Source organism: Ovis aries, chromosome 11 (assembly GCF_016772045.2).
Source record: "Ovis aries strain OAR_USU_Benz2616 breed Rambouillet chromosome 11, ARS-UI_Ramb_v3.0, whole genome shotgun sequence".
Taxonomy (NCBI): Eukaryota; Metazoa; Chordata; class Mammalia; order Artiodactyla; family Bovidae; genus Ovis; species Ovis aries.
The window spans coordinates 27,502,892-27,776,843 of NC_056064.1; the positions used below are offsets into that span (position 1 = coordinate 27,502,892).

The following is a 273,952-nucleotide window of genomic DNA, read 5'->3' on the forward strand; positions in this document are numbered from 1 at the left end:
TGAATACCACCAAGTACCTTTGTAAGAGGGATTTCCTCAATGGTTCAGGGGCAAAGAATCTGCCTGTAATGCGGGAGACTTGGATTCGATTTCTGGGTCGGGAAGATCCTCTGGAGGAGGGCATGGCAACCCACTTCAGCATTCTTGCCTGGAGAATCCCTGAGACAGAGGAGCCTGATGGGCTACAATCCATAGAGCGCAAAGAGCTGGACACGGCTGAAGTGACTGAGCATACGTCTTTGTAAGAGCCAGGTGAAACTAAAGGATCACCCAGGGGAGTCCTGCCCAAATGTCTGTCCTGCAACATCATGGGATATAATAATACGGGTTTTAATTTATTACATTTTAGTATAACTTATTATCCAGTAATGGATAACCAGAACAAACCTCTCAGTTTCAGGAGCCCTCTAAAACCTGGCTGAGAGTTTTGAAAAACTCAGATCAGCAATCCACCAATAGATGGTTTCTGAGAGGGACTCCTCTCAGAAAAGGCAGAATATACATATATTGTTTTTGCCTATTTTTTACCACATCTGAAATTCTTTCTTGGGATCTACCCATTTCCACCCTCAATCCATATAGTTTGTATGGAGCTAACTCTAGCCCCAGTTTCAGAGTCTGTGACCAAGGCCAGTTCAGTGAGGATCAGTCCCAGGACACTTGCAGTTAGACGGGGACATGGTCTTTGCTAAACTGGGTTGCTCAACTGGCAGGATAGAAGTCCAAAGCTGCTGGCCATCATTTCTGCCACCACTTGGGAAAAGCCTGCCTGAGAATAAGCCAACACAGTTCAACACAGAAGAAAGCAGAAATGAAATATTGAGCCATGGCAATTCCTGACACATGTCCTGGGCACCTGGATCCATCCAGGCCCGAAGCCAGTACTCCTGAATTTTCCAGCCACATAAACCAATGTGTTCCTGCATTGTATCAAACTAGCTTGAGTTCATTTATTTATTTTAAAATTTATTTATTTGGCTGCTTCAGCAACTGGGGTTCTCTCTAGGTGTGGTGCATGGGTTCCAGAGCTGGGCTCAGTAGTTGCAACTCAGGGGCTTAGTTGCTCTGAGGCAGGTGGGATCTTAGTTCCCCAATCAGGGGTCGAACCTGTGTCCCCTGCACTGGAAGGTGAATTCTTAACCACAGGACCACCAGGGAAGTCCTTGGTTTGAGTTTAGATTATCCTGTTTTTTCATCTCTGCCTATTAAAACTTCACCAGTTTTTCATGACTAGTTTAAAACTCACCTCCTACAAGAAGCTTTTCTTGAATTATTTAAGGGATATTTGTTGTTTGGGGTTTCATATTGCCCAGAAAAGACCTCTTCACATACTTCTGAAAAATCCATACAACCCCCACAGCTCATCAGCATCACCAACATGACTTGATGGACACAGCTGCCCTGGCATCTTGTGTGACCCCTTCCTCCTGCTGCACAGCAGTAATTGGACTAAGGGTGGATCTCTGTTCTAAACTATGTCAGTGGGAATCCTTTGCCAGGGAACTTGATATTTGAACCAAGATACTATAAACCTGTCTGTCTACTCTCTTAGAGGATATATAAACATGAATTGTGTGGCAGCTATCTCTGTCATGAGAGCTGGAAAACAGAAAGAATTGGTCAAGGGAGACAGAAAAATAATGAGACAAAACAGACATGCAGAGAATAGAGATGGAGAGAAATTTCCTGAGTCCCTACAAAGCTTCAGCTCCTGCCTCTAGACGGTCCCTGAGGTCCAGCTGTGTCCTTGTAATAAATCCTCCTTTGAAAACAAGTTCCTTCTTGCAGGTGTCTGTTACTTTCAAATGAAAGAGTCCTAATTAACTCCATCTTCCCGCCCTCTAGAGTAGTTCAGTCTTGTCTCCCTTCTATTCTGGATCTGTGTTGCCCTGTGCCATACCTTACCTTGAAGTTGACCCTAGACTTTACCTTAAATGCCAGCTTCAGTCAATTGGTTGTGACTGTCTGGAGTGCTGGGGTGACAATGCTGCATGAGACTACATCTGGGCTCATGAAGAAAAATACATGGATTGATGGGCAATGTCTGCCATAGGTGTGAGGTGGGAAGGGGCTGAATGCTCACGTTGTCTGTTTTCTGACCTTATCAAGCATTCTTCTCCTCCCATACCTCACCCAGCTCTGAGCCTCACTTCACATAAGCTCAGAAGATGAACTTGTTGGATGGATACATGACAAGAATGATTGTCTACATGACCCAATCAGTGGGATAAGTGACAGGGAGTGGAAGATGAGAGGCTGAATTGGACAGAATAGACAGAGGCATCTCCTGCTGACAGTTTTGGGATCAAATACACAGGCGTGGTGGCAAGTGGGATTTACAGAGCACTTCCCTCACTTAGCAAATCTGCCTAAGTCTTGCTCATTCTACCAAACTCAGTGTGAGCATTCTTACATGAAGGACACTTTCTCAGACATGCCCCACTCCCATGTTTGAGATAGATGTTGTTCAGTCATCAAGTCGTGTCCGACTCTTCTTGACCCTATGGCCTGCAGCACCCCAGGCTTCCCTATCCCTCACTATCTCCTGGAGTTTGCCCAAGTTCATGTCCATTGAATCAGTGATGCCATCCAATCATCTCATCCTCTGTTGCCCTCTTCTCCTCTGCCTTTAATTCTTCTCAGCGTCAGGGTCTTTTCCAGTGAGTTGGAGACTTCTGTACTAAGGAAGATTCTTCTTAAAAAAATTTTTTTTGGTTGCCTCAGGGTGCAAAGACTCTCTAGTTGTGTTGTGTAGGCTCGGCAGTTGTGTTGTGCAAGCTTAGTTGCTTCTCAGTATGTGGGACTTTAGTTCCCTGACCAGGGATTGAACCCACATCCCCTGAATTGCAATGCAGATTCTTAACCACTGGACCACCAGGGAAGTCCCAAAAGAGGATTCTTCTGATTGAAAGAGTTCCATTTTCTTTCAAAATAAAACTTTTAGTTCAGGTAATCAAAAGCCCGCGAGTATGAGGCATGACTGGATCCAGGTGTTCACATGAGGGGGGAGGGGGTCTGTAAATTACTCAGCTATATTTTTCACCATGTTGCCTTCATTCTCAGCTGGGTTCTCCCAAAATGGTTATGCAAATAACCAGCAGGAGCTTCAAGGTTTACATCCAGAGCGACTTCTAGGAAATGAAAGTGCTTAAAAAAATTATATCAGCTACAGAAAAATCCAAGGGCTGATTCTGACTGGCTTGAACAAAGCCACATATTCATCCCCTTATCAGTTCCCCAACTCTGCTCAAGTCTGTTTGGCCATGTGGATCACATGCCCACCCCGGGAGCCAGAGGATGAAGTCAGCTCCAAGGTGTTCATATGGGCTGAGAATGGGGAACAGACTAGTCTCTAAAGGAAAATGAGGTTGTGGTTACCAGAATAAGGGGCATGGATGCTGCTGTCCACACGATGTTCTTTATGTTCCCTGGGACTTTTGCATCAAATCACGAGCTGCTGGGGAACAAGGACTTTGTCTTACTTATCTGTTCACCTCCAGCACCCAGCCCAGGACCTAACACAGAAAAGTTCCCTGACCCCTCTCAGCTCATGATTTTACTCATGACTCAATGACAGTGATATAACCAGGAAGAAGCTCCCACCCTATCCTCCATCCAGACAGTGACCTCTCTATGACTGTACCCATGAGTCCTAACCCTGTCTTTTACCATGGAAGGCATGTCCTGCTCTGTCATGAGTGTGCTTCATTGCCTGGCCTTGGTTTCTCCTCCTCCTGGTGCCAGCTCCTCATGTTTCCCTTAGGAAACCACCCAGTCTCATTCTCAGCCGTGTACTCTGAGTGGGATTAACTCCATCCCCAATTCTAGGGATATACCTTAGTTGGCACATGATCAGGTCATATAAGATGGCTGTTTTCTTGCTCTCTATACACCCTCTACTCGACCAGACCTGCTTCACTCACATGACTATCTGATGCTCTTAATTATAGGGCTTAAACAGTAACTGCCTACGAGTCTGCCCCTTATCCTGACTGCTGGTTTCCCTGCTAACCACTGAGCCAACCTGATGTTAATTCCTCCTATAAATGGTAACCTCCTCCCCCGAGTAGTGAAGGCTACCTCCAAGTCTTCCCTGCTGCCTGCCGTCCTCGTGGAGTGTTGCTCCAGGACACTTTATTTTGGACATGTTAGATCCCCTGTCCAGAGAAGGCAATGGCAACCCACTCCCATACTCTTGCCTGGAAAATCCCATGGACGGAGGAGCCTGATAGGTTGCAGTCCATGGGGTGGCTAAGAGTCAGACACGACTGAGCAACTTCACTTTCACTTTTTACTTTCATGCATTGGAGAAGGAAATGGCAACCCACTCCAGTGTTCTTGCCTGGAGAATCCCAAGGATGGCAGAGCCTGGTGGGCTGCCGTCTATGGGGTCACACAGAGTCAGACACGACTGAAGCGACTTAGCAGCAGCAGCAGCAGCAGCAGCAGCAGATCCCCTGTCCATCAAACCATCGAGGTCCCTGTTGCTGTCTGGGTTTCTCCATCATTCAAGGCAGGCAATTACAAAGCTTGCCGGCCTGCCAGGCTCAACCCAACAATGTTCCATCCTCCAGGGCACATTGGTTAGTTCAGGGAGTAGAGTGTAGCCCATTTGGAGCAATGAAAAAAAAAAAAAGGAGGGGGTGAGGAGACACTAGCCAGACACTGGGCAACTTCTACAAGTGCTACGGCTTCCCAGGTGGCTCAGTGGTAAAGAATTTACCTGCCAATACTGGAGACATGGATTCAATCCTTGGTCAGAAGATCCCCAGGAGAAGGAAACGGCGACCTGTGCCAGTATTCTTGCCTGGGAAATCTCATGGACAGAGGAACCTGGTGGGCTACAGTCTATGGGGGTCACAAAGAGTCAGACACAATTTAGCAACCAAGCATACAGGCACAAGTACTACCTGAAAACGCCTCTCTACTGGTTGGTGTGGTGGCCATCTCATGCCCTGAACCAAATTTACATGATCTGAGGAAGAAAGAAGGGAGAATGGATACTGGGTGGGTAATTCATTGTTTGTCTCACACCTGCCTCTGGATATTGAAGTGGTTTGCCATTCCCTTCTCCAGGGGACCAAATTTTGTCAGAATTCTCCACCGTGACCCGTCTGTCTTGGGTGACCCTGCATGGCATAACTCATAGTTTCATTGAGTTAGACAAGGCTGTGGTCCATGTGATCAGCTTGGTTAGTTTTCTGTGATTGTGGTTTTCATGCTATCTGTCCTCTGATGGATAAGGAGTAACATGCAAATTCAGCCTTGGAGTACAAAACAAAGCAGGTCAAAGGCTAACAGAGTTTTGCCAAGAGAACACACTGGTCATAGCAAACACCCTCTTTCAACAACAGAAGAGATGACTCTACACATGGACATCACCAGATGGTCAATACTGAAATCAGATTGATTATATTCTTTGCAATCAAAGATTCAGAAGCTCTGTACAGTCAGCAAAATCAAGACCAGACCAGGAGCTGACTGTGGCTCAGATCATGAACTCCTTATTGCCAAATTCAGACTTAAACTGAAGAAAGTAGGGAAAACCACTAGACCACTCAGGTATGACCTAAATCAAATCCCTTATGATAATATACTGGAAGTGAAAAATAGATTCAAGGGATTAGATCTGATAGACAGAGTACCTGAAGAACTATGGATGGAGGTTCGTGACATTGTACCAGAGGCAGTGATCAAGATCATCCCCAAGAAAAAGAAATGCAAAAAGGCAAAATGGTTGTCTGAGGAGGCTTTACAAATAGCTGAGAAAAGAAGAGAAACTAAAGGCAAAGGGGAAAAGGGAAGATACACCAATGTGAATACAGAGTTTCCAAGAATAGCAAGGAGAGATAAGAAAGCCTTCCTCAGTGATCAATGCAAAGAAATAGAGGAAAACTATAAAATGGGAAAGATTAGAGATCCCTTCAAGAAAATTAGAGATACCAAGGGAACATTTCATGCAACAGTGGACACAATAAAGGACAGAAAGGGTATGGGCCTAACCGAAGCAAAAGACATTAAGAAGAGGTGGCAAGAATACACAGAAGAACTATACAAAAAAGAACTTCATGACGCAGATAACCACGATGGTGTGATCACTCACCTAGAGCCAGACATCCTGGAATGCGAAGTCAAGTGGGCCTTAGGAAGCATCACTATGAACAAAGCTAGTGGAGGTGATGGAATTCCAGCTGAGCTATTTCAAATCCTGAAAGATGATGCTGTGAAAGTGCTGCACTCAATATGTCAGAAAATCTGGAAAACTCAGCAGTGTCCGCAGGACTGGGAAAGGTCAGCTTTCATTCCAATCCCAAAGAAAGGCAATGCCAAAGAATGTTCAGACTACCACACAATTGTACTCATTTCACATGCTAGCAAAGTAGTGCTCAAAATTCTCCAAGCCTGGCTCTAACAGTACGTGAACTGAGAACTTCCATATATACAAGCTGGATTTAGAAAAGGCAGAGAAACCAGAGATCAAATTGCCAACATCAGTTGGATCATCGAAAAAGCAAGAGAGTTCCAGAAAACATCTATTTCTGCTTTATTGACTATGCCAAAGCCTTGACTGTGTGGATGAAAACAAACTGTGGAAAATTCTTCAAGAGATGGGAATACCAGACTACTTGACCTGCCTCTTGAGAAACCCATATTCAGGTCAGGAACCTACAGTTAGAACTGGACATGGAACAACAGACTGGTTCCAAATAGGAAAAGGAGTACATCAAGCCTGTATATTGTCACCCTGCTACTTATATGCAGAGTACATCATGAGAAAGGCTGGGCTGGATGAAGGACAAGCTGGAATCAAGATTGCTGGGAGAAATATCAATAACCTCAGATATGCAGATGACAATACCCTTATGGCATAAAGTGGAGAAGAACTAAAGAGCCTCTTGATGAAAGTGAAAGAGGAGAGTGAAAAAGTTGGCTTAAAGCTCAACATTCAGAAAACAAAGATCATGGCATCCGGTCCCATCACTTCATGGCAAATAGATGGGGAAACAGTGGAAAGAGTGGCAGACTCTATTTTCTTGGGCTCCAAAATCACTGCAGATGGTGACTGCAGCCATGAAATTAAAAGATGCTTGCTCCTGGGAAGAAAAGCTATGACCAACCTAGACAGCATACTAAAAAGCAGAGACATTACTTTGTCAACAAAGGTCCATCTAGTCAAAACTATGTTTTTTCCAGTAGTCATGTATGGATGTGAGAGTTGGATTATAAAGAAAGCTGAGCGCCAAAGAACTGATGCTTTTGAACTGTGGTGTTGGAGAAGACTCTTGAGAGTCCCTTGGACTGCAAGGAGATCCAACCAGTCCATCCTAAAGGAAATCAGTCCTGAATATTCACTGGAAGGAGTGATGTTGAAGCTGAAACTCCAATACTTTGGCCACCTGATGAGAAGAACTGACTCACTGGAAAAGACCCTGATGCTGGGAAAGATTGAGGGCAGGAGGATAGGGGATGACAAAGGATGAGATGGTTGGATGGCATCATTGACTCAATGGACATGAGTTTGAGTAAACTCTGGGAGTTGGTGATGGACAGGGAGGCCTGGCATGCTGCAGTCCATGGGGTCACAAAGAGTTGGACACGACTGAGCAACTGAACTGACTGACTGCCACTGAATACTTCAGTTACAGTAGCCAAGTGAATTGTCAACATCAGTTCTGGTTAGAATTTTCTGTTGTTGAACCTGTTAACCTCCAGCTTTTTGTATCTGTGAGAGCCTGGGGTCCTGTCCCCATTTGTGCTCTGGATCCTGCTTCTTCCTCTTGTCAAGGATTTTAATTTGAGATTAACACTTCTCCTCCAGCATCAATTTCCTTGCCTCTTTCCCAACAACACGAACATGCCTTGGGGGCAGTTGTTCTCAAGATTGACAGCATATTAGAATCACCTGGGAAGATGTTCTCTCTCTCTCTCTCTCTCTCTCTCTCTCTCTCTCTCTCTCTCTCACACACACACACACACACACACACACACACACAGATACCTGCATGCAATACCTAGAACATGGGGAGAAGCTAGAGCCTTGCTTTTTCAAAGGTCCCCAGTAGTTCTAGAGTGTGAAGCCAATTAGTTCAGTTCAGTTCAGTTGCTCAGTCGCGTCTGACTCTTTGAAGCTCCATGGACTGCAGCATACCAGGCCTCCCTGTCCATCACCAACTCCCAGAGTTTACTCAAACTTATGTCCATGAGTTTGTGATGCCATCCGTGAGTTTGTGAGTCCATGGCGTCAGTGATGCCATCCAACCATCTCATCCTCTGTCATCCCCTATCCTCCTGCCTTCAGTCTTTCCCAGCATCAGGGTCTTTTCCAGTGAATTGGTTCTTCTCATCAGGTGGCCAAAGTATTGGAGTTTCAGCTTCAACATCAGTCCTTCCAATGAATATTCAGGACTGATTTCCTTTAGGATGGACTGGTTGGATCTCCTTGCAGTCCAAGGGACTCTCAAGAGTCTTCTCCAACACCACAGTTCAAAAGCATCAGTTCTTTGGCGCTCAGTTTTCTTTATAATCCAACTCTCACATCCATACATGACTACTGGAAAAAACATAGTTTTGACTAGATGGACCTTTGTTGACAAAGTAATGTCTCTGCTTTTTAGTATGCTGTCTAGGTTGGTCATAGCTTTTCTTCCCAGGAGCAAGCATCTTTTAATTTCATGGCTGCAGTCACCATCTGCAGTGATTTTGGAGCCCAAGAAAATAGAGTCTGCCACTCTTTCCACTGTTTCCCCATCTATTTGCCATGAAGTGATGGGACTGGATGCCATGATCTTTGTTTTCTGAATGTTGAGCTTTAAGCCAACTTTTTCACTCTCCTCTTTCACTTTCATCAAGAAGTTCTTTAGCTCTTTGCTTTCTGCCACAAGGGTATTGTCATCTGCATATCTGAGGTTATTGATATTTCTCCCAGCAATCTTGATTCCAGCTTGTGCTTCTTCCAGCCCAGCGTTTCTCATGATATACTCTGCATATAAGTTAATTAAGCAGGGTGACAATATACAGGCTTGATGTACTCCTTTTCCTATTTGGAACCAGTCTGTTGTTCCATGTCCAGTTCTAACTGTTGCTCCTGTCCCGCATATAGGTTTCTCAAGAGGCAGGTCAGGTGGTCTGGTATTCCCATCTCTTGAAGAATTTTCTACAGTTTTTTTCCATCCACACAGTCAAGGCTTTGGCATAGTCAATAAAGCAGAAGTAGATGTTTTTCTGGAATTCTCTTGCTTTTTCGATAATCCAGTGGATTTTGGCAATTTGATCTCTGGTTTCTCTGCCTTTTCTAAAATCAGCTTGAACATCTGGAAGTTCATGGTTCACATATTGCTGAACCCTGGCTTGGAGAATTTTGAGCATTACTTTGCTAGCTAGCATATGTTCAGTTCAGTTCAATTCAGTTGCTCAGTCATGTCCGACTCTTTGCGACCCCATGAATTGTAGTACACCAGGCCTCCCTGTCCATCACCAACTCTCGGAGTTCACTCAGACTCACGTCCATCGAGCCAGTGATGCCATCCAGCCATCTCATCCTCTGTTGTCCCCTTTCCCTCCTGCCCTCAATCCCTCCCAGCATCAGAGTCTTTTCCAATGAGTCAACTCTTCACATGAGGTGGCCAAATTACTGGAGTTTCAGCTTTAGCATCATTCCTTCCAAAGAAATCCCAGGGCTGATCTCCTTCAGAATGGACTGGTTGAATTTCCTTGCAGTCCAAGGTGAGTGCAATTGTGCGGTAGTTTGAGCATTCTTTGGCATTGCCTTTCTTCAGTACTGAGAGTCATTTGTAAGAGTTGGTCATCTTGAAAGCAGCTCTCCTTTCATGCCATATCCTCTAATATTGCCCTATTTCTCTGCCTCCCCCTTCAAAGAAAAAATTTATTAAAAACAATTCTCCTCCCTGTTTCTACTTTCTTAACTTCTTCTAATTTTGCAAGTTTAGGAAACCGAGTAAGATGCACACAGGATCTTGCAATAAGATGAATGCAAACATTTCACAGGAGACCACATCATTTGGTTCTAGTTCAACCTTCTTCTGATTTCCCACCAAATTTCCCAGAGCTAGGAGAATGTAACTGTCGCCTGCTTCAAGGTTCCTTCTGCTTCAGCAGAAATATAGAGAAAACAAAAAAAGGTAACAGAATGGAGAACAATGGATAGAACTAGTGGGGATTTAGGCATGGAGAAATGCAACAGGTTGATCTTCTAAATTATTCTGGATAAAACAAACATTGGCTTTTGCCCCCTCCCCAAGCTCCATTAAAATGGCAGAAAAATGGATTCCACCCCGCTCCCCCGGCCTGTTGCCCCGCAAACAAGATCTTAAGTTTCCTGATTAGGGATCGAACCCGTGTTCCCTGCATTGGAAGTGCCAATCTTAACCACTGGATCGCCAGGGAATTTCTCTGCATAGCTTTTCAAGGCTAAAAAGGCAAAGAAACAAAAAGGTGGACAAATGAACCCCTGAGCTTCACTGGATCCCAATTCCCTCTGGCCCTGCCCATCACTGAAAGGATCTGTCTCCCAAATCTCAGTCCCTACACGTCCCAGGGCAGACCAGCCGACACAGCGGCTTGCCTCTCTCCCCGCCTCTCAGCCCCGCCCTCTCTGCGCTGAGCCGAGGGTTGCTTTTTGAGGCGGTGATAGGTCCCACGGGAACTCAGAGTTGCCTGGCCAGGGTGCGGAGGTGCATGTCCCTAGGGGTGAGCAACTAGGCTCTGCAGTCCGGCCAGCAGGAGAGAGCCAGACTCCGACTGTCTCCATGGCCAAGTTCAGGGTGAGGGTATCCACCGGAGAGGGCTTCGGGGCCGGTACGTGGGACAAAATGTCTGTCAGCATCGTGGGGACCCGAGGAGAGACCCCCCCACTGCCCCTGGACCATCTCGGCAAAGAGTTCAACGCGGGCGCAGTGAGTGCTTGGGCGGTAGGGGTGGGGGCGGAGGAGGGAGCAGGAGGGACGACCCTCTAGGATACTAAACGTCTCCTCCCCACAGGAGGAGGACTTCGAGGTGACGCCCCCCCAGGACGTGGGTCAGGTGCTGCTGGTGCGCGTCCACAAGGCGCCGCCAGCGCTACCCCGGGCCCTCGCGCCCTTGGCCGGGGACGCCTGGTTCTGCCGCTGGCTCCAGCTCACGCCGCACGGGGCCGCGCCGCTCTGCTTCCCCTGCTACCAGTGGCTGGAGGGCGAGGGGAGCCTGGTGCTGCGGGAGGGGACAGGTGACGGGCACACAGGAAAGGGGAGGGCGGATGTGTTGGGGAAAAGGGCAAGGGAGGATCGGAAAGATGAACCGGCGTCGCCAAGGCGGAAGGACAGGGGCACAGGGTTGGGGGGGGGGGGTGGGCCGGAAGGGGAGGTTGGGGGGAGGGGGAGGTGGCAGTCTAGAGTGGGAGAAGCCATCCTTCTGCGGGCAAGGGACCTGGTAAGGGGTGAATCAAGTGGAGGGGGGAGTGGCTGAGGCCAGGGGTCAGGGGGCTTTCTCTGCCCTCCTCACCTGCTCCACTCCTCCCACAGCGAAGATCTCCTGGGAAGATCACCACCCCACGCTCCAGCAACACCGCAGGGAGGAACTGCAGGCCAGGCGGGAGACCTACCGGTGAGGAGGGGGCTTCTGTATGGAGAGGGGGTGGAGATAAGCTGCCTGCGCGGACTAGGGTCAGCCCTTTCCCGCCGATGATGGTGTGGTAGGAAGTCTCCATTTGGTCCTCTGTCCTTTCCAATCACAGCATCACCAGGAACTCCTTAGAAATGCAAATACTCAAAACCTCCTCAGACCACCCGGTTCAGATTTGGACGGGGAGGGCGGCAATACTGGTGGTTTTTTTTTTTTTTTTTTTTTTTATTTTTTATTTTTTTTAGTTTTTTATTTTTTAAATTTTAAAATCTTTAATTCTTACATGCATTCCCAAACATGAACCCCCCTCCCACCTCCCTCCCCACAACATCCCTCTGGGTCATCCCCATGCACCAGCCCCAAGCATGCTGCATCCTGCGTCAGACATAGACTGGCGATTCAATTCACATGATAGTATACATGTTAGAATGTCATTCTCCCAAATCATCCCACCCTCTCCCTCTCCCTCTGAGTCCAAAAGTCCGTTATACACATCTGTGTCTCTTTCCCTGTCTTGCATACAGGGTCGTCATTGCCATCTTCCTAAATTCCATATATATGTGTTAGTATACTGTATTGGTGTTTTTCTTTCTGGCTTACTTCACTCTGTATAATCGGCTCCAGTTTCATCCATCTCATCAGAACTGATTCAAATGAATTCTTTTTAACGGCTGAGTAATACTCCATTGTGTATATGTACCACAGCTTTCTTATCCATTCAGCTGCTGATGGACATCTAGGTTGTTAAATACTGGTGTTTTTTAATGAAACTATGGTTGATATACAATATTGTATTAGTTTTGGGTATACAGCATAGTGATTCAGGTTATTTCTAGATTATATTCCATTATAGTAGTTATTACAGGACTTCCCAGATGGCTCAGATGGTAAAGAATCTGCCCGCAGTGCGGGAAACCCGGTCCGATCCTGGGTTGGGAAGATCCCCTGAAGAAGGGAAAGGTAACACTCTCTAGTGTTCTTGCCTGGAGAATCCCATGGACAGAGGAGCCTGGCGGGCTACAGTCCACAGAGTCGCAGAGTCGGACAAGACAGAATGACTAAGCACACACACACAGGCACACAGGTTCCAGGCATAATTTTTTATGTGATACAGTAAGTCTATGTTGCCAACAATATTATATTAAGGAGACTTTCAGGTGACTCATGCCCACTAAACCTTGAAACCTACTGCTCTCAATGCCTTAATCTTGCTGACATCTTTCTTCCCCTGGGGCTTTTTCAAACATCAACATGTTGTGTTCTCCTGGAAGTAGGGGCAGAACCAGAAATATGTCACCCCAACCCCCACGAAACTCATCCTCCAGGGTGGGCAAGGGGTGGGAGGGGGCTCTTTCCCTGCTCTGGTCTCAACATTGTTGGAGGTCAGCTGGGATAGCTGAGTCCTAAAGGGCCCCCTGGCAGAAGGTGGAGGGCTGCAGAAGGGACTGGAGCCTCTGGGTTCTCCTGAGGCAGAAAGCCAGAGACCCCACTCAGGAGCAGGTTTTCAAAAGGTCACGATCTGGCCAACTGGGCTGTGTCTGAAGCCCAGGCTGCAGGCTTTTGCTTCAGGTCTCTGGGGGCACAGCAGCTGCAGGCTCATTTGGCTGCTGGTGCCTCCACATGCGTTGTGAATTATATCTCTGAGAAAACCGTGAAGCCCAATCTGCCAGCAACAGCCCCAGGTGAGGGAACAGATGGAGAGGGCTGTGTCCATGGAGTGAAGGAGTGCTTTCTTCCTTTCTTGGCAAAACAAAGACACAGGAGTCAGGAGATGCAGGGGAGGGGATGTGAAAGTTTAGGCAAATTCTTTAATCTTTTTAATCCTTATTTTCTCCTGTAAGAAGCTAAAAATACCAGTCTGATCTGTGTTTTTAGGAAGAACAAATGAGAAAATGGTTATGAATGCAGCTCGTCAGCTGCTAAGCTCTGCACAAATGTATAGACTGTTGTTCATAATATCCCTCAGTTACCTCTGCTCCCGGTGGCTACACCTTCAATACTCAGAGCAAGGTCTCAGATCCACAGAGTCAGCATCACCTGGGAACTTGTTAGAAATGCAGGGTCTTGGGCCCACCCATCCCAGACCTACTAAATGAGAATCTGCATTTTACCAAGATCCCTGGGTGAATTAAATTTTTGTGCATTGAAGTTTGAGAAGCAGGGTTTGGCCACCACTTGGTGGGAGTGTACTTTAATTACAAGTTATTCTTTGAAGGTACCTGTTTGAACCCAAGGCAATGATTGAATAAACTAAAGAATGAATAGGGCAGGAATGAAAGGACAACTGCCTGGGGTCGACTCAGCTTTGCAGGGACATGATTTTACCATTTCACCCAAAAATCTCAGGCTGTGTTGCTGCTGGACAAAGGGATTTAGAGATGCTTTAGGCCAGACCAGAGGAAATTTCTAGGCTCCCTCAAGCTACAGAGGCTGAAGCGTCTCTCCATGGGATGCCTGCCAAACACAATTGATGCCTTCACACACTCCCACCTTCAGGACAGTGTCCCCTCTGCAATGCATCTCTGTTGGTCGGGAGTTTTGCAAAAACAAAAACAGACTCCAACTAGCAGATAGAAAAAAAAAGGGAACGTGTCAATAGGTCACAGAGATATTCACAGAAGTGAGGGCTGGAAGTGTAGCCAAATCTCAGGGGCCAGAAACAAGGTGAGTCTCTTCCCTGTCTCTGGAGCCCCCAAACGCTTCTCTCTCCTGCTTCACTTTTCTCTCTGCAGAACAGCTTTCTTTGCTCCCAGGCCACATAATGGGAAATAGCTGTAACTAGCAGTCCTGATATTTACATGTTATAACCCAGATACCCAGAGAGAGAGAGAGATGTCCCCAGGTTCGGCCCCAATCTCCAGCTTCCCAGGAAGGATTCTGATTGGCCCCTCTCTGGCCAGGTGCCCAACCCTGGACCAATCAGTGGACCAGGGGAGGAGTCTCCCAGGGAACATGGCAGCTCCCCCTGCAGCCTTGAGGGTGGAGGGGAAAGGCAGAGCCCAGAAAGACTCCTGCTTGTGGAAATGCGCTGGCCCTGATCAGGTCCTTGAAGAGTCTGCCACCCCCTATCCCTTGTCAGTGGGTTCCCTGAGGCTTCTTGCTGACTGCCTTCTGGCTCTTCCCTCCAGCTGGAAGACTTACCTCCCAGGCTGGCCTCGGTGCCTCGACGAGGAGACTGTAAAAAACCTGAACCTCAACATCAAATACTCTGTGGCCAAGAACACCACCTTCTACCTACGAGGCAGCTCTGCGTGAGGACAAACCCCCTCTCCTGTCCATGGATCTCAGATGCCCTAGGACCCCTGCCTTCTGCCCTTCCCACCATCAGGAATATGGGTCACACAACCCCACCCAGGGCAAGGCCTCTACTCACCACCTATTCCCACAGGGTGATGGCAGCCTTGGGGCAGTGACTACCTTGGGCCCCAGAAGCTGGTTTGGAATCCTAGGAAGGATAAGCCTAGCTGACAAGGGAGCGTTTCCCAGGGCCTCTTGCCTCCCCCACCCCTCACATCTTCTGGCAGGTTGGCTGAGCTGAAACTCAAAGGGCTGCTTGACCGCAAGGGGCTCTGGAAGAGTCTGGAGGAAATGAGACGGGTGTTCAACTTTCGGAAGACTCCAGCTGTAGGTGAGGGCTACAGACCTCTTCCCTGGGACATTAGCTCTCGCTAACAGGAATCTCAGAAAACCAAGCCCCAGTCCACTGTGTGATCCTCACTGAGCCTTACTTTCTCCCCAGACACAAAAGAGGATGTGTACTGGGGGCATCTCTGATCTTCTAATGCCTTTTAATCCATCAGACACTTTTTGGCTACTACATACCAGACAGTGTCTTAGGGGCTGTGGACACAGTCCTTGTCCCCCCAGAGCTTCCAGTTGAGCAAGCAAAAAGCAAAGTTGGCTCAAAAGTAAATCAAGAGGTTCACTTGTGAAGCCTGCACATTGCAGCTCCAGTAAGAGTGTGTAAGGGGCAACTGGCTTGGTCCAGCTAGGGAGTGACCCACAGAGGTGACTTTAGGCTGAGTCAAAACTTGAGACCTCAGAGTTGGATAGGTGTCAACAGTTCTGGGCGTAGTGTAGGGGAACAGAGGGTCCTTCAGGTTTGGGGGATGGTGCAGGTGAAGGCCGTGAAGATGGAAGGAGCAGAGACCTCCTAGGGGCAGAAGACGATGCTGTGGCCAAAGAATATTGATCCAGGGCAGGAAGATAGGAGGCGAAGCAGGGGAGGTGTCTGAGCCCCCAACTGTGCAGAACTGTGGAGGCCATGGTTGGAGCTCGGGCCTCTCCTATATGCAGTGGGAAGTTTCAACCAGCTGCCTGCTGGGGAATGCTGTGGCCAGTTGTGCCACAGGGGATGGGCTGTCTGGACAGAAGTGGAAGCAGGACAGGACATGAGGCTCTGGTCGTGGTCAGCAGAGGATGGAAACCTCAGCAAGGCAGTGATGACACGGAGTGGATGGGTGGACCAGGAGCTACTGAGGATGGAGAATGAACAGGACTTGATGGGAGGAGGATGCGGGGAGCTGCTCTGCTCCAGGTGATCTGGTGCATGGAGGTGCCATTCCTAGGAAGCCAGGCAATGGGGTGGGGCCTGGGCTGGAGCCGGAGCCCATGTTCAGCTTCAGATGTGCTGTGTTTGAGTCACAGAGATGGGGATGGCAGGGAGATGGTAGGCCAGGCGGTGTGGGGACTAAGATATGCTGCTTGGGTGAACTGAAGCCAAGGGGTCAGAGGAGGTCACCCTGAGAAAGTTACAGAGCGAGAAGAGAGGGGCACACAGGACGGACCCAAGAGAAGCTCCACCATGGTGCCCAGGGGGCAGTCCCCTGGGGGCTGGGTTGACCAGTCCCATCTCCCCTGCCCCTCCCCACAGAATACGTGTTTGAGCACTGGCAGGAGGACGCCTTCTTCGCCTACCAGTTCCTGAATGGCCTCAACCCCGTCCTGATCCGACGCTGTCACCACCTCCCCAAGAACTTCCCTGTCACCGATGCCATGGTGGCCCCGGTGTTGGGCCCTGGAACGAGCCTGCAGGCCGAGCTCGAGGTGAGGGGCAGGGGGTCCCGGCCCTGCACACCCCCATCTCAGTCCTTCAGGCCCATTCCTACCGAAAAGGAACCGTACACACATTGGTTAAGTACCTATGGTACACGGTGTGCCAAGAACACCCTCTCCTGTACACTCTACTCCTCGCCCCACATCCTCTCCTGCATTCCCATACTCCCCACCTGCAGAAAGCCAGATGGCAGCCCAGGCTCCCCTGCTCTCTCCCACAGAAGGGGTCTCTGTTCCTGGTGGATTACAGCCTCCTTGCTGGGGTCCGCACCAATGTCATCAATGGGAGGCCTCAGTTCTCCACGGCCCCAATGACCCTGCTATACCAGCGCCCCGGCCGTGGGCCCCTGCTGCCACTCGCCATCCAGGTCAGCAGCTGGCAGGTGGCAGGGCAGGAGTGGGGAGTGGTCTGACTGAGAAGAGGGCAGACACTCAAGGCTGCCTCTCCCCACCAACCCCTCCTACAGCTCAGCCAGACTCCCGGGGCCAACAGCCCCATCTTTCTGCCCAGTGATGACAAGTGGGACTGGCTGCTGGCCAAGACGTGGGTGCGCAATGCCGAGTTCTCCATCCATGAGGCCCTCACACACCTGTTACAGGCACACCTGGTGCCCGAGGTCTTCGCCCTGGCTACGCTGCGCCAGCTGCCCCACTGCCACCCCCTCTTCAAGGTCAGTGGCTCAGCAAGATGGCCCAGATAGGTCCCTGCACCTGGGCCTGGCCCTCGGGGTGCCTCATCCATGAAGCCTGTCCCCACATGGCCCTGTCCTTCCAGGCCAGGATGCTAAGCCCCCATCCTGCTTCAGTAGCAACTCCCTGCACAACTGCCCCAAGGAGCTGGTTTCCGACAAGCCCTAAGCTGGGGTGAGGTGATGGGGACTGGAAGGACTGAAAGAGGAAGGACCACATATGACAGCAGGTTATGCCCCAGAGAGATTCCCTTCTAGGGGAGCTCAGTCCAAGAGCTGTCACAGGAGCCCAGCTCCTAGGAAAGGAGAGACCTGGGGCAGACAGATGCCAAAGTGAGAACACGGCCAGCAGGTTTTCTGCAGATCGATGCAGAGATGGGAAGCCATGAGAGAGAGACCTGTGTCTCTAAGGTAGGCTTTGCTAAGCCATCAGATGGCCCATATTCATCCCCTCCAGGGGCCTGGAGCATCTCCTCTGTCAGTGTGATGGGTCCACAGCTGCTGAGACTTTCTGATTCTTCCTTAGACAGTCTCTTAGATCCTGGATGCAGGCCCTACCCTGTCCTCTTCAATCCAGGCTGATTCTTTCTGACAATCAGCAGCTCCCAGAGCCTGGCACTCAGTGATGGGCTCTAGGGGATGGTTCCACATTGCCAGGCCCACAGGCCCTGGTTTTCACAGTGCTTTGCCTACCCAGGGGTCAGAAAATCACAGGATGCTGGAGCCAGAGGAATTCACAGAGCTCATCCAGATGAGCCCTCTCATTTGCCCAGTGATCTGATACACCCAGAGAGAGGAACACTCATGGTCAAGGTCACAGAAAAGGATGCTGGTGGATCTCAGCCCCCATCACTGGGCCTGAAGCCCTGATCTCTGTACCAGGCAGCCTCTCCTGTCGCTGTCATCTCTTTCCATGAGTGATTTACAGGACTGGGTGCCTCTGTGAAGCAAGGCGTGGGACCAGAGATACTCAGGCTTTACCCAGCTCTCTTCTCTGGCCCTTACAGCTGCTGATCCCTCACACTCGGTACACCTTGCATATCAACACGCTGGCCCGAGAACGGCTCATCGCCCCTGGGGAGGTGGTGGACAGGGTAAGGACTGCTTCAGGGAGGACAGGGGTGGGCTAGTTCTCCAGTGTGAAGACTCTGAGATCCTGGGGTGGGAGTGGCCCTGTCTCCCCAAACAGTATTACCTCCTGCTTCTGGGGCAAGGGCTGTGGTAACCAGGAGTCCGATCTCCCAGTCCACAGGCCTTGGCATTGGAGGCTTCTCTGAGCTGATACAGAAGAACATGGAACAGCTGAACTATTCTGCCCTGTGTCTGCCTGATGATATCCGGGCCCGAGGAGTTGGAGACATCCCGGACTACTACTACCGGGATGATGGGATGCAGATCTGGGGTGCAGTGGAGTGGTGAGGGATTCAGCCCCAGAGAGCGTCAGCCTTGGGGGCAGGGAGGAAGGAGAAGGAAGGCCCATGGAGGCACCCACCAGGAGGAGGGATGGACATTAACAGCACCAGACTGGGCAGGGGCGCTTCTCAGGGAAGGTTGGGGTTGACAGCTGGGACAGCAACCCCATGCACCTTGCAGCTTTGTCTCCGAAATGATCAGCATCTACTACCCGAGTGATGAGTCTGTCCGTGATGACAGTGAACTCCAGGCCTGGGTGTGGGAGATCTTCTCTGAGGGCTTCCTAGGCCGGGAGAGCTCAGGTAGGGGGACCTCGGTTCTTAGATCCTACCCTCAGACCTCTGCAGCATTGTCCTCAGGACCCTTACAGCCCCATTCCCAGCCCAGCTCTCCCTGCAGGTCTACCCTCCACCCTTGGGACGCGGGAAGCCCTGATACAGTACGTCACCATGGTGATATTCAACTGTTCCGCCAAGCATTCAGCTGTCAGTGCGGGGCAGGTGAGAAGGGTCAATGTCGGGGGGCAGGACTGGGGAGGAGGATGGGCTCCTAACCTCACTCTGCCCTCTTGGCTGTCAGTTTGACTTTGGTGCCTGGATGCCCAACCTGCCACCCAGCATGCAGCTGCCACCACCCACCTCCAAAGGCCAGGCCAGTCTGGAGGGGTTCTTAGCCACCCTCCCACCAGTCAATGCCACGTGTGATGTGGTCATTGCCCTCTGGCTGCTGAGCAAGGAGCCTGGAGACCGAGTGAGTGTGGGGCTGGGAACCCGGCTGGGCCAGCCCTGGGTAAGGGAGGCGATGCTGTTTACCCTTCCTGACCCAGATCCCACTTTACCGTCACACACCCCACGGAGCCTTCCCAGGGGGACACATGGGCACTGGACATCTCACAAGGAGGGCCAAATGAGATGATGCAGAGTCACCCTTTGCTGCAAGGGAAATGTGTGATAAGTTCCAGGGTGGCTGGGCCCTTTGACTTGAGCCTTCATCCTCAGAGCTGCCCACAGTAATCGTCACTGTTCAGGGGAAGGTGGGTCAATCAGAGGCTGCTTCAGGTCCCCCGGGGGTGGATGGCTAAGGCAGGTCGCAGCTGCATAGCAGCCCCTTCACCCATCCTTGTGTTTGGTTCCCAGAGGCCCCTGGGCACCTACCCAGATGAGCACTTCACCGAGGAGGCCCCGCGCCGGAGCATCGCTGCCTTCCAGAGCCGCCTGGCTGAGATCTCGCGAGACATCCAAGAGCGAAACCGCAGCCTGGCGCTACCCTACCCCTATCTGGACCCTCCCCTCATTGAGAATAGCGTCTCCATCTAACTGCCCTGGGGAACAGGGCCTCAAGGGGGCATCGCTCTAGGCTACCTGCCACCCAGAGAAAAGGACTCCCCAGAAAATCAGCCCCCCCTATGCCTCTCCTAGGACAACAGCCTGGTATAACTAACCTCCCAAAACACACATGGTGAAACAGAAACAAAGCAAAAACATAAAACCCCAGAGAACAGAACCTCATTGGAGGACACCACTATGCCTTTTGAAGATTCTAAGCCTCAAAGTGCCTGCACACCTGCAGCCCCCTGGAAGGGTTCCATGGGGGGAACACAGTCCTGCCCCTGGTCCCGCTGACCACAGCTGACCTGACCAATGGTCACCTGACTCAAGGGCAGCCCTCTTGTAGACTGTCCGCCTGAAAACTGCCAGAGAAGTTGATAGTGACCTGTGGTCAGAGCTTTGAAATGAACAACCCACTGAGAAAGGCCACAGGAAGCATGGCAGGAGGACATACTGCCCAGGACAAGCAGGCAGTGCCCACATCCGCTTTCTAAAAAAACATGCCCCAAAGTTGGACAAAAGCCTTGCATATTATAAAACAGTTTCCATTTCTGGAGACTTAGGCAGTATTATACCATTCATCATACACTGCCTTCTAGATTCAATCTTCAACGACAGAATTCCAACATTGCTTATACATTCTTCTGTTTTTCTTTTTTCTTGTTCTGACTCAGTGAACATCCATTAATGCCAAAAATGTGTCCCCTTGAATTCACCTGATGATTTCCATCTCTGTCTCGTAGTGTAGGCAATAGAGCTCTGGTTTTTTAGTTTCCCTAATTTTTATAAAACACTGTAGACAGATACAATATATATTTGAATAATTACATAAACATGGCCACTGAAATAAAGAGAACAATGCTTCAGAAAGGGGAATGCTGCCCAGCTCACAGCACTGGAACTGTCCATTCTTTATTGAGATTCAGTGCAGCCCCAAATGATTCAGAGATACAGCTGTCAAGCTTCTTTTGTTTAAAACAATGCCTGCAAACTCAAGCAATAAAGAAATTTGTGAAAAAGAAACCAAGTGTCTTGAGGGACTGGAGAACATGTTAAACACAGTAGGAGTTAAACTCAGTCAGGAAGGACCGGAAACTGGAAACTCTGAGCACAAGAACCAGCGGACACTGTCCTCGGGCACTGCCGTCAGGATGATGAAGCTCCTCCTACTTTTTGTCCTTGGCTCAATGTTCAAATTCCAAGAGGGAGAATCTATGCTCGACAAATATCTCAGCTACTTCCCAGCATTTCCCAGCCTACCTTTCAGTTAGGTTGCAGTCACATGGCCAATTCTGGCCAATGGACTGTGAGAGGAGTGTTGTAGGCAGGATATCCAGGATGAAGCTGGCATGCCGCCTCCATCGTTCACTTGCCCTTAAGGCTACCATGGAGGCATGTTTCAGAACTCCTGAGCCCCGTCCTTCCCTCTGTCGCTAGACTGTAAGCTCTCAAGGACAGGGTTTGTAACTCCTCCCCACACTGTAGGTGCTCAGGAGGTGTTGAATGGAGGAATTAATACATACATGATTCCTAATGTCCTTTTCATTTACCTGTGTGTCTTCTCAACCAGACCATGAATTTCTGGAAGGTGGGAGTCATGGAAAGGGAAAAGAGGAAGGGTTATAGGGTGGAAGGTCCCAAAAGCTGGGGGAGAGTCCAGCTTACCTCCTGCCACACCTTGTCCAGCGTTCCAAAATAGGGTAGAGTGAGTCACCAGAGATTGTCTTTGTTCAGTCACTCACTCTTTGTGACCCCACGGACTGCAGCACACCAGGATTCCCTGTCCTTCACTATCTCCTGGAGTTTGCTGAAACTCAAGTCCATTGAGTCAGTGATGCCATCCAACCATCTCATCCTCTGTCTCCCTCTTCTCCTCCTGCCCTCAATCTTTCCCAGCATCAGGGTTTTTTCCAGTGAGTCAGTTCTTCTTATCAGGTGTCCAAAGTACTGGAGTATCAGCTTCAGCATCAGTCCCTCCAACGAATATTCAGGGTTGATTTCCTTTAAGATTGACTGGTTTGAGCTCCTTGCTGTTCTAGGGACTCTCAAGAGTCTTTTTCAGCATAACAACTCAAAAGCATCAATTCTTTGGCACTCAGCCTTCTTTATAGTCCAGCTCTTACATCCGTACATGACTACTAGAAAAACCATAGCTTTGACTATATGGACCTTTGAATACACTGTCTAGATTTGTCCTAGCTTTTCTTCCAAGGAGCAAGCATCTTTTAATTTCATGGCTGCAATCACTGTCTACTGTGATTTTGGAGCCCAAGAAAATAAAATCTGTCACTGTTTCCGCTTTCCCCCCCTCTATTTGTCATGAAGTGATGGGACCATGATAATAATTTTTTGAATGTTGAGTTTTAAGGATAGAGAAGGATAAAGCCCTGGGTAGGTAGAGGTAGAAACAGATGAAACACTATAAGACATTAGCACAGAAGGAGGATAATGAGACAGTGCAGACACAAGGGTTGTGGGACATAAAAAGTAAAGGCAAGGAACCAAAGGTGTGGGTGGACGTGAGAGGTCAAGGATCACAGGTGTGAAGCCGCAGGGCCCTGGTGAAACAGTTGACAGTGTAGCTTTGGAGGAGAACTCTTGGAAGTCTCAAACTAAACTAAGTCTAATGTTTATAAGATGCTCTATGCAGTATTACTTATAATAGGAAAAAACTTTTAGAAATTTAGGAAACAATCCAACTAAGAGAAATAATGTAGCTGGTAACAAATTCAATCCTCAAATGCGGACACAGAAAAAACATCCATGATATATTGCTGCGTAGGTGGGAAATTACTTGCACAATGACTATCATGGTATGATCTCTCTGATGATTAGAAAAAAAACAAACAACCTAAGGTAGAGGGATTGTATAACAGGGCCATGATGAGGCATAAGGGAATGGGACTTTACATTGAGAGTGGAGGTGGGGGATGGGGTGGAGGGAAATCCCAGAAAAAGAGAGCTATTTTTTTTTTTAAATCCAAAACATGTTTATTGGGATGGTTTCCCGTTCATCTTGATACAGGGTACTTTTAGTGCTGCTTCCGTCTGAAAGAGCATCCTTCTGTAAGCCTTGCTTTTCCTCCTGAAGGCTGGCAGAGGACAGTAGAGCAGCCAACACACGAAACTACTGTTGTGCAAGGCTAAAGACGGTGGTGACTTTATAGCATCCTGGGCATTTTACATCCATGAACTAGGAACTGGGGCTCTGCACCAGGTGTTTCTTCTTGTGTTTCCTCTTCTCTTCTGGAGAGGGATGAAGAAGATCCTTTGCGAGAGGCATATTCTTGTGAGGAGGTCGTCACTGCCGGAAAGGGGAAAAAGAGAGCTATTTGATTGCCTGATAATACCCATAGGAACAGCCTTATTAGAAAAAAAAATAAATATATATATATATATATATATGTATATCTCCATGGGACTTCCCTGGTGGCACAGTGGATAAGAATCCATCTGCCAGTGCAGGAGACACAGGTTGGCCGCCTGGTCCAGGAAGATCCCACATGCTGCAGAGCAACTAAGCGCATGCACCACAACTACTGAGCCTGCGCTCTAGAGCCCACAAGCCGCAACTACTGAAGCCCGAGCTCCCAGAGCCTGTGCTCTGCAACAGGAGAAGCCACCACAATGAGAAGCCCAAGCACAGCAGCGAAGAGTAGCCCCCGCTCTCGGCAACTAGAGAAAGCTTGAGCACAGCCAAAAATAAATAAGTCTCAAAAAAGAAAAAAATATCCAAAACTGATCAACAGAACAACTGCCTGTCCTTTCAAAGATAGTTTTCTAGAAGAATGTATCATTGCTTGATTTTGCTAGTCCATGTAAAGTTCACATAACTTTTGTCTGGTAGAGAGGCAAATGATTTCTGTTCAGTAAAATAAGATAACCCCAAAGGAGGTAGTTTATCACCGTGTAGGACAGTAGCTAGTATGGTATCTCACTCAGCAATTTTATACTTAACATCCTTTATAAAATTGCCTGCAAATAGCAGCTCCTCAACTGTTCATGGAACCAGCATTACCACTTTGACTTTGTGCCATTCAGCTTTGATTTATGTTCACTCTAATTTGTATGAATCATGGTTTTAATTTTTTTGAAAACTTATACTTTGACAGGCTGGAGGGAGGGGCTGGACGTCCCCCCTTGCAGTGCCTAGAGCCTGCGACCTTTCTTTCAGTGCTGGGTCCTCTTCCAGCCTCTGCCCCACCTTTGTGCGCCCCTGCTCTCTCCCCTATCCATACTAGACTTCTTGGAGGCCTGGGATCACTACCCAGCGAGGATGCAACAGATCACGCCCCTACAGAGAAAGCTCTGAGGATAGGCACCAGACCACAGGATCAGAAATGAAGAAAGGGCCTGACTGGCAGCTGGAAGATTGTGTGCAATAAGAAGAGTGGTTATGTCCCTTCCCTCCAAGGGCTAGGCATTCTGGTTTAACAAATTAGCCAGACTGTCCGGTGGCAAAGGTGTGGACATGGAGGAGGCGGAGTTACCTGGAGTAGCCTTAAGCAGACCCCCTTTCAGGGAGGCAGAGCCCCTTAGACAGCAAGAGGAGCTAAGGTTAGACGGCAGGCTGCGGGAGGGGCCTGGGCGGTGGGGAGGTGCTAGGCGGGCTTCGGGGTCGTAGCTCCACGGGAGACCACTGTCAGGGCACAGGCCACGGGGCCTGGCACATGGGCCTCGCGGAACTGCCTGCCCCACCTCCCCGACGACTCTCCCTCTTGCAGCCAGCCAACCCTGCCTCGTTCCCTGCGGCACTTCTGACCCCTAGACGGCAAATCATGAGCAAGTACACTGTGCGTGTGGCCACCGGCTCCCTCCTGGGCTCGGGGACCTGGGACAGAGTGTCGGTCAGCCTGGTTGGGGCCCCAGGTGAGAGCTCCCGCCTGAGGCTGGACGGCTTTGGGAAGGAATTCCGGCAAGACGCAATGAGTACGGTGCTGGCCGAGACCTCCTTGCACTCAAACCCCCAAGGACTTTGAGGTGACGCCCCCCCAGGACGTGGGCCCGGGGCTGCTGGTGCACGTGCACAAGATGCTCCCAGCACTGCCCGGGCCCCTCGCGCCTGCGGCCCGGGACTCCTGGTTCTGCCGCTGGCTCCAGCTCACGCCGCTGCCCGGGGGCGCGCCCCTCCGCTTCCACGGCTACTAGTGGCTGGAGGGCAAGGGAAGCCAGGTGCTGTGGGAGGGACAGGTGAGTGGGGGGCGGGCTGGGGCTCTCCCACTGAAGGAGGCTAGTGCGGGTGGAGGGCCAGGGAGGGCCCCTGTGGGCTGGTGTGGCCACTGGCGGGAGGAGGGGCAGGTGGAGGAGGGGAGATCACCTGGGGTGAGAGCAAGGGCCGCTGGGAAGGAGGGTTAGTGGCTGGGAGAAATTATACTGATTCGAGGAGAGAGCTGGTGGAGGGACCAGTGGTGGGGAGGACCCAGTGGTTCAGATGGTGGCAGTGGGTGTAGTGAGTGGAGGAGGGTGGGCCTGGTGGGAAGAGACCAGGGCTGTGAAGCAAAGGGAAAGGGTGGAAAGAAAGTGAAAGCGAAAGCTACTCAGTTGTGTCCAACTCTTTGGGACCCCAGGCTGGAATACTGGAGTGGGTAGCTGTTCCCTTCTCCAGGGGATCTTCCCAACACAGGGACTGAACCCAAGTCTCCCGCATTGCCAGTGGATTCTTTACCAGCTGAGCCACAAGGGAGGCAAGGGAAAGGTTGGGGAGGCAGGCAACTGGGGCCCCACAGAGGAAGGGCATGAAAACGGTCAGCACGCCCTTCTCTCCAGCTCTGCTCTTTGCCCCCTCCCCATTGGCCTCAGCTGTTGAGCTGGGGTCAGTGACTGGGAGGGAGCAGGCTGCAGTTTGCGGAGGCGGGGTCTGCCTGGAATGGAGGGGCTTCTCCACCCCCCAGGAAGAAGTCAAAGAGACAGGGAGGCCAGTGGCTGACTGATGCTCCAGACCAGAGTTGCCGCACCCCAGGTCTGAGGAGAGGAAGGGGAGAGGCTGGGGTTCTGAGAATTAGGGCCAGGTTCCCCTCTTACATTTTCCCTCCCCCAAGCATAGTTGTCTGGCAGGACAGCCACCCTCTGCTCTATGCCCAGACCCAGGCAGAGACTGTGGCGAGGCAGTAGAAATACTGATGAGCAGTTCAAGGAGACTTCAGGCTGGCCGTCCCTAGGATCCCCACTTCTTAGTTTTTGGCTAGTAGGGGGACCACTTGCTCCTGTTTGCTGAGGTCAGCTGAGCCTCAGATCTGACTCCCTCCCCCGCCACGACAGCACACACATGAGGAATTCCAAGTCTTGGGGCAGTCCTCTACCCACCTTGCCATGCCTGAACTTCTCATCCCAAAGCCCTCCCTTGTACAACCAGGCCCAGCAGCCACCAGCACCTCACTCCCATCTCCACCTCTGCCCGTTACAGGTGGACTGAATTTTTCCCAGAGATACCCCACTGCTTGGATGCTGAAAACCTCAAGGAGCTTGATCTCAGCCTGTGCTACTCAGTCGCCAAAGAAATGGATCAGAAGAGCTGCATCCTCTCCCTGTGAGCCTGCTGCCCCACCCAACACCTTCCCCGCTGCAGCCCCTCCCTCAGGGTGGACTAAGGTCCACAATTCTTGGAGCCATTCTCACCCATCAGGGCTTCAGCAAGAATGACTAGGAAGTAAGTTCTAAGAACGCTCCTTTGTTAACACAAGTACAAACACTTTCCTGCTATCTGCTCTATCTTCGCCATTTCTGAAAGCCTGCAGCCTCTGCCCTGTGGGTCTGTTTGCTGGTCATCCCCCTCCTCTGACTTTGTAACTACATCTTCAAACTGTCCCCAACAGTTAGTTGTTCTGAACACCTGGAAACAGGCATCTCATGAATATCCTCAGCCATCAGGAAAAACCACCTGAAGCAGAAAGACTTTTTTCTTGCAAATTGCCATCTACCTTTTGGGGGCCTTGTGCCTTGCATGCAGGCTTGAAAACCAGGCTAAGTCGAAGGATTTAGGAGTTTCCACTCTCCAATATCCATGTCTCTTCCTGAGTGCACTATGGGTCCAAACTATACATGTGGAAACTCAGTTCAAAAACCTCTGGACACACACACACACAAAAAGCCATGGGTGATCCTTGGAGGTCCAGTGGCTAAGACTTCACTTTCCCAATGCAGGTGGCCCAGGTTTCATCCTTGGTCAGGGAACTAGATCTCATATGATCAACTAAGAGTTTGCATGCTGAAATGAAGCTTGAAGATCCTGCGTGCCACAACTAAGATCCAATGCAGCCCAATAAATAAATAACCATTAATAAAATAGCACTGTTGCCACAGCCCAAGGTGATGTTCTGGTTTAACAAATTAGCCAGGCTGTCCCAGGGCAAAGGTGCAGGAGAATCAGTCATTGACCTGGTGAATTTTAACAGGGAATTAGAACCCCTCATAGTTCAGAATCCAAAACAGAATGGGCTTGGACACTGCTGTTGTCCAGCATTCTTCACTCTTCTGACTTTCTCAGATTCTACTCAAATCCCAAACGCAGTCCATGCATATCACAGAGTACCTGAGGTTCCACCAGAAATGGGTGGAGCTGAAAGAGTGGGTAACTCCTTTTGAATTTGACTAAATTCTGATCTCTTGTTTTCTGAGAAACCACTCGCTGGTGATGTCATCCCTCTAGCTGGGGCAGGAGAAAGGGAGCATCCTGAAGTGACGGTGCTGGAAGCTGGAGATCTGGGTCCTGGGAGCGGTGGCAGTGCTGGAGGAAGGGGACTTGGGTCCCTGGTCTCCAGGGCGACCCTCTGCACACCCACCTCCTGCAGAGTATGTGTTTCCACATACTCTATTTAAGGAAGACACCTCCTTTGCCTACTAGTTCCTAAACGGCTTCAGCCTGGTCTGATCCGATACTGTCATCACCTGTCCAAGAACTTCCCTGTCACTGATGCCATGGTGGCTCCTGTGATGGGCCCCAGGACCCGTCTTCAGGCTGCGCTAGAGGTGAGGAGTGCAGGGGGTCCAGGCAACCTTTCCTCCCCTGAGTGTCTTCAGAAGCCCAGATGCCCTGGCTCCCAGTCCTCCAGATCCCTTCTCTTCCACCCAGCCCTGACCACCCTTCACCCTTTCCCACTCCTTTCCCAGCTAGCTCAGCCACCCCTTTAAGTCAACAGCTCCTGCTCATCCCTGGAAGGAGGTGTGTTATTCTTTGAGGACAAAGATGGAGCTGGCAGGGCTCAGTGTGGAATGCTCTCTCCTGGTGCTTTGCCAGGCTCCCTGCATTTGGTGGGACCTTACCATTCAGAAAATTGATTCTTGTGGTTTCTGAGGATGCACTGAAGCTGGTGAACAATGTGCTCCTCAGAGTTGCTGTCTCCTCCAACTCTGGGCTACCAGGAGAGAGGAGCCCTCACCCCTGAGAGTGCCTCCTGCATCCCAAAGTGCCATTCCCCAGCCGGGCTCCCTCTCTCCCTGTCTGTCCTTGAAGTTTGGGGCTGGCCGCAGCAGAAGCATCTCCAATACTCAGGCAGAGATCTCTCTCTTTTTTTGGCCCTGGGCTAGAATACCTCCTGGCTCCAGGGAATAGGATTAAAAAGTGACGGTGAAGTCACTCAGTCATGTCCGACTCTTTGCAATCCTATGGGCTGTAACCTGCCAGGCTCCTCTATCCATGGGATTTTCCAGGCAAGAACAGTGGAGTGGGTTGCCATTTCCTTGTCCAGGGGATCTTCCCAACCCAGGGATCCAACCCAAGTCTCCCACATTACAGGCAGACCCTTTACCATCTGAGCCACCACTTCCAGTTAAATTGGGGCTTCCCTGGTAGCTCAGCTGGTAAAGAATCTGCCTGCAATGCAGCAGACCCTGGTTCAATTCTTGGGTCTGGAGAAGGGATAGACTACCCCACCAGTATTCTCGGGCTTCCCTGGTGCCTCAGATGGTAAGAATCTGCCTGCAATGTGGGAGGCCTGGGTTTGATCGCTGGATTAGGAAGATCCCTTGGAGGAGGGCACGGCAACCTACTCTATTATTCTTGCCTGAAGAATCCCCATAGACAGAGGAGCCTGGTGGGCTACAATCCATGGAGCTCACAAAAAGTTGGACACAACTGAGTGACTAAGCACACACAGCACACCAGCTAAATACTTGCAAGTGCCCCTACCCCTCGCTGCCTCCCTCAGCCTCCCAGGACTGCCCCCTGTCTAGCCCTCTTCCCCATCTTCTCCTCCTATAGAAGGGCTCTCTGTACCTGGTGGACCATGCCATCCTTAAAGGATCCGCTCCAGCGTCATCAACAGACAACCCCAGTTTTTGGCTGCCCCCCTGACCCTGCTGCACCAGTGCCCTGGTGGACCCCTGCTACCTCTCCCTATCCAGGTCAGCAAGGCAGAGCCCTGGGAGGGAAGGGGGGTGGCATGTCATCTGCTCAGGATGACTGAAAGCTTTTCCCCTTCCCAATGCAGCTGTTTCAAGTGCTGAACATGATGTATTGTCTCATCCTACCCAGCCCCTCCCAGCCCCTGCCCCACACAACCAGGAACCTGCATGACTCAGTGCTGGTCCCAGGAGCCCTCAACTGGGCTTTCCCACGTGTGCCAGCAAGGTGGCCTTTGATCATTTTACCTCTCAGCAGTGTTTCCTGTCTTGTAGTGGATGTGATCTCGTGTAAAAAACACTCCTCTGGAGTTTACTGCATGCCTGGGACTGTTCTAAGTACTTCACCAGCATTAACTCATTAAATCCTCAGAGCAACCCAATGAAAAAGATTATGATCATCAACTTTATTTTATAGATAAGGAACCTGAGTGACAAGGAGGTTAATTAACTTTCCTGGGGACATGGGGCTAGTTAGGGAGCTGACCATGTGATCTGGTCCCATGGGCAGGATGACAGGTCACGCTTGCTGCACCTAGATTCTGCCTGACACCCGCCCGCCTCCCCCATACACCCGATTCCAGCTCTCCCAGACATCTGGCCCAGACAGCCCCATCTAAGAGCCCAGCAACTCGCCTGAGGACTAACTCCTGGCCAAGACCTGAGTGCGACATGCAGAGTTTCTGGTGCACAAGATGAACACACATTTACTTCGAACCCACCATCTGACTGAGGCCTTTGCTCTGGCCACACTATGGCAGCCTCCCATGTGCCACCCCATCTTCAAGGTAAGGGATCCCACCTCTCAGTGTCCAGAGCTGCAGGGTACCTGGGGCTGCCTCATCTAACCTCAGGCTCTGGTTCTCCCCAGCTGCTCATTCCTCATTTCCACTGCACCTCCCACATCAACCTTTATGGCTGCACTAGGCTTTTTGCACCAGGAAAGTTCAGCTGACCAGGTCAGGCCTGGGATCCTGGTGGTCAGCAGAGAGAGCCAAGAAGGAGCCAAGGCTGGTCCTGAGCCCCTTGCTCCCAGAAGCTGTGGACTGTCTGCTCATTACAGATAATGTCAATGGGACGGCTGGGCAGCCTGGAACTGATGGCCAAAGAGCTGGAAACTCTCACCCACTGCTTACTCTGTTTGCCCTACCAACTGCTGACCATGAGGTTCAGGACCTTGCCAACTACTACTACCGAGACAGTGCACTCCGGATCTGGGCAGCCATAGAGGGGTGAAGCTCCCCGGAGCCTGAGGGCTCCACATCTCACCCTTGGCTCCATCTGTCTTGTTTGTTCTTCGACTTCTTCTCATCTTCTCCCCAGACACACTGCTGTCTTGCAGTCCTTTCCTGCCTCCTCTTCCTTCCTAGCTGTGTGACCTTGGGCAAGTCAGTTAACCTCTTTGTGTCTGAGAAATGCTGGGCTGGAGGAAGCACAGCTGGAATCAAGATTGCTGGGAGAAATATCATAACCTCAGATATGCAGATGACACCACCCTTATGGCAGACAGTGAAGAAAAACTAAAGAGCCTCTTGATGAAAGTGAAAGAGGAGAGTGAAAAAAGTTGGCTTAAAGCTCAACATTCAGAAAACTAAGATCATGGCATCTAGTCCCATCACTTCATGGCAAATAGATGGGGAAACAGTGATGGACTTTATTTTTTAGGGGCTCCAAAATCACTGCAGATGGTAATTGCAGCCATGAAATTAAAAGACGCTTGCTCCTTGGAAAAAAGCTATGACCAACCTAGACAGCATATTAAAAAGCAGAGACATTACTTTGCCAACAAACGTCCGTCTAGTCAAAGCTATGGTTTTTCCAGTAGTCATGTATGGATGTGAGAGTTGGACTATAAAGAAAGCTGAACACCGAAGAATTGATGCTTTTGAACTGTGGTGTTGGAGAAGACTCTTGAGAGTCCCTTGGACTGCAAGGAGATCCAACCAGTCCATCCTAAAGGAAATCAGTCCTGAATAGTCATTGGAAGGACTGATGTTGAAGCTGGAACTCCAATACTTTGGCCACCTGATGGGAAGAACTGACTCATTTGAAAAGACTCTGATGCTGGGAAAGATTGAAGGCAGGAGCAGAAGGGGACGAAAGAGGATGAAATGGTTGGATGGTGTCACCAACTCAATGGACATGAGTTTGAGTAAGCTCCATGAGTTGGTGATGGATAGAGAGGCCTGGCATGCTGCAGTCCATGGGGTTGCAAAGAGTCGGACACAACTGAGCAACTGAACTGACTGAACTGTCTGTTTTCTCATCTGAAAATGGAGCTGATAGGAGACCTACCTCAAAGGCTATTATTAGAATTAAATGTAACGCCCTTAGCACAAATCTCAGGTGAATATGATATGCTGTTTGAGCATTAGCTATTATTATTATTATCCCCCTCAAAGATAGTTGCCTTGTCTCTAGACTTCCCTTTTAAGTCTCCTTCACTGGAGACATCCTTGGGATGTACCTCTGGCCTCTACCCTGGAGGCCAGGTGTTTTTGATGTCTGGCTTCTTTGTGGGTCCCCATCCCTACAGTTCCTGAGCATAACCACCTCCCTTGGGCGCTGGGCTCTGTGATTGCCCTACTTCATGAGCCTCACGTGGCTTCATTTTTTGTCACATGAAAGGAAAGTTTCACGTGGCATCTCTTCCCTCGAGTCTTACCCCCGCCTTCCACTTTTCCTGCTCAGCATACATGAGTCCTAGGGAGGCTAGACACCCTGATTCTCGCTCTCTCCCTATCCAAACACTGCCTCTTGCTCAAGCCCAGCTTATACCCACTTCCCCTTGAAGTCCTCAGGGACTCCTCACAATGAATTTGCATAGCTGGAGGTGCCCGTGTCAGAACTCTTCTTAGCAATGGCTCGTGCGCTCTGCCATGGCTGAGGGTGGATGCTGTGGTGAGTGGGGCAGGCCCTGCTCTGCCCTTTGAGAACTAGTGGGGGACATGGACGCCAGCATCCCTGTCCCAACAGAGAGAGGCCTGGGGTCCAATCCTTCTTTGTGGTTTGATGTGGCCTAGACTACTGGAATGCCGAAGCCTACAAGGCCCGTGAGCAGGAAAGAAGGTGGACAGAGACTGGCTAGCCGGCTACTCACATTTCTCAGATGAGGACAATGGTGACTCAGCTATGACTAAAACGAGAGCTTTAGATTTTTTGGGAGAGAGACCAGTCATTTTCTAATATTTAAATGTTGGCCACGGATTCAACTTTAAAAAGAAACCAAAAATCTTGGTAGTCAGCCAGAGACCAAAGCCTCCAGGCTTGAATGTGAAGTTGCCCGTTTTCCTTCTCGGGCCTCAGTTTCCTCCTGTTAGGGCAGCTGGTTTCAGTGGCCTCTTCCAACCCCCACCCTGGGGCAGCACAGGCTCCCAACTGTGTCACCACGTACTTCTGCCCCCCTCCCATTGTTGGCATCTACTACCCCAACAACCACGCTGTGAGCAAGGACTTGGAGCTGCAGGCCTGGGTCAGGGAGCTCTTCCAGAGGGGATCTCTTAGCTGCGTGAGCTCAGATGAGGTGTTCACCCCTGCCTGCCACCCTCAGGACCCCACTTTCCCAGGACAGCAGACCCCGCGTTTCAACTCTGCTGCCTCTGCGTCCCCATCCAGGGGTGCCTTCCAGCCTGGACAGCTGTGCCGACCTGACTGAGTTTCTCTCCATGACCATCTTCAGCTGCTCAGCCCAACACACTGCTGTCAATACTGGTCAGGTGAGGGGGGACTTTGCAGGGGACAAGCCAGGTCATGGGGGATGTGGGCCTAGCAGGAGTCCTGGCAGCCTTGTGCCTACTGAGTCTAGGGGGTCAGTTTGGTTTCGGTGACTGGATGCCCAATTCTCCCAGTACCATCCGGCTCCCCCTGCCTACCTCCAAAGGCCAGAGCCTGACAAGCCTGATGGCTTCACTCCCTGAGGTCAACGTCACGTGCCACTCCCTTGAGCTCTTCTGGAGTGTCAGCGATGAAACCAAGGATACTGTAAGGTCCAGGGTGGGGTGGGGTGGGCTGGGGTCTCAGGTTCCGGGAGAGTGAGTGGGGTGAAGAAAGGCTGCTGGGGACACTGCATTACTTGGAGGATGCACCGAACAGATTGGGCTTCTGGGGGGCAGGGCCTGGAGTGATGTAGTTCTGGGGGGTGTGGTTTAGGGTGGCAGGGGTTCCTAGTAAGTGGAACTTAGAGTGGTCTGGGTTTCAAAGGGCTCATGGCTTGGGAGGTCTGAGTAGGCTGGATGGAGGGTGGGCTTTTGCCTAGACTGGATGGTGGGGTTGTTTCAAGTTGAATGGGTCTTGGGTGGTCTGGGTTCTTAGGTAGGTGAGTGGGGCTTGGGTGGTGGTCTGTGTCCTTGGGTGAATTTTCTGGTGGCCTGGGTCCCAGGGGACTCCAAGTGGATCAGAATAGCTTTTGGTTGAAAAATGGGGCCAAGGCTTACGGGTCAGGAGCTCCAGCCTTCTCTCCTGCCATTCCCAGCGGTACCTGGGCACCTACCCTGATAAGCACTTCACTGAGGAGGCCCCGAGGAAGAAGACTTCTGTCTTCCACAGCCACCTGGCCCAGATCTCACGGGACATCCAGGAGTAAAACCGGGGCCGGGCGCTGCCATTTGCGTGTACCTGGACCAGGCTTTGGTGGGAACAGCATTGCCTTGTGAGCACGGCACGCCCCAGCCCCGGCATGCACCCATAGTAAACACAGAGACAGCCCCCGGGCTTGTGTTTGAAGTGATTTTATTGGAAAACAGGCGGGTGCAGGACAGGAAAGGTGACTGGAGAGGGGCCAAACTAAATAGAAATGCTGTTCTCGATCAGCACGGGGTCCAGGTAGTAGTAGGGGATGGGGAGACACTTGTTGCGTTGGCGGATGTTGTGTGAGATCTGGGCCAGGCGCTGGCGGAGCATCTCTATGCTCCTCCTCGGGGCCTCCTCCACAAAGTGGATGTCCGGGAAGTGGCCCAGGGGCCGCTGCGGGCACAGAACCAGGAGGCTGGAACAGAGCCCCACCCCTCCCCACCCCTTTGATTCTTCCCCTTCAGCAGCCTTCCTCCCTGCCTCTTGCCCTTGACACCCCCTTCTCGTTGGGCTCCCAGCCCCCCAGCCTCCTGCCTCTGCTCAGAGGTTCCCCACCCCCACCTGCACCCCCAGGCCCAGGGCACCTTGTCGTCGGGCTCCCGACTGAGTGTCCAAAGCACCAGTAGGGTGATGCATGTGGTCTTGATGTCCGGCAACGTGTCAAGAAAGCTCTCCAGCGTGGTCAGCCCCTTGGCCTGTATTGGTGGGTTCCGCATGGATGAGGGGAAGTTGGGCATCCAGGCGGTGAACTCCAACTGGAGGTGGAATAGAGGGGCTTCTGGGTCAGAGGGCACCCCGAGACCCTCGGGTGTCGATGGAGGCGGGGATTGAACTGGGGACTCTGGTTGAGACAGATCTGGGCCAGACTGGGGATTATGGCTGAGGCAGAGTTCAGACATTGGGGCTGGGATAAAGGTCAAGTCTGGGCCTGGGGCAGAGGCTGGTGAGTCGAGGTACCTGCCCTGTGTTGACAGCTGCGTGTTTTGCAGAGCAGGTGTAGATGACAATCGTGACATATCGGATCAGCTCAGACACAGTTCGCAAGCACGTGGGGAAGCCTGGGGGGTAGGGCAGGTGCGGGCAGGCCCAGGCCACGTTAGTGCTGCCCAGGTCCTGGCTGGCTCACAGATGGCATGGCCAAGCCCAGATCACCCTGTTCTTACAGCTGCTCCAGGCTGCCCCTAACCTGCCTGTTTGGCCCTTGTTTGGCCACAACCCACCCTCACCCCCAAGGTGGGGTTCAACTGGGCCTTGGCCAAATGTCCTCAGGGGCTTCTCCAAGCTCCCTTCTCTTTCCTGTACCCCATCTGAGCACCTAGCTCTAGTTGCCATGGTGAACCCAGGTTCCAAAAGCCCAACACATTCAAACCAGACCCGTCATCTTCCTCCCTCAACTGCTTCTCCTTCAAAGCCCCTAGCTCAAAGAATGATACACACCATCCACCTAGTTTCAAGAGCCCAAAACCCAGGGGTCACCCTTGGCTCCTCCCTCCCACCACTCAGCCCCCACTGACAAACCCAAACCAGTCAGCAAGTCCTGTCATTTCTGTCTCCCAGCTAGCTCTGGCATCCTCTTCATCCCCAGAGCCCCCTCCCAGGGCAGGTCCCTGTCATCTCCCTCCCGGACACCATAGCAGCTTCCCAAACTATTCCCTGACCGCCAGTGCAGTCTGACATCCTACTGTGGACGTTTCATCTCCCCAGACACCCTCGACAGCTCCCTCTGAATGCGGAGGAATTCCAGATTCCTTAATCGGGCTGCACTCAGCCCTTGCTCCTGGCTTCAGCCTCATCTCACAGGAGGCTGCCCCACTCCCCCCGCCCCAGAACCCCAGCTGCAGGGACTTATCAGCAGTCCCAGAACTAACTCTGCTCAGTCTGGCTTTCAGGTCTTTCCACATGCAGCTCCCAAGTCAGGACTCTCCAACCCCACCTCTGTCATCACCTGGCTGACCTCCCATTGTACAAATCTTAGCTAGATCTTAGCTTGCTGCTACCCACCCCTCACTCTCTACCTGCCAGCCCTCCCCAAGCTGGGGTAGGTTCCCCTGGCCCACGCTGGGTTCCTACAGCCCCTCCCTGGCTTCCCCACAAACTGCACCAGTCTTACACCTGCGCCTTTACAATGAGTGGCTACCCCTAGAGACTGATCAGCTCAAGGACAGCGCCTTCAGGGTCTCATTCTCTTTGGCCTTCCCAGTAACCAGTACACTGTTCACCACGTCTTAGGTGCTCACTAAATACTTGTTGAGTGGGTGCCCAAGTGGCACATCTTCAGGATTCGCTTCCCATCCCCTCTCTCTCCTGAAGCCTGCCTGCTCCTCGGCAGCTCCCCCGCCTCCAGCACACACTGGCCTGACCTGTTGGAACTCATGCCCCATTTCTCAGCCCACAAAGGTTTTTTTTTTTTCCCCTGAAGCAAGAGACTGGAATCTCTCCAGGTATCTACCAAGATGACCCACAGCCCCTGAGCTCAGACAGGGACCCCCAGCTAGTCAGGCTTTCCTCCCCAACCTCTCTGAGATACCACTGCTCCAGCAGCCAGCGAAGAGCTCTGTTGAATCCTAGGGCTCTCTTTGGCCTCCTTCAGCCCAAAGTGAGACTAGCTCCAGCCCAGCCCTGGGTCCCTGCTGGGGGTCAGGCCCATACCTGAACTCTCACGCCCTAGTAGGCACTCCTTGAATATCTCCTGCACCCAGGACTGCAATTCCAGGTCACCTTCCACAGCAGCGTCACACGGGTAATAGTAGGTGATGATCTCTGTCACATACCTGACCAGGGGACAGAACCTTAGTCTGAACCCCCAGTGCCTTCCCTCACCATGGTTCTCCCACCTCCCTTAGGATGCCCCAGCATCGGCTGACCCAGAGCAGCCCCAGGCCCGTGGGTGGGCAGAGGTAGCAAGAGGAGCGGCAGGGCAAGGTCAGAAAACACTCAGAGTGGTCCCAGTAAGGATCAGATGAGGTCCATAGGCAGCTCAGAGCCCAGACAGGGTCTGGCAAGCAGAGGCAGGCTGGGGCCAAAGCAAAGAAGGGGGCCATCAGGCCTCAGAGGCCCCACCCAGAATGTGAACACATGTGTGATCCCCACACACATTCCAGACCTTATCCCCAAGCCCCAGGATGGCACCCCTGGTCCTTAAAATCTCCCCAGACCGCCTCTAACATCCCAGGGTGTGTCCACCTCAACTGCCACCCACTGCTGCCCTGACCTCACCTCTCCAGTGCATCCCACACTGCCAGGCTGTCCTCACGGTAATAATACCCTGGCAGGTCCTGAACCCCACGTCTCACGAAGTCATCAGGGAGATAGAGGTTGTCGTAGTTGATCTCCGACAGAGCCCGCACCATCGCCTCAGCAAAGCCGGCCAGGCCCAGGGACATGCTCTGTTAGGGACCAGGCAGACCTTGGTGCACACTGTCTAGGGATCCTCTCACTCCGGACCAGCACACCCAACTCGGCCTCTGGAGCCTAGCAGACACAGCACCCGTCTTAACTGGTCCCCTCCCTCCGTGCCCACTCATGATGTAAAGGCAGCTGGGAAGTTCAGCTTTAGTCAAACTGCAAAGGCCAGAAGGGAAACACATGTCTTGTGGGGTTGGAGAAAGAAGTCTTACCCTGGCAGAGAGCCCCCCTTCATTAAGGAGGACAGCCCGCCCGATGCTGTTGATCTGGATGGTGTATCGGGTATGGGGGATGAGGAGCTGTTGGGGGGAGCAAGGAAGATGATGAGAGAAGGCTGAAGTCATCCCCCACAGAATGTCAGCACCCCTTGTTTCTGCAACATCAAACCCCTCAACAGCCCTCCAAGCTGCTTCCCCAAGTCTAGCTGGAGTCCTTCTGACTGCTGAGCAAACCAGGCAGCTTTCTGGGAATGACTGAGGGCAGCAATGTTTCATACAGGCCCCTTGGCCCAAGCCCATACCTTGTAGAGGGGGTGGCACATGGGTAGCTGCCTCAGCATGGCCAGGCAGAAGGCCTCAGCGATGAGGTGGGTCTCCAGCAAGTGAGAGATGCCCTCGTGGCAGTAGAACTCAGCATAGCGCACCCACGTCTTGGCCAGCAGCCAGTCCCACTCGGAGTCACTGGGCAGGAAGATGGGGCAGTCGGGCCCGGGGGTCTGGCTGAGCTGGGGGTGAGGAAGGAGAAAGTGTTAGGTGAGAGCAGAGACCCACATACACGAGGGCCCCCACTACACAAGGGAGGCAGAAGGGAGATCAGGGGGTGAAAACCCCAGCCCCTACACTCCAGTCCCTCTGGTCCTCTGAGCACACCAGGGCCTCCCCTCCCTTCTCACATCTGCTCCTGCTCTTCCCTCTGCCTGTGCTACCTTCCCCATCCCTTCCTCTACCTGAAAGCTCCCACTCATTCTACAAGAACCAGCTCAAAGTCTGCCTCCTCTGAAAACCCATCCTTACCTCAATCCCATAGTCGCCACATTCAGCTGTGCAGGCTGTGCAGTGCACAAGGGCACCCAGCTCCCTAGGAGTTAGTGGTTCATTGAAATCTAGTCTGTACCGCTCCACTAACAAGCCAGGAGCCTCAGAGCTGGGCTGATCCCCACTCCCACCCCAGGGGATGACTAATTCAGACATGATCCTGCTGGAAACCTCTGGGAAGAAAGCATCCCAGTTTCCCTTCCAGCCAGGCCACACTCTCGAGGCAGCGGCTAAGTCTGATTAGCACAGTTTTTCTAGCAGATAAGCCACAGCAGGCACTGACTTATCAAGCAGATGGATGAATGGAGTCAAAGAAACAGGCTTATTCCTACCTGGTCACTTCTGTGCATATAGACACAGTACCCACACTCTACACACTGGGGCTTACACACGAGTGCACCCACAGGGACCCATCTTTATGCAGCATGGGCATACACGTGGCAGCCCAAAGATGTACCCATGAAGGGACCCTTGGAGACTCAGTCTGGTGCTTACAGCCATACACCAGGCTCACCACTAGCCACACACAGAGACAGGGACATACATAAACATAGGTGTATTCTTAAATGCACACATAGGAACATAGACTCACACAGGCACACATGCCTACACAGAGATAGTGCACACTCACAGGCACAACCCTTCACAAATAGGTACATGCACAGGGACATAAAGTTCACATATACACACACACAGGCTGATCGACTGACCAAAAACTCACTAGATAGAAGTATATAAGTACACACACCAGCCCACGCAATCACACATCTCTTCATGTACACACAGAGGCTCACCCGCTGGCGACATTCACACAGCACCCACCCCCAGGCCTGCACCCCAGGCACCTGGATGGCAATAGGCAGGAGGTTCCCTTCCCGGCCAAAGTGCAGCAGGCAGAGTGGGGCGCAGTGGTACTGCTTCTGGCCGTTAAGTTCAACGGCAGGAATGCCCTCCAAGATGCGGTAGTCGGCCAGGTAAATGTTCCCCTTCTGGAGGGGAGCCGTGATGAGTGGACAGGTAGGCACCCAACACGTGGTACCCATGACCCACGCCTTGAGTGCAGGGTGCTCTGGCTCCCCAGGTGTGGGGTTGGCCAGCACCCGAGTTGGGGAGTGGGGTAGGGGGTGGGGGTCTGCCGAGGAGTAGGTGGGGAGAGACAGGGATGCCAGGAGAGAGGGAGGAAGGGAGGCTGTGGGGGGCTCAATTCCAGAGCAGGCTTCACCTCCAGTTCCGCTTGTAGGCACGTTCCCTCTCCCAGGAAGGGGGCCACCATGTCGTCTGTGACCGGGAATTTGTCCGGGATACGCGTGCAGCGGCAGAGCAGGCCTGGGTTGATGCCATTGAGATACTGGTACCCAAAGAAGCTGTCCTCTGCCCAGTGCTCAGCCACGTACTCTGGGGGGACAGCGCGGGGACGTCACGAAGCCACCCACTCCCCCTCAGGGTCAGAGAGGACGAGAGCTGAGGCCCGAGGAGAGGGAGGAAGGCCATGGACCACCGAGATTTCGGGAGGAAAATCAAGCTCCAGGCCTCGGCCTCCGGTTGAGCCGCCAGAGGGGCGCCGGGCGGCGTTTTCCGAGGAGCCGCCAGAGGGCGCGCTCGCCTGTGCGAATTCCGGCCTCCGGTTCTCTGTGCGGCTCCCTCGCCACATCCCACGCGGGGATCCTGCCTCCCGCCCGCGGCTCGAGCACCTGGGGCCCGATCTCGCCCCGCTTCCCCGTTCTCGTTCCCATACCGAAGACGACAGATTTATTGCCAGGGAAAATTTTCTTAATATCCTTCAGTCTCTTCCAGGACCGTTTGCTGTCCACCAGGCCGCGGAGTTTGAACCCCAGTGCCCTAGGACAGGGGATTCGAGGGGGAGGCCGTCAGAGATGGGGTCCAGTGCCCCTGGGACGGCGGTAGAGCTGCCCCGCCCCCACCCCCAGGGTCTCTTGAGTCCCTGAGTCTGGCGGGGGCGGGGGTCTCAGGGTCGCCCCGTGGCACAGCTCAAGGCCTTCCTATGTCTAGGTCGCTGAGTGTCGCCTCTAAGGTTCCCGAACCCTCTCTTTCCGGCTCCCGCTGCCCTCCTGGCCATGCTGTGGTGGGCGTGGAGCGGGACAGTCTACAAAAGCCCTCACACCCCGCCCCTCACACACACTCACATGGGGCTCAGGCGGAAGAAGAAGGAGGCTGTCTTGGTGAAGGAGTAGCGCAGATTTAAGTCCAGGAACTTGGTGGCCTTAAAGTTTATGAGAATCGGGAACCCCGGGATGTAGCCATTCCACCTGTAGGGAGGAGGGCAGGGCTGGGCATCTGGGGTCCAGGACACAGTGAGGGGGCAGAGAGCAGGTGTCAGCCATGGGAGGGGCCCTTGGGTAGCCCCAAGTCCTTACTCCGGCCGGTTGGGGTTTCTCCGGGCAGGAGGGCGGTAGCTGGGGATGTGTACGTAGTTGGGCAGGCCAGGAACAAAGACTCTCCAGCTGCAAACAGAAGCCGAGCTGGTCGGTCCTGATGGCCACGCACCATCCCAGGGCACAGCCACCACTGGCCCCGTGACTTCCCGCAGCCCCTGCCCCCCAACCCCCTCACTGGTAGAAGTCCTGCTTGGCTCTGAGCTCCTCCTTTCGGTGTTCCAGAAGGATCGGGAGTGTGTCATCTGCTGCTGTCTTTCCTGTAGGGAGACCAAGGAGGAGGCTCAAGGCCTGCCCCTGCCCACTTCGGGGATCAGAATTCAGCTTCTGTCCTCAAGGCCAGCACTGTGGGGAGGTGGGACAGGGCCAAGGGTGGGGAAGGCTTACCCTGGGAGAGAGAGGGTGTGTCTTCTCCCAGAAACTCAGATGAAAGGATCAAAAGGATTATGGACCACCCTTCCCTGTCCTTGCTCTAGCCTTCCAGGGGCTCTGATGCAGGGAAGTCCCTCTTCTAGAACTCCTGGAACATGAATACCTAACAGTTATTTAGAACTTACTGGCTACCAGGCACTTTCTAAATATTGTGTTAGTTGCTCAGTCATGTCCGACTCTGCAACTTCATGGACTGGGGCCCACCGGGCTCCTCTCTCCATGGGATTTCCCAGGCAAGTATACTGGAGTGGATTGCCATTTCCTTCTCTGGGGCATCTTCTCGACCCAGGGATCAAACCCAAGTCTCCTGGGTCTCCTGCATTGCCTGTGGATTCTTTACTGTCTGAACCACCTGGGAAGCCCTTCTAAATACTTATGTCAATAATTTAATTTGCACAAGAACAGTTTGAATTATGAGGCAGATGACTATTATAGACCCACAGTCTGATCTCCACAATTCCAAAAGGTCCAGAAATCAAGTTTTTGTTTTTTATTATTATTTTTTCCACAAATAGGTACACACTTCTTGGCCAACCAAACCTGATCTAAATTTACCTGAGGTTGCATAGAGTCTTGATTTAAATCACTCTGAAACTACTCAGTTTTGGCTTGCAGAAACATTGGACATATTTGCAGTTACCCTGGCAGGTGTATCATGTAACATATGGTATGTGTGAGTGTACAAAGAATATATACATATATGAAGATACATTTGCGTAAATACATACAGGAAGTCCCTTTAACTGTAGTTTCACTTTCCCTAGTTTCAGTTCCTTGCAGTCAACCTCAGTCCAAACATGTTAAAAGGAAAATTTCAGAAATAACATTGGCTTCTCACATCAACCCCATGAAGTAGGTTCTGCTGTCAGCCCAGTTTGACAGATGAGGACACTGAGGCTTAGAAGAACTTGGAAATGAGTCCTTATGCCCAGCAAGTGGTGAAGCTGACACTCACATCCTGCCTGGTAGTCCCAGGCTGGCAGGTGCCTGTCGCTGCCTCCCTATCATTTTCCTTCACAGGCCACCTTCCTTCTCCTTCTATCTGCCTCAGCTCACATTGCACTCCGGGTGAACAATGCCATCTGGAGTCATGCGACCCATAGACACAGTTCAGTTTCATCCCTGGGGTGGGAGCCTTCATCCTTGAAGGTCCCAGCCGGTCATTCAAGTCTCCCTGCCCTGGTATTTCATGGCAGCTGCCCCACCCAACCCCATTCGTGCCCGCCTCCCAGCATCACCCTGCCTGTCCCGTTTCCATGCCACTCAGACCTATCACTGTGGGAAGATGCTCTGCGTCCTCTGTGAGGCCCTCTCTTATCAGCCCCACCTGGCCAGGCCTGCTTCCCTCTGCCCCTGTCTCTCCTTTCCCCAGCTCAGGCCCTGACCCCCTGCTCCCAGGGCAAGGACTTGGCCATGGGGAAATGAGAGAAGGAAGAGGGGTGGTCAGCCTCTGAGAGGAGGAGCTCCCCACCCTGGGGCTCCCTCAGCCCTGTCTCCCCTCTCATCTTCCTCGGAGGAGGCCAGAGGAGCATGGCTGGTTGAGAGAGGGGACCAAAAGAGGACAAGATTGCAGTCTCCTTGGAGCAGCCACACAAGGGTGGATATAAGGATGGATGCAAGGGACTTGGGCCCTCAGGTCCTGTCCCTTTTCCATAGCAGCAATCTAGTGGCTGGGAAAACAGCTGGGGTGGCCTTAACTGGACACCTCAAAGAACTCTTGACAGTCGATATGAGTAACAGGGCCTTGGATTGGACGCAAAGGAGCCTCACTGAATAGGGGGTGGAGTGAGCAGTGAGTCCTTTGAGAGAAATAAGGTGTCCTTTTGGAGTGATTGGAAGCCCATTGGAGCCACGGAACATCCCATCAGTCTAAGAAATGCTCAATTAGAAATCCAGGGCATCGTGAGAAGGTACAAGACCTCCTGTTGCAGGGCCTTGGAGGCCTGTTGAACCATCAGGGCTTCTTCAGAAAATAACAAGGCAGCAGGCAGAATCATGGGAGATCCTATCAGAGTAACAAGGCATCCTGTTACAGTAACAGCACCCTGAGGGGGTAACAGGGAGTCTTCAGAGCAGCAGCGCCTGCTGCTTGGTGTACATAGGGCATCCGATCAGAGTCCTGAGGTCTGAGAGTAGCCAGGCTTCCTGTGGGCATTGAGGGGAGGACTGTAGAGATAATGGAGAGCCCACTCTGAGAATGCTGTCTGCAGTCAGACCCTGGGGTCCAGAGAGTAGCGCCCCCTGCCTCGTTCCTCCAGGCCGCAGCCTTGAGCTGGGCCCAGCAGAGCAACATGGACCATGGCTGGTGTGGGAGAATGACAGGTGTGCCTGGTGCCCCTGTCAGGCTGGCACTTGGCTGGCTGGCTGGGAGCCTGGGGTGGCCACGCTGGGGTGGCCAGGCCAGAGCGAGGGGCTTCATCGTATGGGATGGAGACAGTGAGGACTTACCTGTAGCCTCTCGGAGCGCCAGGGTCTCATAGCCATCCATCCACTGGTAGGCGGGGAAGTGGTAGATGCGGCCATTGGGCGCACAGACCTGCACGTATTTGCAGTACCAGGGGTTCTTGGGGAAGAAGGAGTAGCGCTCCTTGTACAGGCGGACGATGATGAGGTCCCCCAGGTCCTGCTGACACTGGACAGTGTAGTCGTCCACCTGGGCGGGCACAGGGTCAGCTGAGCAGGCCAGCCTCCTACCTGCCTGCCCCCTCACCCAGGCCCCACTCATGCTGGGCGATGTTCACCTCCCTAGACCAGGATGACCTGATTGTTGGGGTCTCTGTACCTCCCACGTGCCTGACCCCACCTGGGCAGGACTCCAGGCCCTCCCTCTCTCCATCCTCTGCTCCTGAAATCCCCTTCTCCCACTTCCTCCTCCCCAGCCACCTGAGGCTGCAGGAGCCATGAAGACCCCCAGGGACTGGTGTATAAGGGGTCTATATAGAGCCCCCCAAGCCTCCTACATCCTTAAGAGTGGGCAGAAGTGGTCCAACCAGCCCCCCGTTTCCTCCCACTTATCAGTGAAGATGTGGAGATTCAGAAATGTCTACAAAGATAGAGTGACCTACTAAGGTCACACAGCAGCAGGTGGCTGGACCTGACTCAAAATTAGGCTGAAGGCCCAGCAGAGGGCCTTTCATCACAGAGCAGAAGAGTCCCTGCTGGACAGGCTGGTCTGATGCTTTGTATGACACAGAGAATCCAGTGGAAATTTAAGCCAGTGATGCTGAAGCTTAACAACTTATTGACCAAAGGCACATTAATAAGTCTTTTGTTACCTGAACATTATTTACCAGAGATGGTTCAGTATTCACTTACATAACAAATCACTGGCCATGGATCTTATTTTGCAAAAAATCCCCTGGTCGATAGTGCATTAATTCAGGAAGGGTGAGTAAGAACGGGAGAGGGAGGCATGAGGAAGAGTGTGAGAGAGGAAACAGGAAAGGGATGAGGGAAGAGGGGGTGGAAAGAGACTGGAAAGAAGAGATGAAACAACTGGGAGAGGGTTGAGAGGTGAGGGATGTGGGGTGAGTGATGACAGAGAGAGAGAGGAAGAAGAGAGGAAGAGAGGTGAGAAAAGAGCAGTGGGCAGAATGAGAGATGATGGCAAAGGAATGAGAGGTGACGGGGAGTGGGGAGGGGGTGGAAGAAGGCTGGGAGCCAGGTCTTGGGTGAGGGCCTCCGAGCCACCTTGGAGCCCCAACGCTTTCAGAGCCCGGTACCCCTCCATCCATCCCCTTTCTCCCCAGGCACACTCACACACACACACACACACACACACACACACACACACACACACACACTCACCGCACCAGTTGCAAAATCTCTTCCAAAGTGGTTCAGCAGCTGCTTATGGCTCTCTCCCTGAGTCCCCACGATGATCAGAGAGATGGAGTCCATGGTTCCCGATAAGAAGTCGGTGCCTGTGGCCACCCTGACTTTGTAGGTGGCCATGGTTGCTCTTCAGGAGGCAGGAAGCGGGCTCAATCACAGACACAGTGAGGGGGGCCACAGGGGGGCCCAAGCCCGGCAGGAAAAGTCAGACACAGACAGGAGTGGAAAGGTCAGACTTCCTAGGTGGAGAGGTGAAGCAGGGACCCAGAGGCTGGCGAAGCTGCTGCCCTGGACGGGGGTGGGGGTGGCACCAGGTCGGGTGCAGGACAGAAGCCTGGCAGGCTGGGGTGGGGCTGTGCTCCAGGGCCAGTGAGCAGGCGTCTGGGCTGCGGGCCCTCTGGGAGCTGGCAGGGAGGGACAATAGGCAGGGTGCTGGGCCTGCCCCTGAGAGGGCGGGTAGAAGAGGCCTTGGATGGAGGAAACTTCGGGGTGGGGGAGCCAGTCCAGCCTGAGCCAAGGCCTCAGGAAAGTTAGAGGGAGGGCCCCCAGATCTTTATCAGCCAACAGTTTCTTCCTTCTGCCCACCCCTATTGGCTACAACACTGGGCACCCTGCTGAGCAGGGCCGTGGATAGCAGATCACTAGCACTGGTTCTGGGGGCCCTGGTGGGTGGAGGTCAAGGGAGGGGGGACACAGCATAAACCCACTGTCCAGCTGGCCTGTTGCCTTGCCATTCCACTCTGGGAAATGGGCAGTTAGTGCCCACAGTAGGAAGGCTGGCTTATCCTTCTGTCCCAGGGCCCAGAGCCCACAGTACAGAGGGTGATGAATGTTGAAACTAGAGCTTGGGGACCCTAGGGCACACAAAGTCTCCAGGAAGGGGTCAGGGATCAGCATGGGGGGGGTTATCTGTGGCTTTCTATGGGGCCACAATCAGCCAAAGAGGGATTGGAATTTAATACAAATGTAGAATACTGTTGGAGTGAAATTTGGGACATAAGAATTAAGCTAGAGACTTCCCTTGTGGTCTGTCGGTTAAGAATCCACCCTCCAATGCAAGGGACATGGGTTCTGCCCCTGGTCCAGGAAGATCCTACGTGCCACAGAGCAGCCAATCCTTACACCACAGTCGGACCCACAAGTCGCTCCTACTGAAGCCTGAGTCTAGAGCGTATGATCTACAACAAGAGAAGCCGTCCTGATGAGAGCTAGAGCGTAGCCCTCACTCTCTGCAACTAGAGAAAGCCTGCTTGATGCAACAAAACCCACAGCAAACAAAAAGAAAATAAATAATTAATTGACAAACAACTATTGTATCATGAGGAAAAAAATAAAAAGTTAAAAAAAAAACAAAACCCTAGCAATTCTTATAAAAGTCAGACCAGTGAGTAGCTCTGGGATAACAGTACAGACTCAACATCAACCCCTCACACTGCCTCCTACTCCAGATCAAGCAGATCAAGCCTGGTGGTGGCAACTTCTCACCTTTGGGACAATGACATCATCCTTTCACGTGGCCCCCAGGGCCCCCTTCATGGGTCTCATCCCCCACCACATTCCCCTTTTCTCTCTTCTGCCTGGGACTAGGTGCCTCTCATTCATTCACCAGCAGACACGATGGAGCCCCCTCCTATGTTCCTTACAATTTATTTATACATTTACTTTTGGCTGCTCTGGGTCTTTGTTGCTGCACACAGGCTTTCTCTAGTTCAGTGAGCGGCTGCTACTCCTTGTTTCAGCGCATAGACTTCTCATTTCAGGGACTTCTCTCATTGCAGAGCATGGGCTCTAGGGCTCCGGGCTTCAGTAGTTGCAGCACAGGCTCAGTAGCTATGGCACTCAGGCTCACTTGCCCTGTGGCATGTGGGGATCTCCTCGGACCAGGGATCTTTTGAAACTATGTCCCCTGATTCTCAACCATTGAACCACCAGGAAAGTCCCCTCCAATATATTTTTAGAGCTTCACAAAACAAATCCCTGCTTTCCTTCATGGAACTTACATTCTAGTAAAGGAAACAGACAATTTTACCTAATAGCCAGGTAAATCAAGTACTATGTTAAAGAGTGATAAGAGCTGAAGAGAAACTACAAAGTGGGGAAAGATAACAAAGTGTAAAAGACTACACTTTAGATATAGAGTAGCCAGATGTCAGGGGCTTCCCTGGTGGCTCAGTGGTAAAGAATCCACCTGCCAATGCAGGAGATGTGGGTTCAATCCCTGGGTTGGCAAGATCCCCTGGAGAAGGAAATGGCAACCCACTCCAGCACAGTTGCTCAGTCGTGTCCGACTCTTTGTAACCCCATGGGCTGCAGCATGCCAGGCCTCCCTGTCCATCACCAACTCCCAGAGTCCACCCAAACCCACGTCCATTGAGTCAGTGATGCCATCCAACCATCTTATCCTCTGTCATCCCCTTCTCCTCCTGCCTTCAATCTTTCCCAGCATCAGGGTCTTTTCAAATGAGTCAGCTCTTCCCATCAGGTAGCCAAAGTATTGGAGTTTCAGCTTCAACATCAGTCCTTCCAATGAATATTCAGGACTGATTTCCTTTAGGATGGACTGGTTGGATCTCCTTGCAGTCCAAGGGACTCTCAAGAGTTCTCCAACACCACAGTTCAAAAGCATCAATTCTTCAGTGCTCAGCTTTCTTTATAGTCCAACTCTCACATCCATACATGACTACTGGAAAAACCGTAGCCTTGACTAGATGGACCTTTGTTGACGAAGTAATGTCTCTGCTATTTAATATGCTGTCTAGGTTGGTCATAACTTTCCTTCCAAGGAGTAAGCGTCTTTTAATTTCATGGCTGCAATCACCATCTGCTGTGATTTTGGAGCCCCCCAAAATAAAGTCTGCCACTGTTTCCACTGTTTCCCCATCTGTTTGCCATGAAGTGACAGGACTGGATGCCATGATCTTAGTTTTCTGAATGTTGAGCTTTAAGCCAACTTTTTCACTCTCCTCTTTCACTTTCATCAAGAGGCTCTTTAGTTCTTCTTCACTTTCTGCCATAAGGGTGGTGTCATCTCCATATCTGAGGTTATTGATATTTCTCCCAGCAATCTTGATTCCAGCTTGTGCTTCCTTCAGCCCAGCGTTTCTCATGATGTACTGTGCATATAAGCTAAATAAGCAGGGTGACAGTATACAGCTTGACGTACTCCTTTTCCTATTTGGAACCAGTCTGTTGTTCCATGTCCAGTTCTAACTGTTGCTTCCTGACCTGCATATAGGTTTCTCAAGAGGCAGGTCAGGTGGTCTGGTATGCCCATCTCCAGCACATGGGGTCTCAAAAGAGTCGGATATGATTAAACAACAGCCAAGTAAAAGCTCTTTGAGAAGGGGGCTTTTGAGTAAAGATATAACGTGAAAGCAGCTCTTTCCAACCACAGGGACTTTGCACACACTGTTCCCTCTTAGACCTGGTTAATGTTTCCTCTTCCTTTAGGCTGTAGCTTGATAATTGCTTCATCAAGAAAGGCCAAGTTTAGGGAGGTTCAAGAGAGAGGGGACATGTATATACCTGTGGCTGATTTATGCTGATGTATGGCAGAAACCAACACAACACTGTAAAGCAATTATCCTGCGATTAAAAATAAATAAATTTTTTTAAAAAGACCAAATTTAACTCTTAATGGCTCCTAGAGCACTGTAGTTAACATCTTAGATGAATATCTGTCTTTCCTACTAAAGTAGAATGTCTGTAATTTGGTTTTCTCCCAACCTCCACGCACAATAGTTGGTACCTGGGAGACTCTCAAACTATGGGTTACCAATGAGGACTAACTATGGGTTAGCAAGATCAGGGGTGGGAACTGAACCAAGAATGGGGTTGGAATTAGGGTGAAGATTCAGAAAGGATGCGGTGAGGGGTAGAAAGCGATGTGAGGCAGGGGGGTGGGTTAGGGGGATGGAGGCAGGATGAGGAAGAGGCTGGGGGTGAAGGTCATGTGCCGAGGCTCTGTGACTGGCAGGGCTGTCTCATTGCCTGGGCACAGTGCTTTCTCGGGCTGTCAGGCCTGTCAGGCCCGCCCTCCTGGGCTCTACTCAGCCGCCATGATGACTCTTGGATGATGCTAGGAACCTGATGATTCAAATATGCATCTTAAGATGCAAAGCTGAAGCAAATTTTCCCAGTCACCTGCCTTCTAGCTACTCCTCTTCCCTTGAGACTGTGCCCCCAGGGGGCTGCTAAGGCTCCTTGAGGGGCAGGGCCAAGGATGGGGAATTGAGGCTCAGGGGCTTGGGATGCCAAGTCCTAAAGGAGCAGGATTAAGCGGCCCAGTCTTAACTTTCTAATCCAGCAGTACAGGAATATCATTCTGTGGGGCGTGGAAGGAGGCAGGGGCACCCAGGCAGCCAGGAGGGTAGCCTGGGAGGGGACATGGGGGGAACAGGGAGGGAATTGATGGTATAGAAGAGCTTGGGTGTCACACAAACCCAGGGAATCTACCACCATTCTCCAAATCACAATCCACTCCCAACAGGTCTCCCCCAGCCAATTCCTCAGTCCCTAAAAAAGCAGGAGTGGCAGCTCTGGCTTTGATCGGGGCTCAAGTCTGGAGTGGGAACTCAGTTCTTAAGGGAAACAGAGATGAAGATGGGGATGGTGGGGATACAGACATGGCCGGGGACATGGAAGGGATTAGGCGTAAGGAGATAAATGGGGCACTCCCTAGTTACAACCAATATGAGGATGCATGACTCTGGGTAGGTGCTCACTGGGCTGAAGAACTGGTTCTCCTTGACCAGGGCTGGACCCAGGGAGCAGAAGAGGCCCCTGGGAAGGATGCAAGCTCACTGAGTTGGCTCACAATGAGCCACCCACACAGGAAGCCGAGCCCTCACTGCTGGGGCACCCCCCACCGCCTTACCCCACCCTGAGCCCTGCAAGGCAGAGGAGCAATCCTGGGAGCCCCACCTCCCCAAGACAGAGGGAAAAAAATCAAGTCAGGTCACATCCCTACTTTAAGCCAGAACTTAAAACCGTTTTGCCCTTGAATCAAATCCAAAGACTTAACTGAAGACTGTAGGATCGTGCAGGACCCAGATTCTGTCCCCTCCCTGTGGTCACCTGTTCCAGCCACTCTGGCCTTGAACGCACACCCTTCAGGACCCTTGCACTTCCCTGACCACCACACCTGGTGCCCCTTGGCCCAGGCATGCTAAGCTACCACCTGGCTTCATCTCCTGACTGCTTTCACAACCATCTAAAAGGATTTATTTATGTGCTGTTTGTCTGCCCCCATAAGCCAGTTGAAGTAGGGGTCATGCCAGGGGCATTCACAGAGTGTCTAGGGAGACAGGAGCCATGAGGCAAGCAAATCCTAGAACATTCATGCTGGAAGGGACTTTCCTGGTCTTCCCATCCCTCCCATTTATCTGACACATCTGGGCCACTGAGGCTGAGGGACTCGCTCAAGCCCAGCTGGGGAAAGAGGGCTGGATGCTTCCCTTTATAACACACCAGCTGCCCTTCAGACTGATGGAAAAGCACAAAGGGGTCCAGAGTGCCAGCTGGGGGCCGCCACCTGTCTGACAAAGCAGGAGCTTTACATGGGCCCCCTCCCTACACCCTGTCCCCAGAGGTGTCCAGAACCCACACAAAATCCTACATGTAGTCAGGTGTGTCTCCGCAATAAATCTCACTCCAAGCTGGCTTTCTGGGGAACCAGATTCCAATGACCCACCCTGGTCCCACCCTTTCCAGCTCAGGGCATTTTTCAGATGAGGCATGTCTTCTAATGCTAATTTTGGTGCAGGCCAAGTAGCATCCCTGCTCGTGGAAAGACAAGCTGCCTGTGACTTCCCTGGTGGTTCAGGGGCTAAGACTCTGTGTTCCCTATATGGGGCTTGGATTCGATCCCTGGTTAGGGAACTAGATCCCACAAGCTGCCACAAAGATCTATGATTCCACATGCTGCAACTAAGACCTGGCACAGCCACATTAAAAAAAAAAATTATCTGACTGTGCCCTAATATCATTCCAGTGTATCTCTCCGTCCTGCTGTTCTAAGTCAAAGCCCAGTTTTAAGAGGTGGGCACACCCAGCCTTTGCCACAATCCTTCTCGCCACAAGATGGCGACATTGGGTATTTCTCATTCTTTGATTTTATTCAAATATGAACAAAATCTGGTGAGACATCCCCAAAGACTCCTCTTCATGCACAAGGTCACTGGGATCCTCTTCCTCCAGCATCACAGGTGCAGGAAGTAAAAATTCAGTCTTTGGTAGAGCCACACACACTCCCCAAAGACACTGTGACTCTAGCCAGAGAGAGACTGTGACCAGGACTTGATCAGGTACAGAATTTGACTCAGGAGGCAGAAGAGGTGACGGGGGCTAGACGTGAAGTCTAGGGAAGCAGGAATATGGTAAAGTTGGATGGCTGTGAAGAAAGATCTGGATGACTGACTTAAGGGCTGCACGAATCTCTATTTTTAAGGGCTACAGGGCTGGAAGGGAGAATATTAGGCTACCCATATTACTATCAGTTTCGGTCAGAGTGGGCTAGACTATGCTGCAACAACAGTCCCCAGATCTCAATGGCCTAACTCAGCAAAAGTTTATTTCTCACTCAGCTCCATCCTCAGCTCAGGTCAGCAGGGGGCTCTGCTCTAGTTCCTCAGAGACAGAAGCTGACGGAAGCACCATCACATTACTGGCTTCTAGAACAGAGGCCATCCCCACGAAAAAGAAATGCAAAAAAGCAAAATGGCTGTCTGGGGAGGCCTTACAAATAGCTGTGAAAAGAAGGGAAGCAAAAAGCAAAGGAGTAAAGGAAAGATATACCAATTTGAATGCAGAGTTCCAAAGAATAGTAAGGACAGATAAGAAAGCCTTCCTCAGAGATCAATGCAAAGAAATAGAGGAAAACCATAGAATGCGAAAGACTAGAGATCTCTTCAAGAAAATTAGAAACATCAAGGGAACATTTCATGCAAAGATGGGCTCAATAAAGGACAGAAATGGTAGGGACCTAACAGAAGCAGAAGATATTAAGAACAGGTGGCAAGAATATACAGAAGAACTGTACAAAAAAAGATCTTCATGACCCAGATAATCACGATGGTGTGATCACTCACCTAGAGCCAGACATCCTGGAATGTGAAGTCAAGTGGGCCTTAGGAATCATCACTATGAACAAAGCTAGGGGAGGTGATGGAATTCCAGTTGAGCTATTTCAAATCCTGAAAGATGATGCTGTGAAAGTGCTGCACTCAATATGCCAGCAAATTTGGAAAACTCAGCAGTGGCCACAGGACTGGAAAAGGTCAGTTTTCATTCTGATCCCAAAGAAGGGCAATGCCAAAGAATGCTCAAACTACCACACAATTGCACTCATCTCACACGCTAGTAAAGTAATGCTTAAAATTCTCCAAGCCATGCTTCAGCAATACATGAATCATGAACTTCCAGATGTTCAAGGTGATTTTAGAAAAGGCAGAGAAACCAGAGATCAAATTGCCAACATCCACTGGATCATCAAAAAAGCAAAAGAGTTCGAGAAAAACATCTATTTCTGCTTTATTGACTATGCCAAAGCCTTTGACTGTGTGGATCACAATAAGCTGTGGAAAATTCTGAAAAGATGGGAATACCAGACCACGTGACCTGCCTCTTGAGAAACCTGCATGCAGGTCAGGAAGCAACAGTTAGAATTGGACATGGAACAACATACTGGTTCCAAATAGGGAAAGGAGTGCATCAAGGCTGTATATTGTCACCCTGCTTATTTAACTTATATGCAGAGTACATCATGAGAAATGCTGGGCTGGAGGAAGCACAAGCTGGAATCAAGATTGCTGGGAGAAATATCAATAACCTCAGATATGCAGATGACACCATCCTTATGGCAGAAAGTGAAGAAGAACTAGAGAGCCTCTTGATGAAAGTGAAAGAGGAGAGTGAAAAAGTTGGCTTAAAGTTCAACATTCAGAAAACTAAGATCATGGCATCCAGTCCCGTCACTTCATGGCAAATAGGTGGGGAAACAGTGGAAACAGTAGCTGACTTTATTTTTCTGGGCTCCAAAATCACTGCAGATGGTGACTGCAGCCATGAAATTAAAAGACGCTTACTCCTTGGAAGGAAAGTTATGACCAACCTAGACAGCATATTAAATAGCAGAGACATTACTTTGTCAACAAAGGTCCATCTAGTCAAGGCTACAGTTTTTCCAGTAGTCATGTATGGATGTGAGAGTTGGATTATAAAGAAAGCTGAGTGCCAAAGAACTGATGCTTTTGAAGCATCAGTGGTGTTGGAGAAGACTCTTGAGAGTCCCTTGGACTGCAAGGAGATCCAACCAGTCCATCCTAAAGGAAATCAGTCCTGAATATTCATTGGAAGGACTGATGTTGAAGCTGAAACTCCAATACTTTGGCTACCTGATGGGAAGAGCTGACTCATTTGAAAAGACCCTGATGCTGGGAAAGATTGAAGGCAGGAGGAGAAGGGGATGACAGAGGATAAGATGGTTGGATGGCATCACTGACTCAATGGACGTGGGTTTGGGTGGACTCTGGGAGTTGGTGATGGACAGGGAGGCCTGGCGTGCTGCGGTTCATGGGGTCGCAAAGAGTCGGACACGACTGAGTGACTGAACTGAACTGAACTGAGAACAGAGGCAGAGAGGTCTCGAGGGCTTATGCCAGCAATTAAATAGTCCTGCCTGGAGAGGACCCACATCACTTCTGCTCATCGCTTGCTGGTCAAAACTCATCCATGACTCCACCCATGCACTAAAGCACCAGAGCTTGAGTCTTCCATAAGTTCAGAAGAGGAACCAGATCTCAGTGGCAATGCTGACAACCTGACACCCAGAAATTGGATTCTCAAGCTTTGCAAAATACCTTTTTTTTTGTAAGAGTGCAAGATTTATTCATATTAGAAAACCAGCATAACTCACTACATTAACTAATGGAGAAAAAAATTATAGGCTATTTAAGTATTTTATTAACTTTTTATTTTATATTGCAGTAACAGCCACTTAACAATGTTGTGATAGTTTCAGGTACACAGCAAAATCACTCAGCCATACCTAATACCTATGTTTTTTGTATCGACCCCTTGAGTCTAGCGGAGAAGGCAATGACACCCCACTCCAGCACTCTTGCCTGGAAAATCCCATGGATGGAGGAGCCTGGTAGGCTGCAGTCCATGGGGTCGCAAAACCCACTCCAGTGTTCTTGCCTGGAGAATCCCAGGGATGGGGGAGCCTGGTGGGCTTCTGTCTATGGGGTCGCACAGAGTCAGACACGACTGAAGCAGCAGCAGCTTGAGTCTGGATACTCTCACCTCCTGATGGATGACACACTCTGTCTGGGAGGTGAAGGAATGTAGGGCCTGGCTAGGTAATGGGTTCAGCTGGGAGGCTTCCTGTCTCCAGAGCAGCTATTCTAGGGACTCACTGTGGCTCCTTCTTTCTCTCATCTCTGAATACTCCACTTATCTACATACACACAGGTACAAAAAGAAAAATGAAATGGGAGCCAAGTATACTGATTTTGGGGCTTCCCAGGAGTTGCTAGGGGTAAAGAACCAGCCTGCCAATGCAGGAAGTGTAAGAAACATGGGTTCAATTCCTGGGTGGGGAGGATCTCCTGGAGGAGGGCATGGCAACCCACTAGTATTCTCTAGTATTGTTACTTAGAGAATCCCCATGGACAGAGGAGCCTGGCCGGCTACAGTTCATAGGGTCTAAAAGAGTCGGACACAACTGAAGTGACTTAGCATGCATACTAATTTTTATTGAAGTTTCTGGGCTTAAGGACAGAAAGTGGGTGGTGGAGGATAGTTGGGATAGGAAAGAGTTGGGGAGAGACTCTACACACACACACACACACACTCAAGCCAGGAAGCTTGGCCCTGAGAACTACAGTTAGAGGTACAGGTAAGCTGGGCTCTAACTCTAATCCTCCCGGTAAAGATGCGGGGGTCAAAGTGGACCACGTGGCAGATCCAGAGCACACATCCTTCCTTGTCCAGTTTCCAGGTTCTTCCAAAGGAGGAAGTTGGATTGGGTTGGTCCTAGGATGGGAGGAAGGTGGAAACAGAGGTGAAGTAGGAAAAAGAATTTTGGAATGAGAGAGGACTGGGAAGACGGGCTCAGAATCCCAAGCTGAGCCTGATGGGAGGAGGTAGATTTTTCATAGAAGATGGGGAATAGGCTAGGCTTTCACAGGAGGCTGTCCAAAGGAGGACAAGGGCCCTTTTCGAAGGGCCTGTTGTGCGTTTGACTTCAGTTAGCAGATTCTCATCGCGGACACTGCCGGACTGGTCCCTCCCAGCTCAGGGCCCAGTTCATGTGATGCTAGAGCCATCGTGGGTACAAAACGTGTCGAGAAAGTGCAGGCTGATCAAGAACAAAGAGGACAGAAGGGCCTGGAGGATCCTGAGAAGCTGGCCCTTCTCACACTAGCGCTAGAGGTAAGAGGAGAGGGCTAAATGGAAACGCTGTTCTCAATGAGGGGAGGGTCTAGGTAGGCGTAGGGCAGTGCCAGGCCCCGGTTCCGCTCCTGGATGTCTCGCGAGATCTGAGCCAGGCGGTTCTGGAAGACAGCGATGCTCCGGCGCGGGGCCTCCTCTGTAAAGTGCTCGTCCGGGTAGGTGCCCAGGGGCCTCTGGGAGAAAATCAGGAGTAGGGTCAGGATGATGTTCAGGGCCACAGTTGCCAACAAATGCAGTCAAGGTGGCTTCTAAAGGCAGGCGTCACCCAGCCACGGCCACTGTAAACGCAAACCCTTGAAACTCCGGAACCACCATTCCAGCCACCTGCGCAGAGCAGCCCGCCGATCCCTAAAAAGGGCCCTTCCTGTGCCTGGGCGCTGCTCTATGAATGAAACATAACCACGTCCGTAACACTACTGAAATCAACATAAACGTCCCCCCAGATATGCCCAAGAATATACAAAAGGCAACCCCTGAAGACAACCAGTTCTGAGGCGTCTCCCAGTCAACCACCGTTGCCAGCATAATCAGTGTCATGCTTTCCAGCCTAGCCAACCTCTATTCAGAAAGCGCAATGAACTGAAGTCAGTCCCACCCTGTGGCAGAACAGGACTGCCCCTCTGGGCTTGACTGCAGTACACCACCACTTCACCATCAGGGTTCCTGAAGCCAGCCTCTTAACCAGCACATGCTGCTCACATAATAAAACTGTTGCCAACAATCCTGATGTTTAAAAAATTCTTTGCCTTGTTTTATTGCACCAACAGAGCCTCCTGAAACTGTTAAATCACAGCCTTGTTTTCTCCTCCCTGACTTTAATGACCTCTATTGTTTCAACCATAAGGCCAGTGTTTTCTGAAATATCAAAACTCCATAAGGGAGTTTCATCTTATACTGAGTTTTTATTAGTAATGGCCATTCTCATTTATCAAACACTTTTTCAGCATGTATTGATTGAGATGATTACATGGTGTGTTTCTTTACTGATGTAATGATGGCTATTGTTAGATTTCATCAAGCTGAACCAACCTTTCATTCCTAAGTTAAACTATATACTTCATCATGATGAATTATTGTTTTACTATATACTATTGGCTTTCATTGGCTAATGATATATTTTTAAGATTGTTGTAGCTAAGTGGAATGAGTTTATAATTATATTTTCTTAATTACAGTGGACATGTTGCAAGAGCTTTACATGGACCATCACAACAGGACAACAATCCGATAAGACAGGTACTTCATCATTCCCACTTTACAGATAAAGAAACTGAGGCTAGAGAGGCCCGATTACATATCCAAGGTCACATAGGTGGGAAATGTGGATCTGGGACTAGAACCATCTACCTGAGACTCACTTCTCTTTTCTTAAGAGCACTGCTCTTGCCAGGGGCTGGTATCAGGGTTACCAGTAAAATGATTTAGGAAGCTTCTACTTTTTTCTATACTTTCAAGCAGTATGGATGATTTAGGAATTATTTGTTCCTTGAAAGTTTAATAGAATCTCCCTTTACAAGGAGAGGGATCAGATCTTTTATAACCCTTTTCATTTATGTATGGTTTTCACCTCTTCTGGTATTTTGCTTTTTTTGGTTTGCTTGGGGTTTTTTAAGTTTTCCTAAAAAAATTACTTATTTCATCTAGGTTTCCAAATTTGTTTGCATAAAACTATAAGTAGTATTTTCTTCTAATTTGTCCATTCTTCTCATACCTTTTCCATTCCTATGTTGTACATTTATGTTAATTTTTTCTTGATTGAATCATCTCTGGTTTCTTTAGTTTATTGGTGTTTTCGAAGAATCAGTTTTATGTCTTATTTACCAGATCAACATCTAATTTCTGAAACTATAGTGTCATTATTGATAAGGCAGAGCACAGAAATATGAATGACTGGGTTCAATGCCTAATTACTAACTGTGACCTTGGGCAAACTGCTTGGTGTCTCTGAACCTCAGTTTTCTGCCCTGTAAAATGGATGGAGCTACCATTTATTGAACACTTATACGCCAGTCACTGTATTAAGCATTTTAAATATAGCCACTTATTTATATTTGTATTTTGAAATAGTGCATATAAGATACCTGATTTAATAACTGACACATGATAGATCCTCAGGAAGTGATAGGTGCTATATATTATTCCTGTTATCGTTATGGCTTTCCAGGTTAGGCTTCCCACTGGCTTATGAGAAAGGGAACTCTCCACCCTCATCCTCTTGTGTACTCTTCCCTTTCCAGTGTGATTTTGTGACTTATAATAAGAAAAATATATTTGGTTTTGTGTTTCTAGCACAGAGCTCTTAATACCCTTATAACTGCATAGTGATAGAGTGTTAAGGGTGTCTTATGTTATTCATAATAAGCCCTTTTCAACCCCACCTGAGCTTCTGTTAACCAGGTGACTTCTGGAAATTCCCTGGGGTTGGAGGCTGGTTGCCAGAGGGATCAACCTTGTGATTAGGTTAGAACTTGCAGTCTCACCCCCTAGTCTCTGGAGATGGGGGAGGAACTGAAGGTTGAATTAATCCCCAGTGGCCAGTAATTTAATCAATCATGCCTAGGTAATGAAGCCTCCATAAAAATCTCTCATGTACGAGTTTGGAGAGCTTCCAGATTGACACCCATGAGGAGGTGCTGGGACAGGGCCCAGAGAGGCCTGGAACTCCACCCCCTTTCCCACACTCCTCGCTCTCTGGGGCGCCTCCATCTGGTCATTGCTGAGTTGTGTCGTTTTAGCATGAGCCAGTCATCTAGTAAGTAAATATTTTCCTGAGCTCTGTGAGCTGTTCTCAGCAAATGATCAAAACTGAGGAGGGGTTGGTCAGAAACTCAGATGATAAGCTGGACTTGCAGTTGTCACCTGAAGGGGGTGAGGAGGGTGGAGTGGAGGAGGAGTCTTGTGGGACTGAGTCCTTCACCTGTGGGATCTGACACCTCTCCAGGGGGACAGTGTCAGAACTGAGCTCAATTAGAGGACAATTGTTAGATTTCATCACGGGCTTCCCTGGTGGCTCAGACTCACATTGACACCCATGTGGAGGTGCTGGGAGAATCTGCACTGCAATGCAGGAGACCTGGGTTGGAAGATCCCCTGGAGAAGGGAATGGCAACCCACTCCAGTATTCTTGCCTGGAGAATCCCCATGGACAGAGGAGCCTAGCAGGCTACAGTACGTGGGGTCACGAAGAGTCAGACACGACTGAGCAACTAATACGGAGGACACTCAACTGGTGTTGAAGAACTGCTTGGTGTGGGAATCACCCCCACACATTTGGTGGCTGGAAATATTGAGAGAGAAGATTGAGAGTAGTAATGTAGTGTTCTGTGAGTAGACCAAAAAAAAAAAAAAAAACCCAGTTTTTTTCCTTTGCAATGACTGAAATGAATGTCTCCAAATCCTTGGGAAGTGAGACCAGAGAGGAGCAGCATCCGGGGATGAGTTCTTGCATTCCCAGGCGATGAGATGATAAGTTGAATCTTGTTAGGGAGATAAAATATTTGTGCCAAATGGAGTCAAGCGTGAGAAATGAGGATATCTCTGTCCCCAGCAGAGAGCTTGGGGACAAGACCAGGAGGGCAGAGGCATGACTAATGACCCAGTGTGTAAATGGAGATAATGGTAATTGGTGATTCAAGGGCTGCTCCCCTGGCCTGGCCTAACTAATAGCCTCTTTGCTGTCAGTCCTGCCTCCAAAATAACCCTTCCCATCCATCTGCATAGCCACAGAAGCATCCTTGCAAAAACACAAATTCAGCCATGTCACCCCAGGCTTAAACCCTTCAATGGTTCCCGTTTGTCTTTAGAACAAATAATTGCAGCCACATTGGGCTGTTTATGCTCCTGCAAATGCACCAACAGACTCTCACCTTCACTTTGCTTCACCTGGTAGAGTCCTTCCCTCTGTTTAGAAACTAACCCTGCCCCTCTTTTGTCTGCCCAACACCTCCCTGCCCGAAAGGTTTCATCTTAGATGTCACTTCCTCCAAGATGTCTTCCCAGGTTTGCCTGGACTTCATCAGGTTCCATGAGACCCCATCCTTACCTCTGTCACTGGGCTGTAAGCTTACGTACAACATCAAGGTTCATATCTGCCCACCAGTATCTGGCACTTGGCAGGTGCTCAAGAAGTATGGACTGAATGGAGCAATTCATGAATAATTCCTACGACACTGTGGTGCCCTTTTCCTTTCCCTGTGTTTCTCCTCAAGTAGACCATAGGATTCTTGCAGGCATAAAGTTCTCACTCAGTGTTATGTTCCCAGTGCCCAGCACTGTGTTGACACATGGGAGGGATCTGGCAAAAGTCTAGGTGAATGGATGAGTGACTGATGGGTGAGTAAGTGGTTGGATGGACGGATGGACTGATAGGTTTATAGACTGGTTAAACTGGTGAATTAGATGGAAGTTGTGACCCAGCCACTAAACTGGTATTTGCTTCAGTGTGTCTCTGGGGCCCAACTATCATTTCCTGAAGAAACTGAAGAACTCAAGGCAACTCAGCATAAATGCCAGATGTTGGCTCCCAAACTCCCTTGGACAGCTACCACCACTTCCACTACCCAGGCCCTGCAAATTCCCCCCAGCCCCAGACACCTCACCACCACCACCACCACTCACCTGATCCTTGGGCTCTTGGCTGACCAACCAAAAGAGGAGAATATTATTACAAGTGGTATTCACTTCTGGGAGGGTGTCCAGGTAACTCTCCGGGGTAGTGGTCCCCTTGGTCTGTGGTGGGGGCTGCCTCATGGATGACGGGGCATTGGGCATCCAGGCCCCAAAGTCATGCTGTGGAGAACCCCCAACCCAACTGAGTCAGTTGGCCAGAAAAGAAGGACCATCTCCCTCCTCAACATCCCTGTTCCTGCCCCTACCATCCTAGATCTTGCAGTTGGGAAATAAGGGGGGTGTTAAAAGGGAAGTGAGGAAGAGGGTGGCAGGAGCCTGGGTCACCCCTTGTTACCCCCCTACCCAGTGTTCAAGGACTGGGTGGTGTGAGTCACCCAGGAGGGAGGAGGACCCAGAGTAAAGAGGTCACCCAAGAAATGAGCCTTGGGCTGGCCTGCTGCTCCACCTGGCCGTATCCTGCCCACAACAGGAGCCCCTCAGTGCTACTCCCTCCACAACCCAACTTGAGTCACCATTATGAGCTTGGACCAAGCTCTGCTCCAGTCATCATCCAGCCCCAGTGCTGCCCTCCACCCAGTCGCCACTCCAACCCCAGCCCTATCCATAAACCCATCACAGCCTTGACCCTCCCATGCTCTCAGCCCGAACTCTGGCCTCACATCCACTGCTGAGGCTAATCTTATGTGGCCCAGTGTCCCCCAGGCCCGCCCTCTGCAGCCTCACCTGCCCACTGTTGACAGCGGCATGTTGGGCAGAGCAGTTGAAGATGATTGCGGTGAGGAATTTCACCAGCTCTCCCTGGGTGCACAGCTGGCGTGGGAAGCCTAAGAGTGAGGGGAAGGGAAGAGGGTGTGGATGGAAGGGACCAGATTCCTGAGGGCAGCTCAGGACTGGGGCTTGCTGCAGGAGGAGAGAGAGCAATGCAGACTCAACATGTGGCACCGTCTTTAGACTAGTATTGGGACTGGGCTGAGATTAAGGATGGGGCTTCCCATGTAGCTCAGTGGTCAAGAATCCTCCTGCCAATGCATTAGACGAGGGTTTGGTCCCTGAGTCAGGAAGATCCCGTGGAGGAGGAAATGGCCACCCACTCCAGTATTCTTGCCTGAAAAAATCTTATGGACAGAGGAGCCTGGTGGGCACAGTCCATGGGGTCGCAAACAGTTGGACACAACTTAATGACTGATCATCACACCAGGTTACAGATGGTCATCACCATGTTGTGGTCTCTGAACTGGGGGACTGGGATAAGACTAGAAAACGCCGAGCCAGCAGAGGTCACAACAGAAGAGCCAGGTTCAAGGGAACTGCACTTCTGTCTGCAGCTTGTCTTAGTACGTAATGATAGAATTCTACCCAATTCACCAAGATTTGCCTGAGCACCCAGGAGCAGATCATCTCATCTGCTTTTGGGTTTAGTGGCAGAGACAGATGGTCAGAGAGGGTTCTGCTTATAAGCCCACAGTGATGGAAGCAGAGGAAGGTTTAAGGCCAGGGCTCGGCCCTTTGAGGAGATGACAGGTTCAGCAACGGGGCTGGGTAGTTAGAGGAGGCTTTCCTGGAGGAAGAGAAGGGGCCTCCCTGGGTAGAATAATTGGGTGAGCTTCAAATGGAAAAAAAGAAGAGAAAGGCATTTTCAGGCTCAGCCCTTGGTCTTCTTTTCTGTGATCTCATTGGTCTCATCCAAGACTGTGGCCTTCACCACCTCTCACTGGCTAATGATTCCCAAGTTCATATTGCCCCTGCATGCTGGACTTGACAGTGGGTATAAATCTGCAGTTGCTAGCTGGCACCTCTGCCTGAGTGTCTATGAGGCGTCTCAGACCTGACACCTGCCAGACCTCAAGCTTGATTCCCTACCCTGTGCATTACTGAAACCTGTCCCCTGTGGCCACCAGTGGGCCCACTTCAGCACTCTCCATTCAGTTGCTCCAGCCAGAATCTGTGCACTCGCTCCCCCTTTTATTTCACACTGCACAAGTCAGCAAAGTGTTGCAGAAGCCATCCTCATGCTATCACGTCCAGCCTCCACACCACCCCTTCTCCATCGTCTCACCCCTGGATGAATCTGACTGCTTCCACCCTTGCCTCTGACAGTTTGCTCTCCACATAACAGCCAGATGGAGTGATCCTTCAGAACTGTAAATCCAGTTACAACACCCCTACCTAAAATGCGTTAAGGGCTTCCCACCTCACTCACCTCACCATGGCCCTACTTAAACTGGCTCTTATTCCTTCTCTGACTTTATTCCCTTCCCTACTTTTCTCCTTCTCACCTACTCTACTTAGCTACACAGGTCTGCTGATTCCTTAAACCTGCCTGCACATTCCCACCTGAAGTCTCTGCACTGACTCCACCTCCGTCCCTATACTCTTGCCCCAGTTATCCACAGAACTAGCTCTCTCCCATCCTTCAGTCTCTAGCAGACAGCACCTCCTAAAAGAGGCCTTCCCTGACCTCCTAACTGAACTAATCTCCCTACCTCGACCTGCTGTATCCCCTGATGCTGTTTTGTTCTTTTTAACCACTTGACATATTTGCTAGTTTATTATCCATATCTCCCCACAAGAATGTTAAGCTTCTTGAAGGCCAGGATTTTTGCCTGTCATGTTCACTACCAAACCCCAGCACCTGAAACAATACTTAATAAATATTAACAGTATTTAATAAATATTACTGGTTGAATGAAGTGAATGCACGAGAGGGTAGGAAGCCAGAGTGGGCAGGCACAGAATCAGAAGCAAGGTGAGGGGACAGGGAGGGGACTTAATTGGATGTGAGGCTACAGCACTTTGCCAGGCAGGGTGGTTTCTAGGGACTATTTCAGAGGATTACTGGGGCGGTGGCCCTGCTGAATTGGCAGGCGAGTAGCCAGAGGCTGGGAGGGGTGGGATAGGCTGATAGGCAGCTGCCGCATTGCAGGAGTAGTGAGAGGACTAAGACTAGGGTGGTGGCTGTGGGGAATGATGGGGACAATAGCACTAGCCATTGGATTTAGGGAGAGAGGAAGACATCAGGGAACATGAGTCAGGATGGCTCCAAGGTTTGGGGTCAGGATGACAGGAAAGAGGCTGCAACAGAGCAGATGGAGAGGCTTGAAGGGAGAACTGGGTATCTGTCTGCCTGGTAGTATGTGGGAATTTTCTAAATGTGCCGTTCATGGTGGGTAGAACAAAAAAGCAAAGTCAGACGATATATGGGAATTCTTCTGTAGTGCATATTATTTTTTCCCTTTGAAATGTGGAAGCCAGAGGCATGCTGAGGTTAATGAATGAATGTGTTTTACCTGAAAACATGAGTGTAGTATAAGTCTGTGCCAGTTGGAAGAGATGTTTGTCAATCTGAAGAATGTCCTGATGTATTAAATCAGAGACAAGTTGAATGAAGACAAGACAAGACAGTTGATCCCACTCTGTGTCTTGAATAGGAAACAGATAACCCTGAAGAGAAAAACATATGCCCCTGGAGGAGAAGCAGTCAGGATTAGGATGCTCCCTGATTAACAGTAGGTTTGCAAAGCACAGGGAGGGGCCGCCCTTCAAAAGATCCAAAAGAGGTCTGGCTGTCACCACCTTAACCCAGAAATCATGCTTGGCATCACTAATAGTGAGATGGCCTGACATCGCACACCTCCCAGTATGATGCAGTGTGGAGAACACAACATCACTGGAGAACATTCTTGCCCCAGACATTTAACCTTTAGATACTACTTCCGGTTGACAGACAACACAGTGTGTAGAGGAATGAGGACGTGGGGAAGCAATTAGATAAATTCGGAAGGCAAGACATTCTGCAGAACAGCTAGTCCTTAGCCTTTCCATAGCCCTTATCAGATGTTTATGTGATTTTAGAAAGGGCGGAGGGGAGCTGTCCTAAAGTAAAAGAGACTTTAGAGTCAAAATGAACACATATGTCATTTGGTCCTTGACTGGCTCCAGAATCAACAGGACCAACTGAGGGAGAATGGGACAAGTAAGAGGGTAATGTTGGAGATTGTCAATTTTGTTAAATGTGATGCCAGCATTGTGATTGTGTAGGAAAGTGTTGTGGGGGTTTTTTTGAGATGCATATTAATTAGAGGTAAAATGTGAAATATGTATAAATAAACAACAGCAACAACTTAATCAAATACGGCAAGATGTTAGGAACTGTTATCTAGATGGTGGGTAAACTGCATCTAGGTGGGTAAAAGTAGAGTATCATACTCTCTACTTTTCTATATGTTCAAACTTTTGTTTTAAAAAAAAAAAGCTGGAACTTCCCTAGTGGTCCAGTGGTTAAGACTCCACACTCCCAATGCAGGGGGTACAGTTTCAGTCCCTGATCAAGGAAATAAGATTCCCAAGGGACTAGGAAAAAAAAAAATGCTTTGGAGCCCACTACCGGTAGGACTACAACAGCTGTTCATTCTGTTTCCTGGCAACCTGAGACCATGCCTCCTCCCCAGGTTCCCCCAGGCAGGAATTGCTCCTGGTGGCCACCAGAAGTGCTGAGTCAGCTAAAAGTTACATCCCCCCACCCCCGCTAAGAGAAGACATCCCAGACAGTGAGAGTCTCCCTCCCTCCGGCTGGGGGAACTAGAGGGTGGACATTTGTGCCACTTTGAGCCTTTCATTTTCTTCCACTAACCCAGATAGAGATGCCTTGTCTGCACTTCCCAGCGCCTGAAATACAGACCAGCACACACTGGCACCAGGGAGGTACGCTGTGAAGAATAGCAATGGCATGTGTAACCCAAGCAAGGCCAGAAGTCCTTCTACAGAGGATGACTTGTAATTTTCATGTGCTGGTCTCAAGAGTGACAGGGAGAGAGCCAACAAGGAAAGTTTCCTCAGGGAATGGGGAAGGGGGGATTTCCAAGTCTGGAATCAGCTATAGAGGAGAAACAGGAGAAAGGATCGTTCTGTTAGGGAGGGGTAGAGCGAGAGGAGACAGAGATCCAGAACAAATCAGAGCTGGAATCAGGATCAGGAGGCGGCAGAAGCCCTGAAAGAAAGGGGAGGTCAGAAAGACACACCCTCCTTGGAGCAAAGGGAAGACTTTAAGGAGGGGAGGGCATTCGGGGGCATCTGCTTGCACTTAGGTTAAGCAAAGGAGGCCTAAGAGGACTGGTGTCGGTTGGGTCTCAGAGGCCTCTCAGGCAGTGTCAAAAGAGAGGGGGGAGCCAGGGACAGGTGACAGGTGTCAGTGAGGAGGAATCAGGCAGCAGCAGCACCAAGCTACTCCATGAAGCCACAGGTGAGAGAGGTTGGTGGCTGGAGGGGCCACCTGGGAGGATAGGCATAAGAGGGTATGAGAGAGAGTTCCAGAATCCTTAGTGCTTGAGGCTGGAGATGGCTTCTACCATAAAGCAACACATCCCTGGATCTCAGCAAGTGAATGTGAATGGATGGCAAAGGTCGAGCAGGGACCATGTAGTGGCTGAAAGCAAGGGCGCCAGAGATGCTGGGAGCTGGCTCTGGGTCCTGCCTCTGCCATTTTTGGCCAGTGCGGCCTTCTCTATGCCTGTCCCTTATCTATTCAGTGGGGCTAATGATGGCATGTGCTTCAAAGGCTGCTCAGTGAATAAGAACTGGGGGCCTAGTAGGGCCAAGGGGGACAGCGGGTCACTGGGTCTGTGGCTGGGGGGGATGGGGAGGGGATACCTGAGCTTTCCCGGCCCAGAAATGCCTGAGCAAAAATCTCTCCGACCCAGGCCTGCAGTTCTGAATCCTGCTGCACAGATGTGTCACTGGTATAATAGTAGCCCACGATTTCTGAGACGAAGCTGTAGGAGAAAGATGTCCCTGCTCCAGCAGTGACCCTGGGTTCAGGCCGGCCCCAAAATCAAGGCCCAAGGCTGCTCAGGCTAGTGCGAGTTAGCTGCCCAGAGTCCACTGCGAGTCCATGGAGGTTCAGTGGGGACCCCCATATTCAGTTGGAACCACAGTGCCCAGGCTTCCCTCAAGTCTCACCTCCACTCCAGAGTCATGGGTGCTGAGGAGAGCCTGACATGAGGCCTCCCCTCCCTACCTGGGAGAAAGGAAGACCCATCCACCTGGAGGCCCCGCCCACATCGAGCTGTTGCCCCTGCCCTGACCTCTCAGGACTCCGTGTCCTTCCCATCCTCTGCCACATTCACACACAGCCCAGGCCCTCCCCAGCCCACAGCTACCTGCCATTTCATGAGGAACCCCAACCCCCAATTCTAACCCTTGCGGTGCCCCATGCTGGGCTCAAAACACCTGAAACCCCTAAGCACCAAGTGCCCTAGCCTACATGAGCACACAGATCCACACTGTCCCCTTGGCCAGGAGTCCCTGGTGGGGCCAGATTGGCCACAGGCCCCAGGCCCACACCTCTCAATGGCCGCCCAGATCTTCAAGCCATCATCTCGGTAATGGTAGTTGGGGATATCCAGGACACCGCGGGCCCGCAGGCTGTCCGGAAGGCAGAAATTGGTGTAGGTGAAATGGGCCAGACCGGTGCTCATGAGGTAGAGGAGGCCCTGCCTCCCAATGGACGTGACCTGAGGACACAACACAGTTGGTCTCCGCGACCGGCCCAACCCCCACCCCAGAGATGGGGCTAGAGACTCAACAGAGGGAATTTTTCAGTTAATCAAGCATCCAAGACCAAGAATTAAACACCCATAAGAGCAGGACGTGGGCTGACAGGCTGCGGCCTTACTGCGTGCGTAGGAGGTAATCCTTAGGTGTTTGGTAACTAGAAGAATGAACTGAATCCCGGGCGAGCCGGGAGGGCAGCGCCAACAAGAGGTCAGCAGGCAGGTGTGCTCAGGCTGGGTTGCCGTGCCCACCTCCAGGAGCCTTTGGAGTTGGAGCCCGATGAGGTGGGGCGGGCGGAGGGGATTGGAGGTGGGGAGGAGGGATTGTGGGCGGGGCAGGTAGGAGAGGGGCGGGGCTTGTGGAAGGGGTAGGCCAGGAATGGGGAATGGGATTGGCGGTCCCACAGGGTTTGTGGGCGGGGCAACGTGCCCTCAGGGGCGGAGCCCCGGGGAAGGGCAGGGTGGAGGCCTCACCTTGTCCACAAGGCCCTCAGGGTTGAGCAGAGTAGCACGGGCGATGGTGTTCACCTGCAATGTGTAGCGAGTGTGGGGAAGCAGAAGCTGCGAGTGGGATGAGGTCACAAGAACCGAAGGTCAGGGGAGAAGGCCACCGTGGCCCCCCCCCCACTCGAGGGTCACCCAGACCTTGTAGATAGGATGGCAGAGCGGCAGCTGACGCAGCGTGGCCATGGCGAAGGCCTCGCACAGCAAATGTGTGCACAAAAAGTGCGTGTTGTTCTCGTGCACCAGGAACTCAGAGTTGCGCACCCACGTCTTCGCCAGCAGCCAGTCCCAGTAGGTGTCAGTGGGCAGGAAGATGGGGCTGTTGGGCCCAGGGGTCTGGCAGAGCTACATCGAGGAATAATTAGGGGGTGAGGCTTTAGACTGATAGGTGCCCCCTGAGGCCGCGTTCCCGAAGCCTGGTCCACACCCCCTCAAAGACAGCTGCAGGCTCACCTGGATGGCCAAGGGCACCAGCGCCCCCTGGGGGTTGAGCCACAACAGGCAGAGCGGGGCGGCCACGTACTGGGGGCGGCCGTTTATGCAGTGGACCGGGACCTCCGCCAGGATCCAATAGTCCGCTAGGAAGATGGTGCCCCTCTGGGGAAGTTACACGGAGCCTTAGAGCGCCCTCCGCACCCGCGCTCTGCTTCCCTCTCCGTTCTCTGTCCACTCCCACTCCAGCCTGGGCCTCAGTGACGCTTGGTGCCTGCACTAAAGGCCAGTGTTTGGAACCTCACCCTTCCCAGAATGTCCGGAATGAGGTCCAGCTGAATCCTTCCTTGTACAACCTCTCACCTGGCTTCCCAGCCTCTTGGACAAGCCAGCATCCTCTCCTCCTCTCCCCATCCGTGGTCCTTCCTATTCTCTCAACTCAGATGACTTGAGTGTATTCAGTATGAATAAAATCAACACAGGAAGAGAATTCGCCAACCACAACTCCAGCCTTCTGGAGGATGCCTGAGGGCTTGACTGGGTCAAGATCAGAGACTGGGTGGGTCATCATCTTCTCCCATACCCCCAGAGTTCCTACTTCTCCAAGATTGTCCTTACTCTGTCTAGTGGCACTGCCTTTGGCCTGTCCAAAAACGGCTCTCTTTGGGCCTCAGCACCTGGGACCTTGGAGGCCCCAGAACAGGGGCAGGGCCTCTTCCTCCAAGCTGTCACGTTCATGCATACCAGTTCGCCAGGCCCCATCTTATGCCTCAAGCCTGAGGCCCATTTGGGCCTTACCCATAGCTGTTCTGCTTAAAAGGTGCCGGGCTGGGGATGAGGCCTACAGGTTGGATGCAGCCATCCCACCCTTACCCTCCACACCCATCCCTTCTCCCTACTGGCAGCTTACCCACCTCTAACTCTGTCTGCAGGCAGGTGCCTGGTCCCAGCAAGGGAGCCACCATGTCATTGGTGATAGGCAGCTTGCTGGGCAAGCTGGAGAGACAGTGGAGCATGACAGGGTTGACACCGTTCAGGTACTGGTACCCGAAGAACTGATCTTCACACCAGTGCTCTCTGACGTACTCTGGGGGACAAGAGAGGGGGCCAGTTGGGCTGAAACCACTTCACTAGATCCTGCTCACCCCATCGCTTTGCTCATCACTGTGGTTTAGTCTTTCCTCCCACCAGTCCTATGAGTAGGTGTAAAATATCTTCAGTTTAACGTGGGACTCTAAGAGGCAGAGTGACTTGCTCAGTTGTGTGGCAGACTCGAACATATGTCTGGCCCCAAAGCCCAAACCTCTTGATGACAGGGGTAGGGAAAGAGAGGTAAGTGCACCTGGCCAGGATCAGGACTCCCTAAGTGACCCTTGACCGCCCCCCATCCCCACTTGCCTATTCTTGTCCCCACCCAGAGGAAGGAAAGATGGGTTCCTGAGAGGAGTCTGGGAGAGTGCCCCCAGTGAAGTCAGGAGCCCTGCCCACTGGAACCCCACAGCCCCTCTGCAACCAGAATTCAGCTTTTTCCCAGGATGAGGCAGAGGAGCCTGAGTACAGGGTCAAGTGGAGAATGGACCTCTCCGCCTGGCTCTGCACACCTGAAGTGAGGGTCTTGTGGCAATGCATGATATTCCGGATGTCATCCAGCTTCTTCCAGGAACCCTTGCGGTCCAGCAACCCTCGAAGCTTCATGCCCAAGGACCTGTCAGAGGGGAAGTTGGGCTTGGGGCTGAGGGCTGCCATGGGCACTGTGTCCCCAGCCTAGAGCCCTGGAGGAATTTGACAAGGTCAATGGCCAGAGCAAAGGTGCCTAACAGTCCACGTGGGAGACAAGTCTAGAGGCCAGTTGAGGCTTTGTAAGGGTGACTCCACATGTGTGCGCAAAGATGGCACACATTTAGTGCCGACCAGTTATCTTCACTGGTGTTTCATTGTGCTTTCTCCAAGCTCTCATCTTATCATAGACCTTCACTGGCTCCCCTCTGCCCACATGACAAAGCCCTAGCTGCTCAGGCTGCTTTGGCAACTCCCCACCAGCTGATTTCTACAACCTTTCTAGCTTTTTTCTAGCTTTCATGCACCATCTGCACTTACCAAGGCCCATCACAGCCTTCTCATTAAACATAGCCAGAGATGTACTTTGTATACTGAACTGGTAAAAGTGGGCTTGCCGGCCTGCAGGCCGTGCACTTTTCATTTTGTGGATGTCTGTGCTGAGTTTTGTTTTGTTTTTTACAATGAGCATGTATTACTTGATAATCAGAAGAAAAAAAAATGCTTGAAATGAAGTCTGCTTTCTCCGCTGTCCAGGGCTTGTTAAGCTGTTCCTGTCCTAGAGAACCATCTCCTACATCTCCACCTCATATCAAGACTACCTGTTCTGTGTGCATCGTAGATGCAAAGTCCTTCATGAAGCATTGTCTGATCACCCCTCAAACATACACCTTGTGTGTATCTTTCAAAAAATAGCTGCTACTTCCTTCGTTATATTGTGAACCCTTCATTATGTTACTACTCAAATCAACTCCTATTATACTGTGGGCTCCTTATGGCCAGGACTGGGCTGTGTTGCCCTGACATACCCAGTTTGTAGTATCACTCACTAGCTAGGCCAAGTCAAATGGAAGGGAATGGAACAGAGGACAGGCAAGTTTGTGGCAGTTGGTCAATAAAGTAAGCTGTGGAAGGAGGCAGATGTGTCATGAAGAGTGTGGGCACCTGGAGAAGGCATGGGGGAAGGGGGCAATAGTGACCTGACAAGCCCAGGGACAGATTCCTACGTGCTCAGTAAGGAGCCACTCACTCCTTCCACGAACCTGTGCTGAGCGGCTGCCCACTAAGAACCTAGGGGATGGGGAAAACTCAACAGGAGCATGGTCATTAAAACAGAGGCTGAGGAGGCAAGAGAGGAGAAATAAAAGGCCTTCCTTTTCCAAGGCCTGCCATTCACGTCCTTTAGGGCACCCTGCAGTCATGCCACACTAAAACCCAGTGACTCCCCCGCTCCATAAATGACCAGAGACTGCCAGATGCCAACTCTTCCCACCAGACCTTCTCTGAGCCCCACACCGGCAGTCCACATGGTCTCCTGGGCCCTCCCCTGCCTCAACCCACATATTCATCTGGGGACCAGCTCAGGTGATGCTAGCTTCTGAGATGCTCCTTAGTCCTGTCGGGGCCTTTCAGTGGGTCCTTGTCCTGAAACCTGAGCCCCCTTGTGGCTGCCTGTGGACACACTCAAGCTCCATACCCGCCTCACCCCTACATCCCCTCCCACTAGTTCTTCTCCAGAAGAACGGCTGTAGCACCGAAGCCCAGAACATAAGGATCCAGCTCCTTGCCGTGGCCTCCTCTGGGCCTCCTGATGCAGCAGGTAGCAGGTGGCTGAGCCCCACAGAATGACCTGGGTCTTCCCAGGACCCACCCATTCCCCTTCTCCTTTCCTCTCTCCCAGCCCAAAGCTTCAATCCCATCTATCTCCCAGCAACCACCTCCTGACCCCTGCTCCTGTCAGGACCGGATGTCAACTAGACCCCCTCCAGCCACATCACACTCAGAACCTCAGACTTGAACTGCCCGTGACCCCACCAATATTAACTAACTGCCTTGCATGTACATCTCCCCAGGGGAGCCCGAGCCCATGAGTCCATCACAGCCAAGACTGTATCCTAATACTACAACTTTTTGTGCTGGATATTAGCTTTTTTTTCTTTCGCTGCACTGTGCAGCCTTCGAGATCTTAGTTTCCCAACCAGGAATCGAATCCATGCCCCTTGCAGGGGAAGCATGGAGTCTTAACCGCTGGACCACCAGGGACGTTCTCTGGATGTTAGCTCTCTAAAGTCTTTCTCCACACCTATGAAGTCAGTATGAATATTATTGTCATAAATGAGAAAACTGTTTAAAGTCTATGTGAAAATCAAGGTCATAAAGCTAGAGCGTATTGGCCAGGAAATTGAACCTGAGGTGTCCTGACCACCTCCTTAAATCTTAAAAGACTGGCCCTCTCTGGTCCTGCCCAGCCTGGTCCAACTAGCAGTGACTGGGACTGTGCTCTGCTCAGGGTAAGTGCTCGATTAATTCTACTGGTTTGAGGACTGGAAAGAGAAGGAGAGTTTAAGAGCAAAGAGGTGATGATGGGGAGCTAGAGAAGAGTTGCTTAAAAAGAGAGTGGAGATGGAGCAGGGCAGGGCAAGGGGAGGTGAAGGAGAGACTTGGGTGGAGGGGATGGAGGGGAGACAGGGGCAGAGATGTAGATGTGATTGATCAAAGGGACAGGGGCAGAGGGAGAGGGAGCAGGAGTGCAGAGAGGGCAGTGGCCTCACGCGGGGATGGCGTTGAAGAGCAGCGAGGTCGTCTTGGTGGCGGAGTAGCGAATATTGGGCTCCATGTGCAGCAAGGAAGGGATGTCAATTTTCATGGGGAAGCCAGGCAGGTACCGATTCCCACTGCTGGGGAGCAGGGAAGCAGAAGGGCAGAAACCAGTCAGAGGGACCTGCAGCCCATTCCCCTTAAATTCCTCCCCTCTCTCCTCCCAGAGAGTCCCCAGGCCTCTGCTCACTCCAGGCACCTCCCCTGCCCTCTCCCTTCCTCTCTGCCAGACTCCTGGGGCCATTCCCACCCATTCTGCTCCAGACACTTGAATTAATCTGCATTTGTCAAGACTATGACTCCCAAGCTGCCCAGCCCAGTCCTCACAGCAGACCCTTCACTTCATGCCCTTCTAGCTTCTTCCCCAACTCTCAGTCCACCCTCACCTGTCACCTGGGTCTGCACAAGGTGCTGTCTTGGTCAAGGCAAATTTCTTATCTGACTCCATCTCCTCAAAGCTGCTGACATCTATAATGCGGGGGAAGCCAGGGGCGTAGACTTTCCAGCTTCCAGGGGAAAGAGATTGAAGTGGCAAGTGAAGCTTAGGGTAAACAGAAGCCTTAGCTTTTAAAGACACAACTTTAAATTAAAACTCCCAGAAACCACCCACTTTCTGAGCAGGTGACAAGGAATTGAAGTATGTTTGTTTTTTTCCCTGAAGATGCTGGGCTTCAGATCTGGGTAGCATTTGAGGATGGCATGAATATCCAAACTGGTTTAGAGTTGGATTTGTGTTGAGATCAAGATCACGGCTGGTTTGGGGGTGAGGCTCAGGATGGGCTGAAGTTGGTCAATCCTAGGGTCATGTCTGGTATCTGGGTCACATCAAGGACAGCTGAGGGTTGAGTATGGATCGATTGATGGTACTGGGGACAGTTATCAGTACTGGTGTTTTGGGCCTGGACTCAGGGTCAGCATTAGATTGAGGTTTAAATGAGGGTGGTGATCAGAGTTGGGCCCCCAAAGTTGGAACTGAGGTTAGAGTTAGTAACAGTCTGATTAAGGATCAGGTCAGAGTAAGATGGGAGAGAAGTCAAATTAGGCCACCCTCACCGGTAGCATTCCTGTCGGGCCTGGAGTTCCCGTTTCCTGTGATCCAGAAGGAGGGGAAGGGAGTCCTGACAAATAGTTCTTGCTGTGGGTAATGAAGATTACTCATTGGTAAGTCTCTTTTCAAATGACACCTCCTCCAGCATGCCTTTTCTGAACCCCCAACCCTTGGACCCAATCCCTCAGAGATGTGGTTGTACCCCATTCTTTGTGCATTCATCAGTAGAATGGATTTGGGGCACATTTACCCCCAGATTATAACAACTCCCTAATTGTTTACATGTGTGTCTCCTTTTCAAGACTGCAAACTCCTTGGGGGCAGAAGTCACATGGTATTCAGTTTTTGTATTCCCAGCATCCAGCATGGTGCCTGGCAAAATACACACGTGACACAGGACTGGTGAACAAACATGTTTTGTGAAGTGACTGGTGGGTGTGTTGTGGTGACGGGGATTTGGATTGCAGTCTGTGAAGAACTCACAGTGTCAGCAAGGGTAATGTTCCCTCACCGCACCTCACCTGACATCATCTCTCAGCCCTAAGACTCATCTCCACACTCAGACTCACCCTAGTCTTGCCTGTCTCTGGATGAGATAGCTCAGGAGATGTGGCGGGGGTGGCGTGGGTTGCGGGGGTGGGGGAAGGGGTCCAGAGACTGAAGTAGCTTCAGTCCAGCATCCTTGAAAGCCCCCCACCCAAATTCAAGAAAGAACCTAAACAGCACCTCACAGAACGTCATCCACACCAGGAAAGCCAGTACTAGTGGGCCAGGGCCTGTCCAGCTAAATTCTCTAAACATTCAGGGTTTCTCCCCAGTTGAAATTCAGTAACTCCACTTGCTGGTTAACTCCTCTCAGAGGAATTGACTCTGGGGAAGGAGCAGGGTGATGGTGGTAAGCATACTGTCATCTCTGTGTGTCTCTGTGCATATGACTCTGAGTGGTATGAGTGTATGTGAGAGTGCACACCTGGACTGGGTGTGTCTCCAGAGGGGTACATACTGCCCAGAAAGCGCCTGCATTTCAGGGTGTTTGAGGCTTGACTTTTCAGAAAGCATCTACTTGGGATCCCTGAGTTGCAGTTACCCTAACTCCAGCCCTACTCTCTACACCCTGGGCTCTGTGAGAGCCAACCACCCTCACCCCCCCACCGCCCCTGCTGCACCTGGTCCCAGCAGGTGCTTCTGAAGCCCGGGCCAGCCCCTGCCTCTGACACACCTGTTCCTGGTCGAAGCTCTATGGTGCAGTAGCCCTCCATCCACCGGTAGCAGGGGAAGTGGGAAAGGGTGCCATCGGGGGCAGTGACGCAGATGCAGCTGCAGTACCAGGAGTCTTGGGGGAAGAAAGCATAGCGTTCCTTGTGGAGCCGCAACAGCAAGAGCTCACCCAGCTCCTCTGAGCAGCGCACCTTGTACTTCTGCACCTGGGGTGGGGGCAAGAGAGCAAGCTGGTGAGAGGCAAGGAACAGCCTAAATCGTCCTGTACCTTGAAAAGTGCACCTACACCTACGCCTTCTACACCTCCACCTCGCCTGACGTACACTCAAGCTGGCTGTACCCCATGCAGTGCCTTGGCGTGAATTACAAAAAGGCATCCTTCATCTGGCAGAAGCTGCTGCAGGAGCCCTATGTAAGCAGGGTGCATTCTGGCTCTCCCGAGCCTCCTTGGAGCCCCCACCTGATGTCGGCCACCTGCCAACAGTGCTGGGGCCTGGCAGAGTCAGGTAGACCCCTCTGGAGAAGAGGAAACCCAGGCTCAGAGAGGGCAAGCAGCTTCCCCAAAGCCCACCTTCAGTTATTGGAGAAGGAGCTAGGAAGCCAGTGGAATTCTCTGGAGCCCCTGCCCAGGGCTCCTTCACGGCCCTGCCTGGGTAGGACTTATGAGCCCCAGGAAAGGCAAGGACCAGAATGGGGTGGCCAAGAGGTCAGGACCGGCATCCTGAGTTCTGCAGGATTTGATGAGCCCTGGGGAGAAAGACCCTCCCCTCCTTCAGGATTCCCTGCACCTGGTGGCCCTCAGGGTCCCCGCCTCCCTCTCTCCTCTACTCACCGATCCAGAGGCGAAGTCCCTGCCTATGCGATCCAGTCGCTGCTTGGGGCTTTCACCACATGTGCCCACCAGTGTGACAAAAATGTTGTCCAGTGTGCCAGCCATCAGGTAGGGACCGGTGGTCACACGCACGCGGTACAGGGCCATGATGGGGGGAAAGAAGGGATGCCCCAGCAGCTGGCCTGGAGGAGGTGAGCCACGGACCAGGCAGGGCTGGGCTCCTGGGCTGCCGACCGCGGGGCCTGGTTGGGCAGGATGGGCCTTTGAGGAAAAGCCCAGCTCTCTCTGGGATGCTCTAGGGCCCACTTGCTGGCTCTCTGTCTCCAGAAACTCTCTGTCCTTGCTAGCTGCAGGCTGGCTCTTCCACCCACAGCCTTTCTCCCTACTAGTTGCTTGTTCGCCTCTGGCAAAACCGGTCCCTCTGACTGGCAGGACCAGGTTCACCCAGATAGCTATCAGGAGCCCAAGTCCTACTGGGAAGGGAGGGACCAGATGCCGGAGGGAGACAGACATTAGGTGACACCTGCATGATTGGGACATTGATCTGTTCCTGGTCAGAAGTCAACTGATGCCCTGTCCGCCCACTCCTTAACCTCCTGGAAAACCTTTCCTTCTCTCTCTCCGTCAGAACTGGGCACAGGGCACCCACATTCCTAACTGTGAATCATCCATGTGAATCACTATACACAAGTGAGCCATAAATCACACGTGATTAGAGCCACACGCGAGTCAAACATGCATCTCTGCACATGGCGTAGGGGTCATAAACAACCCTCCTGTCGCCTCCTGAAGTTGGTACCCTCCTCACCCCCAACCCGGCCCTGTGGGTCCCGGATCTATGGCACGGCGGAACTCAGTGCCTCTCCCTTGGAATGTGGCCGATCTGGGGACCGAAGCGGTCTCCGGGAGCACAGCATCTGAAGGCCTCATGTGGCATTCTTTTCTCTCCGCGGCCCGCCCTTGGCTTTGGGGCGGTAGGCAGGGTACCTGGGCGGTAGGCCCAGGTACGTGGGGTGCCTGGGATCTAGGTCATCGGACTGGGAAGAAACCTCTCCCAGAGGGAAGCCCTCTGCGGAAGCGCCCCCGCGCGGCCGTGCCAACGCCGCATCCACCCAGCTTCCGCGGCGCTTAGGCTCTAGCGTCCTAACACTTGCTATGCTGAGGGGGGTTCGTTAAAAAGCAATCACCGGTAACTGGCTTCACCAGCTTTCTCTCGGTTTCTTCTGGAGTCCCTTGCGTACACACAATACGCGCGCTTCGCTGTGCGAATGAATTTCGTCAATACAAAACTCTTATAGAAAGTAGAAGAGAAACTAAGGGAGAGCCCGGATAGCTCAGTCGGTAGAGCATCAGACTTTTAATCTGAGGGTCCAGGGTTCAAGTCCCTGTTCGGGCGATTGCTTTTTCACTATTCGTTGGTGCACGACAATCTATGGATTTTTCAGTACCGTCAATATTTGTATTCCTTCGAACATACATAACAGAGGAAAAGAATAACGCAAGTTTGTTAGATGGTGTTAAGAGGGAACGAAATTAAAGTGCGTCAGGGTTTTATTCAGAAGGCAGAAGGAATGACAGTGGAGTGAGAGCAGAGATGTTTTAGAGCCATACGTGTGAATTTAATTTTACTAGGAGCCACACATTAGAAAGAGTACAAAGAAATAGGTGAAATTATTTTTTGAAATTAATTTTAGTAAGAATTTATGTAACCCAAAATATCCTCTTATTTTATCATGTAATCAATATTTTAAAATTATTAATGAAATTGAAACTTTTTTTCATACTGTCGTTTAATTACGGTGTGTATTTATAATGAAAGCACATTTAGATTCATATTTCAGGTGCTTGATAGTGGTATTCATCTTACCCAACAACTCCGTTTATTTTGCTTTATCTCCTGAGAATGGCAAAGTAGAAGCAGACTAGGAAGTTTGATAATATATACATAGTCTCTAGAAGACCATGGAGCGTCGTCGGTTCCATGGTGTAATGGTTAGCACTCTGGACTCTGAATCCAGCGATCCGAGTTCAAATCTCGGTGGAACCTTTATGTTTTCACTCAATACCAGTGTGTTCTATTGTATTATTTATGAGTTTTGTGTACGATATTCCCTTATGTTCTGAAAGGATCTAAAGGAAAATTACGTTGGATCTTACCTTTTCAGCTTTCCAGACTAGAAAATTCGAGCCTCTACCACGCCGTTAGGAGAATATACAGAGTCACTTCAATGTATAGCAAATTGTACTAGTTTTGAATATTATCTTATGACATGTCAAAGCGGAGATCGATAATGGAGATCCGAGATTTTTTTAGAAGTTTCCATTTTGTATTAATTTGGAGCTGGGATGCAGACTTCAGTTCTGTCTGGAATACAAGTTGGTGAGACTGCTACCAGGAGTTTTCATAAAACTAAATAATATTCTACAAAGAACTTCCTGAATGGTGCTTAAACCTAAGAAAAACTCTGGTCTGGCAGCGGTGGGATTCGAACCCACGCCTCCGAAGAGACTGGAGCCTAAATCCAGCGCCTTAGACCGCTCGGCCACGCTACCTGCGTGGGGGACAGCGGTCCTCACAGTCCTCCTAAGAGACTAGAAGGGAGGGGGTGGCCCTACGAATCCTACATTGGCTACTTTTCTTCAAAGAATTATGGAGACTCCTTCGGACAGTAGAGCAGCAGATGACAAAGCAGGCTGACCAGAAGAAACAAAGGCACACAGAAATTAACAACAAAACAGGTTTATTCTTACGGATGAGGCCACATCCGGGAGTGGGGTGCGCCTGAACTAGAAGCATTCCCCAAACCTGCAGCTGGAGCTCCATACTCGCTTGCTGGCTCATATTCCGTTGCGCTGTTTCCTCCACCCTTGTGCTTCCTCACTCCCACTTCGTTCACTCGCTTTGCGCACGCTAACTCTTCCATGGAGGCCTCTGAAGTCCAAACCTCGCGCTCCTGCCACGCCCCGCCCAATTCCCTCACAACCCTCCCCCTCCCCCCGCCCTCTTCCCATTCTAGTACCCGTAAGCTGTCAGACGCTGCCGCCCGCCAGGTGGCTCTGTGGCGCAATGGATAGCGCATTGGACTTCTAGTGACGAAAGAGCGATTCAAAGGTTGTGGGTTCGAATCCCACCAGAGTCGATTTTATTTTATTATTTTTTTCTTTTCCTCTTTATCCGGCTTTTTCTTAAAAGGCTCCCACCCTTCTCCCCCTACCCTATCTCAGCTGGTTTCAGTTCCCACCTCAGCCTCCGCTCTGCTCTCTTCTTTACTTACCTGTCTGCCCCGGGGCTCGGGCCGAGGAGAGCAGGACTGGGGGCGGGAAACAGAAGGGGAGGGAAAGTGGGCGTGGACGCCGAGATAAAGGCAGGCCCCTGGCTCGGGGACACACGGGGATTTGATAACCACTTTATTCCATGCACTAGGGACTCGGGAAGGGTCTGGGGCTGGGCTGGGGGCAGAGGGTACAATCCTAGACGCCGGGGGGTCGGGGTGGGGGGCAGGGAGAAGGGACAGGAACCAGGGAAATATATATTTATATAGATACTCTAATATAAACCACATCTCACCCGCGCGCGGCGCCCGTGCGCCCCGCCGCCCTCCCCAACACCTCACCCGGACGCCCGGGTCCCTCTGCTGCCCTCGGGCTGGAGTCTCTACCCCTCCCCCCAGCCCCGCCCCCACCCCACCCCTCAAAGCTCAGGGCCAAGGTCTCCAGAAAGCGGGCGGCGGGGGCGGCGGGGCCTTGGGCGCCCCGTCTTGTCTGTGAGGCGGCGGCGGCGGCAGCAGTCCGGTGAGGGGGGCCGGCGCGCCGGAATCACCGGCTCGAGGGGAGCAGGGGGACGGGGACCGCGCGCAGCGCGGGCTGGGGGGGCCCTTGTGAGCTGGGGGGCGCTGGTGGAGCGCGGGGCCGGGCGCTGGGGCGGCGGGGTCCAGCGGTAGGCGCGGCGCGGGGGGCCTGGGTTCTCCCGGTTCCGGCCGGGGCGGCTTGGGGCGCAGGTAACCGTGCAGCGCGGAGAAGAGCTGGGCGCGCGCGGCCGGGCTGGCGTCTTGCGCAAAGGCCGCCAAGCGGAGCAGGCACTCGCGGAATCCCGACAAGTAGCAGCTGGCGAGCGCCTCGGCGTCCTGGGCTGGGGATCGGGGAACCCCTGAAGGTGCGGCCGGCGGGAGGACCGGCGGGCCGGGCAGGGGGTCCCATCGGGGGAGAGGGAAAGGGGCGGGGCGCAGAGATACCGAAGCCGGACAGGCGCAGAGACAGACAGGAAGCCGGATGGACAGAGGGAGAAAAGGAGGGAGACACAGAGACAGACACGCGTGGGTGTTATTATTAACCTCGCCTCGGAGCAAAGCCTGCCACTTCCCAAGCCCACCGTCCTCCGCGGGGTCCTCCCCGTCTACCCAGACCCGGGCCCCAGTGAAACCCCCCGCTCCCTCCCTCCGCTGCCCCACCCCCGCGCTGTACCCGGGGGCTCCACCCGGCTTCGCTCCCTCAAGTAGCCCACGGCGAACTCCAGTATCTCTGCTTTCTCCAGCTTCGGGTTCCGGAGGTTCTACAGATGGGAGGGGAGGGCGCAGAGACAGACAGGGGTGGGGAGAGAGGGGGAAAGTGGCAGGGGGAAGAAGGGAGGGGGATGCGGGAGCTGGGGGTGCCCCCGGATCGCGTTTGCGCGCGGACCGCAGAGTGCGCTACGGAACACCGAGTGGAGATGACCAAGAACGGTCCTGGCCCACCCTGAGACGAAACTGTCCAAACCGAGGGGATGAAACCAACCCATTGTGCGAGGAGGGGATTTGAACAGCAAACCTAGGGAGTGAAATTAACCACCCCGCTGCCTATCTTGGGGAGGGGTCGGAGGTTGGGGGAAGAAGGAGAATTTACAGACCCAAAGATTGAAACTGACTGACCCTGGGAGTGAAATTTAGAGCCGGGTGTTGAAACTTACAGACCCTAGGGATTGCGATGCAGATCGCGTTCTGAGAGCGGGAAAGGGGGCTGGGCTGGAATTCCAAGGTCCCTTGGGGCCAGGGTCTCCAAAGCATCAAATGTCCCTACCCAAGTGGGAAGCCCTGGGACGCGAGGACGGAATGTTTAGGGGCGGGGTGATGGCAGAAGAACTGACCTGGTCCCGGGTCCGCTCCAGCAGCAGCAGCCTCAGTTCTTCCAGGCTGCGGTTGATGCGGTCCCGGCGCCGCTTCTCCACGAGCGGCTTCAGCATCTGCGACCAGCAGGAAAGGGAGAGCGGGGCCGACCCGACCGAGACTCAGCGCGGCCGCGGGGGCGTCGGGATCCCGCCGCTGGGATAGGCCGGCCCTCCACCCCTTCCCCAAGACCCCAGAGAGGCTAGGGCCAGGCCCATTCGACCCCTCTCCAATCCCCCTCCCAACGCCCCTGGAGTGAATTTCTGTAGCTCGCCTCCTCTCTCTCCCGGGTCTTCTGCTTTCTCCTCTCTCACTCTTGTCCTCCCTCCTCCCCTCTCTGTGTCTTTCTTCCTCCTCCTCCTCCTTTCTCTCTACGTCTCCGTCTCGTGCAGTCTTTCTCTGTCTCAGTGGAGAACTTTGGGGGCCCTCTTTGCGCCCAGACGCGTGGGCCGCAAGGTGCCGGGCTGAGCTGGCGGCCCTGAGTGTAGAAAGGGAGACACCCAGCGCGCCCGCGCCTCCTCCCCTCCCTCTAACCCGTGTGTGCGGTCACCCTTCTCCACTGGTTCTGAAGTCTTCCACCCGGGCTCGGGCCTCTGGAACCTTCTCTTACAAGGCTGCATTGGGCCAGAGCCCTCTCACAGCCCGCGTGGAGCGAGTGCCCATCCTCTCCGATTTTTATTTCCACCCTCCTCCCTTAGCTCTGTGCTCCTCCTGCTTATTTTACTCAAATTCTGCCGCCGCCCACCCCGACCCCTCGAAGGCACAAGGTGTCAACTGCCATCACCCACACCCAGACCTCTGCCTCTACCGCCCACCCAGTAACAGCTCTTACGCTGACCCCTTCTCCATAGTTTGCAGCTTCCTCCCCATTCCCTGGCTCCTTGGGTCCCCCCTTCCTGCCCCGCGTCTTCAGCCTCTTCCTTGACCCTCAGGGACCCTGTCCCCTCCTCAGTCCAGGGACCTCTGCTCCCTCCCCGCCCTCCTCTCACCTTGGGGCCGTCCCTATTCTCGGCTCGATCCCGGGTGACCATCGCTCCTCCGGACCCTAGTGTGGACCGAGTCTCCGCTCTCCTTGAGCCTTATATCCTGCAGGCCCCGAGTAGGGGGGAGGTTAGGACCAGGGCCCGCCCCTTCAGGATCCCACAGGACTCGACCCTGGGCACGAGGCTCCCGGAAAGGGGAGGGGCACAAGGGGGCGGGGGGAAAGGTGGAAATGGCCTGGGAGTGTGGGAAATGAGGGGCCAGTGCGGCACCGGCTGGTTTAAGGACCATAAGGCTGTATAATGAGGCGGGAACCTAGCTGAAGGGAAGTTATTAGAGAAGAGGGAGTTGGAGTAATTTGGGGACAGAACTCAGGAAGGGAGTTCAGAGTTCCCCCACCCCGCACCCGTTCACTATTTCAGTTTTCTTGGGAGCTCACCGTACCCCCACTAATACTGAAATAAAAAAAAAAGTTAGCACCCCTCAGCCCCTAAGCTGGATCCTATACACCTTTCCCCCAAAGTCACCTCCTACTTGGGATAGTCACCTGAGTGTGCTGGCTGGATCTAATTCACCAGGGACTTTGTCTGGCGGTGGAAGAAGCTCTGTGCGATCTGTCAGCCATATTCAGTTCCCCCAACATCTATGCACTCATTGTGACCACTGGGCACCGGTCTAGGCTGGGACCCTTCATGCTGAGATATAGGCTGGAGGCCTGGTTTATCCCTGCAAGTTTCAGTGGGAAAGAGGATGTGTTGTCAAGTAGCTATTTTACACTGACGGTGAAGTAGGTGCTCAGGGAAAGGGTCATCATGAGGGATGGCTAGACTGGGGCAGGCGGAAGCCTCATGGAAGAGGTAGGGAGGCTTTGAAGCACCGGTGGAGAGATCTTTCCAGTTAGAAGTATTTGATTAAAAACTAATCATAGGAGATTCAGGCCCGGGGCTGCCAGATGTGCTCCCGGGTTCTTCGCTCCTCCGGACCTCTCATGATTATAGGGGAGCAAAGAGCAGGCAGTTTTCCTTAAAAGATAAAAAAAGGAACAAAATAAAGGGGATCAACACCCACCTCAAACCAAGAGCATGACACAATGCGGAATGATGCCGAGAAGATAAAATCAGAGACTTAACGGGATGGCAAGAATACCAGGGACGGACACAAAACAGGGTTGGAGACTGAGTCAGAAGACAGCTTCGTAGTAAGAGACGGATGGGGCTCCTCCGAGCCCTCCCAGCTCCCGTTCACAACTTGGTTTTTTCACGAAGCTTGCCTTGGCAAAGTCCGAGCTAAAGGAGCTCAGACCTTGGGGAGGGCGCTCCCATTTGCAGTCAGGAAGCCCAGCACATGCCACCTCCCGCTACCTGAGCCAAATGGGAGCGCAGATGTATGGCCTCAGAAGCCCCCGCTGCCCCCCTCCTTGGGAACCTGGGCTCGGGCTGAGTTTTTGTCACCTGCACGCGAGGCTCGGGGCCCCGGGCAGTTCGCACCCGGGTGTGGGGCCGCCCCTGGCCATATGGGGCAACTTTATGGCCGGGTGACCGGATCCAGGCGGAAGGAAGGATGGCTCGGGGCTCCACCCACGTCTACTATTGGGACTGTTCCTCTGCCCTGCCCCTGGCTAGAAAGCCGCTTGGAGACGGTCACCACGGTGCTTTACAAGATGAGACAGGTCCAGGAGGTTTTGGGCACCCTTGCATTGGTGGTTCAGTGGTAGAATTCTCGCCTGCCACGCGGGAGGCCCGGGTTCGATTCCCGGCCAATGCATCAGCTTTTTTTTTTCCGTTCGAATAATGCTGTATTTCTTGTTTAAGATTTCTACCAAATATTAATGTTTAACTTTTCTACTCTGTGTCAAAGTATGAGGCTTTGGGTCGAGACCCTCATTCCGAACGTCCTCACACTCCCATCCTCCCAGCCTGGGGTGGCTGTCCACAACCCTCCTTCTAACCCCCCCTCCCCGCCCGCACCTCCGCAGGCGTGACCCTGAGAAAGGACCGCGCGCTGGGATCCCTGCCCCGGGGGTCCTTTCAGCCCTCCGCGGGGGAGGCGCGAGGTCGTCCCTGCCCTTAAGTTCTAAGACTCTGGCTTTTCTTTCCTTTCCTCTTCCTCGCTCTTTCTCTTATTTTCTGTCCTCTGGAACCCGGTTTCTTTTTCTAAGTCCACGGTCACGGCCTTTTTTTGTCCCGCCGTCTTTCAGCGTCTCTGTCTCCCTCTTTTTCACATTATTTCCAGGTCTCCTGACTTCTGCGCTGGCTCTCTCTGGGTCTTGCGTGGTCTCTGCATGTCTGGCTCCGGGTCTCTGGGATGGTCCCTCCAGTACTCCGTGGCCGCCCGGCCCCCTGCGCTCCCACGCTCCAGCTATCCCCTGGGAAGCTCGCTCACACCTCCAGGTTCCTGCCACTCCCCGCCCGCCCCTTCCCAGCCGCTTTGATCCCGCACGCGTCGGGTCAGCAGGTGGCCGGCCTCCCGCCGACTGCCGCGGCCACTTGTGAGTGAGGGCAGGGGGCCGGGTCCCTCGGGCTCCGGCGCTGGTTTTCCACCGTCTTCTCCTGCCCTCGGCCTCCCTCCGCGCCCCTCCTCCGGCCGCGGGCTTAGGCTGCTGCGGGCCCGCGTCTCTGGGCCACTGAATCCGGGGTCTGCGTCTTGTTTGTCTTGGTCCCTCTCTCAGAAACTCGCCCGGAGTTCGTATCTCTGTCTCTGGATCCTGACTCCTGTCTCCTTCAACTTCATCTGGGCTAGGCTCGAAGTCTTTCTTTTCCGCCTCTGGATTGTGTGAGCGACTGGGAATTCTCTCAATTCTAAGCCATAACAGTGGCCCCTAGAAGGAAACTCTAGAACAGTCTGGGCATTTGTATGTCTATGTGAGCAACCCCTGTACTCAAATCAGGAAGCCGCTATTTCTGGCGGGCCTCTTGTGCACCAAGTGTTGTTAGGCTTGAGGGTACCTTGCATCTGGACTCTCCTGCTACTTACATTATGGTGGGTGAAGGGGAGACAGACAATGACTAAGAAAACCGAAAGTAATATAAGATGACTGCGAGGGTGGGGGAGGGGCAGCCAGTCATGGCAATGACTTGAGAGTGCAGGTCTAGTTTACTCTGGTGATCATTTAATAGGGAAACTTTTGTGTTCTATGACAACTTAATCACTAAAGAGATGTTGCCTATAAGCTTAAGTTACACATTATGGCCCATCTTTGGGAGCCCTGCCTCCCAGGTAATGAGCATTAAGTTAAAACACCTTTGTTTAGCTCCCAGGAAACATCCTAACCTGGCCTGCCTGTCAGTGCCTACAGGAAGAAATTAACACAGTTCTGACCAGAACCAAGAAATGTTTAACTTTATTTCTTCCCTTTTTTGGTATACAAGAAGCCTGAATTCTAAGTCAGGCCAGATGGTTCTTTGAAACAGGAGTCCACCATCTCCTTGGTCTGCTGGCTCTCAGAGCAAAGTAGTTATTCCTCACCCCCTAACAACTGTCTCTCATTTTATTGGCTTGTAGCTACAAGCAGTGGGAGCTCCAACTTGGTAAGCCAGTAAAGAACCTTGCTGATCATGGCCACCTGAACCTGGTTGGGGACTCCTCCAGTAAGCTGCCAGGACCCCTTGTCCAGAGGATCTGCCCTTCAGAATTCCCTGGAACAGCATGGAGTGCCCTAGCACTTGACAGCTGGATGGACATTTGAGAGCTAGCAGGCTCCATACTGTTGGGTAAGTCACTCTGGTGTCTACAGCCATAAACCTTATTTCCTCTTTCTTTGGGACTTTTTCTCTGCAATATGCCAATTTGTTTTGTATTTGAGTAAGTACCTTGTTGGAGAGAGGCAAGTGTTGTTGAACTTTTACCTGGTTTGTGAACTGGTTCCTTAGTTTCTTTGGATGATAGCATTTTTGTGTGCCATTTGAGGGGGGGGGTCTTGTATTTCTGTATTTTAAAATGGGAGAAGGGACTTCTTGGTAGTCCAATGGCTAAGAATCTGCCTTGCAATTCAGGGGACACAGGTTTGATCACTGGTCAGGGTGAATTAGCAGCAGCAGCAGCAGCAGGGAGCTAGGATCCTACATGCCTTGGAGCAACTAAGCCCACTGGTGTACCACAACTACTGAAGCCTGTATGCTGCAATGAGTCTTAGTTGCAGCCAAATGAATAAAATAAACAATTTTAAAAACATAAAAATAAATGGGGAATGTTTCAGCTATCTCTAAAGAAAGTCCTCTGATATACATTTTGGATAAATGATCTGATTACAGCCGAGAACTGAGAACTCATGAGTGGGAAGAATATATTTTACTGAAGCAATGCATGGCCACAGTACCTGTTAGGATCTTTAAAAGGGGTTTAGGCACAGTTATCTTGGGCCCCTGTGCATCAAGTACTGCTACCCTTGCTGTGTTAATTATGTTATTTGCAGTCTCCTGTGTCATTGGTATATGTAAAACCCCAAGACCGAACTTGAGGGTCTGTTAGGGTTTTCTGTTGTCTTTTGGGTTTTATATTTCATTTTGTTTGGTACTATTTCTCTATTTACAACCAAATTAATTTTGTGATATTTAAAGCTTTTTACTGATGTCAAATGGAAGAAAGTAACAATGGGGGGGGAGGTGGAAATCTGTAGAACATTCCCAGAGAGAAGAGAAAGATTCCACAGGGTTCCTAAAATCAGCAAAAGCCCCATCCCAGAATTCAGCCCAGTTGGTTGATACCAAAGCAACAAGTCATCCTTTGGATAGTTAGAAATGGTCAATTGCTATTTATGGTTTTATGGTGGCTATTCTGGGAAGCAGTAGGGAAGAATAACAAAATCCTTTATGTGTAAGCATTTGTGCTATTACATCAGGGAAAATAAGAAAGGGAAGGGAATGGGAGTGAGAATGTGTTGCTTCAAACTTTATCTCCTAAAGCCAAGCAAGCTCTTAGCCACTCCAGGTGTTATACCAAAAAATCCACTCATTGTACCACCTTCTGTTCCTACCTAGCCCCTAATTCCTGACTGGGGCTCAGGACTTCACCTTCTCATAGGGATCAATTAGGAAATCCTGTGTCTGCAACCCACTCCAGTATTCCTGCCTGGAGAATCAAATGGACAGCTGCAGTCCATAAGATCACACAGAGTCAGACAACTGAAGTGACCTAGGACGCACACAGGCATGTGTTAGTTTCTGGGGCACAGGGACTTAGTCTGGTAATATAAGACCCAACAGCGCACCCAGTTTGGGCCAGAAGCCACCCCTGGGGCAGGACGATTTCTCTTAGGTTATCTCATAGCAGGCCTGCAAATGACCAGCTGGCCAGGCTTCTCAGACTTGTTTAATTGGAAAGATGGAAACCCTCCTTTATAGGGAGAATCCGCTATACCTGAAGCACACTTGACCCCTGAACCAAACTGGAACCCTAGTGAGAGGAGAAGGGCCTTATGAGAGCACCACTTATTAGTGCATCTAGACAGGGCCTTGCAAAGGAGAACCAAAGAAAAGGGTCTGAACAAAATTCAAGAAATTCAGCAAAACAAACGAAAGCCTATCTGAATTTTTGCAAAGGATTTATCAGGCCTACAAACATTATACTATGCAGATCCCAAGGCCCCTGAAAATATTAGAATGTGCCTCAGATATTAGGAGAAAGTTGCAGAGATGAGATGGGGCATTTGAAATGAACCCTTCTCAATTGATAGATGTTTCTTTTACACTGTTTAACAAGGAGTGCATGCTTCGGCAGCACATATACTAAAATTAGAATGATATAGATAATATTAGCATGGCCCCTGTGCAAAATGATGACAGGCAAATTCAATGAATTTTTTTTTTTACTACAATAATTTTTTTTTCTTTTTTAAGAAAAAGATTCCTCATTCCCGGTGCAGACAACCAGGGTTCAATACATAGTCAGGGAACTAGATCCCACAAGCCACAACTAAAGATCACTCGTGCCACAACTAAGACCTGGTACAGCCAAATAAACAAATTTTTTTTAAAAAAAGAATGAATCAAGCAAGCTCATTGCTTGAGGGGAGAGTGCTGCAGCTCCTTTGAGGAGAAAGAAGGTATGAAATATTCATTTTGGAGAATAGGAAAGCAAACCTTCTAGGATAGAATAGGATTTCTAGGCAGGCTGCAAGTCCATTTGAGATGTGCCATCAAAAATTACAATTTCAAAGGTGAATTCACCATGAAGCCAATGAAATGTACACTTTAGGACCCCTCACTTAAACACACCTCTGTGAGGGTCCTAGCAACCCTCACATGACCATATGCTTCTATAAAATTGGCCAAAATAGATATTTTAACTGCAAATGGTAAAGACCACTGTCTGTTTTCACTCCCAACTTCCCCTCTGTCACACAGTCCCCCTGTGTTGAAATGGCTGTGGGCATTTGGGGATATGTAAATTGCTAATTCGGTTACTGTGGTTCCCAGTCACTTCCACACAAAGTTAGCCCAGCCATCTGCTGTGGGAATGGCTTCCAAGGAAACTCCTGTCACCTGTGCCCACTCACTAGACTTCTGCCTTGCAAGTGCAATGCCAGAGGGCACAGGTGACATGAATGATCCAGGGGCTCTTGTTAACTATAAGTACATGGGTGGTAGAGGAAAAAATGAGATTTGAGATATACAAAGTCAGTAGCCAGTCTCTTGAGAGTATTAGAGGAGTGTAGGCAGGCAATTAGTTTATACCAGTAAGTTATTTTTTCTGGTCTTTGCTACACTGTAAATATTACTTTTTGTACCTAGTTTAACATTATTTTCTTTAAAAGCTCTCACCCCTGCCCCAAACAATCATATACACTTCAGGCTGGTTGTGAGACCAGTTGGACTGGTTGGGTGATTGTTCTCCAGCTATTCCTCCTGGAGGGCACTTCCAAGGGCATTTCCAGGGTCTAAGGGGATGGGATGGGGTCTGTGGATGACACACCTCCATGTCAGTGCAGGCCTGTGCGCATGTCCGTTTGTGGTCGTGTCTATGTATGAACATAGCTTGTGTATGAGTGTCTGGGCCTCTAGCCTCTTCCTGGACGCCGGCTTAACACTGGGCAGCATCTGGGCTTGGGGGAAGGGAGCTCGTGTCCCACACGCGCTGGGGCCCTAGGGAGGCGGAGGCAGGGAAGGAACGGAGAGTGCACAGCTGGCCTAGTGTGGCGCTTCCCCTCCCCTGCTGTGACGTCTTCCTAGGCCTGGGATCCGAGGCGCAGCTCCTCCCCCTTTGTTCTTCAAAGAGCAGGCTGGCTTCCTGGGACCCCCTGGTTCCTGGGAAGGTGGAGGGGGGTGGGGCGCGGGGGCGGAGGGGAGCAGTTCCTGGAGGATTGAAACCTGGGGGTTGGGGGTGGGGAAGTAGGAGGCCCAGGCCCCTGGGCCAAGGGAAGAATCAGAATAGAAGACCTCTGTAGAGCCCCAAACAAAACAGGCAATAATCCCTGCCCTTCTGGGGCACAGGTTCTTGTGGGAAAAACAGTCAAGGGTACATTATACTAAATTTATCGTTTGTCAGTTGGTGATAAGAGCTAAAGAGCAAAGCTGAAGCAAGAAAGCGGAGTGGAGATTGGGAATTGTGACTTAAAGGCTAAGATCGGGGAAGGACTCACTGAGAAGGTGAAATATAAAGAGGTGAGGCCAAAAAACCCACGTTGCTTTCCAAATACGAAAAAAAAAAAAAAAAGGTTGCTTTTCAGATAAAAAAAATAAAAAATAAAGGTATGACAACACATGCTCCAGGGCCACCTGAGGGAAGAGGATTCCAGTCAGATGGACAGGCTGACTAGGACAACCAGCCAGGCTTGTCAAAGGAACAGAGAGCAGCAGAAGGGGCAGAGTGGGGTTGTCTGGAGTGGAGGTAGCAAGTGCAGGAGTTGTAGGAGGTCAGATCAGAGCCACAAAGTGGGAGGCTGAGTATGTAGAACCTTCTAGGCCATTGCAAGTACTTTGTCATTTCAATGTAATGTGAAGCCATTGGAGGACTTTCCCCCCCCCTTTTTTGTTTTGTTTTTGGAAATTTTAACTTTTATATAATTTCAAACTTTCAGAAAAAATCCAAAAATAGTACAAGGATTATACATCAACTATACTTCAATTTAAAAAAATAGAATAATACAAGGAACTCTTGTATATGCTTTTCCCAGGTCTGTTGTTTACATTTGTTTCATTTGCTTTATCATTTCCCTCCAAATATAGGTATAAAATATTTGTTTTCTGAACCCTTTGGGAGTAAGTAAAAAACATCAAGTCCTTTTGCTTGTTGTTACTCAGTATGTTTTCTGACAAGGACATTCGTGATATAATAGCACAGCTATCAATATCAGGATATTAAAATAAACATAATACTATTATTTAATGCCAGTCCATACTTAAATTTCCTCAAATGTTTCAGTGGTATCTTTTAGAACCCCTTTTTCCCAATCCAGGATCCCACGTTGCATTTAGTTGTTATGGCTCTTCAGTTTCACTTAATCCAGAAAATTCTTGATCTTTAGTTTTTTAATATAATCCTGGAATTCTTTAAAAATTTTATTGAAGTATAATTGATCTACAATGTTGTGTTAATTTCTGCGCTGCATCAAAGTGTCTCAGTTATACATATATGTATTTTTTCATATTCTTTTCCATTATCATTTATCACAGGATATTGAATGTAGTTCTGTGCTGTTACAGTAGGACCTTGCTGGTAATCCATCCTACATATAATAGTTTGCATCTACTAATCCCAAAGTTCCAATCCTTCCCTCCCCACTCCTCCTCCCCCTTGGTAACCAAGTCTGTTTCTCTTGCCTGTGAGTTTCTGTTTCGTAGGTATGTTCATTTGCATTGTATTTTAGATTCCATATATAAGTGATATCATATGGTATTACTATTTCTTTCTCTTCCTGAATTACTTGACTTAGTATGATAACCAGTAGGTCCATCCATGTTGCTGCAAGTGGCATTATTTCCTTGTTTTTGATGGCTGAGTAATATCCCATTGTATATATATACATCTTCATTATCCATTCATCTGTTGATAGACATTTTTGTTGTTTCTGTGTCCTGGCTATTACAAGTAGTGCTGCTATGAACATAGAGGAGCATGTATATTTTCAAATTATAGTTTTCTCCAGATAAATGCCCAGGATAGGGATCGTAGGATCATGTGATAACTCTATTTTTAGTTTTTAAAGGAGGCTTTATACTCTTCTCCATAGTGGCTGTACCAATTGACATTTCCACCAGCAGTGTAGGAAGGTTACTTTTTCTTCACACTCCCTTCAGCATTTATTATTTGTCGACATTTTGTTGATGGCCATACTGACCAAAGTGAGGAGATACCTCATTATCATTTTGATTTGCATGTCTCTTAATAATTTGTGGTATTGAGCATTTTTTCATGTGCCTGTTGGTCATCTGTATGTCTTCTCTGGAGAAATGCCTGTTTAGATCTTCTACCCATTTTTTGCCTTTTTTTTTTCTAAATACTGAACCATATGAGCTATTTGTGTATTTTGGAAATCAGTCCCTTGTTGGTTGCATCCTTTGTAGATATTTGTCCTGTTCTGTAGGCTTTTTGTTTATGATTTCTTGTGCTGTGCAAAAGCTTTTAATTAGGTCCTAAAAAAATATAATTAGGTCCTATTTGTTTGTTTTTGTTTTTATTTCCATTACTCTAGGAGACGAATCCAAAAAGATATTGCTGCAATTATGTCAAAGAGTGTTCTGCCTATGTTTTCCTCTAGGAGTCTTAAAGTCTCTGTTCTTACATTTAGGTCTTTAATCTATTTTGAGTTTATTTTTATAGATGGTGTTAGAGAATGTTCTAATTTCATTATTTTACATGTAGCTGTCCAGTTTTCCCAGCACCACTTATTGAAGAGACTGTCTTTTTTTTTTTCCATTGTGTATTCTTGCCTCCTTTGTTGTAGATTAATTAACATAGCTGGGTGGGTTTATTTCTTAGCTTTCTATCCTGTTCCATTGATCTGTCTGTTGGTTTTTGTGCCAGTACCATATTGTTTTAATTACCGAATGCCTTTTTAACACAGGGACGTGGGAAGTAAAGCAGAAGGATGATGGGATTCCTGAAGAGTCGGAGGGTGAATGGATAAGGAAATGTGATATGATTCCTAATAGCACTGAGAAACCACGTGAGTTTGCAGTTACGAATTCAAATTGGCACTTAACAGGGTTTTTGCAGGACAGAACCTTTGGAGGAGAAGAAGCAGGAGTCTGAGGCCCGCAAGAGAGCACTCGCGGGCAGATCCTGGAATCCCCTAGAGGCTCAGAATAAAAGTGGAATCAGCACTAGAAAAATTAATTGCTTCCTTTCTGCCCCCAAAATTACTGACGCTGTGAGCAGGATTCGAACCTGCGCGGGGAGACCCCATTGGATTTCGAGTCCAACGCCTTAACCACTCGGCCATCACAGCCGCGTGCGGCCCTGGGCCTGCGCAACTATAGCTGCCTATCAACACTCCCGTCTGCAGCGAGTACCGCCCTGCTGGTGTGATATGCCACTGCGCATGCGCATGTGAGGCAACAGACGAGGCAGCTTTCCGGTCCTTCCTTCCTACCCCTAGACACCATGCAAAACGGGCCCAAATCTGAGTCAACATTCTCATATCCTTGTAGGTAGACAAAGGGAGGCTGCTAAACCATGGTTCATGAAAGCTGGAGTTGGCCTCCAAATTTGCACTAAAAGTGCACAGGAATGGAAATTCAAATGGTGAGGAACTGGCTAGATAAGAATAATCATCTTCGGTAAACTGCAGTAGAGACGGAGGGGGTAGGGGGGGTGTCTGGAAACACGTTCCCTTTGCAGCAATAATATACTACAGTCAACTACCCCAGGCACCGCTGGGATTCGAACCCAGGATCTCCTGTTTACTAGACAGGCGCTTTAACCAGCTAAGCCACGGCGCCGGTAAGGGGCTGGTTGCTTCTAGATATAGATCAGCTCTTCACGAAGGGGCACTAAACGAGAAATATATGGAACAAAGGTTGCTATCAATCTCCAATCACTTATCCTTTCCAAGTTTTCCCCCTTTCCAACTTCTGAGCCAGAGCATTAACACTCTGCACCAGCTTCCCCTCTCCCACACCGCTTCCCAACTAGACTATGAATGACTGTGGGACTCCGTGTCTTAGCCACCTAGACCTGCCTTCTCATTGGGAAAGGGTGTGGGGAGATTATATAGGTCATCAGGGGAGGCAATAACTCATTCTCACTACTACTTTCCGGGAAGGGGAGGGAAAGAGCCTCCCTCCTCTACCCCCCGGGGCCGGGGGCAACCCAGCCCTCAAACTTCATTTCACAAAGACCTGGTATTTTTTTCCTTTTTGTATTAAAAATAACAGACACGATATCAAAAACACAAATGCCATTGGTAGAGGGTACAGCTGAGAACACCTGGGTCCCACTTGAGGGGCAGCACCAGGGACTCCATGGTCCACCAACCTCCCCCACCCTGGAGCAGCTAGGGGTTTGGACCGCAGGGTCCTGCTTGGGCCTCACACCCTCCTCCTGCCCTCATCCGGGGAGGAGGTGGGGGAGAGGACTGACTCCCCCAATAAATAAATGCAGCCCCAATCCCCAGGGACAGGAACTCCAGCTCAGCTGGGACTTGGAGAGACCACTTCAGCAGCTTGTCAGCAATCTTGTCCAGGAAGAGGAATGACTCCTCACCGGGGATGTGATGGGAGGCTTCTCTGGGCTGGGCTGGGCTGAAGAATGCCACCCTATTCCCAAAGAGGCCAGAGGCAGCCCCTGGTCCTGGGCTGGTGACGGGGCCCCACCCCCCCACAGCAGGAGAAGCTGGGGCAGTTCTCTTATTGGTTGGTCCAGCCACATCTGAGTTCTGAGAGTTGGGGCATGAGAGAAGGAAGCTTCTCGTGCACATCTGGAGGTGGCCCAAGACGGAGTCTAGCTGGTGCCATTTTCTGTGGCAGGTAAGGCTGGACTGGGTGAGCTCCCACCTTGCTCCTCCTCTTCCATGGCCAGGTCCTGAGAGCTCGAGACCCTGGCCCCAGCTTGGGCCTGGGCCCCACTGCTGCCCTCACCCTCACCACCACCGCCACCACCCTCGCCTCCGCCCTCCTCCATGGGCTCCAGCCCCAGTCCATCCACTTCCGAGAAGAGAGGGTCATCAGGATGGCCAGGCTCTTGGGTGCTGCTACCGCAGTCCACACAGGCCTTGGAGGAAGAAAGGGTATGCGTGAGTCAGGCAGATTCTCAGTGCTGACCTGCCAACCCAGCTCCCCTTGTCCCCAAGCCCCAGAGTACTTTCCAAACTGTATGCCTAGGAAATACTGATTCAGGCGGATGCACGTGGGGTCAACAATATTGGAAAATGCATCGCATCCTGTCTCCAGACCCCACAGCAGGACAGCCACAATGTACATTAGTACAGTACTGGCCCAGAAAAGGTCCACAAAATTCACATGGTTTAACACTAAATAACCCAACAGCAAGCTCAGTGGAATTAACATCCTTCAGAATTAATGATCCAAGAACAGTGAAGGGATCAGCCCTCTGTCCTTTCAACTTGAGCTCAATTCCTTCTTCACCCTCCTAGCGTGGACTTCTCTCACCATCACATCAAGGGCCCGAGGGAGTTGACCTTTCCGGACCCAGGAGTGCACAGCACCCAGTTCCCTCCGCTGGTCCTCCGAGAACCGAGGCTGCTGCTTCTGCATGGCCCGGAGCCGCTCCCGGTCCTGCTTCAGCACAGAGGCCATGTCCCTGCTCCGGGAAGAAGTTCAGGAGGCAGAGAATGGGAGCTGGGGCCAGGGCCCACAAGGAGGACTGGCACTTTTCTTCTATCGCAGCGTCCCACTCTGTGCCTCATGCTTCTCCCCAGAAACGTGTTCTGAGAGTTCAGGCCTTCCCAAAACCAGGAAAGCTGCTCTCAGCCTGACTATTGCTGGGGCTCCAAGGGGCAGGAGACAGAACAGGAATGCCCCAGGGCAGAGCCAGGCCAAGAAAGAAAAACCCAAGTTAGCTAGGGAGTGAGGGGGGGCAGCCTCCCCATTCCTCTGAAGGGGAGGCAAGGAGTGCTCCCAAAGTCCTCACCTGGAGGGCACCTGATAAGTCATCATGACACGCTGGTCAGCATTGGCCATGAGCAGCCAGATGGGATCCTGGAGCACGTACTTAATGACCTGGTCCCCAGGCTCAGCCCTGGCCTGGGCAGCCCCAGCCTCAGCCTCTGAAGAATCGATGCTGCCAAAGTACTTGCTCGTGTGGCTGCTCTGACTGCTGCCTGTAGAGTGAGAAGCAGGCAGCCAACAGTCAGGCCAGCAGGTGCTCCACCAGGCCTCACTCAAGGTTGTAGGTCCAGCCCACTGGCCTTAGAAAGCAGGGCGTGGACCCAGGCTACTCAGCCAAGGTGCGGCCTGGCTTTCCAACTCCCTAGACACTGTCCTACCCTGGAAAGTATTGGGGGGGGGGGCGGCACTCACGCGTGATGCTGGCGGAAGTGCTGCCCCCCTCATGGGAGCCTGAACCAGAGCCCAAGCCGGAGGCCAAGGAGCCTGAGGCAGCAGAGCCCGTGCCAGATCGAGAGTCCTCTTGTAGCAGCAACTCCAGCAGGTCACTGGAGCCCGAGAGAGCGTCCTGGTTGGAGGACTCAGTTACCTCCGCCTGAAGGAGGGGAGGCAAGGGGGACAGGGAGGGATTAAGGAATCAACACCTAGGCTTCCCTTCTACTGCTGCCACTGGTTGGGGGCACACCCAGCCCAAGTGGTCTCTTCCCACTCCACGACAATGGGCTCAGGCTGAGTGAGAGGAGAACTGGCGAAGAGGAGGGATGTGACGCTGGACCCCTTCCAAGTGGCAGACGTACTCTCAGAAGTTTATGGGGATGTCCTCACCACCTGTCAGACAGACAGGACTGTCCCCACTTCACAGATGAGGCAGCTGATTTCTGCCTTGTTGAGAAACTCAGCTGGGGTCTCCCACCCCATGACCCCATCCTCTGGGGACAACCAGGAGGGCAGGAGGAAGCGTGAGAGGGGAGGACCAGGTGGTGAGAGCTGTGTGGGGGCCCTAAGAGGACGGGGGCGGGGGGAACCGGGTCAGAGCTCACCAGTCTGGCCTCTGGTTCCACCGTCTCCTCGCTGGGAGGGGGGGGCCCAGCACTGCTCCCAGAGCCCCCTGCCGCTGCACCCCCCTCACCACGAGGGGGCTCCTCAAGCTGCAGCAGGTTTAGCTGGAGTGGGGAGCTGCATCTTGAGTTGAAGAGCGGAGAGTTGGGGCGGTGGGGAGGGCTGGGGGGCAGCGGGGGCAGGGACGGAGATGGGGAGCGGGAGGCAGGGGTAGGAGACCCCTCGGCAGGCGTCTGGGGTGCCCCGTAGGGGTAGGTAGATGGGGTAGGGAACAGATAGTTAGGGAGCACCAAGGCCACCATGGGGGTCACCAGGGGGGCAGAGAAAGCTGCAGGAGGCACAGACGTGGGAGCAGGAGGGAGAGGCTGAGGGCTGCCTCTCGGGGGGAAGACAGGGAGAGGGTATGGCTGGACCACAGCTGGGAAGGGAGGAGTGGCTGGTGGTGGGGGCCAGGGGGCAGAGGGTGGCACAGGCGAGGGCTGGGAGATGTAGCTAGGGGCTTCGGCCCGAGCTGTCTGGTGGTGACGTGAGCGCTTGGCTTTGGATCGGCAGTGGTGGCGGCGGCCAGGGGTGGCAGGGCTGTGGTGGCAGCCTGAAGGGAGAAACGAGGGTTAGCAAGGCCCTCAGCCTGGTGGTTAGGCCCCTGCAGCCCCCACCGCCCTGCCACTCTGACCAGGGAGAGGGTAGGTGAAGGACCTCTGGCTCCCCGGCCCACACATAACAGAGGGAAGAATTCCTCAGGGAAGAATTACAGCGACAGGGGAGGATTTATGGACAGAGGAGCCAGAGAAAGGAAAGGTCACATAAGGGGTCATGCTGGGGGAGGGCAGGAGACAGAGGCATGCTGGCAGACAGGAGGAGGCAGGGTAGGCCCACGGACGGGTGGGCAGGTGGCTCCGACCCCTCGGCCAAACTCCAGCAGGCACTGCCAGCCGCGCCATGCTCTGCCTAGCGCATGACGGAGCGAAGAGGCGGGCAGGAAAGCCCAGTCCTGAGTCCTACGTCTGCCTTCAGGGAGCCTCCCACACGCACCTGGAGGGCAGCCAGCTGCCCTGAAGTGCTGATCCTCTGCCCCCTGAAGTTGCCCCGGTCCTCCCTGCCAGTCTACATAGACCTCCCAATCAGCAACAACAGAGTCCTGAGTCGGCACACTTCCTGCCCCTACACCAGGCCTGGAGCGGCTTACCGGAAGCTGAGCGCCTTGGCCTGCCTCTGAGTGCAGCTCCTCAGGCTGCCCTTCTCGGGCGGCAGCCCAGACCCCCACCCTAGTGGGGAGAGGCTGGCGAGGGGCCTGTCCCTGGGCAGGGCCCTGGTGGTAGAGGGAGCAACAGCCTGGGTCCCTGGAGCAGAAGCCTCTCCCTCAAGAACTCCCTCCCCCGACATTCTGGTCCTCGACTGGGCAGGCTCAGGGGTATCCCAGGTGGTTACCTCGCTCCCCAGGGGCCGAGGGGGCTGTGGAGGAGCTGTCCAATCCACGCAGCCTACTGAAGTCTCGGAAGCGGCTGAGGAAGGCCTGCTCCTCCTTCTGTGTGTGCAGGGACAGCACGGCCTTGGTCAGGCCCACTGGGCGGTAGGCGTCTGGGGCCGGATCAGGGGCTACTGTGGGGCTAGGGGCAGGGCTGGGAGCTGGACCGGGAGGCAAGGAGGGCAGGTCCTCCATCATGATGATGTCTGAGGAGGATGAGATGAGGCAAAGGTCAGAAGCACCTCACAATTAGCACACCTGCACCAACCCCTCCACGTCCAACAGCTTAGCCAAACCCCCGGCCTCCACCCTGCAGCCAAGCCTAGGCCTCCCCTGCAAATCCTGGCCACGTCCCCCCAAGGACCGGCTCTGGGGAGCTCCACGCAAAGGTGTCTCAGGGTAATAAGAAAGGACATTCGGTCCCCTCCAGGGGCCTTACCCAAGGATGACACCCCCATGACCCTCCTCGGAAGGGAAGCCCATCCCGACTCTTTCCTCACGCATTTTCCAGGTCAATACCCAAAGACCCTTCAAGGGTTTTACAACAGTGTTGCCTTCAGCCCCTCTGTGGGGAGCACCTTAGGTTGAACCCTGCACCCCAGACTTTGTGTGTGACAGTAAGAACACAGGAAGCAAGGTGGGGGACAGACGAGGCGGCGAAGGCTGGCGGGCGAGCAGAGAGTGAGAAACGCTAAGATGGAGGCTCCTTCTCTCCATTTGGGGCCAGAGGGCAGGAGAAGGCAAGGAAGGAGGTAGCTCTGGCTGAGGGACCAGATGGAGCCCTGTTTCTGCGCCCCTCAGCCACACCCGTACCCGACTCCGGGGGCTTCTTGTCTCCCACATGGACGATGGTGGAGCTGAAGCTACACTGACTGGTGACGGACACCACGCTCTCCGCCTTATTGGCCAGGGCGAGCGGGCTCAAGGCTCCTCCTCCCACCACCGGCTCCTTCAGAGGGGTGGCCCCCTCCCCAGGCAGCACTGCTGATGGATCTGTGCAGAGAGATGGTGCCAGTTACCACCCCGCCCCCCTGGGTGGCTGGGAAAGGAAAGCCTGGTGCGGAGGAGATGGATGGCACAGGGGAGGCTGGCAGGGGGACAGGACAGAGTGAGGTGGGGGCCCCAAAGACATGTAGAGGCACAGGGCCAGAGGACAGGGCGGCGGGAGCAGAGCAGGCCCGAGTCTTCACCTTTCTTGGCACCCACAGAGACTGGGCCTGCCCGCTGCTTGTCGTCGTCGGAGGCCGAAGAGGCAGTGCAGGAAGAGGAGGACGCACATTTGCGCTTTGCGGTGCCGGGGAGGTTGCAGCTCTCCAGGTACCTGAGGAGGCACCAGAGGACATGAGGGCAGGTCTAGGTGGAGCGGGGCCGTGGCCCCAGGCAGAGAAGGTGCCAGGATGGCCTGACCTGAGGATGCTGTCCAGGCAGTTGATCTGCTGGTAGGAGCAACTGGAGGCTTCTTTCCGCTCAGCCTCCTCGGCGGCCAAGGCCACTGGGGCCTGGATTGGAGCCAGGGCTGCCTCCAGCTCTGGGGACTGGCAGGGAAGGGTCTTGACCTTGAATGTGCCAGTAGCTGGACCAAGGAGAGAGAAACTCCTCTGGGTTAGGCTGAAGGTCTGGGGACCCCCAGGCCTCGCTCCCCACCCACACCCTCGCCGACTCACCAGGGACACGGGGCCGGGTCAGAGGCCGGGCCCGGGACTCAATAAAAAGCTGCTGCCCCTGATGCTTTACCAGGTGCACATCCTTACAGATCTGCTGGAAGGTCACCTGTGGGACAGGGCAGGGAGTGGGCAGCACTGGGGGGCCTGGCCAGCCTCGGGAGCCCAGAGCGTAGTACAAGAGAGGCCCCAGTGGGGAGGTCACGATGCAAGCAGAACAAGAAAGGAAAGGAGGTGGACGACGCTCCCCTGGGCTTGGCAGTGCTGACTCTTGAGGACAAGGGGACAGGACAGGGGACTCAAGGGCCACTCACCGGGGCAGGAGGCCCAGGTCCCTCGGCATCACCCCCGTTGCTGTCACTGGAGGAGCCAGGGCTGAGGAGAGGGCCAGAGGAAGGCACGGGGCCGACTCCACAGAGGCCCGTGGGGCTGGGGCTGTGCACAGGCTGAGGCAGGGAGAGTGACTATGGCTTAGATGGCCTGAGGCCTGCTCTGCCCCCTTTCTTGTCTCCCAAGCCCCCTCCCATCAACCCTCACCTGTAACAGCAACCGGTGGATCTGCTCCGAGAGCTCTTGGATGTCAGAGTCCAGGGACAGAGTGGGGCTGGGGGCCGGGGGAGTGAATACATCTTCATTCAGGGGCGCCCTGTGGGGTGCGGGAGGGGAGTTGAGCCCTGGCCCCTCCACGCTGGCCGGCCCTCCAGGGCATGATCCACTTATGTGCCCACTTACGTGCGTACTTTGTGGCGGCCCAACACAAAGGCCACCTTGCGGCTCCAGGGGTGCACGAAGCCAGCCCAGCTGGTGTCCATAGTGACATACTCCCCATTACGGGCACAGAAGCGAATAGGGGAGTGGTCAAAGGGCTGGCCAGCCAGCTGCAGGACTGAAGGCCATGGGAAACAAGGTGCAAGTCAGTGGGAGGGAGAGCTAAGTGAGGTGGAATCCCCCCAACCCCAAAATCAAGGCACTGAGAGACACAATCACAGGGGCAGCCCTAAGGAAGCCCTGTAGACAACTAGAAGTGCAATCAGGAAGAGAGAAACTCACTCTTCTTGTGGATGGCCAGCATGAGGGGTCGGTCCTCCGGATGCAGGAAGAGGAGCACTGGGGCCCCCAGGAGGTCCTGGGGGAGGTAGCCCAGCAGCGGGGCGGCCCTGAGAGGAGAGGGGGCGTCAGAGGGGCCAGAGCCTCGGCCCTGGCACCTCCTTTTCCTCCAGATCCTGACCTCACCTCTCATCCACATCCTGGAAGAGGCAGCTGGGCGTGTGCCGTGTGGTGAAGATCCTCTTGTCAGGGGGGATCCGGGGAGCTGAGGCACAGGAGGCGTGGCCATTGGATCTCAGGCAGAATGCTCCAGTTCCCGGGCCCTCCATGTGCTGCCTCAGGCCTAGGCTGGCTGGCAGATGATTCCCTCCACAGCTCTCCCCTGAGCCCCCTGGCCTCCAGAGACGGTCTGGACTATTTCTGTGCCCCACGCCAATAATGAAACTGAAAACCAAGGCACTTTTTTTTGCCTTCTCCTAGCTTGGAGTTCTTACCCAACTCGACCTCTAAAGGGGTGTTCAAACCCTCATCCTGTTTCAAAGTTGTCTCCCAGACTCCTGTTCTGCCTCACCCCCAGCCTAGAGGAGACACCCTTCCTCCTACCCCAACCAGGTCAGGCCTGGGGCTGCCCACCTTCATAACCAGAGTGAATGCGCTCTGCAATGAGCAGGCAGCATGGCTGGGCAGGGGCCCCATCGGAGACCCGGATCTTGGTCACATATGGGGTTAGGCGGAATGGCTGGTACCGAGGCCCCGGATCCCGGTCAGGACCCCCTCTAGCAAGGAAGAGAAAGGGGCATTAGAGATGATCATTGAAGAGCCACCCACCCTCCAGCTCAAGGTCATGGCTGACCCAGCAAAGAGGAGTGGGGGGATGGGAGGTGGAAGGGGTCTGCTCCCACGTTCCCCACTGACCTGATACGACAGAAGACAGACTTCTCCTGGGTGAAGTCCTTGAGGTCTGAACCTGAGACAGACCAGGAGGGCAGTGAGTATGGCTCCCCACCTCCTCCCTGGGCTGAGAAAAACCCAGCAAGGAAAAGCCTGGGTCCCCTGGGCCCTCACAGCAGTTGCTTCCGGGGACTGCTCATCTTCCCCCGAGCACTTGGGGACCTCACCTGCGGAGGCCCCCGGGCCCCAGGTGGGCAGGCGGGATGGGGTGGTGGAACCGTAGAAGACGCCCACATCCTGGGGAGCCAAGAGCTCGGAGAAGCGGACGCCCCGGAACACGTCCCGCTTGCAGCGCAGCAGGACACCCGCCTGCTCAGAAATGTAGACGATGCGGCCTGTCAGGAAGGAGACAGCCACGGAGAAGGTGTCCTAGGCGAGAGAGTAAGGATCAGCACAGGTTTAGGAGCTGTGGGAGTGGGGCTGGGGGCACGTCGGGTGCAGGGGCGGGCCGCACTGACCTGGTTGCGGAGTGTGTACTCAGACGTGACGTGCTCCAGCTCCTCCAGAGTATAGGTGGACATGTCCATGGCACACGGTTCGCCCTCCTCCAGGCTCCATTGCTGGTAGAACTCCTGGTTGGCTGCAGGGGTGGGTGGTGGTTTAGTCCCTCAGTCATGTCTGACTCTTTGCAACCCCATGGACTGCAGCCCACCAGTCCTCTGTCCGTGGGACTTTCCAGGCAAGAATACTGGAGTGGGTTGCCATTCCCTGATCCAGGGGATCTTCCCAACCCAGGGATGGAACCCAGGTCTCCTGCATTGCAAGCAGATACTTTAGCGATTAAGGTAGAAGGGAATCCCTATGGGGTGTGGGCAGCAGCGCATTTAGCAAGGAGACAGCTCCCCACGGTCACCCAGAACCTGACCATTACCCTCCCAGGAGCACCACTCACCTTGCACCTGCTTGACACAGGCCAGCGCATACTGCAGTGTGGCCAGAGTCCCGGAGCGGCCCTTGCCCCTGCGCTCCGGGGGCAGCCGAAGCTTGAGCTCTCGCAGTGCCGTCATGAGTTCTTTCTGAGTCCTTGCCCGAGCTGACTGTTCACTGCTGCAGGGCCCACAAGGAGGGAGGGGGTACAGGCATTAGCCCCAGAGCCTGGCCTTCAGTCCCTTTGCCCCCGTCCTCCCCCCCTCCCCCCACAAACCTGCAGCCACTGGTAGAAGGGTTGTCTGGCTCAGAGCTGGCACTCAGGAGGCTGTAGGCAATGGAACTGCTGGGTGGGGATGGGCTCTGAGAGTTCGTGCTAAAGGAGAAGCAACAGGCGCACGATGAGGAGAAAGTGGCCAGCAACTGGGGCCTGTCTCCCAGCTCAGATGGCTCCAGAGACCACTCGAAGAACCTGCCACACCCATCCAGACACACCTCTTGCTGCTCTCAGTGGTCTCCAGCAGGGCTGAGTCCTTGCCATTGCCGGAGGAGGAGCTGTGCGAACTCCGCTGAGATGCACCCCTGGACTCGGGTCCATTTGACTCATTGCCGCTAGAGCCATTGCTGTTGGCATCCGTGTCATCAGCCAAGCTGGGGCCAGGACAAGGTCGGTGCTCTGGAGGCCCAGGGGATGGACCCCCTCCAGGACAAAAGGGTTCCCCTGGCCTGGGGTCCCCTCCCCCATCAGCCCCTTCTAGGGGGCCGCTCCTGCTCATGTCTGGGCCATGGGAAGGGCAGGAGAACGGGGTAGGTAGAGAGGCCACCACAGATGCTCAAGGGGGCCAGAAGGCCTGGCTAGAGGAGGGAGGTGGGAGACCCAAGCCTCAGAGGGCTGAGAAGTTTGACCACAGTCAGCACCTGAAGAGACCAAAGAGAAAAACCTGGGTTGTAACTTCACAACACCTGTCGGCTTCACTCAGACCCTCCCTTGCAGGTTCCCATACTCCTGGGACCCAGGCTTCCAATATGCAGCCTGGGCAAGTTCTGTTCCTGTCCCCTTAACCGGGGCTGCAGGTGGGTTTTCCTCCCAACATCACCTGTCAGTGTGGCCTAGGTTAGATAGAACCTGAGCGGTTTACTGTGAGCCACAGCCACCTGACTATAGCTGTGAGCCACAGCCTGGATACCTCCCATCGCCAAATTCCCATCAGTGTCCCCCCTCAGCCTGGGACATCAAGGCCTCAGAACAGGGGTTGAGCCTGCCGCCTCCTATATTTAGGCCTCCGGGCTAATTTTACCCGGGGGCGGCGCCACCTTCGCCGCACATGCGCGCGGACGTGCGCGGCCCCACCACGCGCTTCCGCCGCCGTCGCGGTCGCCAGGGAAACCGACGTCAGCGGCTGAGCTCAGCGGTTGCTGGAGGGCCCACAAGAGGGCGGGAGGGGCGACCCCTCCCCCCTTTCTCGGCGGAAACAGAGGGAACGCCACCCTCCTACACTGGCCGACGCAACCAGGGGTCGCCCACCTCTAATACATCCCAGGTTCCCGGAGGCCTTGGTGGCCATAGGAAGAGGGGCGGCCATCGGAGTTTCAGAGGCTGGCCTTGCTCCCCAGGGCAAAATATAATCACCGCCGCCCTCGGCGCAAAAGCCTCGGCCGGGCACTCGTCAGATGCCAGTTATGCTGGTCAAGATAACACAGCCTTCCCTTCTACGGCCCCTGCACCCTCTCCCGACCCACAGGACCGAAGCCGGCACCTGCCATTGTCAGGAACCCAAGAATCCTCTCTCCTCACTCCCCTACTTTTCTGTACACTCACCACCCTACCCCCCTCAACATACACACCCATCCGAGGCAGACATACTCAGCTCTGACCAAGGGACACACAATAGCCAGCAGGTAGTTCTTCCCTTCTCCAACCACACCCCCAACCCCAGAGCATTTTCTGAGCTTCAGGAGAAAAGGGAAGGCTGTGGCCAACAGCAGGAACTAGCACCGGGAACGGGATGTTCCAGCTTGAACCGGGCTGACATCACGGCCGGCGCAAGGCCAGGGATTGGAGGAGGGAGCGCAGGGAGAGCGTAAAGCCCGAACAGGTCCCGGTGCTGGGGCAAAACCGGGGACCCCCGAGTGACAAAGGCAGCAGGCGAATGCCTGGTGAGGGTCGGCTGTGAGGCCGGGATGGCTGGGAGCCAGGAGAAAGCTTGAAGGTAGGCAAGCAGGAGTGCGGACGCTCAGTACCCGGTTCGAGGAATACCTACGTCCCCGGGGACAGAGGAGGGGGTGGACAACCTCAAGCAAGGCGGATTACTGGTGTGCCGTCTGAGCGCCCGGGCCAAATGCAGTCCATCAAGCTGCAAGTGGAGGCAATCCGGTTCGAGGCCGAAGACTGGCCACTGTGGTGGCCGCGGAGATGCTTACCTGGCCGCGCGAGCGCCCTCCGGCCGCCTGCCTGCCGCCGTTGCAACCCGCAGCGGAGTGGAAGCTCAGCGGGGCCAGGAGGCGGGTTGCATAACGCCAGACACTGCCCCTCATTGGCCTCCTGCCGGTGGAGCCGCAGGCCCCGCCCCCAATTGGCTGGGGATCTCTTCCCGGCGCCTGATTGGCTACTGGCCCCCACTGAGGTCAGGGCTGTGTCACACACGCGGGCGCACGTGGATCTGGGTGCTGGCACTGGGCTGAAGGGCCCCAGACACCACAACCCAGCCAATGGGCGCAGGACGCCTTGCACAGTAAATAATGGAAGGGAGTGGAGGGGAAGTAAGCTGCCCCTATTCGGGGAAAATACCTGGGCCACAGTAGGTATTTAAGAGAGGCCTACTCCCTGAACTGACCTGCCCTGCACAACAGGACACCCTGGCCTCGCCAGACCTTGGGCAGAAAGTATGCAGACCTTAGGAGATGGGCCAAGCTGGATGAGATGACTGGTCCTTGGGAGGAGAGGGACAGACAGAAACCCAGCTTGGCCTTTCCTAGGTTCCCCTCACCAGCCTTGTCGTCATCATAAAGCCATATCCAATCCCTTCCTCTGATACTTCAAATCCTGTGGACAGCTAGGAGGAGGGCAATTTGAGGAAGGAGTGGAGTGGGATGACGGATGCCAAACAATGGATCGAACCCAACAGAGGCTGTGAAGGGAAACAATGGCAGGTGCTTCCATGTCACTCTGAGCAACCTACGTGGTGACTAGTGCTTCTCTCCTGAGGATGCAGCCACCCACAGTTAGGGCTGGCCCCTAACTGAGGGCCAGGAAGCCAGGGCTACAGGGCAACAAAGGGGGTGGCTGAGAGAAGAGATCTTATACACAGAAAATGTTGGGTGGCAAGGCCTTCAAGTCCCCACCACTAGGAGAAGACAAAGCCAAGCATCTCATCTATCTCCTTAACTGTATTTCGCAGCCCCCAGAAGAGAACCTAATACACAGTAGGGTGATAATAAACATGGTGACTTTGTTGTAAATATAGCTAGGGGAGGAGGAGGGACGTCAGCAATAGAGCAGGGGCTGGAAATTATCATTTATTTTTAAGAGGCAAGGAGCAGAACCCTGAATCCTAATTTGGGGGAATAAAGTGCCAGTTTGAGCTGAAAAGAGCTGCAGTTACACAGACCCCCTTCAATCAAGACTGAGGTGTAGTTCCTGTAGGGCTCCCTGGAAATGTGGGTGGCAAGTGAAGAGGTTGATGCTGACGCAATCAGCTGTGGGTGCACACCCCTCACTGTCACGTGGCCTAAGCTCTCCTTAACAGTGGTGTTCCCCATGAGGGGTGGGGGTGGCAGAGCAAGGGTCTGTGGAAAAGCTAGAGGCAGGAAGGTTACAGAATAACCCAGAAAAAAAACAAAGCAAGAAGTCACTGGAAATAGAGGATTCCGGAACCTGGATTCTCAGTATTCTCTCCTTGATAATGGCCCCCCAACTCATATACTGTGGTCCAGACCCTTGTCTCCTTTTCAGACACCTCCTCTCTGGAAACCGCTTTTCCTCTTCTCCGGCACTCCTCAGGGCTCTAGTGTGATCTGCCCCGACACAGGCGGTCCTTGCTGTCCACCTCCATGTTTTTCTTTTTCGTAGACAAAAAGGTCGCGCTCCAGCAGCCCCCACCTGCTCTCAAGGCCCTAACCAGAATCCTGCCTCACCGTCCCCACAGTAACCAGGCCCCGCTGCCGTCAATGGAGGAGAGGGGGCGGGAGGCGGCGGTGACGTCAAGGCGGAGGAAGGGGGCGGGGCGAGGCAGCCGGGGAATGTGGGGCAGGGAGGCTGGAGAGGCAGTGGTTTGGGAGGCGGCCAGCCCGAGAGGGCGGCGGCCAGTGCACTTGGGAACATCGTGTACTTTTGGCAAGTATCCCAGGACATGCACCCGCCTGGGCGCCTCCCCCAGCCCAACGACAGCCGTCCTGTCCCCAAGCCAGGGATTCCTGGAGAGAGGATTAGGAGGAAGGGGTCCCCCCTCCCTCGCCCCCATGCTTGGCTCTCCGCTCGAGGCTCGCATCCGCCCTCCCCTTGGCTTGCTCCTACAGCTCCTGGCATTGGCTTTCCCCCTCTCCCAGACTGTACACATCTGCTGGCCCGGTCCCAAAGCCAGGGCGGGGAAGTTGGAGGCCCAGGTTCTGCAAGAGACCTTTGCTCTTCCCTGAGGCCCCCTTTATAGCCTGAATCTCTTGTTACTATGGCAGCAGAAAGAGGGAGGAGGGATAGGGAGGAGAGTGGGTCTAGGATGAGGAAATCGAACTGGAAAAGAGCAAGTAGCCCAGGCTGGAGCCTGGATCTTGGGAGAGGAATAAAAGGGAGAAATGAGCAAGCCTGGCATCTCAAGACCAGAAGAACCAGGAAGAGGGAAATGGGGAGGACGTCACCACAACTTCCAAAACAAAAACCAAACACCTTAAGAATGTGAGACTAGTTCCCAACCACAGCATTCACATAAATCTTACACTATCACTGTTATTTTGTCACTCCATAGCCATTTTTTTTAACCTAAAAAAAAAAAAGACACGACCAAGGCATTGCACTGAGCACTTTCCATACGTTATCTTCTTTAATCTTCAGAACAATCTTGTGAGATGGGCATCACTATCCCCATTCCACAAGGACCAACTAAGCCTCAGAAATTACTAACCCTGCCTAAATTGCTTCATAATATGTTCTCAGGCTCTTAATAAATGGGGCCCAGGATTTAAATCTGAGCTCTGATAATGGTTTGTAATTCTGGCCTCTTAACCTTCAGGAACCTGTTGAGGTGTTACCAGTTCTGGGAACCTGGGCCTCTCAAATACCCAGGCAATTCTAAGTTTGGTGCCTGAAACACAGACTCCATCCACTCTCTCTTCTCCCTTAGGACATTCAGTTGGCACTCTCCACACACTTCAAATCATCACAGTCCCAGTTTTCACATGCTCACAAAGTCTTTGAGAACCCCCTAGCACCCACCGGCTCCCCTGGTTTCCTAAGAATCCAACTTCCTCAGTCTTCCACCTTACAGCAGGTCACTTAACCACAAGCCTGGCTGCTTGTACAGACAGATACACCCTGTGGGTGCCTCCTCACTCCAAGAACTCAGGAAGACATTGCTGCTGCTGCTGCTAAGTCACTTCAGTCGTGTCCGACTCTGTGTGACCCTATAGACAGCAGCCCACCAGGCTCCCCCGTCCCTGGGATTCTCCAGGCAAGAACACTGGAGTGGGTTGCTGTTTCCTTCTCCAGTGCATGAAAGTGAAAAGTAAAAGTGAAGTCGCTCAATCATGTCTGACTGTTCTTGACCCCATGGACTGCAGCCTACCAGGCTCCCCCGTCCATGGGATTTTCCAGGCAAGAGTACTGGAGTGGGGTGCCATTGCCTTCTCCGTAGGAAGACATTATGTACAGCCAATCTGCACAAGCCCAGTCTCCCTCTCAGGATCTGACAGTTGCTACCTCACGTTTACTCCCAAGAATGGCTCTGAATCCCAACCCCTCCCTTTTACACATAAGAAAGACACCTAGAGCCGAGATTTGATTAGCTCAGGGTCACACACATCACCCCATCTGCAGCAACCCTTTGGTACCCTCCCACCTGCCCTACCAGGGCCTCTCTCCAGCCTCAGAACCCCTGCCTATTTCAAGTGTTTAAGGTACCTACCCAAACAGCAGTCATGCCCTGGAACGCCCCCCACCGGCTCTCAGGGGTCCTGTCCCCTAACTCCCTGGGAGCAGGGTTCTCAGCTCCCTCAGTTCGCTAACTTCCAAGACCCTCCCCGAGGCAATCAGGAGTCCAGGGACCTTAGGGCGTTGAGGGATCTGATGTAAGGGACTCCCGCTCCCCTCTCTCTAGAGTTGAATTCGCAGTCCCTATTCCCCCACAACCATCAGAGCTCACACCGCGGTGATCACGCCATTTGGAAGATCCCCGGAGAATCTCACGGACAGAGGAGCCTGGCGGGCTGCAGTCCAGGGGGTCGCAGAGTCGGACCCTACTGAAGTTATTTAGTACTCACGTTTCACTGCACTGCACTAACACCCCTCCTTACAGAACACATCACTGTGGAAAAATCCATACCGACGGCCGCTCCTCACCCCCCACGCCGGAGCACTCACCGTTCGGCGCGCACGCCATCCAATTTCTTCCCAACTAGGATCAAGGGTACTTCGCTTCTCCAGGTCCGCCCGCCGACCAGGACGCCACTCCCCTCAAGCTTATTGGCCTAAGAGCGCCGACCCATGCCCCGCGCCGCGTGCGGCCACCCAGGCTCCGCGCTGCCACTATTGGCGCCGCCCGCCTCCGTCATCTTCTCATTGGTCAGTTTACCAACAAGCAGTGACAGATCCACGTGCGGGAGGGGCCGCCCTAGCACGTTAATTGGAAGTCTGATCGAAAGCCACGCCTCCACCCACCTCCAAAGTCCTTATTGGCTGTGGCAGCATTGCCTCCCCCACGACCTGACTAGGATCGGTGACGCAAACGCCGGTCCAGCCCTTCAAATTTTCTCATAGGCTGAGGTGTCTCGGAGCTGTAGAGGACACGTGCGGGCGATCTCACGCGGCAACTTGTTTACCTAGAAGCTGGGGATTTTCCTTGACGACACTCTTCCCAAACCCTGTCGAGTCCGCTCATGCGCAGATGTGACCGGTGGTGGCTTTGGTAGGGGCACTTTGTGAGCCGTCAGGCGCGTGACAAGAGCGCCCCCGCGCTGGGACTTCGGACTTGGGTTTCTGAAGCTCCTTGAAGTTGAAAGGTGGGAGCGTTTGGGTGAAGTCTTCGGGTCTCAGTACCCTGTCATAATGATGACAACGATAGCCACCTTCCAGGTTATTTTTTGTAGGCCAGGAGGTGCACTGCTTACAAACTCGAGAGAAGGCAGCTGACTTAACTTCCTACTGCTTCATAAATGACACAAAGAGGTTACATAATCGGTCCGGATTAACACGCTAGTTTCTAATGGGGTCAAGATTTGGTACCCTCCTATCAGGTCCCTGATAAAGAAAGTGGGTCCTAAGGCCTGCGGTAATCCTAAACCTGTAAATCACTCAGTAGATGAAGCGCGAATAGGCCCTGAGCACTATCTCAAAAATAGTTAAGCCCTTGACAAGTGAACATTATGATGACTGTATACCTAATTGGAAGAATCACCTGGCTCCTTTACAACTGCTGAATCAACGTCTGCGGAAGGAGCCTGAAAATCCATTTTAAAAAGTATTCCTGGTAGTTCTCAGGAGCCCAGAAATCTGGGAAACACTAAGTTTCCTGTGCTGTTCAATCCTCATGCTGCAGCCCAGAAAAGTGGGCCCTTCAGCACTCTCCACGTACTATTAAAGTGCCTGCGGGCAGGGACGCTATGGTGCCACATCATGAGTGTTACAGAGGTGGAAATTAAAAGAGTTCAGTATAGTGTCTAGGGTCACCAGTCCCTCAACAGAGCACAGGAGTAGCAGGCCATCTAGCCACAACAGAGCAGGGGTGGCAGGCCATCTAGTCAGCTCCACACCACACTTGGCTGGCTCTCCCTGAGAGGTTTTGTTCAGTAAGTACTTATGAACTCCTCCTGAATGCTGGCACTGTGCTAGTCAGAATGAGGGAGAGAAATTTCACGGTTGCCCATCTACTTCAGGCCTAGGAATAAATGACCACGGGAGAAACTGAAAGCATCGGAGAGTTCATCAAGGAGTAGAAAGGGATCCAGTAAACAGTGGGGTATGCCCTCAGGGAAGGGAGAGCAGGGAAAGCTGGGAAGTCATGCTTCCAGGTTTCCAGTGTCAGGGTTCACCATGCTGACACTGGGATCATGAACATTTTCCATTACCAACTCCTTGTGCCCCCTCGTGGCCACTTTGAGAATCATACTTTGCCTTTGCCCTGGCCTGCCCAAGGTCAGGCCCCTTGGCAAAACTGTCTCTTCCAGATGTATCCTCTCAACGTTCCGGTTATACCTGCAGATCCAATATCCTTCCCACTGGTTAAGAAAAGATCTTAGAACACCACCTGGTTACTCATTACACATTTATTGTACATTTTCACAATCTGGATGCGCCACAGAATTGGGGGCATGGGGTGAGGGAAGGGGGGCAGGGGATACTGGGATAATATGGGGGGTCTAGAACACAGCACCCCCACCCCCAGCATCTCTCCCTACCCTTTCACACCACAGCTTAGATCTCCCTGCTCCCCCTCCACACAAAAACCTCAAGTGTGGGGAGAAGAAAGAGTTTGGGGGTCCCCTCCAGTGGCAGGTTAAGGGAATTCACCCTCAGACCCCTAAAATTGTGCCATTTAAAGACATTAGACCATTTCTTTATCACTTCACCCAAGGGGGAGACAGCTCTCTCTGGGCTTGACCGCCCTGGAGAGGGGCAAGAATCCCCATCTTCCAGCAAGTCCCATACGCATATTGGCAGTGACTAGTACCCCCGCCCTAAATTCAGGGGGGCAGTCAGAGGAGCTGGGCAGTGATGGGGTAACACCCCCCATATGAGGGAGGGTTTTCAATCCACCCCCCAGCAGGGGTGGGGCCAGAGATTTCAGGCAGGATTTGGGGGGGATGATGCCCTGCCCCATCCTCCCCAAGGCAGTGATGACCCCCACACACACTGTAGCCACCTCTCCCAAAACAGATCGGATTACAGCCAACCCCCAACTCTCCTGGTGGGAGGAGGAGGAGGCAGATCAGGCAGACAGGAGGAAGGGAGACCCCGTGGGAATGTCAGCCAAGCGCCCCACATGAAAACTGCGGAGCAGGAATGTGGGGAGAGACTCCAAGTGGCAGAATTATTGGTCCATCATTAACACACTGAACTCCAATACACTTACACACCAGCTGGGGGGAGGGGAAGGAGGGACAAGAGGTTTGGAAAACTGGGAGGGGGAGGCAAACCGGACTAGAGGGGCTGGAGAGGGCGATTCTGGGGGCCAGAATAGCCTGGCTCCCCAAAAGCCCAGGCTCCCCACCACCTGCAAGTAATGTCATGCAAATGAAAGTGTGATACAAGGACCAACAGGGACTAAATCCTCAGTAAAAAAAGAAACACAGGTTGAAAGACTGAACAGAAAAGTGATGGGAGGGAAAGGAAACCAAAAGGAATGTCAGTAGGCAAATGGATGCTAATTAACATGCTAGAAGCTCCCAGAAGACCATGGGATTCTTAGGACCAAGAGGGACCAGTCTCAGAGCCTCCCAATGATGCAAAGAAAATGCACCTAGGGAAGCCTGGACAGTTGCTTTTTGTCTTTTTTGTATGGGGGTGAGGGTGGGGGGTGGGGGTGGAGGTATGGGGAAGGCCAGGGTGGGAGGAAGGGTCAGCTAAATCCAAGGGAAGGAGAGGAAGAGGGACTATTGCATAGCAGATGCAAATGAAGGAGACTTGGGGTTGGTCAAGAAGAGAGGGAAAGGGAAGGAGGGAAAGAGGAAAAGGAAGTGATGAGAACCTCAGGAAGGGGTGTTAAGGACAACTGGAAAAAATCTTCTAGTAATAAAACTACAAACAGACCAAATATATATAATATTATATATGTATAAATAACAGCTGGCTATTTACAAGGGGGCGCACACACGACACACACACACGGATCCGGGGGAGATGGGGCTGGAAGATATGGCTGAGAGGTGGAGGAGCGGCTGGGGGTTGGGGGGAGAGGCCCTTCTCTGGGCAGGGCAGGCTCCTCAGGGGTTTAAGAGCTGAAGTAAACTGTGGAGAGGGAAAGAGAAGGAAGAAGACGGAGAAGGGAGGAAGAGAAAGAGAGAAAGCAGTGTGTCAGCCCAGCCCTGCTCCCACCTTCCCCACCTCCCAGCTAGGTGACATCCCTTCCCCTCTTGGCCTCAGGTTCTTCACCTGTAAAGCAAGGAATCTACACAGATTGGTTCCCAGATCTCCTCAACTCCATGGTATGGCCTTGGGGCCACAGATCCCTAATCCTCTGAGACCACAGCTCTCAAACAATGGGGTGGTTTGCTTCCCAGCTGTTTCTCAAGCCCCTCAGTCTCTGCTGCTCTCCCACTCCCCAATTCCAGGTTCCCAGTCTATTATGCTCTTCCTGTTTTTGAAAATCTTAACAGAAATGGCCCAGAATCAGGCAAAGTGCAAGCTAAACAACTTCAAGGTTTGGGGCTCTAGATGAATCAGAACTGCTACTGGCAACCATATATACTTTTTCCTAAATACTAAAATCTAGGTTAATGACCTTCAAAACCCAGAAACCGCAGGGGAACCCTCTCCATGAAAGGGCCCTAGCCACTCCCACCCTACTCACCGATGATGATAATGAGGATGATGGCGCAAATCACTCCCAGGATGATCATCATCTGGGGGTGAGGGGGAGGCTCAGTGAGACAGACCAGGATACTCCCATTCACCCCCCACCTCCTCCCTGTCCTCCCACCTGCCTCCACCCTTACCTTGAGGTTTTTCCACCAGTATTTGCGCTTGAGCTTGGCTGCACTAGTTTCAAACTGGGAGGCCCCCGCCTGGAGGGCGTCGGCACGGTCGTCCAGCTCCGACAGCTTCTGGTCCCGCTCCAAAACCTTGTCTACGTTCACCCTCATGATGTCCACCACCTGAGGGAAGGCCCACAAGGCAGCGGTGTGTGTGCCAAGGTCCATCTCAAAGGGCACTCCTCCACACACCATGAGCTCACACAGGGAACAGGCATCATGTGGCCTGGCTAACATGCCAAGGACATATACAGAACATGCCTAGCACACCAGAGAAATGCAAGCAGCACACAGCAGGGGCATGTGGTATCCACACTGCTCAGATGTCACAGCACCACTCTTTATTTACTGAGCCTCAAGCAGCCTTCCGTTCACCAGAGCATCCACCCAGGGTGAAACACCTCAGGTTAGCCAGGCCAACATCCCCACGGGCCCTCCCATACTTGCACGCTGACAAGGACGGGCCATGGTATATTTTCGTACCCAAACATGAACTGCCATCACCCCCCAACCCAAAATGGACCCCCGTGTCGGTTTGTCAACCCTCAGGGTCCTTCCCACTGTTTCTGACACCACCACCTCCACTCACCTCATCCACCTGGGCCTGGGTCTGCTGCAGTCTCCTGTTACTAGTGAGGTTTGGAGGGGGCGCAGGAGGGCCTCCCTCCCCAGCCGGGGCGGCAGGGGGGGCGGTGGCAGCGGTAGCCGACCTGAGGGGCAGGGACGGATTAAGAACCAAGGCCTGCAGCCCTTGGCCCCGCAGCCAGGGCTCCGCCCATCCGCCTGTCCCTCCATCCGTCCCTCCCTTCCTTCTTGCCGGGTAGAAAGCCACTCGATGCGAGCCCTGGCCTCCGTCCGGGCCCGCGGGCGAGCTGCTGCGTGACCTTGAGGGAGGCCCCCTCCCCCTCGGGCCTCAGTTTCCCCGCCTGTCAAACGAGGGCGACCTCACAGACACGGTCTGGGGTGGACCCAGCAGCGATGATAGAGGCGGAGCGGCCAGATGGGGAGTCCGCCCCCTCTCGCGGTCAGCCTCCGCGCGGCCAGCCCGGGACGCGGGGCTCTCCTAATGCCCGCGCGCAGTCACAGGCGCCGGCCTGGTCTCGGGACGCGGGGCGCGTGGGGGACGCGAGTCGAACCCCGAGCCCTCCCCAGGCCTGGGCCTAAGGGCGGCGGCCAGTGCCGGCCAGGCGGTGCAGGTGCGGGCGCCGACTCACATGGCGGGGGCAGCGGGCGGAGGACTTGGCAGCGGCAGTGATGGCGGCGGCAGCGGAGGCTCGAGCTGGCTCCGACTGGCGCTGGCTGCCCGGGACGGGAAGATGGCGGCCGCACGTCACCCACATCCGGGCACTGCGGGCGGGGGCGGGGCGCGGCGGGCCACTAGTCGGCCGCCGGGCCGCGGGGGCGGGGCGCCGAGGGCGGGGATCGCGGCCTGCCAGGTGGCGGGTCCGGCGCCGCCTGGCCCCAGCCTCTCCCTCGCTGCCTGCGAACCCTGAGCCTGGTGGCAGGGCTCCCTACACCCACCACTAGCCCACCGGGTCTGACCCCAGCCCTCCCCGAGGTCCTCGCGGTCCCCCTGCCCCCACCGCCTGGCCCTTGAGGCGCCCTTCAGCCCCAAACACATCCTCCTCCTCGGTGAAAGCCGTCAACCTGTCCGCACCCCACGCAGCCCCAGGTCCCAGCCTGCTCCCACGTCCCAGTGCGGGTTGAGCAGCCTTGAGCATTTGGAAGGAGCAGGGGGGTTGGAAATCAGAAGGAGCAAGTGCAGGTCGGAGGCAGTGTGAATAGCTGGGATCCTGGGAGTGGTGGGAATTGATCCTCAACCCTCTGCCTTGCGAGTGGCTATCCAAAAGGAGGTCTGGGAACCGTGATAGCAACCCCCTCCTCGCAACTGAGGTTCAGACCAGGGTTCCTTGGCAGGCGAGGCCTGTCTGAGGTGGGGCAAGCTTGGGAACCCGGGAGAAGGGCACTACGCTGCCCTGTGGGGCCGCTTCATGTGGTGGCTTCAGACTGGCAGAAACCTAGCTCTGACCCAGAGTTGAGTAGCTACCCTGGCAGCCGGAAGAGGGCTCAACCTCTGATCCCAGGCACAGGGCTAAAGGACAAGGCTTACGCATTTTGTTTTGTTTTATTTTGTTTTGTTTTGGCTTTTCTTTACCGGGATGGAGAGTAAGTGGGCAAGGGCGGCACCTGCGGTACGCAGGGACTTGGTACTACTTTACCTAAGGATTAGCCTCATGCGTGTGACATAACAGCTCCTGTCCTACCTCTAGACCCAAAATGTATTAGGTGTGTCGAGTCTATACCTATATTTGTTAAATGTCTAGATGTAAGACATGGTAGGGAATTATCCACAGCCCTTTCCACACCTGGTCTCTGTTTAGGTCGTCTAAACTGGCCCAGCATCTCTCACCCACCCACCGTGCTCTTTCCAGCAGGAGTGGCCCCTCAGGAAGGAGGCGATGGGTGTAAATGAGCTGCCTGTCCGGTGGGTTGTGACAAGCCTCAAGAGTGAAGAATGAGGCCCAGTGGCCCTGTTATAGAAACCGTGGCGAAGGCAAGAGACAAGCAAAACTCGGAGATGTGGAACAGCAAGGTTTATTCCGCACTGGTGCAGGCACAGCAGAGTTGCCTCCTGAGGCTGAGCACCTGGGCTTTGTTCTGGGTATCTTTTATATGGCGCAGGCTTATGGGTCCTAGTGACTTTCCTGCCTAAGCAGTTTCGGGGACACAATAAGCAAGCCTGTTCACAGAAGCAGAGGTGGTGAGCAGCAATAAGCAGGCCAGTTTACCAAAGCAGAAGCGGTGAGCAGTGAGCATAGCAGTAAATTTAAGCAACTATTTTAGTTTATTTTTTCTCTCCTCTTCATTCCTCCCTCTTGATACTCAGGGTGCATCTGCAGCCTCAGAGAATATCATCATCTGCTCACTGCTGGTATCCTCTTATATGTAGTAATTGAGTGGTCATCTTTCTTTCAACACCTGTCTCTATGAAACTTTTTACAGTGCTGACTAGGAGGGGCATGAGGCGAGGAATAAGCACGCGTCCAGCGAGCATGACCATGACTACCCTGATAATTGTCTTAATTTCTTCTAGCCAAGAGAACCATCCTCCAAAGAGGCTGTTTATGTTCCATCCCTTCCAGTTCTGAACCGGGACATGGGCAGTCTTTCTGATATTTTTAGCTAGGTCTGTTTAGGCCTTTTCATTTAACCATCTCTTTAACTCCTTCCTTCCTAGCCGTGTCCTGTTTCCTGCCCCCATCTGACATCCCAGAATGAGTCTGTTGAGTCCAGCAGGCCATCTGTCTTGGGATGCCGTAGCACATTAGGCCTTTCACACTGCGGGCTTTAATTATTCCCTTCCAGTAATGTTTCCCTTCCCTAGTGCATGGAGAAGCTGAACTATCATGTGGCTGGTTGGTATGTATAGTAAGTGAATCAGTGGACCCGTTTCTCATGGTAGAAAGATTCCATACATTCACAATAGTCATCCTGACGCTCAGATGAAGAGGGGATTTTACAAATGAACAGAACTATAAGGCAAAAATATGCTGTTTTCATATTTAAGCTGATCACAGTAGGAGACTCCAAAAAATAAGAGCTATGAAGAGGTAGGCAAAGCAGAAGGAACGTTTCTGAATGATAGTCCACTCAAGGGGAGACACAGAGTAGAGTCCTATTTCAAATAAGTAGGAGGAATCCCAGTCCAATTAATAACCAGTACATCTGTTGTTCACCAGTCCTGCCAGTTCCTCAAGCTTCAGCCATAACTTTGACTGACCAGTTTCCAGTGTGGCCAGAGCACGACTTTGGGGTCATTGTTTCCTTCTTCTCAAGGTCAGGTGCAAGGGTTCCTCCGGATTGAGGGCTGCTTCCCACTTCCCTCAGCTATTGGTTGGGCCTGCAGGTTTGATTCTGGAATGATGGAGCCAAACATCTATTCCTGCCACCTTGAGAGCAGTAGGGGTGCTTAAGATTACAGAATAGGGCCCTCTCCACATAGGTCTTAAAGGCTCTTTTCTCCAGTCCTTTACCCATACTTGGTTCCCTGGTTGGTGGAGATGTACTGTTATGCCTAAGGATACGGGTAAAATTCTATATAGCCCACTTACATATTTGAGAGATGGTGTGTCCTAACCCTGGCAGCTGCTTATGTAGTCCCTCAGTTCTCTGGCATCTCCCCTTAAGCTAACTAGCAGGGGCCATAGTCCATACAGGATTTCAAGTGGTGAGAGTCCTAGCCCTGCTTGGGTTGAGCATCTCACCCTCAAGAGGGCCACGGCTAACATGTCTACCCAAGGTAAGCTCATCTGACATAGTTTAGCTAGGGCTTGTTTCAGGTTCTACTTTCCCTGAACTCTGGGGATGGTAGACAGTCTGCAATTTCCACTGGGTCTTCAAAGCCCTTGCCACCTATTGTACTGTCTTGGCTACAAATGTCGGTTCATTGTCCAACCCTATGGTCAGAGGCATTCCATATCTGGGGACAGTGTCTCTCAGGAGTGCCTTGGTTTCTTCTCTTCTTTTCTCAGTTCAGTTAGGAAAGGCCTTCACTCATCCGGAAAAGGTGCAGATAAAAACTAAAAGGTATCTGAATCCTTGACTCAGAGTGATTTCAGTGAAGTCCACTTCCAAATCCTCAAATGGGGATAGTCCACAATGTTAGGTCCCTGCCGGCCTACTAGGCCCCTGGTGAGCTTTGTATTGTAAAAAGGTTGCACATCGCTGGAAGACAGAAGAGCAGAGTGTGGGGAGGCGAGCGATGAGATAGTACCCGCCTAGCAAGGTCTTGCTAAGAATCAGACATGACTGAGCGACTTCACTTTCACTTTTCACTTTCATTCATTGGAGAAGGAAATGGCAGTCCTCTCCAGTGTTCTTGCCTGGAGAATCCCAGGGATGGGGTCGCACAGAGTCGGACATGACTGAAGTGACTTAGCAGCAGCAGCAGCAGTAGCAAGGTCTCTAAGGCAGTCTTAGAGAGTTCCAGAAAAACATCTATTTCTGCTTTATTGACTATGCCAAAGCCTTTGACTGTGTGGATCACAATCAACTGTGGAAAATTCTGAAAGAGATGGGAATATCAGACCACCTAACCTGCCTCTTGAGAAATCTGTATGCAAGTCAGGAAGCAACAGTTAGAACTGGACATGGAACAACAGACTGGTTCCAAATAGGAAAAGGAGTGCGTCAAGGCTGTATATTGTCACCCTGCTTATTTAACTTATATGCAGAGTACATCATGAGAAACACTGGGCTGGAAGAAACACAAGCTGGAATCAAGATTGCCAGGAGAAATATCAATAACCTCAGATATGCAGATGACACCACCCTTATGGCAGAAAGTGAAGAAGAACTAGAGAGCCTCTTGATGAAAGTGAAAGAGGAGAGTGAAAAAGTTGGCTTAAAGCTCAACATTCAGAAAACGAAGATCATGGCATCTGGTCCCATCACTCCATGGGAAATAGATGGGAAATAGTAGAAACAATGTCAGACTTTATTTTGGGGGGCTCCAAAATCACTGCAGATGGTGACAGCCATGTCACCATGTCACCATGGCTACAGCCATGAAATTAAAAGATGCTTACTCCTTGGAAGAATAGTTATGACCAATCTAGATAGTATATTCAAAAGCAGAGACATTACTTTGCCAAATAAGGTCCATCTAGTCAAGGCTATGGTTTTTCCTGTGGTCATGTATGGATGTGAGAGTTGGACTGTGAAGAAGGCTGAGCGCTGAAGAATTGATGCTTTTGAACTGTGGTGTTGGAGCAGACTCTTGAGAGTCCCTTGGACTGCAAGGAGATCCAACCAGTCCATTCTGAAGGAGATCAACCCTGGGATTTCTTTGGAAGGACTGATGCTAAAGCTGAAGCTCCAGTACTTTGGCCACCTCACGCGAAGAGCTGACTCATTGGAAAAGACTCTGATGCTGGGAGGAATTGGGGGCAGGAGGAGAAGGGGACGACCGAGGAGGAGATGGCTGGATGGCATCATGGACTCGATGGACGTGAGTCTGAGTGAACTCCGGGGGATGGTGATGGACAGGGAGGCCTGGAGTGCTGCGATTCATGGGGTTGCAAAGAGTCGGACACAATTGAGAGACTGAACTGAACTGAACTGAAGGCAGTCTTGCCCATATGGGTCAGTTCATGTTGTTGGTGGACCAGCTTGTAGGGTAGCTGCCCTGGAATATAGACTTGGTGGTCTTGTGTGATCCACCATCCCGTCTTGGCCTTGGTTCCCTCTTCTGTTTTTATCCATTTCTCCTCTTTCGGAGAGTGCCTGGGGGCAACTGATATTTCCAGGGCTAACAGGACTTTTGGTTTGTCTGGCAACTGCCCTCAGGCAGCCTGCTTGGCGACTGCATTGGCGTGGCGTTCCCTTTAGCCACTGGGTCCCCCCTCTTCTGGTGACCTTTGCAGTGGACAACTGCTTCTTCCTTCAGTCCCCATATTACCTCCAGGAGCTTCAAGATTTCAGCTTGGTTCTTGATCCCTTTTCCTTCTGCAGTAAGGAGTCCTCTTTCCTGTTATAAGGCTCCGTGAAAATGTAGAGTAGCAAAAGCATACCGTGAGTCTGTATAGGTGTTGACTCGCCGGTCTTGGCTGAGTTTCAGTGCCCTGATTAATTCCCACAGCTCCACTGTCTACTCTGACCATCCTTGAGGAAACGCCTCTACCTCTACCACTTCAGAGTCAGACACCATGCATACTTGGCTATCCTTATCCCAGTCTCCATGAAGCTGCTACCATCAGTATATAGGAACAGGTCTGGATTTTGGAGTGGTTTATCAGTCACGTCTGGTCTGCTAGAAAATACTTCATCTAGTATTTCTAAGTAGTTGTGGTCCCAGGGCCCTTGTCTGGTAGGAAGGTAGCTAGGTTTAGAATTTGTACAACTTCCACTTTTACTGGTGAACTTTCACATAGTAATCTTTTATAATGAGTCATCTGTGCATGTGTGAGCCAATGGTGGCCTCTGTAATCTGACGGGGTTACATCTGAGTGTGGGACCTTAACATTGAGGTGTTGCCCCAGTGTTAACTCGTCAGCTTCCCTCTCCAATAAGGTATTGGCGGGTAGTGCTCAGAGGCAGGGTGGCCATCCGGCCGTGAATGAGTCAATTTGTTTAGACAGGTAGGCCACTGGCCTTTACCAAGGTCCACATTCTTAGGTTAGGACTCCCAAGGCCATTCTGCTCTTTTCATGAGCAAAGATGTTGAACTCTCTGGTTGCATCAGCAAGTCCTAGGGCTGGGGCCTCGGAAAGTTTGACCTTAACTGTTTGAAACGCTGCCTCCTGGCTTGGTCCCACTCAAGGGGGACCTTTTCTTCTCCTTTTAGAGCCTCATACAGGGGTCTGGCCAAGTCTGAAAAATCCGGGGATCCATATGCTTCAGAACCTTGCTGCTCCCAGGAACTCACGGACCTTCTGGCAAGTGGTAGGGGTAGGGATGGGGCAAACTGCTTGCTTCCTTTCAGTTCTCAGCATCTGTTGGCCCTGCGTGATGCTAAAACCTAGATATTTGACTTGTCTTTTACAGATTTATGCCTTTTTCTTTGATACCCGGTACCCAGCTTCCATTAACAGGGAGAGAGGGCCTTTGTTCCTTCTAGGCATTGAGCCTGTGTTGTGCTGGCCAGCAGAAGGTCATTGACATATTGCAGCAGGGCACAGTTTAACTCTTGTCCAGGAAATTTAGCCAAGTCAGCAGCCAAGTCTCTGCTGAAGAGAGTAGGGGGGTTCTTGAAGCCCTGAGGAAGCCTTATCCAAGTGAGCTGTTCCTTGTTTCCTGTATATGGGTTTTCCCATTCAAAGGCAAATAGTGATTGGCTGACAGGTGCGACCCAGAGGTGGAAGAAGGCATCTTTTAAGTCCAAGCAGGTAAACCATTCAGCTGTGGAAGGGATCAGTCCTAGTAGGATGTACAGATTAGGCACTGGCAGGTACAGAGTAATTGTTGACTCTTTTACAGCCCTTAGGTCCTTAACCAGATGGTAGTCGTGTGTCCCTGGCTTTCTTACAGGCAGCAATGGGGTGTTCCAGAGTGGCTGGCATTTTATCAGGAGTCCGTGTTGGAGTAGTCTGTCTAAATGAGCCTGGGTTCCCAGTTGGGCCTCTCAGGGAGTTAAGTACTGTCGCAGTTTTCCAGGTAAGCTCCCAGTTTGAGATCAATCAGAATGGGGGTGTGATGCTTGCTAGGCCTGGGGGGGTTCTCCTCAGCCCAAACTAGTGGGTATTCAGTCTCTAATTCAGGAGGAATGGTCCTCTCTTCTGGAGGGGAGGAATAGAGGCACCATTCTTTTTCTCTCCATACTGCAAGAGTCATAATCAAAGATGAGGGCGGTCCTGTTTATTTTAGCTGGGCTGACCCTTTGGCAGAGAAGGAAATTTGGGCCCCCATTTTGGCAAGCAGGTCTCTTCCCATCAAGGGGACGGGGCAGTCAGGTAAGTAGAGGAATTCCAATACTACCTCATGGACCCCTAATTGGCATCATCAAGGACCACAGAAGGGCCTGTGGGTCTGAGCACCAGTGGCCCTGATGATAGTGGTTTCCTTTCCCAAGAAGGGGGGTACTTGTTGAGTGACCACTGAATGTTTAGCACGGGCATCCGCCATAAAGTCCACTGGATGACCCCTACTTGAATTCTGACCATAGGCTCTTGGGGGCCCAGTTGGAGACAGCCTGGTCCTCTCTAGTCGGATTCTGCTCCAGCTAGCCTGATCAGATTAGCACTGGGTGGCTCGGGTTGATATTGGCTGGGCAGGCCTGCTGCTTTGGTTTTCTTCTCGGGGTGGCTGGGGCACTCATTCTTCCAATGTCCCTTCTCCTTGCAATAGGCGCACTGATCATGGCTGATGGAGTTCCTCTTTCTCAGGTCTAGGCCTTTTGACTTACGAGGTGGCCCCGCTGGGGTGCAGGCTTTAACAGGGCCGCTGCCAAGAGTGCAGCTTTTGCTTCATCCTCTTTTCTGCTCCTTGCCATGCTGTTTGGTCACGATCAACAAACTTTATTAGCTATTTCTAGCAGTTCTGTGGCGTTTTATCCTGCAAAAACCCTTCTAATTTCTGTAATTTCTTCCGGATGTCTGGTTGGGCCTGTCCCACAAAGACCACATTTATCATCCGTTGGTTCTCAGGGGCTTCAGGATCAAAAGGGGTGAAGGCCTCACATAACCTCTCGTAGAAGTCAGCCAGGCTTTCATCTGTTTTTTGCAGCACCTCAGTGATCTTGGCCATGTTGGTAGACTTCTTAGCCCTGGCTTTTACTCCCTGTAGGAGGGCCTGTCGATACCTGTCCAGCCGGTTTTCTCCCTCCCTTGGTGCTGGGGTCTCAATGGGCCTCTTCTTCTGGGAAGGCCTCCCATACCCAGTTCTCCACCTCCAATTGACTCCCTGGGGCATTGACCTGGAGCCGTTCCTGAGCCTCTGGACTCGTTGGTGCTCCTCAGTGTCGAACATGGTGAGGAGAAGCTGCCGACAGTCCACCCAGGTGGAGCGATGAGTCTGGAAAATGGACTCTAAGAAATGGATCAGCACCTGAGGTTTTTCAGAGTATGAGGAGGGTATGATGCTTCCAGTTGAGAAGATCAGTCGTGGAAAACAGTTGGTGGTAGAAGACAGTTCTCCTCTCTTGTGCAGTCCCATCGGGGGCAATACGCTGCAGTCTCTGGGTCTCTCTTAGAGGCATTTGAAGTGTTGGGGCAGCTGGCCCTTGAGCCAACTGGAGATGCCTGCTCACTGCCCCTGGGGTGGCTGGTCGTTGGGGCTTCAGGAGCATCAGGAGGAGGAGGTGAAACGGAGGAAGGTGGACTGTCTGCTAATTGCAGATCAGCTGCTCCAGGCAGGGGAGCTGTAGGGCCATCAGGTGGGGGCATTGGAGGCATGTCTTCAGCCTCGCCCTGGAGGATAGGCAGTTCCTTTTTCTGGCGTGAAGCCTTTTTTTCTGATTGAGCCACAAGAACCTTACATCGCCCCTGACTTGTCATGCAGAACCGAACCCAGGGAGGCCTTAGCTGGGCGATTTCTAACCATTGGTCAATATATGGAAATTGGTCTGGGTGGCCAGGGTCTTAGGTCACAACTCTATATTGCTCAGACAGTGGGCACATCTAAAGTCCCCTGTGGGAGCCATCCAACACCAAAGGAGGGCCACTCTAGGGTACAAAGAGTGCGCAGCTTTCTAGGGGTTGGTTTCACACCATATTCTCCAGAGAATCCTTTGTTAACATTTTAAATCATGTATTTTAAAACAGTAGGTTTTGAGGTTGAACTGCCCATTAAGTGAGAGTTCCCACCCTGTGGTGGTGCCCCACAATGAACAGAGGGAAACACTTTTGTCTGCCTGGCCACTCCCCTTGTGGAGATTTAGGCTCCTCTTAGCATTGGCAGGTCAGTATAAGCCCCTGACTTGGACCAGCCTCACAGGGAGGGTTTAGGAGGGTTTAGATCCCCCAGAGACTGGCACTGTCCTAAGCTGTATGAGGTCACTGTGGAATCACAGGTTGGAATTCACTCAGGCTCTGTAGTCAAAGATGGTGGAGCATGGGCTATCATTCAACACAAGCACACATCCACTGCACATCAGGATTAACAGACCACCCAAGGGAACAAATCCTATTCTGAGTAACCCTCTGGTCACTGGGAAGTGATCAGGCTCCTCTTCCGCCATATGGTGGGTCCTGACTTGGGCAGATGTCCCCGGGGCACTCACCCGTCTGACATCCTGTTCTGGAACCCACTTCTGCTCTTCTTCTATCTAAGTCTGTGCGGGAAGTGGCCTGGGCTATGGCCAACGCAGCCCGTGTGAGGGTAAGTTTAGCTTCATCACTCAGTCGTGCCTGACTCTTTGTGACCCCATGGACTGCAGCACACCAGGCTTCGCCATCCATCACCAACTCCTGGAGCTTGCTCAAACTCACGTCCATCAAGTTGGTGATGCCGTCCAGCCATCTTATCTTCTGTTGTCCCCTTCTCTTCTTTCCCAGCATTAGGGTCTTTTCCAGTGAATCAGTTCTTCAAATCAGGTGGCCAAAGTATTGGAGCTATAGTTTCAGCATCATTCCTTCCAATGAATATTCAGGACTGATTTCCTTTAGGATTGACTGGTTTGATCTTCTTGCTGTCCAAAGGACTCTCAAGAGTCTTCTCCAATACCACAGTTCAAAAGCATCAATTCTTTGGCGCTCAGCTTTCTGTATGGTCCATCTCTCACATCCATACGTGACTACTGGAAAAACCATAGCTTTGACTAGATGGACATTTGTTGGTAAAGTAATGTCTCTGCTTTTTAATATGCTGTCTAGGTTGGTCATAGTTTTCCTTCCAAGGAACAAGTGTCTTTTAATTTCATGGTTGCAGTCACCATCTGCAGTGTGAGGGTCAGTCTCTGACAGCTGGTTGGCACCTGCCTGTCTGTCACTGGGCCAGTGATTCCTCTGGTTCCCTAACGAGGGTGGCACAAGGGACCAGCTCGGTTGTTGTTTCCTGGCCAATGCACCAGAAAATGTTATAGAAACCACGGCGATGGAAAAAGACAAGCAACACTTGGAGATGGAGAGCAGCAGGGTTTATTCAGCACCTGTGCGAGCTCAGAGGCGTTGCCTCCAGAGTGCAGGCTTCCTGGTCCTAGTGACTTTCCCACCTAAGCAGTTTGGGTGACACAATAGGCCGGTTCACAGAAGCAGAGATGGTGAGCAGCCATAAGCAGGCCAGTTTACAGAAGCAGAAGCGGTGAGCAGTAAGCATAGCAGTAAATTTGAGCAACTATTTTAGTTTTTTTTTCCTTCCTCTTCAGCCCAAAGTGGTGGTCACTGCATTCCTGAAAGGGGGCAAAGGGGGCTGATGGCCATGGTCTCTGAGACAAACAGGAGCTTGCTTCTCCCCTCCCGCACCCAGGCTTCCCAGGGCCTCGGGTTATGACAACCTCCTCGGAGCTGCACCCCACCCCCTCCCAGCAGAAGCTTGGGACTGGCTGTGTCACCAGAGGTGTCATTTCCCAGCTGTCTAGGGGAAGTGAGTGAACCCCAGGAGTGTATGCCGGATGTGGGGACTCAGCAGATCTAAAATAAGGTGCTCTCAGCCCCCTCCCTGTCCCTGGTACAGCCACTTCCCTGGTACTCAGGCACTGACATGGAATGTCTGGGTGGCTCAGCCTCTGTGAAAAGGAAGAAAAGAGCAACTCCCCTGATGGTCTCAGATGATGCTGTGGGAGGATAGCTCGTGGTTTTTGGCTCTGCGACTACTCTACTTTCTAGTCAGAGAACAAAGATACCAAATTTCAGGCTTTTAAGTTCTGAAGCCACAGCCTCTGGGTCTCAGGTGAGGTTGAAAGGAGGTATAAACAGGCAGAACTCCCCACCCCCACCCAGCCTCAGCACCCTACGATAGCAGGGGAGCAACTAGTGGAGGACTAGACAAGATGTTAGACACAGTTTTAGAGGTCATTCTCATTCCTGGACGGCCAAATCCAGGGGATATGGAAGGGACAGAACTCAAATACACTGGGGGAGCCAAGGCCATGGGGTGTGGCTTGGAAAGCTGGCACATGGCTCTTACTGTTGGATTCTGGGGACAGAAGCAGCAAGATAGAAATGAGAGCGCGTATGATCCACGGAGGCGGGGACCCAGGACAATTTATCAGGAGGAGAGAACTCTCATTGAGCAGCCCTCCCCACTCACCCCATCTATGTTGTAGTGCTAAGGTACTCCCCAAATTTAGATCAGTGGTGGAAGCAGGAGAAGAGGCGGGATTCATCTGGAAATGACTAAGAGAATGTTTTCTGCAAGCAGGTAGAGTGGAGACTGAAAATAGAGATACACTGAACCAAAAGAAAAATCAATATATTTGTATTAACTGAGATCTTAGCTTCTACATTCACCAGATCAACCTCCAGGCCCCACTCCCAGGGCTCATTCAAAAGATGTGGGAGAAGGCCCAGGGTCACTTCTAACAAGCACTTCCATTGGTTCTGATGTAGGCGACGTGGAAGAGATCTTTAATAAAGGTTTAACAAAGGTTTTCTTTTATGGCTTTTTCCTCTTCTAACAACTGACTTTGAAGTTGGGGTTGAAGGAGGCTGGGTCATTGTCCCACTGACTCATGAACTTGCTCCATCCACATGAGTCAAACCTGACCAAACTAGTAATTCATTTTAGAGACACTGTGTCCCTCAACACAGCGTGTGCAGAAAAGGCCTTCTAATCCGGAGTAGGAGCAGCAGACCTGAGGGAGCACTGCCTGGAGTGGGGACCAGGGCTTAACCCCACAACTCTATCAGCTTCTCAAACCTTGTGGCCTCTGATTTTGCCCTCCAATCTGGAAGACAGGGCCGCCTGCAAATCCCTGGGTTCCTGGAGGGGAGGGAAACTGCCAAGCACCTACTGCCTGTGAGGAACTTCACGTAGATTACCACCACCCCCGCTCAGTGTCTTAATTACACAAATAATGTGACTCCATTCTCCTCAAAAAAAAAAAAAAAAAAACTAGAACACTAGACATATAAAGCTGAGGTCCTCTTGAATATCCCCTACTTTGTCTTTTTGTTTTACTTTCTGGAAGTGTTCACGTATTCCTCCTTTTGGGGAAATAAGTTTTCTTGTTTTATATATTTTTTTCTACTATTCTATATCCTTAAATATAGATGTTGATTATCTTTTTTAAAAATTTCCAAAATGCAAGATCCTCTCACATCTCTCTGTATCTATCTTTTAAAAATTCAGCATTACATTGTAAACTAAGAAACTGGTAACATTCAAATTTAAAAGGTACAAAAGAATGTACAGCAAACCTTTGTCCTGAGCCACACAAGGCCCCTACTCCACACAGCTGCTGTCTCCAGTCATAAATCCTCCAGAATGGTCAGTGCAGAGACAAACATAGGCACAGACATAGATACTTATTTTCTCTTGGAAAATACAAATGCTATCAGACTAAATGCACTGAGTTTCCCTCTAATTTTCCAATTATAGACATTTTTTTTTTCTTGTGCTCCCTGGTATCTCTGTTTTTTTCCCCAGACTTCTTGGTAGGCTTTCTTTTTTTAATACATGGGGGAAATATATGGGAGGAATCTCTATTTTGGAAGCTTTCTTTAACTGTCTGCTGGTCCTTGGCTCTCTTGCTGATATTTAATAGGGAGCCACCAAGAAGCAGAGGGGAAGATCTGTGTGTGTGTGTGTGTGTGTGCATGTGCAGGGGAAGGGCACTCATTGACTGGGCTTTGTTGTAGGACAGTGGACGCCTTTTCACACAGACTCCCAAATGTTGACAAGTGACAGACTTTCTCTGGGGCCATTCAGTTTTTTGAGAGGCAAACATTCCCCATTCTCTGTCTCTGCCCTGTGTGTCTGTGTGGCCGGGCGGTGGGGGTGGGGGGTGGGGGTTGGTGGGGTGGGTTTGAGGGCGGTTCCTGTTTCTAGTCTCAAGCCTCACCCCTTCGGTGCCCGGGGTCCCCAAGTCCAAAGCCTCCCCCAAAATGAGCAGGTGGAGGGGCAGTGTTCGTGACTCGGATGTGAGAGGATAAAGGAGACCCGAATGTCTCAATACGCTGAACACAGGCTCTCAGCCCCCTCTTTGTTCAGCCAGGCCCTGACCCGGAGTCCTGGGACCTCCAGGATCTTCTGGCATCATGTCCTATTTGGTCTGGGTCTGTCAACACCCTTAGGCCGTGTCCAGCCTCCTAAGCCTTGTTGAAATCTTTTAATCCACTGTTTCTTTAGTCCTTGTAGACATATGCCTGTCAGACGCATGTTATCCAGTTAAGTTATCCAGGAAGGCGCAGAAGACAAATGCTCGTGGCCAATCTTCCATGTTTATAAGTCTCACTACAGTTTCTTTAACTAGTTCCCTCAAGGACCAGCTGTGGATTCTCTTTCCTTTTGGCTACCAGTGGGAGAACGTGATCTTAGCTCCCTGACCAGGGATCCAGCCAGGGTCCTCTGCACTGGGAGTGTGGAGTCTTCACCCTAGACCACCAGGGAAGTTCAAGAACTGGCTTTTAGGTGGTTACCAATTCTGTCACTGTCACAACAGTGCTTTTAGGAACATTGTTGTAAATACCTCCCATGACCAATCAGCCCACAGGGCAATCCTGTGAAGTAGGCAGGTTTTTTTTTTCCTTTTTTTTTTAACCTGTGCCCCACGCCACATGGGTTCTTAGTTCCCCATCCAGGGATTGGACCCATATCCCCTGCATTGGAAGTGCAGAGTCTTAACCACTGGATCACCAGGAAAATCCCAAAGTAGATATTGTCTTGATTTTACATCTGGAGACACCTATGGTCAGAGAAGAGAAGGCAATGGCACCCCACTCCAGTACTCTTGCCTGGACAATCCCACGGATGGAAGAGCTTGGTGAGCTGCAGTCTATGGGGTTGCTGAGAGTTGGACATGACTGAGCGACTTCACTTTCAGTTTCATGCATTGGAGAAGGAAATGGCAACCTACTCCAGTATTCTTGCCTGGAGAATCCCAGGGACAGGGGAGACTGGTGGGCTGCAGTCCATGGGGTTGCACAGAGTCGGACACAACAGAAGCAACTTAGCAGCAGCAGCAGCAGGGTCAGAGAAATGCCTTGATAGGGTCCTTTTCGAAGTTGGTTAGTCAATTTTCTTTTTATATGTAGAATATCTCTTAAAATTTTTTTGTATAAAGCATAATAAAGTGATATCTTTTTAATCTGTGTAGTTCTCCCTGCTATGCGCAGAAACCAGACAGGCAAGCAGATAATGAATGACAGTGAAGCATGGTCTCAGTGAGGAATGTTTCAAAGGAGAACCCAGCACGGCAGGCCTGGGAAGCCTCCTGATCCCAAACTCTCATTCTGCAACCTTCTATTCATTAGAAATTCACTGGGGTTAGCAAGCTCCTCTACCAAACACTTGCTGAATTGAGTCAGCTGATCTGACCTGATAGCCAGGAGTCTCTGGTTCTGGTTCTATCTCTCTGTCTGAGTGATGTCCTCAAGCAAGGTGCTTTCTCCTCGGGCCTCTTCTTCCTTGTTTATTAAATGAGGGCTCTTTCACTCTGCTATGCCAGGCACCATGCTGGCACCTGGAGCTACACTAGTATATAAGAAAACGGTTCATGAGAACACAGCATGGGGAAGTTCCCTGGTGGTCCAATGGTTAGGACCCTCATTCACTGCTGAGGGAGCAGATTCAATCCCTGGTCTGGGAACTAAAATCCCACAAGTCGTGCAAAAAAAAAGAAAGAAAAAAAGAAAGAAAGAAAGAAAAATGTTTGTCGGTTACACCTCAATAAAACTAAAAGGAAAAAAAAGAAGCACCCACCGGGATTTTTGATGGATATAATGAGCAAGTGATCAAGACACTTGCCAACACAGCTCAGACAGACTTAAACCAGAAAGGAGACTCTGAGGGCTCACATGACTGGAGAGTGACTGGAAACAGCAGGATCCAGGTGCTTGTATGATGTCATCGGTGATTGGTTTCTCCATATCCAGCCCTGCTGGACTCTGCCTTAGCTTCATTTCCAGACAGGGAACAGAAGAAGCTGCAGGCTCACAATCTTTCAATCTTTTAAAATACTAGGTTGTTTTTTTTTTTTAATGAATATGGTTCAAAATTGCAAAAGTTCAAAAGAACAGATGGAGAAAGTCTCTCTCCCACCCTTTTTCCCAGTCCCCCAGCTTCCACCGCTCAGCCACCAGTCCTCCCAGTTCACCTCCTTCCAGAGATGCTCTGTGCATATAGCTTTCCGTTCTTTTTTTTCTCTTTTTCCTTTTTTAACACAAATGGAAGACCACTACACGAACTATTCTGCAACTTGCTTTTGTCACTTAAGTATCTTGGAGATGGCTCCAGAACCATGTATAAAGTTTACTTTGCTCCTGGCTGCACAGTATTTCATGGTTATGTTAATGATACCAATCCCCCGTTGACAGACATTTGTTTCCAATCTTTTGCCATACAAGCAAAGCTGCAAGGAATAATATACACATTCCCATTCTACCTGTGTGCAAATGTGAAGGGCTAGTTTCTAGATGTGAAAATCCTAGGTCAAAGGGTAGGTCTTGGTCTTTGTAGACCTACAAAGGGTAAATCCTAAGTCTTTGTGACGGTGATTTTGATGGAATATTGGCAAATTGATCTCAGGTAGATGTGTGGTTTTTTTTTTTTTTTTAATGAAAGGTTTATTCAGGGAGCTACACACTCATTACACAGAGTGTGGGCCATCTCAGAAGGTGAGAGGCACTAGGGTGTGGGGTTGTGTTACCGATTGTTACTCTCACCAACAAACAGATGAGGCCTGTTTACGTAAAGCCAATACCCTCTTCAGCTCTATGAAATTTTCTTGGTCATTGATGACGTAAGTTAAGCATGATCTGCATTTCTCGTGTGGTAAAAAAAGTCAGGTATCTCTTCACATACTTGAGAGTTCTTTGTCTTTCCTTTTCTGTGAAATGTCTACCTAATTTTTTGTACATTTTTATTGAGTTATTTTTCTTATAGATTTGTAGGACATTTTTATGTATCAAATTTAGCCCTTTCTAATATGAGTTATAAATATCTTCCTTTAGACTGCCATTTACCTTTTTTAATTTTTTTACCATACATACTTTTAACATTTTAAGTATATATTTAAATATATCAATATTTTATGACTCTTGAATTTTGTTGAAGTCTTCCTCACTCCAAACTATTTACTTCTGTGGTATTCTTACCAAAAATGCATAACCTCAATCTAACCATGAGAACACATTGGAAAAATCCAAACTGAGGGGCAGTCTGCAAAGTAACTCAATAGTACTCCACAGATGTGACAAGATCATGAGAGGGAAAAAAACAAACAAACAAAAAACCAAAGGACTGTCTCAGATTGGAAAAGCCTAAGGAGACGTGACAACTAAATGCAATGTGAAATCCTGGATTACACCCAGAATCAGGAAAAAAAAAAAAAAAAAGCATCAATAGGAAAACTGGAAAAATTCAAATAAGACTTGCGGATTAGTTACTAGTATTGTATCAAAACTAACTTCCTTGTTCCCTAATTATAACCATAGCTATGCAAGGTGTCAATATTTGGAGAAGTTGGGTGAAGGGTATATGGGAAATCTGTATTATTTTTGAAGGTTTTCTGTGATCTAAAGTTATTTAAAATAAAAAGGTTAGAAATGTCAAGGTTTCTTTAAGTGCTTTTTGGTTTTATTTTTCAAACTGTAACCTTTGATCTATCATTCATATTGGTATAAGGTATTGATCCATATTTTCCCCAAAAGGCTACTCAGTTCTTATAAACTCTTTTTTCCTTGCCTTTTACTTTTTCTACACTGGGTTTTGGTGTGGTATGTGAGCTTTCCTCTAGTTGCCAGCATGGGCTTAGTTTTGGAACCAGCATCCCCCTGCCTTGGAAGGTGGATTCTCAACCACTGAACCACAAGGGAAATCCCTAATAAACTTTATTGACTAATCCCTTTCCCCACTGATCTTTTTTTTTTTTAACTTTTAAATCATAAAAAATAAATAACATAAAACTTACCATCTTAAACTTTTTTAAACTTTTTTTTTAAAGTTGTTGTTGTTTTTTTTTTTTTAATTTGGACCATTTTTAAAGCCATTGAATTTGTTACAGTATTGCTTCTGTTTTATGTTTTGGTTTTTTGGCCACAAGACAGGTGGGATCTTAGCTCCCTGACCAGGAGTCAAACTCATACCCCTGCATTGGAAAGGCAAGTCTTAACCACAGGACTGCTAGGGATGACTCCATTTTAACCATCTTTAACTGTTCAATTCGGCAGTGTTAAGTATATTCATATCATCATACAACTAATCTCCAGAACACTTATCACCTTGTGAAACTGAAACACTACTCATTAACAACTCATTTTCCTCACCTCCCTCCCCCCTCACCTGCCACAACCTTGGCAAGCACCATTCTATTACATTCCATCCCTATGTGCTGCTGCTGCTAAGTCACTTTAGTCGTGTCCGACTCTGTGCCACCCCATAGACAGCAGCCCACCAGGCTCCCCCGTCCCTGGGATTCTCCAGGCAAGAACACTGGAGTGGGTTGCCATTTCCTTCTCCAATGCATGAAAGTGAAAAGTCAAAGTGAAGTCACTCAGTCATGTCTGACTCTTAGTGACCGCATGGACTGCAGCCTACCAGGCTCCTCCATCCACGGGAGTCTCCAGGCAACAGTACTGGTGTGGGGTGCCATTGCCTTCTCCGTCCATTCCTATGAATTTGAGCCAACTCTTGGAACCTCATATAAGTAGAATCCAGCAGTATTTGTTTCTTCATGGTTGGCTTATGCTGATTAACAAGACACTAAGTTCACAATAAAATGAAAACCTATTTTTTATGCTAATTGGCAAAGCGTCTGGTGTTGACTAAGAGATATACAGTTGAAGTGGATGAAGAAATTGAGGCACAAAGCGGTTAAGTGATTTACTGGCCATCACATAACCTTGGAGGAGAGCGGGTATACTTTACACCGCTCCATAGCTCACTTCCGGTCTCTGCCCCCGGCTAGGGCTCACAGAACAGAGCCAACCCATGGAAACCAGCACCATCTAGGTGATGTCTGAAGATAAGAGGTGGATGAAGTCCCCAAGGAGGAGTGACCACCAACATTTACGGGGGAAAGGGAGGAGACAACTCAGTGGCTGGCCAGCTGTGGGTTTTCAATCAATATTCATTGGATGAGTCTAAGAAGCAGCAGCCAGAATAGCTGGAGGTAAGCCAGGGGAACTAATTTTCGGAAAGGAAGGGAGAACAACTTTCAAATGAGGGTAATGGTCAACATATAGAAAAGAGGTCGAGCCAAAGTCTGGAAAAGAACCTCTGGATTTAGGAACAAGGAACTCACTGGTGATGAACGATTTCTTAGCATTGGAAGAGCAAGAAAGTACTGGTAAATGTTTAACAACCCACTCTCCAAGAAAAGTATGCATTCAAATGTGTACATAAGTTTATTATAAATTTTGCTGATATAAAGGATGCATAACAGAATCTGCAAATAATAAAATATACAATATTCTGTATTGTAAATTCTATTCTTGTATCCATAATTTCATAAATGGAATTATATCATAAGTATTAATACAAGGATAGTTCTAACATAAACATTGGTCGATCTTTTTATTTACATTTTTGATTAAGATAAAAATGAAACACTGAAGATATGTTGAGACTTCACAGGTTCCTCAATGACTTGAGTGATTCTTTGCTGGTAAGTTTTCAAATCCTGGGGGAATACTTCATTGATTTGTGTGTGTAGTATTTATAGTATAACAGTTACAGACATGACACTTAAAGACTTAACCTGCATTGTTTAACATTTTCTCCATCACTGTTTAAAACCTAGACAATCAGCAAAGCCTGATATGTAGCATTTGCCAATTTTGGGAGTATAAATACTCCCACTTAGGCAAGTTTCAAATTACTAACTTAATGTCACTAAATTAATTGGAAAGAGATACAAAGCAGTACATCATTTCATAGTATTCTCACCATACAGATACCATAAATGCAAACAACCTCAAAACCATATAATAGCAAATTTATAAGATAACCAGGAAGTGAGGAGTATTTCTTACTGTTTTTCTGGTTTGTTTGTTGTCTTTTTTTTTTTAGGTCATATTATTTATTTAATTGCAAGTTTACATATTCAATTTTTGATATAGCTGTTTTTAACAAATCAGCCCATAATTTTTCTGGAAAAACAAACAGCTTTCACAAATCAGTAAGCACACCACTGGGTGTGGTGAAAGTCAGGCTGTCATGGGATGTAACTCTCCTGGTCAAGCCTGTAACCATGACGGGCAATATCCACCTTTCTTGCCTCCTGGATAATCTGCTCCTCTAACTCTCTGCTTCAGCCACACTCCAAGGCCTCACTCAAACTGCTCCTGTAGGAGCAACATTTCTGACACCTGGGGCAGGTTATCCCTACTCCATTCCATCTGCAAGTCGAGTTTGAAACATTTATCATAATGTTATTAAAGTACTCTGGGAGTACCAGAGATTGTTGTCTTCCTGAGCTATAGTACCTGTGATGGCCCAGGCCGAGTATAGGTCATATTCACATCTATTCCCTGGGTACCCACTATATAGTGTATAGTAAGTGCTGAATAAGTATTCTCTGAGTGAATACTCACGAAGAAGGGCTGTGTGCAGAGACAGAAAGCATCACTCGAGGAGGCTCCACCAGAAAAGATCTCCTTTGATGACTTTCGCTTATTTAGAATGGCCTGGGCTCCACCATTTAGGACTAAAAAGTATAGATTAAAACCTCTACACTGAATCTTTCCTAAAAAAAATGTGCCCCTGTGAGAACACTTAACCTGTGACAAGGCAGAACTTTAGACTCTTCTCTAATGCCAAATAGTGTGTTTCAATAACTTTCTTTGGAACATGTTCTAGCCAGGGGCTACCAGACAGAAACTAGGGTGGGTGTTTTAATCAGACACTGAGTAAACAGGTAACCTTTGCCAGGTTTCTGGGCTGGGCTCCCCAAATACCAGGGACGACTACCCTTTAGCACGTGACCCTTCCTGGCATGGCAAGAGAGAAGTTTTGACAGGCATTCATTCATGACACCAAATGTGACAGACATTAAAAGAACCACTTTTTGGAAAATCGGAGGTACACAGAACGTCCCCTCGGGTAAGCTTCATGAAATTAAGCGGAAAAAAAAAAAAAATACTAGCTAGCAAATTGGGATTCATGCAAAGAAACGAATCGGATTCATGCAAGGAAAGGAGTCGTGGTTTGGGTCCCTGGCGTTGGGAAAGAACCCCTGAAAAAAAAGGAAACGGTTATCCACTCCAAGACTCAGGCCTGAAGAATTCCATTCAGACAGGATTAAGTGACTTTGACAAATCAACCACGAAACTAAGTATCACAAGAGTTTAAAAAACAAACAAACTTACAAACCATCAACCACGAAACTATCACAAGAGTTTAAAAAACAAATTTACAAACCGTACTCTACACAAACATACCCAAACCAAACACCCTCAGAGGAAAAAAAAAAAAAAACACACCCCAAACTTTACAGACACTATTAGGACCAACACTGCTGCTGCTCCTGCTGCTAAATCGCTTCAGTCGTGCCCGACTCTGTGCGGCCCCATACACGGCAACCCAACAGGCACCCCGGTCCCTAGAATTCTCCAGACAAGAGCACTGGTGTGGGTTGCTATTGTCTTCTCCAACGCATGGTGAAAAATGAAAGCGAAGTCGCTCAGTCGTGCCCGACGCTACTTCAAGTACAACTAAGGAGACAGTACTAAAAACTCAATCTAATCGTAAAGTACATTAACATCACGGATCGCCAGGAAGAATCAGATAGGAGCAATCAGGGTGTTGCAAGTCCTGATTACGCAGAGCCGTTAATCACGAATCATGCGAGCTCCAATCATCATGTTCTATTCTGCCCTCCAAAAGGAGGAACAGGTAAGGATTATCCTACCTGACGATACCGAGAGGACTGCAATATTCCGTACTCCGGTAATAAGACTCCGCTAACAGGTAGGGTGAGTAAACGACATGTTAGTTCGAGCCATCTAAAGCTATCCAGGTTCTTCCACTTCTGTTGTTCAATTTATTTGCAGATGTTTTAAAATAAATTTTTCCATTTGGCTGTCAAAAAGCAAACGCTAATCCCTCCCAGAATGCTTCACTCACTTTAAGAGCTCGAGGTACTAAAGTATAACCTTATTTACATATCTCCGCCCACTCCCTTCCGTCAGAAATCTACCGTAATAACTAGAATAGAAGCGACATTTAGGGTCTTACAGTGCAAGGCTGGAAAACAGCCTTCCGTTTCTATAGTAGTTTGGCCACCCCAATTTTCTCCTGAAATTTTTGTCTTGATTTTTTTCTTTTTCTTTTTTTTGGCCACGCTGCCTAGCATTCAGGATCTTGGTTGCTCCACCAGGGACTGAACCCGCTGCAGTGGAGGCGTGGGGTCCTAACCACTGGACAGCCAGGGAATTCCTGCAGGAATTCCTGTAAGTTTGATCTTACCCTAAAATATATTTTATTACAAAGGACTGTAAACAAAACACAGATAATCCCAGACTTGAGAGATAATTACCCTAACACTGACATCGTTCACCAAACGCAGTGTTAGAAGGAGGGCTGAAGCCTCCCTCTTCCAGGAAGGGTGAGTAGTCCTTCGCTCCTTCAGCCTTCATCCCTACTTCCAGTCACGAAGATATCAGAAAGGTTTCTTTTTCAGGCCAAAGACGCTGATGAATAATGTTATTTCGGTGACAGCCGGGAGGGCACTGAGGAAGGCAGGTGATGGGTTCAGAGTTTCTTCTAATAAAAATACCCAGATCCCCAAGCCAGCGATCCCACCCCCCGACCCCCTGAAGTGTAGGAGTGGAGGACTTCAAAAAGACTCGGGAATGTTGAGTGGATCTGGTATGTTACACATGGAACAAAGGGCTGGGTAGGGGAATCTTCAGATTTAAAGTAAACCTCCCTTCCCCATCCTCAAACATTAGGTGCTACCATACCTGCAAAAGACAAAAATGTACCAATACATGGTGCACTCCCAACGCTCAAATATGAAGAAGGATAGGGCCACAGATGCACTACAGTGAGCCCCGATGGCTTGGGAATACACCAGAGTCAAGGAAAGCCTTTGGGTCAACAGGTAGTGATGAGCCAGAAAAGGCCGGTGATGGGCCTGGCATCTGCATTCACAATCAGCTCCTGGTGAGCAAGGCATCTCTTGCTCCCTTTACCACACTGCAAAGGCCAGAGCCAGCAGCCCAGATTTTTGGGTTTTAGGATGGCCATGTGTAGAGGCCAGAGCTGAGCCTGCCCTGTTGGGAAACCAAGCTACCTCCATCCCATATCTAGTTTGGATCCTTCAGGTGAAGTAGTAGACTCCTGATCTACTCCAAGCACACAGACATGCTCACAGTGACACAATACACTGCTGGGATCACTCTCCAGTACCCTGGTGTTGAGAGCCTTCCCTGATCCATCTTCCTCACTTCCTTTGTCTCTTCGGCATTCCCATAGTGCTTTGTATCTTAACATCTGATGGCACCCGTGCTTATCACACTGAATTGCAGATGTCTGTGTATCTGCCTCTTCCTCAAGATAGAAAACTGTTGTACTCTCATCTTGAGATCTCCAGTGCCTGGTGAGTAGCAGGAGCTCAAAAAGTGATCAGAGATTGTATTAAATCTTCCACATTGCCTAACATCTCTCCACAGGAGGGATTCTGTTTGCCTGCTAGAGCAAACGCCATTGTGCCAGAAAGGCCTAGTTAAGTGGCTGAAGGGCGTTATGGTGGACAAGGGCGAGGAGGAAAGGAGTACACGTAGAAAGGATACAGATGAGGCTCTGGGTGCTGTTGAACATGGAAACTCCTAAGAAGAAACCAGCCAGCTCCACTGCAAAGAGAGCTAGGGTGACAGAGAGCGCTGCCACCAGCCTGCAGAAAAGAAGGAAGTGGCTTAGGCCTTCTGAACTTTTTCTAAGACCCCTTCACTCCCTCTACTGCCTAATTCTGCCCACCCTGTCCCACATGCTCACTGAATGTCCTGCTTCTCATACTCTTCAGGGGTGAATCTGAGAGGCAGGCAGGCCTGGATGTTGCTGTCCTAGGGAGCAGGGCAGAAAGAAACAGAAGTTGAAAGAGGGTCTGGCGGCTGGATATGGGAAGACCCCACCGTGTAAGGCCCCGGGAGAGAAAGGGTGGAGTGGGGCTGGGACCACCCCAAATTGGAAGGAGGAACGAGAAGAGGGCCCTGGGTCTTACCCTGGACCAGAATAAGGTGATGACGACCACCAGATGCGCCAGGAGCGTCAGAAAGCGAGAGGGCACGAGCCCTGAGATCCGGCCCATGGTTCCCAGGGGAAGAGGTACCGCCTGGAGCAGAGGCCGTTTGTCTCTGGGGCTGGAAGCTCAAGGAGGGTCACTCCTCAAGTCTCCCAAGCTAGCAGACAAAAATTCGACGTACGCCGCTTTCCCGCTTACGCTGGCACCGCTCAGTTGCCTTAGTAACCGCAAAAACGATGGCTCCGACGGGACCTCTGAAAGTCTCGCGAGAGCGGCAAATTATCGCGCCGCCTCCGGGCCTCTGGGAAACTTTGTTCCGGGTCCACAATACCTGTGCAGATCCCGACCGGATGCGGAGAATCGAGCTGCCGGCCTTCCCGCGTGCAGATGAGTTGTCTGCACAGCCTGAGAGTGTGTTGTGGCGCGGCCCCCCATTGCCGAGTCTGCCCACACAGCACTGGCGAACGGAAATTCGGACACTCGCTCCTCCCTGTATCCCCATGCCGGGAGCGGCCTGGCCCCCAGCCCCTGCTACTTTGCCCAAGATGATCCTCCAGACACCACAGTCACCACCACTCCAGCCTTAGGGCGTCAACATGCCCGAGCCCTGGACACTGTCTTTTCTTCCATCCCCCGCATCCGTGTAGCTTCTCCTTGACCTAGGCCGAACTTGGAGAGGTGGATGCCCCTTTATTGTCCTGGAGCCCCTGGTTGTTGGCGGACCGTATACCTGAACTTTCCTTGATTCTGATTCCCCACCCAACCACCCACCCAGCTCGCTCAGATTGGTGAGGGATTTGCAGAGTACAGAAAAGAGCCCCTCTCCTGAACTAGGGTGTGGATGAGAGGCGTGTTGCGGGAAGGAAGTGGACGTACGGGACCAGAAAAGGGAGTGGAGGAAGAGAATGAAACCCCGCGTCCCTGGGAGGCAAGAGTCGAAGGCGGAAATTCAGAGTCTACGATTTCCTTATCTCTTGGAGGTGTGACCAGCAGAGTCTCTTTGCCCAGCTATAGTCCAAGCATTTCTCACGATTGGGACCTCACGGACCTTCGGACCTTAAAGGTGATTCCTGTAGAACGGAAAGTTCTCGCCGGAGTTCACGGCTAACAGTCAAGTCACAACTTCCAGGCTCCCCCCCCCACCCTCTTACCAGATCATCTCCCAAGAATAATAATGGATAATCCATAATAAGAATAGAAAAGAGTTTTATTTGAGCCAAACTAAGGAGTAGCCTGGAAGCTCCTTTCCCCGATTACTCTGAGAAACTGCCCCAGCGAAGCATCTTTTTCAGTGCAGTTTTGCATCTTGTAAGAACAAAGAACTTTATACAAGTCAGGGTTACATTTCTTCTTCTTCTTTTTTTTTTTTTTTCTTTTTTAAGGACCAGATGATTAATACACAGCAGGTCAGCATGGCCTTGGCACTTGGAAAATATCTCTCATAATCACATCGAAGGTGTCCCAGGAAGAGGGGCGTTTAATCTTTATTTTTAACATGGGCATTTTTTACTTCTGGTCAGCGTGCCCTTTCCTTTAAATAATTAAAGCAGATGTACAGCGTGTGTTTGATAGACCACAAACAGGCTATTTTAGTTAGGATAAATTCAAGTTGTGTAATGTTTAAGCCAGAATGACTTCCCTATATCTCAATATGTGAACACTTCTTTTATTACTACTCTCCATCTCAGTGCCTCTTAGACAGGTCTAAACTACAAGCCCAAGAGACATTTTTTAAATTTCCTCATTCATTCATTCATTCAACAGATAAGTCCCAGGCACTGTGAAGGGCTCATATCCTTGAGGAACAAAGCAGAAGTCTCTACCTTCCTGGGGTCAGAGAGATTGACAACAAACACGTCAACAAATAATAAATCTGCACGGTAAAAGTTGTAATAAATAAAAATTTTAAGGGAAATATTAGAACAATGTGATCAAGGAAATTTTCTTTGAAAATAGATCATTTGTTCTTAAAACTTCATTTTAGGAAATGTGGTCATAACTGAGAGAAAATGCTTTTCTCTCTTGCAGGTCCCCAATGTACTAAATGGATTTCCTTTTTCTAAACCAGTGTGTGAAAAATTTCAGATGTCAAAGAGATAGTCAAAAGATGTTTCCTCAAGTTCATGAAAGACAAAGAGATATAACAACAATGGATAAACAACAAGGTCCTGCTGTATAGCATGGGAAACTATATTCAATGTCATATGATAAGTCATAATGGAAAAGATACATATTCTTTATATCTGAATCATGTTGCTTTACAGTAGAAATTAACACAACATTGTCAAACAACTACACTTAAATAAAATGCTTTTTAAAATGGTGTGACAAATTTGAAATTTAATGTATGATCCTAATGGATCCTGGATCAGAAAAATAAAATTTATTATAAAGGACATTAGTGGGAAAATTGGTAAAATTTGAATAAGGTCTCTAGCCAAGATAATAGAGTCAATAGTATTGGTGTGAAAGAGGTGGAGTGAAGTGGAAGAAATCTAGAATCTTAGAAGATAAAGTCTAAACATGGGAATGTGTGTAGGTGAGAGAAGAAAGGGGTCAAGGATGACTGTTAGATTTTGGGATCCAGCAGTTTGAGGTTTGGGGCTTTCTGTGCATAACAGCCTTCCTGCCTGGGAACCTATAGATAGTAAGAACCGGGAGATAAAATTCACTTTGTGAATTGGTAAACAGCAGTCCTGTCACTTTCCCTGTCTTTGGTTCAGAGAAGCCTGCTCCACACTCACCAAAGATAGTTTTGGAGCCACCTTGTGGCCACAGGTGGTATTGCCAGTGACCAAGGATCCTTCGGCCACTCGAGCCAGGGCAGGAACTCACGTGTTCCGACATTTGAGCTGGCGTTAAAATAATTTAGAAAAGCGTTTTTTAAGTCAGAAACATTCAAACATATTGTATGTAAAAGTAAAGTATTTTTCATTCAAAAGGTAATGACCCCTTTAGAAGCCTACTATTCTGTTTCAGCAGTTACCAACACATGGCCAACCTTGTTTCAGCTATACTCTGCCTCCCAGTCCCACTGGATTATTTTGAAGCAAATCCCAGACATCACCAAATAGTTCTGTCCAAGCGGAGGACATTTTCACCCCCCTGTCTTGAGTTCTTTTAGCTGATCTAATAATTAAATTGACATAAGATAGATTGATAGGAGAAAAAGAATCCAATTTAATTCATACACAGGGAAATCTCACAGAAAAAGGACCACCGAAGAGACCAAAGGAGGCTGTTTATATGTTGTTTTTTGACAAATATTGTTTGTGAAGAATTAACAGAGGGGTTTGTGCTTGGGGTAGCAAACTAAAGAAGTAGTTTGTTATGTAGCTACCTTAGCCTTGAAATCCCTCACTATGGTGATAAAGCAAAATTTATATTTAAAGGCAGGACAAGAAAAACTGAACATAAAATTCTCTCTGTGTGTTTGTTTGGCCTCATCCCTCCCTCCCTAACGTGTAGTGTACACCTGTGTTACATATTAACCAGATGGGAGTGACTGCTCAACTATACAGATAAATTTTTTCCCCTTTCTTCTAATGCTAGCAGTGCAACTTCTTTTTGTTGTTACTTCTTAAAACTTAAAAGAATAGCATTCTTTCCCAACTCTGTAGAGGGTCAGGAGTCATGGTGACTTGTTGCTCACTTTGTACATGCTTACTTGGACTATATACCTTGGTAAACCTTATGTAAATTATCAGTATGGCATTTTGATGTAGGATTCTTTGTCTTGAAAATGTATATGACTAGTGCCTTGGGCTTTTAACAGGCAGCACACCACGTTTGCTTGTCTCTCTTTTTCTGGTGTTCAATCTGAGCATTGGGTTCAGTAATAGGCAGACTGAAGCAACCATTGTCCCATTTCCCATCAGTTTTTCATACCAGGTGAGCAATTTTAACTAAAAGACAGTGGGTTTGAGTCCTAACCCAAGGGTTCAAGTCTCAGTCAGTTTTGGCTGGGTTCGAATCCCATCTGAGTTGTGCAGTCTCAATGGAGCATTGATTTTAAGCCACAGCATGATGGAATCATGTTAGCATTTTAAAAGATGATTCTGTTTGACTATTCTGGAGACAGACATTAGGGAGGAGTCTACTGCAGTCATCCAGTGAGATGGCAGTGGGAATAGGGAATGAGGGCTAACAGGAGAATTATGAAGGAAATGAAACTGAGTGAACTTGGTGACTAGAAATGGGAAACGAGGAAGGGGGGAGAGTCAAGATGAATCCAAGCCTCAGCTTGGCCTCTAACTAGGAGTGCAGAAGACTGGAAAGGAAATGAGACAAGAGGGAAGGGGACAGGGCACAACGTTTGAAAGAATGACGCAGCTACTGAGAACTGGATAAGAGAGAAAAATGGTTAGAACCGTTCAAGCCCAAGATGGCAGAAGATTCAACTTCCAGTAGACCTTAAATCTTATTACACGCCCATCCTATATATTAACATGTTGAAGGACACACTCACAGGCACCATGACGCTTCTGAGGCAGACCATAAAAGGCCAAAAAGGGGGGCAGTGGCCCAATTTCTGGAAATCCTCACCCCTTCCCTAAGTAGTTGGAATAATCCTCCCAACTGTTACCCTCTGAAATTACTCAGCCCATAAAAACTAACCACCTTATACTCCAGTGTTCTTGCCTGGAGAGTCCTAGTGACCGGGGAGCCTGGTGGGCTTCTGTCTATGGGGTTGCACAGAGTCGGACATGACTAAAGCGACTTAGCATTACATTTCCCAGTGCTCTTTCAGAGATGGCCCACACTTTTTATGGAGTGTGTTCAGTTCAGTCGCTCAGCCATGTCCGACTCTTTGCAGCACGCCAGGCCCTAGAGCCTACTCAAACTCATGCCATGTCTCTCTCAATAGATCTACTTCTTACCTATCTCTTTGCCTCTCCCTGAATTCCTTCTATGCGGAGACATAAAGAACCTCAGCTTCCTAAGTCCTGACAGGAGGTGTACTGTTTCAGCTGGGAGACTGTGGGTTTGAGTCCCACCTGAGGTGGGAGGTTTCCGAAGGATGACAGGGTCAAGTGAAGGTGTCCAGCAGACACTAGACTGAATCCAGAGGTGGGAGCAGGATTCAGGAGCCCTCAGCACACAAGTGATGGCTGACTCCAGGGAAGGGTTTACTCCAGGGAAGGTGTGTAGCATAAAGAGAGAAGACAGAACTCCTAGGAACAAGAGACTGGAGGGAGGCGGACGGTAAGATAAGGGAAAGCCAGCAGACAGCAGTGTCATGACAACCAAGGGGGAAGGCTCTTAAAGGATGTTGCGCAGTCAATTAAGGTCAGGCTTCTCCGCGGGCTTTGACTTGTCTGTAGTCCCTGATAACTTTCTTTGGCGGTATTGGACCCTTGAACTTCTTTCACCCTTCAAGAAGCAAATGAGCAAATGTGTGTGTGTTTGGGTGGGGGTGGGGGTGGGTTCTTCCAGCTTCTGGTATTCCTCTTTATAAGTTTCCAGCCTGGTCTCACCTGGGGAGCTTTAACAGGTACAGGTATTTATGTCAAAGGAAATCAGAACAATGGTTGCCTCAGTGAAGGGTGAAGGGCGGGGGTGGAGGGGTGGGGAGGGGCGGGGATCGACTCTGAAAGGATAAGAAAGAACCTTGTAGGATGAAGATGTCTTCTATCTTGAAAGGGTTGTGGGCTGAATTCTTCAAAACTCATCAAAATAAACACTTAAGATCTGTGCATTTCATTGTAGGTGAGGGATTGCTCAGAATCGTCAAAAGTGACAAAATTACCTATGCCAAGATTCTACTCTGGATCTTTAAACCAGAAACTCCAAATTTGGGGTCTGTGAGTAGCTATCTGGAAGGCTCCGCAGGCGGCTGTTAACTGCAGCCCGGGAGGGGACGCACGGCTGGAAAAGCTAAGCTCTGTCCCCCACACGTGCTTCCATCACCTTCGGCCTGGTATTCCCAGTCCTCCCACACGTTTCTGTGCCAGTCCGTCCCCGCTGGGCTGTGAGCTCTGGGTACCCCAGGGAACCAGCTCAGGGCCGCCTTATGGTCTGCAGGAGGGCGGCGACGAGGTCGGGGCACCGAGGAACCCGGAGCCCACAAAGCCGCTACCCTGCGGGTGGCGGGCCCTGCTGGTCCTACGAGGCCGGAGGGAGAGGGCAAACACCACACCAGGAGATTTTAGAAGTTCCAGAAGGCCCTCAGCACCTCGATCGCCAGACCCGGCCGCCTCACCGTCCAGTCGTCATGGGGAGACCTGTCCACCCCCGTGGCCGGCCGACCTCGTGGCGCAACGGTAGCGCGTCTGACTCCAGATCAGAAGGTTGCGTGTTCAAATCACGTCGGGGTCAGCGTTCGCTTTTCTAGAGCTCGGGTAGCTTTTATTTATTATCCTTATTTGCAACGCTGTTGAGGTCCCATCCCGCAGATTAGAGAAGAAACGCTTCATAGGGGCCGGAAGGGGAGGGTCTCTGGCTCCAAGTCTCGAGCCGCCCCGTCGGGGGGAGCTCCTAGATATCGCGATAGCTTTTGCTGCAGATCGGAGGACTGCAAATCTAAGCGGATAGCGGGGCTCCTGAGGAGTGACGCATGCCCCGGAAATCCAACGCCGAGGCCGGTGCTCGCGCAGGCTAGAATATCGCTCGGAAGCCAGAGCCCTGCGAGTCGTCCTCGCGGTGCCGGGCGGGATCCCTCGGGACACCATCCCTACACGACGTAGTTAGGTTCACGCTTTCTCCGAGAAGGAAGAATCCAGACCCCAGAGAGGAGATCCTAAACTGCTTTCCTGTGGACGAGGTGGCCGAGTGGTTAAGGCGATGGACTGCTAATCCATTGTGCTCTGCACGCGTGGGTTCGAATCCCATCCTCGTCGGCCTGCGATTCTGCGGCTGTCTTTATATTTTATAACTTTCTGTGTGCCAGGATTCAGTTTCTGTGTCATCCTTTCAACCTGTCCCGTTTACAGGCGCGGATTTCGCACCTTCTACCTTGCTTTCCAGTACGCTCGAAAATTAGAAAGGTATCCCGGCATTCATTCACCTAACCTAGAACTGACCTGGCCAGGGAAACGAGGCGGGGAAGTGTATGCGTGGGGCGCCGTGGCTTAGTTGGTTAAAGCGCCTGTCTAGTAAACAGGAGATCCTGGGTTCGAATCCCAGCGGTGCCTCCCGAGGCATAGGTTGTTTTTACACTTCGAGGAAAGAGTCGTAGGCTTCTAGCTCATATATAATTTTCCACATCTCTTCGGGAATCTACCGGTTGCTATCAGACGGCCTTTTCTATTTCCGGTTGTGCACCTCAACCCTAAGTGCATGCTGTCAGTCTTGCGCTCTATGTTGGCAGGGCGACCTGCCAGTCAAGCACTTGCATTATCTGTGCTTGCCACTATTTTGACTTCGCTTTTACTTCCCTAAATGATAAGTGATTCCGTTTTCGTAGTCTGTTTCCCTGTTTTCCCAAATAAGCTTACCCGTTTTGAGATTTTCTCACAGATAGGACTGATTAGTAATTTGTATTTTACATAGATTCATATTGAGTACACTCATTGTCAGCTGGCCGGTTAGCTCAGTTGGTTAGAGCGTGGTGCTAATAACGCCAAGGTCGCGGGTTCGATCCCCGTACGGGCCAGAGCAACGGTCTTCTTTTAAAGAATTTACTGTCAATTTCTTGTTGTTAGGGAAGGTGTGTGGAGCAGTATTTCCAATTCCGGAACTTTTCACACCTCGAGGCGAGGAATAACGTGTTTAAATTCAGCCCAAAGACCTAGTGTCTTGAGTTAGAGGAGGAAAGTTTAACAGAACTGGATCTGTATTGTGATCTGTTTCTAAATCTCACCAAATCGGGAGCTTCTGGAATTTACTATGACTGTAAACGGAAGGCGGCCAGAAATTGTCCTAGACCATTCATAGGGCGCTGATCAGCAGACTGTGAGAAATGGGGTCAAGAATGGAGCTAGGTTTCCAGTCTTTCTCTACAGCACAGATGTCCAGTTTGCCCAGTCCCTGCCTGTCCACTTCAGGAACTGAGAAGACAACCCTTCCTCCCTTTTTTTCTTCTAGATCTTCTTGCTTCTGATTCTGCTTTTACTGTATCTCTCAGCCCATACCTGTGTCTCACCTTTCCTCAGATCTGCTGTTTAGGAGCAGGAACCATATCCTTCCACATGTGGCCTAAGACCCCCACCCCACTCCCAGCACCAGCCCCAAGAAAACTTCACGAAAAGACTGACCCTCATTCCCATTACTTTGGTTCATCAATCCCTGTAACCCCACACAGACACAGCCTCAGCCTTAGCAGCAGCAGCACTTTAATTCCACAAAAACTCAGAAAGCCAAAACTGATTAGAACATTCCACAACAGGTGGGCTTCAAAACCAGCAACAATTCTATCTGAACCCTGAGAGCAGAGAGACCCCTCCGAACGCACCTCCTCTACCATGCAATACATTCCTTCTAGCTCCGCCCAGGTTATGACTGGGGAAATGGGATGGTAGTGGGCCAGAGGGCAGAAGCAGGAGGTTATCCATATGCAAGTATGCATCCTTGTCTGCGTGGTGTGTGGTCTTTGACTACACAAGCTCCCACAGGCCCTGGCACCTGAGATGTGACTACTGGAGGTCAGAGTGGCCACAGTGGGGGCTGGGGCCTCCTCTGTTCTCCTTTCTTGATAACATATGACAGTCACATCTCCCAAGCCCAGAACTAAAGCCCCTGGTTTCCAGAGATGGTGAGCTAACTGGGGAAGAGAGTTGGGAGAACAAGGTAGCTGCAGATTGCCAACTGAACAGAAGCAGAGCATCATACCCTCCCACCAGGAGAGCCTTTAGAACTTCCCCATATACACCTGCATAAGGCCCAGCGAATGGTCGCGGCCTGCTAAACGTATCTGGAAGAAACTCCCATATATAGGCCTCCCTCCTCTCAGCGGGCAGGTCCCGCCAGGGCTCCTTTAAGAGTCCTTAAGGATCCTGCTGGTCCCTGGCGTTGCCAGGCCTCTCCTGCCTTTCCAGTCACTTGCACAGGGCCTCCAACACCTCCAAGGTGCGTCGGATATCCCGGACTTGGCGCGCCAGTCCCTGAACCGGTTGCAGAGCCCGCTCCAGTTCTTCACAGCGCGCCAGCAGGGTGTACATGCCCTTGATGCTCATGTCCACAGCTTCACCTAGAGAGTCCACTGCATCGCGGTAGGTTTGGATGCAGCCCACGCTCAGAGCTGTCAGCTCCTGCACCGCACCTCCCAGCCCGCGAAGCAGACGGTCCACCCTGCCGCCCAGCTCCCGACTCAGCCGCTCCAGGTCCCGCAGCACGTCGGGGTCGATGGGAGGGATGGCCGGAGTGGGTGTGGGCGCTGAACAGGGCCGCGTAGGGGCAGGGGGCGGAGGTTGAGGGGCGCCGCTCAGACGGATCTTGAGTTGCAGGTTGTTGGCGACAAAGTGGGTGAGGTCGCCATGGCGGCTCACCGTGCCTTCGAGCTCCAGGGGGCTTGAGATAGTGGCGCGCCGCCCGCCGCCTGCGCCAGATTCTGCACCCCCTGAAGACGCGGGGCCACCGCACGCCCCGCTCAACCCGTCCAAGCTGCGGCTGTCCTGAAGGCGGCTGGAGAACGAACGGCCACCCCTGCCGGCTGCCGCCGCCTCGTCGTCGTCTTCCTTCTGCTCAACATCCATCCCGCCGCCTACAGGGCTCCCTCGACGGCAGACCCTCTCGGATTCAGGCTTGTCCTCCGGCGGCTCAGGGTCCTTGCGCCGGGAGGACCCGTGCGGGTCGAATTCGGGATCCGGCGCCCCCAGGCGGCTCCCTTTCCCAGAAAGCGTCCCTCCACGGCCCGGCTTGTCCTCCGGAGCTTCCCATTCCGGGGGGTGGACAAACCTGCAGCTCGAAGTCTTCGGGGACGCCTTGGGGTGGCAGCTCGCGCCCCCAACGTTCTCTGCCTCTTCCTCCTCGGACAGTCGGAGGCCTGAGGGCCGCTCAGAGGGCGTTTGGCCCGGGCCGTCGCCGAAGATCGCAGCTTGCTGTTCCCCCAGAGCTAGCAGGTCCGTCTCGGGCCCAGGCCGCCCCCGGGGCGACTCCATACTGCAGTTGGGGGCAGGAACCGAGGAATTGGTTCGCCCCGGCTCGGGAGGCCTTGGCGGCGCCTTTAAGGGGCGTTTTAGAGGCGCGCCGATTGGTCTCGGGCTGACAATGGTCAGGACGTGAAGAGCACTCTGATTGGTCCCAACAACCAGGAAGTCCCAGAAGACCAGCTGTCATTGAGCGACCGAACACACGTGAGAGCCAGCAGGGCGGAGAGAAGGAGGTAACAGCTGCGCTCGTTGCCCCGCCCTCTCGAAAAGTTGAAAAGGCAGATCTTGAAGATCCTGAAACGTCTGAGTCCTCCAGGGGCGGGGCTAGGCTCTTTCCGCCCACATTTGTTGCTTAGCAACCGCTTCTGGAGAACGAACCAGAATTGGGGAACCAGAATTGGGTTTCCTAAAAGAGATTCTTGGGATGAAAGTAGCATATCCTGCTTGGACCGTCGGGATTGAATCGCACCTTAGTTGATTAGGATGGAACCAGAATTCTCATTTGCTCCTCTGTTCTCTTGTCTCCTGCCCCCTCCACCAGGTTTTGAGTGTCTCCTCTTGGAGGATGGTGTGTGATTTTGCCACTAGGTAGAACATTCAATTAGTTAATAGCCCTTAAGGTCAGAGCCCTGGTACCATTCTGATCTCTTCTCTTCCTTCTCTTCTCACTGGTCCTGCCATAGAGGCACTGGTCTTCTCACTGTTCCTGTGACAAGACAGACATGCTGCCGCCTCAAGGATTTACATTTGCTCTTGCAAATGTAAGAGCAAATGGGTGGCAGCTCGCGCCCCAAAAGTTCTCTGCCTCTTCCTCCTCGGACAGTCGGAGGCCTGAGGGCCGCTCAGAGGGCGTTTGCCCCGGGACGTCATCCCCTCGGTCCACCCCTTTTTTTGAGGCCGATTCCACAAAGTATATTAAAGGTCCGTATAGTCAAAGCTATGGTTTTTCCAGTAGTAATGCACAGATGTGAGTTGGACCATAAAGAAGGCTGAGTGCCAAAGAACTGATGCTTTTGAATTGTGGTGCTGGGGAAGGCTCTTTGAGTCCCTTGGGCCGCAAGATCAAACCAAACAATCCTAAAGGAATATTCAGACCTGAATATTCATTGGAAGGACTGATGCTGAAGCTGAAGCTCCAATACTTTGGCCACCTGATGTAAGACTCTGATGCTGGGGAAGACTGAAGCAAAAAGAGGGTAGCAGAGGATGAGATAGATAGCATCAGGGATTCAGTGGACATGAATCTGAGCAAACTGGGAGATAGTGGAGGACAGAGGAACCTGGTGTGCTGCAGGTAAACTCTTTACTGGGGTTGCAAAGAGTCAGACATGACTTAGTGACTGAACAACTACAAAGAAAAATGTTCACCTTTTTCCTCCTTCAAGTAGTTTTTCAAACATCTTTTTAGTGAGGCCTCCCCTTACAATCTGTTTACAACTGCAACCACTTTTTGCAAGCTTCCTGAGTTGAGGATTTTTTTTTCTCGTTTATTCACCCCTCAGCCTCTAGAACAGTACCTGGGCTGCAGAGAGCACTCAGTAACTATTGTCAGATGAATAAATCTTAACCAAAATTATAACTACACCAGAAGGATGTAGGGACAGAAAACGCCCTTGTTTCTGGTGGCAGTGGAGTGAAAGAATGAAATACTTACATTTTGTATCAGGAAAATGATAGATAAAGCCTAAAACTGAAAATGTAAAGAGGTAGTGACAGAAGCATGTGATTTGGAGATACAAAGTAAATACCAAAAACAAAGCAAAACTGTAAAAGGATTTGTCTCTGGGGAGAGAGAAATGGGAAGACTGTTGGTTTTTCGTTTTCTTAAGCCCTATACTGTCCTTCAATTATTTTAATCTGTGCGCATATGTAGTGGGTTGCATGGTAGCCCCCTAAAAGATATGTCAGTGTCTTAACCTCTGGAAGCAATGAATGCAGTGTTTTTTGGAAAAAGGGTCTTTGCAGATATAATTACAGATTGTGAATAACATTATCCTGGATTATCTAGGTGAGCCATAAATCAAATTGCTAGTGTTCTTTTAAGACAGAGGAGAGAAAGGCAAAGAAAGGAAGGCTGTGTGAAGACAGAAGCAGAGCTTGGAGTGATGTAGCCACAAGCCATGAAGTGCCTGGAGTCACATGAAGATGGAAAAGGCAAGGAAGGATTTTCCCCTAGAGGCATATATGGGAAGGTGGTGCTACTGACACCTTGATCATGGACTTCTGGCCTCCAGAACTGTCAGAGAATCCATTTCTGCTGTTTAAAACCACCCAGGTTTGTGGTAATTTGTTACAGTAGCCCTAGGAATTGAATATAGCCCGAGTATCTGAGATGAAATAAAAATAAGAAACTTTATTGATGTTCTACACCACATGGCTTAAGAGTACAAAAAATAAACATGCAGAAAAAGCACTAGGTGAAACTCAACACCTATTCATGCTTCAAAAAACACCCAACCCTTAATGAACTAGGAAGAGCCCAGGCCTTCCTTAACCTAATAAAAGACATGTATCAAGAACTTATAGCAAGAGATTTCCCTGACAGTCCAGTGGTTAGGACTCCAAGCTTCCACTGCAAGGGGAATGGGTTTGTCCCTGGTCAGGGAAACTCAAGATCGTGCATGCTGCTCTGGGTGGCCAAAACAAAAGAACAAAACCTATAGGAGGCACCATATTGCAAGCATCATACATAGCAGTGAAACTATGGGAACAAGTTTCCCATAGGTCAGGAACAAGACACCATCAGCTTCTATTTACTCCTGTGCTAAATCCTCACCAGAGCAGAAAAACAAAACAAGAAGACAACTTTAATTGCTCCTAGGTCAGCAAGACTGACCCAGGAAAGGGAAAGATTAGAGGTCAACTAAGAGGGAGTAATAGAAGGTGGGTGGAGATGGTTGGTGATGGCTGATGTGCAGGCATAGCAGAGTAGAGCCAGGTCCCCAGCATCCCCAGGCCTGGGAGCCAGAGCAGGGGAAAGGAAAGATGTGGAAGTAGGATGGTTGGGAGCTGACCAGATGAGGTTAGAGCTGAGAGGTTGCTCTCAGTGCTGAGGGGTGTTCCCAGGGGTGATGATGCAGTGCCCACCCCACTGCCCAGCATGGGCAACTCCCTCGCCTCCTCCCCATGGGTGATGACTTCCTTCACAGCAGTCTCCACATGTAAACATCTACACTCATCAGTACAAAAAGCTTCAGCCTTTATTAAATAAAGAGGAGGTAGAAGACAGATGCAGAAACAGACTTGGGACCCCCCTCCTCCTGGCTACACATATACAGACACAGACACAACTGAGAAAAGGACAGGGACATTTCAGGGGACAGACTGAGGGGCAGAGGGAGGCAGCACCCTGCGAGAGTGGGCTCGGACCCAAGGGTGGGCAGAGACCTGGGCCAGCGGCAGGCGTTCTGAGGGGTTATGCTTGAGCAGCTTGGAGATGAGGTCCTGGGCTCCCATGGGCACAGAAGGAGGGAACTTTAGGTCCACCTGCAAGAAGGAGAGACAGGCTTCATCCTAGCTGCTTTTGCCTCCACTTCCCACTCTATTAGCAGGGTTTAACATCAACAGCAACAGTGTGCCCACTCCCTGCCCCAGCCCCTGAGCTGGCACAAACTCCAGCCAGACCCCGGGGGCCAGCCTCCCACCTTGACAATGCGCCGGTACGTCTCATTGTGGGAAGCACTCTCGAAGGGCGGGTTTCCCACCAGCAGCTCGTAGCAAAGCACGCCGATGCACCACAGGTCCACCTTCTCATTGTGCGTGCGCCCCTCAATCATCTCTGGGGGCAGGTAGTCCAGAGTGCCGCACATTGTCTTCCTCCTGGGGTGGGGCGGGGGAAGAGGGGGAGTGGGCAGGGATCTCAGATCCAGACTTTCCCTCCTTTCCCTGCAGCCTGACAGGGAGCCCAGACCGACCACAGGATGTGCCAGGGGTCTTCCAACCAGGCTCTGATGGGGTCTTTGGGGTAGGAGTGGGGCTAGCACACTGACTCTGCATTTCCACACTGAGGGCCGTACCTTAAAATAAATCAGATATGAGGGCAACGTTCACCTTAGAATTATAGGAAGAATTTCAGATGTTCATCAATCACATGTTGCTTAATCACATTACATTTCTACTGTGCAATACTATGAAGCCACTAAAAATGATGTGGGAGTATTCTCAGTGATATGGCAAGAAGGTCCCATTGTTTCAAGTGAGAAATCTGAGTGACAAAACTGAGACTCCTATTTTTGTTTTTGGCCACGCTGCACGGTTTGCAGGATCTTAGTTCCCTCGACCAGGGATTGAACCTGGGCCCCCTGCAGTGAAAGCTGGAGTCCTAACCACTGGACCAGCAGGGAACTCCCAAAGTCTCCTATTTTTGTAAAGATATTGCTGTGTCTATATATTTACATGAGAACAACCCAAAATGTCTCTGGGTAACAAGATCTGAAGTGGTTTTATTTTGAATGGCTTCATACCCAGGGCTGGCCTTCTGGCCCACCATACCTCAGGGAGGGGGCATGCACCGACCAGCCAAAGTCAGCAATCTTCAGCTCACCCCGGAGCCCCAAGAGCAGATTCTCTGGCTTGATGTCTCTGTGAATCACCTTCTTTGCATGGCAGTACGTCAGAGCATCTGCCAGCTCCTCCATGATCTGGGGGGCCAATGGCAGACAGTCAGAAGAGGACTGACCTCAGGCGGCAAATGGCATCCCCCAGCCTCCAGGCCCCTGCCAGTGCCCCAGGTGCCCACCCGCCCCGACCGTGGCTGTTCGCTGCTCATCAAAAGTTCGGCTCTTCTGCAGCTCCTTGTAGAGCTCCCCCTGGGGGGCATACTCCAGAATCAAGTAGATCCTTCGCCGGTCATAGAAATAGTTGTAGAGACGCAAGATGTTGGGATGTCTGGGAGAGGAGACAGAGGAGGCATCAGGCTGCATTCTGGCCTAAGGAAATGGGAAAGATGACAGGTCGCATTGGGGCAAACTGGGTCAGGTCTGGGCCAGGTAGGGGAAGCCAGTTGGCAGTCCTAATTGGGGACCGGAGGTGATTTTCTGGATTCAAGGCTCTGGCTGGGATTGAGAGCTCATTGGGGCTGCGTGGCCACAGCTACAGAGAAGACAGTCTAGATGTGGTGGGGTTGGAGGAGGAGTGGGGTTGGGGCGGCAGGGGCTCTGGCTCAGGGGACGTTGAGCGTACTGGAGATGGGCTTGGATTTCGATCTCTCTACGCAGCTGGTGCTCCACACCCTCCTTCTCGATCTGAGACTTGAAGAGGACTTTGAGTGCCACGATGAAATGGCTTTTCTTCTCCCGAGCCAAGTACACATTTCCAAACTTGCCTTTGCCCAGAGGACGCCCAATCTCAAAGTCATCGATTGTGAAGGAACGCCTGTTTGGGAAGCAGTGGTGGAGCAGCTGAGCAGTGGTTAGTTGGTCCTCTGAGGTGTTTGCCTTCTTTCTGGACCTCTGCCCCTCCTGCCTGCAATCCTGCTTCTCTTCCAGGGGAGCTGAGGATGGATCAGGCTTTCTCACCTGCATCCCTCCTCCTCCTGCCTTTATTCCACCCCGTCCCTTGCTACCTCAAAGCTTGGGGAGCTTACTTTGGGATGTTGAGGGTCCCACTGCTGTTCTCCACCACCTTCTGGCCAGGGGCAGCTAAGGAAAGAACAGGGAAGTTGAGGCCATCCTTTGACATTTTCATCCCCACCCACCCTCTGCAGACCCTAGTTCCCTCAGGTCAGTCCCCTCCCTTTGTGCTAGTTTACCTGTGGGCTGGGCATTGGAGCGACTCATGAGGACAAGCGCCGATGGGATGACAGCCTCCTTCCGGAGAACTCTCTGGGGCAGGGTGTTCAGGCCAGGCTGAGCCTGAGAAGGACCAGAGGGGAGCTCTGAGGGTGCCTTTATCCCAGTGACCGGGTTGGAATGCGCTACAAGCAGCATTTCAGGGCTTGCTATAAAGCCACCCACCTACCCCACCCCATCCCCAGTTCAAAGAGGAACAATGAGGCCACAATTTTGCTACTCAGTCTTGTCCATAACACCACTCATTTACCTAGCCCCCTACCCCAAAGGGCAGTAGAGGCTGGGGTAATGAACACCCACAATTCAAGGAGCTTCAGAACAGAGGTATTCTCACAGTTCCCTAAGCTTGGTCTGTTAAGGCTCAGATAAGATCCTTGGGGCCTTGAGTGTTCAGCAAATCTCAGTATTTACCGCTTTGCAACAACAGGCTTTAGGGAAAGTGAAGGCTATTCTAATTGTCCTGGAGCACTGTCACTGTCAACTTCTGAGTAACACACCACTTTCTTCTGGGAGTGACTGGTGTAGACATGACAGTGTCATCTCATTCAGCCTCCCCATTCAGAGCTTCACCGGGGAGGGAGCTGGTGGACAAGGGGATAGAGGGACCCTCCAGGATACTCAAGCCCCACTAACAGAGAACAAAGCTCATGTAGGGCCCCTTCTTTCTTCTTTAACCAAGAGAGAGCCTCAGTGCTCCTACAGACTTGTTCACAAACAGCGAATTTAGGATTTACAAATAAGCAAGTTGAACAAAATGGAGTCCAGAAATAGATCCACATATATATGGGAATTTAATATATACAATAACGCTAGCATTTCAAATCAGAGGGTAGATTCTTCAATGAAAGGTGTTAGGACAACTGGAAAATAAAGCTTTTTAGACGCATATGTCACACCGGTCATTAAAATCCAAATTCTTAAGTAAGACTTCTCTTGGACCTTTTAAAGTTATAAACTCATCTAAATAGCTTATATCTATTTCCTGCCTAGCCTATTTTTTCAGGACAACAGTTGAGATTCATGGCCTAATAGGCTAGACCCTGCCTGCTCAGTCCCAGACGCCATTTGTATGTGACAAGTAGGCTCAGCTCTGCAGAGGTCCTCACAGGCTGGTCAAATTCAAACTGGCAGCACCAGATAGGATGAGGCTACAAATGACCTGACTGGGGCCCATGCGCTGGTGCAAAGCCAGAAGAAAAGTGCTAAGAGGATCGCCCTCTGCAGGATCTCGAATCTGCAAGCAGGAAGTCGCCATGCTGATGGGGAGAGGGGAAGTGAGAAAGCCCTTACCGTCTGCCGGCCATAGGGCCAGGGGTAGGCGTTCTCCTTCTGGGCCATCCGTAGAGGGAAAGGGGGAAGGAACTGGGCAGAGAAGAGAAATAGAGCCGTGAGAAGCAAAAACAAAAAAAAAGGAGAGAGAGTGAGGGGTCGGATCGATCTAGCCGGAAGTGTTTGCCTGGGGTGGGGGGGGGGGCGAGTTGCTGGTGAAAGGGAGCAAGTCCAAAAGCTGGCTTCATCAGAGCGCATCCCCGCACTCGCCTCTCCGCCCCCACCCTGCTACCGGCCTCACTCCCTTCCAGGACCCTTTCTCCACCCTAGAGCAACCAACCTGCCGGATCACCTGGCCTCTCCCGGAGCAAGAATCCCGAAAGAAACCCGTGGTGCCTTGACCGCTGGCAACAACTGAATCCGTCCGGCCGCGCCTCCTCACCCCCGCCGAGGTCCTTTCAAATCTCCCGCCCGGGTCCCATTGGCTGAGCCTGCCGCCCATGCCCAATTCTCATTGGCTAATTATCCCATGACGTAGCTCCAGAGGCCCAATGGAAAAGGCGGAATGAGAGCCGGGGCAACCAGGGTTTTAACTTGGGAAAAGTTTTCCTCAAGCCTCGAATAGTCTTACTGGTGTTTTGTTTTTAAAATTTAAGTCATCAATATAACCTGGAATTTATTCTTGTGTATATGTATGAACTGGACTTCTGTGGTAGCTCAGCGATGAAGAAACCTCCTGCCAAAGCAGGAGACGCGAGCTCGACTCCCTGTCGGGGCGATCCCCTGGAGTAGGACACGGCAACCCACTCCAGTATTCTTTTCTGGGAAATCCCATGGACAGAGGAGCCTGGCAGGCTACAGTCCATGGGGTCGCAAAGAGTCGGACATGACTGAGCGAAAAGAGAGAGAGAGAAAAAAAAAGCAACTAGGTTTTCTTCCATGAGCCAATCCATCTCCTTCCCTAATTCACTAAGTTACGAGTTTTGGTATTTGCTGTCATAAGCATACTAACCGATACGCATCTACAGATCTAGAGAGTTAACAGTTATTTGGGTTGAATGATGCGATACTGACAATCATCTGACCCACAGAAAACACTAATTTCACATGATTCAACCCAATGTAAATTAAATAAATCCAAATGAGTTTCTACATCAGTTCACAACGCTTTTGGCTGCAAGTAACAGGAAACTCAGTTACCAATGGCACACACAACAGACATCTATTTTCTCTTCCACAACAATAAATCAGAAAGTAGGTAGCTGGCTCAGGAACTGAACAATGTAAGAGGTCTGCATTGACCTCTTCTGTGATTCTCTTAACATTCCCCTTCCGACTTCAAGGTGAATGCCAACTGTCTCTGTTTCTTTTAACAGAAAAAGCAGAAGGCTTCTAAAAGTCCTCATATAGGAATTCCTTGGTGGTCCAGTGGTTAGGACTCGATGCTCTCACTGCTGTGGGCCAGGGTTAAACCCTGGTGGGGAAACTAAGATCCCCAGAAGCCACACGTTGGGGCCCAACTCTTGGTGACCCGATGGGCCATAGCCCACAGGCTCCTCTGTTCATGGGATTTCCCAGGAAAGAATACTGGAGTGGGTTGCCATGTCCTGCTGCAGGGGATCCCCGGGACAGGGAGTCCAACTCCCGTCTCCTGCTGTGTGGGCCTTCCCTATCACATGACTACTGCAAAGGCAGCTGACAAAGTAACTTTGTCTTCCAGCCGCTACAGTTAGAGCAGCTAGGGGCCACAGTGGTAGCCTCAGGTAGCCACAGCTACCTGCAGCGGTAGAAACTGCAGGGTGCCACAGTTGTTTACAGGTTTATTGTTGGGAGCCCATGATTTTTTTAAAGTTGTAAATCTGTGCATGATGTGTCTCTAGAGATTTGATGAATATGGCCACCAGTGAAAAAAGCATTTTGCTTCTGGAAATGTGATGCTGTTTTCACTCAGGGTCAGCCCAACACCACTTCCCAGAATCAGAGATCCCATTTCAATTTCAGTGCCTTAGAGTTTTTTAGTGCCACATATAGAGTAACTAGCTAGTAAAGAGCTTTAGAAAAATCCTATCACTTGCAGTATACTTTATCCCTCATAACCTAGTGAAAGACTTTTCTAGAGCCTGTCAGGGACCTTGTGCATGGGTGGGATATCCCTGATGGATCCCCATACAGTTTCTCTGTCCATTGGAGTCTTTAAATTCCCCCTGCACATTACATCAGAAGACATCTGGCCTTTCAGAAATAGTTGATGGGCCACCACAAAATTGAGATTTGTGTTATTCATAAAACACGAAGCAAAACAAAACCTATCTGCTCTGGCAGCTAGGCAACCATCAGCTGCCTGTTCAAGTTAGTGAACAGAATCTCCATTATTTACCCCAGTGCTTCGCAAATGATCAGTAGGGAAGAACCATTTTTAATTATTTGCAATCTATCACAAATTGATGCTTTTACAACTTACATTAAAAATAAATTCCTTGAAAAAGTATAAAAAATATAAAAATTACAAGAAGACATATTTTTTGGTTGTAACTAGTATTTATAATGGCAATCCACTTCAGTATTCTTGCCTGCAGAATCCCCCATAGACAGAAGAGCTCTGCAGGCTACAGTCCATGGGGTCGCAAAGAGTTGGATACGACTGATCGACTACGCACAGTATAGCACAGTATTTATAAAAGTACTCTGACAAATGCTGTAACAGTTTTAAAAATACCTAACTCTCAAATTCTCTACTCATCCTGAACCTGAAAGTAATATTTCACGAAGTGGCACCAGTCTGTGGACCACAGTGAGTACCACCAATCTGCCTCCAGTGCAGTTCAGTTCAGTTCAGTCGCTCAGTCGTGTCCGACTCTTTGCGACCCCATGCATTGCAGCACGCCAGGCCTCCCTGTCCATCACCAATTCCCAGAGTTCACCCAAACTCATGTCCATCGAGTTGGTGATGCCATCCAGCCATCTCATCCTCTGTCGTCCCCTTCTCCTCCTGCCCCCAGTTCCTCCCAGCATCAGGGTCTTTTCCAATGAGTCAACTCTTCGCATGAGGTGGCCAAAGTATTGGGAGTTTCAGCTTCAGCATCAGTCCTTCCAATGAATACCCAAGACTGATCTCCTTTAGAATGGATTGGTTGGATCTCCTTGCAGTCCAAGGGAGTCTCAGGAGTCTTCTCCAACACCACAGTTCAAAAGCATCAATTCTTCAGCGCTCAGCTTTCTTCACTGTCCAACTCTCACATCCATACACGACCACTGGAAAAACCATAACCTTGACTAGATGGACCTTTGTTGGCAAAGTAATGTCTCTGCTTTTCAATATGCTATCTAGGTTGGTCATAACTTTCCTTCCAAGGAGTAAGCGTCTTTTAATGTCATGGCTGCAATCACCATCTGCAGTGATTTTGGAGCCCCCCAAAATAAAGTCTGACACTGTTTCCACTGTTTCCCATCTATTTCCCATGAAGTGATGGGACCAGCTGCCATGATCTTCGTTTTCTGAATGTTGAGCTTTAAGCCAACTTTTTCACTCTCCTCTTTCACTTTCATCAAGAGGCTTTTGAGTTCCTCTTCACTTTCTGCCATAAGGGTGGTGTCATCTGCGTATCTGACATTATTGATAATTCTCCCAGCAATCTTGATTCCAGCTTGTGCTTCTTCCAGCCCAGCATTTCTCATGATGTACTCTGCATTGAAGTTAAATAAGCAGGGTGACAATATACAGACTTGACGTACTCCTTTTCCTAATTGGAACCAGTCTGTTGGTCCATGTCCAGTTCTAACTGTTGCTTCCTGACCTGCATACACGGTTCTTAAGAGGCAGGTCAGGTGGTCTGGTACTCCCATCTCTTTCAGAATTTTCCACAGTTGGTTGTGATCCACACAGTCAAAGGCTTTGGCGTAGCCAATAAAGCAGAAATACATGTTTTTCTGGAACCCTCTTGCTTTTTTGATGATCCAGCGGATGTTGGCAATTTGATCTCTGGTTCCTCTGCCTTTTCTAAAACCAGCTTGAACATCTGAAAGTTCACAGTTCACGTATTGCTGAGCCTGGCTTGGAGAATTTTGAGCATTACTCTACTAGCGTGTGAGATGAGTGCAATTGTGTAGTAGTCTGAGCATTCTTTGGCATTGCCTTTCTTAGGGAGTGGAATGAAAACTGACCTTTTCCAGTCCTGTGACCACTCCTGAGTTTTCCAAATTTGCTGCCATATTGAGTGCAGCACTTTCACAGCATCATCTTTGAGCATTTGAAATAGCTCAACTGCAATTCCATCACCTCCACTAGCTTTATTCGTAGTGATGCTTCTTAAGGCCCACTTGACTTCACATTCCAGGATGTCTGGCTCTAGGTGAGTGATCACCCCATCGTGATTATCTTGGTCATGAAAATCTTTTTTGTACAGTTCTTCTGTGTATTCTTGTCACCTCTTCTTGATACCTTCTGCTTCTGTAAGGTCCATACCATTTCTGTCCTTTATCGAGCCCATCTTTGCATGAAATGTTCCCTTGGTGTCTCTAATTTTCTTGAAGAGATCTCTAGTCTTTTCCATTCTGTTGTTTTCCTCTATTTCTTTGCACTGATCACTGAGGAAGGCTTTCTTATCTCTCCTTGCTATTCTTTGGAACTCTGCATTCAGACACTTGTATCTTTCCTTTTCTCCTTTTCTTTTTGCTTCTCTTCTTTTCACGGCTCTTTGTAAGGCTCCTCAGACAGCCATTTTGCTTTTTTGCATTTCTTTTTCTTGGGGATGGTCTTGATTCCTACAAATTAAATACAAAATATTTTATTTAATACCCCTATGTTTTACTTCATGGAGAGAACATCAGAGATGATTAAAACCATTAAAAAAATGAACCAAATATAAGAACACGATAATTAAAACACACTTGATCTTTTAAAAAGAGAGAAAATGAAAGGAAAAAGAAAAATCGATTTTAGTTGAAAAATTAACAACCTTTTGGACAGCAGTACAGTTAGCTGTTCAGTTAAGGAACTCTTTGAACCCTGGAACTGGTGTTTCAGAAATTCATTTTGTAGACCAAATTCAGCAGAGGCAAAAAAAAAAAAAGAATGTACATGGTACCATTTTAGATAATGAGAAAAAACAAAACCTCAGATAACAAGATAGCCAGAATGTCTAACTTCAGAATTGTTTAATGATTTACAGCATTGTCCTTGAATTCAGATGTTCTTTAAAATGATAACTACAAAGACAATAGAATTCTATTCTGATCACAATGACAAGTGAAAATAATGGAGTACAAAATTATGAACACCACTGGCAAGTGGAACTTAAACCGCCAAAAATTAAATCACTCCTTTAAGAGGATTATGAACAATCATTATTACTTTAAATTATTTATTATTGCTACTTTTTTATATAAAAATCTTTTATTGCTCCACAATATATTTTCTGAAGAATTGGTGAGCAATTGAAGAGTTTCTGTGTTAAGATATCTAAAATATCTATGAGATTAAAGGTATTACTATTTTAATTGGTTGATTTGAAGGAAACGGTAAGATGAAAATAAAAGTTTCAAAATTTGTATTTTAGGAGAAAACTCAGATGCTTTAGGGAAAAAATAATTACAGAAACACTCAGGTTTCCATATTTTTCCATATAATAACACGATGCTCTTTTTTTTACCCCCCTCGGAAAAGGAATCTCACTTGAAAAGCTTATCCCACCGAAAATAACACTGTGACCCCGACGTGATTTGAACACGCAACCTTCTGATCTGGAGTCAGACGCGCTACCGTTGCGCCACGAGGCCTTCCCGAGGCCGCGTTTTGACGGTTCTCCTGAACAGATGCATCGTCATTATTAATCGGCAAGGTTTTATTCTTAGGCCCCACCCGGGTCTTTGTCGTGGTGGTTCTTCGAGCGGCCAGTGGGTTGGACGCGCGCTCACTGCGGGATTAACCATCCTAACGAATCGTGGCTAGGGGCACTTGGTTTAAGGCTCAGTTCTTCAACTTCGGTGCACGTTGTCTTCGGTTACTCAACAGAGAAAAGATTTCATGTATTTGAGATTTATTTCTGGAGTTTTCGGGGCTAATAAAGTGTCGGTGCACAACTGGCGCCCTAGACAAATCTTAGATTTGATCTCGGCTCTTCCTTTACTTGGCCTCTCTTGACTTTGGTTTCTATCTGGGTATAATCACACAGTCTCTAGCGTGGTGACTGCAGAGCATTGGCGGTGCCCAGAGCCAAGCGCCGCTCACACGTAGGTGCGTCGTACACCACACCCGTTATTTCTATGTTCTCGTCGCTTTCGTCCTTCCCTCGGCCCAGGTCCTAATTCAGTCCCAGTTTTGGATCACTGAAACCAGGACCCTGTAGATCTAACTATTAAGGAATTGCGGGAAGCCAGGTCCAATATGCAGCGTTGGTGGTATAGTGGTGAGCATAGCTGCCTTCCAAGCAGTTGACCCGGGTTCGATTCCCGGCCAACGCAAAGTTATTTTTTTCTCTCTCTCTCTTTTTAAAGATCGCTCATGAATTACACTGGTGCAGTTATCTTCTGCCTCCCTTCTTGTGTTTGTTAAATTATCGTCAACTAAACGTATCTAATAACCTTACTGAACGGTGAGGATAATGGCTCATAAACGTATTGAATGGAGAGAACAATTAATTTAGCCGCACATTTAAAATGCAAGTTACTTGAAATAAAACATAAACTTGAAATTTAGAATGTGAGTTTGTGAGTCAGGACAAACCATTCCTCTTCTGCTTTTCTTTTTCTTCCAGTCTTCTTTTTATCTCCATCCCATGACTCGGGACAGGTACTTCAGAAATAAACAGATTTTAACGGCTGTAAAAAACAACGGACAAAACAGGATATATACTCCTCCCCGTCGGGGAATCGAACCCCGGTCTCCCGCGTGACAGGCGGGGATACTCACCACTATACTAACGAGGAGTGAGCTACAGTAAGCCTACTCCAAATCCTTGATCTGTATTTACCGAGCTCAGCGTGCCAAGGGCGAAGTTCCTGGGTGGGGATGCTGTCCTTCCGTTCACTAAGCTATGCTAACCAAATTCATTGCACGTTCTAGACGATAACTGAATGAGAGTCCCCAGAAGGGCGAAAACATGAAGGTGTTACCGAGACACAGACCTCCAAGGCTGCAGAGACCTGAATTCTGACAGTCCTTGGTCTCTCCCAGACATAACTGAATAGGTCTCAACCCGTTTCACTACCTGTCATCCACTGCTACAAGTTGACGGGCATGGCAACCCACTCCAGTATTCTTGCCTGGAGAATCCCATGGACAGAGGAGCCTGTGGGCTACAGTCCATGAGGTCGCAAAGAGTCGGACACGACTGAACGACTTCTTCACTTCATTAAACCGCAACCAGGCTCTCGCGGTCGAGGAGTGGCACCAAGCTGGATGGGGCGGGGGGTCGGCAGAAAGCGAGTGCTTGCCCAAGTTCGGAGGTGCCTTTCCTCTTCCCGGGACACTGAGGACTGTGCACTGTGAGCCCATTCCTGACACCCGAGTGTCTACTCAGAACAAAAGAGCTGCCTGCACACTTTGAAGCGCTCAGTTCACTCGGATCCCTTTCCAACCCAGCCTCAGTGGCCTTCCAAGTGAGAATCACATTGGGGCGTTCTTAGGTCTGCAAAACTTAAACGCCGGGCTCGTCCGGGATTTGAACCCGGGACCTCTCGCACCCGAAGCGAGAATCATACCCCTAGACCAACGAGCCGACGCATAGAGCCGACCGCGGACGACTTTAGAGGTCGTCCCAGGCTTTCTGCGGTCCTGGAGCTGTGATTCACGGTGGCCTGATCTTGGTGCGCACCCGGGGACCACCAGCCAAGACGCAGAACACATTGGAGCAGGGGTCTGGCATTCTCCCTTTGCTCTTGACCGCGAGCTTCGACTCCTCCCAGGAAATAACGTCGGGGAAGTGGGAGGGAGTGGTCTCGGCCTCGCCCACAAGCAGGACTACCTCGGACACCGGTGTAACCTGCTTCTTAGGATCACTGTCCAGGTGCCACTCCGTAATCCGGGGTCTCGACTCTTCCTGCTTCTCCCGGCCGTCCTTGGACTCATCCCTCTGCGCAGAGTTTTGAAGACTAGCGGTAGAATTGCCTGTTTGGGGACAACTACTGAGTCCTGAAATCTCTCTGGGAACACCAGTCCCTCTTTCGGTCCTTGCGTCTGGAGCGACCGGCACTGCAAGAGCCCACAATCTCCCCAGACCGCAGAGTAGTGTCTAGGCTAGGGAATAATTCCTGGGGCCAAGAAGACCCACGAAGGGGGCGTCATTGAGATGAATGGCTGGCGAGGTCGGGTTGGGGGGATCTGCTTTCCAAACTGCGAGCTTCTACATTTCGCCTGCTCTCACTTGGGGGCCGCCAAGAGTCCATCCAGGCAGGACCTGGTGGGGTCAGTTGCTCTCCAGCTTAGTTCCTGCTCCTGAGTGTCTTCCCAGAAGGGTTCTGATCTGCCCCTGAACTCGACCCCTTCGTAGCATCTCTGGACTGAACCATCTTGCTTTACAGCCCAGTCTTATGGTTTGTGGAGCCAGCCCCTTCTTAAAGCCCTACTCACAGATACTTCGGTGGAAGGCGGGGAGGTCAGAGGCGCGGGGTGGGTGGGTGGGGACTTCAGTGAAGGGTTCAGCTCTTTGCTTTTTCTTTCTCAGGCGTCCCTGGCCGGACAGTGGGGTAGGGCAGCAGAGAACACCCCATCCTTTCCTGTCAGCCTCCCAGGCCTTCCAGATGGGTAATGAGTGCTGCAAGGCATCACCCTCCCTCTAGCCTTTTCCATTTCCTGTCTCCCTTGTCCTGGGCACCAGCCTTCCCCAAGTCTCTAGTCTTCTCTTTCTTATCTACTGCCAGGCACTTAATCGGCACAGAGGCCAAAACCTAAAGCCCTTATAGAACACGATGAAGGCCTCCTTTTCTAGAAAAATCCATACAGTATCTATGGACCTCACTTTTAGAATCCAAGAACTAAGGTGTAAACAACTGATGTAATTTCAACTTTTGTGCAAATATTTTACATTTTAACAGGAGTCAAAACTTTACAGGGAAACACTGAGTTCTAAGGTATAACTTTGGGCCCTCACCTCATGGGTGGTTTGAAAGAGAAAGGGTGGGAAAGAGTGGAAAGATATTCTTGGTGAATTTGAGAAGACAACATCCTGACCTTCTCCCTTTTCCTCGGACTCCACTTCCGGTCAGTTACTGAGTCCTAGTGTGTTTTTTATATAAAACATGTCTCGAATTCATCCCCTCCTCTCCATCTCTCCTATAGCTGCATTGGTGCAAGTCTTTGACATTTCTATAACTGAACCCTCTCCTCCTGGAAGTCCCCTGCCCCCCAGATACTATCTGATCCCTTGTGTTATTCTTCTATGTAGCATTTACCTAGCATATCACATCATTTAATTTTAAAAACATTATTGTTGTTTATTTTTCTCTGCTGTATTCCCAGGATATTGAACAAAGGTGTTACAGAACAAAAGTGTTTAATAGAACACAGGCAAATTTCCACATGGTCTTTTTAAGAGTCTAAGACTCACCTCCTCCAGAAAGCCTCCCCTGATCAAAAGCCTCCCCTGATCAATCTCCACAATCAGGCCTGATGAGGTGCCACTTCTTTTCTCCACCTTATCCCAGTGCCCAGTCACTGCCCTTGGGGCGCTGTGCTGTGAATTCGTCCTCCTTCCTATGAGAAAAGAGGTCTGCCTTATTCATCTGGTTATGCACAGTGTGCAGTTCAGTGCTTGGCACAAATCTAGTCCCAGTGGTGCTGCTCCACTTACTTGACCTGTCATCTCGATATAGCAAGTCCTTCAAGCCAAATTTGTGCTCAGACATCTGGCAGTGATTCCCAGACCAAGGATCGTGTCTAGACCTTTCTGCCTAACTTCCAAGAAGGTTCAGACCCTGTCATCTGTGCCCGGATCCTACTTCCTGCCTCCTTCTCTGCAGCATTTACTGCTACTCTTACAAGCTTGGCTTCAGTGCTCCGGAAATGTGGGCTGCTCTTCCACCCCAGGCTCCCAGGAGACCCCACCAGATATGTTATCTTCTACTTCCATTCTGTCCACAGGATCCCAGCCCTTTCATGTCGTTTTGCGGGAACCAGAGGGCACCATACTAGCCGTTGCTGCTGCTGCTAAGTCGCTTCAGTCGTGTCTGACTCTGTGCGACCCCATAGACGGCAGCCCACCAGGCTCCGCCATCCCTGGGATTCTCCAGGCAAGAACACTGGAGTAGGCTGCCATTTCCTTCTCCAATGCATGAAAGTGAAAAGTGAAAGTGAAGTCGTTCAGTCGTGTCCGACTCTTAGCGACCCCATGGACTGCAGCCTACCAGGCTCCTCGTCCATGGGATTTTCCAGGCAAGAGTACTGGAGTGGGTTGCCATTTCCTTCTCCGTATCACACATATAATTCTGAGGCCTCAAAGCAAAAAGAACTTTAATGAAGAACCATGCAAAACAAACCGACTCAAGTTCTAGGGATGTCCCAGGGTAGAGAAAGATGTCAAGGCTGTGGGAAGGCTGCCAGGGCTGGTTCACCAGCACCAACGCAGTGTGGCGTCCTCTGGGCAAAGAAAGGTGCAGGCCTGCATTGGATTCCCTCCCTGGTCACTTCGGAAGGTTTTGAAGCAGTCTAACGGCGTTGGAGAAGATTCTTGACAGTCCCTTGGACTGCAAGGAGATCCAACCAGTTCATTCTAAAGGTGATCAGTCCTGGGTGTTCATTGGAAGGACTGATGCTAAAGTTGAAGCTCCAATACTTTGGCCACCTCATGCGAAGAGTTGACTCATTGGAAAAGACCCTGATGCTGGGAGGAATTGGGGGCAGGAGGAGAAGGGGATGACACAGGATGAGATGGCTGGATGGCATCACCGACTCGATGGACATGAGTTTGGGTGAACTCAGGGAGTTGGTGATGGACAGGGAGGCCTGGCGTGCTGCGGTTCAGCGGGTCGCAAAGAGTCGGACACGACTGAGCGACTGAACTGAACTGAACGCAGTGGGGAGCTTCTCTCAAACGGTGATAACGGCGCTCAGAGCGCTCTTCAGATTTAAAAGCAGTGATTAATTCATTAGGATAAGAAAATAAATTCATTGTCGCTTCCGAAAGGCACCGCTGGGATTCGAACCCAGGATCTCCTGTTTACTAGACAGGCGCTTTAACCAACTAAGCCACGGCGCCAAAGACATACAAAACTTCTCTGAAGGTGTATACACAAGTTTACCACCAGGATTCAGGTCAGAATTGACTTCCCTAAACTTAATTTTGATAAATCAGTTTGACATCAAACATCCATTCAAGAGCAGCCCCTGATTTTGAAAGAAGCAAATTAAAGACCTCAACCTTAGCAAAAAGCACGTGGTTGGAGGGTGTCTGTGGCGCCGACTGGCTCAATCAATCCCCGTAGAGGCCTAGGACAGAAGGCAGGTAATTGTAGAGCGCGTCCGAGACGAAAAATTAATGCGTAGTCGGCAGGATTCGAACCTGCGCGGGGAGACCCCAATGGATTTCTAGTCCATCGCCTTAACCACTCGGCCACGACTACATACACATTGTGGTACTACTCACTCTCAGCCTTTCTTAGTCCCCAAGTTCCGCACACACTTTACCCCCTTCATAATTTCGTGCTTCCCGAGCTAGGAAACTGCTCAGCAAGAACACAAAAAAATAGAATTGTGATTGATTTCACACTGGTGGCTCCGCCCCATCTTTCCAGGATGCTCCCCCATTCTCTCGCCCGCCTCCAACAGCGCGCTCTCAAGGAAGAGCAGACGCGGAAGCTATCCTGAGCCTGGCGAAACGCCCTTCCAAGCCCTGGACTGAGAGGGCAATTTGGGTTTTGAAAAGCAGTGGGTTCGTTGTCGTTCGTGATTGGGAAAATAACTAGCTCCAGGTACAAACTCCCGGGTAACAGCAGGTATTGGAAGGAGTAAATGTAGTCCACCAAATCGGTGGACCTCAAACTCCGGGCGATTGTGAACAACAGGGAAGCCCGGCTTGTTGCAGTTCATAAGGTCGCAGTCGGACGAGTGAGCAAAAGTAGCCTTTTTGGCCCGTACGGGGATCGAACCCGCGACCTTGGCGTTATTAGCACCACGCTCTAACCAACTGAGCTAACCGGCCAGCTGCTCAAGTGCTGTTCTTTGAATCATTACATGTACCACTGAAGTACCGCAAACTCACTTTAAAATACCCAAAACCTTTGCTATGTAGCAGGCTCCAGAGACCTCCCAAACACGAACTAAACAAATTCCTAAAGCGCACGAGGAACCGTGCTCTGCAAAGCGCTTGGAGGTGTTGCCAGGCTCTACCTCTCTATGTAGCAAGCAGCTCCCAGGCAATGGCTGAACACTAAATGCATGAGCATCTCCAAATAACTACTCCTGCAACCCCTAATTCTGTAGGTTCTTCCTGCCGGTCTCCAGGTGTTAATCAAGAATCTGCTTTAGGTCTGGCCCAAAGGAAACCCACAATACTGACCCCCTGTCGAAGTTCCCACATCACAGGGTTCCTCATATGCCCTGCCCAACACTCCGTGCTTCCCTCTCTCCATAATCCCCTTGTACTCAGCAACAGCTCTAGGCCTGACTACTTCTTCCAGCCCAGCTTCGCTAACCGAGGCCATTAGGGAAATGTTGTCTAACCTGCACTCTTCTAATTGACTCCCTGCACAGCGTGACTTCACTGGACCAGAAGTTCTTCTCCAAACCAGTTTTGGCACTGATGGCAAACAAGGCCAAAATGATGGTAAATGATGGGTGGGTTGCCAGGTCATGAGGCCTGAGACCCACCTGAGTGCAAGTGAGAAACATCCCAAGAGCTTTATTGTAGAGCAAGGGGCCTGTCAGGAGCAAACCCATGAGGGGCAAGTGCCTGCCACAAAGACAGAACCCAGGTGCTCAGGACCACCTGTGAATACAGGTGCTTTGACACCTACTAGAGAGGAAACGCAACTGCACTATGATTTTCCTGTTTCCACAATTTCCTCAAGGAGGGTTGGCATTAGAATACGGAGCAATAACAGCAGGGTAGCATTTTGTGAATCCAGGGATCTGGGGTCCTGGTTCAGTTTCAGAGAAGGTAAGGGCCATGACCAGGGAAAGGAGCTGAAGCCCAGCCTCAAGATCTCCAGCCACTGCAGTTTCGGTTAGTAGGAGGAAACTAAGGCCCCCGGAGCACTGGGGTGCTCAGGCTCCTGGATAGAGAGGCATGACAGTCGGATCTTGGGGTTCACACGAGTCAGGAAAGGGAACTCCCCATACTGGAATCGCTGTAGCCGAGGAGCTTCTGAGATGGGAAGAGAGAAAAACACAGGTCCTGTGCATGTGGTTTTCAGTCCCCACCCCCCATTCTCCCAGCTTCAGAAATTCCCTGTCAATCCCCACTCCCTCTTCCTCTTGGGACCCACCAATCTACAGCCCTGCCCTTTGACCCTCACCTAACGGGATGATCTTGGAGGGTTTTCTCTCCAGCTCAAAAGAAAGCACCATAGGGCGGAGGACAGAGAAACTGGTACAGAGGGTCCAGAGGAAGAGGGTCAAGGGCTCATCCACCTCAGCTGAGGACTAGAAAGGGAAAAAGGTTTCATCAGGACTCAAGCTTCTAACCAAGCTCCCAGGAAAATGGCTATCTGAGCCCCCACCTCCCAGCCACATCTCACCTCAAGTTGGGCTCCAGGCCCCGTAAATTGTAAGGCCACTTTCCCTGGCCCTCGGACAAACTCAAGGAGGGAGGTCCACTCACTAGGACACAGCCCTAGAACTGCTGCCACTTGATGATTTCTACAGGTCACCACAGCTTCTGCAGTCCCATCCTCCACCAGGAGCCTGGGAGCGGGGGAGCAGGGGCAGTTAGGAAATAGAAACTCTGATGGCAAAACCCAGGGGGCCGGTCACCCAGATCCAACAGGACTCTCTCTCCACCTTGTTAGCTTACTATACCCTCATCCGTCCATTCTAAAATATTTATTAAGCAATTCCCACCATTTAGGAATTATGCTAACATCAGGACAGCAGACAGTCATGGAAATGGTGCAATGGGTGCCCGCTTTGTGCTCTGCTCTCACCTGATGCTGGCCTGGCTTACAGATGTCTGAGTGGGGCAAGCGGGGCTCTGACGAGGACACCTTCCCTGGGATGAAGAAAGTGGTTGGCAAAATCCCCTCGCCCCCATCACAGCCCTCTTGGCACCCTGCACCCAGCTCAGCCTGTCCCCACTCTTACCTGTGGGCAGATGCTGGTACAGTGAGCACACACCCAGAGGAGATGAAGGCTGAAGACAGAAACGACATGGCAAGAAGCAGTGGCCCGAAATGGGGCCTTGTCACCTTGCAGAAGCTCGGCCAGGTAAATGTGGGGCAGGGGGACACTAAAGAGAGAAGGGGGGTTCAAGAAACAGCCAACAGAGTTCCAAAAGCAGAATTTGTCTGGAAGGACTCAGCAGGCGTGAGTACAGGGACAGTTGTGGCTTCTGGGCTCTCCTGGAAGTCCCAGGGCCTCTCCTTTCTTATTTTTTAAATTCTCTAAGTATGAAAACACATTTACAAGAGATATGGCAAATATAGAGCAAAGGTACATATAGGTCTACTATATACTACAATTTTTTAAAGTAGATAAATTAAGTTTTTTTGGTTGGAGTTGCAATATCAAAATCTCAAAAATTAGCAGAATGGACAGAAAAGTAGAAGGACATAGTAGACTTGAAATGCTCTATGAACCAATTCAACATAATTAAGATTTATATAATTTTCACACAATAGCGGGATACAAATGTAAGTTCCCCAGGGCCCCCATTTATTTTGATTCTTGATCTCTGATGGTCATTATTTCTCAGGCTTGAAAAACCAAGATATTAGCCAAGAAACATATTTGTATTTTGGATTGAAAACCCTTTAAAATCCCAGAACACTAAATCTTCCTGGGTAGAATGATATGTATGGACATTTTTCATTTGAAGTAGAGGAAATCCTTCTGACTACACACATTTTACTAGGAGGGGAGAAGCCTGGAGTTATGGGGAAAATTCCAGAGCCTGGAACAGATGTGGGGTTCAGGTGTGAGGCTGTGAGGTTTGGAGATGGGCTTTGGGCCACTGACCTGACCGTAGTATCTGGGGGGAAATGCAGGACCTGCACACAGGTCGACGACCGAAAGCAACAGTAAACGTTGTGGGACCTGCAGGTGCAGGAGGGAGAGAGAGGAGGAGGAGAAAGAAGTCAGTCTGAGGTAGGGGCTGGGACGGTGTCACAGGCCGAGCCACTCCCCCTGAGGGACGTGCCTTGACCCTGGCACTATCAGCACAGAGGGCAGAGGAAGGGAAGCGCTAGTCTGGAACATACTGCAGGGGCAAAGGGCATACATGGCAGAGAAACACAGCAGATTTAACAGCAAAGAGAAGCTGTCATCGCCACACAGGTAGGGGCAAGCATTCAAGAGAAGCACATCAGGAGGGAGAGGAGGCCAGGTCATCAACACAGGTCTTCACCTGGAAACCCTTTTCTCCAACTGGTAAAAGTAGACTCGGGCTCCAGGAAGAAGTCCCAGTGGGGGCGGTAAGTGTGGGTCTTCAATATACACATCCAAGTGAGGGGGAAATTTGTAGTCGGCAGTCTCCAGAGCTACAGTGAGCTTCACACACCGTCTCACAGCCCCAGAGCTCCCTACATTGGAATGGGGAGGGGTTAGTGGTCCCTCTCAGGACCACTAGGTTCCACCGCTCTATTTCTTACCCTTTACCCAAACAGGTGTTATTACCAGGCTTCATCCAGAGATGTGACACAATCTCAGCTGAAAAAGACACCAAGGAATCTGCAAAACTGGAGGGTCAGAGAAACAGAATGAGAATGGAGTCAGATCCCAGGACAGAAAGGAGTTACAGTAGCTGCTAGAACTTTACCTATGAGGTCCTGGAAAGGCTTGAAGTGTCTCAAACCAAATACTAAAAGTAACAGGGCTTATGGGAAAAACAGGGCTGTAGCAGATCACTACACACACACAAACCCAAAACCCAATCCAGCTTTGTACCCAGAGGCCTCACCAAAAAATACCCCAGCAAAGGTGAATCTCCACTTGCATTTACCCTAGAATCTCAGTCAGCCCATCATTCTCAGCTTTATACAATGGGGCCAAGCGCCCACTCCTTCAAATCATAGGTCCTTGAAAACTTGCACTTCTAGGGAAGTTTTGTAAAAGTTACACATATAATCCAACATGGTGTTTGTTTACACAGGGGGAAGTATCTCTGCAGCATCTTCAACTGCACTGCAGCTGCCCCCAGAAAAGCTTACAGGAGGAAAGTAAAGCTGTTCCTGAAGCTATAAGCATCAATTCTTGCACTATAGGAAGGTCCTTCTCTAAAGATTTTAAGCTTTTGTCCTTGCTTTTTTTGTTTGTTTCTTATGTTTCCTTTTACTGCTAAGCTTTGTTCTCAATTGTGAGAAAGCCTGCTCATGATAATGTCAGTGACATGCTGAGCCGGGGGATGGGGGTGGGGGGCCAGCGGTGGTAATCAGGTATGAAACACAGCTTCTATCTTACAGCACCATCCCTCCTCTAGGAGCTAAATCACATTCATGAAACACACACTGTAGCAGGGGACAGACAATTCATCCGACACAACCACAGCAGAGGAAGAGAGAGCAGTCAAGCGAGCTGGAGAAGCTGGTGTACATTTACTTGCCACTGAGCAGGTCAGTCAGTGAGGATTCAGGCAGTGTCGGGCGGATACCCAGCACCTCCGGGATGTCCTGGGAGCTTGCAAGTTCCACAGTCCATTCATCCTGGACAGTGAGGCAGGATGCACAGCCAGCCAGCTCCAGAGGATGCTGTGACATGCAGGATGAACCACCCTCCTCGAACAACATCAGTGTCTGCCAGGAAATGGGGACATGACCATCTCCTAGTGTGTCCTGGTCTGGAGAGAGGTTCCTCACAAACTATGTTTTCCAATCCTGTTTCCTCTCTGGAGCCTGACAAAGGAAGTCAGGCTAGACTAGACATAGGCAGGCCTTCTATCTGATCTACATCCACCTTTCTTCCAGGAGACCTAGAACTTCCTTTCCAGACCCCAAGCCAAAATACCCTTCCCCTTTCTGGGGAAGGGTGTGGTGAAGTGGGGCACTCACGGGAGGGCCAGAAGCTACGAGCCGGTACACATGCCCTGGGTGCAAGAACTCAAACCAGCGGACTGAGGAGCCGAGGAACAGAAGGAGGACCTGACGGGGAGAGCAGAGTCCCTCAGACGAGAGCTGGGTCTCAGGAGGGCAGGTCAGAGGTCCCAGGCCCTAGTTTACCTTCTGATCTGAGTTTTCATCTTCCTTGGGTTCAAGTGGGCCCCATCCAGTTCCCTCCTTCCTCTGGGTGCCCCCAAGCCAGCTCCCTAATACATGGAAACTGAGGGTGGGCTGGGGCACCTCTGAACTGGCACTTGGGGGCACAGAAAAGTTCCTCTTCATCAGTGCCTCCTTGTGGGACAGCAAGAACAGCCTGCTCTGTTCTATGTGGGGACCCTCTGGAGGGGAAGGCTCTGTCCGAGGAGGGGTGGAGGAGGTGGCTGAGTGAAGGACGGGTCTGGGCACAGACAAGATCAGGGCATCGGCCAGAAGAAACTGGACATAGACTCTGTTGGGAGAGACAAGGAAGAGGTTTCTTAGCGATGCAGGCATTGTGCCCCAGTGCTCCACCCCCTGCATGGAGACTTCCCCTTCCACTTCCCTGGTGGTGGGACCCAGAGGACAGCACCACCCTAATGACCTACCTGGCCTGCTTCTTCTGGATGAAGTCTGTGGTGCTCAGCTCCTTCCAGGAAGGGAAGCTGCTTCTGACATTCCTTTCTATGACCAACTGGAATCTGTCTGCCCGCACCAGGCAACCTGAGAGGAAGACAGTTTTCTATTTTGGCAAGAGGAGAAGACTGTCGGCTGGGCAGAGAGGCAGCCCACCCCACAGGTCTCTTGCTCAATCCAGGCAGGAGCTGCGCGCCTGACACAATGCGAAGGCCCAGGCCTGACCCCCATCTTAGAAGGGTGGTACCTCCAAGGGAAAAACTGTTCCATCAGCACAGCCAATCCCACCCCTGGCCTGATCCTTTCTCATAAATCCCTAAAACACCTGTTCTGAGGTCTGAGAAGCTTTCCTCTCCAGAGTTTCCCTGGCTACAAGCCTCAATAACTCCAAGACCATTCCTCTTCCAAACTAGGGAAGTGAGAAATGGAAGCTGTCATCCTGGTGTGTCTGTGAGGAGTTACAGAGGGAGAAATGAATGTTGGGAATTGTGATTCTGGCCGGGAACCCCTGGCTCCTTTATACCACCTGCCCATACCAGCCTCTTAAACCACTCCCCAGACTTGTTGATCAACATAAGCCACTTGAGCATCTCTACTGAATCCTGGCAGAAGCTCTCTCCCACACCCCCCAGTTCAGAGACCCTCTTTCCCACTCCCATCATCTTCTCTCCACCACTGAACTCCAAACCTATGAGCCTGGGGTCAGTGAGGGGCTGCGAGGGCTGGGCCAGGAGTAGGCAGGACAGGGAACCGCTCTGGTCCCGAAGTCGCAGACACCCTTTACGAGATGAAGGCACCAGGACCCCAAGCAGTACCTGCAAGGAAATGAAGGCCTAGGCATCAAGTTTCACTAAACAAATACACAAAGCATCTACCATGTGCCAGGCATAGTGTTAACTGTTAGAGCTACAGAATGAACCACAAAGACATGATCTCAGAGCTTAAAGAATTTATCCTGAAGTGGGATAGAAAGATTGGGGAAAATGCACCTGCATTCACACATTTAGCAGCCAGAGGGAAAGTTTACAGATCAAGGTTAGAGCCAGGAGACCATGGAGGACAAGACACAACAGGGGGTTTGGGTTTGACTTTATACCCTCTGGGAGAAACAAGAAAGGATTTAAATGAAGAGTTTTATAAACCATGTTACATTTTACCCCACCCATTTCTAGTCATTGCAGGGGAGTGGACTAGAGGGGTCCAGGAAGAGATGGAGCGGTCTAGTTAAGAAGGCTAGTGCCATCAAAATGACAAGAAAGGACTATGGCAGGAGTAGTAAAAGTGGCAAACAGAGGAAGTCCCCGGACCCCTGTTGGAGCCACACTCACCGGGGCAGGGTGGAATGCAGAAGGCAGTAGACACTGCCAGGACCAGGCCAGGCGCTGATTGAGTTGCCAACTGGGCAAGTGAGAAGCCTCTGGGAAGGGCAGAAGGGTCTTAGGGTCAAAGGAGGCCCAGGCCTGGCGCTTCGCTTCCTCTTTCAGGACGGCCAAAGTAGGGAAAAAGCAGGGGGTCTGCAGCTGGGTGTACTGTCCAAGAGACAAGATATCAGGTTACGTATCCCCCTGTGCCCGGGTGTCCCCCAGGGTGTTAGATCTGCCACCCATACCCCGACATCTTCAGACCTTCTGGAGTGGACAGTGATGTGGGTCTTCAAGGATCTCGCCGCGTGTGTTCCGACCAGGGCAGCCAGGTGGAATGAGAACCTCCAAGATCGGGGCCAGAATCTGTAGTCCCAGGCTGGGGTCCCCAGGTGACGAATACTTCAGGAACTGGTGGTATCTCAGCACGTGAGGACACAGCCTTGGCCACACAGAGAAGTGGAGTCAATTCCCCCAGAGACTCTTCCAGAATATGGCATCCCTGAGACAAAGTGGCCCACCCCTCACCACCTCCCCAGCCCCAATCCGCGTCCTCCTCACTTGCAGGCCAGATCCTCCAGGGCCTTGGTGGCCCACAGGTAGATGGGGAGTCCTAACTGATGCTCCCATACCAGCTGCTCATACAGGGAGGCCTGGGGGACTTGGTGGGAAAACTGAGTCTCAGGCACCTGATGAGAGAAGCCCCGAAGCAGAACGGCGCCACGAAGGCAGGGAGCTAATATGGGTCTTCTCGTCCCCCCGCCCACTGACTGCAGGAGGTGAACATCCTGGAGCTGTGGAGGCAGAAGAGGTGAAAGAGCAACTCAGTAGTCCCAGACAGAGGTAAATGCAGTTTGCCACTGCCTGGCTCATAGGAAACACACAATTTCTCCTTTACAGGTTACTTCCCTCCAGCTCTGTCTTGCTTTCCATCATGACCCACTCCCCTGTGGTAAATAAGCCTTCACCTCCTAGGAGCTACACTCAGCCTTTCTGTGGGCCAGAGGGCTCACTGGGCTGCCTGAGGTCATCCTGGCCCCACACCTGTACTTCAGCTCCAGCATCTCCTCCTCCAGTGAGAAGGTCCTTCTAGAAAGGAGATGCTCTGGACCCACCTGCTCCTCCCAGGGCCCCAGTCTCCACTCCTGATATGAGCTCTTGTCCAAATCACTATTTACAAAAGCACCTCGCACTCCAGCACATTTAATTATTTTTATAATTTTGTTGTAGGGGTGTCGACCTGCTCCAAAAAAAAACCAACCAATAAAGGTAAGACAGTCTCTCTTTGTCACCAGCCAGGACCCCCTCACATACCTCCAGACTGACTCCTGGTCGCACCACCCGCCTGAGGCCACGGAACTGCTGGTAGGCGAGGCAGAGCTCCAGCTTCCTGTCCAGCTCATAGAGGCCCGCAGGCTGATTCAGCGTGCCAGTGACCATTCCCTGCAAAGAAGCCGAAGGGCCAGGTGATCCTCAGGCCCTTCTTCTTCGGAGACCCCACAATTCCTGCCCCCTCAGGCTCAGGAACCTCTCCCTCGTGCGCACCGTGTAGGATAAGAGTATGGAGTCCCGGACGAGACAGTCTGGACCTGGACCCTTCTTGTCCTGGGGGCTGCTGGGCCGGGGCAGTGATTGGGGGTCGGCCTCCAAGGGGACTCCGGCCAGCTCCAGTTCCAGCTCTCGCACACATTCTGGTTTCAGCGGCAACAGCTGGGAGGAGGGGCTGGTCATCCACACCCGGTAACGGTGACCAGGGAGCTTGGACACTCGCACTTCTGTCAGCACATAGGCTCTACCAGGACAGAGGGCTCGGTGCCACACCAGCTGGGCAGGGACCTGGCTTGTGCAGAAGCAGGTGACATGGTACGTGAGAGGCTTCCCATGTCCTGTCCCTCTGCAGGAGCTCCTTCCCATCACCATGTCACCTCAAGGACTGGCTCCTCGAGAGCCTTTCCTTACCTCTTTTTCTTTTCCTTCCTTCTTTATCTTTCCTGTTTGCCAATTAAATCTTAAGCCTCAGAACTCTCAGGAACTCTCCCCTCTCATAGGAGATGGCAAACGTTTCCTAATCCCTCCCCCAAGGCACACACCATCGGTACAGCTTCCTCCAAAATATATAAATATTTTGTGCAGACAATTCTGCCCTTGCATTTCCCCTATCCCACCCCACCATACAGACCAGCCATGCAAACAACTTTCACTTATTTAATCAATATGAACACGGTACGTATGTATCCAGTATGGGGACGATGTTAAGTGAAATAACATAGACTGTTCTCTCTTCTCTAACATATATCAAACCACCAGGAAACACAGACACAAAACCCAAGTAATAACATGGAGCCATATATGATCAAGTGGAAAAAACAACACACATTTGTAAGGTTTCAGAGAAAGAAAAGAGGTCAGGATGGGCTGGGATGATCAAGAAGGCCAAGTGACAGAAGCTGAACTTGCCAGGGTCCTGAAGGCCATCTCTGGTTTGCTGAAGTGGAGAGGAGAGAGGAAGGTGTTTTAAGCAAGAAAAAACAATATAGAAATCTTCAGAACTCAGAATGAGCAAGGTAAGGAAAACACTGGCCAGGATGGAGGAGGAATGTTCCTGGGGGTGGCAGGAGACAAAATGGAAGCGCCAAGATGAAGAAAAAAATCCAGAAATAACATGCTGAAGACTTTTAATCAATCAGAAAGGGAGAATCATCCAAGTAGGAACATAAATAAACCCCAGAAGGTATATGGAATGTACAAGGGGCCAACAATGGGTTATTGAAGAAATTTAAGCAAAAGGGGAAAAGTTACATAGAGAAAACCATTAATAAATATAACCATCTTTCTCCTCCCAGAGCACAAATGCCATTCTCAGGGGCTTTGAAACACAACTGAGGACTCAGGATACCTGAACTTCACAGTCCCAGGTGCTCAGCTTCACAGACCCTCATTTCTACTTGAAAACACCAACCAGACTTCAACATCACCACTCATAGCTAAGACCTCACGGGAGTTTATTGTTTATGCAAAACCAGTAGTTTACGATGGTTTGACTGAACACAAGAATTTACATACACACACTACTATGCATAAAAGAGGTAACTAATGAGAACCTACTGTACAGCTCAGGGAACTCTACTCAATGCTCTGTGGTGACCTAAATGAGAAGGAAATCCAAAAAAGAGGTGACCTATGTATACATATAGCTGATTCACACTAACGTAGAGTAGAGACTAACACAATATTGTAAAATTATACTCAACAAAAATTAATTTAAAAAATAAAATAAATTATATCAGTTGATGTAAAAAGACTCAACAGTAAGTACCAGGTTTTTTTTAAAAGAACATGTTATTCCATGTTTTAATGGTGTTCAGATAAATACTTTTCTTGGTCACTCTTCTGGGGGAAAACAGGTGATTCTTGCAGTTTTTCAAAATGGGACACACGATACAGAAGCTGTCTCCTTGCATGAGCTACAGAGCAGGGAAGTCTTCTCCCCATCTTCTATACGTAGGGAAGGTACCACCTGGACTCTTCCCTCAACTGCACTGTCCTAGAAACAAGCCTCTGAAGCTGTCCTCCTTTCCCACATGGTTTCTCCTGTGATGCTATCTTACCTGTTAGGAGCCTGTACAGCCCTCTCACACCTCCACACTCCTGAATTGACCCTAAACCTCACCTGCACAATGACAGACACCTGGCTGCCAGCTGGGGAGGATCCACCAAGAAACAGGACAAAGTAAGCTTTCTTCCGACTTTTCACCAGAGCACTGAATCGAATTAGTTTCCCAGCAAGGTTTGGCTGCACATTTCTGTGCTTACTTCTAAAAAAGGTAGAGAGAAGAGCAGTCATTTTTTATCTCTCCCTCTCTTTTTTTCCCCCTTACAAATGCCTTCCTTTCCACTACAATCTCAGTTCACTTCAGTTCAGTTGCTCAGTCATGTCTGACTCTTTGTGACCCCATGGACTGCAGCATGCCAAGCTTCCCTGTCCATCACCAACTCCAGGAGTTTACTCAAACTCACGTCCATTGAGTCGGTGATGCCATCCAACTATCTCATTCTCTGTCGTCCCCTTCTCCTCCTGCCTTCAACATTTCCTAGCATCAGAGTCTTTTCAAATGAGTCAGCTCTTCATATCAGGTGGCCAAAGTACTGGAGTTTCAGCTTCAACATCAGTCCTTCCAATGAATATTCAGGACTGATTTGCTTTAGGATTGACTGGTTGGATTGCCTTGCAGTCCAAGGGACTCTCAAGAGTCTTCTCCAATACCACAGTTCAAAAGCATCAATTCTTCAGCGCTCAGCTTTCTTCACAGTCCAACTGTCATATCCATACATGACCACTGGAAAAACCATAGCCTTGACTCGACAGACCTTTGTTGGCAAAGTAATGTCTCTGCTTTTTAATACGTTGTCTAGGTTGGTCATAACTTTCCTTCCAAGGAGTAAGCGTCTTTTTATTCCAAGGCTGCAGTTACCATCTGCAGTGATTTTGGAGCCCCCCAAAATAAAGTCTGACACTGTTTCCACTGTTTCTCCATCTATTTGCCATGAAGTGATGAGACCAGATGCCATGATCTTCGTTTTCTGAATGTTGAGCTTTAAGCCAACTTTTTCACTGTCTTCTTTCACTTTCATCAAGAAGCTCTTTAGTTCTTCACTTTCTGGCATAAGAGAGGTGTCATCTGCATATCTGAGGTTATTGATATCTCTCCGGGCAATCTTGATTCCAGCTTGTGCTTCTTCCAGTCCAGCATTTCTCCTGACGTACTCTGCATATAAGTTAAATAAGCAGGGTGACAATATACAGCCTTGACATACTCCTTTTCCTATTTGGAACCAGACTGTTGTTCCATGTCCAGTTCTAACTGTTGCTTTCTGACCTGCGTACAGGTTTCTCAAGAGGCAGGTCAGGTGGTCTGGTAGTCCCATCTCTTTCAGAATTTTCCACAGTTTATTGTGATCCACACAGTCAAAGGCTTTGACATAGTCAATAAAGCAGAAATAGATGTTTTTCTGGAACTCTCTTGCTATTTTGATGATCCAGCAGATGTTGGCAATTTGATCTCTGGTTCCTCTGCCTTTTCTAAAACCTGCTTGAACCTCTGGAAGTTCATGGTTCACGTATTGCTGAAGCCTGGCTTGGAGAATTTTGAGCATTACTTGACTAGCATGTGAGATGAGTGCAATTGTGCGGTAGTTTGAGCATTCTTTGGTGTTGCCTTTCTTTGGGATTGGAATGAAAACTGACCTTTTCCAGTCCTGTGGCCACTGCTGGGTTTTCCAAATTTGCTGGCATATTGAGTGTAGCACTTTCACAGCATCATCTTTCAGGATTTGAAATAGCTCAACTGGAATTCCAACACTTCTACTAACTTTGTTTGTAGTGATGTTTCCTAAGGCCCACTTGACTTCACATTCCAGGATGTCTGGCTCTAGGTGAGTGATCACACCATCATGATTATCTTGGTCATGAAGATTTTTTTTGTACAGTTCTGTGTATTCTTAGTATCTTTTGCTTCTGTAAGGTCCATACCATTTCTGTCCTTTACTGAGCCCACGTTTGCATGAAATGTTCCCTTGGTATCTCTAATTTTCTTGAAGAGAAATAGGGATGTAAAATTTCCACACCCCAAAGCCATTATTCTAAAAGCCTCCTTCAAACTCTACCTGCCCTTAGATAAGGCTTCTCTTGAAGAATCCTGCATCGTTTCCCTGATTTGGAAATTCCATTTATATTACTTTCTATGCCTTTCTTTCCCTCCTTCCACTGATCCACTGTCCTCCCACTTTTACAATGCTCCCTCCTCCCTTGGATGGAAGAATTACCTGTGCCTGAGCAGGCGGGAAGCCATCTCTGGGTAGACAACAGGGATGGGGGTGAGAGGGCCAGGTCTGATGGTCAAAGGAAATACTGGCACGGGGGTACCCCAGAGCTCCACGTGCCCCTCTCCTGGGGACTTCATTGGAGGAGGGAGGTAACTCCAGCTGGGGAACAGAAAGAGATGGCCCAACCAAGAAAGGTCCAGATCTATGAGCTAGAAAAGACCACAGGCAAGGATTAATCAGGATCCTGGCACCCAATGCATCCTGCTCCATCTTTGTTCCCTCAGAGACTTAACTGTCTTGCCATTCTTATGCTAGATGCCATTCTTATTAGGATCTGAGGCATTTGACCACCCCCTTCCTACTCACCTCACAGTCCAGGGCACCAGTGTTGTCTCTTATATAGAGGCTTCCGTTCCTGCACTCTTGTTCCAAGTTCCCTGATAGGTCTGTAAGTGTCCCTAAAAGTAACAGTCGTTCCCGGGGCAGGGAAACCCCACGTGGTCCAGCCTCTTGGGCCCAAGCCTGGTACACAGTACTGCTACAGGACAAGTGGCTGCAGCATGGGAGATGCTGGTGGGTCGTGAGGTCCTTTACTGAGACAAAGCTGCAGAGTGAAGAGAACAGAGGTTCTGTATAGCTACGTCCAAGCCTATGAATTATCCTCACCCTCCACAAATCCCCCAAGATCCTGAGGAAAGATCAATAGGGAACGTGGACTAAGACACTTTGTTTTATTGATTAAAGGGAAAAAAATTGGGACTGAGGGCCTAAGAAAATGAGGAGGAGGTCTGGGTCCAAAGACTGGCTGGTACCTAGGAAAGGCGAGAAGAAAGTCTGCTGAATGAGATCCTGAACAAGATAGTGCCACAGACAGAATCCAGAGAAATGGAGTGGGAATATAAGAGTGGCCTGAGGGGATGAGCATGTGGGGAGAATGCTTTAGAGACAATACAAACTGCTCCCTTGACAGCATCGCAGCTCTCAGCTTCCACAGAGAGCTCCAGTGGAGACACTAAGACATCTGCCTAATGGCTCAACCTCACTGGCCCCAATCAGGTTCCTTTCCTAATCTAGAATATCACAGCACTGGAGACTGGCTGGGAGGTTGAGGCTGAGGGGGAAGTTGGTATCATGAGTTCCCAGCTTTTAAGAGATGTTTGAGACCAGCCACTCTCAGGCAAAGTGCTGCAATACTGCTGAGTCAGTACCCATTGTGAGATATCTCACAGAGAATGTGATACAATTTATCTAAGTAATGACAGTCACACTTGTGTAATACCATTATTCCACTCACTTACATTCCCATGGGTTTTTTTTCCCAGTGGAAGAGAAACAGAATAAGGTTACAAAACATAACAGTTCATTCTCCTTGTTGCCCTCAAGAACATAATCCCCATGTGAGTGCTAAAGATTAGAAATGCTGTTTTAGATGGCCCACTCCCCTTCTGCATTGGCCTCATTCTTTCCCAATGACTTCAGAGCAACTAAAAGGCAAATCAGACACTAATATGTGGTGTGCCCCTGCTATGCACATATTATATTGGGTCCATTCATGCTCAATATTGCATTGAATCTTCATCAAAAACCCCTGGAAATACCACCAATGAAGAAATTTAGAGGTTCAGATACACAGTAGTGTAGGTGGCAAAGCCAGGCAAGTCTCACTCAGAAGTATTTCTGTCTTTCCCTACTTCTATAAAAGCCTAAGAAAAAGCAGCTAGAGAGAACTGTTCCTTCACCCAAAGCACCTGCAGGACAATAAACAGTAAGGACAGCGTCACTCTTCATAGATTCTTCAGGGTCCTGTCCTCCAACTTTCAAGGCCTGCCATGGGACCTGACATACAGCACGCACTTAATGAAAGGAAATGGAAAAATAAAAAATTTTCCCATCAAATAATAAATTATTTTACCTGTCAAATTTTTACTTTATCCTCACCCACCATCTTCTACATATTGTGCTAGCTACTCTACATATATCTTGAAGAAGAATAAGAAACTTAAAAAGGTTGCAAGTTTCCTAAAAATTGCTGATTTATCACTTTTCAATGATTCTTTTTGATTTTCAATTATTGGGAAACAACAAATTAAACAAACCTAAACAGATTTCTACCTTTTTTAAACAAGAAAAAACAGTGATAGGTATACTCACTTGACAGAATGCCATACAGCAGTTAAAAATAAGACCTAGAGTTATCAATGTGAACAAATCTCAGAAGATTAAGCACAAAAAGCAAAATCCAAAGGATACATAAGGTACTGGACCATTCACACAAAGTCTGAAGTCATGTAAAAACCACTATATATTGCTTAGGGATAGACACATGTATAGAAAAAAATATAAAGATATTCACAAGAATTCTCCCATATTCCATATAGTGGTTACTTTTATGAAAAGATAAACAGGTTTCTTTTTGGAGGACTTTGCAGAGCCTTTAACATGTTAATGAGCCTCATGACTCTCCTAGAGATTGTCACATTCAGTGTTTCTCAAGTATGTTTGGCATGGAACCCTTTTCCTATGGTACTTTATTAACATTGCCTAGAACAGTTTAGGAAATGGTACGTGCTTGTAAAGTCGCCTTGGTCATGTCTGACTCTCTGGGACCCTATGGACTGTAGCCCACCAGGCTCCTCCGTCTGCCCAGGCAAGAATACTAGAGTGGGTTGCCATGCCCTCCTGCGGGGGATCTTCCCAGTCTGGGGATCAAACCCACATCTCCTGAATCTCCTGCAGTGCAGGCGGATTCTTTACTGCTGAGCCACCGGGGAAGCCCTTAGGAAATGGTAGTGTAAAGTTTTTAAAAATAAAATAACTCAGCTTCAGACCTCAAACTCAGGTCTCCCAAAATACAATGATCTGCACTTGCTGAAGTCACTGTCTATATCTTAGTTTCCTAGCACAAATAATAATATCAGCCTCTCTTCCCACTTTGAAGGTTCTTTTCCCATATCATCTATCTTCTCGACCACTTCCTCTTGTCTCTAAACACGACTTGAGCCAAATAAGGAGATCAACAGTTAAAGGAAAGCAGCTTGATGGAGAAGGAGAAGGATTGGCAAAAGGAGATTTTATTTATACCACCTTTTTCTCCCCTCAGCAAGTTTCCCCTCACTCTTCTCAAAAGATAAGTCCTTCGTTTTCAATCCCAAATTTAACTTTGCTGTGAACCCCACCTCTTCTTACCTGTAGCTGAGGGGCAGTGTTAAACCCTGGCTCTTTCCCTGGGACAACCAGGTAGTCTTCACACAGTCAATGACCAACTGAGTCAACTGGACATCAGGCTCCTTGCCAGGTGGACACAGGGTCTCTTGGATGAAAGCCTGGGCGACCTCAAGCCAGGCTTGCTCCTGAGGAAAGTAAAGCTAGTTAAAATACCTTCCTGACTATCCTACCCACCAAGGAAATTTGGGAAAGAATAAAGGAATAGATTACAAAAAAAAAAAAAGAGAGAGAGAATGTAAATGAATATGTAAAGTAAAGGAGTTTAGAGTTTGAAGAAACCTCAGAAGTCTTAGTTCAGACAATCAGCTTAGACAACTGGCCATTCAGCTTTGGCCTTGCCTCTTTAACAAAACCGTACCAATCTTTAAAGCACTCAGTCAGAATAAATATTCCTTGTGAAGTCTTCTCTGAGCATCTCCGAGAGAATCCTGCTCCCTTCCTTGGGGCTCCCACAGTACCTTACACATGCATCTATTAAGAGCAGTGACCAGCAGTGGCAGCCCATCTTATATGGGGTCTGATTCTAGTTCTTTTTTTCTCCCCTCTGGCCATGCTGAATGGCTTGTAAGATACCAGGCCTGGGGAACCAGGGATTGAATCCAGACCCTGTGCAGTGAAAGCACCAAATCCTACCCACTGGACCACCAGAAAATTCCCAGGGGTCTGATTCTAAAGCCAGCAAGTGGAACAAGACTGGTCAAAAGTCACCCTCAGAATCTGCTTGCCAAACAGGGGACACAACTTCAATCCCTGGTCTGGGAAGATTCCACATGCCTCAGGGCAACTAAGCCTTCCAGCTGCAACTACAGAAGCCCTTGCACCACCTAGAGCCTGAGCTCCACAAGAGAAGCCACCGCAATGAGAAGCCCATGTATCACAATGAAAAGCACCCACTCGACACAACTAAAGCAAGCCCTGGTGCAGCAAGGAAGACCCAGAGCAGCCAAAAACAAATGAATAAATCAAAAATAAATAAAATAAAGGTTTTGTTGCTATGTTAACTTTAAAAAAATAAAGTCACCTTCAAAAAAGATCCTTTAAATTGCTCATATAGTACATAGTACTGTATAGTAACATGTATATGGAAATGTGCTTAATAGATGTTACATAAAAGAACATAGACAGTATAATTTTTCATCGTTCCCCCCTCTTTTTTTTCTAATTCTTTTATTAATCCCCCCTCATTTTTTAGTGAAGTGTATACATTTGAGGTCCTATAAACAAATTATATATAAGATACAATTCCCCTGGAATTGTTTCCTTTTCTAGTAATCTAGTAGATCTTAACCTTGTAGTTTAGGGGTTTCCTAAGAAGGACAGGAACCATCTTTGTGTATGTGCCAGATTTTGTTGCCTCTGTATATAGATAACTCTAGGGGAGGGGACCAGTCTGGCACACTCAGTGCTAAGCAGATTTATTTAAAAATTCTGACAGAGTTCAACAATACTTAGGGGTAGGACCTTTATCCTTTTTGATCCCCAGCAATAATCTTAAACCGTTATAGCTCTAACCCTGTTCCTCCAATGTTCTTCTATGGTCAGTCCTCCACATTCAGTTAACCTTTGTGTGCTGTGTGTTCAGTTGCATCAGACGTTTTGTGACCCCATGGACTGCACCTCACCAGGCTCCTCTGTCCATGGGATTGCCCAGCAAGAACACTGGAGTACATTGCCACTTCCTAATTCAGGGGGTCTTCCTGACCCAGGGATCAAACCCGTGTCTCCTGTATAGGCATTTACCATTGCACCAAATGGGAAGTCCCCAATTAGCCTTTAGCAGCTTGAAAAACCAGCATTCAAGTTCTAGATGACTTCAGGGTCCTTGTGAACAGTGCTATCACTGACCTCACCTTCACTCCACCTCAGTCACTCTTGTTCATGGTCAGGGTTCTCAAAACTGGACCAGGTCATCACTCAGAACTGCCCACCAATATAATAACCGCCCAGACTCCCTCATTTTCTGTCTTCTTCTCTTGGTCTTCTCTTTTAGCTCCACTGGCACATAGAATACTATTGTTTTTCAAAGTGGTACTGCTGCCTTAGAATCACCAAAATTTTGCTTAAAACACAGCTGATTTTTAGGTGGTTCCATCTATTGAATCAGAATCCAGGAGTGGGTGGGGTGGGGTGGGGAGGTTGGCAACAGTGTATATTGAATTTGGGTCTCCTGTAGGGAAAGGAAGAAATGAAAGAGGACATCCATATATCAAGGTAGAACTATTGGATTGAGGATATTTGCAAAGCTAGTGAACATCATAAGAGGTGTGGATTTTGTGGAAAGTTGTGTTGGTATGTAGGCTGGCCAGGTGGAGAATCTGGTAGGCAGATGGATATAACTGGGCTCAGGAGAGAGATCTCAGCTAAAGTAAACATTAGGAAAACCAGGACCCCTCACTGGCTATTAAAGCCATCCAGTCAGTGGATGAAGTCGAGAAAGTATTAACCTGGGAAGTTTACTTAATTTAGATTTTATCTCAATATCTTTTTAATGTCTTCACGTTTGGAACCTCAACATTGCTGCGTGGTCGGGGGTCACCACCACCTCTTAAGACATATAAACCACAGTCTTTTAACTGATACTGGCTAGTCCACTCTCCACACTCCTATCTAAGGAAACAAAAATGAAACTCAACCGATCACTCTTTCGCTTAAAAAGCTTCAATAACTCCCAGTTATCCTCAGGTTGAAGTCACTACCTACCATGACTTAAAAGACTGTCAGCTCTGACCCTTCCACCACCACCCAATTGAACTTCTTGAGTTTTTCAAAGACATTGCTCTATTTCTAGCCTTTGAACAGATTTTTGCTTGCGCCTTAAAACCTATTTTATCTCCTTTGTTTTTCAAACCCTGCTAAGCCCTACACGCACTTCGGGTCTTAGAAGCTTTTCCGGATTATCAGTTACCCATTTTCTCTTCAGTCATGTCAGGGGTCTCCCCCAGGAACTCACAGGCCCACAGGTAGCCGTTAGTGTGATCCTGGCTTCCCACTGGGCTTGAAGCCTAAACATTGGACAGAGACGTGTTTAATGCTCACAGACGGCGCCGCAAGCATAATGGAATAAATACGCAGAACCAGTGAAACGGGCGGAAGAAACAGCCTCACAGTCCCTCTTCCCCGGGAGAGGCCAGCGACGTCAGGGAGGCAAAGAGGCAAGGAAGAGGTTACAGGGGGGAAAAAAATCTGGAACAACAAAAAGAGACGAGGGACAGAGAACAGCACTCACAGAGCCAGGAGCCCCAGGCCAGCAGGCCGCCATGACGCGACCGCGACTCCCCGCTGCGCAGCGCGCGGAGACTTGAAGGAGGGCTGGTTCGTGACGTTATCAGCGGGCGCGCCCCTGGCTCCTCCTCCGACTCCTCCCCATTCAACCTCAGTACCGGCTCTGCTACCTTGTCTCGCATCTCTGGGAGGAGGGAGATTAGGAGCGTAAATACAACCTGCCTGGCTGATAACGCCTAAGCATCTTTCCATCTTGCTGATCCTGCCAAGTAGAGGAACTGTTTCCTCCTTAATGCAGCCAGAGCACCTCATTCCTTTTTTTTTTTTTCTGTCAGTCTCCTTGTTCTAGAATTAAGCTGCATGAGAGCAAAGATTTTTATTTGCTTTCTTCGCTGCTATACCCCCAAAGTCTAGAATAGTGCTGACACATAGTTGCATGAATTCTGTGCACTTCACTGCCTATTAAGCCATGGGTTGATTGGTTGGTTGACTAAATTAGGAAGAGAAGAGGCTTTCATTAGTAAATACACAAAAATTTATCAGGTTCTTGTTTGACAAGTACTGTTCTAGGCATCAAATACAAAGAAAAATAGATTAAGTTAAAACTAGGTCAGTTCAGTTCAGTTCAGTCTTTTAGTCGTGTCTGACTCTTTGCGACCCCATGAACCGCAGAACTCCAGGCCTCCTTGTCCATCACCAACTCCCGGAGTTCACCCAAACTCGTGTCCATCTGGTCGGTGATGCCATCCAGCCATCTCATCCTCTGTCGTCCCCTTCTCCTCCTGCCCACAATCCCTCCCAGCATCAGAGTCTTCTCCAATGAGTCAACTCTTCTCCTGAGGTGGCCAAAGTATTAGAGTTTCAGCTTCAGCATCAGTCCTTCCAATGAACACCCAGGACTGATCTCCTTTAAAATGGACTGGTTGGATCTCCTTGCAGTCCAAGGGACTCTCAAGAGTCTTCTCCAACACCACAGTTCAAAAGCATCAATTCTTCGGTACTCAGTGTTCTTCACAGTCCAACTCACATCAATACACGACCCCTGGAAAACCCATAGCCTTGACTAGATGGACCTTTGTTGGCAAAGTAATGTCTCTGCTTTTCAATATGCTATCTAGGTTGGTCATAACTTTTCTTCCAAGGAGTAAGTGTCTTTTAATTTCATGGCTGCAGTCACCATCTGCAGTGATTTTGGAGCCCCAAAAAATAAAGTTTGACACTGTTTCCACTGTTTCCCCATCTATTTCCCATGAAGTGATAGGACCAGATGCCATGATCTTAGTTTTCTGAACGTTACTTCTAGGTACTCATAGTCAAATGGGGGACATAGTAAAGTAAAATGTGTAGAATGTGAGTTATAGATACTGTGGAATGCAGGGGTGTCCCTTTTATATAGTGAAAGCCTTACTGAAACAATGATTTTCTATTAAAAAATTGAGAGAAGTGAAGGATTCATATGATGGGGATTACAGAGAAAGAATGGACAGGTGAAACAACAAAGCCTTTGTGGTGGAAAGAAATGCAAGAAGTCAGTGAGGCTGGAGGGAAGGAGGGGAAATTAAAGGTATGAAGTGAAAGAGGAGCATCAAAGGCCATTGTATACTTGCAGCAGCTTCAAATCATTTTTAGAGCAAGACAGAATACACATTTGTTATAAATAACTTGGCACCACAATGTATAACTAGTTCATATAATAAGGAATATAGAGCTTGTATTGAATGAAGTTGAATTAGGGGATACCATAACTTGTAGAATTAAAATTTCTTTAAATTTAATTGTATTTTTTATTGAAGTATATTTGATTTGCAATGTTGGTGCCAAGTTATTTATAAGGCAAATATATGTTTGCAATTATTTCCCATGATTACATCAGAGGTATGTCCCTTCCCTTTTCATCAATACAACAGGAATGAGAGATTCCCCCAGTGGAGGTGAAACCTCTCTCTCACTCCACTCCAGCCACATTGACTCCCTAATTAGAACACCAGGAGCGGCTGGAGGGAAAGAAGTCCAGGAGTACTCAGATGCCAAGAGTCAACAGGTGGTCTCTGTCAGAAATGAGTCACAAGTACAGCCTGGAATATTACCTACCAAACAGATAATAACTGTTATATCTGGGACAGGGATGGAATTAGGGTGAGGTAAAGTGAGCCACCTAAAATATATTAAATGGTGTATCCCAAGTGCCTTACTTAGCTCACGCTAGGCTTCACCCTATACTGGAGAAAGGAAGAGAATGGGACAGGAAAGGGATAAGGATAAAGACTTTTAACTTTTTCCTATGAGTGTTTCTGTGTTGCCTGACTCTTTAGAAAGACCACCGGACTGGTTACCACAGTACCAATCCTAGCACTCCATTCCTGCTTTCTTGCCCTCAGGCTTCAGGTTAGGTTTGGCTAATGGGAGACAGAGACATTTTGCAGGGGGATTCAGGACTGGAGAACTCAGTTTATTCTATTTCTCCCTCAACATTGAGTTTGTGGCAGTAGCTTCCTAGGTCTACTGAACACCATTCTTTCATGGCTCCACTTCTCTCCCAGCTCATAACAACATTTCTCCCTTTGTACTTTCAAGCTTGGAGGTGCTAACCACTTATGCTGTTGCTAGGCTCTGGGTGGCCCATTGCACTTTGTTGTTCCTTAATCCTGCCCATATCTCTTTAAGTAGACTATTAAATTCTTACTGACTAAACCTTTCTGAGTGTGCTATTTTCTGATAGGATCCTGGTTAATACAATCATGTATGTTTGTACTTGTTATTCAGTTGCTCAGTCCTGTCAGACCCTTTGTGACCCCATGGACTGCAGCACGCCAGGTTTCCCTGTCCTTCACCATCTCCCAGAGTTTGCTCAAAGTCATGTCCATTGAGTCCACTGAGTTGATGTTGCCATCCAATCATCTCATCCTCTGTCACCCCTTTCTTCTCTTGCCCTCGATCTTTCTCAGCATCAGGGTCTTTTCAAATGAGTCAGTTCTTCACATCAGGTGGCCAAAGGATTGAAGTTTCAGCTTCATCATCAGTCCTTTCAATGAATATTCAGGACTGATTTATTTTAGGATGCATTCGTTTGATCTCCTTGCAATCCAAGGGACTCTCAAGAGTCTTCTCCAGCACAACAGTTCAAAGGCATTAATTCTTTGGCGCTCAGCTTTCTTTATAGTCCAACTCTCACATTCATACATGACTACTGGAAAAACTATAGCTTTGAATAGATGGACCTTTGTTGGCAAAGTAATGTCTCTGCTTTTTAATATGCTGTCTAGGTTTGTCACAGCTTTTCTTCCAAGGAGCAAGTGTCTCTTAATTTCAAGCCTGCAGTCACCATCCACAGTGACTTTAGAGCCCCAGAAAATAAAGTCTGTCACTGTTTCCATTTTTCCCCATCTATTTGCCATGCAGTGATGGGACCAAATGCCATGATCTTAGTTTTTTTTTTTTTTTCTCCTTTTTAAAAAAAATATAAATTTATTTATCACGATCTTAGTTTTTTGGATGTTGGGTTTTAAGTCAATTTTCCCCACTCTTCCACCTTTATCAAGAGGCTCTTTAGTTCCTTTTCACTTTCTGCCCTTAGGGTGGTATCATCTGCATATCTAAGGTTGTTGACATTGCTCCCGGCCATCTTGATTCCAGCTTGTGCTTCATCCAGCCCAGCATTTCACATGATGTGCTCTGCTTTTAAGTAAAATAAGCAGACTGACATTAAGAGCCTTGATATACTCCTTCAATAAATGCTTCTGATCATTATTAGTTACCTTAACTAGCTAGAAGTTAAAAAACATAGGTCTCCCACTCCGCTAAAAAATGAGTTCATTTAGAAAAGACAAAAGTGAAAGCAAGCAAGTAAAGCCAGTAAGGGGGGTGGGGGGTGGGGGGGTGCGGAAACTGAGTTCTGGACAGGAAAGGTGTGTTTTATTCCTGCATTCAGTGTTTCCCTCACACTTTGCACGGGGACAAGAGAAGCGGGGACCTGAGGCTGACTTTATTTTCACAAACGTTAACTGAATATATATTTCTGGAATGAACCTACTGGGTATAGAAGTTGCTCTAGGAATTGACGGAGAAGGTCTGAGGAGGCCCACACCAGGGAAAGAGGGGGGGAGGGCGAGGCACTCTTAGACTCCGCCTCTTCCTGCGGCGCATGCGGATGACGTTGATCTGCGCGCCAGAATTCGAGGAGCTGACTGACTGCGAGAAGTGCTACCACGTGGTAAGGCTGCCGCGCGCGCTCGCAAACCTGGATACCACTACAAACTGAACCCCGTAGCTACCCACGCCAAGCTTGATTTGGGCGGCTGCAGGATCCCTACCAGGCAGAGCCGCGCCCAGCGGAGGCCTGCGTGCTTGCCTTAGTGCAGGCGTCCATTTGCGTTTGTTGGTTCCCCGGCATGGGATCCCCCACGTAAATTCATCCCCTTTCTAACAATTCATTCAACCAGCGAAATAATCTGTTGGCCTCCAGTTTTATGTCAGATACCATGCTGGTCTTTGGGGAGACAGCCCTGATGTAGGCAATCCTGTGTCTGTGCTCTTGGAGCACCTATTTCACTGGGAACGATAAAGGAAAGTCAACTGTTTTAATAATCAGAATGATTTCGGAATGTGATCATTCCTGTGAAGGAACTATGGTGTAGAGAATAACCGAGGCGTCTAACTTTAGAAAGGGTCATAAGGGAAATTCCCTGACTGTTCAGTGATTAAGACTGAGCGCTCTCATTGCCAAGGGCCTTGGTTCAATCCCAGGTCGGGGAACTAGGATCCCACAAACCTTGGCAAAAAAATAAATAAAAATAAAAGATTTTAAAAATCGTTAGCATGGGGTAGAAGCTTAAAAAAGGCAGAATCAAGATCTGGCAGGAGCACCCGTAGCTAAAATGAGATCTGTCCTGGAATTTGTCAGTCTACAAGATTCTGAGATATTTTTGGTTGATAAAAGGAAAGGCTTCCCGGCTGGCTCCAACGGCAAAGAATCTGCCTGCAGTGCAGGAAACCAGGGTTTGATCCCTGGGTCAGGAAGAGCCCCTGTAGGAGGGCATTGCTACCCACTTCAGTATTCTTGCTTGAAGAATCCCATGGACAGAGGAGCCTGGTGAGCTATGGTTCATGGGGTTGCAAAGAGTTGGACTCAACCTAGCATTCACACATCTGGGCTTTTGGCTCGAGCAATAGATTGGATGAAGGTGGTGTTAACTGAGATGGGAAATGGGAACTGAAGGTCTTGGAGAACTGATAAATCAAATTTTCTGTTTTGACCAAAGCAGGCTATTTAGTGTTTATGAGACTTCTCTGTGGCAATGTCAACTAAACATTTACATGTGTTAGTATGGAGTTTCAGGGAGAGTCAGAGTTGAATAAGTAAAGTGAAAGTCACTCAGTCATGTCTGACTCTTTGTAAAGTCATGAAATCTGTTGGCAGATATCAACTCAAATTGTGTAAAATTGTCATTTTTAGTCAAAAATGGTTGAATGATGGCAGTTTCATTGGTTCAGTCTAAGAGATAATATTTAAAGCCACGGGTCTGAATGATGTCACTTAAGAAGAGCATTTAGAAAGAAGAAAACAAAGGGCAGAGCCTTGGGCAACCACTGTTTAGAGGTGGAGCAGAAGAGTAGGAGCTTCCCTGGTGGCTCAGCTGTAAAGAATCCACCTGCCAGTGCAGGAGATGTGGGTTCAATCCCTGGGCTGGGAAGAACCCCTGGAGAAGGAAATGGCAACGCACCCCAGTATTGTTGCCTGGGAAATCCATGGACAGAGGAGCCTTGTGGGCTACAGTCCATGAGGTCATAAAGAGTCGGACATGACTGAGCGACTAACAACAACAAGAAGAGTAGGAGCCAGCACAGGTGACTGAGATGGAGCAACCAGAGGTAGAGGAATACCAGGAGAGTGGTGTCAGGAGGCCAAGAGAGGAGAGTGTTTTAAGAAGTAGAGAATGAGTAAGTCATATGCTGCTGAGAGGTTGAATAAGGTAAGAAGTTAAGTGACCTGTAGATTGGCAACGTTGCAATCTTCATTCAGTGACCTTGACAGAATAGTCAGATTCAGCCTTGAGTAAGTTAGATTTGAGATACCTGTGAGTGGTCCAAGTGAAGAAGTGAAGCAGTGAGCTTCCCACTTCTTTGGGAAGAGAGTTTGTACACGTGGAAGTGCTGTGTGTGAGAGAGAGAGAGATCAGAGCTGAATGAATGGTGTGAATCAGAAGCTCTCTGATCACATAGGAGGGAGGTGTCCCTAAGCACTGGAGCAGCGAGGAGGGCTTCAGAGTTGGTGCGACCTGTACTAAGCTCAACAAGTGGGAAAGCTTTGGATAGGATAGAATTAGACATAGACATTCTAGGATGGGGCAAAGGAATGGCAAGGAGGCCAGGCAATGTTTAGTGAGTAAAGCTAAGGTCCTTTTGAGAAGCAGTGGGATCAGAAGTTGAAAAGTAGTTGGGGATAGACCTGGAGGGTCTTTGACTGTCAGGCTTTGCATTTACCTTGAACAGGGACATAATATTTTGAAACACTGAAGTAGAGGAGCTGTCGTTTGACTTTACTGACCAGCCCAGTCCAGCTCATCCTTTAGGTTTACACTTAGATGCCACTTCTCTTGGGAAGTGTTTCCCACTCCCACCATGCTAGGTTTATCCCTTCTCCAGGGGATCTTCCAAACCCAGGGATCGAACCCAGGTCTCCTGCATTGCAGGCAGATTCTTTACTAGCAGAGCCACCAGGGAAGCCCTTCCCTTAGGAAGTCTTTCCCACTGCCACCATGCTAGGTTGGTACCCCCAGTCCCCTGACCTTGACCGTACTGGATTGGAAATGTCTGGATGCATTTATCCCTGAATGCCCCCAATACTTTCCCCCACCCCATCCCTAATGTCTCCAAAGCCTCAGCTGAACTGAACTTGAAACCAGTTCAACAGATCGGCTCTAGTTCATGTTATTTTTTAGGAACCTAACTCGTCTTTCCAGCAAGGGACACCTGCAGAGATGTCCTCCGTCCTTCGCTTCTATGTCCGCCCCTCTGGCCACGAGAGGGCAGCCTCTGAATACATTGAAAGGAAGCTGCAAAGGGAACTACCGGAGCTGCAGGGTGTCAAGACTGAGCAGTGCTACAATGTGAACTGGACAGGTTGGGCCAGTTACTGGATTCTTGGGCGAAGTACCAATCACCAGTGGCAGTGTCCCAACGTCTCCTTGCCCTGTCTCCCTGCAGCTGAGTCCTTCCCGAGCAACAAGGAGATGAAGAAGCTGACATGGCTATTTGGCTGCCCCTTGTTACTGGATGATGTTGCTCAGGAGTCCTGGCTCCTTCCTGGCCCCACAGACCTGCTGCTGGAGGTCGGACCTAGGCAAGTGTTCCAGCCTCAAGCAACTTGTTCCATGGTCCAGAGCCCTTCCAAACACTCTGCCACCCCTGCCATTCTCATGCCTCTTCCTCTTCTTGTGATCCTTGGGAGATTTGTTTTCTCTTTACCCAACTCCCCACTTTGAAGACTGAGCCAGCTCCCAGGCATGTTCTGGAAATATAACAAGTTGCATTCCTAGACATTGAAGTTGAAACATTTTGATGCTGCAGTTATGGTTTATTTGAATGACCTTTGAAAGCATGTTTCTCAGGGCCCAAATCTAAGGCTGGAGGCCAGTGGTATGGGCGGGGGTGGGGCTGGGGAGTGGAGGTTGGAGACTGGCTGGACGGCAGTGGGCAGGATCCACCTTCTCAGCTGGGGCTCAGGTCCTAACCATCTGGTCCTAACCAATCTACAGGCTGAACTTTTCCACCCCGACATCCAGCAACATCGTGTCAGTGTGCCAGGCTGCGGGGCTGGGGGCCGTGGACCGCGTGGAGCCAACCCGGCGCTACCTGCTCTCGGTGAGGCAGTAGGCAACCAGGTGGGGATCCAGAAGAGGAAGTGGGCAGGAGATTGGGTCCTGCAATCCAAGGAAATGATGAGAAGCAGGGGAAGCAGTTTCTGATTTGAGGCCTGCCCTATTTGCAGCTTGTTCACTGCTTGAGGCCGCCTGGTCGAGAAGTAAATAGGACAGAAATCCAGCCTGTGCTCCTGTTTCTAATGCTGACAGGCACTCATGCCTGGAAGGGGCATCTTTTTCTAATTGAGCAAAGGTGCTGGAGAGGCTAGCAGTGGGCTGGGCTTGTGTGGCTTGGAGGACCGAGGGTGGACCATTTTGTCCATTCTTCAACCCTGCACCCCTCGCCCTCGCTGTGTGTCTCCACCCCTAGTTTGCCTACCCACCTTCAGCTGACCTGGAGGCCATTGCTCTGGCTACCCTGCATGACCGGATGACGGAGCAGCACTTCCCCCAGCCCATCCAGAGCTTCTCTTCAGGGTGCATCCCAGCACCCCTGAGCAGCCCAATTGACGTACTGGCTGAGGGCCGGTCTGCCCTGGAGAAAGCCAACCAGGAGCTAGGTCAGCAGGGGTCCCTGAAGGAAGGCCCAGGCCAGAAGTGTGCAGTGTCCCACAACCAGCTTCTCTGGGGGTTGTCTCCTAGGTCTGGCCCTAGACTCCTGGGACCTGGATTTCTACACCAAGCGCTTCCAGGAGCTGCAGCGCAACCCCAGCACTGTGGAAGTCTTCGACTTGGCTCAGTCCAATAGGTGGGGAGGAATGGGGACATTCTGGTGTCTGAGAGTGTGGAGGTTGGAAGATCATAGGGACCCTCCATGGCTCTTTCTTGGCCTAAGAAAGTGAAAGTGTTAGTTACTCCGTCATGTCCAACTCTTGGTGAACCTATGGACCATAGCCTGCAGGCTCCTCTGTCCGTGGGATTTCCCTGGCAAGAATACTGGAGTGGGTTGCCATGCCCTCTTCTAGGGGATCTTCCTGACCCAGGGACTGAACCCACATCTCTTATGTCTCCTGAATTGGCAGGTGGGATCTTTACCACTAGCACAACTTCTTGGCTTAGGGGCCTCCCTGAGTCTGAGTGCCTGGGTTCCCCATCCATTCAATAGTCTGCATCACATCTTGGTTTTATCTTTACTCGGGATCTGGATAATCCACAGTGACAGACCATTGGAAGCTTATGACTTTCTGAAATCTGTTTTGACCTGTGGCTGTAACTCTGCCTTTTATGCTGGTGGGGAGAAGACGTGGCAAAGCCTGAGACATGACCCATGTTTCTGCCCTGCCGTCCCCTCCCTACATCATCCCTGCAGCGAGCACAGCCGACACTGGTTCTTCAAGGGTCGACTCCACGTGGATGGACAGGAGCTGCCACACTCACTGTTTGAGTCCATCATGAGCACCCAGGCATCCTCCAACCCCAACAACGTCCTTAAGTTCTGTGACAACAGCAGGTAGGTGGTACCCTTAGCTGGGCACAGGGGACAGAGTGCCCCAGGCTCCAGTGGGGTAAGTGCAGATCCCAGCAAGGAGGCCAGGCCCAGAACGATGTGTCCACAGTGCCATCCAGGGGAAGGAAGTCCGATTCTTGCGGCCCAAGGACCCCACACGGCCAAGCTCCTTCCAGCAACGTCAGGGGCTGAGACATGTTGTCTTCACGGCAGAGACACACAACTTCCCCACAGGTGAGCTGAGTACCCAGGAGGGAAGGTGAGATCAGAGTGTAGGGAGGGGCAAAGGTCCCAGCCCCCCTCACCCTGGGGACCAGCAGATTGGCTGCATGTCCTTATTTTCAGCAGGGTGGTCAGTGGTGGACCTTGCTCTTCAATAGCCATACCTCTCCCTCTCTCTTCACAGGAGTAGCCCCCTTCAGTGGTGCAACCACTGGCACAGGGGGCCGGATCCGAGATGTCCAGTGCACAGGCCGAGGGGCCCACGTGGTGGCTGGCACTGCTGGCTATTGCTTTGGAAACTTGCGTATCCCAGGTCCCATCTCTTTGCTCTCTACCCAGATTCCTCCTCCTGGCAGGCACTGGACACTTTTATCTCCTAAGTTAAGCAGTCATCATGGGCACCTTTTCTTGGGAGAAAGGGCTCTAGAGTAGCTGGCCTTTCCCCAGCCATGGTCATGAGGACAATAGGCCAAGGGAGATCCACATCTGGCTTTGCAGAACTACAATTTTCTTACAAAAACAAAAACAACCTAATACAGAGTTAGACTTTTGATCATCAACTGCCCCCCAAATCCAATTTCTTAGAAAATGTTAAGAGCTCTGATCCCAAGAGTCAGACTCTTCCTAAAGGGTCCTGGCTCCTCTGACTTCCATCTTTACCATCCATCCCTCTTCCTCTTTCCTTCCCAGGTTACAGTATGCCCTGGGAGGATCCAAGCTTCCAGTATCCAGGAAACTTTGCCCGACCCCTGGAGATTGCCATTGAGGCCAGTAATGGGGCTTCTGACTACGGCAACAAGTTTGGGGAACCAGTGCTTGCTGGTGAGGCTGGAGGGTGTAGGGGACTATTATCATTGACATGGATATTTGTCCCAGAGGCAGGGTAGGGTGTGTGACCCAGTAAGCGCTGAGGAGCCTGGATGACTAGACCCTGTGCCCTCTCCCTGTGACATCCACGTTCCAGGCTTTGCCCGTTCCTTGGGCCTTCAACTCCCAGACGGCCAGCGGCGTGAGTGGATCAAGCCCATCATGTTTAGCGGAGGCATTGGGTCCATGGAAGCTGAGCATGTGAGCAAGGAGCCCCCAGAGCCAGGTAAGAGCCCCCCACCTCTCTCCAGGTCCCGGCAGCTTTTTCCCCAGGGCATGGCTACTGCAGGAGTGGAATCTCAGCAGTTTGTTTTGTATCTCCCGGCTCCTGTCTCTTCTACTCTGGACAGGGTTTTAAGGTAGGGCAGGGCTTTATGCCAGTTGGGCAGGCTCAGTCTGCCTTTCCCCGGTTGATTTCTCCATGCCAGGGGCCCACCCTGCTTAGTCAAAGCAGCCAGTAGTTTTACCCAGCACCTCTGTTTTTATCTGCAAATTTAGTTCAGTTGGTCAACATTTACTGAGGGCCCACTGGGTGCTGAGCACTGTGCTAGGACCTGTGGTGGAATCAAGATAGAGGCTGGGTACCATTTATTGAATGTGTGACCAGTCACATGGCTCAGAATTTAAAAAGCAAAAAAAAGATTGTACAGTGAAAACGCTGTTCTCCCTGACCTCCAGCCACCCAGTTTCCCTCCCTAGAGATAAGCAATGTTAATTGGTCATTCCTGTACCTTGCCAGAAGTGCTTCCTGCATACATAAACAGACCCATGTGTGTATTTGCCTCCTCTGTTAAAACAACTAGCTTGTGTACACACTTTTTTTTGGCTGTGCCACACAGCTTATGGGATTTTACTTTTCAAAGAGGGATTGAACCCAGGGCTCCAGAAGTGAGAGCATAGAGTCCTAACCACTGGACTGCCAGGGAATTCTCCACCTATTTTTTTAATAACCATTTTATTGAGATAATCCATGTACCATAAAGTGTGCCCTTTTAAAGTGTATAAGTTAGTGTTTTCAGTACATTCACAAAGTTGTGCCTTAATCACTACTAATTCTGGAACATTTTCATCATCCCCAGAAAGAAACCCTGTGCTCACAAGCAGTCACTCCCCATGCTCCTTCTTTTGGCCTCTGGAAACCTGTAATCTATTTTCTATCTTGATAGATTTCCCTGTTATAAATGTGTTTGGCTGGTTTCACTTAACATGACATCTTTATTCGTATTATAGTACGTATCGGTACTTCATTCCTTTTTGTGACTGAATGATATTAATATTCTGTTATGTACCTATAACACATTTTCTTTATCCATTTGTCAGTTGGTAGACAAGTGGGTTGTTTCTGCTTTTCGGCTAATTATGAATAATGCTGCTATAAACAGTTGTGTACAAGTTTTATTTTGTCTTTATGTTGTTATTTCTCAAGTATGTGACTTGGAGTGGACTTGCTAGGTCTCATGATAACTATACTCAGTCTTTTAAAAAAAACCTAACACACTGTTTTCCAAAGCAGATGCACCATTTTACATTCCCCTCAGCAGTGTGTGAGGGTTCCGGTTTCTCTAGATTCTCATCAACACTTGTTATTATCTGTCTCTTTGATTACAGCCATCGGAATGCATATGAAGTGTCATTAGTATCTCATGGTGGTTTGCGTTTACATTTCCCTAAGGACTCATGATGTTAAGCATCTTTCTATATGTTTGTTGACTATTCCTATGTCTTCCTTGGAGAAATATCTGTTGAGACCCTTTGCTCGCTTTTAAATTGTATTGTTTGCCTTTTTTATGGAGTTCTAAGAGTTCTTTATATATTCTAGATACTAGCCCTTTATCAGGTAGATACATGATTTGCAAGTATTCTTTTCCATTCTGTGGGTTGTCTTTTTACTTTTTTCATGGTGTCCCCTGAATCACAAATTTTTTTAAATTTTGGTAAATATAGTTTATTTTTGTTTTGTGGCTTTTGACTTACAGTGCCATGACTAAGAAACCATTGCCTGAGTCAAGGTCACCTGGATTGACTTCTATATTCTCTAGTAATACTTTCTAGCTTTTATCGCTTACATTAAGGCGCTAAAGCATTTTGAAGTGTGTATGGTATGAAGTAGGGATCTAATTTCCTTATTTGACATGTGGATATCCAGTTGTTCTAACAACCCTTTTTGGACAAAACCTTTTAGCTCTGTGGTAAGTTTAAAAGCAGAAAGTGTGAGTCCTTCAATTTAGTTCTTTTTCAAGATTGTCTTGGCTTTGTTCTAGGTCCCTCAGATTTCTGTATAAATTTTAGGGTCAGCTGGTCCATTTCTTTGAAAAAGGTGGCTGTGTTGACTTGAAGATCACTTTGGGGAGTATTGCCGTCATAACAGTATTAAGTCTTCCAGTCTATAAACATCAGATCTTTTTCAAGTTATTTAGGCCTAGTAAGGTATTTCATGTTTTCCAGTGTATAAGTCTTACATTTCTATTAAGTTTATTCCTAAGTATTTTATTCTTATTGATGGGGTTCTAAGTGGGTATGTATATATCTGTACCTTGCTTTTTTTCAGCTTAGCAATATGCTTGGAAATCATTTCATACTGATGAAATCATTTTACTTCATTATATTCATATGTAATTTTCTTTTGCAGTGGCTTACTTTTACACTGTATGGCTTATATCATAATTTATTTAACCAGTTCTCTGTCATTCAGTTCATTTCAATCACTCAGTTGTGTCCAACTCTTTGCGACTCCGTGAATTGCAGCACGCCAGGCCTCCCTGTCTAACACCAACTCCCAGAGTTCACCCAAACTTATGTCCATCAAGTCGGTGATGCCATCCAGCCATCTTATCCTCTGTCGTCCCCTTCTCCTTCTGCGCACAATCCCTCCCAGCATCAGGGTCTTTTCCAATGAGTCAACTCTTCTCATGAGGTAGCCAAAGTATTGGGAGTTTCAGCTTCAACATCAGTCCTTCCAGTGAACACCCAGGACTGATCTCCTTTAGAATGGACTGGTTGGATCTCCTTGCAGTCCAAGGGACTCTCAAGAGTCTTCTCCAACACCACAGTTCAAAAGCATCAATTCTTTGGCGCTCAGCTTTCTTCACAGTCCAACTCTCACATCTATACCTGACCACTGGAAAAACCATAAGCTTGACTAGACGGACCTTTGTTGGCAAAGTAATGTCTTTTCTTTTTAATATGCTGTCTAGGTTGGTCATAACTTTTCTTCCAAGGAGTAAGTGTCTTTTAATTTCATGGCTGCAGTCACCATCTGCAGTGATTTTGGAGCCCCCAAAAATAAAGTCTGATACTGTTTCCACCTATTCTCCATCTATTTCCCGTGAAGTGATAGGACCAGATGCCGTGATCTTCGTTTTCTGAATGTTGAGCTTTAAGCCAACTTTTTCACTGTCTTCTTTCTCTTTCATCAAGAGGCTCTTTAGTTCTTCACTTTCTGCCATAAGGGTGGTGTCATCTGCATATCTGAGGTTATTGATATTTCTCCCAGCAATCTTGATTCCAGCTTGTGCTTCTTCCAGCCCAGCATTTCTCATGATGTACTCTGCATAGAAGTTAAATAAGCAGGATGACAACATACAGCCTTGATGTACTCCTTTTCCTATTTGGAACCAGTCTGTTGCTCCATGTCCAGTTCTAACTGTTGCTTCCTGACCTGCATATTTCTGTCATTAGCATGTAGATTATTTCTTGTCTTTGGTAACACAAATAATGCTATTGTTTAAGTTTGTTCATTGGTTATTTTGCACCTGTGAATAATCTGGAGGGTAAATTCCTTGGAGTGTATTTAACTCAATGAATGTTGACAGATACCCCCAATGTTGGCTTCCCTTTATCCTCACACTGCTTTGTACTTGTACTGTCATTCCCTGAGTGCTCTGATTCAGCCCTCCTTCCTCGCAGGCATGGATGTCGTGAAGGTTGGCGGTCCTGTCTACAGGATTGGAGTTGGGGGCGGAGCTGCTTCGTCTGTGCAGGTAAGTGGGAATAGCCCAGATGCCAACTCTGTGATCTCTCGGGGCCCCATACATGGGTGAGGTGTGAGCTCCCAGCTCTCCTGAACTGATCTATGCTGTCTATATCTATCCCCACAGGTGCAGGGAGACAATGCCAGTGACCTGGATTTTGGGGCTGTGCAGCGGGGAGACCCAGAGATGGAACAGAAGATGAACCGTGTGATCCGGGCTTGTGTGGAGGCCCCTGAGGGAAACCCCATCTGCAGCCTCCATGACCAGGGTGCTGGTGGCAATGGTGAGAAAGGGGGTTGGGACAAGGGACCGGGCCTACCTGGTCTCTGCTTGGTTCAATTTAGGGAGAGTCTCAGCAGTTGGTTTAGGTTGAGGATCTGCAATCAACCTGACAGCTCAGGGTCCCATTCTCCACACACTATACATTCTAAACAGGCCCAGGGTTGAGGGTGGCAGCTTGCTGCCATGGGATAGTTGGTAGAGAGGGTGCAGCAGCGGTTCAAACAGGGATGCACAGAATTAAGGGCTCCTTGGGAGGCTGGGAACAGCCTTTTGTTATCCCGGTGCTGACGGCGGCCATGCAAGCACCTCTCCCGGGAACACCCCCACCAGGCAATGTCCTGAAGGAGCTGAGTGACCCGGCTGGAGCCATCATTTACACCAGCCGCTTCCAGGTGGGTCGTCCTCTGTGAAATCTGCCCGCCTCCCTGCCCCTGCCAGTCCCAGCAGCCCCACCCATCTGCCCCTCACTCTCAGCAAGATCATAAGATTTGATAGCACCCACTGACCCTTCCTTTTCGTCCTCCCTCATGGATGTGCAGCTGGGGGACCCAACCCTGAATGCCCTGGAAATCTGGGGGGCCGAGTACCAGGAGTCGAACGCACTTCTGCTGAGGCCCTCTGACCGTGACTTCCTGAGTTGTGTCAGTGCCCGGGAACGCTGCCCAGTCTGTTTTGTGGGCACCATCACTGGAGACAGGAGAGTGAGTTGGCCTGGGGAGTCAGTAGCAGATGCTGTAGGTGGACTTGAGCTGCCAGGGCCCAGGAAAGAGATGAACACAGGGGAGCCATGGGGAATAGCATGTAGGCTGTGGGGGCGGGTGCGGGGTGGGGGGCTCAACAGGAGAAGCCAGATGGGGTGGAAAGAGCACTTCTGCCCTACTTTCCAGAAGAGTTCACTCCCTGCTGGTGGTCACAGCCTCACCCCCTCTGGGTGATGTCCCTCTGGTCTACAGATAGTGCTGGTAGATGATCGAGAGTGGCCTACGGGCACAGATGGACAGGTGGATGCACCCCCCACTCCTCCCCCAACCCCTGTGGACCTGGACCTGGACTGGGTGCTGGGCAAGATGCCCCGGAAGGTACATGGGGGCAGAAGGCATCTCCCTTCCCTGGACTGACTCCACCCTCTGTCCCACACGTGCTTTGTCACCTGTATGCCTAGTGCTCCACCCCAGTGCTCACACCCCTGTTGCCGTCTGTGTTGCAGGAGTTCTTCCTCCAGAGGAGTCTCCCCTTGCTGCAGCCTCTGACTCTGCCCCCAGGCCTGAGTGTGCGCCAGGCTCTGTCGCGGGTCCTCAGGCTGCCTGCTGTGGCCAGCAAGCGCTACCTCACCAACAAGGTCCTCCCTGCACCCTGCTCCACCCCCTTAGCCCTCTGCACCCCTCCCTCTGCTCGCCCATCCCAGGAACGGCTGCGGGGGTCCATCAGGGAGGGAGAAGGGTCAGGACAGAGGCCTCGCCCCCTGCCGCCCACCCCCCAAGGCTTGTGTGTTCAGGGTGAGCCAGGCTACCCCCTTGTCCCTGGGCCTCTGGCCAGCTTCCCCCGGTTCCTCAGGTGGATCGTTCCGTGGGCGGCCTGGTGGCCCAGCAGCAGTGTGTGGGACCCCTGCAGACCCCCCTGGCAGATGTGGCGGTTGTGGCACTGAGTCACCAGGAGCTGGTAGGGGCCGCCACAGCCCTGGGAGAGCAGCCAGTCAAGAGTCTGCTGGACCCGAAGGTTGCCGCCCGGCTGGCTGTGGCTGAGGCCCTCACCAACCTGGTGTTTGCTCTGGTAACCGACCTCCAGGTGAGTCCCCTGCGGCTTCTGGCCTGGAACTCCAGGCCTGTGGGACGCAACCACGTTCACCATCCACTTACCTGCTGGCCTCCAGCCTCCCTACACTGCGCTCTCTCTCTAATGCAAGTCTGCACTTGCCAGGATGTGAAATGCAGCGGGAACTGGATGTGGGCGGCCAAGCTCCCAGGGGAGGGTGCAGCTCTAGCTGACGCCTGTGAGGCTATGGTGGCAGTGATGGCGGCCCTGGGTGTAGCAGTGGACGGTGGCAAGGACTCCCTCAGCATGGCTGCCCGGGTTGGCTCTGAAACCGTGCGGGCTCCTGGTGAGGTCTGGGTGCCAGGGGGCAAGGGGCAAGGCCTGTGAGCTCGGACTCCACCTCACATGCTTATGCCTTGATCTGCAGGGTCACTGGTCATCTCAGCCTATGCTGTCTGTTCAGACATTACAGCCACTGTGACCCCAGACCTCAAGCATCCTGGAGGGAGAGGTATGGTTTCTTCCCCCTCCTTCATGCATTGTGTATTCACAGCCCAATCCTTTGTATGGGGTCTGCTTAATGAGTGCTCGGGTCGTCTCAGCACTGGGGCTGTGGTGCCTTCCGGGGCTGATGACTGGGGTGTCTTACCACATCCTGGGAGCCTCAGTGACCCTGCATGGCAGAACGGGTTCTCCTGAGCCATTGGTCTCCCCTCCGCCATCCCTCTCCTCTCAGGCCACCTGCTCTACGTGCCTCTAAGTCCTGGGCAGTACCGGCTGGGGGGCACGGCTCTGGCTCAGTGCTTCTCCCAGCTTGGCGAGCAGCCTCCCGACCTGGATGTTCCCGAGAACTTGGTGCGAGCCTTCAGCATCACCCAGGGGCTGCTGAAAGGTGAGTGGGGCCCTGGGGGAGATGGTCCTTGTGGCTGACATGGGTAAACAGGCAGTCATCAGCTGAGCCTGTGAGAGTAGGGCAAGAGGGACCCAATCCCTTTCTCTCTGGTTCTCTGATATAAGCCCACATTCTCACACTTACCCTCTCCTGACTGTCCAGAAATGGGGGTGGAGCTGCCAGGTTTGGGTCTCAACACCGCTAAGCATTTTTCTCCTTCCTCCAGACCGCCTCCTCGGCTCAGGCCATGATGTCAGTGATGGAGGTCTCATCACTTGCCTGCTAGAGATGGCCTTTGCCGGGAATTGTGGGATAGAGGTGGACATCCCTGCACCTGGGGTCGATGGTGAGGTCTAGATTCGAGCAGGGCTGCCTGTCCCCATCCTACGGACCCTGTATCCCTCATTTAAAGACTGGAGTGTCCTCAACTCCTTCCCTCCTGAGTCTCCTGTTGTCTTTTCTGATCACTGAGCCAGGTGACATTTCTGTTACTAACTGCACCCCTCTGAGAGAGCCTCACCCCACTCCGATCCCTGCCTTTGTTCATACGTATCCCCGATTCCACGCCAGTACCGTAGTCACCTTGATGCCTCGGTACTCTCCCAGTCCTGCCTGTGCTGTTCGCCGAGGAGCCAGGCCTGCTGCTGGAGGTGCAGGAGCCAGACCTAGCCCAAGTGCTGATGCGTTACCAGAAAGCTGGCCTCCACTGCCTAGAGCTGGGCCTCACAGGCGACACGGGGCCCCATGCCATGGTGAGGAAATGAAGAGTGGCAGGCCTGCACAGGGTGGGTCTTGGTTTGCCTCTGCCAGCCTTGGAGGCACCCAAGGTGGACATCCTGAAAGATTTGCTCCCCCTACCCAGGTCCGGGTGTCAGTGAACAGGACAGTGGTTCTGGAGGAACCTGTTGGGCAGCTACGAGCCCTCTGGGAGGAGACCAGTTTCCAGTTGGACCGGCTACAGGCAAAACCACACTGTGTGGCCCAGGAAGAGCAAGGGCTGAGGGAGCGAGCAGGGCCCACCTACTGCCTGCCACCTACCTTTCCCAGAGCTTCTGTGCCTTGCGAGCCTGGTGAGGGAGTGTGTGCAGAGGCTTGGCTTCCCTGGCACTCTGGGTCTTGGGGAGGAACCTAGAGCCTGGATGTGGGGTCCTGTCCTGGACAAGGTGTCTAGGGGGCTGGGGTGCAGAGGTCCTCTGACCCAAGGACACTCCTGCTCCTCCCCCAGGTGGTCCTGCCCCCCGAGTTGCCATCATTCGGGAAGAGGGCAGTAATGGAGACCGGGAGATGGCAGATGCCTTCCATTTGGCTGGATTCGAGGTGAGCAGAGTACCTGGTGGGTCCTGGGCTGGACTCAGGCCATGGGCCTTCTGATGCTGCCCCTCCCCCTCCTGCCAGGTGTGGGATGTAACTATGCAGGACCTGTGCTCTGGAGCCATCGGGCTGGACACGTTCCGTGGCGTGGCCTTTGTAGGCGGCTTCAGCTACGCGGATGTCCTGGGCTCTGCCAAAGGTGGGCGTGGGGCTTTTGCCCACCCCCTCCCCACATCTTCCGAAGAGCTGCTTTAGCCCTCTCTTCCCTGGCTGAGAACTGGCCTCTCACCTTCATGAGGCTGGCCAGGAGCCAGCAAAGGCCTGCAGGTAGCTTATTGAGGTTGAGGGGCTGGGTGCTGCCCTGTCAGATGCAGCAGCTGCCACTCAGCATGGCTAGGTCTTTCTGTTTTTCAAGAGAAGCCCAAAAATCCCAGTTAAATGTTAGGCAACTAAATAAAAAATTTTGAAAATGCTCTGCTGGCTAAGCAGAAAGCTCATCCTGGGCCATCTCGGGCCCACGAGTTGGCAACACCTGTTTCAAGCAGGTAAACCTTCCCTGGTGTTTGCCAAGAGCTCCTCAGAATGGGGGAGAGCCTGGGCAGGTGTTAAAATGGCACGCTAGGATGAAAAGATGACGGTCCCCCCTCACTCCAGGTCTCACCCCAGCTTCCTGTTCCCTCTTAGGCTGGGCAGCTGCTGTGACCTTTAACTCCAAGGCCGGGGCTGAGATGAAGCGCTTCCGGCAGCGGCCAGACACCTTCAGCCTGGGCGTGTGTAACGGCTGTCAGCTGCTGGCCCTGCTGGGCTGGGTGGGAGGCAGTTCCAGTGAGGAGGCGGTGGAGATGTGCCAGGAGTCCTGGCTGGCCCGGCCTGGTCTCCTGCTACGCCACAACCTGTCTGGGCGCTTTGAGTCGCGCTGGGCCAGCGTGCGTGTGGGGCCCGGGCCAGCCCTGATGCTGCGAGGGATGGAAGGCGCGGTGCTGCCCGTGTGGAGCGCTCATGGGGAAGGTCAGGCTCCAGGAAGGCTGGGGTGGGGAAGCCTGAAGGCTGGGATAAGGGGAGGGCATCAGGGAGCTTGCTCTTACATCCCTTGTCCCCGCTTCTTCACAGGTTACATGGCATTCTCTTCTCCGGAACTCCAAGCCCAGATGGAGGCCAGGGGCTTGGCTCCGCTGCACTGGGCAGATGATGACGGGAACCCCACGGAACAGTACCCCCTGAATCCCAACGGCTCCCCAGGGGGTGTTGCTGGCGTCTGCTCTCCCGATGGCCGCCACTTGGCCCTCATGCCTCACCCGGAACGGTCTGTGAGGCCTTGGCAGTGGGCCTGGCGACCCCCTCCATTTGACACTTTAACCACCTCCCCCTGGCTCCAGCTGTTCATCAATGCCCGGAACTGGACCCGGGAAGGCAGCTGCTAAACAGGCCGGAGGCTCCCCTGGGCCCCGTGGTTCGTACCTAGGGTATCTTTAGAAGTACCTCATCAGTTCAGTTAAATTCAGTTGCTCAGTTGTGTCTGACTCTTTGCAACCCCATGAACCACAGCACGCCAGGCCTCCCTGTCATCACCAACTCCCGGAGTCCACCCAAACTCATGTCCATTGAATTGGTGATGCCATCCAACTATCTCATCCTCTCATCCCCTTCTCCTGCCTTCAATCTTTCCCAACATCAGGGTCTTTTCAAATGAGTCAGCTCTTCGGATCAGGTAGCCACACTATTGGAGTTTCAGCTTCAACATCAGTTCTTCCAGTGAACACCCAGGACTGATTTCCTTTAGGATGGACTGGTTGGATTTCCTTGCAGTCCAAGGAACTCTCAAGAGTTTTCCAACTCCACATTTCAAAAGCATCAATTCTTCTGCAGTCAGCTTTCTTTATAGTCCAAATTTCACATCCATACATGACCACTGGAAAAACCATAGCTTTGACTAGATGGACCTTTGTTGATAAAGTAATGTCTCCACTTTTTAATGTGCTGTCTAGGTTGGTCATAACTTTCCTTCCAAAGAGTAAGCACCTTTTAAATTCATGGCTGCAGTCACCACCTGCAGTGATTTTGGAGCCCCAAAAAATAAAGTCTGCCACTGTTTCCACATCTATTTCCCATGAAGTGATGGGACCGGATGCCATGATCTTAGTTTTTAAATATTGAGCTTTAAGCCAACTTTTTCACACTCTTCTTTTACTTTCATCAAGAGGCCCTTTAGTTCTTCACTTTCTGCCGTTAAGGGTGGTGTCATCTGCATATCTGAGGTTATTGATATTTCTTCCAGCAATCTTGATTCCAGCTTGTGCTTCATCCAGCCCAGTATTTCTCATGATGTACTCTGCATGTGAGTTAAATAAGTAGGGTGATAATACACAGCCTTGACGTACTCCTTTTCCTATTTGGAACCAGTGTGTTCCATGTCCAGTTCTAACTGTTGGCTTCCTGACCTGCGTACAGGTTTCTCAAGAGGCAGGTCAGGTGGTCTGGTAGTCCCATCTCTTTCAGAATTTTCCACAGTTTATTGTGATCCACACAGTCAAAGGCTTTGGCATAGTCAATAAAGCAGAAATAGGTATTTTTCTGGAACTCGCTTTTTCAATGATCCAGTGGATGTTGACAATTTAATCTCTGGTTCCTCTGCCTTTTCTAAAACCTGCTTGAACATCTAGAATTTCAGGGTTCACGTATTGCTAAAGCCTGCCTTGGAGCATTTTGAGCATTACTCTGCTAGCGTGTGAGATGAGTGCAATTGTGCAGTAGTTTGAGCATTCTTTGGCATTGCCTTTCTTTGGGATTGGAATGAAAACTGACCTTTTCCAGTCCTGTGGCCACTGCTGAGTTTTCCAAATTTGCTGGCATATTGAGTGCAGCACTTTGACAGCATCAAGTACATCATATTCCCAAATGTGTCTTGAACAGACAAGGACCAAAATGCCAAAACAGACCTCAGCTAATTTTATTAATCTGCCTCCCTTTGTCTCACAATGTTGGATCTGTTTTCAGTCCTGTTCTTGGTGGGTCTGGGAAGCAGCATGTGATTCAGAGAAAGCCTCCCTGGGAAGTTAGGATGCATGCAGGCTGGGGGTTTCCGTTGCCCCACTTCACTGCACTACGTCACTTGTGTCACTTAGCTTGGTTCAGAGGGGAAATCCTGTGTCCCATCCCCCTATCATCAGGGTTTAAGGGGATGGGGGTGGACAAAAGCATAAGTCGGGACCTGGGCGTTCTCATCTGAAAGCTGAAGCTTTCTTTTTAAATGCAGCACTGTGTTAAGTGGTAACAGACTTTGGCAGCTTCTCTGATAGTGTTTCCAGCTGTGTCATAGGGGTTGCCCTGGTGCCGGCCTCTGAATTCAGTACACCTGATTTTTGCTTCTCCTAATTTAGCAGCTCCCTTCCTGACAGAAGTGGTCAGCACTCCTCCCCAGCACTGAGCCTTTAATACTCATTCCTTCTCATTCATTCCATTCATGTTTGATGATTCGCAAATGTTTGACAGTGCCAAACACTCTCAGTGCTGCCAGGGACCTTATAGTCCAACAGGATCTGTATGTGGTGTGTATATATACACAACAGACTATTATAGCTGCAAGAAAGAAGGAAATCCTGCCATGTGCAATAACATGGACCTCAAAGGCATGAAGCTAGGTGAATAAGAGAAACAAGTCCTGTATGATCTCACTTACATGTAGAATCTAAAAGAAGCTGAACTCAGAAAAACAGGCTAGAATTGTGGGTTGGGGAAAAGGGAATGTTGGTCAAAGGGTACAAACTTCTAGATTATTTGCTGAATAACCTCTGGGGATCTAATGTAGAGCATGGTGATTGCAGTTAATAACTTGTGTACCTGAAAGTTGCTGCAAGAGTAAATCTTAAAAATAGTAATTATGTGATGTAGGTATGCGTGTGCATGCTAAGTCACTTCAGTCACTTCTGACTCTGTGACCCTATGGACTGTAACCCACCAGGCTCCTCTGTCCATGGTATCCTTCGGGCAAGAATACTGGAGTGGGTTGACATGCCATCCTCCAGAGGATCTTCTCGACCCAGGGATTGAACTTCGTCTCTTGTCTCCAGCATTGGCAGGCGAGTTCTTTATCATTATTGCCACCTGGGAAGCCCACGTGTGAGGTATGGTGGTAATCATTTGCTAGTGTGTCAAGTCAATACAGTGTACACCTTAAACTCACGTAATGTGATGTCAATTATATCTCAATAAAACAAACAAAAGAATACCAGTATATGGCACCTACCATGAACCAAGCATATGCTAGGCATTTATATGTATCTAAATTATTTTTCATAAGAGTCCAGCAAGGTACTTGATAGCCCCCTCCCCCCTTTGTAAAACAAAGGAAGAATTAAGGTTAAATAAATTGCAACATCTGCTTCCTACTGTCCTAAAGTCACATTTCCGGGAGGCAGCATTGTCTAGACTTCTGGCCGACAACCATCCTTGCTTCCTTTGTCTAGAGAAGTGTATGTAGAAGTTTCTCATGACTGCTGTGACTGTCCTGTTATACAGCTCCCTATGTAGCTCACCATCTTGGAAATTTCTCTGAGGGAATTCTTCGGTGGTCCATGAGAGCAGGAACTCCCTTTCTGCCCTCCACTGTATCCAGCACCTAGCTCAATGCCTGTCACCTACATGGTGCTCAATAAATATATATTGAACAAATGAATAAGTGCTGCTGCTGCTGCTAAGTCGCTTCAGTCATGTCCGACTCTGTGTGACCCCATAGATGGCAGCCCACCAGGCTCCCCGTCCCTGGGATTCTCCAGGCAAGAACACTGGAGTGGGTTGCCATTTCCTTCTCCAGTGCATAAAAGTGAAAAGTGAAAGTGAAGTCGCTAAATTGTGTCTGACTCTAAGCGACCTCATGGACTGCAGCCTACCAGGCTCCTCCGTCCATGGGATTTTCCAGGCAAGAGTATTGGAGTGGGTTGCCATTGCCTTCTCCAAATGAATAAATAAGAATGTCAAAATTAGTTAAGGTTGATAACATTTTTTCCCTTAATAGAAGAGTAAACAATGAATTGGGCTTATGGATGGTTTTGTTTTGCAAGCCTTCAGTCATTTCCCCTTTTTACTTCCTTTCTCCAAAGTTGCAAGCTCTTGTCATTGTGTCAAATGAAGGACAGTATATGCATGTGTTGGGGCAGATGAAGGGGTGGGTGGAGAGATGGGGAGAACCAGTAAGTCTTGTCTCTCTTAATTTAACGTATGCCTGGCAGCCAACAGCCCCCTTCAGTTTCACAGAAAAAGCTCTAAACTGAGTGTGTGTCTGATATGTGTTGAATGAGGATTCCAGGGGGTCCAGGCAAAATGAGGGGGTTGTGTGTGCAGAGGTCCAGATGGGACCCTCCCAGAGAGGGGCGCCAGGCAGTTGTGAGTCTGTGGGAGGACATCTCCAGCAGTTAAGCATTCAGAGGCCCCAGGATCCCATTCAGTTCAGTTTAGTCGCTCTGTTGTGTCCGACTCTTTGTGACCCCATGAATCAAAGCACGCGAGGCGTCCCTGTCCATCACCAACTCCTGGAGTTCACTCAGACTCAATGTCCATCAAGTCGGTGATCCCATCCAGCCATCTCATCCTCTGTCATCCCCTTTTCCTCCTGCCCACAATCCCTCCCACCATCAGAGTCTTTTCCAATGAGTCAACTCTTTGCATGAGGTGGCCAAAGTACTGGAGTTTCAGCTTTAGCATCATTCCCTCCAAAGAATCCCAGGACTGATCTCCTTCAGAATGGACTGGTTGGATCTCCTTGCAGTCCAAGGGACTCTCCAACACCACAGTTCAAAAGCATCAATTCTTTGGCACTCAGCTTTCTTTATAGTCCAATTCTCACATCCATACATGACCACAGGAAAAACCATAGCCTTGACTAGACAGACCTTTGTTGGCAAAGTAATGTCTCTTCTTTTGAATATACTATCTAGGTTGGTCATAACTTTTCTTCCAAGGAGTAAGCGTCTTTTAATTTCATAGCTGCAGTCACCATCTGCAGTAATTTTGGAGCCCCCCAAAAATAAAGTCTGACACTGTTTCCACTGTTTCCCATCTATTTCCCATGAAATGATGGGACCAGATGCCATGATCTTCGTTTTCTGAATGTTGAGCTTTAAGCCAACTTTTTCCACTCTCTTCTTTCTCTTTCATCAAGAGACTTTTTAGTTCCTCTTCACTTTCTGCCATAAGGGTGGTGTCATCTGCGTACCTGAGGTTATTGATATTTCTCCCAGCAATCTTGATTCCAGCTTGTGCTTCTTCCAGCCCAGCATTTCTCATGATGTACTCTGCATATAAGTTAAATAAGCAGGGTGATAATATACAGCCTTGACGTACTCCTTTTCCTATTTGGAACCAGACTGTTGTTCCATGTCCAGTTCTAACTGTTGCTTTCTGACCTGCATACAGATTTCTCAGGAGGCAGGTCAGGTGGTCTGGTAGTCCCATCTCTTTCAGAATTTTCCACAGTTTGTTTTCATCCACACAGTCAAAGGCGTTGGCATACTCAATAAAGCAGAAATAGATGTTTTTCTGGAACTCTCTTGCTTTTTCAATGATCCAGCAGATGTTGGCAATTTGATCTCTGGTTCCTCTGCCTTTTCTAAAACCTGCTTGAACATCTGGAAGTTCACAGTTCATGTTTTGCTGAAGCCTAGGTTGGAGAATTTTGAGCATTACTTGACTAGTGTGTGAGATGAGTGCAATTGTGCAGTAGTTTGAGCATTCTTTGGCATTGCCCTTCTTTGGGATTGGAATGAAAACTGACCTTTTCCAGTCCTGTGGCCACTGCTGAGTTTTCCAAATTTGCTGGCATATTGAGTGCAGCACTTTTACAGCATCATCTTTCAGGATTTGAAATAGCTCAACTGGAATTCCATCACTTCCACTAGCTTTGTTTATAGTGATGCTTTCTAAGGCCCACTTGACTTCACATTCCAGGATGTCTGGCTCTAGGTGGGTGATCACACCATCATGATTATCTGGGTCGTGAAGATCTTTTTTGTACAGTTCTTCTGTGTATTCTTGCCACCTCTTCTTAATATCTTCTGCTTCTGTTAGGTCCATACCATTTCTGTCCTTTATCGAGCCCATCTTTGCATGAAATGTTCCCTTGGTGTCTCTAATTTTCTTGAAGAGATCTCTAGTCTTTCCCATTCTGTTGTTTTCCTCTGTTCTTTGCATTGATCGCTGAGGAAGGCTTTCTTATCTCTTCTTGCTATTCCTTTGAAACTCTGCATTCAGATGCTTATATCTTTCCTTTTCTCCTTTGCTTTTCGCTTCTCTTCTTTTCACAGCTATTTGTAAGGCCTCCCCAGATAGCCATTTTGCTTTTTTGCATTTCTTTTCCATGGGGATGGTCTTGATCCCTGTCTCCTGTACAATGTCACGAACCTCTGTCCATAGTTCATCAGGCACTCTATCTATCAGATCTAGTCCCTTAAATCTATTTCTCACTTCCACTGTATAATCATAAGGGATTTGATTTAGGTCATACCTGAATGGTCTAGTGGTTTTCCCTAGTTTCTTCAATTTAAGTCTAATGTTGGCAATAAGGAGTTCATGATCTGAGCCACAGTCAGTTCCTGGTCTTGTTTTTATTGACTGTATAGAGCTTCTCCATCTTTGGCTGCAATCTGATTTCAGTGTTGACCATCTGGTGATATCCATGTGTAGAGTCTTCTCTTGTGTTGTTGGAAGAGGGTGTTTGCTATGACCAGTGTGTTCTCTTGGCAAAACTCTATTAGTCTTTGCCCTGCTTCATTCCACATTCCAAGGCCAAATTTGCCTGTTACTCCAGGTGTTTCTTGACTTCCTACTTTTGCATTCCAGTCTCCTATAATGAAAAGGACATCTTTTTTGGGTGTTAGTTCTAAAAGGTCTTGTAGGTCTTCATGGAACCATTCAACTTCAGCTTCTTCAGCATTACTGGTTGGGGCATAGACTTGGATTACTGTGATACTGAATGGTTTGCCTTGGAAACGAAGAGAGATCATTCTGTCATTTTTGAGATTGCATCCAAGTACTTCATTTTGGACTCTTTTGTTGACCATGATGGCGACTCCATTTCTTCTAAGGGATTCCTGCCTGCAGTAGTAGATATAATGGTCATCTGAGTTAAATTCACCCATTCCAGTCCATTTTAGTTCACTGATTCCTAGAATGTCAACATTCATTCTTGCCATCTCTTGTTTGACCACTTCCAATTTGCCTTGATTCATGGACCTGACATTCCAGGTTCCTATGCAATATTGCTTTGTACAGCATCGGACCTTGCTTCTATCACCAGTCACATCAACAACTGGGTATTGTTTTTGCTTTGGCTCCATCCCTTCATTCTTTCTGGAGTTATTTCTCCACTGATCTCCAGTAGCATATTGGGCACCTACTGACCTGGGGAGTTCCTCTTTCAGTATCCTATCATTTTGCCTTTTCATACTGTTCATAGGGTTCTCAAGGCAAGAATACTGCAGTGGTTTGCCATTCCCTTCTCCAGTGGACCACATTCTGTCAGACCTCTCCACCATGACCTGCCCGTTTTGGGTAGCCCCACGGGCATGGCTTAGTTTCATTGAGTTAGACAAGGCTGTGGTCCTAGTGTGTTTAGATTGACTAGTTTTCTGTGATTATGGTTTCAGTGTGTCTGCCCTCTGATGCCCTCTTGCAACACCTACCGTCTTACTTGGGTTTCTCTTACCTTGGACGTAGGGTATCTCTTCACGGCTGCTCCAGCAAAGTGCAGCCGCTATTCCTTACCTTGGACAAGGGTTATCTCCTCACCGCCCCCCCTCCTGACCTTGAACGTGGAATAGCTCCTCTAGCCCCTCCTGCGCCCGTGCAGCCACCACTCCTTGGATGTGGGGTTGCTCTTCCCGGCCGCCACTCCTGGCCTCGGACGTGGGGTAGCTCCTCTTGGCCGTTCCTGCACCATTGCAGCCTGGCACTCTCGGCCACTGCCCCGACCTTGGACGTGGGATAACCACCATAAGATGTATTTATTTCTCCAGCACGTGCTGCATTCAGAACGCTGGGGCAGAAATCAAAGAAATCTTCAGCCTGTCGTTAGACAGTGGGGGGCACCAGATAGCCAGAAGGTAGTAGAGTCTGGGGCACTGCTGTGGTGGGGCCTGGGTTAGAGACCTATCTCAGGCTTCAGGAAAGACCTTCCTGTGTGAGTAGCCCACTAGAAGTACCAGCCACTATGGGCCGTTTTCCCCCAGAAGGGGTGGCTTTGTACAACTTTGTCTGCCTGGTCAGGCTGGAGGAACAGCCGGTGGCTACATGGACAGAGAGTGTGAAAGAGAGAGTCCTGCCCCACCTGTCACCCAGGTAAGAAAATTGTCAAGAGCCTCCTCCCTGGGCAGGTGCACACATGGAGGGAGACAGACATGAAGCAAATAATTTCAATAAAATATCTTTTAGAGGAATCTCAGGGTACAGGTGGGAGCTCACAGCAAGGGATGTGGCCCAGACTCTCAGGATCAGGGGAAGATTCCCCAGATTAACTGAGACAGGAATGAGCAGCATCTGGTTACAAGAGTGGGGAGAGAGTGAAAGCTAAAGATACTTGCAAAGCCTCAGGGGCGAACAGTAAAGCGAGTTAAGGAACTAACAAAGATGAGTCTGTCTGGAACATTAAAACAGGACAGGCACAGTTAAGGGCCTAACAGAGCATGTCAAGGAATCTGCATTTATAAACCACCTGAAGGGGGTTATATAAGAGCAAGACATGATCACTCCAGCTGGAAAGGAAGACAAGAGAGGATGTGAGAAATCCCAGAAGCCAGAAGGTAAAGTCTGGGGCACTGCTGTAGTGGGGTCTGGGTTAGAGACCTATCTCAGGCTTCAGGAAAGACCTTCCTGTGTAAGTAGCCCACTAGGAGTACCAGCCACTATGGGCTGGTACTTGCTCCAGGTACTTTGCATGCTCCAGGCAGAAAGAGTGATGGTCAGGACTAGGATGGTGGTGGTGTGTAGAATCACCAGGAACTGGATGTGAAGGAAAGATAGGGGAGTTGATGATGAAGTGCAGATTCTTTGCTTGGACCACTGGGTAGGCAATAACTTCATTAACTATAGATGAAGATCGTGCATGCATGGGAGAAAAATGATGTGCTTTGCTTAGGACTATTGAGTTTGAGGTGTCGGGGAGAAACATGTTTCAACTGCAGGGGGCGTGGGTTTGACCCCTGGTTAGGACACTAAGATCCTGCATGCCACGTGAGTGGCACAGCCAAACAACAACAACAACAACAACAAGAGATGTGGGATAGAGATGGAGATGGTTTGGGAGGCACTGGTCTATGTGTGGGCAACGTTATTTGGGAGGAGTGAGGAGAGTCTGGGAACATTGAAGGGACTGGCAGAAAAAGAGGAGGCTGAGAAGGAATGGCATCACTTAACCTCACAGCCTAACCAACTGGCTTCCCACTGCCCATGTCACTGGAGCATCCTGGGATGCCCCTGGGAATGTATCCAGGGCAACAGAAGGGACTAGGGAGTCATCCTGTTCTCCTTACCACTGAGTCCTAGCTCTGTTGACCCTGTCTTCACACCAAGGCGAACTCCTCTCTCTCCTAGGTCCTTTCCCTAAGTAGTACAGACAGCCCTCCCCACTTCCAAACACCACATCTAGGGAAGGTGACAAAGAAATGGCTTGGCAAAACAAAGCAGATGAAAAGGCTAAATTATATGCTGACTTGGAACTTCCTTGATGGTCCAGTGGCTAAGACTCTGCACTCCCAACACAGGGGGCCTGGGTTTGATCCCTGGTCAGGGAACTAGATCCTGCTTGCTCCACCTAAAGATCCCATGTGCTGAAACAAAGATCAAAGATCCTGAGTGTTGCAGCCAAATATTTAAAAAATTATAATAAAAACATTATTATGAGTAGGGCTCCAAGGGCTTCACCAAAATGTCAAAGAGGTGCATGGAAGCAAAAACATTAAAAACCCGTGCTTGGTAGAAATATACATTGCCCTTACTCTAAAGGGATGCTTGACTTTGGGTGTTGAGTCATCTCTCTGATCTGAGTCCATCACTTCCACCTCTTGGTGCCCCTAAAGGTGATGAGGTGGGGGCCTGGGGAAACCTGAGCCCAAAATAAAACTGCATCAAATGCATGCAGAGCGCTGGAAGAAGGAATGTCCCAGGGGTACAGAATCAATCAGTTGCAGGCCTACTTCAACAGATGAGCCAGGAGCTGGACATATGTTCACACCCTCTTGAGAAAAGTGGCCTAATGAGATCTCTCCCATGATACCGGTCATCCTAGTCACAGCCAGATGGACAAAGAAGAGATCTTATCTGTGTCTGGGTATTGGCCTGGGAAGTGGCCAGGCAGGACAGCTGGCCAAAGAGGTACTTTCAAATTGGATGGCAAAAAACTGACCTAATTAGATCTGGCCTCTTGGGAAGTTTGCACTTGAACATGTAGAAAGAATCAGCTGTTGGGGAGCCCATTAGTGACAGACACAGAGGAAAAAAGGTGAAGGGTAAGGGAGAGTCAAGAGCAGGAACTTGCCAAGTTAGGGCTTCCTTTCACCCCACTCCCAGAGGACGTGCAGCCCTGCACCTCTGTCGCTTCCTGGAGGACTGCTTCCTACCATCTGGAAGAGCCCACCTAACCTGTGCCTCCAGAGCTCCAGAACTGTGGAGGGCCAGGCCTCCCCAGCATGTCATAGCAGAGCATGACACCTGACATGCCATAGATCCAAAACGAGGAAGTTGCAGGCATTTCCCTCAGTCTCCGTAGTCTAGTCTCACCTCTTCCTGGCCCATGAACAGGCCCTCACTCCTTGTGCCCGGTGCCAGGGCCCTGTTAACTTCTATGTCCTTGCAGGTCCCTTTCCAAGGACTCCCTATCTACTTGACTGCTCACAAAGCAGCCAGAGCCAGTATCGCCTCTAGCAGGGAGGACAGCGCAGAGGGCAAGCCAGTAGAAGTGTGGAGGGAGGGACAGAGAGATGCTGAGGGAGGCAGCAGGGTTGACCCTGCGGCTTGGTTTCCTTGGTTCCCCTTGTCCGGACTGCTTCTCTTCCTCAGGCTTCTATAACACACCCCTCCCTCTTTCTAATTCCTCATGGATCAAACAGTCCACTCTCTTTGCCTGAAACAGATTTAGATTCAACTACATCCATACTGCCTTTAATCCTAACAATGTTTTAGTTGATGCAGCTCAGAGAGAGGTCTGATGCTGGCTGTCATAAGTGAGGAGTCCACGCTCCTTAGCATGTTCTATAAACACCTTGCATGTGACCAACAGTCCAGCCTCAAAGCTCCCTGCCATGGCACCCTTGCCAAGCTGATATGCTCACATTCCCCAAAACATGCCCTCTCATTTCCAAGTCTTTGCTCCTGATGTTCGCCTTGGCTAGAATACCCCTAGCATGACCTGGTGAACTCTGAGGCAACTTTTAAGACTCAAGGTGGGGATTCCCTGGTGGTCCAATAGTTAAGAATCACTTGCCAATGCAGGGGACCTGGGTTCGGTTCCTAGTCCCAGAAGTTCCCACATGCCTCAGAGCAACTACATACATTGGTGTGCCACAACTACTAAGCCTGCATTCTAGAGCCCAGGAGCTGCAACTACTAAAGCTCACATGCCTAGAGCCTATGCTCAGCAACAAGAAAGACCATAGGCAGCAATGAAGACCCAGTACAGCAAAAACCAAACAAATCTTTAAAAAAGAGAAAGACTCAAGGGATCTTCCCTAGTGGTCCAGTGGATAAGATTCCAAGTTCCCAATGCAGGGATCCCAGGTTTGATCCTGAATCAGGGAACTGTCAGTAGATTCCACATGCCACAACTAAAGATCCTGCATGCCACAACTAAGACCCAGCACTGCCAAATAAATAAGTAAAAATTAAAAAAAAAAAAAGGTCAAAGTGTGCTCCACTGTTCTTTTTAAATTCCTGGTGGGGTAAGGGCTGGGTCCTAAATAGCCTTTGTATATCCAGCCCTTTGCTTAAGGCCTGGTAAGATGAGGGAATCAAAGAATATGTGCCCCTTGGCCTCAGTGTTACAAAATTATTAGGGTTCAGAAGTATGATGGATGGCACTTGGAACCTAGTGGGTGGGATGGCCTCAGGATGAGAACACTCTAGCTCAGTTTTTGGGTGGCAAGTAGATGACATCTAGAGCCCCTGAGGGTATGGGTGGTCCCCTGGGTCCCAAAATTCACCCTCTTGGGTTTATTCAATCACTCAACATTACATGTCTGTTATGCTCTAAACACTCTGCCAGGTGCTGGGACTCAAAGATAAATGAATCAATTAGCTGGGAGGATACACCTGAGCTGAAATTTTAAGAACACTCTAAAAATCTATAAAAGAAAAACAACAGAGTTTATTCCGTGCTTCCGTCCAGGTGTGTCTGTGTGTGAGGGGTGGGGACCGCCTCCTTCCCACACCTCCATCCCTTCGCCTCACCTCAGCTCCCAAGGTAAGATTTGAGAGGATTAGAAATATAATCCCCAGGTTGGGTCTTGCTTTCAGGAAGGCGTGATGCCTGAATCCTAACCTGGTCCCCCCACACCTGGCCCCATTGTCTCCCTAATTCTCTGCATCCGGGAATTAGCGATCTGGTTGGCAGTCCGTTCCCTGTCAAGAGGCCCTGAGAGTGATATGTGGAGACCCTGAAACTATCCCCCCTCCACACACCTCAGGGGACCCCACAAAGATGTCGGTCCTTTGGATGTGTAACGGCCCTTAAGGAGGTTCTCAAGGGACATTCTTAGAAAGTGCGACCCCTTTAAAACGAGGAGGCCTATGGGCGTGGGCTAGTGACCAAGTGGGCGTGGGCTAGTGACCAAGTGGGCGTCACAAGTCCTAAACCAAGGTCTTAGGTCCTAGCGGACCCCGCGGTCCCGCCCCGAGCCCTCCCGAGGCTTGGCTTCCGGGAGCAACTCCGCTGGGGCACCGCCCCCAAGACGCGGGCGCCAATTGGCCAGCGCGACCGCGGGGCGGGGCCAAATCTTAAAGAGTCGGAAGCCAAGGGCGACCTGGAGGTGGCCACGGCTGCAGAGAAAGGCAGGGAAGTGATGGCACGTGGCCCCATGTGGGTTTCTTTTAAACCTTTAATGACTATACTCTAGTCTCAGGCCCATGGAGCCCACGCGAGACTACCCACTGTTCGGGGGCGCCTTCTCCGCCACTCTCCCTCCGGGGGCCATTGACGTAAGGTGAGACGGCCCAGGCACCAAAGGAATTTGACCAGGTGAGTTGCGGGAAGAAACCGGGGTCAACCAGGGTCTACCTCGCCTCTTTCCAGCGACCTCCGACCGGTCCCGGACAATCAAGAAGTTTTCTGCCATCGCGTGACAGACCAGAGCCTGATAGTCGAACTTCTAGAGCTGCAGGCCCACGTGCAGGGCGAGGAGGCTGCCCGGTGAGGGAGGCGGGCCCACGGCTGGCCAATGGGAGGACCGGAGCCGAAGGAGTGGGCGGGGCCTGTGGCTGGACGGTTAATCAGGGCAATGAGAACTCCAAGGGCAACATGTTATCACTGGAAGCGAGAGCAGCTTAGGATTTGAGAGATACTTGAAAGGAGCAGTCACAAATGCCCCTCCCTGACCCTGCTCCCTCAACTCCAGGTACCACTTTGAAGATGTTGGCGGGGTGCAAGAGGCTAGGGCTGTGCAAGTGGAGACTGTGCAGCCCCTCGTTTTGGAGAACCTGGCCCTGAGGGGCTGCTGTCAAGAAGCCTGGATCCTCTCTGGCCAACAGCAGGTAGCTAAAGAAAATCAGCAGGTGAGGGTCAGAGAAGTGTGAGACGTCCTGGAGGGGTTAAGGGGGTGGCGCTGGGGAATCAGGTAAGCATCCGACTCTGATCCCTTTAGGTAGCCAAGTATGTGACACTGCATCAGGCTTTGCTGCGGCTGCCCCAGTACCAGACTGATCTCCTGCTCACCTTCAATCAGCCCCCGTAAGGACAGAAAGGGCACATGGATAATGACTGGGTCCCCAGGGGAATTAGGCTTGGTGGGGCAGAGTAGGGAGACTGGCTGTTGGGGCCCTCCAAAGAAGTGGGAGTGAGCCACGAGTTTGGGGTCACAGATAACCAGGTCTTCTGGGGAAATGGGAGCTTCAAGGCCTAGATGATGTTCTCTATCTATTCCCCACCCCCAAGCCCTGAGAATAGGTCATCTCTTGCCCCGGAAAATCTGTCAATTCCTTCCTGGAGCCTGGGCGACTTTGAACAGCTTGTGACCAGTCTGACCCTTCACGATCCCAACATCTTTGGTCCCCAGTAAGGATGCTGAAATGCTGCATAATGCTTCTGAAGACCTGGGGCTTCTGTTCTGCAAGGGGAACAAAGGGTTGGATACATTCCCCTAATTCCTTTCCAGTGCATAAACACAAGACACCTCCTCTCTGCAGAAATAAACTTGCTTTATAACCAATATAATCTCTGTGCCTTTGAAATCTAACAGAACACCTGGGTCCCCCCAGTTCCCTTTGATCTTGGATGGGTGAAGTTAAAATTATACCAGAAGGGACCCAAGGCCAGGAGTGGAGAAAGGGAGGAAACACACTTTGGAGTGATGGGTTCAGCCCTGAGAGAGCAGTGTGAAATGTGCAGGAGTACAGGCAGGGAAGGTTTAAAGCAACACCCAAGAAAGGGAGGGAAACTATCCCTTGTAGTGATTCAATCCTGAGAAATCAAATGGGGAGTGGTGTTGGTGGTCCCCCTCGGATGATGAAAGGCCATCTGGTCAGAAGTCTCCCGATAATAAAAAATGGAGTCGGAAGAGTCCAAGGAGTGCTGATTTGCTGGAGTGGGGAAAAGCGGCTGTCGTTATTTGGTGTACGTGTAGTAGACCATGCGCAGCTGGTCCCAGAAGAAGAGGGAAAGGATGGTGTGGGGGCCAAGGCGGAAGTAGGAGGCACCTATTCCCTTGTACATGCCAAAAATGCCCTCTGTCCGAGCCGTCTGCAGCAGAGCATCCAGTAACCCCCGGTACATGAGGCCCTGAGAGGTGGGAGAGGAAGAGCAGAGAGAAGGAGTATGTCAGAACCCACCAGGAGCCTCACCTCAGTAGGCTGCATTTTAGGGTTCCTACCTCCACCCACAATCTGCTTTCCCCCATCCCCCAGCTTTCCCAGCCTGCCCACACCCCAGGGCACTCCCTTACCTTGCCCTGAGCATCTGTGGGCTGGTTGTACAGCCTGGTGCTGACCACGTCAAAGGGTGTCATGGCCAGGACTACCGCGATGCCACTCACCATGGCGGCCGCCAGAGCCACCTTCCAGCTCTGGGGTGGAAATATCTAATGGGGGAGGGAGGGAGAGCTCTGTCAGCCAATCGTTCAACCCCACAGAAAGGCCAGGCCCTGCACTGGGGATACAGGAGGGAGCCGGTAACTCAGGGAGCTTCCACTCCACCGGTGATAACACTGAAGGAACAAGAGCTCAAGGCTCTGAGGACGCAGGCACACCTGGGTGGAAGGGACAAGAGAACTGTGGGAAGGTTAGAAAGAGACAGTGACCCTCCAAGACTACCTGCTACCCCCTCACATTGAATGTTGGCACTGTCCCATTTCAAACTGAGCCCACTTCAGCTTGCCCCCCTGCCCCCACCCACATTCCCAGGGTGGCCCCACCCCTTCCCCAGGCAGTACCTCCCACTGGGTCATGAGGTCCTTGGTGGAGGAGAAGGTGCACAGCTGGGTGGAGGAACCGACGATAACTCGGGGCAGGCCGCCCAGGGCCCCACGCCACAACCCCACCAGACCATGTTTCTGGCCAATCTTGGTTAGTGCCTGAAACATGCCCTGGTGGGGGCCGGGGGAAAGACCATGGGGGCAGGGTTCAGTCACTCAAGCATCAGGGGCTGCTACCTCCTAACAGTGACAAGGATGGGTCCATCACAGGCACCCCAATGTCTAGACAACCAGTTCCATGTGGGCTTCAAGCATGAATGTGGCCCTCAGTTATCGACCAACCTATCCTTTTCTCCCTCGCCATCCCAGAACAGGGCAGGGTGTATGCAAGTAAGGACATTAGCAGGTCAGGAGGATGGGGCAGGAGAAACAGGTGCAGAAGACTAGAGGAACGGGGAACATAGGGCAAAGAGGGTTTGGGTGGATTCCAGGGGTGGAGTAGGGCTGAATTGATGGGCTGGGCAGATCTGTGGCTGGGTTGGAGCTGCTGGGTACAGGCAGAAAGCTGGGGGAAGAAGGGAGGGAATGGGCAGGGACTCAAGCCAGGGGTTGGAAAACCCTCACCTGATGATTATACTGGTGCCCCACAGCGATTTCTGTGGCTGCCTGTGCTTGGAGGTGTGTCTTCACCTGGGGAAGACAGAGTATTATAGCCTATGACTCAGAGGTCAGCCTCCCACCTCAGAAACCCAAATGCCTGACCCCTTCACACTTTCTCTAGGGTGTTCAGCAAAGAATATCCTTCCAATCTGATAATTATTGTTGTTCCTACTTAACAAATTGGTCATGAGACTGTGTCCCTTGGCTCCAATCCCGGGGGATGGATCTCCTAGCACTGCGAGGCACCCCACCCCCTCTACATCCTCCCTCCCTTTGGGTAGGGGTGGGGGATGGAAAATGGCAACATTTCCTAAGACTGTCCAAGTTAGGGGAGACCTGGTGTCTAGCCTCTCATGCCACCTCCTATTCTCAGACTGGCACACAGGATCTTCAGCCACTACCATGACCAGGCTCCAACATCAGACTCTGGGGCAGGTTGAGGGGTCCTCTGCAAAACTTGCTCTCTGGCCTCCCAGCTGGCTTTGGAGAGACCACTGTCCCTGAATCTCATAACCTGGCAGGGAGACCAGATTACCTTTCCTTCTACAGACCTCACTGCCTCACAGTGTCTTTCCAGAAAGAGTGCTAAGCGGGGCCTTGTTCTTGTTTAGTCACTTTCAGTAGTGTCTGATTCTTTCGCGACCCCATGGACTATAGCCCGCCAGGCTCCTCTGTCCATGGGATTTCCCAGGCAAGAATACTGGAGTGGGTTGCCATTTCCTTCTCCAGGGGATCTTCCCAACCCAAGGATCAAACTCGCATCTCCTGCATTGGAAGTGAATTCTTTACTACTGAGCCACCAAGGAAGCCAAGCAAGGACTGGACTGGTCCTAGCAATAAGCAGCTGTGTGACCTTGAGCTAGTCATTTCCTTTTCTGGGCCTCAGGCTCCTGACCCTTCACCTATACCAGATAACTCAAAGAGGCAGACTACAGGATGGTAATTCTGTGATGCCCAGGACCTTCCCCAATCCCCAGACTCGTTGAAGTATATTAATCAAACCGCTCATCTTCCCCTACACAAATCCACTTCTAGCCTCAGTGAAGGCCCAGGCACCCACCCTGCACCAAGGATCTTCCTGGAAGGCCCCAGGCAAGACCCTTCTTCTCACCATGTAAATGGGGCTCCCCAAGTAGGCTCCCATGACCCCAGCCAAGGCCCCAGCTGCGGCGCTGCGAACAGGGCTGAGCGTGCCTTCAGCTGTATGCAGGTAACCCCCAGCTTCCACCAGCCCGTAGGTGCCCAGCCGGATGCCGTTCATCAGAAACTGGTATAAGAGGGCAGGGGCCAGGCCCTTCTGCAGGGCCGCCAGCCCGTCCACCTTGCCGATGGTGATGAAGGCATGGAAGACATTTCGGTAGTGCCGTTGGTAGGTCCCGGGGGCCCGCAGTTCTCCCTGCAGCTGCATCCTGGTCTTCACCACCTCCAGGGGATTGGTGAACAAACAGGCCCCGCAGGCTGCCAGGCCACTCATCAAGAAGTCCATGGTGGGACAGCAGTAGCAGGAATTGGCCCAGGGGTAAGAAAGTTAAAATTAACTTCAGAAATGAGGTCAGAATATCCTGGGGAGAGCCTCAGTTCCAGCGGTTCAGGCTGCAGCAGGTAGAAATTTAGAGGTCTGGAATCTATAGAGTGTCAGGGTCAGATATCAAGAGGTCAAGGGTTAGCTGGAATTTGGGAGTCAGGAGATGGTAGAAAGAAATATGAGTTTAGGAGAGTCTGGCGAGAAGGCTATGACAGAGACTTGTTAATTAAGGGATTTGAGGTCAAGGAGGGGCAGAAGTCAAGAGGACAGCAGGTGGGATGCTTAGGATGGCCAGACACGGGGGTTGGGAGTAGGTGAGAGAAAAGCGGAGTGGGGAGACGCCTGCGGAGGAGGAAGGGAAAAGAAAATCAGCAGATGAAGGAGGGAGAGGACCAGGAGAAGATCCGGTGGCGTCCCCGGGACAGCAGCGAGGTCTGAAACGGGGAAGGAAGTCAAGACTCAGCAGAGAATGAGCACCCCCAGGCATCTGCCGGAGCCCGCAGCAGCTTCACCCGGGTTAGCCTACGGAGGCCTGGCCACCACACTCGGATCACTGGAAAGCAGCGCCCAATGAGGAGCCTTGGAGAGGCGTAGCCGAGAGCCGCAGCCAATCAACGCCGAGCCGGCTTGACGGCCAATGGAAGGTGCTCCAGGCGACCCGGCTCCCGGAATCTGCAGAGAAGCGGTTGGAGTTAACTCTCCACACCCCGGCACCGGTACCTGGGCTGTCGACTCAGGGTGCTGAGAGGGGTCCCCCGGGAGCAGAGTTTTGTTTTGTTTTGTTTTTTATCACTGGTAAGGAGGAGGGGAGGTTGGACCCTGGGTCACTGGACGGGCGCAGAAGCCGAGTGCGGAGACAGCAGTTCATCGGCCTGTTTGGGGCTGCTCCTTTTGCGAACCGAGGGCTCCCCTTCTTCTTCTATCCCGGGTCGTCGCCGGGTGGGGTTGCCAAACTGTATATCCACTCCTCGGATCGACGTCAGGAGAACTCGCCCCTGGACTGAACAGATATCCTTAGACTGAGTGAAATGTTTGCATAATAGGTTCCAGGGCGGGGATGTGGTGCCTGCAGGTGCAGAGGAAGGGGTCCTGAAGGATCGCAGGGAAGGAACATAGTCACATCTTTATGCTCTTTTGATCCTCACAGCAACCCAGAGGAAAACAGCAGGCAGGCTGAGTAGGGTGGGATTTTGATCCCTGAGCCTAGGTTATACAAGGCCAGCAAGTGGTGGAAGAGATCCTGAGACTCTCCTGTCCTTGTTCATGAGCCTGGTAATGGTTAATTATGCAAGGACTTCTGAGAAAAGAGGGGGAAGGCTTTGGAGAAAGATGGCATGAGAACAAGGGATGTCTTCTGGGGTGGGAGAAGGAGTTAGGGGGCACAACTGACCTAGAGAATCTTTTGAGGTAGAGTTTGGGTCTTCCTGCTTACCAGCTGGATGGCCTTAGGCAAGTTACTTAACATCTCAGAGCTTTCTTTGTAAAATGGGAATGATAATTATGTATTGCGTAAGCCTGAGTGGAAGTGTTTTATTTTCTCTAGGTGCTCAATTGGTCTCCTTGTGCCCTTGCATATCCTGTTCCCATGGCACCCTTATCCTGGTAACCTCCAAATCACTCTTCAACTTGAGCTTCATCTCTCCTGATCCTTGAAGCTTTTTAGCCACTTCCATCCTGCTTTGTTCCTCAAGTAAATGAGAAACCTTCGTTTCTGATTTGATTTGGCTTAGAGGGTAAAGCGTCCGCCTGTAATGCGGGAGATCCGGGTTCAGTCCCTGAGTAGGGAAGATCCCCTGGAGAAGGAAGTGGCACCTTACTCCAGTACTCTTGCCTGGAAAATCCCATGGACAGAGGAGCCTGGGAGGCTGAAGTCCATGGGGTCGCAAAGAGTCAGACACAACTGAGAGACTTCACTTTCACTTTATTTCAGCAATTGTTTACTCTGACTCCTCCACTACAATGGGAGTTCTTGAACACTCCCAGGGCTGGGGAGCTGAGTCTGAGTCTTTTCTCACCAGTTTACTGCTAAATCACAGATTTTGAGACCTGGGTTCGATCCCTGGGTCGGGAATATCCCCTGGAGAAGGAAATGGCAACCCACTCCAGTATTCTTGCCCGGAGAATCCCATGGACAGAGGAGCTTGGTGGGCTACAGTCCACGGGTGGCAAAGAGTCGGACACGCCTGAGTGACTTCACTTTCACTTTCAGGAGGTGTGGAGCAGATAATGGGGCTTCTCGATAGAGGCTCTGAAAAGGTCCCCTGAAAATGTCCAAGGAATGCTCCACAAATGCCTCCACCTGCTGGCTAGGGTTATCACCTGAAAAACTGGATTCATCTCAGTGAGTGTCGAGTCAAAAGACACGACCAAGCCAAACAGTGAGAGAAGGAAGACTTTAAGTAAGGAGAAAACCGGCAAAAAAAAAAAAAAAAGAAAAAAGAAAACCGGCAATTTTTCCCAAAGCTGTGTTTGCCGAACAGCAAAATTAGGAAAGTTTTAAGCTAAAATATGTGCATATTCATGAAGCGGTTTGGCTGGGGTTTGCTTATACATGACAGGGCTTGAGCAGAAGAGAATCCAGCACAGAATAGGGGCAAAAGTCCAAGCTTTCACTGATTGAAATCACAAACGACAGAAGAAAGTTAACATCTTCATTCCTTAGGTTCCCACCCGTCTGCAGGTTTTAGCTAGAAGTTACCATTCCCCACCTGTGTGTGGGACCTTTGTTCCCCTAGAGCAACTCAAAGATAGGATTGTTATGTATATCCCTTGAGGAGGACCTCAGTTTAGTTCAGTTCAGTAGCTCAGCTCAGTCGTGTCCAACTCTTTTCGACCCCATGGACTGCAGCACACCAGGCTTCCCTGTCCATCACCACCTCCCAGAGATTGCTTAAACTCATGTCCATTGAGTCAGTGATGCCATCCAACCATCTCATCCTCTATTGTCCCCTTTTCCTCCTGCCTTCTATCTTTCCCAGCATCAGGGTCTTTTCCAATGAGTCAGTTCTTTGTATCAGGTGGCCAAAGTATTGGAGCTTCAGCTTCAGCATCAGTCCTTCCAATGAATATTCAGGACTGATTTTCTTTGGAATTGACTTGTTTGACATCCTTGTGGTCCAAGGGGCTCTCAAAAGTCTTTTCCAACACCACAGTTCAATCGAGGAGGACCCAGGACTCTTGTTTTGTCACTGAACTGTTGCTTCTAAATGCTTTGACTCTGTTCTTGCATTCTTTTGTTCCTCTAAGATTTTAATTACTGAGATCTGTTCTAGGGTAAACATTGTAGCCAGGCTTGGATCACAAAATGGCTTCTTTTGTCAAGAAAGCCATGTGGGGTTCTCTCTCTCCAGGACCCCTACCCTATCTGCTGGTAGGATGAGAGCTCATCATTGTTTTAATTTTTGAGTTTATGCCAGTGGTTCTCAAAGTACAGTCCTTGGAACAACAACAGCAGCACCTGCGGACTTCATGGGTGTGTGTGATGTCGTGTCCAACTCTTTGTGACCCCATGGGCTATATGTAGCCCACCAGGCTCCTCTGTCCATGGGATTCTCCAGGCAAGAATACTGGAGTGGGTTGCCATTTCCTCCTCTAGGGAATCTTTCTGGCCCTGGAATGGAACCCACATGTCCTGTGTTTCCTTCATGTGGATTCTTTACCCCTGAGCCACAAGGGAAGCCCCAGGGGACTTCATAGCAATGCAGATTCTCTAGTCCCACACTAGATCTCTGGTGCTGAAGATGGGGCCTGATGAGACGCTTAACAAACCCACTAAGATATTTTGATATGTGCTAAAGTTTTAGAACTACTGGCTGAAGCCTTTCATTTGTAATATCCAGACATCCTACATATAGAAAACTTTTAAAGTATTATTATTTTTTCAGATTATTATTTTTTAAGATTAACAATCTTAATTTTTAGAACAGTTTTAGATTTATAGGAAAATTATAAAGACACTATGAGAGTTCCCACATCCAATTTCCTTTTCAGTTCAGTTCAGTCACTCAGTCACATCCGACTCTTTGTGACCCCATGGACTGCAGCTCGTCAGGCCCCCACCCCCCCCCCACCCCCATCCATCACCAACTCCCTGAATTTACTCAAACTCATGTCCATTGAGTCGGTGGTGCCAACCAACCATCTCATCCTCTGTTGTCCCCTTCTCCTCCTGCCGTCAATCTTTCCCAGCATCAGGCTCTTTTCAAATGAGTCAGTTCTTCACATCAGGTAGCCAAAGTATTGGAGTTTCAACTACAGCATCAGTCCTTCCCATGAATATTCAGGACTGATTTCCTTTAGGATGGATTGGTTGGATCTCCTTGCTATCCAAGGGACTCTCAAGAGTCTTCTCCAGCACCCCAGTTCAAAAGCATCAGCTCTTTGGCGCTCAGCTTTCTTCACAGTCCAACTCTCACATCCATACATGACTACTGGAAAAACCATTTCCTTCATTATTAATATCTTACATTAATATTGATGGGGATAGAATAAGATAGTTACACAGGTAGTTGTAGACGTCCCAGTAGGGAACTATAGATAGAGAAGGGAACATAGAAAACTTTGGGAGACCACGGTAGGTTGATGATCACTCAAGAAAGTTATTGGAACATTGTTCAGTGAAGCAGGTTTATGGTTTATAAAACCATAAACAAAACCACAAGGCCATTAGATGGGAGAAAAATGTCACTACCCTTTTACTAAATGCATAATCCTAGTTTGACCTCAGAGGGTCAGACACTTTCCTGCCTAATATGAAGGAGGAGCTAGTGATGCATATCTGCACCTATGTCTTCTTGAAGAAGGTGGTCTTTTCCTCTCCCCCTTTTTCATTATAAAATTGTAGCCCATTCAATCCCTGGGACAGAGTTTCCCAGCTGCCCAGAAGCATCTCTTACAATAAATCTACTTGCTATCACTTTGCTTCTCCCTGAATTTCCTCTGCACTGAGACACAAAGAACCTAAACCTCAGTGAGTCCAGACATCAGGTGAGTGATTCCAATTAAAAGATTGTGGGTTCAAGTCCCAGACTTGGTTTTGGCTGGGTCTGAGCCCCAATCTGAGGTAAACGGTTTCAATATGATATATTGATATTGTTACAATTAATGAACAAATATTAATGCATTATTGACATCCATACTTTTCCAGATTTCTTTCATTTTTCTATGAAGTTTTTTTTGCTCTTTCAGGATCCCATCCAGGAATCGCATTCACTTGTGGTTTCTCCTCAGGCTCCTCTTGGCTGTCATGGTTTCTCTAACTCTCCTTGTTTTTTGGTGACCTGGGCAGTTTTGAGAAGTACTGGCTAGGTATTTTGTGGAATGTCCTTCTATTGTTTGTGTTTTTTCTCTTTTATCATGACTGGAGTGAGGTTGTGGGTTTTGGGGAGGCAGACCACACAGGCAACTGTCATTCATCACATTATGTCAAAGGTGCTACCGCATACATACTGTCTGTCAAAATGACATCACTGTTGATATTGACCTTGATCACCAGTCTGTCAGGTTTCTCTGTAGAAAATTTATTAGAATTTTTCCCTCCTTTCCACAGTGCATTCTTTGGAAGGAAATCCCTACGTACAGCGTACATTTAAGGAATGGAGAGTTAGACTCCACTTCCTTGAGGGAGAAAAATCTATATAAATTATTTGGAATTCCACATGGGAGATTTGTTTGCCCCATTTATTTATTTATTCAACCATTTATTTCTATCTATGGAAACATGGATATTTATTTTATACTTTGAGTTATAATCCAATATACTTTATTTTGTTGTTTATAATGTTCTAACTCTGGCCTTTGAGAACTCTTTTACTAGATTTCTATGTTTTCTTTATTTGTTTGGCCACACTGCCCAGCTTGTGGGATGTTAGTTTCCTGACGAGGGATTGGCCTGAGCCCTCAGCAGGGGGAGTGACAGAGTCCTATCCACTGGATTGCCAGGGCATTCCCGATTTCTATGTTTTCTTGACATATCCTCATCAAATCTTTTTTAAATCAAATTATTTGTTTTGTGAGCTGGATTCGACTTTTGAGATCTTTCCCAGACCAGGGATCAAACCCTGGCCACAGCAGTGGAGGCACAGAGTCCTAACCACTGGACAGTCAGGGAAGTCCCTAACCGTCCAGTGGTTAAGACTTCACCTTCCAATGCAGAGGGTGCTGCATTGATTCCTCGTTGGAGAACTAAGATCCCAGATGCCTGACAGCCAAAAACATACAACAGAAACAATACTGTAACAAATTCAAACAAGGCTTTAAAAAATTCTTTTAAATATTTTGTTTCTTTACCTTTTGCCAATATAAGATGCTCCAGGCTCGTTTTGTGTATTTTCTGCCCTAGTCCTAGTGTCAGCTATTTCTCCAAGGAGCCCTAGTTTGTTTTATTGAAGAATGGTATTAGAAACTAAAACCTGAGCACTGGCTGTGCCTGATGCCATTACAGTGCCATTACTTCTAGACTCTCTCAGCAGGAGTGCATGTATTAACTTGTTCTGTAAGTTTTAAGGGTTTTGACAAATGCATTATATCAATAGCATTATACAAAATATTCTCATCACCGCCCCCCTCAACCCCCACCAAAGAAGATCCTCTGTATTTCACCTGTTCAGCCATCCCTGGCAACTACTGGTCTGCCTATTGTCTCTGTATTTCTGCCTTTTCCAGAATATTATATAGTTGGAATCATAAGGGAATGTAGCCTCTTCAGACTGGCTTCTTTGACTTAACAATATTCATTTAAGTTTCATCAATATCTTTTTAATCCTTGATAACATTTGATTATTGAATAATATTCCATTTTATGAATGCACCGCAGTTTGTTGTTCATCCTTTCATGTGTTGAAGGACATCTTGGTTGCTTCCAGTTTTTGGTGATGATGAATAAAGTTGCTATAAATGTTTGTGTGCATTTTTTTTTAATATATAGACATTTGTTTTCAAATCAGTTAATACCTAGGACTACGATTGCTCAATTGATTGGTAAGACTGTTTAGCTTTGTAAGAAATTGCCAAGCTCTTTTTTCCCCATGTAGCTTATTGCAGAATATTGAGTAGAGTTCCCTGTGCTATACAGTCATTCTTGTTGATAACCTATGTTATATACAGTATTGTTAATTATAGTTGACATTTTGTATATTAGATCCCCCAAACTTATTCATCTTATAGTTGGCAATTTAAACCCTTGTATATATTATATTCTTTAGTGAGGTGTCTATTCAGGTCTTTTTCCCATTTTTAATTGGATTGGTTAGCTTTCTGGTTGTTGAGTTTAAGTTATTTGTATATTTTGGATAACAGTCATTTATCAGATATGTTTTTTGACTATTTACTCCCAGTCTATGACTTGTCTTTTCATTCTCTTAATAGTATCTTTTATAGAGCAGAAGGTTTTAATTATAATAAAGTCTAACATTAATTTTTTCTTTCATGGATCATGTTTTTGGCGTTGTAACTAAAAACTTATTGCCAAACCTAAGGTTGCCTAGATTATCTCCTAGATTTTTTTTCAGAAATTCTGTAGTTTAGGTCTATGATTTACACTCAGGTCTATGATCTTTTTTGAGTGTGAATGATGTAAGGTCTGTGTCATTTTTACATATGGATATCAGTTGTTTCAACAACTTTTGTTGAAAACAGTAGCCTATCTCCATTGAATTAACTGTCTTTGCTTCTGTTGTCAAAAATCAGTTGAGGGCTTCTCTGGTGGCTCAGTGGTAAAGAATTCTCCTGCCAATGCAGGAGACATGAGTTCAGTTTCAGATCCAGGAAGATCCCACATGCTGCAGAGCAACTGACCCCATGCAGCACCACTATTGCACCTGAGCTCTAGAGCCTGGGAACCACAACTACTGAGCCCACACGCCACCACAACTACTAAAGTCTGCACACCTGAGTTCCACAACTCAAGAAACCACTGCAATGAGAAGTCCATACATGGCAACTAGACAGTAGCCCCTGCTCCCTGAAACTAGAGAAAAGCCCAAGTAGCAACGAAGGCTCAGCACAGCCAAAAATAAAAAATAAATTATTTAAAAAATCAGTTAACTCAGGGAAAAAGCCAACATTTTATAACTATAAATGGAATATAACCTATAAAAATTTTTAAATCACTATGTTGTACACCCAAAACTAATATGGTAAATCAACTATACCTCAATTTTTCAGTTCAGTTCAGTCTCACAGTGTCTGACTCTTTTCAACCTCGTGGACTACTGCACGCCTGGCTTCCCTGTCCATCACCAACTTCTGGAGCTTGCTCAGACTCATGTCTATTGAGTTGGTGATGCCATCCCACCAACTCATCCTCTGTTGTCCCCTTCTCTTCCTGCCTTCAGTCTTTCCTAGCATCAGGGTCTTTTCCAATGAATCAGTTCAAAACACCTCAATTTTTTAAAAGTTGAAAAATTCAGTCAATAATTGTGTGAGCCCATTTCCGCTGATCTGTGTGTGTGTGTTTTCACCAGTACCACACTGTGTTGATTGTCGTAGACTTTTTTTTTTTTTTTGCTGAGTGTGAATGTCCTGAGACAAATGTGAGAGGAGTGGAGGAGGGGAAGTACAAAGATGGCCCCAGGTCTGAGAGAAGGGGTCAAACCACATCGAGAGGAGGGTAGACGGTACAGAAGCCTGGAGGACACCGGATTGTGCCTTTTCTGCACCTCTGCCTGGGTGGCCTAGATATCAACGGATTCATATCGGCTGCCAGGCCCCACACCTGAAGTGCTCAGACTCCACCTGGTGGCAGGTAAACAGAATCCTCCATCCTCGCCTAGAAGAGAACCTGTAGGGATTCCCGGAGCAGGCCAATGGCCCACCACAGGCATGCTACATACCCCTACTGGCCTTCTAGACAGAAAAGAAGGCCCAGGTGTTTTGTACTCCATGAAGGATTCCACTGGAGTTCAAGGTCCTGGCCCTACCAGGGGCTAGTGGAACTCAACACTTCTTTAATCATGAAAGCTCCTCTCCCACTGGAAGGGATTTTTTTTAAAGCCACACTGCATGGTATGCAGAATGTCTCCAACCAGGGATCAAACATGGGTCCCCTGCATTGAAAGTAGGAACCTTAACCACTGGACAACCAGGAAAGTCCCGGAAAGGACTTTTTTACATAAAGTATGCTTCGGCCCTGCTTGTGTCACGTGCTCATGCCTGAACAAGTCTCGGTAGCCAGGGGAGAGGAAACGTGCTAACTGGCTGCTTCTGGTTCATACACTTCCCCAGAATGTACCGTGTGAACCTAGAATGATGGGCGGGTGGGTCCCTAGAAGGAAACTTGGTGCTAGTGCCAGAAGAGGGGGGAATGGGTGGGGAACAGGTTAAAATTCTTGCTGTCCACTCCCCCGCCCGATCAGAAGCCTCAGTGCCTGTTCAGCCCTGCCTGGTTGCCTGCAGTGTGGCCTCTATGTGTCCCTCCTGCCCCACACCCCTTTTTCCATATCAGCTAAGATTCCCTTTCATAGCTCTCCAGATAGGCCTACTTCCCTCTTCACGGTGCCTGTACTTCCACCATCTCCCCAAAGGGTCACTCACGCCTCGCAAGATCCCCTGCAGGAGGGCGTGGCAACCCACTACAGTATTCTTGCCTAGAGAATCCCTATGGACAGAGGAGCTTAGCGGGCTACAGTCCATAGCGTTGCAAAGAGTCAGACACAACTGTAGCGATTTAGCGTACATATGCCTTGCCTCTTAGCCTGGCCAAATTCTACCTGATTTTTAAGGAATAGTCTAAGTGCCTCTCCTCCATGAACCCTTTCCTAACAGCCAGGTGAGTGACGTAAGGAGGACTGAAGGAAGGTCAAGGCCATCTGATGTGGAGCTTTAATAAAGGAGTGAAAGAGAAAGATCTAAGGATTCCTCTAGCCTTCCAGAAAAGGATCTTTGGGCAAAATCAACACCAATCACATTGAAGTTTCTTATTTTTTAATTTCCATTTATTTTTTGGTCTCGCTGCATGGCTTGTACAACCTCAGTTCCCCGGTTGTGGATTGAACCCTGGCCACGGCAGTGAAAGCCTGGAATGCCAACCACTAGGCCACCTGGGGACATTCCTTAATCATTTTTAAATTGAAAGTATTTTTGTTTTTCACAAAGATGTTTACTGCAGCATTCATTGTAATGGCAAAAACTGGAAGCTGTCCAAATGCCCTGCACTCAAGAATAAATTGAAGCATTTAAGATTCTTTCAGCAGTAAGTGACAGAAACCCAGCTCAAACCAGCTTAAGCACAAAAGAGAATTCAGTGGTTCCGGAAACTGGGCAGTGCAAGGGGCTTAAGTGATGTTGGCAGGCCCTCTCCATCTCTTGCTTCTGTCTGCTTCTCTCCTGTGTGAGGTTCATTTTCTTCCACTATTGACCAGGAGAAGGGAGGCCAAGATGCAGATGGCTCCTGATTTATTTTATTCCTGCTTTGTGACCTTGAAAGAAAGAGAAAGCTGTTCTTTCCCAGAGACCCAAGGCAGGAGGCTGTCCCAGCATGGGTGAGGAGATCATTCCTGGGCCAGTCTCTGTGGTCCGAGGAATGGCATCCTGTAATTGATTGAATCCAACTCCAGTGGCCAGGAGGAGGTTGCTGGTGTTGGCTGTCCCACTGGAACCACATGGAGTGGGGTGGGGGAATGAAGATTTTCCCAGGAGACTTTACTGTTGTTACCAGGATGGCAAAATCTAGTTGGTGCAACATTACATTCCAGGAAAAAGTACAGTTACACAGACTGTGTAATAACATGGCAAATAGTTATGAAGCAATGCTAGAAGAAGGCAGAAAACAGTATTGAAACTATGCTGGCACCTTTGGAAGATGGAAAAATAGAACATTTTTGCTTGTTGTGAAAGAATGTATCATCATATTTAAAACCTTCGGTGCCTTTGCAAAAACATTTGTACAATACATAAAATGTATTTGTGCAGAAATAATGTGGCACACATGACAAGGTATGATTTTTCAGAACTCAGTTTCTTTTTGGAATGAGATGGGGGCATAACGAGGGTTTCCCTGGTGGCTCAGAAGGTAAAGAATCTGCCTGCAATGCAGGAAACCCAGGTTTGATTCCTGGGTCAGGAAGATCCCCTAGAGAAGGGAATGGCTACCCACTCCAGGATTCTTGTCTAGAGAATTCCATGGACACAGGAGCCTGGAAAGAGTCAGACATGACTAAGCGAAAAACACTTTAACTTTTGGGGCATAAGTCATACTTTTCATCTTTGTGGTTGCTTTGAGCAGGGGACCCAATGGAACCTGTTTGTCATGAGTGCTACATCCTCACTGTAGGTCCAGGGAACTTGAGTTTCCCAAAACACACTGGCTTGCCTCCAGGATTAGGGGAACTCTCTCCTCAACAGGCGGGCAGGTGAAAAGCCTCCAGGTAGGTCTCTCATAAGGATAGAGAGAGGACAAGGAAATAAGCTCAGGCAAGCCAGGAAGACCAGGTAAAAGTCCACAGATAACCCAGCCCACCTAATTCCTCTTTTCCTGCTTACATCCCCACACAGACCTGCGGCAATTCAGGTAACCAAGTGCCAACACGTTTGTAGCTAACAACCAGCGCTTTGGGGTTAGTTGTCTATTTTTCTTTTGCCCTCTCTATGTGGCTTCAGTTCAGTTCAGTCGCTCAGTCGTGTCCGACTCTTTGCGACCCCATGAATCGCAGCACGCCAGGCCTCCCTGTCCTTCATCAACTCCCGGAGTTTACCCAAATTCATGTCCATCGAGTCGGTGGTGCCATCTAGCCATCTCCTCCTCTGTCATCCCCTTCTCCTCCTGCCCACAATTCCTCCCAGCATCAGGGTCTTCTCCAATGAGTCAACTCTCTGCATGAGGTGGCCAAAGTATTGGAGTTTCAGCTTTAGCATCAGTCCTTTCAATGAACACCCAAGACTGATCTCCTTTAGGAAGGACTGGTTGGATCTCCTTGCAGTCCAAGGGACTCTCGAGAATCTTCTCCAACACCACTGTTCAAAAGCATCAATTCTTCAGCGCTCAGCTTTCTTCACTGTCCAACGCTCACATCTCTACATGACCACTGGAAAAACCATAGCCTTGACTAGACGGACCTTTGTTGGCAAAGTAATGTCTCTACTTTTTAATATGCTATCTAGGTTGGTCATAACTTTCCCTCTAAGGAGTAAGCATCTTTTAATTTCATGGCTGCAATCACCATCTGCAGTGATTTTGGAGCCCTCCAAAATAAAAGTCTGACACTGTTTCCACTGTTTCCCATCTATTTCCCATGAAGTGATGGGACCGGATGCCATGATCTTCATTTTCTGAATGTTGAGCTTTAAGCCAGCGTTTTCATTCTCCTCTTTAACTTTCATCAAGAGGCTTTTTAGCTCCTCTTCACTTTCTGCCATAAGGGTGGTTTCATCTGCATATTTGAGGTTATTGATATTTCTCCCGGCAATCTTGACTCCAGCTTGTGCTTTCTCCAGCCCAGCGTTTCTCATGATGTACTCTGCATAGAAGTTAAATAAGCAGAGTGACAATATACAGCCTTGATGTACTCCTTTTCCTATTTGGAACCAGTTCCATGTCCAGTTCTAACTGTTGCTTCCTGACCTGCATACAGGTTTCTCAAGAGGCAGGTCAGGTGATCTGGTATGCCCATCTCTTTCAGAATTTTCCACAGTTTATTGTGATCCACACAGTCAAAGGCTTTGGCATAGTCAATAAAGCAGAAATAGGTATTTTTCTGGAACTCTCTTGCTTTTTCAATGATCCAGCAGATGTTGGCAATTTGATCTCTGGTTCCTCTGCCTTTTCTAAAACCAGCTTGAACATCAGGAATTTCATGGTTCACGTATTGCTGAAGCCTGGCTTGGAGAATTTTGAGCATTACTCTACTAGCGTGTGAGATGAGTGCAATTGTGCAGTAGTTTGAGCATTGTTTGGTATTGCCTTTCTTTGGGATTGGAATGAAAACTGACCTTTTCCAGTCCTGTGGCCACTGCTGAGTTTTCCAAATTTGCTGGCATATTGAGTGCAGCACTTTTACAGCATCATCTTTCAGGATTTGAAATAGCTCAACTGGAATCACCTCCACTAGCTTTGTTCATAGTGATGCTTTCTAAGGCCCACTTGACTTCACATTCCAGGATGTCTGGCTCTAGATGAGTGATCTCACCATCATGATTATCTGGGTTGTGAAGATCTTTTTTGTACAGTTCTTCTGTGTATTCTTGCCACCTCTTCTTAATATCTTCTGTTTTTATTAGGGCCCTACCATTTCTGTCCTTTATCGAGCCCATCTTTGCATGAAATGTTCCCTTGGTGTCTCTAATTTTCTTGAAGGGATCTCTAGTCTTTCCCATTCTGTTGTTTTCCTCTATTTCTTTGCATTGATCACTGAAGAAGACTTTCTTATCTCTCCTTGCTATTCTTTGGAACTCTGCATTCAGACACTTATATCTTTCTTTTTCTCCTTTGTTTTTCGCTTCTCTTCTTTTCACAGCTATTTGTAAGTCCTCCTCAGACAGCCATTTTGCTTTCTTGCATTTTTTTTCCATGGGGATGGTCTTGATTTCTGTCTCCTGTACAATGTCACGAACCTCCGTCCATAGTTCATCAGGCATTCTGTCTATCAGATCTAGTCCCTTAAATCTATTTCTCACTTCCACTGTAAGGGATTTGATTTAGGTCATACCTGAATGGTCTAGTGGTTTTCCCTACTTTCTTCAATTTAAGTCTAATGTTGGCAATAAGGAGTTCATGATCTGAGCCACAGTCAGCTCCCAGTCTTGTTTTTGCCGACTCTGTAGAGCTTCTCCATCTTTGGCTGCAAAGAATATAATCAATCTGATTTTGGTGTTGACCATCTGGTGATGTGCATGTGTAGAGTCTTCTCTTGTGTTGTTGGAAGAGCATGTTTGCTATGACCGGTGCGTTCTCTTGGCAAAACTCTATTAGCCTTTGCCCTGATTCATTCCGTATTCCAAGGCCAAATTTGCTTGTTACTCCAGGTGATGGAATTCCAGTTGAGCTGTTTCAAATCCTGAAAGATGATGCTGTGAAAGTGCTGCACTCAATATGCCAACAAGTTTGGAAAACTCAGCAGTGGTCACAGGACTGGAAAAGGTCAGTTTTCATTCCAATTCCAAAGAAAGGCAATGCCAAAGAATGCTCAAACTATTGCACGATTGCACTTATCTCACGTGCTAGTAAAGTAATGCTCAAAATTCTCCAAGCCAGGCTTCAGCAATACGTGAACTGTGAACTCCCTGATATTCAAGCTGGTTTTAGAAAAGGCAGAGGAACCAGAGATCAAATTACCAACATCCGCTGGATCATTGGAAAAGCAAGAGAGTTCCAGAAAAACATCTATTTCTGCTTTATTGACTATGCCAAAGCCTTTGACTGTGTAGATCACAATAAACTGTGGAAAATTCTGAAAGAGACCACCTAAGCTGCCTCTTGAGAAATCTGTATGCATGTCAGGAAGCAACAGTTAGAACTGGACATGGAACAACAGACTGGTTCCAAATAGGAAAAGGAGTACATCAAGGCTGTATATTGTCACTCTGCTTATTTAACTTATATGCAGAGTACATCATGAGAAACGCTGGGATGGAAGAAACACAAGCTGGAATCAAGATTGCCAGGAGAAATATTAATAACCTCAGATATGCAGATGACACCACCCTTATGGCAGAAAGTGAAGAGGAACTAAAAGCCTCTTGATGAAAGTGAAAGAGGAGAGCGAAAAAGTTGGCTTAAAGCTCAACATTCAGAAAAGTAAGATCATGGCATCCGGTCCCATCACTTCATGGGAAATAGATGGGAAACAGTAGAAACAGTGTCAGACTTTATTTTGGAGGGCTCCAAAATCACTGCAGATGGTGACTGCAGCCATGAAATTAAAAGACGCTTACTCCTTGGAAGAAAAGTTATGACCAACCTAGATAGTATATTCAAAAGCAGAGACATTACTTTGCCGACTAAGGTCCGCCTGGTCAAGGCTATGGTTTTTCCTGTGACCATGTATGGATGTGAGAGTTGGACTGTGAAGAAGGCTGAGTGCTGAAGAATTGATGCAGTTTTAACTGTGGTGTTGGAGAAGACTCTTGAGGGTCCCTTGGACTACAAGGAGATCCAACCAGTCCATTCTGAAGGAGATCAACCCTGGGATTTCTTTGGAAGGAATGATGCTAAAGCTGAAGCTCCAGTACTTTGGCCACCTCATTCGAAGAGTTGACTCATTGGAAAAGACTCTGATGCTGGGAGAGATTGGGGGCAGGAGGAGAAGGGGACGACCCAGGATGAGATGGCTGGATGGCATCACGGACTCGATGGACGTGAGTCTGAGTGAACTCCGGGAGATGGTGATGTACAGGGAGGCCTGGCGTGCTGCGATTCATTGGGTCGCAAAGAGTCTGACACAACTGAGCGACTGAACTGAACTGAACCAGGTGTTTCTTGACTTCCTACTTTTGCATTCCAGTCTCCTATAATGAAAAGGACATCTTTTTTGGGTGTTAGTTCTAAAAGGTCTTGTAGATCTTCATAGAACCGTTCAACTTCATCTTCTTCAGCATTACTGGTTGGGGCATAGGCTCGGATTACCATGATATTGAATGGTTCACCCTGGAAATGAACAGAGATCATTTTGTCTTTTTTGAGATTGCACCCAAGTACTGCATTTTGGACTCTTTTGTTGACCATGATGGCTACTCCATTTCTTCTAAGGGATTCCTGCCCACAGGTGGCCTATGGGAACTTAATTCCCCAACCGGGGATTGAAACTGCATCTTCGACAGTGAAAGCACAGAGCCCCAACCATTGGACCACTGTTAGGCACTGGACCGCCAGGGATTTCTCAGTTGTTATTATTTTTTGGCCGTGCCATACACCTTGCAGTCTCTTAGTTCCCCAACCAGGGATTGAACCCAGGCCCCAGCACTGAAAGCACAGAGTGCTAACCAGTGGACTACCAAGGAATCCACAACTCCCCTGCCACTCAGTTATCTTTAAATGTTGAAGTTGCAAACCTAATAAAGACATTCCTATTTTAGTGAAAACCAAAAGCAGGATTTGTTTGGCTGCACATGTGCATTTAGCTTTCTCGATAGGGTCTCTGAGGCACTCTTATAGAGGTTTCCTCTTCCTGGAACCCGGCAAGCATCCAGAGGTGAGGGCTGGGAGATTGGATGTCTGGTCCTGGTGTGTGTGTGTGTGTGTGTGTGTGTGTGTGTGTGTGTGTGTGTGTGTGTGTGTGTTGAGAGGTTGAATGTCTGGCCCTGGGTTTGTGTGTGTGTGTGCGGCATAAGCAGGCACTTGGGTGTGGGCAAAGACCGCCAGAGTTCCTCACTGCCCCCCCTGCCTCTTCCTCCCACTCCCCGTCTTCCCAGGATGGGATGTGGCTCATTCCACCCCCTCTGCCGTTCTTATGACACACACAGAGCCCTGGGAACTCTTTAATCACAAAGCAAATTACAGGTGAGAGGGGATCTCCTCCACCCCTGCCCACCCTCCCAGGGGTACTGACTCCCAGCCAATCAACATCAAAACCTGCCAATGGGACCTGGAGAGTCATGGGGCTGGGATCTTGAGAGACAGGGACTGAGAATGGGGAGCAGGCAGGGGGCTCAGCCAAGGGCATACCCACCTGGGGAGTACCAAGACCTCCCCACTAATTCCCACAACTGCATGTGCCACCTTCTTCCTCCTTTACACACACACACTCTCCCAACACAATGGCTGGGTGGGGCTGAGGAACCGGCTTCCTTTGCAGAGATCTGAATCTGGGCCCACAGTTCCCGCCCCAGAAACACAGGAACAGACACACTCAGAGACCCGGCCTCACATTCCTTGCTCCAAGGGGCAGGCGGGACAGGCTGAAAATAGAAACTGCTTCCAAAGAGATAAAGGTAAATTCAGGGAGTGCTACTGCAGAGTTAGGGAGGGGGCAACTGGGGTAGGGATGGGGTTCTGTGGTGTGAAATGATGGGCTGGCTCACACCGAGGAGACAGGCTGGATACTGAAGGGATGGGCCGTCTCGTAAGGTGTGGGAGAGATGGTCAGACACACTGTCAAGGGACACACACACCACACCACAGCAACCCAGGGGTGTCTGGAGCCCATGCTCTACCTCAAGCCCAGCCAGGGCCACGGTCACCCCATCCTGACCCCACCCCTGTCCAGCCTGGGTCCCCACGATCCCCCTGTCCATGCAGCAGTGTGGACCCAGGACAGAACATGTGGGTACACGACAGTCCACTCTCCAGGCCTGAGGTTCACCCTTTCCTCAGACTCTGTTATCCTTGGAAACCTGGCATTCGGGGTCCCTCACATCTTCCAGAGCCCCGGTGTGCGCATGTGGAGTGTGGTGTGGTTGGGGGGGGGTGTCCGGTTGGGAGGAGGATCCGATTCCTGTTTCCTGCTCCTACTCACTCAGCCCCGGGAGGTGACCGAGAGTGGAGAGGACTTGAGGGTGAGTGCTTGGGCCGAGTACCTGGGTCCCTGAGAGAGGCCTGAGTGGGGGGTGGGGGAAGGAAGTAAGGGCAGATACCTGAGGGGGGCAGGGATCCCGGAGGGGGCAAGGCTGGGGAGGAGCTGGCCAGCTGGCGAGGCTACTGCCTGGGTCACCTAAGGAGCTTCCTGCCAGAACACAGAGGCCATTGAGCCGCGAGACTCGCGGTCTACAGCCCGCAGCCCCCACCCCGCATCATTTCTCAGAAACCGATCTGGGGCTTAGAGGGACCTGACTCTCCTGCTGACTCCACAAGAGAATTTGGGGGCGCAGGTCTTCCCGCTCTGACCCTTCAGCCTTCTCAGGCTTACAGGAGGAAGCAAGCCCATGCCCCAGCATCTTGCCCAACTGGTCCTCACCTTCAGTCTGATCTGATCTCCTTCCTCATCACACTCTGGGCATCCTGGCAGGATCCAGGCTTCTACCCACTGGGGCCTCTCTCCTGGACCAGGTGGGGAGCAAGGAGGCAGACAGGGATGAGGATGGGGCAGGAGAGACCATGCCCGGGGCCTCCTGGTCTCCTGGGGTCAGAGGCTCCAGGAATCTTCATGGCAGGAAAAGGAGACTAAAAATAATCCGGAAAGGGAGAGTCCGGAGAGAGGAACTGGGAAATGGGGGGCGGAGGGCCCGCAGGAGCAGGGAAGCTGTGATGCGGCCCAGGCACACACAGAACATATGCTCCACAGAGAAAGAACAGAACACACACCCAACACCCCCATCTCACTCACCCCATACATGGTGTACCCCACACTCCCAGTTTGTACTGCATACGATAGACACACCTTTTTTTTTTCCCCAAATATTTATTTGGGCCAGATCAAGGTCTTAAGCTGCAGCACACAAACTCTTAGCTGAGGCATGCAGGATCTAATTTCCTGATCAGGTATCGAATAGGGGCCCCCTGTACTGGGAGTGTGGAGTGTTAGACACCGGATGGTCAGGGAAGTCCCAATAGATATGCTCCTGAAACACAGCATCCAACACCTGGTTCATATATTAATAGCAGCAGCAGCAGCGCATACACGCCATGTCCATGCGTGGACACACACACACACACGTTCACAACACATACTACCGACACGGAACACAATTCCTCAGGTAGACACTTGGCTGCATGCCTTATTTCCCTTGCTGATCCAGTCCTCTTGTGCTCCTCTCCCAACTTGGGTCTCGATCCAGGTGCCCCCTCTCTGGCTTCTGTCTCCTCTGGCCTGACTGTGACAGCAGAGGTCAAAAGATGGAGCGAGATGGAGGCTGGGGGTTGAGGGGGTGGGATTTCAGAGTTCTCAGGAAATGGAATAAGAATTGAGAGGTAACAAGAGAAGACAGTGGAAATAGGGAGGGAGGAGAGGAAGTGCCCCCACCTCTACTCCTGAGCCTAAAATCTCGGCTCATTTGCCTGCAGATATTTCTGCTCAAAGGTCTCTGTCTACTTGCAGGAGCGTGGGGGGGGGGCGCAAAGGGCACTAAGGGTCTCTCTTTCTGCCCCCTCTTCCTCAGGGGATGACTCCAGCAGTGTACCCCACTCCTTGGAAGAGCTCAGAGGAAGATGTCAGCCCAGTCTCTTCCGGAAGCAACACCCCCCACCCAGAAGCCCCCTCGGATCATCCGCCCCCGCCCCCCTTCTCGCGCCCGGGCTACCCAGTCCCCAGGGCCCCACCACAACGGCTCCTCTCCACAAGAATCTCCCCTCACTGCCAATGAGGCACCAACCCCCATGTGCACCCCCATGTTCTGGGAGCCCCCGGCCCCATCTCTCAAGCCCCCCGCCCTTCTGCCCCCATCAGCTTCTAAAGCCAGCCTCGACTCCCAGACTTTTCCAGACTCGTCTTCCAACACCCCCAGCCCAGTGTCCCGGCGCTCCATCTCTCCAGAGCCTGCTCCCCGGTCTCCAGTCCCCCCACCCAAACCCTCTGGGTCACCCCGCATGGCTCTGCCCCTGCTCCCCACGACCCAGGTCCCCGACCAGGATGGCTCTGCCTCGGCCCCAGGCACTGTGCGCAGACTGGCTGGCAAGTTTGAATGGGGGACTGAAGGCAGAGTCCAGGCTGCAGACACCCTGGAGCCAAGTCCCCCAGGGGGAGTGGATGCGAATGGGGAGAGAGAGACTCCCCAGGGCAACCTCACTGGGAGCGGGTCTCAGGAGAACGGCACTCCAGGTAAGCTGGGCTGGGTTCAATCCAGCTCTTCTTTTTCGTTCTCAGGGCTTTATGATTTTTTTGGAGGGGTGGGGTTACACCCCGGGGGTGTAACCAGGGATTGAACCCATGCCTCCTGCATTGGAAGTGCAGAGTCCTAACACTAAACTGCCAGGCAAGTCCCTTAGATTGGGTACTTTAAGAGGCTTCTTTTTAAAAATGGATTCCATACTTCGAAAATCTGGTTTTAATACTTCTGGGGCTTTGAAGAGAGCCTGGAGGTGTGAGATGCCTAGTACTGACCTCCAGTTCCTGCTGCCGTGCAGGTTAAGGGGAGGGAGGAGGCCTGGGGAGGGGGGCTGTCCTAAGGAGGCCCCTGTCTCCCACAGGTGCTGGGCTGGCCTGCCCTCCCTGCTGCCCCTGTGTCTGCCACGTGGGCCGGCCTGGCCTGGAGCTCCGATGGGTGCCTGTGGGGGGCTATGAGGATGGCCCCAGGGTCCCGTGCCGGGCCTCCCCACTGCGGGCCTCCCGCTCCCGCCCCAGCCCTTCAAGCCTCAGCCACCCCCCAGTCGTCCTCACATCCTACCGCTCCACTGCTGAGCGCAAACTCCTGCCACCCCTCAAACCCCCTAAACCAACTCGGGTCAGACAGGACATCACCGTCTCTGGGGAGCCCCCACAGCCTGATCTCGATTCGCCCTCTGAAGATGGAATCCAAAGAGGTACAGGACTGGAGGGATGGGCCTCAGGGCTGGGAAGAGACTGGGTGGAGGTGTACCGTTCTAAACACCAACTCACTACAACCCCCGACAAGCCCTGGGCTTCTTGTTCCTCCACCAGCTGCTGCTCCGGGGCTGACAGTTGTAGTTTCTATAGTAACAGTCTTTGCTGGGCTGGGGTCGGGAGTCCTGGGCTGATGATTCTTCACTCTGGGTTCTCTCTTAGGGGACAGTCCTGATGGTGCTCCTCAGAATGATTCTCCAGCCACCACGGAGGGCAGGTACTGAACACCTAGATACTCCTTCCTGAAAACAGACTAAACTGTGTGTGTGTGTGTGTGTGTGTGTTTGCTAAGTCACTTTGGTCATGTCTGACTACTGTAACCCAGAAGCCTGCCAGGCTCCTCTCTCCATGGGAGTCTCCAGGCAAGAATACTGGAGTGGGTTGCCAAGCCCTCCTCCAGGGGATTTTCCCACCCCAGGGATGGAACCTAAGTCTCTTTAAGTCTCCTGCACTGGCATGCAGTTCTTTACCACTAGTGCCACCTGGGAAGCCCAGACTAAACTTTGGGTCCACCTAAATCCCATCCCGAGCATGGAGTGAAGAAGGGCTGGGCCTCTAAGGTCAAGCAGCCCCAGTTTCTAACCCCAGCTTTGTCCCTTATCAGCTACGTGACCTCAAACATTCACTTAACCTTTCTGGGTCTCAGCCTCCTCACCTGTGAAATTGGGGTAAACACCAAATACTTAATAAGTTGCTGGGGTCTGATACTGGTGAAGAGTCAGGCCCATACTAAGTCATTTAAGTTGCCCCACTTTGAGCCCCTATTGAAATTATTGTCCACAAATCCATGTGGCAAGCAGGAAGATTTCTCCTGTGTTACCTGGGCCCATCAGTTCTTTTACCACCATCATCAGAGTTAATCTGAGACCATCCATTTATTCAGCATTTACTGGAGTTTAGTCTCCTGGGTTTTCACTGTGGGTGAATGGGTGTGCGGTGGTGCTGATGACCAGAACAGAGTGGGGGGAGGCGTGACACCTGGAGCTGAGTTGCACTGAGGCACATACAGGACATTCCAGACAGTGGTCCTTCCATGAAAGCCCTGGAGATGGAGGCTCGAAGCGTCCAGTGCCCAAAGGTTGAGATAACAGGAATGCACAGGGCCCACTTAGGGCCTCACATACCACAGGCACATAAAAGGAGCTGGGGTTTGGCTAGGGTCCCTACATACGACCTGGACGTCGTTTGTGTACCCCTGCACAGTATCATGTGAATAGTTGTGTTTTGAGGAACTCCATTCCTTTCTCTTTCCGCAGGGAGGAAGAGGAGCTGGAGGAGCTGAAGGAGCAGAACTGGGAGCTGCCCCTGCAGGATGGTGAGGGCTGCTGGACCCCGGGGTGCCTGCTGGGACCGGCTAGGCGGGGCACAGGACTTCCCTGACGTGCCTCTTCTGCTCTCCAGAACCGCTTTACCAGACCTACCGCGCAGCAGTGCTGTCAGAGGAGCTGTGGGGGGTCGGTGAGGACGGGGGTCCCGCATCAGGAAACGCTGGGGAAGCTCCCACCTTCGCCCGTCCGCCGGGCCCTCGGAACACGCTGTGGCAGGAGCTTCCGGCTGTGCGAGCCAGCGGCCTCCTGGACACCCTGAGTGCCCAGGAGCGGCGGATGCAGGAGGTGGGCGTCCCTGGGCTCGGGTGCTGGGCACAGAGGGGAGGAGCTTGGGCCCCAGGCCCAGGTTGGGAGCTGGGCTTTCCATTCTCGGCCTGCGCATCCTCCTTAGAGCCTGTTCGAGGTGGTGACGTCGGAGGCCTCATACCTGCGCTCCCTGCGGCTGCTGACCGACACCTTCGTGCTGAGCCAGCCGCTCCGGGACACACTCACCCCCCGCGATCACCACACCCTCTTCTCCAACGTGCAGCGAGTCCAGGGAGTCAGTGAGCGGTCAGTGGGGTCCCCACCTTTCTGCTGGGCAAGCCTGGTGTCGGGGGAAAGCACGGCTTCTCAGCTCTGTCTCCGAGGCCTCCCCTCCCGGGCCCAGCTCTTCCCTCCAGAAGTCAGGGGCGCGGGAGGCGGCACCCCAGGCTCTCTGCCCCGCCTCCAGTGCGTGTTCCCCACTCCCGCAGTTTTCTGGGGAAGTTACTGTCCCGGGTGCGCGCTTCCCCCCACATCCGTGACCTGTGCGACGTGGTGCACGCGCATGCCGTGGGGCCTTTCTCCGTGTACGTGGACTATGTTCGGAACCAGCAGTATCAGGAGGAGACCTACAGCCGCCTGATGTGAGTGTAGTAGAGGAAGGGTCACCCTGCGGGAGGAAGCCGGGGTACAGGGGCAGGGTCCAATCCAGGCTCGGGCAGGTCGCGGGTGATTAGGCCTCCAGCCAGACGCCAGCCTGCGCCTGCCTCCGTAGGGACACAAACGTTCGCTTCTCCGCGGAGCTGCGGCGGCTGCAGAGCCTTCCCAAGTGCCAGCGCCTCCCGCTGCCCTCCTTCCTGCTCCTGCCCTTTCAGCGCATCACGCGGCTCCGCATGCTGCTGCAGGTACCGCGTCCTGGCCTGGGCCCTTTTCGGTCCCACCAGCCCTGATGGGAATCTCTCCTCAGGGGCCTCCTGCTCCGCCATCGCCATTTCCCGTCCCACCAGAAACACAGCAAACCCCTAAGTTAGGACTCAAAATCGGGGCCCTCCATCTAGGACACCCCCACCCCAAGCCCTACCTGGAGTTACCCAAACGTTTCAAGAAGCGGTCTGGTGCAGGGGAAGAGCCTCTGGCTAGAGACCTGAGTTCTGGTCTTAGCTCTGCTGCTAACTGGCTGAGCCACTCTGGGCAAGCCCCCTTTTCTCTCTCCAGGTCTCAGGGTGAATGTGGTGAGAGGTTTTTGAGGTCTTCTCGGGCCATATCTTTGACTGTATGCCTTCCCAGTGGAGATATCATCTTCAAGGAGGCAGAAACTCCTCCTTTGAGGGGTCAAAACATCTTAAATATTCCACTGGTTGTGGTACTCCAGAAGGCCAGAGTACCTAAATAGATATACAGTGTATCAATGGTATTAAAATTTCATGGTGGGGGGGCAGTGTCTAAATAGGCTCCTTAGAGGGGTGATACTGAAAAAAGTGGTGAGAAACACTCTTCTACTGTAGAGAAGAAAATTCTCCCTGAACCAAGTCACCCAGTGTGAGGATCTCAAGGTGAAGAGTCCTCAATTATGTTTCCAGTGTCTTAATGTCTTATTCAGCTTTATATAGGAGCTGCCCTGCTGGCTCAGTGGTAAGCAATCCCCCTGCCAATGCAGGAGACATGGGTTTAATCCCTGGGTCAGGAAGATCCCCTGGAGGAGGAAATGGCAACCCACTCCAGTATTCTTGCTGGGATAATCCCATGGACAGAGGAGCCTGGTGGGCCACAGTCCATGGGGTTGCAAAGAGTCGGACATGACTGAGCTCACACGCACCACCTTATATATCCCCAGTGTAGACAACAACAGCATAATTATGATCAAGAGGATGGCTCTAATCATAATAGCTAAGCAACTCTTGAGTGTCTTTTCTAGATGTTCCAAGTGCTACACACCCATTTAACCTTACTAATGATTGTGTGAGGATAGGAACTATTATTGATCCCACTTTATAGATAGGAAACTGAGGCTCAAAGAGGTTAAATAACTTGCCACAGGTCATACAGATAATATTCAATAATTGACGGAGACAAACTTCAAATCCAGGTACTCTTAACTCCATGCTATGTTGCTTCTACTAATTATTTTTTTGTCGCTCAGTCGTGTCCAACTCTGGGACACAGGCCCGAATACTGGAGTGGGAAGTCTTTCCCTTCTTCAGGGGATCTTCCTAACCCAGGGATCGAACCCAGGTCTCCCATATTGCAATCAGATTCTTTACCAACTGAGCTATCAGGAAGCCCTTTAATATAATAATAGTTGTGATTAATAATTATTAAAATAATAGCAACCTTCTTTTCAGCATTTACTATGTCCCAAAGACTATGCTAAGTACTTTATATAGATTTCCTTATTGAATTCTCACAATGCTATTGATTTGGTCGGTAGAAATTATTCCCCTTTTACAGATGGGGAAACTAAGAGAGGAGAGGTAATGTGAGTTGCTCAGGGTTATGCAGACAGTGAGTGGCGAGGCTAGTGTCCCAGCCCTGTGAACCCCAAAATACCAAGCCAAGTGGGGTCCTCTGAGTTGCACCCCTCTGAATCCCAGGGCTGCAGAGCAGGGGTCCAATTACCCTTCCTCTTTGTTCCCAACAGAGGGTGAGATGGTTGGATGGCATCACTGACTCAATGGACATGGGTTTGGGTGGACCCCAGGAGTTGGTATGGACAGGGAGGCCTGGCATGCTGTGGTTCATGGGGTCGCAAAGAGTCGGACATGACTGAGCGACTGAACTGAACTGAACTTTGTCCCCAGAATATCCTGCGCCAGACAGAGGAGGGGTCCAGCCGCCAGGAGAATGCCCAGAAGGCCCTGGGTGCTGTCAGTAAGGTGGGAGGGGGATGCTGGGGCTAGGGGAGGTGAGGAGGTGGGAGGGAGGGATGGGTGGATGGGGTGGGAAGGGTGGGTGATTCGGCTTCCCTTACCTAGATCATTGAGCGGTGCAGTGCCGAGGTTGGACGCATGAAACAGACAGAGGAGCTGATCCGGCTCACGCAGAGGCTGCGCTTCCACAAAGTCAAGGTTAGCCCCTGCCCAGGCTCTGGGCTTCCCTTTCCCCATGGTGCTGTGAGGTCAGAATCTCCTCCCTGCTTCCTCACAGGCCCTGCCCCTGGTCTCCTGGTCCAGGCGCCTGGAGTTGCAGGGGGAACTGACAGAGCTGGGGTGCAGGAGGGGAGGCGTGCTCTTTGCCTCACGCCCCCGCTTCACCCCCCTCTGCCTGCTGCTCTTCAGTGACCTGCTGCTCATCACTCAGCCCAAGAGGTGGGTCCCAGGGAGGGAGGGAGCCCAGGCAGGGGTGGGGAGGAGGAGTCCAGCTGGACCTCTGCTCTCCCTCTGAACCTCCTCTTTGCTGGGCAGTGGGCAGCGGCTACAGGTTCTGGATTATGCCCATCGCTCCCTGGTCCAGGCCCAGCAGGTCCCAGACCCATCTGGCCCCCCTACGTTCCGCCTCTCTCTTCTCAGCAACCACCAGGGCCGCCCCACACACCGGCTACTCCAAGCTTCATCCCTGTGAGTTGTGTCTCCTTCAGAAAACACCCTGGGCAGGGTGTGTGTGTGTGTATGTTTCCCTGGTGGTCCAGTGGTTGAAACTCCATGCTTCCACTGCAGGGGGCACAGGTTCAATCTCTGGTCAGGGAACTAAGATCCAGCAGGTGCCACCGAAAAAGAAAACACCCTGGGGGACCCACTCCTGACCCTTACCTGACCTCTCAGAGTCCACCACCCTCCCCGCAAAGTCTTTCCTCCAAAGCCCTTGCCTAACCCCCAGGAGGATGAACTTTGTCCCCAGAATATCCTGCGCCAGACAGAGGAGCGGTCCAGCCGCCAGGACCCTTCCCCATGTTCCCCAAAGGTGACCGCTTCCCTTCCCTATATTCCCACCAGATCAGACATGCAGCGCTGGCTGGGCGCCTTCCCTACCCCAGGCCCCCTTGCCTGCTCTGCAGACACCGTCTATGAGGACTGTGGTGAGTGTCCCCCAGAGGGGAGGAGGTAAGGAGAAGGGAGTCTTCGAGGATTATGGGGGAGAAGCTAAAAAGAGCCTGGATCTCACTGTGATATCACCTACCCCAACCAGACTGTTCCCAGGAACTCTGTTCGGAGCCTTCCACACCCACCAAGACAGAGGGACGAAATGTGGAATTCAGGGCTCCCCCCAAGCACCTACACAAGAACCCTGAAGGTGAGAGATTCTTTTATTCATTCATTCAATAAATATTTATTCAGCATTTATGAGATACCACTCACTGTTCTCAGCACTGTGTACAAGACATGCAGATATTCTTGCCCTGCTATGCTATACGTTCAAGTAGAGGTAAAACAATAAAGAACAAACAAGATAAATAAGGTGATAAGTGCTGTGGAAAAGCAAAGGTGAAGCAGAGTCAAGGAGGTTAGGAGCTTCCAGGTTGGGTAGGGTTACACGTTTAAACAGGGAGGTCAAGGGACTTCCCTGGTAGACTGGTGGTTAAGATGCTGCACTCCCAATGCAGGGGGCCTGGGTTCAATCCCTGGTCAGGGAACTGGATCCCATATGCTGGAACTAAGAGTTCTCATGCTGCAACTAAGATCCCCTGCAGCCAAATAAATAAATAAACAAACAATAAGTAGAGAGGGTGAGGCAGATCTCACAGGCACCCTGTGGATAGTGACTTTGTGGAAGAATTTAGGCACATGGTGTCTGGTGTGAAAGTGTCCCAAGAGGCAGGAGTAAGAAAGCCAGTGTGACAAGAGGGAGTGAGGAAAGGAGAGAAGCAGATGAGGTCATGGGGGTAACTGGGATCAGGTCACGAGGGTCCTCATAGGTTCCTGTAAAAACTCTGGCTGTCACTCTGAGTGAGACGAGCAGTCAACGCAGGGCTTCATGGGAGGGACCCCACCTCTCTCTGATGCTGCTGTCACGTCCACCTCTAATGGCCCTTTTACCAATGCTCCAAGGCTTTTCCACTAATTCCCACGCCTGCCATGGCCCTCAGGCGTTAGACCCCACTGGGCCTCCCTTCCCCCGCCCCCGCTCTCCCCCTGACCTGCCCTCTACCCTGGCCCCACTTAGGCCCTTGTGTCTTCTTTTTCAGGCTGGCTGAAGGGGCTTCCTGGAGCCTTCCCTGCCCAGTTGGTGTGTGAAGTCACAGGGGAACATGAAAGGAGGAAGCACCTTCGTCAGCACCAGAGACTCCTGGAGGCTGTTGGGCCATCTTCAGGCACCCCCGATACCCCCCCACCCTAATGCATGGTGGTGTGGAGGGGGAGCAGCACAAGTCAGGACAGCTGGCAGCCTGGCACAGAGAGAACAAAGCCCATCCATGCACTGGATTCGCTGTCAGTGGAAACGCTACCTCAGTGGCAACCAATAGGGGCCGAGCTTCAAGACTGGGCAGCCAATGAAAACAGGGCCGTCTGAGCCCACGCAGGAGGGAGAATGAAGATGGCTTGAGTGGGTTGCCAGTGGAGGCAGAGGCTTAGTGCAGAGCGGACAGTAGGTGGTGAGCCTCTGGCTAGTGAGTATCCCTGCTATGCTCACAGCCAAAGAAGAGGATCCTAGGTCAATGCAGTTAAAAGAGGGCTGCATTTGGGATAAAGTCCTAGGATCAAATAGCCAATAGCAGGGATAAGTCCAGATGGTGATCTGGGCCCAAGAGACCAGTAGGAACCCTGCTTGGTGCTATAACAATCACTGTCCTGTCTTTTGAGTCTGGGAAGTATTAGACTCCATTCCTGGGGTGCCTCCTGTATCCTCTTAAGCCACTTCCTCTCTTCTAGAAGAATCCAGAGTATGTCTCAGAGAATATGTGTGTGTGCATATGTCTGCATATGTATTAAGGAGGGTGATTTTTCGGAACATGGTGTGTACGGTTTTGCCTCCTTGCCAGATAATTGAGTGCTCTATTTCTTCCCTCACCCCTCATTTTTCCCATTAGTCTTCTCAAAAAGACAGTAGGTCTGAGCTCCAGAGGCACATGTGCTGGGTGTGGCTTGGCAGCCAGAGGCCAGAGCTGGGGATAAGAGAGGCCTGGGTTCTGGGTCTCTTGGAGGCCGGAGACACCAAGTAGCCTTGCAGAGGAGTCTGAAGGACTGAAGATGGCCAGTAGCTGGGGTCTGAGGCCTCCTGAAGTTTGTAGGCCCTTTTCCTTTCCCAGAGCTTGGCCCTCATAATCCCTACCTGCAGATCATCCAGCCTGAACCATAAGCAGCCATCCAGCCTCAGCTTCAGGCTTCAGACTGGCTCTGGGCCCCAGGTTGGAGTGAGCTTCAGCTGTGGCTCTCGAGCCAACTAAGAAAGCCTTTAGGGCTTTCTTACCTTCATCATGATCCTTCCACAGAAACAGTGGGCCAAGCAGTGGGAAAGAAAAGAGACCCAGTGTTGCTGCCTAACCCCACCCAGAGCATCTGCTTAAAGATGAGAAACTGGCACGATGCCAGAGGAGGTGAGGGACACAAAGAGCAGAGCAGACAATTGTGGGCAAGTGGCATCACGCCTTCCCTTCAGCTCACGCATGGCAACTTGCCTGGGACAGAAACTGCCATGCCCTTCACAAGGGAGCACAAGGACTCTGAGGCATCCAGAGGGAGAAAGGTACTGGCATTTGGCTTGTCCATGACTTTGGAGATTGACCCAGCACAGTGCCTGGCATATGAGATGCCATGCCATGCTTAGTCACTTAGTCGTATCTGACTTTTTGCAACTCACTGTAGACTGCCAGGCTGCTCTGTCCATGGGATTTTCCAGGCAAGAATACTGGAGTGGGTTGTCATTTTCTTCTCCAGGGGATCTTCCCAACCCAGGGGTTGAACCTGTGTCTCCTAAGTCTCCTGCATTGCAGATGGATTCTTTACCCACTGAGTCATCACCACCAATAAATGTTGGTGGAACTGTGTTGAGGCTTTTTGGGGGACCACGTTTTTAAAGGAGGAGTGGTTTTTAAATGCAACTCTATTAGGGGAGCAGAGCTGGTTGAAAAGGTATCTTTCGAGGGCAGGGGTCAGCTCTGCTGGGAACTGGGGCTTGGAGCACAGGTGCAAGGCCTGAATGTGTTGATGCTCGTAGCTTCCGAGGGATCTTGGGCAATATGGTGGTGGTAGAGTTTCAGGTGTTGGAGCAGGAAGCTGCAGGTTGGGAAAAGGACAGGTAGAGCCAGATACAGCTGGGACTTGGGCAAGTGAAGAACACAAAGGGCAATCAGTCAGCAATAAATGTCCTTTACTGAGCAGCCACGCATCTCTGTTTAATTCATTTCTACATCTGTTCATTGAGTGCCTTCTATGAGCTAGGCACTCTTCTAGGATCTGAGGATACAGAGATGAAAAAGACAAGGACCTTGCCCTTAAGAAGCTTACATTCTGGGGAAGTTGCTAAGTAAACAAGTTAATAACTAAGTTAAGATCAGATAGAAGTGATTACTTTGAAGAAAATGCAAAAAAGGTTATCATACAGAGGGTGTGTGTGTGTGTGTGTGTGTGTGTGTGTGTGTGTGGCTTTGGGGAAGAGCCTGGAGGAGATGACGGTAAGCTGAAACCCAAATAACAAGAAGGAAGCATCTGGGAAGATCTGAGCAAAGAACACTCTAGGGGTGGCAACAAAGGGACTGAAGTGCAGGAAGAGAAGGCAGTGGTCATGGGGAGGGAGCTGGCCTACATGCTCACAAGTTTCTTGGGGGCTGGCGGGGTGTCGCTCCACAGAAACTCCCCTCTTCCTCTGAGACACACAGACACATCCAGAGGCAGACAAAGCTGCGCATATATGTTCCCTCCCAAATCCTCAGTCCCTTCCCGAGTCCTGCCGTTTAAGGAAACCTCCAGGCTCCAAGCCAGAGGTTCTGATATTGGGACAATGGAAAGATGGAGACCAGTTAAGAGTTGTTTGGGCAATTGCATTATGGCTAAGACCTGGAGCTCCCAATGCAAGGGGCTTTGGGTTCGATCTCTGATCAGGGAACTAGATCTTACATGCCACAACTAGAGATCCCAGCGTGCTGTGTGCTCAGTCATTCAGTCCTGTCTGACTCTTTGTGGCTCTTTGGACTTTAGCCTGCTAGGCTCCTTTGTCCATGGGATTTTGTAAACAAGATTACTGGAGTGGGTTACCATTTCCTCCTCCAAATGCCATAACTAAGACCTGGCACAGCCAAATGAATAAATTGGGGGACATGAAAGCATGAATATATAACTACATGTTCCAAAGAGACTGAAAAGACAGGACGGGAGGGGACTGTCCTGTTCCTGTTATCTCAGGGGTCCCTTTCCATTTTGGGGTGACCTGAGTGTGCGTGTGTGTATGCACAATCCTGGAGAGGTCTGCATTTTGCATCTGTTGGAGGAGACCAAGAGGCAGAAAGCACAGCAATACAGCAACGAAGCAGATGTGAGAGAATGAGGACTTCATGGGAGAAGGAATGGGGCCCAGGCAACAAAGACAGAGGAGATGGAATAGTGTAGTGGGTAGAGGTGGTCCAGGTGGTAGTAAGTGACTGGGCTCTCGTATGTTCTCTCCCTCCCTCTCCTGAGCACCTTCTGCCAGGTGTCCACCTCTCTGCCTTAGCTACATACAGCCTTCTCCTGGTGTCCATCACCCTCTCTGTTCTGTGTTGTCCCCCCTCCCCCACTTTTTACCCCTCTGGATTGCCTTCTGCAGTTTCCTGTAGGAAGGCCCATGGGAGGAGAAGTCTCTTTCAGTGCTGCCCTGACTGGCATTCCAGGCATGGTGGTGGGGGTCATATCTACAAACACCCAGGTGGTAGAGAGGCTTACTGCCTGACTAGGGGCATCCTGGAGCTGCCATTACCCCATTCCTTCATATTCTATCATCTGGGGAGGTAGAAGAAACAAACATTTTCACAGGCTTAGGAAAAGCCTTCCTACTTGTTGGGAGGACTGATGCTGAAGCTGGAACTCCAGTATTTTGGTCATCTGATGTGAACAGCTGACTCATGGGAAAGTCTCTGATTCTGGGAAAGATTGAGGGCAGAGGAGAAGAGGGAGTCAGAAAATGAGATAGCTGGATGGCATCACCGAAGCAACAGACATGCACTTGGGCAAACTTGGGGAGATGGTGAGGGACAGGGAGGCCTGGCATGCTGCAGTCCATGGGGTCGCAAAGAGTCGGACATGACTGGGTGAGCAAGCAACAAGGAAAAGTGCACGTATATCTCAGACCTGGAAGAAGTGACTCAGGGGACAGATTGGGGAAGCCAGGCCTCTGTTGGGGGTAGTCAGTATGTGTTCTCTCTACTCACAGCTCTGCTCCTTATATTTGTGGCACCCATATTTGGGGAGTCAATGACAATACAGGTAGGACTGGGCACTGACCTCCCTCTGTGCTGGCCTTTCTATGGGCTCTGGGTCAACATCGTCGTGGCCACTGTTTCATCATTGCAGGAGAGGTGAGCTGCAATCATGACCTTGAGCAGCAAGTGAGTGAGAGGAGCCCACTTTTCCCCACAGCCATTCCACAGGCTGAGCTGAGGTTCTAGTAGTCATAGTTTCCAGTAGTCACCAGGGACACTTGGTGAAGGCAACATGCTGTACATTGGATGATGCCTGATAAAATCCTTTAAAAATGTGCCGAGTCTATGAGGTTGATGGGGCGCTATGTTTTATTTATTTATTTATGGCTGTGCTGGGTCTTTGCTGCTGTGCGGGCTCTTCTCTAAGTGTGGAGAGCTGGAGCTACTCTCTAGGGTGTACTCAGTAGCTGTGGCACATGGGCTTAGTTGCTCCATGGCATGTGGGGGTCTTCATGGATCTTCCTGGATCAGGGATAGAACCTGTGTCTCCTGCACGGGTAGGCGGATTCTTTACCCCTGAGCCACCAGGGAAGCCCGATGGAGTGCTATTTTAAAAATGTAATTTTTTTCACTTGGAAAAAACGGTGTAATTCACATGTAGCAATATCCACCCTCTTTCCTGGTAGCTCAGCTGGTAAAGAATCCGCCTGCAAGGCAGGAGACTCTGGTTCAATTCCTGGATCAGGAAAATTCCCTGGGGAAGGGATAGGCTACCCACTCCAGTATTCTTGGGTTTCCATGGTGGCTCAGGCAGTAAAGAATCCACCTGCAATGAAGGAGACCTGGGTTCAATCCCTAGTTTGGGAAGAGCCTCTGGAGGAGGCCATGGCAATCCACTGCCCTGTTCTTGCCTTGAGAATCCCCATGGATAGAGGAGCCTGATGGGCTATACAGTCCATGGGGTTGCAGAGTCTTGGACACGACTAAGCACACATATAGTCATGTAATCACTACTGCAATCAAGATGCAAGAGTTTCATTGCCCCCTTAAGTTCGTTTGTGCCCCTTTGTGCTGAACCCCTTATCCCATCCCAGCTTCTGGCAACCCCTTGTTTGTTTTCTGTCCCTACAGTTTTGTCTTTTCTATAATGTCTTATAGATGGACTTATACAGTAGATAGCCTTTCAAGTGCGGCTTTTCTCATTTAGCATAACGCTTTTTGTTCACGTTGTTGTGTCAACACTTTTCTTTTTATTGTTGAATAAGAGAAGGAAATGGCAACCCACTCCAGTGTTCTTGCCTGGAGAATCCCAGGGATGGGGGAGCCTGGTGGGCCACCGTCTATGGGGTCACACAGAGTCAGACACGACTGAAGTGACTTAGCAGCAGCAGCAGCAAGAGTCCATTGCATGGATGCACAGCAATTGTTTACTCATTCCCTAAAGTGAAGCTGTTTGGGTTGTTTCCAGCTTGTTGTTTTTTTTTTTTTTGTGCCATGTAGTCTTGTGGGATCTTATTAATAGTTCTGGGAGCAGGGATTGAACCCACATCCCCGGTGTTGGAAGCATGGAGTCTTAACCATCAGGGAAGTTCCTGTTTCCAGTTTTAAATGATTACAAATAAAGTCACTGTTAAGTATTCTTGCACAGGCATTGTGTTTGTTTTTTTTCTTTTATTTGTGGAATCAACTGAGTGACTGAACTGACTGACTGACTGACACCATGCAGCTTGCGGGATCTCAGTTCCCTGAGGGACTTGAACCTAGGCCACAACAATGAGAGTGCCGAATCCTAACCACTAGACCGCCAGAGAACTCCTTCCCGTATAGGTTTTTGGATGCATGTAGATTTCATTTTACTTGGGTGCATACCTAGGGATGGAATTACTAGGTCATATCTCTGCCAACAAAGGTCCTTATAGTCAAGGCTATGGTCTTCCCAGTGGCCATGTATAATTGTGAGAGCTGGACCGTAAAGAAGGCAGAATATCAAAGAACTGAAGCCTTTGAACTGAGGTGCTGGAGAAGACTCCTGAAAGTACCTTGGATAGCAAGGAGATCAACCTGGAATATTCACTGGAAAGACTAATGCTGAAGCTGAAGCTCTAGTATTTTCGTCATCTGATGCGAAAAGAGGACTCATTGGAAAATTCCCTGATGCTAGGAAAGATCGAGGGCAGAAGGAGAAGAGGGCATCAGGATGAGACGACTGGACGGCATCACCGATGCAATGAGCATGAACCTGGGCAAGCTCCAGAAGATGATGAGGGACAGGGAGGCCTGGTGTGCTGCAGCCCATGGGATCGCAAAGAGTTGGACACGCCTGGGGGACTGAACAACAACAACGATAAGAATGTTAAGTGTTTAATTTAACTTTATTGGAAACCGGCCATCTGTTTTCCAAAGTGTCTGTACACTTTGCATCCCCACCAGCAAAGGCTGAGTGCTATGGCTGGTATCCTGCTCTGTGTCTTGGCCACTAACTGGCATCGTCAGTTTTGTTGTTTTGTTTTGTGTGACAGTCTATAAGGTATGTAGTGGTATCTCGCGGCTTTTAATCTGCCTTTCCCTAATGACTAATGATGCTGACTATCTTTTCATGTGCTTATTTGTATATCTTCTTTGGTGAAGTGTCTGTTCAAAACTTTAGGCCTTTTACAAACTGAGTAGTTTGTTTTCTTATTATTGTGTTTGGAGAGTTCTTTGTATATTCTCGATATAAGTCCTTTATCAAATATATGATTTGAAAATATTTTCTCCCAGTCTGTGGCTTGTCTTTTCATTCTTCTAAACTACGTTCTTCCAGGAGCAGAAATTCTTTTCTTTGCAGTCACTTCACTTCTTGCTTTAAGCAGCCTTTTTTCTTCTTACTTCTGTTTAGTTGGTATATAGAAGGCAATGGAATGTCCCACAGAGGCAGAACCAAGCAAGCAGGATACACACAAGTAAGCCTGTCTGCCCATCATTTTCCCATGTGCCCAAAGCCTAAAGGTCAAAGGACATCTGGGGAGGAGAGTGGATCTAGCAACCTAGATCTTCTGGAGTCTAGTTCTTTATTCAGTGTGCTATCCTTAGAAAGGCAGCATGGGCACCACCCGGGGGCTCGTCCAAAGTGTGGGATCTGCATTTTAATGAGATGCCCAGACCAGGAGTACACACATTAGAGTTTGAGGAACATCACCTTCGACAGGCCCACATGAAGGAAGAATGCATATTTCATAGAGACAAAAGGGAGGGACCTTGCAGCATGTGGATTCTGGCCACAGAGATATCCTAGCAAGGCCAGGGGTCTGGGAGCTCATCAAGGAGGAGATTCATGCTAGAGTTTCTATTGGGGTGAGCTGGCCTGGGACGGGACTGTTTCTGAGTGTCACATAGGCAGCAAAGCACATCCACGTGGACAGTCAAGGAGTGACCAATAAGCTTGTGTTCTTGAGTCCATGTTCTAAGCCCAAGTCCGTATTCTCCAGGGGCTACTGTCCTAGAAGCATGGGTAAGCACCTGCCCTTACTAATGCAACAGTGGGACTCCTTCCTTTTCAGAAATCTCCCAGTCTCACACTCCATTCCAGCTGCCACTCTGTACTTGTGTGAGCACATGATCATTACTAGTTGACTGGTCAGCTTCTTTCTTTTGGGAAAGTGATCCCTTCCCACATCCATGTAGTTCATGGGCTGTCAATCAAGGCATCCGAGCCAGTCAGATGCTTGGGATTTGGAATCCTACCTAGAAATAGAGAAGGATGGAGGTTCAGGAGGATCTGGGGGACAATGGTGGGCAGAGAGAACAGTTCTTTTTTATTTTTAAAGAAACTTTAATTTTTATTTATTTATTATTATTATTAATATTATTATTAATTATAATACACATATTATTATTTATTATGTGTCCCTGGTCATGCACAGATATGGGATCTTGGTTCCCCAATCAAGGATCAAATCTGTGCCTCCTGCTTTGGGAGTGTGGAGTCTTAACCACTGGACCACCAGGCAAGTCCTGAGACACCAGCTCTTGGTAATGATTTGTCCATGCTCCCCTGGTCTCTGTTTAGTTCTAGGCCTGGATTTTCTGCTTTCTTTTTGAGTCTGTGCGTTCTCATTATCACCCAATATATTCCTTTTTGCCTAGCTTAGTCAGTCTGGGTTTGTGCTTGTAACTGAAGAACTCACACTGATACAAAATCTTACGAGATAATCGGTCAGTGCTGCTGCTAGCCCACAAGGGCCCTTTGTGCCTTCAACCTTGTGGTTAACAGGCGGCCCTTCTGAACAGATGTAGGGTTAGTTGGCTTGGCAGGGAGCAGCACTTTTATGTAGATGTAGAACAAAGTGCATCTACCTCCAGGCCACTGGGGACCCCTTGCTGGGGTATGGACGATGGAGCAGAATGAAGACTAGAGTTCAGTTCCTCCCCTCTGTGCCATGCGCTCTTGTGCAGTGCCCATCCTGCAACCGTACATGGAGACTCTCTTGTCAGACCCCTCACCCTTCCCTTCGGCTCTTTCTCTTCTTTCTGTCTTCTAGTTTACCTCTTCTAGGCTTTTATTCTGGCAACATCAAGGCTGATAACAGCTATGTTTACTTTCATAGCTGTGGTTGAGTCTTCCGTGCTTTGTCCATCTGTTGATTCTAAAATTGAAACTCAATAAACGGTGTTTACCTTATATATTGTGACTGTATTAATATCTTTCATTGCAGAGCTAGTAATCACTAAGATTACATTTCCTTTCTTGAGGAAATTGTGTTGGACTATTTTTAATTACCTTTTGAAAAACTGTATTTGATACCTTCACAAGTTTCTATGAAATATACATTCACAGTTATTTGTTGTTATTAAGTCGTGTCTGACTGTACGACCTCATGGACTGCAGCATGTCGGCTTCCCTGTCCCTCACTAACTCCCAGAGTGTGCTCAAATTCACGTCCATTGAATCGGTGATGCCATCCAATCATCTCATCCTCTGTCGTCCCCTTCTTCTCCTGCCTTCAATCTTTCTCAGCATCAGAGTCTTTTCCAATGAGCTGGCTCTTCACACCAGGTGGCCAAAGTGTTGGAGCTTCAGCTTTAGCATCAATCCTTCCAGTGAATATTCAAGGTTGATTTCTTTTAGGATTGACTGATTTGATCTCCTTACAGTGCAAGGGACTCTCAAGAGTCTTCTCTAACACTACAGTTCGAAAGCATCAATTCTTTGGCACTTGGTCAAATGATTCTAATGTAATGAATCACCCAACTCAGGAACCAATAGCCTATTGCCTACTGGTGTATGTACCAGTGTAACCCTCTCTGTCCCATTTCCTTGCCCCCCCTGAGAAATAGCCACTATTCTACATTTTGTGTTTATCATTCCACTGCTTTTTAAAACATGCCATGCAATCATAATAGAATGTATGTTTCAACAATGTTTTGCTTAGTTGTGCTTATTTATAATCTCTTTATAAATGGTATCATATCTGTGGCATAGTTTTCTGGGAGCTATAGTTCTCAGGAAACATTGTACTGTCTAGATTCTTCCATATTGTATTGTGCTGCATATGATTTCTCATTCCTAGTAGGGCCAGCCCCTTCCCACAACACTGGTCCCTCCTGGCATAGAACACACTTCACAGTTATTCCTGCCTGTAACTGAGGAAGCTAGGGAATTTGCCCACCAACTCCCTATCTGTCATTAGTTTGCAGGTCAGCCTTCAGACTTGGGTGATACTGACCGTGGTTACTGGTTGGGGCATAGGCTTGGATTACTGTGATATTGAATGGTTTGCCTTGGAAACAAACAGAGATCATTCTGTCGTTTTGAAATTGCATCCAAGTACTGCATTTCGGACTCCCTTGTTGACCATGATGGCTACTCCATTTGTTCTAAGGGATTCCTGTCCACAGTAGTAGATATAATGGTCATCTGAGTTAAATTCACCCATTCCAGTTCATTTTAGTTCGCTGATTCCTAGAATGTCGACGTTCACTCTTGTCATCTCCTGTTTGACCACTTCCAATTTGCCTTGATTCATGGACCTGACATTCCAGGTTCCTATGCAATATTGCTATTTACAGCGTCGGACCTTGCTTCTATCACCACAACTGGGTATTGTTTTTGCTTTGGCTCCATCCCTTCATTCTTTCTGGAGTTATTTCTCCAGTGATCTCCAGTAGCATATTGGGCACCTACTGACCTGGGGAGTTCCTCTTTCAGTATCCTATCATTTTGCCTTTTCATACTGTTCATAGGGTTCTCAAGGCAAGAATACTGCAGTGGTTTGCCATTCCCTTCTCCAGTGGACCACATTCTGTCAGACCTCTCCACCATGACCTGCCCGTTTTGGGTAGCCCCACGGGCATGGCTTAGTTTCATTGAGTTAGACAAGGCTGTGGTCCTAGTGTGTTTAGATTGACTAGTTTTCTGTGATTATGGTTTCAGTGTGTCTGCCCTCTGATGCCCTCTTGCAACACCTACCGTCTTACTTGGGTTTCTCTTACCTTGGACGTAGGGTATCTCTTCACGGCTGCTCCAGCAAAGTGCAGCCGCTGCTCCTTACCTTGGACAATATCACAGTAATCCAAGCCTATGCCCCAACCAGTAATGCTGAAGAAGCTGAAGTTGAACGGTTCTATGAAGATCTATAAGACCTTTTAGAACTAACACCCCCAAAAGATGTCCTTTTCATTATAAGGGACTGGAATGCAAAAAGTAGAAAGTCAAGAAACACCTGGAGTAACAAGCAAATTTGGCCTTGGAGTACGGAATGAAGCAGGGCAAAGGCTAATAGAGTTTTGCCAAGAGAATGCACTGGTCATAGCAAACACCCTCTTCCAACAACACAAGAGAAGACTCTACACATGCACATCACCAGATGGTCAACACCAAAATCAGATTGATTATATTCTTTACGGCCAAAGATGGAGAAGCTCTATAGAGTCGGCAAAAACAAGACTGGGAGCTGACTGTGGCTCAGATCATGAGCTCCTTATTGCCAACTTCAGACTTAAATTGAAGAAAGGAGGGAAAACCACTAGACCATTCAGGTATGACCTAAATCAAATCCCTTATGATTATACAGTGGAAGTGAGAAATAGATTTAAGGGACTAGATCTGATAGAGTGCCTGATGAACTATGGACGGAGGTTCGTGACATTGTACAGGAGACAGAAATCAAGACCATCCCCATGGAAAAGAAATGCAAGAAAGCAAAATGGCTGTCTGAGGAGGACTTACAAATAGCTGTGAAAAGAAGAGAAGCGAAAAACAAAGGAGAAAAGGAAAGATATAAGCATCTGAATGCAGAGTTCCAAAGAATAGCAAGGAGAGATAAGAAAGCCTTCCTCAGCAATCAATGCAAAGAAATAGAGGAAAACAACAGAATGGGAAAGACTAGAGATCTCTTCAAGAAAATTAGAGACACCAAGGGAACATTTCATGCAAAGATGGGCTCGATAAAGGACAGAAATGGTAGGGCTCTAACAGAAACAGAAGATATTAAGAAGAGGTGGCAAGAATACACAGAAGAACTGTACAAAAAGATCTTCACAACCCAGATAGTCATGATGGTGTGATCACCCACCTAGAGCCAGACATCCTGGAATGTGAAGTCAAGTGGGCCTTAGAAAGCATCACTATGAACAAAGCTAGTGGAGGTGATGGAACTCCAGTTGAGCTATTTCAAATCCTGAAAGATGATGCTGTGAAAGTGCTGCACTCAATATGCCAGCACATTTGGAAAACTCAGCAGTGGCCACAGGACTGGAAAAGGTCAGTTTTCATTCCAATCCCAAAGAAGGGCAATGCCAAAGAATGCTCAGAATACCACATAATTGGACTCATCTCACACGCTAGTAAAGTAATGCTCAAAATTCTCCAAGCCAGGCTTCAGCAATACGTGAACTGTGAACTTCCAGATGTTCAAGCTGGTTTTAGAAAAGGCAGAGGAACCAGAGATCAAATTGCCAACATCTGCTGGATCATCAAAAAAGCAAGAGAGTTCCAGAAAAACATGTATTTCTGCTTTATTGACTATGCCAAGCTTTTGACTGTGTGGATCACAATACACTGGAAAATTCTGAAAGAGATGGGCATACCAGACTACCTGACCTGCCTCTTGAGAAATCTGTATGCAGGTCAGGAGGCAGCAGTTAGAACTGGACATGGAACAACAGACTGGTTCCAAATAGGAAAAGGAGTACGTCAAGGCTATTTATTGTCACCCTGCTTATTTAACTTATATTCGGAGTACATCATGAGAAACGCTGGGCTGGAGGAAGCACAAGCTGGAATCAAGATTGCTGGGAGAAATATCAATAACCTCAGATATGCAGATGACATCACTCTTTTTTTTTTTTTCCAAGCTGGTTTTATTTATTTATTTATTTATTTATTTATTTTTTTCCCCTGTGGCAATTTTAGTTTTTTATTTTTTTAAATTTAAAAATCTTTAATTCTTACATGCGTTCCCAAACATGAACCCCCCTCCCACCTCCCTCCCCATAACATCTCTCTGGGTCATCCCCATGCACCAGCCCCAAGCATGCTGCATCCTGCGGATGACATCACTCTTATGGCAGAAAGTGAAGAGGAACTAAAAAGCCTCTTAATGAAAGTGAAAGAGGAGAGTGAGAAAGTTGGCTTAAAGCTCAACATTCAGAAAACGAAGATCATGGCATCCGGTCCCATCACTTCATGGGAAATAGATGGGAAACAGGGGAAACAGTGGCAGACTTTATTTTTGGGGGGCTCCAAAATCACTGCAGATGGTGATTGCAGCCATGAAATTAAAAGACGGTTACTCCTTGGAAGGAAAGTTATGACCATCTTAGACAGCATATTCAAAAGCAAAGACATTACTTTGCCAACAAAGGTCCATCTAGTCAAGGCTATGGTTTTTCCAGTGGTCATGTATGGATGTGAGATTTGGACTGTGAAGAAAGCTGAGCGCTGAAGAATTGATGCTTTTGAACTGTGGTGTTGGAGAAGACTCTTGAGAGTCCCTTGGACTGCAAGGAGATCCAACCAGTCCATCCTAAAGAAGATCGATTCTGGGTGTTCATTGGAAGGACTGATGCTAAAGCTGAACTCCAATACTTTGGCCACCTCAAGGGAAGAGTTGACTCATTGGAAAAGACAATGATGCTAGGAGGGATTGGGGGCAGGAGGAGAAGGGGACGATAGAAGATGAGATGGCTAGATGGCATCACTGACTTGATGGACGTGAGTCTGAGTGAACTCCGGGAGTTGGTGATGGACAGGGAGGACTGTCATGCTGCGATTCATGGAGTCACAAAGAGTCAGATATGACTGAGCGACTGAACTAAACTGAACTGAACTGACCATGGTTAATGGGATGGCACTCATCCTTGGTAGGGCCAGAGAATATTTGGGATTAGAATGGAGTGATCTTTGCTCTGGTGGCTAAAGGTGTAAGATGGACTGTGCTGTGTGTAAGATGGACTGTGCTGGGTGTAAGGGCCACGTTTCTCACCATGTGGATGAGAGAAAAGGAGGAGGGTGGTTTCCAGAGAAAGAAAAAGATACTCAGGGAGGGACTTCCCTGGTGGCAAAGTGGATAAGAATCCGCCTGCCAGTAGAGGGAACACAGGTTTGATCCCTGGTTCAGGAAGATTCCATGTACTGCAGAGGAGCTAAGCCCATGGGCCACAACTGCTGATGCATCTGTGTGTCTAAGACGAGCCACTGCAACGAGACATCCCCGCTCACCACAACTAGAGAAAGCCCTGGAGCAGCAGTGAAGACCCAGAACAACCAAAAGGAATAAATGCATTAATAAAATAAATAAATACATTTTTTTAAAAAAGATGCTCAAGGAGGAGCAAGACCAGAGTCCAAGTTCTGTGATCTGAATATTTGTGTTCCTCAAATTTCTATGTTGGGAAAGTAACCCACAAGGTGAAGGTTTGAGGAGGTGGGAGGCTCCACTTTCATGAATAGGAGTAACGTCCTTATAAAAGAGACCCCACACAGGGATCCCTAGCTTCACCTGAGGACACAGCAAGAAGTCTGTGACCTGGAATTGGGCTATCACCCAAATATGCCAATTATGGTTGTATGGCACCATGATCTTGGACTTCCAGCCTCCAAAACTATGAGAAATGTTTCTGTTGTTTATAAATTCTACAGTCTATGAACCCTGGTGTGCTGCAGTCCACAGGGTTGCAAAGAGTCGGACACGACTACGCGACTGAACAACTCTATGGTATGTTGTTATAGCTGACCGAGTGGATTAAGACACAGAGGAAGAGTCCTCACAGGATTTGAATTCATGATTCTAATTATTCTGAGTTCCAGCTGTGCACATGATCTCATGATCTATAATTAACTACCCTTTGGCTTAAATTAATTTCAGTTCCATTCCATCATTTGCAGTCACCCGTCAGCAAGGATGCCTGCTAAACACCTCTGTGTTTTTGCTCTTTCTTCTTTGCTTGCTGGTGAGAGTGCAAAACAATGAAAACAATATCAATAATGACGCTGCTTGGGCCTTCCCTGGTGATCCAGAGGCTAAGACTCTGTGCTCCCAATGCAGGGGGCCAGGGTTCAGTTCCTGGTCAGGGAACTTGATCCTACATGCTGCAGCTAAGGCCAGGAACAGCCAAATAAATAAATACAATAAATAAATATTTTAAAATAATATCTCCACTTTCTGGGAATTTACTATGAACAAAAGATTGCTTTTTGTTCATTATCTCATTCAATACTCAAACCAAATCTAGACAAGTATTGTCCCATGTTACAGATGAGTAAACTAAGACACAAAGAAGCTATATGAGTCTTCCAGGTTCATAAAGCCATTAAGAGGAAGACCCCTAATTCATCTCTTGTGTTGCTGGATCGAAAGCCTTTGTTCTTAACCATGTGTATCACTCTCTTCACAAAGTGAATCAACTCTGGTGGGATTCAGACTCACAGCCTGAATTTAAAAGGCTTGTTCCTCACAAGAATTCCAGGGGCTAACTGAGGTCTGGAAGCCACAGTGATCAGGTGCCTCGGGTGACTCAGATTTATTTTCCTATAGATCAAAAGGCAGCTTAGGAAAATCTCAGACTGTATGACACTCTCATGTCCCCTCCTGGTCCTGTGTCTTTCCCCTCTGGTGCTGAGGAAAAAAAAATAAAAGGGAAAAAGTAAAAAGAGGGGAAGGGGTGGGAACTGTGGACCAGAAATGAGTAGAGGTGGGGGAAGTAGGGAGAAGGTTGGTGACACCTGTGGGAGGCATATCCAACCATCTCCCTGGGGATAAGCTCCTCCCCTTCTCCTGTTCCATCCGTGAGTACTTGGGGGTGGGGTTAGGGCAGAGGATGTGGGAAAAGCAAAGGAGACCCTCAGCAACCAGGGCTCTTAGAGGAAGGAGGCATCACACGCACAGTTCTGAGTTGAGGCCCCAGAGGAGCAAGGTTTCCAGAAAGAGTTTGAGCTGAAGATGTGAGCCCCTTCTGCCAGTTGATGCCCCTCCTCCCTCCATAAAGGAATATTCCATGGCAGTTAGGGGCCCTCTACTGCTGAATGGGCTGTTCTTTTCCAGACGCCAGGTGCTGTGGTGGCCACTGCTCTGCCTGATGAAAATATTTAAATGATGAAGGACAACTGACACTGGCAAGGGAAGGGGGAGATGGGGTGGAGGATAGAAGCGGAGTCAGGGAGTACTCAACATGGCGACAGGAAACATTAGGGATGAATTCCCTGGGTCAAGAGGAGAAAGTGATGAACATCAGAAGCCTGGAAAGGGCTGAGAGGGCTGGAAAGCAGGATGGGGTGGCAGTGAGCCCGGGACAAGAGGAAGGGGTGCAGAACTGTGTCTCCACCCATGACAGTAACTGGTCAGTGATTAACGGCCACGGCCTGAAGCTCCACAGGGTTTCTCGGCTGCTCCTGCAGGGCAGGATTACACACAGCTCCCGCTGGATAACGCAGGTGTTGGCCTCAGAGCTCAGCCTGCTCGCCTTCATCCTGCTGGTGGTCGTGGTCTTCTCCAAGAAATGGCTGTGCTTCGAGAGGATCCGTTTCTACCAGCACTGGCCCATGAACATCACCACCAAAATCTACACATCAGTTCACATAATGTCCCTGGGGCTCCTGCATATCTACAAATCCAAGAGCTGTTCCAACTCAGAATGGGAAAGGTGAGACCCTTACTCTCTCATCCCACCCCAAGGACTCCAGCTTGCCTTGGCCTTGACCTCTGTACCCCAGTATTCTTGGCCCTTCCCTCTAGTCAGCCCCACTTTTTTTGACCAGTAAGATGGTTCTACTGGCCCTGAGACCCCCCCAGGGATCATTGTTCCTCCTCAGTTGGGCAAACCACTTCTCCTGCCCCAATGGGACAGCTCACAGCCAAGTCTGTCTTTACAGAAATGTTGTGAGGGACTTGGATTCTGGGGGTTTGTGAATCACTCATTAATGACCCAGTTCACTATTATCCTGGGAGAAGAGCCCTAGGGGGTTGGGAATCTCCTTCCTCAAGGCTTTTGGACCCAGAGCTTGAGGAGTCCTCAGAATGCAGGCTTTCGCTCTTCTGGGCCAGCTCTGTGTTTCCGTCTCTGGTTACCTTGCTCCTTCCTCCTTCCCAGAGTTCTTGCAGCTACTCCATTTCCTATTCTTGTTAATTTCACCTCTGCTATTCCCTCACCTCCCCCTCCCAGGTTTGGGTCTCCTTTCTCAACATTTGTGGAAAACCAGAACTTTTTTTTAACCCCTGAATTTCACTTCTTGACCTTATTGACTTTTTTTTTTTTAAGTTACACAGCCATAGACAACTTCCCTGGCAGACCAGTGGTTAAGCCTTCACCTTCCAGTGCAGGGGTGCAAGTTCCATCCCTGGTCAATGGGAGCTAAGATCCCATATGCCTGGCAGCCAAAAAAACAAAACAGAAAACTGAAGCAGTACTGTAACAAATTCAATAAAAGCTTCAAAAAAAAAAAATCTCCACATTAAGAAAAAAAGTTCAGTTCAGTTCAGTTCAGTCGCTCAGTCATGTCCGACTCTTTGCAACCCCATGAATTGCAGCACGCCAGGCCTCCCTGTCCATCACCAACTCCCAGAGTTCACTCAGACTCACGTCCATCGAGTCGGTGATGCCATCCAGCCATCTCATCCTCTGTCATCCCCTTCTCCTCCTGCCTCCAATCCCTCCCAGCATCAGTCTTTTCCATTGAGTCAAAAGTTACACAGCCATTATTTACTTTCATTATGAAAGTGGTGGTGCTTTAGTTGCTAAGTTTTGATTAACTCTTGAGACCCCCATGAACTGTAACCCTCCAGGCTTCTCAGTCCAAGGGATTTTCCAGGCAAGAATACTGGGTGGGGTGGGGGCAGGGGCTGCCATTTCTGTCTCTAGGGGATCTTCCCAGCCTAGGGATTCCCAGACCTGTGTCTCCTTCATTGCAGGCAGTCTCCTGCATTAGCAGGCAGGTTCTTTACCACTGAATCACCAGGGAAGCCCCACCATGAAAGTAAAACATCCTTATTCCAATAAATATGGGGCAACAAAAGCTATCATTATTAGCAACGTTATTTTATTTGCTTAAGTTAATCCCCTATCAACTCTAAGAGCTAGGGAAATTATCCTCATATTACAGATAGGAAAATGAGACTCAGGTCACCTTGCTCAAGATCATAAACCTATTAGGCTGAACCACAAGATGGGCCAATTTTTGACCTCTTTTCACCTGATCAGATTCATACATAATAACCTAATAATGGCAGGTTTACAATTATAACTCAGATGTGTCTGGCTCAAAAATGTAATCAACTACATGAGTTTTTGCTCTATAGGTTACTCAAAGACAGTCACTACTGGATGTTTATTCAGCACTCAATTTTTTTCCAGGCTTCTTTTTTAAAAAAATTGAACACGTTTTGAATAATTTTTACATAGTTTTATTCATTCTTCATAAACTATTTTATATATTTTAGATTATTTTTATTACTTATTTTGTATTATTTAAAAATTTATGAGATATAATAAACACCCCATATTAAGACTATACTATTCAACTTAATAGATTTATTAATTGTGACTTGACTATCTTATTTATCTATTCTTGGCAAATTTATTTCCAATTTCATACTTAAGAAAAAAAGACCAACAAAGCTTACTAATCATGAAGTTTTTCCTGTGTTTAGTATCTCTGGAATAGATTTCCTAAAGTGGGTTTAATGGATCAAAGAGTATAACCATCATAAGGCTTTTAAAAAAAATTTTCCATGTTGCTTTCAAAAAGTGTGAAAACAATTTATGCTTCCACTAACAATGTACGAAGAGGCTGTTTCATTGTAACTTTCTCAGCAATGACTGTTTATTATTTTTTTAAATTTTATTTTATCAAAGTATAATTGATTTAAAATGTTGTGTTAATTTCTGCTCTATAGCAAAGTGATTCAGTTATACACATACATATTTTTTCATATTCTTTTTAAAGTTATGACTGTTAACTTTAAATACATGAATATATTATTTTTTTAATTTAAAAAGTTGCACAATTATTGTTAGAATGCAGAAAGTTTAAGAAAGAAAATAAAAATCACCTAAAATTTCTTCACACAGATATAATTACCGTTGACATTGTAATGGATTTACTTCTAGTCTTTTGTGTATCTATATAAAATAAATACAAATAAATATACATATAGCTTTATTTTTGTTTTAACAAATATATATTTTAATTTTTCAAAGTTGTAATCATTTTACATGCTCAGTGTTGTAAACTCCACTTTTCAGTGGTAAGCATATTATTTGTATCATAAAATAATTATTCTATAAATATCTATGTTAAAAATTGATTACATAATATACGGACACAGTGAAAATTCAAAAAACACAACAGATTAAAGTGAGCCTTCCACCTTCCAAGTTCCCTCCTTAGATTCTATCTGGAGACAATGATCTATCATATCCTGGTTTTTAATGAACACATAATAATGTAATGTGCAGGTACCTTATAACTTAACAGCTCTCTTGTTAGACATATAAATAATTTTGGAAAGAAGATCTCTGTACATAAATTTTGATGCATATCTTGGATTGTTTCTTTAACATAAATTCCAAGAGGATCTATTGCTGGGGCAAAGGGTCTTAAAAATTTAGATTTGGGTAGCATCTCTGATCACACATCAGAGATCCTACCAGTGGTATGTGAAAGCACCTGTTTTCTCTAAATCCTTTCTTACACTAGATATGATCAATTTTGTTTTGATATTTGCTAATTTGATAGACCAAAAAAAATCACATTTAATTTGCAGTTTTTATTGTTGAGTTTCATGTTTTTATTGGACATCAGTATTTTTTTTTGAGAACTGCAGTTCAAGTTGCCTGTCCAGCTTCTCCTTTGAGGCATTTGTTTTCATATGGTTGGAGTTATCACACAATCTCCATATCAAGAATCTTTGCCTATTTAATAAGTGAAAATGATGTTTTATTATTGTCATCTCAAATGTGCATTTGTCTGGTTGTTTCCTTGTATTTGCTCATTCGATTATATTTTGTCTTTTGTGAATCTTTAGTTCATCCTGTTTTCTCATTTTCCCTAGACAGTTTTAAGCTGTGGACAAATCACCCAGCTTTTGGGGTGGCCAAGATTACCCTCTGCCTGGCCTTGGGGCTGGGCATCATCCTCACCATCTGGTTGCACCTGCCGTATATACCTGGTCTTCAGAAATTGTCCTTTTTCAGCTGGATTGGGACTGTCATGAGCTTCTGTGAAGGTGCCCTCTAGCTCTGGAAAAGGTCCTTAGTTTCTCCTAACCCTCATCTTCCTGGCACTTCTTCCTCTTCCTTTTTTGGGGAGTGGGGTTTGGGTTTGTGGGTGGTGGGAGAACAGAACTAGTAGTTGTTGACTGAGAACTGAGTTCCATCGATTCCTGGTCACTGGCAGGGTGGAGGTGGAGAGGTCAATTCCCGTGAACCTCTGGGACCGCGTGCTCTGTGTGTGCTGATGGGGGTTGTGGTTTGTGACTGTAGTTCAGCAGATGAGGAAGAATGCTTTTGGAATTCTCGAGTGAAAATAAGACCCCCTTGCTCCCCTTTGTCTCCTAGCTTTCTTCATTTTCTTCACCCTCATACTGTTCCCTGTTAACGTCTGGCTCTTCGAGTTGAGAAAGAATTTATCAATCCCCCTCTGCTGGAGCTACTTCACTGGTTGGCTGGTGTTTATCCTGTATGTAATCTGTGGTGAGTGACCCAGAGGACCCTGGGAAGCAGGGAACACAGGTGGGTCGGGGCAGAGAAAGTGTGGAGGGAGAGGGCTGTCAATCCCCAGGGATAGGTTCTTAGGGACTTTTCTTCCCCTTGGCCTCACTTTGCTTGCCACTTGTTCCTCCCAATCTCTGACTTTCCTCTCCCCTTTCTCCTTGTCCTTTCCCAGCAGTCCTCTGCTACTTCAACCATGGAAATTTCTGGTGTCTGGTTCTGAGCCATCCCGCCAGCAGCAGCGGCAGTTCCAGCTCCGAACATGAATCTGTAAGTGAGCCGGTTACCTCCAGCACAACTGTCACCCAGGAGGAAGTCCTGCACCCTGAGCAAAAGATGGCATCTCTGGCTCCAAGTCCTGTTTATTCCTCTAACTCTGCCTCCTCATCCTTCCTCTCTCCAAACACTGAAGTAGGTTGGTCTTCATCACTGCAAGGAATTAGAGAGGGAGGACTTTAGGCCAGCTCTGCACACCTCGTCCTTGTTCCTGCCTTGCCTACAGCTTAGATGATGTAGAATAAATTGTCTCTTATTTTTCATGTCCAGCAGTTGTTGAGACAAGACAAGAGCTTGAAGAAGCAGAGGAAGGGAAGATGAACAAGTGTGTTTCCCAGTTCTTTCTGCCGAGGGGCCTTTCGGCACACTTTGGTCCTCAAGCTTGCCCATCTCTCCCCTGAGCAAGCACACTTGTATACAGGCAAACACCTCTGGGAGCTAAACTTCTTTCAACTTTGTTACCTCTGCCCTAACATTTGTTATTAGTAGCTGGAGAGTCATCAGGGGAGAAATATCACTATTGAACTTGATGGTTTACTCACAGTGAAGGGTTCAAAAGCAGAACGACCCAAGGGTAAAGAAACAGGTTAAACAAGGAGAGCACAATAGAGGGTATGGTTGTGCCCCCAGCAGCAATCCCACCTGTAGTGTCCAGCTCTGATGACTGAGGACTCAAAAAGCCCTGTGTCTCGGTACCACCAGCATCAACTCAAACTGTACCACCACCACCTTCACCAGCTCCTCCACCACCACCTCCACCTCCACCACCTGAAACTCCTCCATTGCCACCCCTAACTTCACCTCCCTGACTCTCTGGCTGTTACAGCTTTCTACTCCATCTCCCATGCCCACCACTCTGTAATAACAAGACTGACACGGAGCAAGAAAGGAAAACAGTAGGATCAGGCCCTGTGGTCAAAAGACAAGTTACACATGCGTGCTATAAACCCAGGCTCACAAAGACACGTGGCCTCTGGTTTAGGTAGTGCTGGCCGAGACTACTGGGATTTGGATATCTTGCACTTTGCTGGCCTTGTATGACTGATCCATTATCACATTATATCCCTCCAGCTAGAGCCCTGATGCCAGTAAGCTGGAGGAGTTCAGGGACAAATTGTGAGTGGATTGGATATGTTAAAAATATGTATGTGTTTATTATTGAACCATATCATATCGCTGTTTCAGCAGTTAAATATCAACAATTTCATATGATTCAACCTAATATATATGCAATTTCATATGATTCAATCTAATATATATGCCTGATATCTATTTTATTTGAGCTTTTATTTCTTTAAAGATTCCTATCTTTACCCTACCTGACTAGCAGCTGTGGAATTTCTAACCTAGCTTCAAGCAAATATTCTGAACAAAGAACCTAACAACTGGGCAGAACAGACATTCCACAAACCCCTACTCAGGGTCCTCCTTATGCTCCTCTCAGGGGTAGCTAGCAAGGGTTTGTGGGAGGATTTATTGAATCAGTCATCCTGAGGAAGGGAAGGGACACAAAACGTAGGCGTGTCATGACCACTGCCTTAGAAATAGATAAAATCTAATTAGAGAAAGTGATTCTGTAATTCTGTAGGAGTCATTCACTCAAGTGCCTACAGAGGCTAGGCAGGTAACCTAAATAAATATGGGGGCCACTATTCCAGTCTATATAATTTTCCTCTTTTGATAAAGACCTGGTGTATTATTTATTGCTGGATAACAAATTACCCCCAAATTTAGCCACTTAAAATAATTAATATTTATTATCTCGCATGGTTTGTGGGGTCAAGAATCTGGGAGCAACTTAGCTGAATTGTTCTTGCTCAGGTTCTCTCATGATGTGACAGTCAGGATGTCGGATGAGTCATCTGAAGTCTGCTGATGTCATCTGAAGGCTTGACTGGGGCTGGAGGATCCACTTCTAATATGGTTCACTGGTAGGGCTGCTGGCAGGAAGCCTCAGTTCCTTCCCACAAGGGCTGCTTCAGGGCTAGCTACCCCCACAGAGAGCCATTGAAGAGAGCAACGAGGAGGAAGCTCCAGTGCCTTTTATGACCTAGTGTTGGGAGAGATCCTCCATCACTTCCATCATAGTTCTATTGGTTGGAAGCAAGTCACTAGCTTCACCCCGCACTCAAGGGGAGGGGAGTTAAGATCTACCTATTGAGGGAAAGAGTATCAAGAATTTGTGGGGCAACTTCCTTGGTGGTCCAGCAGTTAAGACTCCATGCTTCCTCTGCAGGTGGCACGGGTTAGATCCCTGGTTGGGAAACAAAGATCCCATATGCCACACAGTGTGTCCAAATTAAAAAAAGAGAGAATTTGTGGGTATATTTTAAAGTCACCAGAGTCTGCCTTCAGGTCGTACATTATTTGCATTCCCCCCACAAGCAAAACATGCTTACCTATCCCAAGGCCCCTCAAAGTCTCATCCCATTCCAATATCAATTAGCTGAAACTTTGGAATCTTGCTGTGTTATAAATGATGGAGTTAGGTCCCCCTTGTGAGGTCTTTAAGACCTGTTCCAACTTGGCTGTGGCAATGCCACTTGAGAGGCAAAAGAAATTAGACGCTCCTATGGGACATCCTCTGGTGGTCTAGTGGCTAAGACTCTATGCTCCCAATGCAGGGGGCCTGGGTTCAATCCTTGGGTCAGGGAACTAGATCTCACATGCTGCAACTAAGACCCAGTGCAGCAAAACAAACAAACAAACAAAACAAAACAAAAAAAAAAAACAAAAAAAACCCCTAAATATTAAAAAAAAGAAAGAAATTAGAGGTCCTAGAAGAGGGGGACATGGCATGACACATGGGAAGAACACCCTGGGAACAGGCTCAAGTGAGCAGATGGACAACTGAGAGAGAGAGAGAGTGTGAGGACCTGGGGGAAAATGTCATTATTGGGGTCAGGGTGGAGTCCACAAGCAAAAGGCGTGAGGAGATTTACTGGTGCATTTGAGTGTCACTAGGTCACAGAGATGGGGAGGCCCAGAAGAGGAACTTGTGGCAGGAACTAAACCAGCCAGACCCCTCTGGTACACCTGGTTACCTGGTCACCTGGTGAGGCATCAGGAAAATATGAATGTTCAGAATTTTGCAATACATTTGCCTGTTGTTATGGACTGAGTTTTGTTTCCCCCCAAATTCATGTGTTAAAGCCTTAATTCTCAGTACCTCAGAAAGTGACTATGCTTGGAGACAGGGTCTTTAAAGAGGTGATTAAATTAAAATGAGGTTATAGGGTGGGCCCTACACAAACTGACTGGTATCCTTATAAGAAGAGACGAGGAATAGAGACATCAGGGTTGTGTATGCATAGAAGAAAGACCACATGAAGACACAGAGAAGGTGACCACCAGCAAACCAAGTAGGAAGATCTCAGAAGAAACCAAACC

The 273,952-nt window shown here is 49.7% G+C and overlaps 15 protein-coding genes, 3 long non-coding RNA genes, 20 other non-coding genes and 2 pseudogenes across 58 annotated transcripts in view; 18 read left to right on the top strand and 22 right to left on the bottom strand.

The window, feature by feature from the left end:
• The first annotated feature begins 10,666 nt into the window (after positions 1–10,666).
• On the top strand, positions 10,667–21,124 carry LOC101121185 (arachidonate 15-lipoxygenase type B). The gene is made up of 14 exons (XM_027974935.2): positions 10,667–10,913; positions 10,999–11,221; positions 11,517–11,598; positions 14,745–14,867; positions 15,141–15,244; positions 16,490–16,662; positions 16,893–17,039; positions 17,139–17,342; positions 18,368–18,454; positions 18,606–18,775; positions 18,954–19,075; positions 19,173–19,273; positions 19,353–19,523; positions 19,910–21,124. Exons 1-14 carry the CDS (start codon positions 10,767–10,769, stop codon positions 20,087–20,089), a joined length of 2,034 nt encoding a protein of 677 aa, XP_027830736.1. The 5' UTR covers positions 10,667–10,766; the 3' UTR covers positions 20,090–21,124.
• Positions 21,125–23,043: 1,919 nt separating this feature from the next.
• Positions 23,044–25,245, bottom strand: LOC132657314 (small ribosomal subunit protein eS27-like; annotated as a pseudogene).
• LOC101121438 (polyunsaturated fatty acid lipoxygenase ALOX15B-like) lies at positions 24,880–30,392 on the top strand (annotated as a pseudogene).
• Positions 30,393–34,148: 3,756 nt separating this feature from the next.
• ALOX12B (arachidonate 12-lipoxygenase, 12R type) lies at positions 34,149–45,503 on the bottom strand. Its single transcript, XM_004012678.5, has 15 exons — positions 45,078–45,503; positions 43,719–43,923; positions 41,017–41,098; positions 40,821–40,907; positions 40,590–40,712; positions 40,181–40,284; positions 39,668–39,840; positions 39,291–39,434; positions 37,932–38,135; positions 37,624–37,710; positions 37,223–37,392; positions 36,656–36,777; positions 34,964–35,064; positions 34,591–34,761; positions 34,149–34,399 (listed from the first exon to the last, which is right to left on the bottom strand). The coding sequence occupies exons 1-15, from the start codon at positions 45,222–45,224 to the stop codon at positions 34,220–34,222; spliced, it is 2,100 nt and encodes a 699-aa protein (XP_004012727.2). The 5' UTR covers positions 45,225–45,503; the 3' UTR covers positions 34,149–34,219.
• A 9,331-nt stretch (positions 45,504–54,834) lies between these two features.
• On the bottom strand, positions 54,835–75,549 carry ALOXE3 (arachidonate lipoxygenase 3). Its single transcript, XM_012185690.5, has 15 exons — positions 75,145–75,549; positions 74,314–74,518; positions 73,100–73,181; positions 72,433–72,552; positions 72,001–72,126; positions 69,274–69,377; positions 68,587–68,759; positions 67,694–67,837; positions 67,382–67,585; positions 67,211–67,297; positions 66,528–66,697; positions 65,835–65,956; positions 60,912–61,012; positions 60,177–60,347; positions 54,835–55,732 (listed from the first exon to the last, which is right to left on the bottom strand). Exons 1-15 carry the CDS (start codon positions 75,289–75,291, stop codon positions 55,553–55,555), a joined length of 2,136 nt encoding a protein of 711 aa, XP_012041080.2. The 5' UTR covers positions 75,292–75,549; the 3' UTR covers positions 54,835–55,552.
• A 918-nt stretch (positions 75,550–76,467) lies between these two features.
• Positions 76,468–76,540, top strand: TRNAK-UUU (transfer RNA lysine (anticodon UUU)). The gene has a single exon. It is a non-coding gene; the product is annotated as a tRNA-Lys (tRNA).
• Positions 76,541–77,119: 579 nt separating this feature from the next.
• On the top strand, positions 77,120–77,191 carry TRNAQ-CUG (transfer RNA glutamine (anticodon CUG)). Its single transcript has one exon. It is a non-coding gene; the product is annotated as a tRNA-Gln (tRNA).
• Positions 77,192–77,615: 424 nt separating this feature from the next.
• TRNAL-UAG (transfer RNA leucine (anticodon UAG)) lies at positions 77,616–77,697 on the bottom strand. Its single transcript has one exon. It is a non-coding gene; the product is annotated as a tRNA-Leu (tRNA).
• Positions 77,698–78,197: 500 nt separating this feature from the next.
• TRNAR-UCU (transfer RNA arginine (anticodon UCU)) lies at positions 78,198–78,284 on the top strand. The gene is given in 2 exon segments: positions 78,198–78,234; positions 78,249–78,284. It is a non-coding gene; the product is annotated as a tRNA-Arg (tRNA).
• A 558-nt stretch (positions 78,285–78,842) lies between these two features.
• HES7 (hes family bHLH transcription factor 7) lies at positions 78,843–81,339 on the bottom strand. Its single transcript, XM_027974932.3, has 4 exons — positions 81,272–81,339; positions 80,264–80,359; positions 79,606–79,693; positions 78,843–79,291 (listed from the first exon to the last, which is right to left on the bottom strand). The coding sequence occupies exons 1-4, from the start codon at positions 81,311–81,313 to the stop codon at positions 78,843–78,845; spliced, it is 675 nt and encodes a 224-aa protein (XP_027830733.1). The 5' UTR covers positions 81,314–81,339.
• LOC105607806 (uncharacterized) lies at positions 78,846–91,531 on the top strand. 4 transcript variants are annotated; one of them, XR_003590705.2, is made up of 3 exons: positions 78,846–78,936; positions 84,765–84,973; positions 91,264–91,531. It is a non-coding gene; the product is annotated as an uncharacterized LOC105607806 (long non-coding RNA). The 4 variants fall into 4 exon arrangements; XR_003590706.3 differs by lacking the exon at positions 78,846–78,936 and adding an exon at positions 83,281–84,035; XR_006061373.2 differs by lacking the exon at positions 78,846–78,936 and adding an exon at positions 83,281–83,751.
• TRNAG-GCC (transfer RNA glycine (anticodon GCC)) lies at positions 82,957–83,027 on the top strand. The gene has a single exon. It is a non-coding gene; the product is annotated as a tRNA-Gly (tRNA).
• LOC114117043 (U6 spliceosomal RNA) lies at positions 86,963–87,068 on the top strand. Its single transcript, XR_003590838.1, has one exon. It is a non-coding gene; the product is annotated as a U6 spliceosomal RNA (small nuclear RNA).
• Positions 91,532–91,565: 34 nt separating the features above from the next.
• TRNAS-CGA (transfer RNA serine (anticodon CGA)) lies at positions 91,566–91,647 on the bottom strand. The gene has a single exon. It is a non-coding gene; the product is annotated as a tRNA-Ser (tRNA).
• Positions 91,648–92,066: 419 nt separating this feature from the next.
• TRNAT-AGU (transfer RNA threonine (anticodon AGU)) lies at positions 92,067–92,140 on the bottom strand. The gene has a single exon. It is a non-coding gene; the product is annotated as a tRNA-Thr (tRNA).
• A 403-nt stretch (positions 92,141–92,543) lies between these two features.
• Positions 92,544–107,918, bottom strand: PER1 (period circadian regulator 1). Of its 7 annotated transcripts, none has more exons than XM_027974927.2 (23): positions 107,883–107,918; positions 101,810–102,232; positions 101,592–101,690; positions 101,340–101,494; positions 100,906–101,027; positions 100,615–100,816; positions 100,412–100,463; positions 100,130–100,272; positions 99,683–99,761; positions 99,500–99,606; positions 99,182–99,335; positions 98,987–99,095; positions 98,764–98,895; positions 98,453–98,558; positions 98,196–98,361; positions 97,979–98,109; positions 97,602–97,781; positions 96,752–96,994; positions 95,305–95,915; positions 94,679–94,859; positions 94,290–94,479; positions 93,809–93,959; positions 92,544–93,410 (listed from the first exon to the last, which is right to left on the bottom strand). In XM_027974927.2, exons 2-23 carry the CDS (start codon positions 102,088–102,090, stop codon positions 93,141–93,143), a joined length of 3,864 nt encoding a protein of 1,287 aa, XP_027830728.1. In that variant the 5' UTR covers positions 102,091–102,232; positions 107,883–107,918; the 3' UTR covers positions 92,544–93,140. The 7 variants fall into 7 exon arrangements, with proteins under 7 accessions (XP_027830728.1, XP_027830729.1, XP_027830730.1 ...); XM_027974928.2 differs by having other exon boundaries at positions 103,736–107,918; XM_027974929.2 differs by lacking the exon at positions 107,883–107,918 and adding an exon at positions 103,607–103,794.
• Positions 107,919–109,768: 1,850 nt separating this feature from the next.
• On the bottom strand, positions 109,769–113,525 carry VAMP2 (vesicle associated membrane protein 2). Its single transcript, XM_027974934.2, has 5 exons — positions 113,422–113,525; positions 112,797–112,917; positions 112,172–112,330; positions 112,027–112,078; positions 109,769–111,464 (listed from the first exon to the last, which is right to left on the bottom strand). Coding segments are annotated over exons 1-5 (351 nt in total). The 5' UTR covers positions 113,424–113,525; the 3' UTR covers positions 109,769–111,447.
• Positions 113,526–132,124: 18,599 nt separating this feature from the next.
• Positions 132,125–137,208, bottom strand: TMEM107 (transmembrane protein 107). Its single transcript, XM_004012679.6, has 5 exons — positions 136,965–137,208; positions 136,739–136,806; positions 136,537–136,637; positions 135,706–135,802; positions 132,125–135,471 (listed from the first exon to the last, which is right to left on the bottom strand). Exons 1-5 carry the CDS (start codon positions 137,049–137,051, stop codon positions 135,402–135,404), a joined length of 423 nt encoding a protein of 140 aa, XP_004012728.1. The 5' UTR covers positions 137,052–137,208; the 3' UTR covers positions 132,125–135,401.
• Positions 134,523–134,658, bottom strand: LOC114117047 (U8 small nucleolar RNA). The gene has a single exon (XR_003590842.1). It is a non-coding gene; the product is annotated as a U8 small nucleolar RNA (small nucleolar RNA).
• A 90-nt stretch (positions 137,209–137,298) lies between the features above and the next one.
• Positions 137,299–139,309, top strand: LOC121820691 (uncharacterized). The gene is made up of 2 exons (XR_006061375.2): positions 137,299–138,865; positions 139,014–139,309. It is a non-coding gene; the product is annotated as an uncharacterized LOC121820691 (long non-coding RNA).
• A 3,922-nt stretch (positions 139,310–143,231) lies between these two features.
• Positions 143,232–143,303, top strand: TRNAW-CCA (transfer RNA tryptophan (anticodon CCA)). Its single transcript has one exon. It is a non-coding gene; the product is annotated as a tRNA-Trp (tRNA).
• A 439-nt stretch (positions 143,304–143,742) lies between these two features.
• TRNAS-GCU (transfer RNA serine (anticodon GCU)) lies at positions 143,743–143,824 on the top strand. The gene has a single exon. It is a non-coding gene; the product is annotated as a tRNA-Ser (tRNA).
• Positions 143,825–144,044: 220 nt separating this feature from the next.
• TRNAT-AGU (transfer RNA threonine (anticodon AGU)) lies at positions 144,045–144,118 on the top strand. Its single transcript has one exon. It is a non-coding gene; the product is annotated as a tRNA-Thr (tRNA).
• A 387-nt stretch (positions 144,119–144,505) lies between these two features.
• On the top strand, positions 144,506–144,579 carry TRNAI-AAU (transfer RNA isoleucine (anticodon AAU)). The gene has a single exon. It is a non-coding gene; the product is annotated as a tRNA-Ile (tRNA).
• Positions 144,580–145,241: 662 nt separating this feature from the next.
• On the bottom strand, positions 145,242–154,503 carry BORCS6 (BLOC-1 related complex subunit 6). Its single transcript, XM_060394820.1, has 2 exons — positions 154,412–154,503; positions 145,242–154,164 (listed from the first exon to the last, which is right to left on the bottom strand). The coding sequence occupies exon 2, from the start codon at positions 147,020–147,022 to the stop codon at positions 145,961–145,963; it is 1,062 nt and encodes a 353-aa protein (XP_060250803.1). The 5' UTR covers positions 147,023–154,164; positions 154,412–154,503; the 3' UTR covers positions 145,242–145,960.
• Positions 150,192–154,503, bottom strand: AURKB (aurora kinase B). Of its 4 annotated transcripts, none has more exons than XM_004012681.6 (9): positions 154,424–154,503; positions 154,093–154,164; positions 152,763–152,865; positions 152,598–152,652; positions 152,195–152,386; positions 151,762–151,900; positions 151,505–151,653; positions 150,658–150,832; positions 150,192–150,499 (listed from the first exon to the last, which is right to left on the bottom strand). In XM_004012681.6, exons 2-9 carry the CDS (start codon positions 154,138–154,140, stop codon positions 150,326–150,328), a joined length of 1,035 nt encoding a protein of 344 aa, XP_004012730.2. In that variant the 5' UTR covers positions 154,141–154,164; positions 154,424–154,503; the 3' UTR covers positions 150,192–150,325. The 4 variants fall into 4 exon arrangements, with proteins under 4 accessions (XP_004012730.2, XP_012041083.2, XP_027830725.1 ...); XM_012185693.5 differs by having other exon boundaries at positions 154,412–154,503; XM_027974924.3 differs by lacking the exon at positions 154,093–154,164 and having other exon boundaries at positions 154,412–154,503.
• A 5,271-nt stretch (positions 154,504–159,774) lies between these two features.
• On the bottom strand, positions 159,775–159,846 carry TRNAW-CCA (transfer RNA tryptophan (anticodon CCA)). The gene has a single exon. It is a non-coding gene; the product is annotated as a tRNA-Trp (tRNA).
• A 612-nt stretch (positions 159,847–160,458) lies between these two features.
• Positions 160,459–160,530, top strand: TRNAG-UCC (transfer RNA glycine (anticodon UCC)). Its single transcript has one exon. It is a non-coding gene; the product is annotated as a tRNA-Gly (tRNA).
• A 393-nt stretch (positions 160,531–160,923) lies between these two features.
• On the bottom strand, positions 160,924–160,995 carry TRNAD-GUC (transfer RNA aspartic acid (anticodon GUC)). Its single transcript has one exon. It is a non-coding gene; the product is annotated as a tRNA-Asp (tRNA).
• A 719-nt stretch (positions 160,996–161,714) lies between these two features.
• On the bottom strand, positions 161,715–161,786 carry TRNAP-CGG (transfer RNA proline (anticodon CGG)). Its single transcript has one exon. It is a non-coding gene; the product is annotated as a tRNA-Pro (tRNA).
• A 3,400-nt stretch (positions 161,787–165,186) lies between these two features.
• On the bottom strand, positions 165,187–165,260 carry TRNAT-AGU (transfer RNA threonine (anticodon AGU)). The gene has a single exon. It is a non-coding gene; the product is annotated as a tRNA-Thr (tRNA).
• A 282-nt stretch (positions 165,261–165,542) lies between these two features.
• TRNAS-AGA (transfer RNA serine (anticodon AGA)) lies at positions 165,543–165,624 on the bottom strand. Its single transcript has one exon. It is a non-coding gene; the product is annotated as a tRNA-Ser (tRNA).
• Positions 165,625–166,128: 504 nt separating this feature from the next.
• On the bottom strand, positions 166,129–166,202 carry TRNAI-AAU (transfer RNA isoleucine (anticodon AAU)). The gene has a single exon. It is a non-coding gene; the product is annotated as a tRNA-Ile (tRNA).
• Positions 166,203–166,875: 673 nt separating this feature from the next.
• Positions 166,876–185,570, bottom strand: CTC1 (CST telomere replication complex component 1). Its single transcript, XM_004013301.5, has 23 exons — positions 185,497–185,570; positions 182,232–182,395; positions 179,412–179,649; positions 179,046–179,254; positions 176,893–177,037; positions 174,768–175,058; positions 174,537–174,665; positions 173,784–174,016; positions 173,487–173,664; positions 173,190–173,390; positions 172,550–172,676; positions 171,834–171,948; positions 171,370–171,697; positions 171,202–171,291; positions 170,753–170,946; positions 169,832–169,893; positions 169,563–169,737; positions 169,175–169,252; positions 168,302–168,446; positions 168,145–168,209; positions 167,740–167,905; positions 167,518–167,644; positions 166,876–167,366 (listed from the first exon to the last, which is right to left on the bottom strand). The coding sequence occupies exons 1-23, from the start codon at positions 185,527–185,529 to the stop codon at positions 167,227–167,229; spliced, it is 3,633 nt and encodes a 1,210-aa protein (XP_004013350.1). The 5' UTR covers positions 185,530–185,570; the 3' UTR covers positions 166,876–167,226.
• A 3,380-nt stretch (positions 185,571–188,950) lies between these two features.
• LOC132657338 (uncharacterized) lies at positions 188,951–189,562 on the bottom strand. The gene is made up of 2 exons (XR_009595332.1): positions 189,523–189,562; positions 188,951–189,167 (listed from the first exon to the last, which is right to left on the bottom strand). It is a non-coding gene; the product is annotated as an uncharacterized LOC132657338 (long non-coding RNA).
• An 85-nt stretch (positions 189,563–189,647) lies between these two features.
• On the top strand, positions 189,648–208,763 carry PFAS (phosphoribosylformylglycinamidine synthase). Of its 2 annotated transcripts, XM_027974922.3 has the most exons (29): positions 189,648–189,702; positions 192,431–192,611; positions 192,696–192,831; positions 193,247–193,352; positions 193,722–193,911; positions 193,994–194,099; positions 194,661–194,801; positions 194,908–195,032; positions 195,205–195,333; positions 195,711–195,842; positions 195,985–196,113; positions 199,794–199,867; positions 199,985–200,141; positions 200,471–200,532; positions 200,680–200,841; positions 201,094–201,219; positions 201,348–201,479; positions 201,695–201,925; positions 202,058–202,238; positions 202,320–202,403; positions 202,629–202,784; positions 203,011–203,130; positions 203,391–203,536; positions 203,647–203,854; positions 204,010–204,101; positions 204,180–204,294; positions 204,780–205,103; positions 205,206–205,545; positions 208,054–208,763. In XM_027974922.3, exons 2-28 carry the CDS (start codon positions 192,470–192,472, stop codon positions 205,514–205,516), a joined length of 4,017 nt encoding a protein of 1,338 aa, XP_027830723.2. In that variant the 5' UTR covers positions 189,648–189,702; positions 192,431–192,469; the 3' UTR covers positions 205,517–205,545; positions 208,054–208,763. The 2 variants fall into 2 exon arrangements, with proteins under 2 accessions (XP_027830723.2, XP_027830722.2); XM_027974921.3 differs by lacking the exon at positions 208,054–208,763 and having other exon boundaries at positions 205,206–206,672.
• Positions 208,764–218,064: 9,301 nt separating this feature from the next.
• RANGRF (RAN guanine nucleotide release factor) lies at positions 218,065–219,496 on the top strand. 2 transcript variants are annotated; one of them, XM_004012682.5, is made up of 5 exons: positions 218,065–218,275; positions 218,365–218,481; positions 218,687–218,843; positions 218,933–219,018; positions 219,223–219,496. In XM_004012682.5, the coding sequence occupies exons 1-5, from the start codon at positions 218,199–218,201 to the stop codon at positions 219,344–219,346; spliced, it is 561 nt and encodes a 186-aa protein (XP_004012731.1). In that variant the 5' UTR covers positions 218,065–218,198; the 3' UTR covers positions 219,347–219,496. The 2 variants fall into 2 exon arrangements, with proteins under 2 accessions (XP_004012731.1, XP_012041085.1); XM_012185695.4 differs by having other exon boundaries at positions 218,687–218,822.
• On the bottom strand, positions 219,467–223,436 carry SLC25A35 (solute carrier family 25 member 35). 2 transcript variants are annotated; one of them, XM_004012684.5, is made up of 5 exons: positions 222,468–223,436; positions 221,321–221,386; positions 220,715–220,867; positions 220,229–220,363; positions 219,467–220,065 (listed from the first exon to the last, which is right to left on the bottom strand). In XM_004012684.5, the coding sequence occupies exons 1-5, from the start codon at positions 222,840–222,842 to the stop codon at positions 219,892–219,894; spliced, it is 903 nt and encodes a 300-aa protein (XP_004012733.1). In that variant the 5' UTR covers positions 222,843–223,436; the 3' UTR covers positions 219,467–219,891. The 2 variants fall into 2 exon arrangements, with proteins under 2 accessions (XP_004012733.1, XP_004012732.1); XM_004012683.5 differs by lacking the exon at positions 220,715–220,867.
• A 16,189-nt stretch (positions 223,437–239,625) lies between these two features.
• ARHGEF15 (Rho guanine nucleotide exchange factor 15) lies at positions 239,626–255,746 on the top strand. Of its 4 annotated transcripts, XM_060394822.1 has the most exons (17): positions 240,264–240,305; positions 240,650–240,795; positions 241,845–242,503; positions 242,872–243,204; positions 243,428–243,482; positions 244,522–244,580; positions 244,667–244,878; positions 244,985–245,145; positions 245,328–245,480; positions 245,612–245,741; positions 247,635–247,709; positions 247,809–247,901; positions 247,981–248,141; positions 248,238–248,390; positions 248,766–248,848; positions 248,959–249,063; positions 249,956–255,746. In XM_060394822.1, exons 3-17 carry the CDS (start codon positions 241,894–241,896, stop codon positions 250,105–250,107), a joined length of 2,535 nt encoding a protein of 844 aa, XP_060250805.1. In that variant the 5' UTR covers positions 240,264–240,305; positions 240,650–240,795; positions 241,845–241,893; the 3' UTR covers positions 250,108–255,746. The 4 variants fall into 4 exon arrangements, with proteins under 4 accessions (XP_027830718.1, XP_027830721.1, XP_060250805.1 ...); XM_027974917.3 differs by lacking the exons at positions 240,264–240,305; positions 240,650–240,795 and adding an exon at positions 239,626–239,741; XM_027974920.3 differs by lacking the exons at positions 240,264–240,305; positions 240,650–240,795 and adding an exon at positions 239,626–239,741 and having other exon boundaries at positions 248,766–248,873; positions 249,956–249,974.
• Positions 255,747–265,611: 9,865 nt separating this feature from the next.
• Positions 265,612–273,952, top strand: part of ODF4 (outer dense fiber of sperm tails 4) — an 8,409-nt gene continuing 68 nt past the window's right edge. The window contains exons 1-4 of one of the 3 annotated variants that reach the window (XR_006061376.2): positions 265,612–266,221; positions 269,629–269,824; positions 270,134–270,268; positions 270,462–273,952. The exon at positions 270,462–273,952 is cut by the window's right edge and continues 68 nt beyond it. Coding sequence is in view for 1 of the 3 variants with exons in the window: in XM_042256664.2 (XP_042112598.1) it covers positions 265,773–266,221; positions 269,633–269,813 (630 nt within the window). In the remaining 2 variants the exon portion in view is untranslated. Of the gene's footprint in view, positions 266,222–269,628; positions 270,269–270,461 lie in introns of all 3 variants that reach the window. The other 2 variants (XR_009595333.1, XM_042256664.2) reach the window with 2 other exon arrangements.

Excerpts from the sequence above, each read along its gene's own strand:
- LOC101121185 (XM_027974935.2), top strand. The coding sequence starts at position 10,767 with ATGGCCAAGTTCAGGGTGAGGGTATCCACCGGAGAGGGCTTCGGGGCC. Across the intron at positions 18,776-18,953 it reads ATCTGGGGTGCAGTGGAGTG|CTTTGTCTCCGAAATGATCA; the intron begins GTGAGGGATTCA and ends TGCACCTTGCAG. Across the intron at positions 19,076-19,172 it reads CCTAGGCCGGGAGAGCTCAG|GTCTACCCTCCACCCTTGGG; the intron begins GTAGGGGGACCT and ends CTCTCCCTGCAG.
- ALOX12B (XM_004012678.5), bottom strand. The coding sequence starts at position 45,224 with ATGGCCACCTACAAAGTCAGGGTGGCCACAGGCACCGACTTCTTATCG. Across the intron at positions 40,713-40,820 it reads AGAAACCCCAACCGGCCGGA|GTGGAATGGCTACATCCCGG; the intron begins GTAAGGACTTGG and ends TCCTCCCTACAG. Across the intron at positions 34,762-34,963 it reads CAGCTGTCAACACAGGGCAG|TTGGAGTTCACCGCCTGGAT; the intron begins GTACCTCGACTC and ends TTCCACCTCCAG.
- ALOXE3 (XM_012185690.5), bottom strand. The coding sequence starts at position 75,291 with ATGGCCCTGTACCGCGTGCGTGTGACCACCGGTCCCTACCTGATGGCT. Across the intron at positions 72,127-72,432 it reads TGTGCAGACCCAGGTGACAG|CAGTGGGAATCGGTACCTGC; the intron begins GTGAGGGTGGAC and ends CCTGCTCCCCAG. Across the intron at positions 67,298-67,381 it reads TCTGCCATCCTATCTACAAG|CTTCTGCTTCCCCACACTCG; the intron begins GTCTGGGTGACC and ends TCCCACTCGCAG.
- HES7 (XM_027974932.3), bottom strand. The coding sequence starts at position 81,313 with ATGGTCACCCGGGATCGAGCCGAGAATAGGGACGGCCCCAAG. Across the intron at positions 79,694-80,263 it reads TGGAGCGGACCCGGGACCAG|AACCTCCGGAACCCGAAGCT; the intron begins GTCAGTTCTTCT and ends TCCCATCTGTAG. Across the intron at positions 79,292-79,605 it reads AAGCCGGGTGGAGCCCCCGG|GGGTTCCCCGATCCCCAGCC; the intron begins GTACAGCGCGGG and ends CCGCACCTTCAG.
- PER1 (XM_027974927.2), bottom strand. The coding sequence starts at position 102,090 with ATGAGCAGGAGCGGCCCCCTAGAAGGGGCTGATGGGGGAGGGGACCCC. Across the intron at positions 99,762-100,129 it reads CATTCACTCTGGTTATGAAG|CTCCCCGGATCCCCCCTGAC; the intron begins GTGGGCAGCCCC and ends CCTGTGCCTCAG. Across the intron at positions 99,607-99,682 it reads TTCCAGGATGTGGATGAGAG|GGCCGCCCCGCTGCTGGGCT; the intron begins GTGAGGTCAGGA and ends CTCTCCTCTCAG.
- VAMP2 (XM_027974934.2), bottom strand. Across the intron at positions 112,331-112,796 it reads CCCAGGCCCAGGTGGATGAG|GTGGTGGACATCATGAGGGT; the intron begins GTGAGTGGAGGT and ends GCCTTCCCTCAG. Across the intron at positions 112,079-112,171 it reads ACTGGTGGAAAAACCTCAAG|ATGATGATCATCCTGGGAGT; the intron begins GTAAGGGTGGAG and ends CCTCACCCCCAG.
- TMEM107 (XM_004012679.6), bottom strand. The coding sequence starts at position 137,051 with ATGGGCCGGATCTCAGGGCTCGTGCCCTCTCGCTTTCTGACGCTCCTG. Across the intron at positions 136,638-136,738 it reads TATGAGAAGCAGGACATTCA|GCTGGTGGCAGCGCTCTCTG; the intron begins GTGAGCATGTGG and ends TCTTTTCTGCAG. Across the intron at positions 135,472-135,705 it reads TACATTTTTGTCTTTTGCAG|TGCCCTCCCGGCTGTCACCG; the intron begins GTATGGTAGCAC and ends TGCCTTCCTCAG.
- BORCS6 (XM_060394820.1), bottom strand. The coding sequence starts at position 147,022 with ATGGAGTCGCCCCGGGGGCGGCCTGGGCCCGAGACGGACCTGCTAGCT.
- AURKB (XM_004012681.6), bottom strand. The coding sequence starts at position 154,140 with ATGGCCCAGAAGGAGAACGCCTACCCCTGGCCCTATGGCCGGCAGACG. Across the intron at positions 152,866-154,092 it reads GGCCCTATGGCCGGCAGACG|GCTCAGCCTGGCCTGAACAC; the intron begins GTAAGGGCTTTC and ends GGTCCTTCTCAG. Across the intron at positions 150,500-150,657 it reads CGTACCGGCGCATTGTCAAG|GTGGACCTAAAGTTCCCTCC; the intron begins GTGGGAGGCTGG and ends TCCTTCTTGCAG.
- CTC1 (XM_004013301.5), bottom strand. The coding sequence starts at position 185,529 with ATGGCGGCCTGCTGGCCTGGGGCTCCTGGCTCT. Across the intron at positions 179,650-182,231 it reads ACACTGCCCCTCAGCTACAG|CTTTGTCTCAGTAAAGGACC; the intron begins GTAAGAAGAGGT and ends TTCACTCTGCAG. Across the intron at positions 174,017-174,536 it reads GACCAGGAGTCAGTCTGGAG|CTCCAGGATGTTCACCTCCT; the intron begins GTATGTGAGGGG and ends CTGCCTCCACAG.
- PFAS (XM_027974922.3), top strand. The coding sequence starts at position 192,470 with ATGTCCTCCGTCCTTCGCTTCTATGTCCGCCCCTCTGGCCACGAGAGG. Across the intron at positions 193,353-193,721 it reads CCCGGCGCTACCTGCTCTCG|TTTGCCTACCCACCTTCAGC; the intron begins GTGAGGCAGTAG and ends CTCCACCCCTAG. Across the intron at positions 201,926-202,057 it reads CTCTGGTAACCGACCTCCAG|GATGTGAAATGCAGCGGGAA; the intron begins GTGAGTCCCCTG and ends TGCACTTGCCAG.
- RANGRF (XM_004012682.5), top strand. The coding sequence starts at position 218,199 with ATGGAGCCCACGCGAGACTACCCACTGTTCGGGGGCGCCTTCTCCGCC. Across the intron at positions 218,844-218,932 it reads TAGCTAAAGAAAATCAGCAG|GTAGCCAAGTATGTGACACT; the intron begins GTGAGGGTCAGA and ends TGATCCCTTTAG. Across the intron at positions 219,019-219,222 it reads CTCACCTTCAATCAGCCCCC|CCCTGAGAATAGGTCATCTC; the intron begins GTAAGGACAGAA and ends CCCACCCCCAAG.
- SLC25A35 (XM_004012684.5), bottom strand. The coding sequence starts at position 222,842 with ATGGACTTCTTGATGAGTGGCCTGGCAGCCTGCGGGGCCTGTTTGTTC. Across the intron at positions 220,868-221,320 it reads GGCACCAGTATAATCATCAG|GGCATGTTTCAGGCACTAAC; the intron begins GTGAGGGTTTTC and ends GGCCCCCACCAG. Across the intron at positions 220,364-220,714 it reads ACCTCATGACCCAGTGGGAG|ATATTTCCACCCCAGAGCTG; the intron begins GTACTGCCTGGG and ends CTCCCCCATTAG.
- ARHGEF15 (XM_027974917.3), top strand. The coding sequence starts at position 241,894 with ATGTCAGCCCAGTCTCTTCCGGAAGCAACACCCCCCACCCAGAAGCCC. Across the intron at positions 245,481-245,611 it reads GAGACCTACAGCCGCCTGAT|GGACACAAACGTTCGCTTCT; the intron begins GTGAGTGTAGTA and ends CTGCCTCCGTAG. Across the intron at positions 245,742-247,634 it reads GGCTCCGCATGCTGCTGCAG|AATATCCTGCGCCAGACAGA; the intron begins GTACCGCGTCCT and ends CTTTGTCCCCAG.